Here is a 249,850-nt window from a genome sequence, read left to right on the forward strand (position 1 = left end):
GAGGGAAAACGATGTGACATGCCACAAACTTACTACGTTTGCACATTTGCACATTTGCTGGAGAGTTCTCCCAGCTGCTGGCGCGGACGAGCCCCGCACATGCTAACGTTCCAGCCCCTCGGTCAGGCCTGACTCCCAGACACAGGGACGGATTAAGGAATCTATTTCACCACTCTTTGCAATAAGAGAAATTGAATATCTATTTGGAATAAGAGCTTCAAGGTTTTATTTATTTTAATGTTTAAAAAGCATACAAGACCCCTGATGCAAAGCTTCTGGAGAACAGTGGAATTGGCCACAATGCCAGTGATTATCAGACCTTTTTAACTAATAAGCTTTCACCTGCCGGGTGCTTCCATGTGGCAGGCATGATTCTGAGCACTCTACTTACACCACCTCCCAACAGCCTGAGGAGGAGGTTAAAGCACAGAGCAGGGAGTAGCCACACAGCTACTCATCTGCAGCTCTGGAACTGAAACCCAGCTCAACTGGCCCCTGACACCTCACTCATCACCACTCTGATAGGCTGCTTGCTCTGAACAACTTTTGGGCAAAAAACAAAATAAAATAAAATTAGAAAACACTCATTCAATTAGGACAGCTGCATCCTCTGAATGTAAACAATACTTAATATACATTTAATGTATGTATTTAATAAAAGCCAGGGAGGTGATTTTCAAGCCTATAGTGCAAAGGTTGGGTCAGTCCAAACAGCCCCAAGACACATGGGTGCAGACTTTTAACAGGAGGAAGAAACCGCTTCTTCAAGTGAATTAACACAGAACAGAAAACCAAATACCGTGTGTACTCATTTATAAGTGTGATCTAAACACTGGATACATATGGACATAAAGATGAGAACAACAGACACTGGGGACTCCTGCAGGAGAGAGGCGGGTAGCGGGCAAGGACTGAAAAGCTACCTATTAGGTACTATGCTCACTACCTAGGTGACAGGATCATTCATACCCCAGCCTCAGTGTCACACAATATACCCAGGTGATAAACCTGCACATGTACCCCCAGAATCTAAAATAAAAGTCAAAATTCTTTTAAAAGGAACCAGCTTATTCAGAGCACAGGAATGTTAGTGTGTTGCTTTCAGAGAACGATCAACTGGCTGTCTCCAAAGGAGACACATCCTTCGAGCCACAGAACTCATTTCTTCATTACACCAAGAGGGGACCCAGGTCCAGCTCAGAGGTAGAATAGGAAGAGCAATGAGGTATACGCCCAGAATCCCAAAGTATTAATTTCCCATGAAAATTAGATTTGCCACGTGAACCATAATGGAACATTATCCACCTTATTCTTCCCTTAGGCTGACCTGTGGGAGAAGTCAACCCATTATAAGAAGTGGAGTTTGTGAACATGAAATCAGATTACATGTTCTTAGTTAGAGCCAGGTTAATGGCATATCATGGTGACAGCTTGTCAATTAATCTACTTTTGCAATAGGGATTGGCCTCGTGAATCAGAATCTGATCTCTCAGCTCCCTTCACTCCTCCAATTCCTCTATTTCTACACACAGACAGACACACACACACACACATACACACACACACACACAGGCCTATAAGCTTTATAAAGAAAGGGGCCATGTCTGTTTTGCTCACCAGTTTTCCCAGTGCTTGGCACATTCACTCAGTGAATGAATGAATTAAATGTAGGAGTGAATGAATGAAGTCTAACACTCCGAGGCAGCTCTAGCAGAGTTAGAGGGCCCCAGAATAGAGCCCCAGCTCTGAGATGGCTTTAAAAATAATTTCACCTCCAGCGACAACCCTCCCAACCAAACCTGGGTTAGGAGCTCCAGCAAGATGCTTACATCTCACTGTACTCCTGCCACAGCACTGAGTAAGCACAGCCTTATAATTGTCTGCTTACCGATGGCTTTGTCCATACTACACTCCATCATCCATGAGGGCAGAAGCCATTTCTATCCTGTTGATTATTTTATCCCCAGCATCTAGCACAGGGCCTGTCATATAATAGGTATTCAATACATATTTATTGAATAAATAAAAGAGAAAAGTGCATTTATTTAAAAGAATTTGGTGAAATATTTTCAAATTTGCACCGGCATTAAAGTGAAATATGGTAGTATTAAATTGGCTTCAAATAGAACTATAAACAGAAATATGGGGATCTTGGGGGCCCTCAGGGGAATATAGAAGCCCTGTGAACCTTGTTTCAGGGGCAGAAGGGTCCTCCCTTCCATTTGAAGTTTTAGGAGGTGACCGATACATTTGGTATATGTCAGCAATTAGTATAATTCAGCAATGCTACCAAAGCTTAGGGTCGAGAAACAAGCTAAGCATATCATGCAGACAGTATTATCTTCTTTTTTTTTTTTGAGACAGAGTCTCGCTCTGTCACCCAGGCTGGAGTGTAGTGGCGCAATCTCAGCTCACTGCAAGCTCTGCCTCCCAGGTTCACACCATTGTCCTGCCTCAGCCTCCAGAGTAGCTGGAACTACAGGCGCCCACCACCATGCCTGGCTAATTTTTTTGTATTTTTGGTGGAGACGGGGTTTCACCGTGTTAGCCAGGATGGTCTCAATCTCCTGACTTCGTGATCTGCCCGCCTCAGCCTCCCAAAGCGCTGGGATTACAGGCGTGAGCCACCGCGCCCGGCCTGACAGTATTATCTTCTTAAATTTTTATAGAATCACTGTGAATGATTATCCCCATTTTCAGGTGATGAAATCAAGGATTACAGAAATTAAGTCACTGCCCTAGGTTACCAAACTAGTTAGAGGTAGCGCAAGAATCGAAAACCATGTCGATTCTGACTCCAAAGCCTGTGCTCATCTTAAAGACCATGACGGGCTCCCTCTCTATACGATACTGTCTCTCCAAACAAGTGAATTAAGCGGGATATTTAAATATGAGCACACAAGTCATAGTTACAAAAGTAGTATTTAATTAAACTTTTAAATAACTTACCCCATCCCAGTTTCTGCCATGTCACACATACAAAAAAAGTAGACAAAATTAATTACATCTATATAGTTGAATAAAGCGTTCACTTGGAAATCTTGACTTTTATGGTCTAAATGTCTGTGTTCCCACAAAATTCATGTGTTGAAACTTAATCCCCAATGTGATAGTATTAAGAGGTAGGGCCATTCAGGGGTTATTAGGTCATGAGGGCTCCACCTTCATGAATGGGATTAATGCCCTTATAAAAGGGAAACAGGGAGTTCGCTTGCTTGTATTATTCAGGCAGAACTAATAGGACATTTTATATATATATATATATATATAATTTTAACTCACATGATCACAAGGTCCCACCATAGGCTGTCTGCAAGCTGAGGAATAAGGAGAGCCAGTCTGAGTCCCAAAACTAAAGACTTTGGAGTCCGATGTTTGAGGGCAGGAAGCATCCAGAACAGGAGAAAGATGTAGGCTGGGAGGCTAGGCCCTCTTTTCACATTTTTCTGCCTGCTTATATTCTAGCTGCACTGGCAGCTGATTAGATTGTGCCCACCCAGATTAAGGATGGGTCTGCCTTTCCCAGCCCACTGACTCGAAGGTTAATCTCCTTTGGCAACACCCTCACAGATACACCCAGGATCAACACTTTGTATCCTTCAATTCAATCAAGTTGACCCTCAGTATTAGCTATCATACCCCTTGTACCATGTAAGCACATACAAAAGGCACCATCTATGAGGAGCCATCTCTTATCAGACACTGAATCTGCTGGCGCTTTGATCTTGGACTTACCAGCCCTCAGAACTATGAGCAATAAATAGCTGTTGTGTATAAATTATCCAGTCAAAGATATTGTGCTCTAACAGCCAGAAAGAACTAAGACATTCTCTGTGGTCTGGTCACCAATTCCATTCCAAATGACTTGTCTTCCCATGTCTATTCAGCCAAGTCCTATAAGCAACATGCTTTACTTTGCAAAACTTACTCAGAACCTAAAGGTTCTTCTATGTGCACCAAAGTGACCTATTCACAATGAAAGCATGAATTTAAAGTGCATATTCAGCCAATCTGCAAGGCAGAAATGACAGAAAGAAGAGTTTGAGCTTGCCTCTCATGACAGAACTGCTTAGAATGATGACCTGGGTCAGGACTATTTTTTCATTCTGCCTCAAGGGTAAAGTTAGGCTATGGTAGGATATCTAAAAAGTTAATACATAAGAACTTCTTTTTTTTTTTTTTTTTTTGAGACGGAGTCTCGCTCTGTCACCCAGGCTGGAGTGCAGTGGCCGGATCTCAGCTCACTGCAAGCTCCGCCTCCCGGGTTTACGCCATTCTCCGGCCTCAGCCTCCCGAGTAGCTGGGACTACAGGCGCCCGCCACCTCGCCCGGCTAGTTTTTTGTATTTCTTAATAGAGACGGGGTTTCACCGTGTTAGCCAGGATGGCCTCGATCTCCTGACCTCGTGATCCGCCCGTCTCGGCCTCCCAAAGTGCTGGGATTACAGGCTTGAGCCACCGCGCCCGGCCCTCTTTTTTTATTTCTTAATCTCTATGTTTCCATGGTAACAGAACCATCAACCAACAAATCTGTCCTTCTTTCCTGCAAATTAAAAAAACAAAAACAAAAAACATTTCTTCCTTGAAGAAAATGTTAATGACACATTTATCCACTTGGATAAGTAACATATCTTGGTGAGTTTCCATGGTTTTTTTCCCTTTTCTCTCATTCCCCAACAACTTATCCAAGAATTGAAGTTCTGGATTGATACGGTTTGGGTTTGTGTTCCCACCCAAATCTCATGTCAAATTGTAATCCCCAGTGTTGGAGGTGGGGCCTGGTGAGAGGTGACCAGGTCATGGGGGTGGAGTTCTCACGAATGGTTTAGCACCATCCCCATCTCCGCTTGGTACTGTACTTGTGAGTTCTCACAAGATCTTTTGTTTCAAAGCATGTGCCACCTCCCCACTGCTCTCTCTTCCTCCTGCTCCAGACATGTAAGACATTCCTGCTTCCTCTTCACCTTTCACCGTGAGGAAAATCTTCCTGAGGCCTCCCCAGAAGCAAAGCAGAAGCTAGACTGCAGAACCATGAGCCAATTAAACCTCTTTCCTTTATAAATTACCTAGTCTCGGGTATTTCTTTGAAGCAGTGTGAGAATGAACTAATACATGGATCAAGAAGTCTAGAAAAGCTCGATGACCAAGAAATGGGGTACAAATCTAGGAGAAAGATTTCAGTTAGCCTTTTTCCTGAACCAAAGAAAATGCTAACATTAAATTTCCCAGTGCCTGGTTTCTAAGCCATTTTTAAACCTATCTGCTGATTGGGTGGATTTCATAAATCTAATAACCCCTGTTGGCCCCTGGTCAAATACAAATAACCCCAGCACACTTAACTCATCCTGAGGTCCCTTCTCCTGGCTGTCTCCACAGCAGGGACTGAGTGCTGTCTCAGGGTCTGCCTTCTTGGATTCCCCTCTGGAAGCAGAGGCTCCTCATCTCTCCAGGGCTACTGGAAGCCACAGAGTAGCTTGCCAACACTTGGGAATCTCCACTTGCAGATCTGACTTCAGCATCTTTGAAATAGTGAGGGGTCGATTATGTAGGACTTCATTTAATAATCTCTCCAATGCTCTATTTTTCTTCCCTACAGCTTATTGTTTTAGCATGATGACTCCATACAATCACCGCTGTAGCCAACATCTTAGACCATTCATTCTGTGGGCTGTCCTTTGTCCTGGCCTGAGCCTAACTAGTGACAACTCTCAAGAGAACTCTCACTTCTTTTAAAATAAAAGCAGTGGTTGGGTTTCTTCCTCAAAGAATTCTAATTTATAACATTACATTCTTTTTATTTTATTACACTTTAAGTTCTAGGGTACATGTGCACAACATGCAGGTTTGTTACATATGTATACATGTGCTGTGTTGGTTTGCCACACCCATTAACTCGTCAGTTACATTAGGTATTTCTCCTAATGCTATCCCTCCCCCATCCCCCCACCCCACGACAGGCCCCAGGGTGTGATGTTCCCCACCCTGTGTCCAAGTGTTCTCATTGTTCAATTCCCACCTGTGAGTTTGAACATGTGGTGTTTGGTTTTCTGTCCTTGGGATAGTTTGCTCAGAATGATGGTTTCCAGCTTCATCCATGTCCCTGCAAAGGACATGAAGTCATCCTTTTTTATGGCTGCATAGTATTCCGTGGTGTATATGTGCCACATTTTCTTAATCCAGTCTATCATTGATGAACATTTGGATTGGTTCCAAGTCTTCACTAGTGTGAATAGTGCTGTAATAAACATACATGTGCATATGCCTTTATAGTAGAATGATTTATAATCCTTTGGGTATATACCCAGTAATGAGATTGCTAGGTCAAATGGTATTTCTAGTTCTAGATCCTTGAGGAATCGCCACACGGTCTTCCACAATGGTTGAATTAGTTTACACTCCCACTAACAGTGTAAAAGCATTCCTATTTCTCCACACCCTCTCCAGTATCTGTTGTTTCCTGACATTTTAATGATTGCCATTCTAACTGGTATGAGATGTACACCATTACACTCTTTTCTTCTCTAATTTAAAGATTAGGGGGAGGGAATGAAGTGGGGGAAGGAAAAAACTAACCACATGATGCAGAGTCAGTTACTGAAGATGGAAAGAACTTCATCCTCAAGTTTTCCTGAGGGCAGTAGAGTCCAGACTATCTCAACATGCCTTACCCCTGAGTGTGTTTGGGGGGCAGTTTTGGTGTGAATTCCTTCTCTGGTTCACATGGACTGTTCTGTGATCATGATCAGGGCAAGGACAAGGGATTTCCTATTCACCTGGAGGACATGTGCTCCTTTGGGAAGGCCCATCTGTAGGTAAAGCAGTTTGTCCACCAGCAGCTGCAACTTCAATTATCTAACATGAACCTGTTTCTTAGTCCCCCTCTCACCTCTGAAGTCTTGGAGTCTCACTGTCACCTGTAAAACCTAAAAATAATATACTCATGACTAGGCCCCCAATGCTGGAAAATAAAATGCAGTAGGTGTGGAGTAGAGCTGAGCATCTGCACTTTCTTTAAAAGTTCCACGGGGGCTTCTGCTGTGCTCCCAGACTTGAGACCTGGACTTCAGAGTGTGGTCAGGAGACTCAGGCACCCCTGAGAGGAGCCCTGCTTCCTACACCTCCTACCTTCCAGATGATCCAAGTCCATATTAGAGATAAGCAACAGTGGTGAGAGAAATAAACAGGGTTCATCCTCTTTGTAGTCATTTCCTCTTTCTGTTGTAATAAATTACCATAAATTTAGTAGCTTATAACAACACAAATCTATTATCTTATTGTTCTGGAGATGAGAAGTCCAGAATCAGTCTCAGGGAGCTAAAACCAAGGTGTCGGCTCTAGGAGGCTCTACAGGAGAATCTGTTTCCTTGCCTTTTCCAGCTTCAGCTTCCAGAAGCCACCTGCATGCTTTGCCCTGTGACCCCCCAGCCAGCCATCCCATGATTCCATCTTCTCCTACCTCCCTCTTTCACTTCTTTTTTTTTTTTTTTTTTTTTTTTTGAGAAGGAGTCTCGCTCTGTCGCCCAGGCTGGAGTGCAGTGGCCCATCTCCGCTCACTGCAAGCTCTGCCTCCCAGGTTCACACCATTCTCTTGGCTCAGCCTCCCAGTAGCTGGGACTACAGGCGCCCGCCTCCTTGCCCGGCTGGTTTTTTTGTTTTTTTTTTTGTATTTTTTAGTAGAGATGGGATTTCACCGTGTTAGGATGGTCTTGATCTCCTGACCTCATGATCTGCCCGTCTCGGCCTCCCAAAGTGCTGGAATTACCGGCTTGAGCCACCGCGCCCGGCCCTCCCTTTTTCCCTTCTAAGGACCCTTGTGATTACATTGGATTGTCCTACCAGGATAATCCAGAATCATCTGCCTCATCTAAAGATCCTCCACCTAATCACATCTGCAAAGTCCCTCTTGCGGTGTAAGATATCATATTCATGGGCTCCGGGGGTTAGACATAGACATGTTTAGGGTTAAGGGGCATTACTCTGCTTACCACACTCCTCTTCTAGGAATGTTGGGGTTTGATATGGTTTGTATCTGTGTTGCCACCCAAATCTCATGTCAAATTGTAATCCCCAGTGCTGGAAGTGGGGCCTGCTGAGAGGTGAGCTGATCATGGGGCCGGAGTTCTCACGAATGGTTTAGCACCATCCCCTTTCCCCCTTGGTACTGTACAGTGAGTGAGTTTGAAAGGACACAAAGATAGATGTGTACCCGCCCCCCGCGCTACACCCTTTGTTCTGCTCTCTAATCTTTGCACATACCAGAGATTTTGTTTTGCACATACCAGAGATTTCATAAGTTCTGTGAGTATCTGTTTTTCTGCACGTACCAGAGATTTTGTAAGTTCTGAGGCAAGGTCATAAGACGTGTTTAAGTAAGATAAACTCTTGCTGCCATAAACCTGCTCTCCCGCCTCAAAGGTTGAACCGAAATATCAGAAATGGCGGGAACCAATCATAGTTAGCCAAATCGCCTTGTTCAAACACTAGCCAATCATATATCTGATTTGTATAATAACTCTATGCCCACTTTTCTTAGACTATATAACACTGCTCGGAGCTCAGTGGGGGAGCTCTCCTGCCCGTCTCGTTTTGCGAGCGAGTGAGAGTTCCAGGTTCGAACCTGTAATAAAGATCCTTGCTGCTTAGCTTTGACTCTGGACTCTGGTGGTCTTCTTCGGGGAATAAACGGTCTGGGCATAACAAGTTCTCACAAGATCTGTTGTGTCAAAGCGTGTGGCACCTCCCCGCTGCTCTCTCTTCCTCCTGCTCCAGCCACGTAAGATGTGCCTGCTTCCCCTTCACCTTTCGCCATGAGGAAAAGCTTCCTGAGGCCTCCCCGGAAGCAAAGCAGAAGCTAGACTGCAGAACCACGAGCCAATTAAACCTCTTTCCTTTATAAATTACCTAGTCTCGGATAATTTATGTCTATCCAGTTAGATAGCAGACGTTTGCCAGAGGAGTCACTCATTATCAAAGTCCCAAAAACATTTTTGGCTTTAGTAGTCTGCTCTTTCTGCTTGCCACTTATTTCCCCTCCTGCTTTTCCTGGTTAATGGTCCTCTCCTATTTCATCTTGCCTTGTTTTTGCAGATACACAGTTCTGGATGAGGCACAATGCTCATTCCTACATGAGACAAGTGCACTGCATTTGGCATGCACAAAAGAGAAATAATTTCAGAGCATAAGTTTACAAACTTTGTGTAAAATAAGCTTGGGAAACTCTACAGCCAAATATTGTCAATCAGCATTCCTGGCACGTTTGCTCATTAAATGCTATGCAAGTCAAGCAGGTCTTTATCGTTGTTGAAATAGCAAATCTGCACATTTTGTGTGATTCAAAATATTTGTAATAAAACTGCTACTAAATATATAAGCATGGCGTTGGTCCTCACATCACAATTTTTTCTGAGGAGTGAAGGAAAGGATCATACCCAGCAGTACAGCTCTGGGGAGTTTTGCCCATGATGATAGAGTATTTTGGAGGGAAAGAGGAAGAAGGAGGGGGAAGCAATTGTAAAACCGAGGGAGACAGGATATGGGGCTCCATTTGCTAAGGGAAAAACAGCTGGAAATACACTGTGGTTATTATAGAAAATAAGAAAGTTCCTTGGAAATTAAATTTAGGGAAGATGAAATTGAAAGCAAGAGGAAATGAAAAGTCTCTCTGGTTTAAAGAAAGCACATTTAAGAAAAAGTGAAGTAATGGTAAACATTTTTCAGATACCTCTATGGCGTTCTTGTTTTGTGAATGACCAGTTCTTCTCCTTTATTCATCTTTCTATTATAGTGTTCATCTTTTTTATTGACTGGTAAGCACTCTTTGTGTATTCTGGCTATTAACCTTTATTTCTGAAGTATGCATTACAAGTGGAGCTCCTATTTGTCAATCTTGTTTGTGATAAGCATTATTTTCCTATGGAGGAATTTTTAATTTTTAAAAAGTCAAAACTGTCCATTTTTTCCTTCATGCTTTGTGAATTTTTTATTAAGCTCAGAAAGGTCTTTTGTACACCAAGATTATTAAAATCTCACCACTAGTAATTAAAAATGCAAATAAAATGAGATTTAATTTTTTACCTATCAAATCCATTTATTCATTTCTTTAGAAAACATTTTTCAAGTGTCCATTATGTGACAAGTATTGTACTAAGAGCTGAGAATACAGGATTATAGAAAACAGAAAAAAAAATCTCTGCCCTTGTGACATTTACATTCTATTGGATCAAGATAAGCAATAAGATGAATAAGTAAACTGCATAATGTATTAAGGAACAAGTGCTATGAAGTGAAATGAAGCTAGAAAGGAATAGGAATGCTGGAAGGTGAGACAGGTAGCAATTTAAATAGCATGATCAGGACAGATCTAGTTGAGTGAGCCATGCTGATACCTGGGAGGCAGTGATCTGGACCAAGCTGTTTGGTATGCTACAGAAACGGTTGGGAAGCCCATGTGGCCAGAGGGGTGTGGGAAACAAGAGTAAGCATGGAAATAGGTTACAGTAGTAAGCAGTAAGCATAAGTAGTAATAGGTGGAGAAGTAGTCACCTAGACCATCAGCTATGGCCTATGGGCCATTGTAGGGATTCAGGCTCTTACTCCAAGTAACGTGGGGTAGCTCTGGAGGGTCTTGACTACAGATATTATCTTACAAATTATTAGAATCAGTCTGGCTTCCCTGCTGAGAATAGATTATTCTAGAAGTAGGTCAATATGAGGGGATTAGTGCAATAATCCAGGTGAGAGATGAAGGTGACGTAGCTCTGTGGTAACAGGGAATCGGAAGTGAATGACACCTGCAAGAAAGATAAGAATCAAGGATGGCATCAAGATCTTCAGCCTGGCCAACTGGAAGGACAGAGTGGCCATTAACTGTGAAGGAAAGGCTGCAAGTGAAGTAGATTTGGGGGAAGGGGAACATCAGGGAGAGGTTGAGGGGTCTTGTTTTGGATACATCGGCTTTAAGATACTCACTAGGAATGCAAGTTGAGATGGCGGATAGCGAGAGCAACAAGGCAGATTTCCAAAGCACTTTTCCATCTGTGAGCTGGAGATGTCCATTTACAAATCCTGAGAATATAGGTGGAATTTAAAGCCATGAGACTGAATGAGATGACCATGAGACTGGCAAACATTAAGAATATTGATGGCCGGGCGTGGTGGCTCACACCTGTAATCCTAGCACTTTGGGAAACTGAGGCAGGAGGATTGCTTAAGCCAAGGAGTTTGAGGCCAGCCTGAGCAACAGAGTGAGACCCCATCTTCTAATATATATATATATATTAGATACATATATTAGATATATTAGATATGTATCTTTTACATATATATGTAAAAGAATATTGACAATACCAAATATTGATAACTGTACAAGAAAATGCACATTCTCGGCCGGGCGCGGTGGCTCAAGCCTGTAATCCCAGCACTTTGGGAGGCCGAGACGGGCGGATCACGAGGTCAGGAGTTCGAGACGATCCCGGCTAACACGGTGAAACCCCGTCTCTACTAAAAAATACAAAAAACTAGCCGGGCGAGGTGGCGGGCGCCTGTAGTCCCAGCTACTCGGGAGGCTGAGGCAGGAGAATGGCGTAAAAACCCGGGAGGCAGAGCTTGCAGTGAGCTGAGATCCGGCCACTGCACTCCAGCCTGGGCAACACAGCGAGACTCCGTCTCAAAAAAAAAAAAAAAAAAAAAAAAAAAGAAAATGCACATTCTCATATGCTTTCCATCTGAAGAATAACTGTTCCGAAAAGCAGTTAGCAACATGTATCACAATTAAAACATGCATAACTTTGACCCAGCAATTCCATTTCCAGGAATTCATTTTAAGAAAGGAACTAAACAGGTGAGTAAAAATAAGGATCCTCATGTCATTAATTATTATAGTGAAAAGCTTGAAACAACCTGAAGTTCCAACAAATGGGAGTTTGTTATTACAGTACATAATTACTATTATATGGCCATTTCAACCAACAGTGTAAAGATTTGTATTCACATGTGCTGTGGTATCTGTAATTTACTAAATACTTCAGCAAATATAGTGTGATATAGATTACGTGGTTGTTGTGACTTTTTCTTTACAGTTTAGGCTACACCCTAGGAGGAGACAATTGTTCTAATCAGAACTCCACACCCTGGGGCAGTCAGCTAGCATTTTATCAAAAAGGCCACACTCCAGAGGCGATTACTAAAAGCCCTTCTGTAATCCACATCTCTAATCAACAAGAAAGGTTTTGCTAATTAGCATACTGAATTTCAGAAATGGGTTTTCATAGGAGAAATTAATGGTTGTTAATGAACATAATGGATATTAGAAACGGGCAATCATTGGTGAAATTTGTGGAACTCAAGATCTGTAAAGTGGCTAAAATGTTTCAGAGACGCTTCCTCCTCTTGAATGAACATCATAAAAAAAAAGAAAAGAAAGTCTTTAGAGAGTCGCGAGGCCTGCATTTTCAGGGTTGATCCCAAAAGAGTCCTGCATTCAGCCATCAGTGTAAAGACTTCCGGTTGCCTATTCCCAGCTCTAAGGGTAAGCGAATCTTGTTTGAGCTATAGGGTTTGCCCCAAGTGAACCTTTCAATGAAGTTATGGTTACAGCCCCCAAGAGGAAAACTTACAGGACTTCAATGAATTTATGAAACAGGTTAAATATATTGTTTTGCTAATGGTTGTTTCTTTATTGAATATCTGCCTACGTGGTAGAATTAGTTCTGAGATCCACTTTCATTACAACCCGGGAGTAAGATCGTGAGAAGTAGATAACACTCACCCCTTTTCTCTTTTCACCTGACTATTCCTTTTAACCCAGAACCAAGGGTTGTGCATGACTCAGGCTGCAAGGGGGACGACTCAGAAACAGATGTAAGACAAGACAAACACCATCTTCCCCAAGTATTCCAGAGGATGAGGATCTTGAGACAGGAAAGGAAAAGGCTGATATTTGGGTTATATTTTTATAATCAGGAAAAAAAAAAAGCTAAAATTTGTCTTTCAAAAAGGAAAGTAAAAATAGAACGGGAGGGAGGAGAGATGCATGAGAAAATATTCAGGGAATTCCATCAATGTAAACTACCAGCTGGGAATTGATATTTCACCCCTATTCTTGCCTTCAGTGCTTCCCCCCCACCCCCTGCCCCACCAACAGTAGGATTTGGGACCTAGATTACCTAGAAAATTGCTTCTCCTTTTTTTCACTCTGTCAGAGTTCATCATCATGTCATAAGTGAATAAATACGTTTGAGTAGGCACAAACTTTGAAATATTTACCCTATCCATTTCTCTTTTCCTCTCCCCAAAGGCAGTCAACAGTATTTAGTTTATTTCCTACCATTTGTTTTAAGTAGGAAGATGTTATTTTTGGTTGTTCAAATTACTGTCATTTTACATTGATTCCCGATGCTGCCTTTCCGCCTTCCTGTCTCTCTTCCACTTTATAAAGTAGTCCCTGATTTATTTCCCTACACCCTCTTTTCTACTTCCCTCTCTGTTGCTTTCTTCTCCTTTCTACATCTCTCTCTTCTTATTCCTATTGTCTAGCAATCCAGGTACCCAGAGAAGACAACAGTAACTTAAGATACAGCCTGGTGAGAAGATGTCCTGAGAGAATTTCATAGAGTGATTAGTACATCCCAACATGAAAGGGCACGTTTTTATAAACCCACGTTTTATAAAAACTTGTCTTCAATGAAGACTGGAAAAAATAATAACCAAATGGTAAAGTTTTCCAAAATCTTTTTTTTCTGGTTTTAAAAAGGCAGACTAGGCCGGGCGCGGTGGCTCAAGCCTGTAATCCCAGCACTTTGGGAGGCCGAGACGGGCGGATCACGAGGTCAGGAGATCGAGACCATCCTGGCTAACACGGTGAAACCCCGTCTTTACTAAAAAATACAAAAAACTAGCCGGGCGAGGTGGCGGGCGCCTGTAGTCCCAGCTACTCGGGAGGCTGAGGCAGGAGAATGGCGTAAACCCGGGAGGCGGAGCTTGCAGTGAGCCGAGATCGCGCCACTGCACTCCAGCCTGGGTGACAGAGCCAGACTCCGTCTCAAAAATAAAAAATAAAAATAAAAAAAATAATAATAAATAAAATAAAATAAAAAAATAAAAAGGCAGACTAGAAACAGATGTAAGTTAGGAAGGCTAAATCACAAAACCCAAGAATGCAAGCCTTACAGAATTCTGATAAGAATGTCAAGTGCTCTTCAAACAGCACTTTAAAAAAAAAAATACTATTTGACTTTAAACTCACCCATCTCTGTCTGGATGAACATATGTTACCACACAGATTATTCCCCTTTGAAAATACCCACTGCCATACAAACCAGCAGGAAAAGGGAAATTTCCGGCAGGAGGTAGGCAATAAGACATGAGAGCTCTGGCCCTTTTAACTGCTGTTAAGTAGCTGGCTGTTTCCTTTCCTTAACCCCTCTCTCCCGCTCCTGCTGCTATGACTGTTGTTTCTGCTTTGCAAGGACATGTCATTTTACTTACTACTCTCTCTCCCCCTTCTTAATTGGCCTGCAGTAAAAATACAAATTGCACCATTGTACTTTATTATAAGGCATTTGATGGGCCCCAAACTGCCTCATAAGTACTGCCTAGAGGGTATTAATCAGACCTGCTGACTCTACTAAGCACCCACTTTTATATGTTGACCCCTAGATGAGGCCAGTGGGTGGTAACTCTACCCCCTCCCACGGGAGCATTTACCTGGTCCCTGCCTCTCCATTAGCAAAGGCACAACTGAAAGGTGTGGCGCCCGTCCTGCAGCAGCCAAGTACACAGCCCAAATCTCTCCTCTGCACATTAGCTTTAATGCCTATTGTACTTTATGGACATGAAAAGTCTGCCTCATTTGTCCCCCTCTCTCTAGGTACTAGAGCATAAAGCGAATGTCTGAATTTTAAAACAGCAGCTAAGGTTCACAATCTTCTGTCAAGTCTCATGGCTTGGTAAAGACAGCCTGTTTCTTGGAAGTAAAATCAAGGAAAATTGTTGTTCCCAAAAAGGGTGTTGAAAGAGCAAGGTTCCCGCTAGACAAGAATAGGGTGACGGCTCCAGGGGTTATTGTTTGCTGTGCTGGTCCCACTCAGTACATATCACTGTATGTTTCAGTAGCAAATGCTTGTTGAAGATCTGCTTATGTTGTAATGACGATAAAGGTCTGTTGTGAGATTTCAGTTTCACAAAGCTCTATTCTTTGCGTAAGCCTCACCACCAATTTTCTGCTGTCAGATACCTTGGAATTCACATCATTTGTGTGCTCTGAAACATTAAAATGGAAAAAATGGTAAAAATTTTTCAATGTAAATAAAAAGCAAAATGGTGGAACAAACTGATTATGGCCTAATCGCTGTCTTAACTTATTCATTCAGTAGCTTATAAGAAGTGCATCTATACCTCTATGCCAGAAACTATGTGCCTCATTGATTACTGAATATGTTGGTATATACTTACAATTCAGTGTGGAATATGGTGGAACTTCCATCTTACATTTAACTGTGGGGAAAAGAAAGAGATCACACTGTTACTGTGTCTATGTAGAAAGAAGTAGACATAAGAGACTCCATTTTGTTCTGTACTAAGAAAAATTCTTCTGCCTAGAGATACTGTTAATATGTAACCCTACCCCCAACCCTGTCCTTGCAGAGACATGTGCTATGTCTACTCAAGGTTTAATGGGTTTGGGGCTGTGCAGGGTGTGCTTTGTTAAACAAGTGCCTGAAGGCAGTATGCTTGTGAAAAGTCATCACCATTCTCTAATCTCAAGTACCCAGGGACACAAACACTGCGGAAAGCCACAGGGACCTCTGCCTAGGAAAGCTAGGTATTGTCCAAGGTTTCTCCCCATGTGATAGTCTGAAATATGGCCTTGTGGGAAGGGAAAAATCTGATCGTCCCCAAGTCCGACACCCGTAAAGGGTCTGCGCTGAGGAGGATTAGTAAAAGAGGAAAGAAGGCCTCTTAGCAGTTGAGATAGAAAAAGGCATCTGTCTCCTGCCTGTCCTTGGGCAATGGAATTTCTCAGTGTAAAACCCGATTGTATGTTCTATTTACCGAGATAGGAGAAAACTGCCTAGGGCTGGAGGTGGGACGTGCCACTAGCACGGCAATGCTGCTCTTTATGCACTGAAAATGTTTATGGAGATGTTTGCATATACGTACATCAAAGCACAGCACTTTTCCTTAAACTTATTCATGACACAAAGATCTTTATTCATACGTCTTGCTGACCTCCCTACTATGACCCTATTGTCCTGCCACTTCCCCCTCTCCGAGATGGTAAAGATAATGATCAATGAATACTGAAGGAACTCAGAGACCAGTGCCTGGCGGTTCCTCTGTATGCTGAGCGCCAGTCCCCTGGGCCCACTTTTCTTTCTCTATACTTTGTGTCTCTTTCTTTTCTCAAGTCTCTCATTCCACCTGACAAGAAATGCCCACAGGTGTGGAGGGGCAGGCCACCCCTTCATTTAATTTAATGTAATACATCATTTATGGTTTCCTCTAAGGTTCTAGTTTTTCTGCCCCATATCATTTATTCAACATCTCTACATTTTTGTTTACAAATGTTCATGAGTTCCAAGATTTTGTGGCCATAATGATTCTTCAGAAGGCCATTTCAGCTCCAAAGAATGATTTCAACAGTAATGCCTTCAATGGAGTAATTATCAGATTAAGGGAATTCCCAACATAGCCCTAGCCTTCTGATGTTATTGTGGTTTCTGTTTACGTCTCAGAAGCACACACATCACTTGTAGATGTCTCAGTCTCCTTCATTCGGGGTTCCTGCAAATCAATCAACATTCATTCGGCAAACTGGAGATTTCATGTCCAGTTTCTTTCAGGAAAATTGCTCCTCTCAGGCAATAAGCTCATAGACCAAAGACCTGGGCACAGAACTCAGGAAGCACCAATATTCAAACCCACTAAGAGAACGAGAAGGAGCAGTGAGAAGGACTGAAAGCAAAACAGGACACAAAGAAAAGGACATCACAGAAGCCAAAAAAATAAAGAGACAAAGAGGATACGTTTCTGTGAGGAAGACATGCTGGAGGACCAAGAGAATAATAAAGAATGGACTCTCACCAAAACAAGGGAGACTCCACAGAAAACAGACAGGGTGACACTCAGTGGCCATGCGTTGGACAGGTGAGCTGGTAAACTATTTGAGGGGCAGATTCTATGACTGTTATTTCCCTTATAATTATCCTAACACCTAGCACAATGCTACATAAATAGATGGATAGGTAGCCCCATAGACGCTAGATAGAATATGTAATAAATAGTAGTTTCCATGTGTATATGTGTACATGTGTGTGTGTGTATATATATGTATATGTGTGTGTGTGTGTGTGTATATATATGTATATATATTTTTAAATTTTTGTAGAGATGGGGTTTTACTACATTGCCCAGGCTGGTCTTGAACCCCTGGCCTCAAGTGATCCTCGCACCTCAGCCTCCCAAAGTGCTGGGACTACAGACATGAGCCACCAAACCCAGCCCTATTTTTCCACCTGAAGCACAGGAAATGACATCCAAAACACAGCACACAGAGAGGACGCTGTCAGTAGGAACCTTGGTAAAATTTTATGTTGTTTTGTTTCTTTAGGAGGCAGTGTGGAACAGAGAAAAGTTGAGTGGCAGCAAGTTAAGAGAGCAAGATTTGAGCTCTGACCCTCACTGACTAACCAATGACTAACTGTATAACCCTCAGCTAATCCCACCACCTCCCTGGGCCTCAGTCACTATCATAGTACAATTAGGGGAGTGGGCTCTGTGATACTTTTTCCAACTACAAAATGTTGTACAAAGCATCCATACTGCTCTCCCACTTGAAGGCTTATCCTTTACCCATCCATGCAAATATTTTTCCCTAGCTCTCAAGTCCTTCAGACCCATTATACTATGCTCTGGCTGTACCTAATTCTTGCACATAAGCTCATCCTTCTAGAAATGCCCATTTGCTTCAAACCTTCATTCCTGCAGTGTAGCCAGCCTCAGCTGAGCATTATAAGGGAAGTAACAGATTATTTAGTTGACTATATTCTCACCCACTAAATTGGGCTAGTGTGCATAATATGTCCTCCATTTGCCCCTCTGCATGCATTATCCTTTACTCAGAGCTCCTGTACCTTCTGGCCAATGGGAAGCCGGACAGGAAATCGGAGGAAGGAGAAAAGGAAAACAAGGTTGGGGCATGTATTTCCCTGGCTGCTTCCTTGTGAGGTTTCCTGGAGATGACCTGTTCCTTTATTAGAGGTAACCGTCCTCTCTTAGGAATCACGCTCTACCGGGCTTTCCTTTTACAGTTTGGTAACTGGGTTTGGTAACCTGGTTTAGTAACCTCTTGCTCCCTATCCCCTTTCATCTCAGGAGTGGTAAGAGCTCAATTGTTCTGACTCCCTTTACCTCCCTACAAAATCTGAAAGACTGATCCTTGGTCTATACCAATCCAAACCTTGGTCAGATTTTATTTACTATAATTAAAACCAAATCTAAACACATGAATTTAGGACTAATTTACCCAAATCATATTATTCTCTCCAAAATACATGTCCTGCAAACACAATATGTATTGTTTGTTCCACCTATTTTGAATTAATTGATTTTAAATTAGCCCTCAAAGAAAAGGCACCCATTTACCACTCAGGAGAAGCTTCTATTATAACGTGAGCACCTCAAAGTAGGCAGCATCAGGCAATGTTACTCGACCTCCTTGAATTCCCAAAAAAGGAATGGCCAGACTGAGCAAGGAAAGGGGCATGGAGCCAGTTGGATGTAGCCATCCACTTAATATATTCTAACTCCAGTAGAAGTGGCCTTCGAGGAAGTTGCACCACCTACTTGACATGTCTTTTTATATGGTGTGTTACAAGGGATTTTTTTTTTCTTGACCTGATTTTGTAATCACTTTGCTTAACAAGCACCATATTTGGAAGTCTGGGGTTTCTATTCCGCAGTAGCTCCTGAAAATAGAGATGTTCTTCTTATTCAGATACAGGCAATGTCTAATTCCTACCTCTGAATAGTCTAGGTTAATTGCCTCACTTAATATCCTACAGCAGCAAATTCTACAGCCTAACTCAATGTTTCACTAGAAAAAAAAACCCTTTGTGTGAAATCGGGTCTTTAAGTTAGGCTGAGCCTGGGGAAGAAGTAAGTAGGTGTTAGCATTCACCTCTCCCCCAAATAAATGTTACCTTGATTAGCAGCCTCTAGAGAAAAAGTGCAAGCACATCTCACTCTCCTCTTCATGAAGCCAATCCAACATGTATGTATCATCAAGTAAAAGTTGGCTCTGTGAAGCACTTACAGAGAGGCTTGTATTTCTGTGTATAAATCACATCTCTTCCCTGTGACAAGTCGTGTCCAGGCAAAGCTTATTACAAATTCAGTTTGAAATCTCGAGAAGGAATAGGAAAAAAATAACAACAGCTTTATGGAGCTATGCTCAGGAAATGACTTGAACTCATCCCAATTTTGAAGCTCCATTCTATACAGCAAGCAGCTAAAACCCCATTTTCTGGGGAACTGCCCTTACAGGGAAGGTGTGGCAAAGCCATCTGCTGCTTTATAGTGGTTTTCAGCCTTGTTTTTCTGGTCCAGCTATGAAATTGTACTAATCACAGAAACAGACTGTTTGGCCAGGAAGCGGTGTATGCCAGATACAAGTGAATTTAAGCCCACATGTATTGAAGCTGCAAGCTTAGTTTGCAATTTATGTGCAAGTGGTTTTGTATTTATTGATCTGGATCGAGTGCAGGTCCTATAGGGGAAATATGACAGATTTCATCTGTCTGACAGCCAAGTCTAATTGTATTTTCAGTCTAAAATGACCAAAGACAAAAGTGCACATGTCGAGAGTCTTCACTCTGGTGCCATATGGAGTATTAGATACAGGGCTGTGGTCACTGTAAGTGTTCATTTTAATAACTAGACACAGGCTGCATCCTGAACAGCTAAAGCAAGAGAGGTGAGAGTTTTTTATTCAAATCTGAATTAATAGACCGTCTGATTCTGCCTGAATGTGGGTGGGCCTTTTTAAAGACTGCCTTTTATAGACATGATTGGGGGGAATTTAAAAGATGTGTCATATATTATTGATTCATCTGGACCATGAAACTTCTAAGCCAAAAGTCAAATACTTCCCACAACGGTTGTCGCTAAAATTATAGCCAATACTTCTGGGAAGGCCCACATCTTAAAAATCTTCTATTTCTCTCTCTCTTTCTCTCTTGATATCCCTGTGTCCCTCTTTCACTCTAGGGACCTTTGTGATTACATCGGGCCCCACCTAGATAATCTAGGATTGTCTCCGCATCTCAAGATTCTTAGACTGAATCACTTCTACAAAGTTCCTTTTGCCATGTAGGGTAACATATTCACAGTTTTCAGGGATTAGCATGTAGAAATTTAGGGGTGTAGGACTGCATTCTTCACCTACTGTACCTACCCTGCCAGTCTTATTTCATAAAATTATCTCCTACTTTTCCATCAGTTCCAGCCCCACTGATGTTCTTATAAATCCTCAAATAAACCAGTTACCTCTGCAACAGGACCTTTGTATATGCTAGTCCCTCTGACTTCACTTAATTTACCCTTAACCATCTTACAGATCAAATACCCTCATAGTATCATAGTTTTTTCTTATTACACATCATAGTTTTCAGTTGTACACATATTTTTGTGATCACTTATGTCTCCCTCCCCCACCAGACTATAAGCTCCATGAGGACAGAGAGATCATTTCTGATTTTGTTCACTTTTGTTCCAGGGCCTAGAACAGAGAGCACATAGTAAGCATTTGATGAATCTTTGTTGAATGACTAATTCATACCAGTAAATGACAGCCCTCAGCTGTCACGGATATTAGCAGTAATTGATACACACACACCTGGATTAAATAAACTATAGACATAGTCGGGCGCAGTGGCTCACACATGTAATCCCAGCTCTTTGGGACATTAAGGTGGGCAAATCATGAGATCAGGAGTTTGAGACCAGCCTGGCCAACATGGTAAAACCCCATTTCTACTGAAAATACAAAAAATTATCCCAGCATGGTAGCAGGCACCTGTAATCCCAGCTACTCAGGAGGCTGAGGCAGGAGAATCACTTGAACCTGGGAGGTGGAGGTTGCAGTGAGCCGAGATCATGCCACTGCACTCCAGCCTGGGCAACAGTGCAAGACTCCATCTCAAAAAAAAAAGAAAAAAGAAAATATAGACATAAGCCACGATCTGCTCAATCTCATCTGATCTTCCTAACAAATTTTTTGGGTGGCTACTGTCATAATCCCCACTTTATAGAGTAAGAACCGAAGAGAGGAGAGCTTAAAGAACTTGCCAGAAGTACATATCTGGTAGGTAATTGAATCAGAATTTTCTCTCAAGTGGGTTTGCTTCCAAAGACCACACTGATGCCCTGGGATTATTTTCATGAGCACGTGGGTGGCTGGGACAAGGGAACAAACCTAGCTGAAGTACATAGGTGAGGAGACTATACCCATGCACACGCAAACACATTTCCTAATCCCTGTCCCACTGTGTGGGAAATTTTGAGAACATTCATAGAAGACCCATAAACTGAGTCAGGCATGTCAAAGAAAGTTCTGGGAACATGACTAGGGCGATCCCTCCTAGCCCTCACCACTAGGGAATGGACTGGGGAAGGAGAAGACTTTGAAAGATGCAAGTATGCATAAGGCTGGCCAGAACCTTCGTTAGTGCCCCAGAAGGTAAACTGTAAACCCCAGGATGGGGTCATAAAAGAAGTTAGGTCATAAAACTGATCCCTGCTGGCCTCCCGTCAAGAGAAGAAGAAAACCTGGCAAAGGGCAGGACCTTCCTAGAGACCATCTGCTTCATAAGAATTTGCACATGGGGGTTAGTCACCCCTCACTGCTGCAACCAAGGTACAGAAGAGTTAGTAAGGGCAGTCTTGTGGGACTGAGCCGTAAACCTGTGGGGCCTGTGCTCTTTCCAGGAGTTAGCATCAGAATTGAACTGAATTCTTAGGTACCCAGCTAGTGCCTGAGAAGTGAAGAATCACTTGGTGTCAGAAAACATGGCACCTATTTGGTGTCAGAGAAGATTAGAGAGATGGGTAAAAAAATTAGAGATGAAAGACAGTACTATTCTAGGCTAGGAGAATTTGGGTCCACACAAGCAACAGGAAGTATTGCCTTCAAATTATCCTGCTGATAAGGTTGGCAAGGTAGGTCCTTGAATGCCAGCTCAGGAATTTGGGTATATTCCTATAGTTTAAGTATATTTAGCTATTATGGATTTTGGAGCATGACATAGATTAGAAATTTTTCTCTTATCACAAAGGAAACTTCTACCTTGAGCAAAGAAGCAGCAGTAGCAAATTTACAAAATATATTTACACATCAAGTAAGAAACCAATTGTTTCCTCTTTAACCACACACATCAGTAGCATGAATTAGCATTAGTACTGCTTATAACTTACATTTAACTTTATTGCAGTTCTACTAGATAACCAAAGTTAGTCAACACTCTCATGGTGGAGTCAAGCATGACTTCAACAAACACTTTTAAATTAAAGCACAAAAACTCAATGACAGTTCATGAATATGATAGCTTTTCTTTCCAGCACTATTGGCTGGTTTTAGCCATATCAATTTTCAAAGAAATGAATACTACCTAGGACACTCCCTTGTATCTGGGATTACTGTCAACTCAATTGAAACAAATTCTAAGTTCTGCTTCTAATGCTTCTTTTTGCAGGTTTAAAAGATGCATTTTGGAGTTTTGCACTGTTGGACATCCAATTTACGTCGTTGTGAGGAGCTGCTAAGCAGTTTATCTTCTGTCCATTTTAACGATCAAAACTGAATTCCAATGAAAGCCTTGTACTATTAGTATTGTAATATTCTATACTGCCTGTTGACCTGGGAAAAATGGGCCAAATTTAGTGCCAGCTTTATTAAATGCATTGTAAACAAACCTCTATGTATAAAGCCGTACAAATCGAGTCAGTCTTTAGCGCAAAAAAAACTGATTAAATATAAGACCTGACACCAGCCTGCCTAAGCAGGAGTATACTACAAAAGGTTCAAAACATCAGAGTAAACAAGTAAGAAAGGCCTCTCCTCAAACAGATGCATGAATCTAAGCCACACTAAACAAGGACTTTGACACTGTGTGAATTCAAAATTAATTTGTTTTATTATTTCCTCTCGCTGCAGTGCCACAAAAATCTAATTTCTTTTTAAAGTTTCTAAAAGAAGCAAGGTTGGTGGTGGTGGTTGCCATGAACATCCAATGAATGATTCATTCTTGCTCGAGTGGAACCCGTGGGAAATGTTGCCAATAACTTGGTTTATTTCTTATCTTCAGTTCTCAGCAGACAACGTATTTGTCTATATTTTTATGAAGAGTCATAAATTTTTCAGTTAGTGTACAAGTAATAACACAATGTGATTCCATTTGGTCTCAGTCCTCAGGGCTTAGGGAGAGAAGAAAACTCCATCACCTTGATCAGCAGCGTGGACTATGATTTCTACAGCCTGCTGGGAAGTCCTGGAAGAGGGTAGAGGAAGGGTGATCTGCACATTTGTAAATCCTTAGATGCATCACCAAAGGAGCAGATAGCATTTAGCCAGATAACTCCAGTTGACTTTTCACATTTCGGGGCTATTGCAGGGAACCGGGATGTTTAGCTGCATTCACCTGTGTTGCTCTGTGGGGCAGTGTTAAGAGGGGCAACACTCCTGAACGTCTGAATCTCTCTCTTTTTTTTTAACCTTGGGCAAATCTCTTCACCCATATGTAAAATGAGAAAAATACCTTTCAGGATTATTCTGAGGTGTAATTAAAATACTATAGGAAAAAAGACTAGCACAGCACTGAATATAGTTGGTCCTCAGCAAATGTTATCTCCCAATCTCCCCTTAATTTCTATGATATCCATGAAAAGGATATCATGGAAACGAGATTTTCCACACTCTCCCCTTTACAACTACAAAAATTACAATCGCACTTAATAAGCCCTGGGCCCAACCCTGATTCTGACATAAATTCAATCCCTATTAAGGCCATACGAGTCGTCCACAAAACGATGTATCTGAACTACACTCCCTGACCTCTAGTCAAACCTTTTTCCCAGCATTACATCAGCCTCTATGTTATTGGGATCCAGTAACTAAGAGGCCAGAAAATATTCTCTATTCTAGGAGCTCCCAAAGAATAAAAACTGGGCTCTGTTACTTAATGATCATGCAATAGAGCCAGCCATGAATTAATGCGATTCCATCAAAAGCCTTGCAAAGCTCTCCTTTCTGTCAGGTAGCAGTTAGGAAGTGCTCAAAGAAGCATTATTCTTCAGGTTCCAAACGTCTCCTGTAGAAACCCAGCTCCCCAAAGCCCCAGCCCTGTCCCCCAGCCCACCTCACTGTAGCCTTTTATCTGATACACTAAGAAACCAACACTTGCTCATCCCACATAAAGACTGCTTTTCCTTCTATTCTAAGGCTTGGAGGAAGCATACCTTCTGCAACCATCCTAAACTCCTAGCTCCAGACACCTCCCTGCTCTCCAGGCAAACTTTTTTCCCAGCATTACATCTATTTCAGTATTTTTTTCCCTTCTCAAATAAGAAAAGCATTCACTCCGAGGCACATTTTTGAAGCAATAAACACTCACTTCTTCTTAGAAAAATAGGCAATTTTCAAGTAACCTTTGGAAGCATCTAAATAACCCACACATATTTATGGCTGAGTGGTTCTGTGGATTGAAGAAACTTTAAGCCTGTGTTTGCAAAGATTTCCATTAACATCTTTGAGCAACCTCTCATCTCATTTTGAAACAAATGACTCACTCAACAGAAGAGAATCTGGTTTGTTTGCTGTGCGTTCTTTTCCTCCTCCCCCAGCTTGGCTCCCTAAGCAGAGATTTGATGTGTGCACGAAACACTCATAGAAGCCCAAATGGCGAATCTTCACCCAGAGGTCGCAAGGTCCTGGGGGTGAAGGCAGAAGCCTGTGCCAGTGTCCAGGGTCAGCCTTTTTCTCTCATTTTTAACTGAACCTCCATTTCACCTCACCCCCACTCCTTCCTTCTTGCAAGAATAATTCCCCAAGGAAAAGGAAAAAGCCTCTCATCTTCCTACCACCCCCACATTGCAGCAGGAATGTGCTGTTTTTAAAGGGTTTGTTCTCAGGAGAAAATGCCATAAGCTATATTTATCTCTAATCCATTTCTCTCTCTACTCCAAGATTAAGGAATTAACGACTGCTACAGCTGCTGTCCTTAGCACATTAATTACTGTAAATTGCCTGCAGCCTCAAAAAAAGAATTGACTCACTGACAACGGTGAGAGGGCAAGGATGTACGCAAAGCATTAGGTACCTAACCTAAATAATAAATCAGTGTAGCATCAGCCCAAGAAGAGATATACAAGCTTGTGCAGTGGGTTTCCACCCACAGGCTTAAGCACAGAGGAAGCAGTGGGGCCGGGTGAGAGTGGGTGAGGGGGGGAAAAATACATTGTATATACACATCAGTTTCCTTAAGGCCCATAACAGATCAAATATTAAGGAAAATTACTCTCAGAGTAGTTCATAAAAGCCTGCATCTTTGCAAGCCCTTTTCAGTCAGTACGTTGACTGTTATTACATTTCCTAAGATCCTAGAGGATGGACTGTAGTGAATAAAGGTATTTACAATGACTTGTCCACCCTGGTTTCCTTGCACCCCACACTCCAGGTAGACCCAGTTTCCATTCCCGGAGCCCACACCCTGCCCTCCTCAAAATCCTTTCATGTTCCATTTTCTCTCTATGATGCATCTTCCCCTTTTCTGCTCTTTCTCCATCCAACAGCTTCACTAATTCTCAGCCCCAACTCGATGTCCCCCCCTCCTGGAAACTGCTTGAGCTCCCCCAGTTCTTCCTGCATGCTTCCGTGGAACTCATGTCTTTGCCCCCCAGTGTCACGGTCCCAAAGCTGTGAGCATCCTTAGGGCTGTGCTCCTGTAATTTTTACCAACTCTTTGCTGCTCCTCTCTTCAGGTGTCACCATCCCCTCACCCTACCCCAGCATCTTCCCTTTTTCCTTCACAGCCAAACTTCCCTTCAAGGTCCTCGCTTCCTCCTCTCCCTTCATTCCTCAACCCTCTGTATTCTACTGCCTTTACCCCATTACTCCAATACAGCTGATCTCTCTAATCCCTGGGGCACACTTTAAACCTATCTTCATGAAAATACCCCAAATTGGAAGCTCTGTTGTCACCCTTACCCTCGTCTCTAAGGAATGATCAGGCTGTGGCAGCTCTAGGTTCCACACAGCTGGAGCCTATCCACTTCTCTCCACCCACAGTGCCACTCCCTAATTCAGAACTCCATCACTTCTCACCCAGCTAGCTGCAACGCCCTCCCAACTGGTCTTCCTGCTTCCAATCTAGTCTCTCTCTCTTTTTTTTTTTTTTTTTTTTTGAGACGGAGTCTCGCTCTGTCGCCCAGGCTGGAGTGCAGTGGCCAGATCTCAGCTCACTGCAAGCTCCGCCTCCCGGGTTCCCGCCATTCTCCTGCCTCAGCCTCCCGAGTAGCTGGGACCACAGGCGCCGCCACCTTGCCCGGCTAATTTACTGCAGCCAAGTGATCCTTCTTAAAAGCAAATCACATTCAAGTCCTTGTTTTAATATCTTTCCATATTTACCCCTCTCTCCTGAGATAAATTTCCAATTCCCTTAACAAGATTCACTAGGTCCTTCATTGTCTCTCTCTCCATTCTCATCAATTGAAACTCTCATTGTCTCTGCCAGCATTCTGAACTTCTCAGGTTTCCTTGAGAGCGTCCTGCTTCCTCTCATCACCAGACCTTTGCCTATGCTCTTCCCTAATTCTTTTCCAGCTCCCTTAGGCCAGCTTACTCTTCCCTGTCCTTCACTCACCTCTTAGATTTTATCTCCTCCAGGAATCCTTCTCTGCCTGCCCCAATCCTGACTAGGTGTCCCCCCTCATCCTCCTGTAGCACCTGGTACCTTCCCCATCACAGCACTTAACACAACTTAGTGACTGCCTGTTTTCTGCTTGGTATTCTGCTTTCTCTGCAAAGAGTAGAGATGCCTGCAAGCCAGACCAAGCAGAGAGAGATTTATTGTCAGGAAGCAGAGGGCCTCACAGGCACCTGAGAAAATGAGCTTCATAGGAGCAGGAACATAAAAATCATCAGAAATTGAGGCCCTTCTTTCCATCTCCCCCCTCAGAGACCTAAGGTCACGGCATCATTGTGCCTGCCTGCACATCACTCCGTCCTTCTCTCTCTCTCTCTGCCAGATTTCCTTACTTCTGCTCAGTCCACAAGGCTATCCCAGCCTCCACTACATTACCCAGCTCTCGAGGTCACCTTTTATCTTCTGCCTCTGGTGCTAACAGGTATAACATCTCAGCTTCCCGATTCCGAGTTCCCGAACGATGAGTTTGCCTGGTGCCTCTCATCTCGTGGTGCTGCGCCACTTGTGTCTTGTTTCTTGGCCAGCCTCAGGGTGGCTGCCTTGACTCAGGTCTAATCAGATTTACACAAGAAAGGTGGGGCTGTGATGCAGAACACAGCTGTGCTCACTGATATGGTTTGGTTGTGTCCCCACTCGAATTTATCTTAAATTGTAATCTGATTTGGAATCCCCACAGGTCAGGGGAGGGACCTGGTGGGATGTGATTGGATCATGGGGGCAGTTTCCTCCATGTTGTTCTTGTTTCTTGTGATAGTGAGTGAGTTCTCAGGAGATCTCATGGTTTTATAAGTGGTGGTTTCCCTCTTCCCCTCCCTCTCCACCTGCCACCTGCCATCATGTAAGATGTGCCTGTTTCCCATTCCACCATGATTGTAAGTTCCCTGAGGCCTCCCCAGCCATGCGGAACTGAGTCAATGAAACCCCTTTTCTTTATAAATTACCCATTCTCAGGTAGTTCTTTATAGCAGTGTGAAAACAGACTAATACACACACTTAGCAGAGATTTGGGGTACAGCCATAAATAATAGGAACCTCTGAGACACTGGAAGACACTGCTACACTAAATCTCCAGCGGGTAACCAAGCCTTTTATTGTTATGTACTATTGCCTAGCAAAAAGTCAGGCACAGGGAAATGTGCTGAGCAATGGCTGAACCAACATTTATCAGAACTCTCTATTCTAGAAGACCGATTTGGAGATCTTTTTTACAGTCAGACCAGGCAGGGTAAGCAAGTTCTTGATCCCCACATAACAAGAAGATAGCTGTTTTTTTCTTAAAGGGAGTTGTCCAGATAATACATGTTTTCTGACTTTTCACTTCACTTAGAGTCAAACCTACCACTTAGATGATAACAGCTCCTAGCTCCTTTAACCAAAACAGCAATAATCTTTTGTAACTTCAGCCTGCTTGTTTGACCTCTCCTTAAAATAATTGCTGAATTGGGCTTTAAAAGTATAGAAGGAAATCAGATAAAAAGTATAAACAGGATTGATGCAATATTTTACATCAATGTAATAATAACTGCCTCAAGATCCTGCCCAATTTGGAGTTCACCTCTAGACTCAGAAGATCCATAAGGCACAGAGTCCACAGGGCACCAAGCATAGTTTCTGACTTAGGGCAGGTATGAAAGGCTCTATCTTAAGTTAGATCTTTTTAGTACAATCCAGGTTTTCTCTTATTATGACTTGAGATCTCTCTCTCTCTCACCAGTATTTGTCTTTCAATATTCAAGACCAGCCATCTAGTTTATTTCCAAAACTTGCTTGCAACTAAAGAAGAAAGCCTTTATGAATGGATATACTCATATGTAAACAATAATAGCATTCTCACCAACCAGCCACGCTCCCTTTGTCTTTAAGGCTCTGCCATTGAAGACTGAAGAATATAAGATTATTCCTCAGACTGGCATCAGCATCACCCAAAGAACTTGATGAACATGTGTATTTCTGGAACCTACCTCATTGTTTGAAACAGAATCTCCAAGAGTGAGGAAAGACTGGAGTGCAGTGGCATGATCTTAGCTCACTGCAACCTCAACCTCCTGGGCCCAGGTGATCCTCCCACTTCAGTGTCCCAGGTAGCTGGGACTGCAGGCACATGCCACCATGCCCAGCAAATTTTTAGTAATTTTTGTAGAGACAGGATTTTGCCATGTTTCCCAGGCTGGTCTCGAACTCCTGTGCTCAAGCCATCAGGAAATAAATTTTTAAGGAGCACTTGGATGATACTTATCATCTTACAAGTTTGAAAACACTGACCTACATTATCTCAGTTGGCTCTTCCTAAAGCATATTTCATTAATTAGGGGTTCTCACCCTGGCTGTACAGTGGAGTAACTTAGGAAGCTTCTTACACAAGCCATGCCCACCACACCACCATTTTAATTCAAATCTGCAGCCATAAATGACAGCCACTGGTGCAACACCAGCTCTGCAAGATGCCCCATGAAAAACCAAGGGTTCTCAAGTAGAGTAAGTTTAGAAAGTTCTGGTCTTTAAGCCCCTTTTTTTGATTCGCAGTAGAAATGGTCACAGTAAAGACTCTGGAAGTCCTACAGCAAAAAATCAAATGTAATTTTATTTATATTTGTTTAAATGTACTTAAATTTGGCCAGGCGTGGTGGTTCATGCCTGTAATCCCAGCACTTTGGGAGGCCAAGGCGGGTGGATCACGAAGTCAGGAGTTCGAGACCAGCCTGGCCAATATTGTGAAACCCTGTCTTTACTAAAAAATACAAAAATTGGATGGGTGTGGTGGTGCATGCCTGTAGTCCCAGCTACTCAGGGGGCTGAGGCAGGAGAATCACTGGAACCTGAGAGGCAGAAGTTGCAGTGAACCGAGATCATACCACTGCACTCCAGCCTGGGCAACAGAGGGAGACTCTAGCTCAAAAAAAAAAAAAAAAAATATATATATATATATATATATATATGTATATACACACACACACATATATACACATATATATACACACACACACTTAAATTTGTGCTCCAAATTTAATTGCCTGCAAGAGAACTTGTTTTGTCAACTTGCTTGTTTGGTGTCTGGATGGTTGATTTTTACATAATATGAATGAGAATGCTGTATAGTAGGAATGTACTTAAATAAAGCCTGTTGCCCTGTTTTCTGAGTGAAGAACTAGCCTAGATGTTCCAATTTAGTTTGCGTGGCAACTCCTGTATTCTGCTTCTATTTCGCTCCTCATTTCTGTTTCTATTTACAGTTTACTGTTTATTTCATTTCCGTCTCTGGGTTTTGTATTGGCGCTGACTCACTAAACTTGATTGTAGGTTCTCCCTTGAGGAAATTGACAAAGACAAACCTTTTTTACCCCTTTCCTTTCATTCATCCTGATTTAGGGCAGCCTGAAAGAACTAACCCTGCCTGAATGCAATGCTCTAGCTTTAAGTTTTATGCCGCTGTATCATATTCACAGTTTTTAATACCATGATATCCAGGTTATCAACTCCAAATAAGAGTGGGATAGAAAATGGGACTATAAAGACCATGCATACCCTGGAGCTGATGCATGGTTGGGTCCCCACTGCAGGAATATTAACACAGGAGGGAGGGTCAGCCACAGTTACCATGCATGCACACACTTCCCTAGTCTGGACAATTTCCTGAGGAAGAGCAAAAGTAAATCATTAAACTACCTGGAGAAAATAAAGTGGAAAATAATGGACTCTCAGACAAAAAGAGAGAGAAATAAAAATGAACTTTAAATTATTTGACATTAAGTTTCACTTCCACTTACATAGTAGAAATCATCCTTCTGGCTGGCACTAACTCTATAGCAGGACTTCCCCCACAGCAGCACTGTTGACATGTTTGGCTGGATAGTGACTTGTGGATGCTCCTATGCACTGTAGGATGTTTAGCAGCATCCTGCTTTCTACCTACCAGACATCAGTAGCATCCCCCCACCGCTGCCCACTCAATTGTAGCCATCAAAAATCTCTCAGACACTGTCAAACGTCCACTGGAGGCAAATGCCCCAGATTAAAAACGACTGCTCTAAGCATTATTTCTATATATAAAACATTATGAAATCAAGACTCAGTGAGAGAAATAAAAAGTTAAATCACAAATCTTTTTTCTAGATAATTTAACTTTAATCATACAACAGAATATGGATAAATATTTTTCAAACAGTTTCCTCACAGTTTGTATTTCCTGTAACAATGAATCATACTCTTTTTTAACTCTCCAGTTAATTGGGGTAGAGGGATGGATGGTAGTGTTTATGAAGAAAGGCACATTTCTAAGCTGAACCTAGAATTTTCTTTTAATTACCAAGAAAGTTGGGGAATTAAGATTTTGCTATATGAAAGTTTAAAATATTGCATGTTAATTAAAAATAGCCTCAATAAAAAGGGAAGTAAGAGGAAAAATTCAAAATAAATGTAACGAAGATTAATGTTCAAGATGTGAAGAATCTACCAAATTAATTCTGTAAAGAAAAGAAAAGAAAAGCCTGAGATTTCAATGGATAAGTGGCCAAAGACACACACAAATAATTCACAAAAGAGAACACTCAACAAGCGAACAGTAATGAGCACTAGAAAATTGTTCACCTCATGAGAAATCAAAGAAAACTAAATTAAACACAATTTTTGCCTATAAAATTAGTCTCTTTTTAATTAAGGAGATTCTGCACTGATAAATGTGAGATGAAAAAGACACTCATATACTGATAAAAGTTTTTAAAATTAATTTGGCAAAATTATGAGCCTTAAAAACATTCACTTTTCATAATCTATTCTAAGAAATTAATCCTAATTACTGGAAAAGCTCAAAGATGCTCATTATAGCATAATCTAAGAAAATGAAAAATTGAATATCACCTGGATGCCCAATAAATAATTTATGTTGGAGAGGTTACATTGTAGCAATTAAATGTAGTATTATGAAGCCATTAAAAAGTTGCTTTAAAAAGCAGGTACTCAAAATCATATATTAAAGGGGGCTACATAGTTACCAACTGAAAGGCTGACCCTAGTTACCTTTGAGTAGCTGTAATATGGGAAAATTTTTCACTCTTTCTATTTTATATTTCTGAATTTTTTGTAATAAGTGTGTATTACTTCTACAATGGAAAAAATAAACTCATAGAAAAATGATTCACTTTTTTTAAAGTGCATCGCTGTATAATGAGGCATTAAAATAGGTGGTTTCTCAGTCATGTTTTCTCCAGATTGAGCTATTTTGAAAACATTCTCATCGTTTAAAAGATGATTGAAGCTAAGGAAACCTAATCTGTTCTAATTTCAGGGTCATCAACCTCAGCCACGTAAACAACCAGGGGAAGATGGATTCTGGAATACACTTAAAGAAGCCTTAAGACAAGATTGTTCTCCTTTCCCTAGGCACATTTTTTTAACTGAATATGTGAAACAGGTTCTTCTCTACATAGCAACAGGAAATCACAAACACGGAAAAGTAACATCAAGTTCACTCATTCACCTAGATAACTTTAAAAATAAATAATGAATACTCAGCATCTGCCTTTCCTCATTATTAAAAGTCTGATCAATAATATTTATTGAGTATTCCTCTGTTCCCTTTATCATACCAATTCATGAAACATAAGAAATACCAAAAGACATGAAAAGATCTCAAGTCTGAAATCAAATAATGAGGAAGTATAAAAAGATAGATTAGAGAATCATTATTTCCTAATAATTCAAGACAAAAATTTACAGATTTTAGGAACTGGAAGTTACTTTAAATTCAACTAGTCCTACTTCATTTTGTATAGGCATTTATGTCAAAATAAAGAGGAATGCCATAAGAGGTCATTGTACATGGATGTCAAGGCAAGCTATAATAGAGGGGAGAACCTGAGAATCAGAGTCTTAGATTAAATTAAGGGATTAAATTAAATTAAGCAACTAAAATGGTAGTATAGTGCCTTTAGTCATCAAAAGTAGGATTCCTCTCTACATCCTGATGAAAAGTGGTCACCCTGATGCCATCACTCAGGTTCTGGCCACCCACTTAAGAATGATCACTGATGCCTTTATCTCTGTATCATATTCCAGGATCATCTAAATCTTGTCTGGAAAATACTTCTTGTCCATCTCACCCTTTCTATTTCCATCAATCTAGATAGAAATAGTAAGAAAATCATGGTATTAATTGAGTCTGAAAATGAGCTGGGCTAAGATGGTGGCAAGGAGAACAAAGAGGATGGGTGGAGATGAGATATACCTAGAAGAAAGGAAAGGCAGGAATTGATGGCTGACTAGATATAAACATGATGCCCATGTTTTCTGAACAACAACAAAAAAAAGTGGGATACATGGCCTGACAATCATGAAGGTACTTCTGAGTTCAATGGGGCAGGATATTTGCCCTCAGGACCAACTCAGAAAATCCATTTAGAGGGATTTTTTTAAAGTGAGCATGACCGGGAGTTATAGAATGGGAGTCAGGATGAAAGAGTGGGGAGAGCCAGGCAATAGGTAGAAAAGGAAGCACTCTTTAAGCTGTAAGTACTACGTTATTTTCTTTTTCTATTCAAGCATGTTCTCTTCTGCTGGAGAATGCTTTGTTAAACTGATCTGAGGTCGTTTCCATCCTCATGAGAAATCTGATGCAGTATTTCATCCTAAACATTATAAAGCTTGGCATTAAAAGCTTCCCCAAGTCTATTTTCCCCTGGAGTCAGGTACCGTTTGTCATTTGCGCACACATTCCTTCTGGCAGACTGATTCCCAGGGGCAGCTATGGGGCTGGAGAGCATCCTTCACACATGACTTCCCACTGAGTCCAGAGGCCGATGGGCACAAGCTGGAAACCAACTTACCCCGTTTATTGATGAATTCTCCCATTTGGGACACATACATGTTGTCTTCTCTTCGTATTGTTCACCTAGGTTTATAATGTGCCACCAAAACTCAGAAAAACAAAACTTGAAACCTGATAATAAGTTTTATGTTAGAGTGTTCATCTCTATGAATCCAAGTATTTTTCGTTCTTTTGGGGAGCTTACTCAAGCCTGTGTTCCAGAAAGCCAGGAAGTAGTCAGTATATTCTTAGAGTGAAGACAGAAGGATTGTGGAAAAGGGATATGAGCAGTATTTAACCATAAATATGGTGAACACATTTTCTGAAACAAACAAAAAAATGTGATTTATGGTCTGAAAAACATTTTACTAGTCAATAAAATGGAGGCCAGGAGAAAAATACCTTTGAAAGTAGGGCTGAAAAATCCAAGACATTGGTCTCCATAGCTATAGAGACATATAGAGAACAATCTATTTCTAAGTTTGATAAAAGAATGTTTTAAAATCCTGAGTTATTAAATTTAGAAGGAATAAGGGCAAAAGAGGTAAATATCAGACTGTATATTTCGTCTTACTAAGTTGGCAAACCACCAACTGTCTGTTTTTGCAAATACGGTATGTGGTCTAGAAGAGCAATTTTTGGTCCACAACATAGCTCTCTAATAAACTTTGAACATGCAGCCTAAAATGAGTATTGAATGCAAACCTTTTGGGAGTTGTAGGAAATGTCTAGAGTATATATTTTCTCACCTGGTGACAGGGATGAATAGGACTAGATTAGTATAGAGAGACCCTAAGAACAAAGCCTCTAAAATAGCAGTTTTAGAGTCTTGTGGTCTTGACGATGGTCTGTTTTACCCTTAGAATGAATGCCTAGAAGCCATTACATTTAATGGGGATTGTGAAGACAGAAACAAACAGATTTCTGAACACAACTTTTCTGCTCGTGTCTCTGTGAATATGAGATGAAGTTTCTGGTATCTATTAATGTTATTGATCAAACCACAATGCTTTTATGTCTCCATAAAATACAATTTATGCTTAACATTTTTCTTTTAAATATTTTCTGTACCTTATGGCTCCCCTATATGTAGTAGCAATTTTTTCTTGCTCAAAGGGCAACCATGATGTGGAAAAGGCTCCGTCTCTGGGCAGCCAAAAGGGGATTCCTGAACCACTTCAGCAGGCTTTTGCGGTAGGTAAAAAACCATACCTGCATGACCTTTAATGTGTTTCTCTCGGAATGCTACCCCCAGGGGTGGCAAGTTTTCCCTAAGGAGAGGGTAAACCCAGCAGTAGGGCTCCCAAATCCACAGCTCTGGTGGACATCTAAAATTCCAGGGTCAGTGTTTGGGCACCATCTTGTTCCTGGACCAAACTGAGGGTTGAGCTGCTTTTTCTCACAACCCAATAACGAGATGCAGATGAACTGTGGAGAAAGAGAGTTTTATTTTCTGCAACTGGTTACAAGGAGAAAGCTTGGAAATTATTACCAAATCAATTCAAAATTACAGTTTTCCAGAGCTTATATATCTTCTAAGCTATATGTCTATATGTAAGTGTGCACTCATCTAAAGACATAAGTGATTAACTTCTTTTTAACCTATAACTAAGGTCTGAGTCCTGAAGACCTTCCTCTGGAGCCTCAGTAAATTTACTTCATCTAAATGGGTCCAGGTGCTGGGGTGATTACCCTTATCTCATCTCCGGCTAAATCATGGAGGTTTGAGGAATTCCTTCAGACCCCCAGTAAACCTGTTTGTGGAGGCCCGAGGAGTTTCTTCTGTACCACTGTAAAATTTGTGTAATCCTAAATGGGTCCTGTTAAGAATTCCTTCATTATTTTGTCATTCTTTAAGGCCCAGGAAAGGCCTAGGCAAAACTCTTGATGGTCTTTCATTACATCCCAGCCTTTGTATAAGGGCACTGGCTTTTGATATTTAACTTAACCGCTCAGTTAGTACTAAAACAGTTGTTAGCGAGACCTGACCCGCCACAATCTTAGTCTGTTCTGGCTGCTATCTCAAAATACCTGAGACTGGGTCATTTATAAGAACAGGAATTTATTTCTCACAGCTCTGGAGGTTGGAAAGTCCAGGATCAAGGTGCCAACAGATCCCATGTCTGTGGAGGGCTGCTCTCTGCCTCCAAGATGTTGCCTTCTTGCTGTATCCTCACATTGCAGAAGACATAGAAGGGCAAAAGGCTTCAGCTAGTTCCTTCAAACCTTTTTATAAGGGTACTAATCTCACTCATGAGTTGGAGCTGTCCTAAAGTGTCCACCTCTTAACACTATCACATTGGGTCTTAGGGTCCAACACAGGAATTATGAGAGAACAGATATGTTCAAACCATAGCAGGTACAGAGTCTTGCACACTTCCCCACACACAATGATCTTATAATTTCAAAGAAATGAAAACAAACCCCTCACCTTATGGTGAGAAAATAAACAACAGATTGCAGACCTAGAGTAGCCCATTTTCAAAGGGAGTCTACGATACTTCCTGAAGACCAGATTCCTCAAAGCTCCAGAGAAAAAAAAGAAAAAAAAAAAAAAAAACAGCCATATTTTCAAGGTGTCAAAATGTTCTGCAAGATTCTAAGGGATGAGGCTAATGTCACTCAGTACTGCAACCATCAGAGTTGTGTACACACACAGACAGTTTTGTGTTTTACTTGTTAAGTTCAAACAGTAGCCAATATAGCATGTTCTGGAAACCTCACCCCAGGACTTAGGTCTGTCTTTAAATTACCACAAACATAAACATCAATCAGTATTTCCTTTCTGGAGGACAATTTAGTAACACCTTTCACAAGCCTTTGAAGTGTGTGTATATATTCTTGGACTCAGCAATTTCCCAACTAGGAATTACTCCTAAAAATTAAAAATCATGAATTTATGTAAAGATTTAGCTATAAGGATGTTCAATCTATATTTGTTTATAGTAAATAAAACTAGAAACAACCAAATGTCCAGCACCAGGGAACTGAATAAATTCCAGTATATTGGTATGAAATGTTATTCACCATTGAAAACTAGTATTATAGAAGCATATTTAATGACACTGGCTCACGCCTGTAATCCCAGCACTTTGCGAGACTGAGACACGTGGATCACCTGAGGCCAGGAGTTCAAGACCAGCCTGGCTAATATGGCAAAACCCCCATCTCTAATAATACAAAAATTAGCTGGGTGTGGTGGCACGCACTTGTAATCTGAGCTACTTGAGAGGCTGAGGTATGAGAATAGTTTGAACATGGGATGTGGAAGTTGCAGTGAGCTGAGATTGTGCCACTGCACTCCAGCCTGGGCGACAGAGCAGGACTCCCTCTCAAAAAAAAAAAAAAAAAAAATTAATGACATTGTATGTTAACTAAAAAGAGAGATTATAAAACAATATGAACAGTATGTTACAGTATGTTCCATTTGGGGAAGGAATCATAAAAATATAAATAAGCAACATTATGAAAATCAAGATCTTTGTCACCCTGTTAACATTTTGATGTGACTTCTAAAGTTTGTACAGTTAATATGTGCTATTTAAAATAAGAAAATAAAGTTTTAAATTACTACTTTCAAATTTCAAGCACCTAAATATTCCTCAGTATTAATTATCAGCAGAGCTATTGGGAAAAATAGAAGGGAGAAAAGAATTAACATGAATTGTTTTTGCATATTATTTTTTATTCAATTTTATTTAAATATAAGATCAACTTAACTTAAATTGCTCCCTTTTGGTAGATATCGAAGATAATTAGAATGTATATTTTTTACTGAAAAAACACAAGGGAGATGCTTTGCTTTTTCTCTGAATCCTTTATCATTAAAACCCTATGATTAAGATTGCTTCTTCTGTTTACCAAACTGGATGAATTCTAAAGTTATTTCTTTCCAAGGTGAGGGTGTTAATTTGCATTACCTCTGATTACTCATTCAAAAGAGTGAGCCAGGTTGCATCTGCTATATATTATGCAGTGAACTGTTGATTATCTGTGGAGACAAGGACAGTACAAATAATAAAAATCCATAGAGAATGCCCAAACTTCATTTTAGCCAGAAGTGTCAACAGTTTGCCAGAGTTGTTAGCAAGGAACAAAGCTGATTTGAGTTTTATCTCCTAACTCCCTTCCATATGCTTGAGGATTATGCTAATAAGTGAAATGACCAGCAGCAGAGGCAGCCCTGGGTAATTCCTAGTCAGGAGAATTGGTTTCTGATTAATCAAGATTTGGCTGAGTTGGAGCACGGACATGCAACTGTCTCCCAGTAAACAGCCTAAACATCCTTTAAATATTCATTGTCTAAAAAATTGCATTTACTTTAACAACATGTTTGCCAGAGTTTATTTTACCTATGAAGCACAAAGACTGTGACACCCCATTTCTGCCCTATCTTAACTGTTCATGCACAGAATGAATGGTGAACCCATTTCTCTTTGTCATACTATCCTACTGAGCTATCAAATTTAAATTTCTAAATACGTTATTTACGGAAATTACAATTCCATACACCAGATCAATCTATTTTGGCAATATGCATTTAACCTAAAATTCAATAGCCTAAAATTATTATGTTTCTGAAACTTGGAAGGAAAAATGCATCCTTCTGTAACCTTTCTTTCATCAGTAAAATCTACAGAAATTCTACACTCCTACATATTTACACACATACATAAACCCTAGCAACGCCCATGATCTAATTTAACAGATGCTTTTACCACTCCATATGTCCACATATCTCATTTTACATTTGAAATTAAGAAAGTTAAGACAGGCCTTTTCAGACCTTATGAGAAACACCATTTCTCTAAAACTGCTTTTCTTCAATGAAGTGTCATAAATTGACTGAGAGGGATGTTAACTGCGTTAACTTTTTAAGATTCTTTCAAGTCCCTGTCTTTTGTGAAATAACTATAAATTTAGGTTAGTGGTTCAAATGACTTTTTCCCCCCACAACAAATATGAATAAGATAAATTGTACCAAAACTCTTTTATGCTTCACTGCATAACAGCCAGTAATAAGGCAGGCTCAGACAGCAGACTCTAATATCAGATGCATGGTGTAGCTTTAAATATCTTCTATGGCACTGGACAACAGATTTAAATAGGTCCCTTTACTAGGAGGTTCAAATTGCCTCTTCTAGACTTTTCAACAAGAACTTTTTGGTCTTTCCTTTCACAAAGTGATAAGACTTTCTTTACCTACTTTGTATACAATCTGTGTTTCCCTCCAAGAAAACTTTCCATTTTCACCACAACCCATGAAAATACTAGCTATTTTCTGAAGAGAAGCTGATTCATGATTGCCTGAATTTCAACAATATAACACTCTCTTTATTGTGAATATTGCAAGTCATTGTCACCGAGTTAAAAGACAAACCTGAGCTATCATTCTTAGCGACTCTATTGTTTTAAGTTCAGGAAACTTCTCAAATTCATAGCAGGGGAAGGAATTACCAACGTAAATCTTTCTTGGCCCATATATTTGCTCTCTGACCCAGACTTTGTTGCTTTAAATAACTGGGCATTTTCCCCAGAGTCTGGAGGGATAGTGGCTTTCTTCTGTATATATGATAATTTCAAATCCAACCCCATATTCACATCTTCAGTGCCTTCCCTTATAGGGCACAAGAAAGAAGAACCCATACAGTAAAACATTACACTAAGATTTCTAACATTCACTTCCAGATCTGAAGGTAATTTTTCCCCCAATTTTATTACATTTATAAAAAATGTAGAATTCCTACCGAGAAACAATCCAATTAGACTTACTGCCATATCCCATAAATTCAGTTTCAACATTTCTTGATCTTTCAGGACCTGTTATTTTCCAAAAATAAAAATTTCAAGAAGTAGGATTGAAAAAAAATAGCATCCACCTAAATATGAACTAAGGTGCTATATATAGACCACATATTCATCAGGCATTCAATAATCGCTTGCTTTAAGTAAAACAAATTCTAGTGGTAATGATAGGGAAAATTATGCCTTCTATGATAAAAATATGATGCCATTTTATGACGCAAATTTTTCCAGAATTGGCAATGTTCTTTTTTTACTTTTATTTTTTAACACTTTCCTTACTCTTTTACCTCATTTCAACTTATTGGCAGTAGTCTTGGACAGTGAAAGTTTTAATACCTATGCCAGAATCAACCTGAACTTAGTGTTAGGCTAAGGATTGATTCTCCATTTCACACACATACGTTCCTTCTTTACCTTGTTCCAAAAATTAACTTCCGATTGCCTTTTCTCAATCATGTGAGAAAGGGGCCGGGATAGAAAATTATGTTTATTCGCCTCACAACCAACATTTGTAAAGTCATTAACAATTTGAGTACCACAATGTGATGCAGTTTCAAAAGAAAAAGAAACAAACTGAAAATCTGGTATTTGTGGGTCTCAAATAAAATTTCCTTTATAAAGAAGTTGAGAATTATCATTTTAAAAACTGAATGCATCAAATGTGTTCTGTGAGTTTTTTGTTTTTAAAGGCTATTTATGCAACTAAATGTTACCTTAGGTTAAACATCTACTGCTTCTCTAGCTGTTATGTAAAGCTAAACTCATTTATATTGCACAGGCTTTTTTTTAAACCAAAGTATTAAACTAAACTAGGTTCTTTATCTGCTATTTTTAAAAATTCAAAAAATGTCCAGAGTAAAGAGAAGGTAATTTCAGACTCTCTATGAGAAATATTTCCCTTTAAAGGCTGCATTATAGAGGCAAAGAGAAACTGGGAATCAAGCAATGGTCTCCTGATTTTGTTTGTGTTCACCATTTGAAAAATGCAAACCAAATAGAATCTGGTTTTTCTTTAATAGCAAAACTTTGAAGCCTGAGATATCTAGATACCAACATTTTGCTTTGCTTCACATGCAAGCCTAGACTGAAACACCGGAAGAATTTATCTTTCTCCTTTCCTCCACAAGTAATCTTCTCAAAAGAAAAATCCAAAGGATTTTCTTTGCTGCCATTTCGATCTTACAGTCTTGACAACCTGGCTTCCACCCCTATCACTCCCTTCAACTGCCCTCATTAATGTTACAAGGGGCCACCTAATTGCTAAACCTTGTGAAGACCTTTCAGTCCTCATCCTACTTCCATATGCAGACCCTTTTCCCTATCACTCATCCCTCAAGATGCACAAGGATGACCTCTTCCAGGAAGCCTTACCAACCCACGTCCCAGCTGGTGGGTGACCTTGGGCATCTCATCCTCCATGCTCCAGGAGCACCTTTGCATGTTCTGTGAGGGAATTTACTATGCAGCAAGATACCCACTTGTTTGTCTCCCTCCCTGACTGTGAGCAATGCAAGTGTAGAGAGTTTTAACCTTATTTATCTTTCTATCCACATTGCCTACCCAGTGTCTAGACTTGGCTGGCAAATGATACCATTTTTTCAATTTCAGGAAGTAAAGCAGAAAGCCCTGGCAGCACTGCCTACTAGTTTTTCTTCATGGCATTAAAACAGAGGTTTTTGCCTACTTTCTTTCCAGGCACACTTCAGCAAAGTTTTCATCCATATATTCCTCATCCCAAGCAAAGAGGATTCTATTTCAAAACACTGTGTCATCAAACATCCCAAAGCTTTTTGGTACCTGAAATGGAGTCTGAGCAGAAGTAGGTAGCAAGGGGAGAAGGAGGACAGCAGAAAGCTAAAAAATTTCTGAAATAAATCCATGTTTCCTGCCTCTTTCCCCTTCTCTATGCATTTTCTTCTCTTTCAGAAGCACTGACACCTCCTAGCCATCTAATCAAGACAAATCTTTCATGCGGTAATTAAAATACAGCTCATCTTCAGAGGGAAGAGCAAAACAAAGGCTGAAACAATTAGCTGACTGTGCCAAACAGCATGGTTCACCCCCTCCGGCCCACACCTCTCCCTCTCCTTCCCATTCTTTCAATTGCTTGCTTTTAAGTACTGTTTTTTCACAGGAAGAAAAACTTCATTCCTGCTGAAAGGTAAGAAACTGAATAGATACTTAGACTAGGAAATAGCTTAATTGAATTTCATATGAAAAATGTTTCGGACTGTTTAAGACAAATGTTGGGTTCCCCTCTCAGCTGGAATTGCATTAGATGAGAAAGGGAGTCAAGAGATACCTGCTAATCTGTTACCGTCGGGTTAGAACAGAATATTGCATTAGCATGCAAAAGGACACAGGCCGGCAATACAGGGAAACACACGTCTTCCCAGAATGAAGACTGCAGAGTAGAGAGGTAAATTGTACGAATAATAACTCAAAAGGTAGGAAATGAACTTGCACCTCGTAAGGGTGTGTGTGCCTTGATTACATTAGCACTACTTGCGATATTAAGCAGTATATTCATTTTTATTGTATTAGTTTTTGAATAGTCTGTAAAAGGCCAGTGTTTTATTTCGCTCTCTGAACCACCTGTCTTTTCTACAACATCCCCTACCAGCACATTCAAGCATTAGCGTTCAGGATTTCTAAAATCTTTTAACCATTGATGGCTGCCAGCAGGCAAATTAAATTCAAAGGGTTTAGTATAGCTTCAGGTTTTAGCGATATAATTTACTAAGAATGCCCAAAGCATTTGCAATCTAATTTGCAGTTCAGCAATGAATACCATTTGCTAACAAAATCTGCCTGAAATTTCCTTTTAAGGCTCCAGAAAAAAATACACTTGTGACACCTGTGTGTCTTCCTTCTGGCACTAACTCCAAAAAAAAAGAAATTTACCAAAAAAGGATGATATACCTCATGCAAGGTGCAAAAGAAAAGAAGCCAAGAGAATGAATTTGTTTTTACTGCTAGGTCATGTGGGCCGGTACAGGCACTGTATGCTTCTTTTTAAAATTTAGGTTATTTTTCTATTTCTTCGAAGTCCGATATTAGTGCTGTATTTGTTACAGCACGAATAATCAGCATAGGCTTAACCAAAATCTTGGCTTTCTGAAAAATCACTAAATAAAAACCACTGTAGGAAACCCCAGATTTGATCATTTCCATATCCTTATGGAGGTAAACAGTCTATTTTCAGTAAGAAACAAGAGTGTCAATTTCTAATCCTAGCGTCAATTTCATTTCTAATACTTAGTCCCAAAGTGCCATTGCTTACAGTGTTCTTATAGAAGGACATTTCACCCTTATACATGGAAAATAAGGCCAAAAGTGACTGTTAAAAATCTACAGCTAACTTAGAGTATTGTTTGTCTTATGAAAAAATTGCCCTCTCTTACCTAGATTACTTTTGCTTAGATTAAATAAGGCGTGAGGAATGCTTGAAAAGTGTTTTGAGAATCTTCTGTGGAAGCTGAAAACATAAAGTTTTATCTAACTTACTTTTAGAGTTCATCTTCTCTCTTCCTGATACATAGGAATTCTGATCCCTAGCCATAAGGACAAAAGTAGCGAAGGGCAATGCAGCTGACAATTGCCAGGTAAAAGCTGAAATCTTACAGAGATGGTACTCACCACTAAGGAGGCTACGGAAATCAAATCATCCAGCTGAATTAATTTAATTAATAAAAGGCATAATTTGGGAGCCCATTAGAGAAGTCAGAGATGCCTAGCTATACCCACACAGAGTTAATCACTCACCATCAAGCCAAGTAAATGTAACTCTAGAAATCAAACCATTAAAGTATAAATTGGAAAGAGCCAAGTTCCTAATGACGCTAATGATCTAAATCTGGCTGTTGATCTCGCTCCTTTCATTTCCCACTCAATAAGCCCTTTTGTACCTTATAATAAACTCTATAGTTTATAGAATTTGAAAATGCTAATGGAGCAGCATTATTAATGTTTTTAAAGCCTACCAAAATATCAGCCCTTGAAAGGAAAACTGAGTCATTCCCAAGACAAAGGGAGCAGAAGCCTCCATGTGTCTCAGCACCTGCTCCCCCAGGTCACCTTCTATTCCCAAACCCTCTCCTCGTACGCAGGCTTTCAACAATGCTTCAGATGTCCAGAAGTATGGCGGAAAATGAAACAAAAGTGAGTGCCACAATATTTTGATTTGTTTCTATCCCAGTGGAAGAAAAGACGTAACTAACCAATTCTGTAGAAATAAAAACCAATCTTCTTTTCAAGCATCACCTGTCTCTTCACTCTCAACTGAACCACTCTCCACCCACTTCCACTTTTAACAGGAAACCATTTTTGTTTGTAGAGCAACAGACAGAAAATTAATGTAGTCAGCCATTCACTTTCCAATTAATTTAGTGAAGCAGCAACTGAATAATCCAATTCTATCAAGTCAGAACATGAAAATGTCAGCTGCATAGCACTTAGTAGAAATAAGAGGAGGAAGAAGAGAAGTAACTAGCATCTCTGAATACCTTCTTTGGCAGGCATTTTGGTAGGCATGCACTCTTTTACTTTCATCCTTACAAGACCCTCACAAGGATGGAATTATTATCTCTATTTTACATAAACTCTCTTTACATAGAAAATTTAAATGACTTCCCAAAGATCACAGAACAAGTAAGTAGCAATGCTGGGATGGAATCCAATGTCTCTCTGACTCCTTGAGTTAAACTGAAAATGAATAAATGATAAAAATCATGATACTTTATGATAATTATAGATTAGATGAGGGTCTATTCTTGCTAGTTTTAATAATTCTGGTTTTTTTTTTAACTTCTCTTTGCCATTATCTTATGGTTATCTAAGATACAGTCATTTACTTTTTAAGAAACAACTCAACCCATATTCATTCCTTCCCCTTGCTTCATCTTCATCCTTTCCTTCCTTCACTGATTTATATCTCCCAAAGATTCAGGCAAAGAAGATGACAAAGATTGTGATTTAATGAGAATTAATGAATTGTGTTTAATTTAAAATAGATTCTGAATACAGATTGTTTATTACATTTTATAGCTACTTCTCTATGCACTTCTGATTGGAATAACTTTACAGAGGATTAAGGTCCAATAAAATCCCACACGATGTACAGTGTATGTGTCAGACATCTAAAAATTCTTGAGAAAGCAATTACACTCAGTGCTATCTAATAATAAACCAAATGGACAGCTATGGTACGAACTGCATTTCCTTACAACTCTACCCCCACCTGACTCTGCATTTCAATCTTTGCTAACTCTCGGCAAAAGAACAGATGTTCTGCTTTGGGTTGAGAAATCAACAGTTACCATTCATATGTTCCAGAAATTCGAGGGCCTAGTGCTGCTGTTTTAAGGATGCTAATTAATTCTAGCCCTTATGCTCCAATGTTCTTGTGGTTTCAATCACTTGCAATCTCACAGGACCTTGGTCCCCACTATCTCTTTTGAAAGTCTATGGGGAAAAGCAGCTAGGAAATATAAACTTCACTAACCTAGGGGGAGAAAAGAATTAATCTAATATGCTCTAATTTTGTATATTTCTTGTATCATTATCATTGTTGTCCTCTCTATTGTATTGATTTGAACAGGTAGGCACAGCCCCGCTGACACATACAATTGAAACAATGCCTAGAGATGCCTTTTGGTCATATTTTTCATTTTTTTACCAAACACAGACTAATTTTGGAAGCGGGATGGAAAGAGCTATTTCTGAATTCATTCCTGTTTCTGTTTGTGTGTTTGTGTTTGGATCTAGTGTTGATTGTGCATAATACTCAGCTAGGAGTGTGTCAAAAATGCAGCTTCCTGGGCTCAAAGACTACAGATTAGTAGATCTGTGAAGGTATCGGGGTATCTTCCGTTTTTTAAGAAATACCTTATTCTTAAGCAGATGGTTCAAGGACCTCAGGAAATGCATGCATGCTCTTTAGCACAGATGTTAACAATCTGTATAACCTTTGCCCAAGATGAGATAGCTTGAGCAGAAATGGTCCTGCAGGTCAAGTATGGCGTAAAGATCCCATTCCATTTACATTAATAAACCCTGCTTGGCTCCCCAGCCAGACAGACATCATTCATACCAGAGTTTCCATGGTCACTGAAGTTTAAATCACCTGGGGTGATGACAATCACTGGGACAGGGCCCAGGGATTTGTTTTAACAAGAACCCCAGGTGACTTTTATGCATTGACCTAGAGGGGAAAATAATTTAATTTGTGCTGACTTTCTATATTTCTCATAGCATTATATTGCTTCCCTATCTGTAGCATTGATTTGAACAGGTAGGCATAGCCCAGCTGACAAATATAATTGATATAATTGAAATAGCAGTTTGATGAGCCATTAGGTACCACCAAACCAGGTATACCCAGTAAAAGAACATCAGCTGGAAAGTCAGCCAGACCTGGGCTGGAATCCAAGATTTTTCACTTATAACTGTCTGATTTGACGAAGTTCCTTAACCTTGAGCAAGTTTCTTAATCGCTCTGAGCTTTATTTCTCTCATCTTTACATTTGGAATAGTATTACCCTTCAAAATATTGTGAGATGTCCACAACTAACATCTTACTGAATGGTAGTTGAGAGCTGAGAGCTTTTCCTCTAAGAACTGGAACAAGACAAGAATTTCCACTTTCACGTGACATTCTTATTCAACATAATACTGGAAGTCCTAGCTAGAGCAATTAGGAAAAGGAAGAAATAAAGAGCATGCAAATTGGAAAGAAGGAAGTCAAATTATCCCTGTTTACAGATGACATGATGTTGTACATAGAAAAACTCTATAAAAAATGCTTAGAACTGATCAATGAATTCAGTAAAGCTGCAGGATACAAAATTAATATTAAAAAACCAGTAACATTTTTACACATGGCTATAAAATAGCCAAAAAGAAATCAAGAAGGCAATTATGTTTACAATAGATACAGAAAAAATTACCAAGGAATAAATTTAACCAAAGAGGTGAAAGATTTCTACAAGCAAAATTATAAAACACTGATAGAAGAAATTGAAGAGGATCAATTTCAATACAACCAAATGGAAAAACATCCCATGATTATAGGTTGAAAGAATTAACATTGTTAAAATGATAATACTACCCAAAGCAATCTACAGATTCAATGCAACCCCTATCAAATTACCAAATTACCACAGAAATATTTTTTAAAATTCTAAAATTTGTATGGAACCATGAAAGACCTCAAATACCAAAGCAATCCTGAGCAAAAAGAACAAAGCTGGAGGTATCATACCACCAGATCTCAAAATGTATAACAAAGCTTTAGTAACCAAAACAGCATGGTACTGGCATAAAAACAGACATATAAACCGATGGAGACTAGAGAACCCAGAAATCAATCCAAATATCTATAGCCAATTGATTTTTGACAAAGGTGCCAAGAACATTCATTTGGGAAAGAACTGTCTCCCTTCAATAAATGGTGCTAAGAAAACTCCATATGCAGATGAATGAAACTAGACCCCTGTCTCTCACCCTACACAAAACTCAACTCAAAATGGATCGAAGACCTAAATGTAAGACCTGAAATGATAAAACTACCAGAAGAAGTAAAAGGGGAAATGCTTCAGAACATTGATCTGAGAAAAGATTTCATGACTAAGACCTCAACAGCGTAGTCAACAAAAGCAAAAATAAACAAATGGTATTATATCAAACTAAAGCCTCTGCACAGCAAAGAAAACAATCAACACAATGAAAAGACAACCTACAGAATTGAAGATAATATTTGCAAACTACTCATCTGACAAGGAATTAATATCTAGAATATACAAGGAACTGAAACATCTCAACAGCAAAAAGTAAAACAATCTGATTTAAAAATAGGAAAATGATCTGAATGGACATTTTTAAAAAGAAGACACACAAATGGCCAACGAATATATGAAAAAAATGTTCAACATCACTAATCATCAGAGAACTACAAATCAAAACCACAATAAGATGTCATTTCACTCTAATCAGGATGACTATGATCAAAAATACAAAAAAATAACAAATACAGGTGAGGATATGGAGAAAAGGACACTCTTATACACTGTTGATAGGAATGCAAATTAGTACAGCCACTATAGGGAATGGTATGGAGGTCCCTCAAAAAACTACAAATAGAACTACCATATGATCCAGCAATCTTACTACTGGGCATTTATCCAAAGGAAAGAAAATCAGTATTTCAGAGAGACATCTGCACCCTCATGTTTATTTTAGCATTGTTTACAATAGTCAAGATATAGTGTCCTACAACAGATGAATGGATTTTAAAAATGTGGTATATAAACACCATGAAATACTATTTAGCCAAAAAAGGAATGAAATCCTGTCTTTTGCAGCAACATGGATGGAACTAGAGGCCATCGTGTTAAGTGAAATAAGTCACGCACAGAAAGTTAGACACCACATGTTCTCACTCATGTGGAAGTTTCAAAAAGTTGATCTCATAGAAGTAAAAAGTAGTATAGAGGAAACTAAAACCTGGGGAGGGTAAAAGGGAGGAGGCCATAGGGAGAGATTTGTTAAAGGATACAAAATTACAGCTAGATGGGAGGAATAATTTCCAGTGTTCTACGTCACTGACTGGTGACTTGAGTTAACGAAAATATATTACATAGTTTCAAGTAGCTCAAAGGAGGATATTGAATATTCCCAACAGAAATAAATTATAAATGTTTGAGATAATGGGTATGCTAATCACCCTAATCTGATCACTGTATATTGTATGTATTGAAACATAATTACATATCCCACGAATATGTACAATTATTATTTGCCAACTTAAAAAATAAAATTTAAAAAAAACACAACATAAAAAAGTTGTGAGAATTAAATGTAATAATATATGTCAAAATATGTGACTTAGAGTAGGGGTGTGAAAACAATAGGAGTGAGGGGCTTCCTGTTTGTGTTTTGCCCACTGTCCAAGGAACAGAGCCTGTGACTTCTTCCACCAACTCTTCACATCAGTTGATATGCAAGACTTTTTCGGATTTTTGCTGAAGGAGAATAAGGAATGTTCATTTTTTTGCTTTAGGAAAGTATGAGAGAGATTTGGGAAAGAGGAGGGAAAAATGAAGAAAATAGGTTTATGTACTGAATGTTTGTGTCCTCTCAAAATTCTTATGTTGAAATCCTGACCCTCTATGTAATGGCTTTTGGAGGTGGGGCCTTTGGGAAGTAATTATATCATGAGAGGAGCCCTCACAAATGGGACTCATGCCCTTATAAGATGCCAGAGAAGAATGCACACTCTTACGTGAGCATATAATGAGTTGGCTGTCTACAGCCTGGAAGAGGGCCCTCACCAGAACTCTGCCATGCTGCCACACCAATCTTGGACTTCCAGCCTTCAGAACTGTGAGAAAAAAATGTTTGTTGTTTAAGGCACCCAAACTGTGACAATTTGTCATAGCAGTCCTGGATTAGTCCATTTTCACACTGCTATAAAGAACTGCCTGAGACTGGGTAATTTATAAAGGAAAGAGGTTTAATCGACTCACAGTTCGGTATGGCTGCGGAGGCCTCAGGAAACTTACAATCCTGGTGGAAGGAGCAGGAAGGAGAATGAACACAGGAGGGACTACCAAACACTTAGAAAACCATCCAATCTCATGACAACTCACTTCCTATCATGAGAACAGCATGGGGGAAACTGCCCCCAAGATTCAATTACCTCCACCTGGTCTCTCCCTTGACATGTGGGGATTATGGGGATTACAATTCAAGATGAGATTTTGGGTGGGGACACAGTCAAACCACACCAAGCCCCACATGACTAAGACAAGAGGATATAATGATACCCATCTCTTCCCTGCCATTTGAATTCATATTGTATCCCAAAACAGGGAGGAATTAGGGCCAGCATCTGCAGGATCTGTTTTCTAAAGAGACTTTTTGAGACTGTATACCCAAGTAGTGGTTTTAGGGCCCAAGTAAGAAAGTGAGGCAAAGAAATGAGGACTGAGCCACTCTCTGTTTCTGTGTGGAACCCATTGTCAATGAGAAATCTAAAGGTGCGTATCATTGGAAGAATCAAAAGATGGAATTTCAAATAAATACCAGTGGCCTCATGCTGCCACCATTAGAAATGGCAATGGAAAGACAGTCAAATGTCTTTGGGGGCTGGGGGAAAAGGAGGTCACCACAGAAAGTAAGGAACATAGTTTAACGCTACTTAATTTTTAAAGCTGAAAATTGGGTTGTCAGCACATGCCAGGCATCACTGAGAACCCCCACACCTGCAGAGGTCTTTGCAGGAAAGCTCAATACCCTGCAGGAGCAGATCAGGGACAGGGGCAAGGACTGGGTTCTTGATTTCACCATGCCTTGTTTGTATCCACCGATGGGCGAGTATTCACAGTAACAATTTTCATTATAAATGCCTGTTATTGGTCCCAGGCGAAACCAACCAAGCAAGAACAACAACAACAAAAAAATGCCTTTTCTTTGCCAGAATGACATGTCACAACAAAAACTTGAATGGTGGTAACTATCATTTCTACATGGGCTTAATTGTCTCTGACCTCAAGCGAACTATTTTAACTTATATATGATATATTCTCCTCATCTGTGAAATAGCCTAGTTGGCAGAGGCTTTCAAGGCTTGATAATGAAGATCAAAGTAGCTCAAGATGATATAGAGAGATCATACAAAAGAGTCAAGAAATTAAGGGTTTGGTCTGTATCTTATGGTCAAATAGGGCAGCCATCTGTGAATTATATTGTATTCAGACAGATGGCACCAAGAGTATGGAAACATGGGTTGCTCTGCCAGTAACAAGCTTAGTAACCTTGAGTAAGTCCTCTAAACTCTATAAGTCTCTTTCTGTCTTCCTCTGTAAAGGGAAGAAGTGTGTAAAGTCTATTTCATTCCTAGGGTTTCAGGTAGAAGATGTCAGGTCTTGAGAAGAGCAACTAAAAATATGATCCCCTTGTGATGCCAAGGGAGTTACATCACCCAGTACTTACAAGAATCCAAATGTTGACTGAGATCTTCTGTAAGCAAAAAGAAACACTGAAAAGCCTTGTCAGGCATTTTGTAGTCATCTGGTAATACAGTCTTGAATGTGTCTATCTTGGGCATACCCAGATGTTTATACCATGTTTAATGTTTCACTTAATGAGATGCAGTGAGGTCCCTTTCAGGCATTAGAGCCACAGGGAAGAATAGAGGAACAGGACAGCTTGTTTTGACAGAGTGAGCTTGTTGATGACATTGATCATTTGAGTTCAACCCGCTATGTTCATTTATTTGTTCATCAACAAATATTTACTGTGCAACTTTCCTAAGCCAGAGACTGGGCAAAGACTTAGGAAATTCAAAGATATCACCCCTGCCTTCTCTGAATGTGAAATCTAATTTGAAGAGATAAGTATCCAAGCAATTATGAAACAAGATATTGTATGACAAGTGTCACATGACTTGAGGCAATAAATGCCATTAATCCAGTGGATTTTAAATTTATTCAATGTCTTTTTCAGCAGAGTAAGATATTAATTCTAGATGGAGTTCTCCAAGGTTTTTCCAGTGAAAGTGGAATTTGTATTGGCATATAATGGACGAATATAAAGGAAGAAATGAACTGGAGGGTGTTTACTCTAGGGAGGGAAAATTAGCACAAACAAAGGCACCAAGTTGAGAAATCTCAAAGCAATCAGAATAGAGCCGATGATATCTTACACTGTTGCTTAATGTGTCAACAACCTGCAGGTCCCTACACAGTAGCTCTAGACCTTATGAAGCAGATCCCATCAAACTTATCCTTATAAACAGCTCCTTGACCCAAGTGCTTGTTTCTTTGGCCAGAATTATGCAGTTCATTAAATTCAGTGGTGAGTTGCTGGACCATAGTTTAGAGGTCTATAGATCCAGTCTTTTTACTAACATGGAAAAACAAAATAGGCCTTCCCGTTTTTGCTCACATCCAGTGAGAATAGAAGAGTGTGGGGCCTCCCACTCCCCTCCTAGCTTTACGTGTGTCTTATGCCTTTAGCTAACCCAATAGTTTTAATCCACAATAAAGTCACTGGGACAGTCAGAAGCATGAGTGGCAAAGAGTCAAATCATTGGGCTTCCCAGTGGAAAACATGTTTCATAATACCCCAGACATATCTGGATTTAGCAGTATATCATTGCTCCACTGAGCATGTTATTCATCTTGTTAGCCATTAGCCATAGGTGGTATCATATCCCTGCAATGAACTTCCTTTGCAAATCAAAACCTAAAGTATGACATCACCAGCAGCTGGAGTTGGGAAATAAACTCAGGGCTAACACCAAGAGAAAACATAAACATTGGATAAGCAAATATGCTCAATGAAAGAGAGATGCTTTATACCACACATCGAGTGCTAACTTCTCTCACACCTGAGTTGAATTCATCCCATTTAATAAATGTTAGCCTAAAATAATTCTCATTCTTTTATACAGTTTTCAGTAGTTTGAATGTTTTTAAATCTCATGAAAAGATTTTTACAAATAACTTATCTTCTTTACAAGGTTTCTATTTCAATTACCTTCTGTAACACAGCACTTCTATTGTTTTAAAGTTCGGTGTTTGTTCCTTCACCTCACACGTTCCAACCTTCTAAAAGTTCCTCCCAATTGGCAGTTTCTATTTATATTTCAACATATTAGTATAACAAATTTAAATAAAATCCTCTACTTGTATCATTAATTAGCATTTGGCAATGGGCCTGATTAAATGCCCTTGGAAGCAAATGATTTAAGTATCAAAAATGTTATTTTTATCATCTATTAAAAATGCCTGTTAGAGAACTATTGCCACCACCTTCCCAGCCTCTGCACAGAGTCTAGCATAGTTCTTAATGCCCCTCTCCAGGTTGTATTGAGTAACTGTCAGTCAGCGTGGTCAGTTTTTCTAACAAATGAGGAAAGCTTGTCTGAAACAGAGGAGTTCAAATAATTAAAAACGTTTTAAGTTTAAATGAGTAAAATAATTTCCTAGTTCATGCTGGAACTTCAAAAAACAAGGTTTTCTCTTAGTTATTGACATTTCTCCTTGATATTGATATTGTATTGATTGATATTGACTTCTTATTGAAGGTCTTCTCTGTGCCTGGGATTTATTTAACCAGCAGAACTCCTAATCTGTACTCTTCTAACTGAGAAGCTGAATGTACTTTGTCAGACATCCTGACTGAATGTGACCTGCATTGGGCATAGAAAACTTTGGTTTTATAGCTACTGACTGTCGTTCGTAGGTCTCTCTTATTCACCCCTGTGTTTCTGAAAGGACACAAAGATAGATGTGTACCCGCCCCCCACCCGCTACACCCTTGTTCTGCTCTCTAATCTTTGCACATACCAGAGATTTCATAAGTTCTGTGAGTACCTGGTTTTCTGCACGTACCAGAGATTTTGTTTTGCACATACCAGAGATTTTGTAAGTTCTGAGGCAAGGTCACAAGACGTGTTTAAGTAAGATAAACTCTTGCTGCCATAAACCTGCTCTCCCGCCTCAAAGTTTGAACCAAAATATCAGAAATGGCAGGAACCAATCATAGTTAGCCAAATCGCCTTGTTCAAACACTAGCCAATCATATATCTGATTTGTATAATAACTCTATGCCCACTTTTCTTAGACTATATAACATTGTTCGGAGCTGAGTGGGGGAGCTCTCCTGCCCGTCTCGTTTCACGAGCGAGGGAGAGTTCCAGGTTCGAACCTGTAATAAAGATCCTTGCTGCTTAGCTTTGACTCTGGACTCTGGTGGTCTTCTTCGGGGAATAAACGGTCTGGGCATAACAAATGGGGGCTCGTCCGGGATTTCCCCCAAGCCCACCAGACCCCCAAGTCAACGGATCTTAATCTGTAGGTAAGCCGGCTTTGTCACTGTCTCTGTCTTTGTCTCTGTCTGTCTCCCTGAAATTTCGCGAAATCCGTAATCTGTAATCTGTATTGGTCTGTTCTGTAAGTGGCACGGTCTTGGCGGACGCGCTAGAAGACAGCCACTCGGGACTGGTGGGAGACGTTCCCCAGTGCCCATCTGGGGGCCTCCATCCTTGGTTGCCCCATCTGACTCAGGTCAGAAGTCCGACACACACTCGCGAATGCTCATCGTTATTACTGTCTGTCCGTTATTGTTAAGTGTTAAGTGTAAGCCCAAAACGAAACATAAAACCTTTTCTTCCCCTTCCAGGACCGGACCTGTCGGATACTCCCCTCTGCTTCACACTCATTTTCGTCCCCCCTTCTCTTTGTAGGAGCAGTCCAAAGATGGGCAACAACCAGAGCACGCCGCTCTCACTCCTTGTTACCAATTTTAAGGATGTGAAGGCTCGGGGGCGTAACTTAAGCGTAGAACTAAAGAAGGGAAAGCTAGTTACTTTCTGCCGTTCGGAGTGGCCCTCTTTCGGCGTAGGGTGGCCCTCCGAAGGAACTTTCTGTCTCTCTATTATTACTAAGGTAAAAACTAAGATTTTCCTGCCAGGGCAGTCAGGACATCCTGATCAAATTCCTTATATTCTAGTGTGGCAGGATCTTGTGGAAAACCCACCACCCTGGATAACTCCATTCATCCCTGAGCCCTGCAAAGTCCTAGTAACGCGACCTACAAGACAAAAGACTCCCTCTGCTCCCTCGGCCCCTGTGCTGCCGGACAGCCAGGACCCCCTAACGTTAGAACCCACATTTCCCCCACCATATCCGCACCTTATCCCGCAGGACCCAGTCCCCCAGGGTGGTGCTTCCGTAGAGGGAAACCGAGAAGCGGAAGCAGCGGAGAGCGAAAGTAACCTGGGGGTGCCGGCCGGCCAAACACGAGGCCGCGTACAGTGGGACCAAGCTTCCCGACTCCCTGACTCCACTGTAGCCCTGCCTCTCAGAGAAATAGGATCGCTCGATGATACCGGGCTCTCCCGTCTCATGTATTGGCCTTTTTCCACCAGTGATTTATACAATTGGAAGTCCCAAAATGCTCGGTTCTCAGATAATCCCAAAGATCTAACCTCGTTGTTAGACAGTGTCATGTTTACTCACCAGCCGACCTGGGATGACTGTCAACAGCTCCTCCGAATCCTGTTCACAACGGAGGAGCGGGAAAGAATCCAAGTTGAGGCCAGAAAACTGGTTCCAGGAGATGACGGCCAGCCAACTGCAAATCCTGACCTCATTAATGCGGCTTTCCCTTTGACCCGGCCCAGATGGGACTACAACACGGCAGAAGGTAGGGGACGACTGCTCATTTATCGCCAGACTCTAATGGCGGGTCTCTGGGCTGCAGCTCGCAAGCCCACCAATTTGGCTAAAGTATATTCTGTGTTACAAGGTAAGACAGAAAGCCCCGCTGTGTATTTAAAGAGATTAATGGAAGCCTTCAGACAGTTTACCCCTATGGACCCGGAAGCACCGGAAAATCAGGCAGCGGTAGTAATGTCCTTTGTAAACCAGGCAACACCAGATATTAAAAGAAAACTCCAGAAATTAGAAGGTTTAGAGGGAAAGCAGATTCAGGACCTCCTTCAGATGGCCCAGCGAGTTTATAATAATAGGGATACTCCAGAAGAAAAACAGTTCAAGGCAACCTAAGAAATGACCAAAGTCTTAGTAGCAGCTTTCCCCCAGGCAGGAAATGGCCAAATCAGAAAGCAGAAAAAGCAAGGCCCTAGGCAAGGATTAGAAAAAGATCAGTGTGCTTATTCCAAGGAACGTGGCCACTGGATTAAGGACTGCCCAAAGAAACGGAGACCAGCTAACCCTACCTCCGTACTCGTTACCCAGGACTCTGACTAGGGAGGATGGGGTTCGGACCCCCTCCCTGAACCCAGGGTAACTTTGCAAGTGGAGGGGTCCCCAGTTCGCTTCTTGGTCGATACTGGGGCAGAACGCTCAGTCCTAACCAAACCAATTGGAAAAATGTCTAAGAAAACATCCTGGGTGCACGGGGCCACAGGCATCAAAAAATACCCCTGGACAACCCAGAGGACTGTAGACTTAGGAACGGGAAAAGTCTCCCATTCCTTCCTAGTCATCCCAGAGAGCCCCTGCCCTCTACTAGGGAGGGACTTGCTGACAAAGATGGGGGCCCAAATCCACTTTGGGCCAGAAGGGCCCAAGATAACTGATTCCCAAAACAGGCCAATATCTATCCTGACTGTCACCTTAGAAGATGAGTACCGACTCCATCAAGAGCAAAAGCCCCCCGATCAGGGAATTGACTCTTGGCTCCAGCATTTCCCTGAAGCGTGGGCAGAAACTGGGGGCTTGGGTCTAGCTAAACATCGACCTGCCATATTTGTGGAAGTTAAGCCAGGGACGGACCCGGTTCGGGTTCGGCAATATCCTATGCCCCTGGAGGCAAGAGAAGGAATTACGCCCCATATCCGCCGACTCCTAGACCAGGGAGTCCTACGGGCTTGCCACTCATCCTGGAATACTCCACTGTAACCTGTTTGTAAACCCAACAGTACGGACTACAGGCCAGTACAGGATTTAAGAGAAGTTAATAAAAGGGTCATGGACATACATCCCACTGTGCCCAATCCATACACACTTCTGAGTGCCTTACATCCCAAAAAACAGTGGTATACCGTTCTTGATCTAAAAGACGCTTTCTTCAGCCTTCCTCTGGCTCCCAAAAGTCAAGAACTCTTTGCATTTCAATGGACGGATCCTGAGAGGGGCATCAATGGTCAGCTAACATGGACCAGACTGCCACAAGGGTTCAAGAACTCGCCAACCCTGTTCGATGAAGCCCTTCATGAAGATCTGGGTGAGTACCGGCGGCAACACCCTGAAATAACTCTTTTGCAATATGTTGATGATCTCTTAATAGCGGCCAGGTCCCCGGAAACTTGTGTTCAAGGGACTGAGGACCTCCTGAAGACTCTGGGGGAGCTAGGCTACCGAGCCTCAGCAACAAAGGCTCAGCTCTGCAAGTCGGAGGTAACTTATCTGGGGTACCTATTAAAAGGGGGGCAACGCTGGCTAACCAAAGCCCGAAAGGAAACAGTCCTATGCATCCCTAGACCCCAGTCAACACGGCAAGTGAGAGAATTCCTGGGGTCGGCAGGGTTCTGTAGGTTATGGATACCCGGATTTGCTGAGTTAGCCAAGCCCCTATACCAGGCAACAAAGGAACGGCAGCCCTTCAATTGGATGGAAGAGGCTGAGCTGGCCTTTCAGCAAATCAAAACTGCCTTGTTATCAGCCCCCGCGCTGGGGCTCCCTGATGTCTCCAAGCCCTTCCACTTATACGTGGATGAAAGTAAAGGTGTTGCAAAAGCCGTGTTAACACAGTACCTAGGCCCCTGGCAGAGGCCAGTTGCCTATTTGTCAAAAAAATTAGATTCAGTGGCTGCTGGCTGGCCACCCTGCCTCCGGATAATCGCGGCGACCGCCCTAATGGTCCGAGACGCTGATAAACTTATCATGGGGCAAGAGTTGCGCGTTATAACCCCGCATGCCATTGAAGGCGTCCTCCGGCAGCCGCCGGACCGATGGATGAGTAACGCCCGGCTCACCCACTATCAAGGACTGCTGTTAAACCCCCTCAGAATAACTTTTCTGCCCCCAACCTCTTTAAACCCTGCTTCACTGCTGCCAAATCCAGACTTGGATGCCCCAGCCCATGAGTGCACTGAGATACTGGCTCAGGTGCATGGGGTGCGGGAGGACCTGCAAGATCGTCCGCTCCCCGACACAGAACTCACCTGGTTCACTGATGGCAGCAGCTATGTCCACCAAGGCCAGCGGTATGCAGGAGCAGCTGTAACGTCAGAGACTGAGGTAATCTGGGCGGAACCCTTGCCTCCAGGGACATCGGCCCAAAGAGCCGAACTGACAGCCCTTACACAGGCCCTCACCCTAGGGGCAGAGAAAAAACTAACAGTATACACGGATAGCCGCTATGCTTTCGCTACTGCGCACATACATGGGGCCATCTACAGAGAAAGGGGACTATTAACAGCCGAAGGCAAAGAAATAAAAAACAAGCAAGAGATCCTAGCTCTATTAACTGCTTTGTGGAAACCAAAGAAATTGGCTATCGTACATTGCCCTGGGCATCAGAAACCAACTACGCCAATTGCTCGAGGCAACTTCTTAGCCGACCAAACCGCAAGGAGCATAGCAAAAGCTCCCAGTCAGCTCCTCACGCTCCAGCTCCCCGATCCTGGCCCGCAAAATTTGCCATGTTTTCCCAACTATACCGAACAGGATCGCGAATGGATGAACACGCTTCCCCTAAAACAGGTTAAAAATGGGTGGTGGACTGATATAAATGACCAAACCATCCTACCAGAAAAATTAGGACAGCAGGTGTTGGAACACATCCACCGGACAACCCACCTGGGTGCCCGGCGAATGATGGACTTAATCAGGCACGCCAAGTTTAGAATCAGGCGCATAGCTGAACTGGCCAGCGATGTCACAACAAATTGCAAAGCCTGCCAACTAAACAACGCTTGCCCCCAAACCCAGACCACCGCAGGAATTAGGTGTAGAGGAACTAGGCCTGGTATCTATTGGGAAATAGACTTTACTGAGATAAAGCCTGGAAAATATGGGTATCAGTACTTACTTGTCTTTGTAGATACTTTTTCAGGATGGACAGAAGCGTTCCCAACTAAGAGAGAAACTGCTCAGGTTGTAGCAAAGAAAATTTTGGAAGAAATCCTCCCCAGGTATGGCTTTCCCGTCCAAATAGGGTCAGACAATGGACCAGCCTTCGTTGCTAAGGTAAGTCAGGATTTGGCTTCCATTCTGGGGGCAAATTGGAAATTACATTGTGCTTATAGGCCCCAAAGCTCAGGACAGGTAGAAAGGATGAATCGGACTCTGAAGGAGACCTTAACTAAATTGACCATGGAGACTGGCGCTAATTGGGTAGTACTTCTCCCCTACGCTCTGTTCCGGGCCTGAAATACCCCTTACAGACTAGGCCTCACACCATATGAAATCATGTATGGCAGACCCCCACCCCTGGTCCCCAGTCTAAAAGATGACTTACTCAAACCTGAAACTGAAAATGTCTCTGAGCTCCTGTTCTCCTTACAAGCCTTACAGAAAATTCACCAGGAAATTTGGCCCAGACTACGAGAACTGTACGAGGCAGGACCTCCGCCGACGCCTCATCCGTTCCAGCCGGGAGACTGGGTCCTAGTCAAGCGCCACCGGCAAGAAACTCTTCAACCCAGGTGGAAAGGACCACTGCAAGTACTCCTGACTACTCCCACCGCTCTCAAAGTAGAAGGCATCGCTTTGTGGATCCACTACACACACGTCAAACCAGTGGACCCAACATCTGACCTTCTCGAGCCGTCTGGAGCACCAGTTACATGGACTATAGACAAAGCTAAGAACAATCCCTTAAAGCTAACCCTGCGCCATCATCCCCATAGCCATAACCATGTCTAGCTTACCTATTCTTTTATGCCTTATGCATCTGACTCTCCTCACTGCTGCGCCGTCTAATCCCTATGTCTGGAGGTTCTGGCTCTATGAGAACAAAACTCACCCCGGGGAAACCCCCCAAGCGGGTAAACTGCTAGCTAGCGCAGACTGCCCCCCCTCAGGGTGTAATACTATAGTTTACCTCAATTTCACTAGGTTCCAGATTGCCCAACCAGCAATACCCATGATCTGTTTTGAATATGATCAAACTGAATATAATTGTAAAAATTATTGGTGGCACCAGAGTGCAGGTTGCCCATATAGCTACTGTAAGACGCACTCTGTCCGATACTGGAGAGAACGACAAGGGTGGTATTTTTACAAAACTGAGTCTCCCGTCACTTACACTTGGATAATTAGAGACCCATGGGACTCTCGGTGGACAACCCCACAACATGGGGGAGTATATTACTCATCAACTAGTACCTGGCCCAGTAGCCATTTATATCTGTGGAGAAGTCTAGTCCAGATTCAACCCTTAATCCACACACAAATCCACAGGCAGGAAACCAAGCTATCACAAGACTTGCAGCCCTTCTCCTGGCTAACTCTATTATGGGAAGGGCTAGCATTCGCCAACCTCACTGGTTTAGGCGACCTGTCCTCTTGCTTTATGTGTGCAACCCTAGGAAGACCACCATTAACGGCTGTTCCTCTATCCTCCCCTCCCACAAACTATACAGGTTTTAACTCATCGATAGTCACAATACCCGATGTGGCCCTGTACCGTGACCCATACCAAGAGAAATACCCCTATTGTTACTCGGCATTTAGCAACAGCCTCTGTAACCAATCGGCTACATACCCTAATAGTCCCATATATGCTCCCCCTGGTGTGTTCTTCTGGTGTAATATGACTCTGTTAAAAACTCTGTCCAAAAGCATCTCTGACGGACAGTTGTGTATCCCTGTTACCCTAGTTCCCCGACTGACACTGCTAACCCCGGCAGAGTTCATAGGCTGGAAAGGGACTGCCCCAACTAAAACTGCGCGACATAGACGAGCAGTTTTTCTACCACTAATTGCCGGAATATCCTTAACCACCTCTGTCGTCGCAGCGGGGTTAGCAGGAGGGGCCCTACAACACTCCATGATAGAAAACGACAAGCTGTTACAACAATTCTCTGTTGCTATGGAAGACTCCGCCTATTCCCTAGCCTCCCTTCAGCGGCAGCTCACCTCCCTAGCACAGGTCACCCTTCAAAACCGCAGAGCCTTAGACTTACTCACGGCTGAGAAAGGAGGTACCTGTATGTTCCTCAAAGAAGAATGCTGTTTCTATATAAATCAGTCAGGGTTAGTTGAGGAAAGAGTCCAACGCCTACACGAACTAAGCTTAGAAATGAAAAAGCAACAATTCACTACAGCCGCTAACAATTGGTGGAGCTCTTCAATGTTTTCCCTTCTGGCACCCCTTTTAGGCCCCCTAATGTCTTTACTACTTCTATTCACTATAGGCCCCTGTGTAGTAAATAAAATTTTACAATTTGTCAGAGAAAGGTTTGATACCATCCAACTAATGGTCCTCCGTAGCCATCACCAGCCTCTCCTGCACCCAGAAAGTGAGGCTATATTATAAGACTCTGGAAATCCAAGATTGGACATCCAGTTGCTTATGAGAAGGGGGAAATGAAAGGACACAAAGATAGATGTGTACCCGCCCCCCACCCGCTACACCCTTGTTCTGCTCTCTAATCTTTGCACATACCAGAGATTTCGTAAGTTCTGTGAGTACCTGGTTTTCTGCACGTACCAGAGATTTTGTTTTGCACATACCAGAGATTTTGTAAGTTCTGAGGCAAGGTCACAAGACGTGTTTAAGTAAGATAAACTCTTGCTGCCATAAACCTGCTCTCCCGCCTCAAAGTTTGAACCAAAATATCAGAAATGGCAGGAACCAATCATAGTTAGCCAAATCGCCTTGTTCAAACACTAGCCAATCATATATCTGATTTGTATAATAACTCTATGCCCACTTTTCTTAGACTATATAACATTGTTCGGAGCTGAGTGGGGGAGCTCTCCTGCCCGTCTCGTTTCACGAGCGAGGGAGAGTTCCAGGTTCGAACCTGTAATAAAGATCCTTGCTGCTTAGCTTTGACTCTGGACTCTGGTGGTCTTCTTCGGGGAATAAACGGTCTGGGCATAACATTTCTAGCAACTAGTATAGTGCCTGGTAATAAATGCTCACTAAATATGTGTTATATAATGAAGTGAAGTATATACACTTAGAGTATACCTCTAAAAAGACAGGATGGCTTAAAAATAAGGTAAATTGCCATATATTTTGTACTTGTTTGTGATTCCATTTAAATATGAGATATAGCTATAAGAAGTGAGTGATTTGGAGGGAAAATATTTGGAGCAAGCAGTGCAGTAAACCTTGGAAAATCAGCCACCGCGATAGTATATTGCCCCCTTCTTACAAAATGATCTAGGTGAGAACAAAATAAGGAACAGAAGAAAGGGAGGAAGGCTACAAGGGAAAGAGAAAAATAAAGGTTTTATACTTAACATAGGAAAATGTTATACCTAAGTATTATCATTGAGTAATCTATCTGATTTTTAAGATTTTCTACAAATTAATACACCCTGTATGAAATAAATAAAAATATCCATTTGCTGTGACTTTTCCAGATTCAGTGTTTTGTGTCTTTCTGACTCATCAGGAAAATTTGAAACAATGTTCCATGATGAGTAATGCTTTAGTCACTAAAATAAAGATCTGAGTGTTACAAATGAGGGATTTTATTGAATAGAGACTTTTCTGGGCTTTTTTTGGCATATGAGTAAATATTTATTGAGCAAAGAGATTTAAGACATAAAGATTCCCTTCAGGGAATTTACAATGTGGTATCTTCAATTACAATCTTAGGAGGAAAAAAGGAATAATATGGAAATAAAGAGGAATCTGTGTTTCAAGAAAACCTTCCAGAAAGAAAGAGAAACTGGATAAGAGGGGGAAACAATACAACATAATGAATTTAACACCTGAAAAGAACCTCAAATTCTAGGGAGGAAAATATGCTCAGAAATGTAATCCACCACCACTTTCAGTCGTAAGTACAGTGTTATTCAATTTTACCAACAAGAAAATCCAAATTCTTGAAGGAAATGAAAGTAGATCTGAACTATAATATTAATAAAATATTTATTAGTCAAACATCCATAAAAAGAAGCTAGCTACTTTTCAAATATAACTCAACAGTGAACAAGATGGATTTTAGATCATGTATGTAAAGGAGGCTTGAAATAATCCTCTGAGTATCAATGCTAGTTTTTGTAAACACAGACAATACACCCCTTCGCACATTGAGTTCCCTTCATCTTGAGAAATGTTCATTGCATTGGTTGCATATTCTTAAATTTTTCCCCCTTGTTTCCTTAGTACTACTAAGAAGTAAACAACCCAGAAAAAAATTACTCCCCTCCTCCATGGCACCATGAAGGCAAACATATCCGGTGAATAGATTGACTTGTGTAAGCTTGCTCCATGAGAGAAGAGAGAAGGACAGGGAAGGAATCTTTGGTAAGGGTCTTCTATGTGCCAGATGCTGTACTAAGGATTTTGTGAATCCTTTTTGAATCCTCACAACAACTTTGGAAATTAGTATTAATATAAATATTATTTCTATTTTAGAGATAAAAAACTTGAGAATCAGAGAGATTTACCAGTTTTCACAAAGCTAACAATTAGTGCAAGCAGGATCTGAACACAGGTCCATTAGGCTAAAAATTGCTAGCTCACGCCCCACTAGACCATGCAACATCCTTTACAAGAGAAAGTTTCAATAAAACCAGCATGCACTCATTCTGGTCTACAAATATGCACTCAGTGTTAGATGACTTGTTATGCCTAACTGAATAAGTGCTGCCAGTGACAACAGCTTGGTTGCTTCTATAATCTGTACACTGGAAGTAATAATTCATACATCTGTGTCATGACCTTTGTGGGTACTTTCTAGGTAGCTCTCTTGTGAAGCTAATATTGCCTGTTTTGTAGATTCTACATTTGTTGATTGGTCTGATGTTGACAATTATCTCTACCACCACCACCAACAACAACAACAGATTGTGTCTTGTTATTTTCTACAGCCACTAACACAGTGCCTTGCATAGAACTGGTGGTAAATGATTACTGAATCAAACTGAAATATATTGAACTGAATTGAATTGTCTTGAATTATGAGACCAGGTAGCATGTTCACATCATTTTTGGTTCAAATAACTATTGAGCACTGTGTGCCAGGTGACACTGTATTTCCTAGTATAATCCAGGCTATTTCATTTTCCTCCAACATATTTAAAATAGAAAACAAGAACCCATTGTTTGTTATTTTACCATGGACCCCTATAACACGAGATATAATGGTATTTAATATTTTTTAACTTTGCCATTTAGAGCCACAAGTCAGTATTGTAGACAAGTCTACCTTCTGTGTTACTTTTTCCCCCATTGGGAAAGTGGAAATATGAACATTTTATCCTAGAATCTTTTCAATTATGAAAATTTAAGTCTTGAGTTATGTATGGCATTGCAGGTTTGGAAAAGAGTGGGAATCTGAAACAATATCAAGATGCTCTGTGATTTACTCCCTAGCGTGATCAGACTTCCACTGCAACTTGGGTTAGAGTCCTGAGAACCACAGTTCCTGAGTGATTTAATCTGCTGGTGTCTGATTCTTCTAACTCCTTTTCCACGTGGCCATGACCAATGTGGTCATTCAATGTGGCCATTGTTAAGATATGCGAATTCTCAGGGATGTAATTAAGGAGGCACTGGGATGCTTTCATCAAAGGACAGTTTATCCGCTGCAGCACTACTGCTCTTGCGCAGGTTAAATACTTGGTAGTCCATTCATGTCCTGGAGTCAATCCGTGTTTAAAGGATGGAGGTGAGTGGGCAGGACAGGGCAGTTTATCTTTGCTGCCTTCTCATTTATTATCACATTGCTTCCTCACATGGCACTACCTCAGCTGGTCAAAATCAGCGATCACATATCACGAGTTATCGGGATGAAAGGCAAAATACATTCTTTGTTCACTCTTTGTAAGAGTATTTAAAATAATCATGGCAATAAATCAGATGGAAATACTCAAACATAGAAGAGGCTTATTCTGGAGCAGGAATTACTTTCTTCTTTTGTTAGCTTCCCATGACAGTTACAGACATCTTCCCAATGTATGAATATTCTCAATGATCAGATTGGCTTGTAAAATTGTGTCAGTCCACACACTCTGCCTGCAGCCAACAAATCTGCTCTTTATTTCAAACAGGGAATGGTCGGTTATCAGCAGGAGAAGTTCAGCTCTATTCCACTTCCTGACATAAGGCCATAACCCTTTGAAAGACTTCAGCATAAAGATGGTCTACTAAAATAGCATTGATTTAAATCATGCTTTCTCTCTGTGCCTCCTAAATGTCAACACAATCAAAATTTATTGGATGCCCATCATGCTCCAATAAGGTCAAAGTGAGAGGCCAGAAAATGTATGAAAGAGACAGAGGCAAGTAAGAAGGACAGATAGACTAGAGGAAACGCAACTCTGAAAAAAATCCTGAAGATTTTTGAAAATACTGGAAATCAAACCACAGAAATCAAACAGGTACAACAAAATGAAAGCAGAAATTTTTTCATCCATTGAGAAGACATGACAAGTCAATCAACATAAATGTGACAGACTAGGACCCTTAACACAGAAAACTTGAAACAAAAACCTGTGCCAGGAAGACAGATGGAATTCATCATTCCATTGCAGTATCCTGAAATATATAGGGCTTTGCAAACTATCCCTCTGAACTATGGGAGTAACATCATTTAACACAGTCATTAAATGCAAGAGCCGTAACATGTATAGCAACCATGTGAAGGTGACAGTAGTCTGCTGAAAAATACTCAGGACATCTCAAACTTTGCCAGCAGACTCAACAAAGAAAACTGTACAAGGCTCCCACACATGGCTGAAAGCTGCCTTTCCATCTAAAGCTATTCAGAAGAGACTGTAAGCCCCAACTTAGCATCATTCAATAAGCACGTGATCAGGAATGATTCAGTGGAGAATGACAATCTATGTGCTAAGAGATTGAACATAGGCTCCACTAAATAGCAGAGGCAGTGGGGTACAGAAGGCATTGGGAGAGATTTACATGGCTAGTCTGTTTTGAGAACAAGATATGGCTTTCTTAGGAGCCTCCAGCACAGAGTATTTTTGCTGCAATGAAATGTTGTCTTGGAACAAGCCATTCCAGCACACAACAGCATTAACTAACAAAGCCTGGAGTCCAGTGGAGACCACCTCCTCACCCTGTTATATTATCTGCTGCTAGTGTTGCTATGACAACTTTTCAAAGTAGCCTTACTGGGGACCAGAGTAAAAAAACCCTACAGGCACAGATTATGTCTACAAGACATGAAAGAGATGGTCAATGCAGTGGAGGGTAAATGGTCAAGATAGCTCTTAAACATTATTTAGAAACCCTCCACCTCCAATTTTTAAAATTGTCTGAAATCTTCACTTATATTGTCATGAAAGCATATAAAAGTTTCTTTATAAACCTTAATATGATAATTACATAGGACCCCGAAAGGTTGCCCTTTCTGATTCCTATGATCAAAATGTAATTTTTCTTTGTCCCAGTGCAAGTGTCCCACACTGCAAGAGACTTTTATAACCCACTTGATATTCAAGCCCCATGAGAGAGGATGTTTGATACAGAGAACCAAGTGGAAAAATGAGATCACTAAGTTTACATGCCACAGTGACATGTGACACATATCCCATGGTCAAGGACAAGAAATTCAAATAATAAGATGGATGATAAAGAACTCTTCCTCGTTTCCCAATTTTATCAAGAAAAAAATTACTTCCCTTAGTAATTATTTATTTTCCAGTTTCCACACGTGGTTCTCATGATAATTGCTGACTTTGTGAAATGTGTAACACTGACACTTATGTAAAGCAAAGTGGCTTTTGACATTTATGAAGTGCTGATTCTCTATAAATATAGAAAAGGGGTAATCATCACAAGAACTACTCAGTGGAATAGATCAATAGTGAAGACAAATACTCTTCTTTCATTGAAATTCAGAAGGCAAAAAACATCCATTTTTTATCTCTTTGATAAACTAGCACATTCTGTGACTTGCCAAATAAGATTTAAGATCACAGCTATGACACAGACACAGGAAAATTTTAGGAAGAAAGGAATCATAGGTCAACGTGGTCTATTTCCTCTCCTCCTATAGATCTATATATAGATATATCTGTGCGATCACCTTTGGAGACAGATAGTGGTAGGTATACTGTCACTCACCTTATGATCTCTTGTAAAAAAAAAAAAGTCATCAGTTGTGGGTAGCTCATAACGTAACATAAGCAGTGATATCTATCACAAAATTGCTGGAAAAGCAGATAAGCTTCGAAGAGTGATTTGGGGAATATTAAGTATAAATTGTGCTTCCATTTTCAGTGACATTCTTTTCCTCACAACCAGAGACCGGTGCTGGAGAAGGCACAGTGGCAGTCAGTTCCCCTGTGGCGATCACAAGCAGCCCAGGCCAGAAGCTTCTCCAAGAGCTGAAGTTTTGCATGTATGCATATTTGCCAATTCACCCCTTGTTAGGCTTCCCTGTGATATGCGTGGAGGCAAAGTAGCCATAGGCCAGAAAGCAGTTGCCAAACGAGCATAGTCTGTGCCCATCCCAGGAACTCAGCTTGAATGTTGGGTTAATTTTAGCCTTACACAGCATCAGCATGGCTCTTCAGCCCTTCTTCCTCACCACTTTCATCATATTTTAATATCTTAAAGGGTCAGGGATCTGATTGCTATCAAGGGGGTTCCAATTCCGACATGGGTGATATAGGCCTCTGGAAACATGTCTGGTGGCAGGTTTCGTTTACTGAACAAGTATTTATGGAGCACCTACTCTGCATATGTATGTGAGAGTGTGTGGTTCAGTGGCCAAAAGTGTGGGCCCTGGAATCAGGCTGCCTGATTCTGCCATTTGCCAGCTGGATTAGCCTTGGACAAATGGGTAATTAAAAATCCTGTGCCTCAATCTCCTCACCGAAAAAACTGAGATAACAGTAGCATCCACTTCTTACAAATCCTGTGAGGATTAAGGAGTTAACACAGGAGATGCACCTCAACAGTGCCTGGTGTACACTGGCCTTGATAAGCATCAGCTCTCTGTCTTCCCTGGCACAAGCTGGTGCCCACTAATAAATAGGGTGAATTAGCAGCTTCCCATTTCATATCCCTTATCCTGCCTGTTCTACTTGACCCACATCTCATCCTCAAAGAAATAAATGAAATAGAGCCTTCTTCTATTTATTATTTTTCCATTTAGCCTAAGATATACAACCAAGTACATAATAAACTCTTCATTGTGTCTCAGTCTTTCCAAGCTATTTACCATAATTAACTTCAGGATCTAATAGGACAAATGATTTTTAAAAATAGTTTGTTCCACCTTCAAAATGAAAATTCTAACCTTCCAATGTGCAATCCTGTTATTCATAATAAAGATACCTAACCTTTATTGACTATTTACTATATGCTAGGCATTACGTTAAGCACTTATAAACTTTCTCTCTTAATCCTTAGAAAAATCCCATGAAGTGGGTGTTAGTTGCCCCAGTTTATAGATGATGAAAGTGAAGCTGATAAGGACTACTATCTTGACTAATCTCATACATGTAATAGAGTAACACCAGCTGCTGTAACAACAAACCCCAAATCTCAGTGATTTGTCAAAGTAAAACTTTCTTGCTCCTGTCTCAGCCTGATGCAGGACAGTAGGGGTTGGAGGGTGAGTGAACTGTGCTACCTGAAGTCATTCAAGGACCCAGTCTCCTTCTATCTTCTGGGTTCTTTTCCAAGTTCACTTCAGTCTTCTCCATTCAGCCGACTGAGTGAGGATCACACATGCAAAGGTATTTTTCTGGCCCAGGCCTGATGATGGCATACACTGCTCCTGTGCTCATTTTAGCAGCCAGGATGTAGTCACATGACCACACCCAAACTGCAAGGAAGATGTGGAATCGTGTCATCCTAGGTGTTCATATTTGCAGTCTTCAAGCTGCACTGCTAGGAAATAGCAGAGCCAGCACCTGAACCAGATCCAGCAGGCTCCAAAGCCCTTCCTGGTACCCGCCACACTATTCATATCTGCATTAGCCTTTCAGATTTCCCTGCATCACTCTGCCATCTGACTTCTCAACAGATTGTAAGGCTAACTCACTCTATCTAAAGTTGTACTTGTGAAATTTAAAAACAAGTTTTATATATACCTTGTTGTATATAACTATTTTCTTGACATGGTTTATTTTATCTCATCTAGAAAATAGTTAAGAACCTGTAGAACTTGTATTGACCTACCTCCATCTCTCACCAGCCTTTGACTTCACACACAGGGACCATCTCTGACTGAAACAGTACAACCTTCAAAGGGATTCCAAAGTATTACTGTCTCTTCAAAGCTCATATCAAAATATTACTACTATACTAAATGTAAATTTGTGACACATGACAATCAAATTATTTGTATGATTTCTTTTTAGTCATCTTCATGCACATATTAATTGGATTTTTTTCCTTGAACTAAGCAAATAAAGACATTGATGAGCCATCTTATCATTAAGTGATAAACATTATGAGAATCCTTTAAGAACAGTGTTCACAGTCTGATGTGTTGATGCTACACTGAAAAAAAATCTGATGATAGATGTAGCAAAGATTATTCTAATCAATGCAGGTTTACAAAATGATTAAACATTAGGAAAGACTTGGGCCACTACACACTAGCACCTCAAAGTCTGGCAAACATCTGAAATATAATGGAAGAATCTAACTGAATGATTAATTCTGCTACTTGAGCAACACACTATTGGAGACCAAGTTGGAAAACCCATCAATCCCTAATAATAAAAGCCTTTATGCTCAGCAATTGAAAAATTTTTATTTACGTCAATTTATTTCCATTTACCAAATACTTTCCACTGTCTACCTTCTTAGCACAGGGCAGTTTATTCCTCCCATCTCTTTGAAGTTTGACATAGCCCTGTGACTTGCTCTGGTTTACAAAGTGTGAGTGGAAATGACAATTGTCATGTCCAGGCAAAATCTCTAAGAGCAAGTACATGATTTGCCACAAGCCCATTTTCCTGCTCTGGTGGATTAAAAATGGCTGTAAATTCTCTATCGCTTCAGAGTCAAGAAGTGGACTCTGTTTCCCCTCCTTTTGCCTCTGAGTTGGCGCTCTGACTTGCTTTTTCCTCAAGAAGCCTTGAAACTTCACCTCTTACTCTTTCTTGGAACTACACTACTATGTACACAAGTGTAGGCTAGTCTCCTTGAAGATGATAGACCAGATGGTTTGAGAGATCCATCCACCCCAGCTGTCCCAGCAATCTCAATTGCTGGGACAATTGGCCAGTCCCCAGCCAATGCACCAACTGACTGTGGCTGCCTGAACGGCTCCAGGCAAGAATGGCAGAACTGCCCTGCAAAGACCAACCCAAGTTGCAAAATAGTACGCAAATAAATCGTTTTTGTAAGCCACTAAATTTGAGAGTCATTTGTTACATAATAACAATAGGTAACTGAGATACCAGCCCAGGGAACTGTAGAAGCATCTGTGGAGCTTCAGCAGCCTAGATTTCTGAGTGAGGATGACATAGACCAGAGTCCTTCAGTTCATGATGAATGTGTAATGTGTAGTAAGAGTCAGAAATAACCCTGTGTCAGCCAGGCACAGTGGCTCACGCCTGTAATCCCAGGACTTTGAGAGGCCAAGGTGGGGAGATCATGAAACCCATCTCTACTAAAAATACAAAATAATTAGCCAGGTGTGGTGGTAGGTGCCTGTAATCCCAGCTACTCGTGAGGCTGAGGCAGGAGAATTGATTGAATCCAGGAGGCAGAGGTTGCAATGAGCTGAGATCACACCACTGCACTCCAACCTGGGCAAGAGAGCATCGGAGCAAGACTAAGGTCTCAAAAAAAAAAAAAAAAAAGGAAGAACCCTGGGTCATTTAAGCCACTGAAATTTTGAACTTGTTTTCTTCTGTGGTTTAACCTAGCCATTCCTTACTGATTCAGAAATTGGTACCAACAAGTGTTGAATTCTGCTCTACCAGAAGAAAACTAAAATGTGAGGTCAGGCAGTGGACAGAAAGGAAACCACTATCAGAAGCTACAAGGATGACAATACCTATTACACAGTGATACAATATGTGCTAAAATGTTCACCTGGGAAAACTCAGAAGGCAGAAAATGTGCCTAATGGATATGTAGCACTAAGGAAGAGTAAAGTGCGTGTGAAACAAAGTCCCATAGGCACCTAACGACGGGACACAGCATGAGTGAGAAATAAACCCCCTAATTTTAAGACACTGAAATGTTTGCAGTCGAACATTATCAAAGCATGCCCTGATAATGCAATCCATGAGCCATGATTAACAAAGGCGAAGAGATACCAAGTCGCTGCTTTACTGTGGCCTAGGGAACAAGGTGAACCAACAAGGTGAACGTAAGAAATATTGAACTGGACACAAAGTTTTTGGTTCTAGGATGCTGGGAAATGAAAACAGCAGCCAAACCTTCGAGCCTCCTGATTTTCTTGAGCAAAAGCACCAGGTAGCCTGTGGAACACAAGGCAGCAAATAGAGAAAAGCCCAGTGAAAGAGTGGGAAAGAGTTTGTTTGGGTTTTTCTCCCTTTTTAATATTCCTGAGCCCTGTACATTGGGAGATTTTGTTATAAATGACAATACTGGAGAAAACATAACTCGGAAGAAAAAAAAAACTATTCTGTAATTCTTTTTATCAGTGGGTAAGACTGGTACAATCAAACACATAGACATTATGTAGAATGTGACTCAGAATAAAAGAAATATAGTTTTATTTTTTATTTGTATTTAGAGCTGGTTTTGAGAAATGTGATTTTTGTAAGACAGCAGGACAGAGAGGAAGCTGGTAAAAATTTACAGTGATTCTTAGACCTTCCCAAGCTTTCCCCTGATATTTTTATAGACCTGACCTCCACTCAACCTTTCTTCCTTCTGGAACTGCAACCACCATACTTGAAGTGTGCAAAAGAGGACTTAGATATCAGCAGGAACTCCAGGTGGGGGAGTGAGATTTAAGTGCAATTGATATCAGGCATCAGATAAATCTCAACCAAGGGAATGAGTCTGTCCCTTCTCAAGCAGCAGGTTTAAACATGCCCAGATCTAGGATTGATAGATGTATGCTGCTATTTCATATACACCAAGGTGACCCCATTCACTCAGGCTGCCATAGCTGTGATTATTGAATAAATGTCCCCAACCGAGAAAGAAGTGCAAAAAGTGATTCTAACAAGCTAGACTCATCATCAGAATCAACATCCCTGAGCTCCAGTGACTGAACCAAGCCAGGCTGGCCCTGTGGGGCCCAGGACTTCATCAGTTCCACTCTGTGCAGCAACAAATGGAAGTTTCCGTCCCAAAGCCCTGCTGATTCTTATGAAAATAGGCACTCCAATATTAGTACTGGCTGGGCAGCTAATAAATTAACTATCAGTTATCCAAGAATGCCATTATTCTTGGCTGCTAGTAGGGGAAAGGGCCAAGAACAAAGCAAAGGAATCCAGGGAAAGACAAATGTAACACTTAAGAAGAAATGTGAGCAGAGAGGGTAATGTTAAACCATTTGATCATTTAACTAGGAAAGCATTGAATGCAAGATTCATAAAATTTGAAAAGTGGTACACTTATGATTCAAAAGGTTCATTTTTTTTTTTCAACAAAATGGGCACCAGCACAGAATTCTAACCTTTCTGGTTAAATACAACTTACAGAATACCAAAAAAAGAAAACGAAAACCACTGTGTTAGCTTCAGGTTGAATTACTGTCCTCTCTTTAATAATGCATGTAATTGTGAGATGTGGGGCTTTTTGATGCAATATAGTTATCAACCTGTGAAATATCTGATTCTGTAAACTTTAAGAACATAGCAATAGCAAATCAACCAAAGTTGGAGGCTCAGTGAAAAAAGAATATCCCGATCATTGTTCCTAGGGAAGAACTGCGCTTTTTGTCAAAAGGCCCCTGAGGCCCCTTGAAAAAGGGATAAGATGCCTTGAAATAGATTTTGATTACACTTGTCCCACTCAAAAAAAAAAAACTCAGCAAAAAATCAGAGGAAACAATTTTTAATACCAAACCAAATAATGTGATGGCTTTTTAATTAGCATTGGTATTATCTAGGCACAGACTGGGTGGATGATACAATGTCAAAGGAATTTTTTTCTTTCCCAAAACTTTGGCTCTGTGCTCTTTGCTCCTTGGTTGATACCAGTTTCAACAGACAAATTCTCAACCCATGGTCCACATTTTTTCACTGGTTAAAGAATAAATCCTATTATCTGAACTAATCTCTGCAGCCTCATGTCCCACATACACCCTTACAAATCCCTCCTCGGTCACCTGTGACATGGCCTTACTAGACCACTTGATGTTTCCCAAACATGCCAGACTCTCACCTGTCCCTGTATACTGTTCTCTACAGCCAAAGCATTCCCTTCCCACTCCATAATGTAGTAAAACCCTGATCAGACGCAGTACCAGTTATTCAATATGATTTCCTTGAACAACACCTAGCAGAATGAACAGCACGCTCCCATCCCTAAAGACTTCGTTCATATAGCTACTTTATCACTCACCACAAAACCATGTGCTCCTTAAAACAGCAATCACTCTTTAGCCATCATTCTACTCTGATTATTTAAATGAGCACTGTATTGGTTATCTATTGCTACAAAGCAAATTACCCCAAAACTTAGTGGCTTAAAGCATCATTTATTATTTCACAGTTTCTGTGAGTCAGGAATATAGGCATGGTTTAACCAGGTCTAGGTCTTACAGCTCTGGATCTCTCAAGGGTGTAACCAAGGTGTTGGCAGAGGCTGTTATTCTCATCTGAAGGCTCAGCTGGGAGTGGACCTGCTTCCAGGCTTCCTCTCACAGTTGTCAACCAGATCCAGCTCCACATAAACTATTATCTCCTTCAGTTCCTTCCCACCTAAGCCTCTCCATAGGGCAGCTCACAACAGGGTAGCTATTTTCATCAGAGCAAGCAAGTGAGAAAGAAATGAAATGATAGCAAGAGAAAGAGTGTCAGCTGAAGTTGCAGTCTTTTGTCCTGGTAGTGACACCCCAACACTTTTGGCATATTCTGTTTGTTAGAAGTGAGTCACCAGGTCAAGCCTGCACTAAAGGGGAGGCTATTATTACACAAGGGCATGAATACCAGGAGTCAGATCACTGAGTGCTGATGTCAGAAGCTTTCTCTCACAAACGCCTTACATAGTATGCATTCAGTAAGGGCTTATTTATAAAAGTAAAAAAGAAATGTGACATTTTCTTCAAATATCTTTAGTTATATGCTCAGTTCTGTAAACTTTAAGGATATGTAATAACGGAAATTATACAAAGCCTATGTTCAGAAACACATTTTCAAAATAAGCATCAGAGTTTAAAAAACCGATTTGAGAGGGAAAAAAGGTCTTGCCATTCTCCCAAAATCATCTCAACCATAAAATCTGGATCAAAACTTTAAGGCTGTCAATGTCCATGACTTATTATCCCAATGTTCAGGAGAAAAAAATGGATAGGAAAATAAGATATACACATTGTGACAAGATATTAACAACGAGTTAATCTAGATGAAGGATATGTGGATGATCATTACTCAATTCTTTCAACTTTTCTATATATTTTGACATTTTTCAAAATAAAAAACTGTGTGGAGAGTAGATTTTAAAGAACCATTTTATACTGCTCACTCATAAGCTAATAATATAGTCTCAAATATAATGTGAATATATAATTTTAATAAGTAGCTCTAGCTGCTGTCACTAACAAACCCAAAAGCTCAATGGCTTCATGTGATAAATATTTGTTTTTCACTCTTGTCATGGTCAGTATAGAGCAGATTTCCTAAATGACTCTCATTCAAACAGTACAAACTGTCATCTCCAACTTACCTCAGAAGGAGAAGGTAGGTATGTGGATAATTGTAAAGGGGTTTTATGTCCAGAAGCAAAAATGGCATTCATCACTTCCCATCATAGTTCATTGACCACAAACGGTTCAAATGATCCCAACCTAACTGAAAGCAAGGCTGGGAAATGAGGACTTTCTATGTCAGGGAAAGGAAGTAGGACTGATAAATATCTAGCCAGTCTCTGATAGAAGAACATTGTCACTCTAGCTGCTTTCCTTGTAGAATAAGAACCTTCTTTAAATAAAGATTATACGATGAATAAGTTTCTAACAGAAACTAAAATACAGGTATACCAGATCTCAAGTCAGTAGTTTGACAATGATTTCCAAATACTAGTTTTCTGAAGGATCAAGTTAGTAGCTTGAATTAAGTTATATCAAGTTCTCAATGCGCTACCTTCAACTAGTTACAATTAGGCCTAAACAGCATCACTGTCTTTAGATAAAGATAAGTATGTTGCCATCTTAGGAAGCTGAAGTCAGTCTGATTGAGTATTTCTTCATTCAGGCCTGAAGAGGTGGAGTTGTATTAGGAGCCTACCTCTGAAGCAGAACTTTTGTGCTTATAGTACCCAAAAATGTTTAGCAAAGCCAAAATAGAATTCAATCTCGATTTATAAGAAAGATAAACACTATTCGTTTTCTGGGTCCAAAGTTTCTCTTGTTTGTAGCAGAGACTCCTGTAGACCAGGGAGTGGGGTGGAGGAGGGTAAAGAGATGCAGCAGTGAGGGAAGGCCATCAGCAGAAGAATAATTAGAAGACCAACCCAAATTTACACTGGTTTGTTAGCTGATGGGTTGTCATTTCAGTCCAGATGCTTTCAAGAGATTCAAAAAAATCTAGAATTCTCATATTAGTGAGTGGGGAAAAAAAGGGTGAAAGTATCATGCTATGTCTTTTTACATTGTTACAATAGAAACATTCAAAGCAAAAAAAAAAATTTATGGGTCTGGGGTGTGTATGTGTGTGTCCAACAGAAGTCCTGTCTGATAATATTGAACAGATTGGTATAAAAAAGAAGGGCCGATATATATCCACTCCACCTTTTAGATGGTCTGCATTAGGACAGCAAGGGAAAGTGAATCACGCTTCTGCGTCGTGAATAATGAATGCAGCATATTGAGCAACACAATCACTCTCTAATTGTTAGCATTCTCTTTCACCAGTAGAAATATCAGAGACAAAACTCTAGGACTTAAGAAGGACATATTTTGTTCCACATGGAGAATTTGAGGTTAAGGGTATATGAAAGTATTAACTGTGCTTGTACTGTCTTCTTTAAAAAAAAAAATTCAACTTTTATTTTAGATACAGGGTGATATGGTTTGGCTCTGTGTCCCCACCCAAATCTGTTGTTAAATTGTAATCCCCAGTGTCATGGGAGGGACCTGGTGGGAGACGATTGGATCATGTTCTCGTGATAGTTGGTGAGTTCTCATGAGATCTGGTGTGTTGTTTTGTTTTGTTTTGTTTTTGTTTAGTTTGAGATGAGGTCTCTCTATGTTGTCCAAGTTGGTCTCAAACTCCTGAGCTCAAGCCATCCACCTATCACAGCCTCCCAAAGTGCTGGGATTACAGGTGTGAGCCACCGCACCCAGCTGACATCTGGTTGTTTAAGTGTGTAGCACTTCCCTCTTCTCTCCCTCTCTCTCCTGCTCCTCCATGGTAAGACGTGCCCGCTTCCCCTTTGCCTTCTGCCATGATTGTAAGTTTCCTGAGGCCTCCCAGACATGCTTCCTGTATAGCCTGTGGAACTGTGAGTCAATTAAACCTCTTTTCTTCATAAACTACCCAGTCTCAGTAGTTCTTTATAGCGGTGTGAGGACAGACTAATACACAAGGGTTACATAAACATGTTTGTTACCTGGGTACATTGCACCCAGATAGTGAGCATAATACCCAATGGGTAATTTTTCAACCAACATCCCCCTTCCTTCCTCCTCCACCCCAGTAGCCTATAGTGTCTATTGTTACCATGTTTATGTCTATGTGTGCTCAATGTTTAGCTCCCACCTGTAAGTGAGAACATGTGGTATTTTCTGTTCCTGTATTAGTTAGCTTAGGATTATGGCCTCCAATTCCATCCTTGTTGCTGCAAAAGAATGAACATGATTTCATTCTTTTTATGGTTGTATAGTATTCTATGGTGTATATGTACCACAATTTCTTTAACCTGATGGCCACCTAGGTTGATTCCATGTTGTTTGCTATTGTGAATAGTGTAGCAATGAACATAAGTGCATGTGTCTTTTTGGTATAATGATTTATTTTCCTTTGGATATATACCCAGTAATGGGATTGCTGGGTCAAATGGTAGCTCTGTTTAAAGTGCTTTGACAAATCTCCAAACTGATTTCCACAAGGGCCAAACTAATTTACATTCCCACCAGCAGCATATAAGCCAAGGACAGTGCTCAGAAGGGTATTTTCTATGTTTTCTTCTAGGACTTTTCTAGTTTGAGGTCTTACATTTAAATCTTTAATCTATCTTGAGTTAACTTTTGTACATGGTGAAAAGTAAGGTTGCAGTTTCATTCTTCTGCATATGGTTAACCAGTTGTCCCAGCACCATTTATTAAATAGGAAGTCCTTTTCCCATTGCTTGTTTTTGTCAGCCTTGTCAAAGATAAGATGCTTGTAAGTGTACGGCTTTATTTCTGAGTTTTCTATTCTATTCCATTGCTCTATGTGTCTGTATTTGTACTAGTACCATGCTGTTTTGGTTACTGTAGCTTTATAGTATAGTTTGAAGTTAGATAGTATGATGCCTCTGACTTTATTCCTTTTGCTTGGGATGGCTTTGGCTATTCGAGATCTTTTTTGGTTCCATATGAATTTTAGTATAGGTTTATAATTTTATGAAGAATGATATTGGTAGTTTGATAGGAATAGTGTTGAATCTATAAATTTCTTTGGGCAGTATTACCATTTTAATGAAATTGATTTTTCCAATTTTTGAGCATACAATGTTTTTCCATTTATTTGTGTCATCTCTGATTTCTTTCAGCAATGTTTTGTAGTTCTCCGTACAGAGATCTTTTACCTTCTTAGTTAGCTATATTCCTAGGTATTTTATTTTATTTGTGGCTATTATAAATGGGATAATGTTCTTGATTTGACTCTAAGGCTGGACATTATTGGTGTATAGAAATGCTGCTGACTTTTGTACATCAATTTTGTATCCTAAAATTTACTAAAATCACCTATCAGTTCTAGTAGCCTTTTGATGGTGTCTTTGGGGTTTTTAAATATAGAATAATATTGTCAGCAAAGAGAGATAATTTGACTTCTTTTCCTATTCAGATACCTTTTATTTCTTTCTCTTGCCTGATTGCTGTGGCTATGACTTCCAACTGTACTTTCCTAAAATCACAGTTATAAGACAGAAGAGTTCAGCAGATGGGCAACTATAATGCCAGCAGCATCACTGCGTTATATTGGAGCATGAGTTCTTCATGACCATCTAGGTAGGATGCCTTAGTTTGAGTGGGTTGAACTCCAAGATGGTTTCAAAGACCAAAAGGCAATAATTTCTCTATATTTTTCTGTGAAAGGCATAAACTGACACTATTTTGCTATAACTCAGCAATTCTTTAATTTATTGAAGGAATAAAAAAGATATATTTCTGCTTGGATCTGTTTATAAGTATACCCACGTGTAGTTGCATAGGAAGAAAGGTGCACAATTTGTAAGATCTAAGACCCTGAGTCACTGGAAACAGGGCTACTTGTACCTAACATAGATATGATTTTAAATTGCAGGGAAAGTTCCATGCCCCTAATAGTTCTCCCATAATTCTGAAAAGCTTCACTTTTTTCATTCATTAGAGAAAGGTTTTGTAAATTCATAAAGCTCCTGAAATTGTACACAAAAATGTACAATTTTTATATGGGCTTGGGACACTTTCCTAGGGAGAGTGTCTAGGACTATCATCAGATTCCCCCCCAAAAATTCTTTAGCACACTAAAACTAAGCCATTGAACACTTATTTGATCAATAAGCTCATCAAATGCAAATTACCCTTGGAAGATTAGAGATGCCATTCACACAAACAGTTTTCAAAGGCTGATTGGCTTGTGACCAATGCATGCAGAAACTGTTACTAACCTGAAGCCTCCCTCTTAGGTACATTTCTAATGACTGCAGGTTAGGTGAATAGGGCACTCAGGTTGCACAGACTTATATATCTGCAGATGCTGCATGGCGCTTGCTTTGTAGTCTTTTCTAGCAAATTTGCTAACCAGACACCCTGCTCCCAGCTTCATTTCTTAGGTTTCTCACCAGTCTCCCAAAAAGTAATTGTGGAAAAGCAATGGATAACTTGAGTAGGCTTCTGAGTTCACCTAGAACATTTCAGGTTGAGTGAACAAGTTAAAAAATATAGCTTATATTTTTGTCAAGTTACTGTACGTGAAACTTGATATTTGACAATGACTATGCTAAAAAAAAGTTTTCAGATTGCGTTAGACACTCTTGACTTTTTGATGTAGATTGTTCAGTTGACAATTTTACATGTAAAATTGTAAAATAAAACTGAATGTTGTCATTTTATTGAATTCAATCTTCTAAAAATGTATTCTTTTTTAAAATATGTCAGTGTAAATTTGCCAACTGTCTCCTGGTAGATTAAACTATCTTTTATTGTAAGATTATACTTATCCTAATTTTTAGGTATTAAGCTGTCCTTTATTTTATAAAATTATGGTTATAAAGATGAGTTAAAAAATGATCACCCAAAATTTTCAAAATTTTCCTTATTCATAAAATCTGAAAGCCTAACACTGATTTATACTATAATGTGAATTAGCTTATCAACTTGATTTCCTACTTATAGAAGCCTGGATGCTCTAATGAAGAAAAAGTGAAGGCAATGGGAGAAAGAATAGGGAGAAGTAGAGATGTTATGACATTTGAGAAACTTCAGTCTTTGTTCCTGTGTGCTGCTATAACAAAACACCTGAGACTGGTAATTTACGAAGAAAAAATTTATTTCTCAAAGTTTTGGAGACTGGGAAATCTAAGATTATGGCACTGGTATCTGATGTGGGCCTTCCTGCTGTATCCTCACATGGTGGAAGAGCAAGAAACAGAAACCACTCTAACATGCCCTTTTTATGGTGGCATTTATCCATTCTTGAGGACTCAGCCCTTGTGAGCTAAATACCTACCACTAGGTCTTACCTTCCAATGCTGTTGCATTGAGGATTAAACTTCTAACACAAGAATTTGGGAAGATACATTAAGATTACAGCAGCTGACATAGGCGAAACACTCTTGTTAGGGTTTAGGGTTGTTGAGGGCAGTATGAAGGATCTGGGGACCTGGATACCAACAGGGAAGTTGGATGGACCCTTAAACAAATTCTGTTTTTGTCATCATGTTACCAATGGCCTTTTATGGCAGTCGGGGTATATTTGTGATAGTAACTGGCTAACAAAGCTAAAAGCTAATGCCTCCACTACAAAGACATCTTAGAGCTGTTATTTTATAAAAAACTAAAAGTTGTAGATCATCTGACATGTTTATTTATAGGGAATTCTGGGAAAAAAATTGTTTTATTTTGCTTTCCTGGGTCTATCGCTCTGGTGACAGTTTAGTACGTATAGAGAAACAAAGAGATGTTGCTTAAGCACAGACAAATCTAGAACAAACCAAAGATCCTGTTTGTACAGTTCACCTGGGCCTGGTGACATGGCCACATTGCATGGAAATTCCGCGTAGATACTATTCCTGCTGTTCTGAGGATTATCTCAATCATTCCTTCACTCTTTCAGCAAATATTTATTTGGAAAGAGTTGGATCTTTCCACCCCATCCAATTCAACTAACTAATATACACCAGCCAAATAAGAATGTTGGATCTTTAAACATCAAAGGCCACATTTATATGAAGTGGAAAATACATCTTTAAGTTTATAAAAGCCTGGCAGAAGCCTGGCTTTTTTTTTTTAAAGAATCGTGACCATCAGTCTGGTAAATGACTGCTCACCCAGTGGCCTGCTGTTGAAATCTCTCTGGGCCACTTGGTATCTTTGGTTTACAACAAAGAAAGGCTCATTCTGCAGCTATATAAAAGGATGTCCTAATAAAAAAGCTTCTTACCTGTCTCAAAGGAATATGGGAAGGATGAATTAGATAATGCCTTCAAAGGTACTTTTAAATGGTGCTATGGAAATAGAAGACGCTATCGCTATTGTCATTTTGTTATAGACAATAGTGTTACTTGTTTTTCTTGGAAAAGCTAACTTTGCATCCAAAAAAAAAGCCAAAAAGCAAATATACTTAAATCAGCCATTTGAGGGACTTAAAAATGCATTTGTAGCTAGATGGACTTTTCTTTTCTATGGTTCCCTTCTCCTTTCCTCCCTTCCAAGTTCAAGCAACCCCATGAGGCCTGAAGTTTCTGAAGTCAAGGGTCGAGAGAAGAATAGAGACAGGCAATAGCAATATATAAGTAGAAAACAGCAGAGGACAAAATTACAGAAACTTATCACAAGAGGAGACCTTTGAGAGCATGTCATTCAAACTCTTTGCTATAGTAATACAAGACTTAGACCCAGAAAGGTTAAGCAACATTCCAAACATTACACAGATATTTAAAAACAGTCATGGTCATTCTTAAACATATCGTAATGGCTGGAAAGAGAAAAGGAACTCTCCAGGGCCTGTTTCAGCACCACCATAGTCCCAGGACCTGCCTCATACTCATGAACATGTCTCCACAGGATGGGAGGTAAGAGTTGGGGCCCTTGAGTCTAGTGACTTGGGCTCCTTCCTGACCCCACCCTACTCCCTCGTGGGGTAACCTTGGACAAGTAATCTCTCTAAGCTTAATTTCCCCAGGCTGTAAAAGTGGATGTTAGCAGTACCTACTCACCATGGGGTTGTTGAGAGGATTAAATGAGACTACATAGGCAGTGTTTAGCACAGTATCTAATGATAATTGTTGTTTTAGTGTCCCTAGATAACAAAATTAAATGAGAATTAAATGGGAAAATGCATATAACATGTTCATCATCATGCCTGACATCATAATAAATGCTCAGTATGAAGTATTATTACTTCATACTCCCACACAAGCATTCATTTAACAAGTATTTCTTGAGTTCTTACTGGGTGCTAGGAACTATGTTGTGCCCTGGGGATTCCACTCCCTGAGCTCAATGTCCTTGTCATCAAATGGAAGAGGCAGACAAATGCATGTAGTCAAATACATGCTCTATATTGGGGTGGGCAAACTTAACCCACATGCCAAATCCATGCCTATTTTTGTATGGCCCATGAGCTAAAAATGGTTTTTCCACTTTTAAATGTTTGGAAAACTTAAATAAAAGAGACTATTTCACGACACATGAAGAGTATATGAAATCCAAATTTCAGTGTCCATAATTACATTTTATTGGAGCACAGCCATGCTCATTCATTTACATATTGTCTGTGACTGCTTTACCCTATAATGGCCAAGTTGAATAGTTGCAACAGAGACCACATGGTCACCAAAACCTAAAATGTTTACTATCTGGCCCTTTTCAAAGTGATCTGCCACCTCTGTTCTATATCTTGGTAAATATCACAATATAGATGTGTACTGAGAGGTGCTAGAGAAGAATAAGTGGGATGGAGGCCCCCTAATCCTGCCCGGGAACTGTGAAAGCTTCACTAAGGAGCGGAATTTTTTTTTTTTTTTTTTTTTGTGAGACAGAGTCTCGCTCTGTGGCCCAGGCTGGAGTGCAGTGGCACGATCTCTGCTCGCTACAAGCTCTGCCACCTCCTGGGTTCACGCCATTCTCCTGCCTCAGCCTCCCGAGAAGCTGGGACTACAGGCACCAGCCACCACGCCTGGCTAATTTTTTTGTGTTTTTAGTAGAGACGGGGTTTCACCGTGTTGGCCAGGATGGACTCGATCTCCTGACCTTGTGATCCACCCGCCTCAGCCTCCCAAAGTGCTGGGATTACAGACGTGAGCCACCGCACCCGGCCGGAGCTGAGTCTTAAAGGATGAATAGGAGTTTGCCAGATGGAAAAGGGGACATGAATGTGTAAAGGCCCAGAATCAGGGCAGGGCAAAGGAGGGTCTGGGAAAACAGCAAGACAGGGAGTGTTTTTTCAAGCGAACCCTGACCTCACTGTTCTAGCAACATCCATAAAAGCCATCTCAAGTGTTCAGGGTTTCAACTGTCTGTCAGTCTCCAAAACTATGTCCCCAGTGCCAGAACAATTACCTTCTCTCATAAATATCACCTAGAACTTCTGATCCCTCTTAGTTTTCAAGTGTCTGGTGGAAATGAGACTGAATGACCTCATTGTGAATATGAGCCTTCCTTGTGTGCATGACCAGTCTCACTAGCATGTGTCCCAGGATTAATCTACAACTGTGACTGATTCTTACTGAAGGTGTTAAAACTAGACTTGGCTACAAAGCTTTAAGGAGCATTGAGACATGTGCTCCATGGATAAAAGCAGAGTAAAAAGAAAATAAACAAGAGCAGGCCAGGACTTAGCAAGTGGCAGCAAAATGACACCCAGGAACATGGGAACAGCTAGTAAAAGGGTATCTTCTGATCCCTAGATTAGAAGACGGGCAGAATTGGGTGGGGCGCAGTGGCTCACGCCTGTAATCCCAGCACTTTGGGAGTCCAAGGCGGGCGGATCACGAGGTCAGGAGATTGAGACCATCCTGGCTAACACGGTGAAACCCCATCTCTACTAAAAATGCAAAAAATTAGCCGGGCGAGGTGGCGGGCGCTTGTAGTCCCAACTACTCGGGAGGCTGAGGCAGGAGAATGGCGTGAACCCAGGAGGCAGAGCTTGCAGTGAGCCGAGATGGTGCCACTGTACTCCAGCCTGGGGGCCAGAGCCAGACTCCGTCTCAAAAAAAAAAAAAAAGAAAAGTGCTTAGTATACTAAAACGCCTGTCCTCTGCATATACAGAAACTGCAGTGCACAAACAGGTAGAGAGTGAGATGCACAAACAGTGCACAAACAGGCAGAGAGGTTAGAAAAAAAAAGAAAATGGGCAGAACTGACAATTGGAGACAGGCCTGAAACTTGAGATGTGGAGGAGTAGGAAATGGCAAGTGCATAAGCAATGGCAGTCATCAGAGCCTATGACATGGCACTGACTTCACCAGTCAGTGGAAGGCCATGCTGTTGTATACCCAGAGGCTGCCATAAGCTTGAAGTTACATGACAGAAACTAAGAAGACTAAATCCAAATGTGAAATACATGCACATGCACATGCACACACACACACACACGCTTGCTCACACAAACACATATCGGTTTACCTTCTCCTTTCTAACTAGGAAGGGTCAGTTAGGCACAGCAGTTCAACCCAGCCTTGTGCACCCTTGAGCATTACTTCGTTCTTCCAGCCAGCCCTCATCCATCGAACAACACTATGATTGAGCTCCTCTGTGAGGCAAGCACTATGCTAATTTCTGGTACTACTGTAGGGAGCAAGACATGAACTGTCACGGCTCTTGCAGAGCTCTCTGCCTAGCAGAAAAGACAGATGTGATGTCAATTACCTGAATCCTCTGGAATGACAGAATCAAGCAGCTTAGTAGAACCAAGCTGGGCAGTGGTCTACTGTGAGGACAGAAGGGGAATAGACAGCTCCCCTCTGTGGACATTCCCTTAGAGGCCCCTAAGAAGCATGGTTTGTGTCCTACTTTTTGGTAGTGATTAAACAAATCTGCCTTGCTCTTACAGCCATGAGCACAGAAAGGCTTTGTCAAGGAGATAAATCCAAGTCACGTGCAGCACAGCACACTCAGAGCATCTTCACCTGTTCCTGAGTCAATCTCTTCATGCCTGGCTCTCCCCTCGCTTACAAGGGGTGCTCTCCCAGAATCCTCCTTGGTGCCTCTGCGAATAGATTTCAGTGGGCAACCCCACCAGGCCAGAGATGCCCAGACATGTCTGCACAGCAGCAGGGGATACCACTTGTGTTCCTTACTGGGAAGCTACTGAGACCCTGAGAAAATACAATTTGTCCAGTCCCTGGTTTTTTAGCTATGTTGGACATGCCAGAACCATGCTTAGAAGCAAACCAGTATTCCAGCCATGGGCTTACACAAACGTCACTTACCGAGTGACCCTGTATGCAAAGAAATTGTGTGGTTTGGACTGCTGGGACTAAAATCAAATCCACATTGCATATTTATCATCCCCCAAACAATATTCACACTATAAATCAAGCTCTAGCACTTTGTAGAAACGCTTTCCAGTACAAAGTACCTCATTGTTCTGTTCTTCACTAACAGTGTATTTTCTTAAATACGGAACCAAAGGCAGCAAACCATTCAACTTAATAGGGAAATGCTCTTAATGCAGCAAGTATTCTCCATGCTGCCAAACTCCAATAAAATCAGAGGGAAAATATACTTCCTTCACCCTCAATAACAAGAATGTGCATAAATTTGAGAGAAAAAAAAAAAAGCTGAGGGACCCACTTATAGCCCCTCTCACAATCACAATCGAACTACCTGCTCTTTGTAAAGAATGACTACAAGTAAATCTTCGTCTGTCAAAATGAGTAGTATTGCTATTTTAATATTTATATGTGTGTCAAAAGTAGGTACAGCCTTATATAATAAATAAGACTATACCCAAAAAACAGTAAAGTCTCTGCCCTAAGAACCTTTACAATCAAAAGTATAAATAAAAGAAGGAAAATTGCAGATGAAGCCCTGAGTAGAAATGGGATTTGGAGGTAGAATGCTTCAGTCAGTACGTGGGCTGTCTCAGATTTCAAGAATGTAAAAGGAAAGGCTGTTTCAGAAAGCAGAACAAAACAAAAAAAAAGAGTATTTTAAAAAGAGAAAGGATAGAATGATAAGCTAGGAAGTGAAGTGTTATCTCTCCTTCTGGGTTCCATCACTTGGGGTAATGCTCAACAGAGATTCCACAAAGTGACCCAAAGCAAAAAAACCTATAGCAGAGGGGGTTAGTTTCAAGTGGTGGTTGAGAGTATGGTCTCTGAGATAAGAGTGGGTTAGAATCATGACTCTTACAGGTCTTGGCTCTTGGCTCCTGTGATTTGGATCAAGGTCCTTAATCATCTCTGTAAACCCCAGCTCCTCATCTGTAAGATGGGGTAATAATTGTATAATACTTAGACCCACAGGGTTTCAAGAAGATTAAATAACAAAGAAAGCATAGTGTGTGACATACAGAAAAAGTTCCAAATAAATCTACCTTTTATTTTTATTTTTACTTTTAGAGACAGGGTCTCGCTCTGGTGCCCAGGCTGGAGTGCAGTGGTGCAATCATAGCTCACTGCAGCCTTGAACTCCTGGGTTCAAGCAATCCTCCCGCTTCAGCTTCCTAAGTTGCTAAAATGACAGGCATTCATTACCATGCCCAGTTAATGTTTTTAATTTTTTATAGAGACAGGGTCTCTCAGTGTTGCCCAGGCTGGTCTTGAATTCTCAGCCTCAAGTGATCCTCCCAACTCAGCCTCCCAAAGTTCCAGGACTACAGGCATGAGTCACTGGGCGCAGCCTAAATCTATGATTTAAAAAAATAAATCTGTTTGTCCTCATCTTGAAGAAAATAGGAGGAAGTGTTAGAATGGTGCGGTGAGGAAGGACATGGCATCCAGAAGGCCTTGGTTTTGGTGTTAGCACAGGACAAGTCATCTAACTCCACCCTGGGGTCAATTTCTTCACAGGAAACAAAGATGTTGGACTATAAACTATGTTGAGCTAAACCTAAAGCTCCCTCAAATTCTTAAAATAATTCCATGACTCTGAGTTTAAAACCAGTAAGTTCCTGTATAAATCATATTTCTTGCCAAAATGCCAAGCACCATATGGACTCTCTTGCTCTCTGTAATCTGGACTCAATGATGCCATAAATCAAATTATGTCTTCTAAGACACAGCTGACAAATTTAGACTACAGTGTGGGCGTTTGTCCTGTTCCCTTCTTTCTTATAGTTCAACATAAGTCCCAACAAGCCCAGATTCCCTTTGTTTTAAAGGTCACATGACCTTGACACTTTTTCAAGTAAGAAGTGGCATCATGACCTTATACCTTTGGAGAAATGCCTCAAGGCCTGGAATTATGAAAATATATCCAGTCTATTTCATAAAGTTTTCCCAAGTCTGATACTACTGAAATAAAAAGTGTAATGCTTGCACTGAACAATAAAAATTACATTGGAAGTACATAAGCAATGACAGTTAAAGGAATCATGGAAATGTATCTTTTCTAGGAAAATATCTAATGATGGGTGATTTCCAAAGCCCAGGGTCATGGTTCTGAGTGGTATACATGCAATTTCAAAATATCTCTTCACTCACATTTCTCATAACCATCAATGCAAGACTCCTGCTCTTTTGATAAGAGCTAGATATCATTTCATTTCCTCAGTGTTTCCCAAACATTTTGAAATCCTGTAACAAAAGGTGATATGAAACGGATGTATGAGATTTATCTAAAATTCAATTGTGTTTAGCAAAAACACTGCCTATGGAATTCTCCTTTGTGTGAGATCATACGTGATATATTGATGAAGCAAGATAGAGTAGGCACAATAAATGATCGTGAATAATTACTTAAGCTGCAACTATTAATGTCATCCTCATCTCTCTTTCCTCTGGCTATTTGCATCCCTTTTGAACATAGCTCATTTCTATGGAATGCACACTCTTCTGGTTGAATGTGCTGCTTCTCTCACACATAAATTAAATTAAAATTTTTAACAGTTAAAACCAGTACACCAACCAATAAAGGACCAACTCTGCTTGTCTCCATTGTGTCTGTAATAATACATGTTGATTTTGTTTAGTTTGTCACTGAAGAATGGTTCCAATGTTTGAAATATAATGCATAAAATAAAAAATAATTCTCATTACACTGCATTTAATCATAGTGACAAGCTGATAGGATGGCATGATATTAGTAAAAGAACATGGGTTTAAGTCAGAAAATCTGGGTTTTCATCCTGATTCCACCACTTAATAGTGTGTGTCCGAGAGTCAGTCAGCACATCTGTAAAATGAGAGAGAGAATATTCACCTCATTCGACCATTATGAGGATTAAATTAACTAATTTAGATCAATGGAAGAGCACCGTGCAAATGTTAGCTGTGATTCCATAATCTAGTCAATACCACCTCAAATTTTCTGTGTAAAGAGGTGGAATGACTAAATGGGAGGAGATGATCAATGACTAAAGGGGAGATAGATAGATTATACATAGATAGATAGATGATAGATAGATAGATAATAGATAATAAAAAGAAAGAATATATTAATAAGAATTTCTAATACATCTATAACAGTTTATTATTACAAACTAAACTTTAAAAGTCATGGGGTCTCCAGACAGACGGTGGAATGGTGGTTGCTAGGGGTTGGGGAAGAGGCAGAATGGGAGAGTTTTCTTGTTTAATGGGTAGAGTTTTCATTGTACAAGGAAACAGAGTTATGAAGATAGATGGTGGTGATGGTCGCACAATACTATGAGTGTGTTTAATACCACTGAACTATACACTCAAAAATGGTTAAGATGGTGGATTCTATGTCATGTATATTTTAATACAATTTATAAATGGACGAAAAATGCCATGGAGTCTCTGTGTACAATGTGTGGCCTGTGTCAGGGCATCCCTCCAGCCAAGAGGATGAGTGGGAGAATCCAGCCTGCACTCCACTCACAAGAGGCATGTCCCAGCACAGGGTTGTGTCTGCCTAGAAGTAGGGGTGTCTTTTTCTAAGTTACACAAAGCCCTCCTGTGGACTGTGAGTCTGATCAGAATTCCTGCATTAAATCCTCAGACAATTCTCAAAGGTATTATTGCCCCACTCTTACAAATTAAAAAACCAAGACTCAAATAACTGAAATGAATTATCCAAGGAATTAAAGCGTGAATCAAGGTCTTCTGACACCTAGGCCAATGCATTGCCTATTACATACCAGAAACCTAAGAGCAAAGAAACTCCCAAGTAAATGCTGAGCAGATTGATTGATATAAACCTGGTCAAGACTTGACAAAAACTCAACCACAGAGGTAAAACTCCATTCTCCTCTTATTTCCGTTAACGGATCCTGAGTCCACAGACAGGAGAAGACCTAGAACATAAGTCTGGGACAGACAGCCCAGTTTACATCACATACGACACAAGGACACACGATTTTTTCCATCCAAAATGCTTTCAATGTAAGAAGCAAAACAGATGTACAGCTAAATAAACACAATGAAGTGTTAATAGAAGTCATAATAGAAAGACCACACAACTGTTTTCCCATTTGTGTCTATGAACTGATGGAGGATTCAGATAAATGCTGTCACGATGGGGTGGGGTGAGGCTTCAGACCGGATGGGCCTTGGAAGTTAGGAGGGTGGCCCTGAGGTCTCTTTGTGGTGAATTTGTCAGAGCATACTGGCTGGCATGGGCTGCCAAGGGTGGGACAGGCAGTCACAGCATCTACATCCTGCAAGTAGAGTTGAGCAGAAAAAGCCCAAGGGATACAAGCTGAAAATTGCATGGAGCAGAGCAAAGCCTGTAAACTGGAGAAATGTGTACCAATGACCCACTCGTGGAGGCAAATTATCAGAGATCCATGGTCGGATAAAGGAACAGCATGTAAGCCAGAGGAGAGTCTGAATAAGCAGCAGAAAAAGATGTGTGCGTTGTGCTCCTAAATACACTGTACTCTTACTGTGAATGAACTAGTTTCATTTAAAGAACCAAGGTCAGAAGGGACAGGAAGACTTAAGCCCTGGCGTTCGGGAAGGCCAAGTAGTGAACAAATGAAATATTTATATGTATAAATCTTTAGACTGGTGCTATGAAAGAGCTCAGTAGCCCTGGAGAGGATGGAGTCTTCAAAAACCAAGGTAAATGGAGCTGAGAAGTAGAAAAATCATAGGAACGTGAACAAAAGGAAAAATCTAGGGCACAGTAGAGTGGCATTTATTCACTCATTTATTCATTCAACAAACTTCACGGAGTGTTCATTAATGATATATATAGTAATAGTAGTAACAGCAGCTAACACTTACATAGCACATGTTCTATGCCACACGTTGTTTTAAGGACTTTTAAACCTTTTAACCCTCACTGCCCTGCGAGCTAGTTATTCCTATTATCCCTGTTTTGTAGATGAGGAAACTGGGGCACAGAGAAGGTAAATATTTTGCTGGCGATCATTCAGCTTATGAGTGCATGAGCAGCATTTGACCCAGGCTCTCTGGATCCAGAGTCTGCTTACATCCTTCACTATGATAATAACCTACTATGTTCTTGCTCTCTGCCAGCCGCCACAGATGTGAGAAGGCCTGGCTTCTGTTCCTAAAGGAATTTGTCACCCAGTGGAAGTTGTGGAATAGCAGTAAATAGAAATGTGGAGGAGAGGGGCCCGTGACAAGTTTCAGTTAATCACAATTTTCCTGGGTTGGCCCAGATTTTCTTGCTCTCATTTGAGTCCCATCCATGGAGAGCTTACCAATTATGGGAACTTAACAGTGGTATTAACTAGGGGGAAGAGAACAAATCTGACTTCCCAAACACTCCTCCACTCTTCTAATAATAGATTTGAATAATGCACATATAGTTTGAGTCCTTAGCAGATATCTGGAATTTATTTCTGGTTTGCCTGAAACCTTTTATTAGAATAATAATTTTTAAAAAGCCTAGGACATCCTATAGCTTGACATTAAATAAATGTAAACCTCTACTCAGAAACTATTTAAATTTTGTTTAAAGTGTTCTCTGTGAAAGTTAAATGACCTTTAAGAAGAAACTCTGAAAATGTATCTGCCATAAGGATAATTTATGAGCTGAACACATTCCACAGGTACTGCTAAGAGTGACACATGTGTTCCTGAAAAAGTACAGGAAAGTTCAGTGACATTCACAGTACTTTGCTGAAGAGCCCTGTCTAGTTGCTTCACTGATAGGCACCGTGGTTTCTGGCTTCAGCCTGTCCTGAGAGCCCTGGACGAAACAGCCCTTGAACCCCAAGTGCTGGGCACATGAATGTGATGGACAAGCGTTTGCTGCAGTTTTTAAGTTCTCTTTAGGTCAACATTTCCAGGCATATATCACTACCTCACAAATCACCCTAAAACACAAGAATTTAAAGCAACAAATAGAATTTATTTTTGCCTATAAATGTGCAGTGTGGGCAATGCTCCACAAGAACAGGTCATCTCCGCTTCCCTCGGCTGACGTGGGGTCGAATACTTCTCTTTATCTCCACCACGTGGCCTCTCCAGTATGGCAGCGTCAAAGTGGCCAGACTTTTTACATGTCGGCTCAGGGCTTCCAAGGCATGTGTCTCAAGAAAGAGCATGGGGGAAGCTGTATTACCATTAATGATCTAGTCTCAAACATCACGCAGCCTTACTTCTGCCATATTCTATTAATCAAGGTAGTCGGTTTCAACAGAGGTGTCCAACAACCTCTGTGGCACCAGGGACTGGTTTCATGGAAGACAATTTTTCCACGGGGCGGGGGGCAGAGGGTAATTCTGGAGGAGGTTGGTTTCAGGATGAAGCACACATCCTAGATCCCTCGTATGTGCGGTTCACAGTAGGGTTCCTGCTCTTATGAGAATCTAATGCCAATGCTGATCTGCCAGGAGGCTGAGCGCTGGTGGTCATGCTCACTCACCCACCACTCACCTCCTACTGTACGGCCTAGTTTCTAACAGGCCAAGGCCCAGGGGTTGGGGACCCCTGAGTTATAAGACCAGGGCAGGTTCAAGGGGAGGGGAAAATAGACTCCTCCTCTTGTTGGATGGGGGTGTGACAATGTTCTGGAAAATCACATAAGATGGAAAATATTGCTCCTGCCATTTTTGATACAGTCTACCCTATGAACTCACAGGAAGAATTTGTGTCCAATTCCATATCAGGAACTGATGTGCTACTACTAAGAATATGTTAGCTTAGCTCATGAAGCTGTGGATCTTGTTTTCGTCTTTTCTATTGGCTTCCAGAAGACCCATAGACAAATGTGTTGCCTTCCTCTAGCCAGATCCCCTGTAAAATTTCATATACAGTAACTTACCCTGTGTTCATTTTATTTTCCCACCATTATTTTCCCTTTGCTTCAATTTTCCTCACTTTTAAAATACACTGTTGCTGTATATGTATTCTACCAGCTGCAAAGAAAGTGAAATATGAATTTTAAAATTTCCAAGAATTAGCCGGGTGTGGTGGCACACACCTGCCATCCCAACTGCACTAGAAACCGAGGCAGGAGGATCACTTGAGCCCAGGAGTTCAAGGCTGCAGCGAGCTATGATTGCACCATTGTACTCCAGCCTGGGTGACAGAGTGAGACCCTGTCTCAAAAAAATAAATTAAGTAAAATAAAATACTCCAAGAAACCAGAGAATCCACCCAGTAGAAAATACATCTAGTTAAAAAAAAAAAAAAAAAAAAAAAGATAGCAAAAGAGGTTAAACCTCACTAGTAATGATAAAAATGAATATTAAAAGAAGTCACCATTTTTTCTTATCACTTAATTGGGTCCTAGGCTCAGTGTTTAGTCCTTCACTAACACTGTAATTATTAAAATTATTTTCTTTCCATTAGTCAAGGATGAGGATCAGGATATGGACAATGAGATCAGTACTTCTGGATGTATCTAGGAGAACTGTAAAACTGCACAATTGCTTCCACAGAATAATTTGATGACACTTATTAAAGGCCAGAAAATACCATGAACTTCCATCCAGTAAAATCTCTTCTAGGTTCTAGAACAAGGAAATAACCCAGATTCTGGGAAATCTGATTTATGCATCAGGACATTGTCTCATTGTCTAAATGCATTAGGAAGTCATCTTAGTTTATCTTTTTAAAAATTGTTGTAAAATACACACATATAAAATGTACCATTTAACCACATGTAAGTGTACAGTTCAGTGGCATTAAGTGTATTCACATTATTATGTGGCCATCACCACTATACATGTCCAGAAGTTTTTCATCATCTTTAACATAAGCTCTGTACCCATTAAACAACAACTCCCCATTCTCTTTTTTTTTTTTTTTTTGAGACAGTCTCCCTCTGTCGCCCAGGCTGGAGTGCAGTGGCCGGATCTCAGCTCACTGCAAGCTCCGCCTCCCGGGTTCACGCCATTCTCCTGCCTCAGCCTCCCCAGTAGCTGGGACTACAGGCACCCACCACCTCGCCTGGCTAGTTTTTTGTATTTTTAGTAGAGACGGGGTTTCACTGTGTTAGCCATGATGGTCTCGATCTCCTGACCTCGTGATCCCCCCGTCTCGGCCTCCCAAAGTGCTGGGATTACAGGCTTGAGCCACCGCGCCCGGCCTCTCTTTTTTTTTTAATTAATTAATTTATTTTGACATGAAGTCTAGCTCTGTCGCCCAGGCTGGAGTGCAGTGGCACAATCTCTGCTCATTGCAACCTCTCTGCCTCCTGGGTTCAAGCAGTTCACTGCCTCAGCCTCCCAAGTAGCTGGGATTACAGGCACCCACCACCATGCCCAGCTAAATTTTTGTATTTTTAGTAGAGACGAGGTCTCACCATCTTAGCCAGGCTGGTCTTGAACTCTGGACCTCGTGATCCACCCACCTCGGCCTCCCAAAGTGTTAGGATTACGCGCACGAGCCGCCGCACCCAGCCAAAAGCTCTCCATTCTTATCTCCCTCAATCCCCACCCCTGGTAACCACGATTCTACTTTCTGTTTCTATAAATTCCACTGCTCCAGGTACCTCATATATGTGGAATCATATGGTATTTGCATTTTTTGTGGCTAGTTCACTTCCCCTAGCATAAGGTCCTCAAGGTTCATCCATGTTATAGCATGTGTCAGAATTTCCTTCCTTTTTAAATATGACTAATATTCCATTGTATGTGTAGTCCACATTTTGTTTATCATTCACATTTCATTCATCCACGGATGGCTGGGTTAGTTCCACCTTCTGGCCGTTGTGAATACTGCTGCTGTGGACAGGAGCACACAAATATCTGTTCTGAGTCCCTGCTTTCCATTCTCTGGGGTATATATTCAGAAGTGGAACTGCTTTGATTTATTTTATGTCAATGAAATATTAGAAGCCATCATCATGTATAACAAATCAGGGAACTGTTTATTAAATTACGTACAGACCCTTCATCTTCTATCTCCTTTGGAAATGAGGACTCTGGAGACCTCCTATGAGCCTTTCCTGGCCGGGCTGTCCGCGTCCTGCCCTTGCCTCTGTCACAGCACCTGTCCCATCATGTTGTTGTTCGCTTGATTGTTTCCTCAACCAGAGCTCTGTCAGGAGAGTGACTTTGTCTTCCATCTCTGGCCTCAATTCCCCAATTCCTGGCACATAATATGAGCTTGGAAAGTGTTGACTGAGTGAAAAATAAACTAGCTAGAAATAGGGCAGTCAGAAACCACCTCATAGTAAATTTGATTCAGATGTTTATCAGCTGATTGTGGAAACCTTATAAAGGACATAAACCTACACTATAATTTGGGGAAAACAAAATAAAAATCTTAGAAATGATAGGAAAACCTTAGGTGAAGGGTGAATATACCTATAGCACTTAAGGGCACTAAAGTGGGTTGTGTTGTTTTAGTATTTAATGTGCAGAGAGAAAGTGAGGTTCTTGGAGACAGTGAGTCCTCCAGGAGGCCAGGGGAATCTTTCCGACATGGAAACATTCACACGTATGCATTATTCTTTGCCTTCTATTCCAATGAATGTACATAAAAATATACACATCTATATTCTAAGATAACAAATATCTAATATTCTAAACTGCCAGAGCTAGTAAATATTTCATAGCCATACTATATCAAACCCAGTCTTATATTTCAGTAATAGATATCGATAAATCCCAAATCTTATTTGATCTAGATTTTCCCCTTTTTTATTAAACACCACATCCTTAGAAGTTGAGTCAGACCTTTATTCAACATCACTTCCTTCGAGATGACTTCTCTGATCCCCAGCCTGTCCCAGAGCACACCCACCAATGTATTTTTTCTTCCACTGCTTGACTTGCTCTTCGTGTCACTGTCACCTGACATGCCATCATTCAGGCTTTCTTTTATTTTCTGTCCCTCATTTTAGAATGTGCACTTCTTGAGGACAAAAGCTTTTTTTCACTCTATGCCTAGATCAGCATCAAGAGTATACTGGCAATTTAAAAAATATTTATTAAATGAGGCCAGGCATGGTGGCTCACACCTGAAATCTCAGCACTTTGGAAAGCCGAGATGGGAGAATTACTTGAGCTCAGGAGTTTAAGGCCAGCCTGGGCAACATAGCGAGAACTTGTCTCTCAAAAAAAAAAAAAAAAATTAGCCAGGCATGGTTGCATGTACTTGTGGTCCTAACTACTCAGGAGAGGGAGGCAGGTAGACTACTTAAGCCCAGGAGGTAGAGGCTGCAGTGAGCCAAGAACACACCACTACATCCCAGCCTGGGTGACAGAGTGAGACCCTATTTCAAAAACAAACAAACAAAAAAAACCAGCAATATATGTTTAATGACTATGCACATAAAATAAAGTTACATTTAAAAATCAGTGACCAAATTATATAAGCAACATGAGAAAATGTGTGTATATATGTAAATATATGTGTGTGTACAGACACACACAGACACATACACACACAACTATGGTTTGAATGATGGTGTCCCCTACAAAATTCATGTTAAAACTTAATCACCAATGTGATGCAGATGCTCCTTGACATACAATGGGGTTACGTCCCTATAACCACATTGTGAGTAAAAAGTATCATGTCAGAAAGTATCATAAATAATCATTTAATACCCTGATAAACCCATGGTAAAGTCAAAAAATCATAAGTTGAACTATTGTTTAAGTCTGGGACTATCTTTCGTATTAAGAGGTGGATCCTTTAAGAGGTGATTAAATTGACTCATGGATGGGGTTAGGGCCCTTATTTTAAAAAGCTACAGGCAGTGGGTTTTCTCTCTCCTGCTCTTCTGCCATGTGAGGACACAGAGTTTGGTGCCCCTTGCTCTTCAGTCTTTCACCATGTGAGGAAGGAAGCAGAGCAGACCCTCACCAGAGGCTGACCTGCTGGTGCCCTGACCTTGGACTTCCCAGCCTCCAGAACTGTGAAGAGATAGAAATTTCTGTTCTTCCTAAATTACTCGAAATATTTTGGTATTTTGTTATAGCAGCACAAATGGACTGAGACACACACACGTATAAACACACACACACACAAAACACACACAACACATAAAAATGATTACATGCAAATACACCAAAAGTTAAGAGTAACACAGAAACTATAACATTGGTGGGATTAAGTCTAGCTTTTTTTGAATTCCAAATGTTCTAATGCAGTTGCATTCATTTCATTGTGCTCTCTATAGCTAGGTAGGGTATTGTTTGGCCAACAAGAATTCTCCTGTTGACACTTGGGTGAATTCGCAATGCTCTAGAATCTTTTTCTCAGTATCGCAAGCTCATATAGATGTTTTTTGACAACCTGAGAGTAGGTCATTCTCTATAGATACACTCACATTAACCTTGCTTATAAAAGACCACTATATAAACCAAAGTGCAAATTATGTCTTTAAAATAAAAAATTTAACTGCCAAGGGGAAAGGATATTTGTTGGGAGCTCAGTTATAACCTGTTGACTTAGTGATCATGGAATCAGATCAACAGCATTTGGCTTGAAGATGCTGATGTTTAAATAGGAATGTTTGTACTGTATGGGGCCTGATGGCTGCATCACCATGAAAAGGTTATTCCTATCCCCAGACAGATGGCATTTGCTGGACAGGAGAGCTCCTCCTGATCACAGCAGAGACATAACGCCAAGTCTGCCTCTGTGACCTTGCTAACTTCTGTCACTAATCATCTACTTCATTTTCTCATTGACATGATTTTTCTTACTAAATATTAATTCAACAGACTTCATAATAACTTTTTGACTTGCTAATATAGCCAGTTGCATATTGTCCTTCCTGTTTCTGGACCTTAGCAACATTTATATTTGTCATGTTTTTGCATCTGTCTAAACTTATTATGTTTTTATTTTACAAATAATTGCCAGAAACTCAGGAGTACCTTGTTTTCACTATTGTCTACACTGAAATTATAAAAACAATTTCTGAAGTCAGGAAAGTAAATAATCTGTATTAGGAAAAGTTCTTTTCTAAATAATATTTTTTAATGTAAATGCTTTGGAACTTGTAACAGAGACCCAGCTTGAATCTACCACGTATTCATCTCAAATTTAATGTATTTGAACATTGCAAAAGGACTGGTGGGGCAGGTTCACCAGGAATCTTTTTAATTATGATCAAACTCTTCCTAGGAAAGAGCTCATCCAAAAAAAAGAGTCAATGTCCTCTTGAAACTTGGAAGAGAGAAGTAAATGAGAGTATAGCATAGGGACTGTCATTCAGACTCTCCTCCAGCCCATACTCATGACAGGTTGTGCTAGGGGAGCCAAAACACTTTCTTCTCTGAAGCCTGCATGGGACCTTTAGAGTTTATCCGCGGTGGCTGGGTGATGGTGGCAGCAGCTTTGTGCACATTGTAACCACGGGTAGTAATAGCTTCAAAGTTCAGGTGTCAAGGGCACAGAAGTCATGCCCTCACTGCCAGTCATCAAGTAACTTACATCAAGTATCTCATCATGGACATTGGCAGTTGTGGTTCTGTGGGTGGACACTGGCAATGCAGCTGCACTGGGCATCTGTGGGAACAAGGGCTATTATTATAGCTATCCAGGAGAGGAGATGTTTTTGAAGTTTACATAACACATCCATTTCTTAGAGACTTTCAGACTATTTTGGCAAATCTGAGAGGCCTGAACCTTGTTCAGACCAAATGAGAATGGATATACACAAATGTTGCTTTGTAACTGTTGTTATATTCTCCCATACCAACGTAGGAGCATCCTGGGAAATATAGTTCACATACCTGAAAGTTAAGTTTCAGTTGGATAGAATCATTACACTTATGAAAAATGATTCCTTCTCAGATGACAAAAGACCAAGTGATCACTGTTATTCCTACTAAAATCAAGCTATATCTCGGTTTGAAAAATGTTAACTTTGAAATTTGAAAAATTATTTTAAAAATAGAGTACAAATTATATCATAAACACTCCTCTCTGCCACCCAAAATAAACAAACATTAATATCTTGTTACATATGCTTCAGATCTTTATCTTACAAGAAGTAAAGGATTAAACTCAAAGATACTGTCCCCTAGAGCCCCTTCTCCACTCCCATTCCCACCCCTCCCCTCCATCCCAAGAGCAAATTATGGATGCCATTTTTAAATCCACAACAAATAATGTAATACATTATTTATAGATGTGAAAATAACTACAAAGCAAAAGTATAAAGACAAGGAATAAATATACGCTAAGGTAATTTTTAAAAATAAGAGATGGAAAGAGAATGTTTTACTCCTCTCATAAATACTATAAATTGTTTAGACCCTTTTAAATTCATATTTAATTCAAGGAAAAGTAATCAAGGATAATCGAATACTCTAAGAAAAGTATTGCACCGCTATAACTTCACTCTTCCTTTTCAGTTGAGTGAGAAAGTGATAGAAGAAAGTCGGGAACTGGGAACCAGAGATACGATAGTGTTTCGTCCTCCCAGCAATCCTTCCTTTAGAAACTGAAAGAGGAAGACAGGAGAGACCCACAGCTGATCTCTGAGAAGCGAGTAGCTGGAGGCACCAGGATACCAGCCAAGCCTAAAGGATAAAGCAAATCCCTGGACATAGCTTTTGATTCTAAGCTAAGAAGTGCAAGGTAAGCTACACAAAGCATTCTAATCAGGGCCTAGATGTGTTTGATTACAATAAATCAACATCTGCAAAATTCATGAAAAAACTACCCAATGTTTTCGTAGCCTTTATTTGACTTTAGAGCAATTAGAAAGCTTCATTTAAGTACAGTCATCATTAAATCTATTTAAATAAGGTTTTCAATTGCAAAGCAAAAATAATATACAAATTGGGGATTATACATCAGGAGCCAGATTTCTAATTAAACAAGGAGATTCAACCTATTCATTTATCTCTGTTTCTTTCTGAAATTCATCCAATATTAATATTAAAGGAATAAAAAAATACATTAACTCTCATGTTCTCAGAGCATGAATGGGGCTTGACCACTGGCCCTAGATTGGGGAGAGAAAATGAAAGTCTCAGCCAGGTGCAATGGCTCATACCTGTAATCCCAGCACTTTGGGAGGTCAAGGCAGGCAGATCACTTGAGGTCAGGAGTTCCAGACCAGCCTGGCCAACAAGGTTGAAACCCCCTGTCTACTAAAAATACAAAATGTAGCCAGGCATGGTGGTGCGCACCTGTAATCCCAGCTACTCAGGAGGCTGAGGCATGAGAATCACTTGAACCTGGGAGGTGGAGGTTGCAGTGAGCCGAGATCCCGCCACTGCACTTCAGCCTGGGCAACAGAGCAAGACTCGGTCTCAAAAAAAAAAAAAAAAAAAGGCCGGGCGCGGTGGCTCAAGCCTGTAATACCAGCACTTTGGGAGGCCGAGACGGGCGGATCACTAGGTCAGGAGATCGAGACCATCCTGGCTAACACGGTGAAACCCCGTCTCTACTAAAAAATACAAAAAACTAGCCGGGCGAGGTGGCGGGCGCCTGTAGTCCCAGCTACTCAGGAGGCTGAGACAGGAGAATGGCCCGAACCCGGGAGGCGGAGCTTGCAGTGAGCTGAGATCCGGCCACTGCACTCCAGCCTGGGCGACAGAGCGAGACTCCGTCTCAAAAAAAAAAAAAAAAAAAGGACATCTTTAAGAAAGCAAATCACAGGAAACAACAAAACAGAAGAATCCACAAAGTTCTGGAAGATGGAAAGGAGGTGGACCCATGGTAACTGAGTCAAAGAGAGAAGGCTGGAAACTATCACGCTGGAGGAGAGAGGCAAGAAGACAGTAGGAGCCAACTCTTTCACGTCATAGAATCCCAGAAAGATACAAGATTTGGAGGTGCTAGGAGCCAAGTGAGACTGATAACTAACATCCTCCTTTTTCCTCAGTGGAGTACACAAATGGTTAAGACACAGATGTGGATGCCAGACAACGGGAGATCAAATGTCACCTTTAATCTAGAATCCTACATTGGATACTGGACTAGAAAAACATTTGGGGAAAAAGTAATGAAATTCAAATATGGTTCCATGGATTAGCTAATTGTAATGTATTATGAATCACCTGCTTTCTGTCTTTGCTCTGTGGTTATGTAAAAAGTTAACATTAAAGAAAGCTGGGGGAGGAACGTACAGAAATTATCTGTACTATTCGTGCAAATTGTAGGTCTAAAATTATTTCAAAATTAAACTTTTTAAGTTAAACATCTCCTTGATTGCTGATAAAGCCAATATTAGAAAGCATAGCTTAGTCTGCCTGAATTGGATAAATTTGCTCACTTCAGATTTGGGCAGATTTACCTAATCATAACTGCAAGCAATACTGTGCCATTTCAAGTCTTACCACAGAATAGAGTCAGCAGGCTCTAAGCCTACACAGGGCCCAGAGCTAAAGAGAGCACATGCTCTGCTTCAGACAGGCGAAACTTCAGTTTAAGATCTTAGGATCTCCTCAAAGAAAGGTGAGCAGAAAGGGCTGAGCTATGCCTGCCCAGTTCCTTCCCCGCTCTCCCCAATTAAGTATGTCACTCCTTGTCGCCTGGGGAGGAGTCAAGACAGAGAAGAAAGAATCCAGGAGCATTGTTTTCAACGCAGTGCTCTCAGACTTTTTGGTCTCAAGGCCCTTTTACACTATTAAAAATAATTGGAGACCTCAAAGAGCTTTTGTTCATACTAGTTATATATTTAAACATCTACTATAAAACTGACACTTTTTAGTATTTATTTATTTATTTAAATACTATTACTAAAGCCAGTAGATGTTAACATGAATAACATATTTTATGAAAAATAATAATTTTTTCCAAACCAAAAAGTATAATGAGAAGAGTGTCCTTGTTTTTCATTTTTACAAATCTCTGTAATGGCTGCCTTAACAGAAGACAGCTGGATTATCACAGCTGCTTCTGCATTCGATCTGCTGTGATATCACATGTCATGTTGCCTCTGGAAAATTCCCCTACACACTTACAGGAGAATGAGAGTGAAAAGAGCAAATAATATCTAGTGTTTTTAGAAAAAATATTTTTTCCTTCCATCCCTCAGAGATCCCTGGACTACACTTTGAGAACCACTGTTCTAATAAATGTCTCTCTATGTGCAGAACAGACGAGGTAAATGTTCCCCCAATGGAAGGCAGCACAAAGGCTGTAGAAGACAGTGATGAAGGCTAAAAGAAGGGTGCCCCAGAGACAGAGAAGCTTTGAAGAAAATCTGGCTATGAAGCAGAGAAACTCTTCCCCCAATTTCTCTTTCAAGTACCACTGTCAGGTGACTGTCTCTGTCTCTCTGCTGGCAATTTACTGAGAGGCTGAACCCTGACAATCTCCAGACTCAAGGAAGCCGGCAGAGCTGAGGAACACCCTACTAAAACAGGAAACTGGGAGGAATTTAGCACAAGATTCAATGACATCCCTCATCCCTCTTGCCCTACTCAGCTCCTAACATCCTGGCCTCTTAGTTTGTTACCCATGCCCCAACACACACACCCTAAGTCAGAAGTTGGGTAATTCTTCTCTGAGGAAACAGAACAAGCCAAGAAGGGGGAAAAAAATAAACCCTATAAATACTGAGAGTTGGGATATACATCAATGAAACAGCCCCAACCAATTACCCAAAATTAAAGCCCACATCTTGGCAAGCCCCACCTCTGCACACACAGTTCCAATAGCTGCAGATGTTGCACTCTTGTGTGCTAATAGACAGTCCAGAATGACTAAATCAGACATTCTCAGAAAGCATCCAATGGGGAAAAAAACAGACAAAATTATAAAAAACAAATGAAAAGACAATGTGGTTTCTTTAAAAAAATAATAAAAATAATAAAAAAAAGAACATTCATCAACAACAAAGGGCTTCTTGGAAATTAAAAACATAAAAGCAGAAATTTAAAAATTAATTAAAGTTTTGTAAGATAAAGCTGAGAAAGTCTTTCAGAAAGTAGATCAAAGAAAAATGAATAGAAAATAGAAAAAATAATACTTAGAATATCAGAGAATTGATACCGGCTAAACTTGCAACAAATACAACCCCAGAAAGAGTTAACTGGGAAAATTACCAGATAAATAAAAATTAAATCTTCACAGAATTGAGGAGCCTGAGTTTCCAAGTTGAAAGAGTCTATCATATTTCCAGGAAAATATATAAATATATGAAAAAGCAAAAAAAAAAATACATAGATGTGAAACTCCAGCAAACAAGGGATAAAGAGAAAATCCTAAAGGCTTCAAGAATACAAAAACAATGGAGATGCAGGATGGCATCAGACTTGAGAATAATAACTCTAAGAATCACATGATAATGGAGAAATGAAATGCCTTCAAAATGCTGAAGAAAAATGCTATCCACCTAGAATCCTAAACTCAAATCATCATTCAAGGATGAGGATAGATTAAAGACATATGCACAAAGGCAAAATCTAAAAAAGATTACTTCCCAGGAAAGCCTTTTTTCAAGATGCTCCTAGAAGGTGTAATCCATTGAAAGAAAAGAATCAACCAAGGAAAGAAAACAGGGAATCCAAGACAGAAGATGTGGTTGTCAGTCTTCAAGACGGCCCTAAATGAGCCCCTCCTGGGATTCACAGCCTTGTACGGTCCCCTCTGGTATTGGACAGGGTCTATGTGGACAATAGAAGATAGCAGAAGTAACAAGCTATTCCTTCTGGCATTGGGTTTCGTCTTTCTCCCTTCCACTCTTTCTCTCTCTCCAGCCACTAACTCTGGGGGAAGCCGGTGTGAGCAGTGCTATAGAGATGTCCGTTTGGTGAGAACTGAGTCCTCCTGCCCAAAGCTTCTAATCTGAGCTTAGAAACCGATTCTCCAGTGCCAGTCCAGCTTCAGATCATTTCAGCCTTGTGAGAAACCTGAACCAGAACCATCCAGTTAAGCTGTTCCTGGATATGACCCACAGAAACTGTGAAAAAATAAATGTTTGTCAGTTGATGCTGCTAAGTTTTGAAGTGATATGTTACAAAGCATCAGACACCTAATACACAGTGGATCTAACACAGAAGAGAAGAGAAAGACATTTCTAAGACAAGAAAGCCCCAGGGCAACAGCCATGTAGCCATCAGTATCCTGTCCAGATTTGAGCAGGAAGACTGAGGTCTCTAGGAAAGATGTCTCAAAAAAAAAGTAGAACTGATAAATTATCTTGTGTATTTTATGATGGAGAGAAGTTGCATTCACTTACTTCAATGTGAATATATATTTAGTTACGTTCACAAACACTCCAGTTTCAGACTGAAGTGTTTGCTAATGGTTACATGGAAAGCTAAGCAAAAGAAAAGTTGTAACAATTATTAACTCTAGAAAAAAAAGGGTTCAAGAAAGGAAAGGTAACTAAAGTACATATTTAGCCCATATGCAAATAATATTTATATCATCATAGTAATGGAGATGCCAGACAGTGATATACCCCCCAGATTGTGGTAATTCTACTGAGAGTATGAAGAAATGAAAGCATGTGTAGCAGGGAGGGAGTGGTGGTGGTAGAGCATGTTGATTTAAGAAAGCTAAAATTTATCTTCTGTAATGAGAAGTTAGTGGATGATGTCTGAAACATGAAGATCAAAACACTTTAATCTAAGTATACTATTGACAAATGCAAAGGTAAATTCCAGAATAACAGCTAAAATAATTGAAAGGAATTGACTCTGGGGAGCAGAAATTGAGGGTAGGAAGCAATGGCATCATGCAGTGCTCTGCCATAAGTTATGTTATTCTCCTTGTCTCAAAAAATTTTGATCCAAATACAATTTTATTATTGTTATTGAGACAGAGTCTCCCTCTGTTGCCCAGGCTGGATGATCTTGGCTCACTGCAACCTCCGCCTCCTAGGTTCAAGCGATTCTCCTGGCTCAGCCTCCTGAGTAGCTGGGATCACAGGCACCTACCACCATGCTCGGCTAGTTTTTGTATTTTTAGTAGAGACGGGGTTTCCCCATGTTGGCCAGGCTGGTCTCGAACTCCTGACCTCAGGTCATCCACCCACATTGGCTTCCCAAAGTGCTGGGATTATAGGCATGAGCCACCACACCCTAAAATAAAATATTAACAGCATTTACCTATCATGGGACAAAAATCAATAGGCAATGTCTACAATTAATAAACCACAAAATAGAAAATATCTTCATATTTGTCAGTATCTATCAGAAGATACCAAAAACACAAATAGTTAAATATGGTTTCCTCTGAAAGACAACACTGGGAATGGCAATATTTATTGCTGCAATACAAACCATCCCCAAACATAGTAGCTGTGATGGTTAATATTAGATGTCAACTTGATCGCATGGAAAGATGCCTGGATGGCTGATAAAGTATTGTTTCTGAGTGTCTGTGAGAGTGTTGCCAGAGGAAATTGACATTTGAGTTGCTGGAAAAGCATTAGTTGTGAGATGGTTTCCCTACCCTGAGATGTCCTTCAATGCCTCAATGCCTCAGGGAGAGGAAAACCCACCGTTAATGTGAGTGGGCACCATCCAATCGTCAGTCAGTGCGGCTAAAACAAAGCAGGTGGAAGAAGGTAGGATAAGTTTGCTTGCTGAATCTTCTGGCTCTTTTTCTTATTCCCAGACGCTTTCTTAAGCCAGACGCTTGCTTCCGCTCCTCCTGCCCTTGAACATCAGACCCCAGGTTCTTCCGTCCTTGGACCGTGGAACTTGCACCAGCAGCTTCCCAGGGGCTCTCAGGCCTTGGGCCATAGACTAAGGCTGCGCTATCACCTTCCCTGGTTTTGAGGCTTTCGGACTTGGACTGAGGGACTACCGGCTTCTCTCTTTCCTCTCTTCCAGACAGCCTGTTGGGGGACTTCACCTTGTAATTGTGCAAGCTAATTCTCCCTTATAAACTCCCTTTTTTACTATTATTATACTTAAATTCTGGGATACATGTGCAGAACGTTCATGTTTGTTACATAGGTATACATGTGCCATGGTGGTCTGCTGCACCCATCAACCCATCATCTACATTAGGTATTTCTCCTAATACTATCCCTCTCCTAGCCCCCCAGCCCCCAAAAAACCCCAGTGGGTGATGTTCCCCTCCGTGTATCCATACGTTCTCATTGCTCAGCTCCCACTTATGAGTGAGAAAATGCAGTGTTTGGTTTTCTGTACCTGTGTTAGTTTGCTGAGAATGATGGTTTCCAGCTTCATCCATGTCCCTGCAAAGGACATAAACCTTTTGTATGGCTGCATAGTATTCAATGGTGTATATGTGCCACATTTTCTTTATCCAGTCTATCATTGATGGGTATTTGGGTTGGTTCCAAGTCTTTGCTATTGTGAATAGTGCTGCAATAAGTATATGTGTGCATGTGTCTTTACAGTAGAATAATTTATACACCCAGTAATGGGATTGCTGTGTCAAATGGTATTTCTGGTTCTAGATCCTTGAGGAATTGCCACACTGTCTTCCACAATGGCTGAACTAGTTTACACTCCCACTAACAGTGTAAAAGCATTCCTATTTCTCCACATCCTCTCCAGCATCTGTTGTTTCCTGACTTTTTAATGATCGCCATTCTAACTGGCATGAGATGGTATCTCATTGTGGTTTTGACTTGCATTTCTCTAATCATTCTCTAATGACCAGTGATGATGAGCTTTTTTTCAAATGTTTGTTGGCTGCATAAATGTCTTCTTTTGAGAAGTATCTGTTCATGCCCACTTTTTGATGGAGTTGTTTGTTTTTTTCTTGTAAATTTGTTTCAGTTCCTTGTAGATTATGGATATTAGCCCTTTGCTATTGGATAGATTGCAAAAATTTTCTCCCATTCTGTAGGTTGCCTGTTCATTCTGATGATAGTTTCTTTTGCTGTGCAGAAGCTCTTTAGTTTAATTAGATCCCATTTGTCAATTTTGGCCTATGTTGCCATTGCTTTTGGTGTTTCGGTCCTGAAGTCTTTGCCCATGCCTATGTCCTGAATGGTATTGCCTAGGTTTTCTTCTAGGGTTTTTATGGTTTTAGGTCTTGTGTTTAAGTCTTTAATCCATCTTGAGTTAATTTTTGTATAAGGTGTAAGGAAGGGGTCCAGTTGCAGCTTTCTGCATATGGCTAGCCTGTTTTCCCAATACCATTTATTAAATAGGGAATCCTTTCCCCATTGCTTGTTTTAGTCAGATTTGTCAAAGATCAGATGGCTGTAGATGTGTGGCATTATTTCTGAGGCCTCTGTTCTGTTCCATTGGTCTATATATCTGTTTTGGTACCAGTACCATGCTGTTTTGGTTACTGTAGCCTTGTAGTATAGTTTGAAGTCAGGTAGCGTGATGCCTTCAACTTTGTTCTTTTTGCTCAGGATTGTCTTGGCTATATGGGCTCTTTTTTGGCTCCATATAAAATTTTGAGTAGTTTTTTTCTAATTCTGTGAAGAAAGTCAATGGTAGCTTAATGGAGACAGCAATGAATCTATAAATTACTTTGGCTTGGATGGCTATTTTCAAGATATCGATTCTTCCTATCCATGAGCATGGAATGTTTTTCCATTTGTTTGTGTCCTCTCTTATTTTCTCAAGCAGTGGTTTGTAGTTCTCCTTGAAGAGGTCCTTCACAACCCTTGTAAGTCATATCCCTCGGTATTCTATTCTCTTTGTAGCAATTGTGAATGGAAGTTCACTCATGATGTGACTCTGTTTATCTATTATTGGCGTATAGGAATGCTTGTGATTTTTGCACATTGATTTTGTATCCTGAGGCTTTGCTGAAGTTGCTTATCAGCTTCAGGAGATTTTGGGGTGAGACAATGGGGTTTTCTAAATATACAATTATGTCATCTGCAAACAGAGAAAATTTGACTTCCTCTCTTTCTATTTGAATAGACTTTATTTCTTTCTCTTGCCTGATTGCCCCGGCCAGAACTTCCAACACTATGTTGAATAAGAGTGGTGAGAGAAGGCATCCTTGTCTTGTGCTGGGTTTCAGAGGTAAAGCTTTCAGCTTTTGCCCATTCAGTATGATATTGACTGTGGGTTTGTCAGAAATAGCTCTTATTATTTTGAGATATGTTCCATCAATACTTAGTTTATTGAGAGTTTTTAGCATGGAGGGGTGTTGAATTTTATTGAAGGCCTTTTCTGCATCTATTGAGATAATCATGTGATTTTTCTTTTTCATTGGTTCTGTTTATGTCATGGATTACATTTATTGATTTGCATATGTTGAACCAGCCTTGTATCCCTGGGATAAAACCTACTTGATCGTGATGGATAAGCTTTTCGATGTGCTGCTGGATTCGGTTTGCCAGTATTTTATTGAGGATTTTCACATCAATGTTCACCAGGGATATTGGCCTGAAATTTTCCTTTTTTGTTGTGTCTCTGCCAGGTTTTGGTATTGGGATGATGCTGGCCTCATAAAATGAGTTAGGGAGGAGTCCCTCTTTTTCTATTGTTTGGAATAGTTTCAGAAGGAATGGTACCAGCTCCTCTTTGTACCTCTAATAGAATTTGGCTGTAACTCCATCTGGTGCTGAGCTTTTTGTGGTTGGTAGGCTATTTATTACTGCCTCAATTTCAGAACTTGTTATTGGTCTACTCAGGGATTCAACTTTTTCCTGGTTTAGTCTTGAGAGGGTGTATCTGTCCAGGAACTTACCCATTTCTTCTAGATTTTCTAGTTTATTTGCATAGAGGTGTTTATAGTATTCTCTGATGGTAGTTTATATTTCTGTGGGATCAGTGGTGATATCCCCTTTATCATTTTTTATTGTGTTTATTTGATTCTCCTCTCTTTTCTTCTTTATTAGTCTGGCTAGTGGTCTATTTTGTTAATCTTTTCAAAAAACCACCTCCTGGATTCATTGATTTTTTGAAGGGCTTTTCGTGTCTCTATCTCCTTCAGTTCTGCTCTGATCTTAGTTATTTCTTGTCTTCTGCTAGCTTTTGAATTTGCTCTTGCTTCTCTAGTTCTTTTAATTGTGATTTTAGGATGTTGATTTTAGATCTTGCCTGCTTTCTCCTATGGGCATTTAGTGTATACATTTTCCTCTAAACACTACTTTAGCTGTGTCCCAGAGATTCTGGCACATTGTGTCTTTGTTCTCATTGGTTTCAAAGAACTTATTTATTTCTGCCTTGGTTTCGATATTTACCCAGTAGTCATTCAGGAGCAGGTTGTTCAGTTTCCATGTAGTTGTGCAATTTTGAGTGAGTTTCTTAATCCTGAGTTCTAATTTGATTGCACTGTGATCTGAGAGACTGTTATGATTTCCATTCTTTTGCATTTGCTGAGGAGTGTTTTGCTTCCAATTATGTAGTCAATTTTAGAATAAGTGCAATGCGATGCTGAGAAGAGTGTATATTCTATTGATTTAGGATGGAGAGTTCTGTAGATGTCTGTTAGGTCTGCTTGGTCCAGAGCTGAGTTCAAGTTCTGAATATCCTTGTTAATTTTCTGTCTTGTTGATCTGTCTAATATTGACAGTCGGGTGTTAAAGTCTCCCATTATTATTGTGTGGGAGTCTAAGTCTCTTTGAAGTCTCTAAGAACTTGCTTTATGAATCTGGGTGCTCCTGTATTGGGTGCATATATATTTAGGAAAGTTAGCTCTTCTTGTTCTGTTGATCCCTTTACCATTATGTAATGTCCTTCTTTGTCTTTTTTGATCTTTGTTTAAAGTCTGTTTTATCAGAGACTACGATTGAAACCCCTGCTTTTTTTGCTTTCTGTTTGCTTGGTAAACATTCCTCCATCCCTTTATTTTGAGCCTATGTGTTTCTTTGCCTGTGAAATGGGTCTCCTGAATTCAGCACACTGATGGGTCTTGACTCTTTATCCAATTTGCTAGTCTGTGTCTTTTAATTGGGGCATTTAGCCCATTTACATTTAAGGTTAATATTGTTATGTGTGAATTTGATCCTGTCATTATGATGTTAGCTGGTTATTTTGCCGATTAGTTGATGCAGTTTCTTCATAATGTCAATGGTCTTTACAATTTGGTATGTTTTTGTAGTGACTGGTACCAGTTTTTCCTTTCCATATTTAGTGCTTCCTTCAGGAGTTCTTGTAAGGCAGGCCTGGTGATGACAAAATCTCTCAGCATTTGCTTGTCTGTAAAGGATTTTATTTCTTCTTCACTTATGAAACTTAGTTTGACTGGATATGAAATTCTGGGTTGAAAATTATTTTCTTTAAGAATGTTGAATATTGGCCCCCCACTGTCTTCTGGCTTGTAGGGTTTCTGCAGAGATCCACTGTTGGGCTTCCCTTTGTGGGTAACCCCACCTGGCTGCCCTTAACATTTTTTCTTTCAATATCCTGAAGAGTGTTTTCCAACTTGGTTCCATTTTCTTTGTCACTTTCAGGTACACAAATCAAACGTAGGTTTGGTCTTTTCACATAGTCCCATATTTCTTGGAAGCTTTGTTCATTTCTTTTCATTCTTTTTTCTCTAATCTTGTCTTTTCACTTTATTTCATTAGTTTGATTTTCAATCTCTGATATCCTTTCTTCTGCTTGATCAATTCCACTATTGATACTTGTGTATGCTTCACGAAGTTCTTGTGCTGTGTTTTTGCACTCCATCAGCTTATTTATGTTCTTCTCTAAACTGGTTATTCTAGTTAGCAATTCCTGTAACCTTTTTTCAAGGTTCTTAGCTTCCTTGAATTGGGTTAGAACATGCTCCTTTAGCTTGGAGGAGTTTGTTATTACCCACCTTCTGAAGCCTCCTTCTGTCAATTCGTCAAACTCATTCTCCATCCAGTTTTGTTCCCTTGCTGGTGAGTTGTGATCCTTCAGAGGAGAAGAGGCATTCTGGTTTTGGGAATTTTCAGGCTTTTTGCACTGGTTTTTCCTCATCTTCGAGGATTTATCTACCTTTGGTCTTTGGTGTTGGCGACCTTCAGATGGAGTTTCTGTGGGTTTTTGTTGCTGTTGATGCTATTCCTTTCTGTTTGTTAGTTTTCCTTCTAACAGGCCCCTCTGCTGCAGGTCTGCTGGAGTTTGCTGGAGGTCCACTACAGACCCTGTTTGCCTGGTTATCACCAGCAGAAGGGGCAGAACAGCAAAAATTGCTTCCTGTTCCTTCCTCTGGAAGCTTTGTCCCAGAAGGGCACTTGCCAGATGCCAGTCAAAGCTCCAACAGACCTGCCAGCAGTGTCTGTCAACCTCTGCTGGGAAGTGTCGCTCAGTCAAGAGGCACAGGGGTCAAGGACCTACTTGAGGAGGCAGTCTGTCCCTTAGCAGAGCTGGAGTGCTGTGCTAGGAGATCCTCTGCTCTCTTCAGAGCCAGCAGGCAGGAATGTTTAAGTCTGCTGAAGCTGTGCCCACAGGTGCCCCTTCCACAACGTGCTCTGTCCCAGGGAGATGGGAGTTACATGTACAAGCCCCTGGCTGGGGCTGCTGCCTTTCTTTCAGAGATGCCCTGCCCAGAGAGAAAGAATCTAGAGAGGCAGTCTGGCTACAGTGGCTTTGCGGAGCTGCAGTGGGCTCCGCCCAGTTCGAACTTCCGCGGCGGCTTTGTTTAGGCTTCGCGGGCGGGGGGGGGGGGGGGGGGGGGGGAGGGGAACCTCCTACTCAAGCCTCAGTAATGGCAGATGCCCCTCCCCCCACGAAGCTCATGCATCCCAGGTCAACTTCAGACTTCTGTCCTGGCAGCAAGAATTTCAAGCCAGTGGATCTTAGCTTGCTGGGCTCTGTAGGGGTGGGATCCACTGAGCTAGACCACTTGACTCTCTGGCTTCAGCTCTCTTTTCAGGGGAATGAATGGTTCTGTCTCACTGGCATTCTAGGCACCAATGGGGTGTGAAAAAAAAACTCCTAGTGAGCTGAGATCATGCCATTGCACTCCAACCTGGGCAACAGGGCAAGACTTCATCTCAAAAAAAAAAAAAAAAACCTCCTGCAGCTAGCTCAATATCTGCCCAGATGGCTGCCCAGTTTTGTGCTTAAAACTCAGGGCCCTGATTGTGTAGGCACCCGAGGGAATCTCCTAGCCTGTGGGTTGTGAAGACCATCGGAAAAGCCTAGTATCTAGGCCGGAATGCACAGTTCCTCACGCACAGTCCCTCAAGGCTCCCCTTGGCTACGGGAGGGAGTTCCCCCATCCCTTGCACTTCCCAGGTTAGGTCATGCCCCACCCTGCTTCTGCTTGCCCTCCATGTGCTGCATCCACTGTCTAACCAGTCCCAATGAGATGAGCCGGGCACCTCAGTTGGAAATGCAGAAATCACCTGCCTTCTGCATTGATCTCACTGGGAGCTGCAAACCAGAGCTGTTCCTATTCGGCCATCTTTGTACCACACAAACTCCCTTTTAAATAGACATATATCCTATTGGTTCTATCTCTCTGCAGCACCCTAATACAGTAGCTTAAAACAAAAAGAATCAAGACTTGAAACAAAAACAATGCAGGGCTTGGTGAGAAAAGTTTGTCACTGCTCCACACAGAGGTAGCCAGGATAGCTCCACTGGAGCTCACATGATATGCAGCCCAGATGGGCATGGGCATGAAGTGTCCAGTGCCATAGCTCCACAGCCTCTGCGGGCCAGGCCTCACATGACTGCTCCTTGTGTTCTGCCTCAAGCCCACACTAAATTTCTAATGTGACTTTGGTCATGCATGCTGTTTCGCAAACTTGCTGTCAGCCCCTAAGAATAACAGAAAATCATCAAAATTAAAGAGACTAGAGGGCACAGAACAGGTATAGAGCTCTAGCCTGAAGGAACTCCACTCTCCCCAAGGCTGAAGTCTAGAGTGGCAGAGGATTTGAAAAGCATTAGTTTTCAGATGGTTTCCCTACCCTGAGGTATCCTTCAATGCTTGGGTTTACTTTTGGAGCCAGCAATGTACACATTCCAGGATGACATCTTAAATGAGGTGGCCATTTTCTATGTTGTTCCTACATGTTTTCAAAGAAAAAGGACTGCGTTCAGACCTGGCCTGCTCCTGAACATCTCCACAAGACTTAAATTACATGCTTGAACAGCCGGATGGGCAACAGCAAAGCTGCCTGTCACGATACAGAGGCCTGCCAAGAGACAAGCAACTCTAAATCAAAAAAGGAAGAAAAAAATGCCATTCTCAGACCTCTCAGAAACTGGCCCAAGATGGAAACTCAGCTTCTCTGTGTCTAAAGCCAAGTCACTGAATCAGGTTGGTTGACTTTGAAGGCTGGAGGCCGATAACATTTGTAAGGGTTGTGTCCTAGAACAACCCACTTCTTTCACATGAGGTAGTGAAGAGGAAAACAGTACAGCTCCAGGTGTAATAGGTCTTTCTTACTGAGAAAAAAGCCCGTTTTAAAACAATTTTACCTCACGTGACTTATGGTGACATTGAAAATTGGTTTTTTGTTGTTGATTTTTTGTTTTGTTTTGTTTTGCTTTGCTTTTTGCTTTTCTCTAAAATGCTACTATAGTAATAGCGTAAAATGTAAACAAGGCTAGAACTTTTCTATTCTCTGTGAGTCATGATTGATTAGCAATTACTACTGGGAAGAAATATAGCAAGGACAAAGGCAATCAACAGTTAATACTAGAACCTCAACCTCTTCCACATCAAAGCCTTTTTCTAGACTTAATATTATTCTCTCTGTTGAAGATGCTTATATATAATGGAATGACCTAAAATAAAAACAAAAGTTTTAAGCCTTAATTTCACCTTCCTTTACTCAGATCTTGTAAGTAGTCCATATATGAATTTAAAAATCCAAAGGGAACTGCTAACTTGAAAATTTTAAATACACAAGGTGTTGTATAATATGTAAATAAATTAATCAAGTATTGCCTTTTAATGAAGGAAGACTGAAAGAAGTCTTTTCCATCCAGAAACCAGTATATTTTTACCTCCAGGGTTTCGCATCATTTGACTATTCAGAAAATATTTATTGAGGAAGTATGTGATAGGGTTTGGACGTCTGTCCCCTCCAAATCTCATGTTGAAATGTGACCTCCAGTGATGGAGGTAGGGCCTGGAAAGAGGTGTTCGGATTATGGGAGCAGATCCCTTATGAATAGCTTAGCACCAACCCCTCAGTGATAAGTGAGTTCTTACTCAGCTTATGCAAGATCTGGTTGTTTAAAAGAATCTGGGATCTCTCCATTCTCTCTCTTACTCCCTCTGACGTATGATACACCTGCTCCCTCTTCACCTTCTGCCATGATTGAAAGCTTCCTGAGGCCCTCACTAGAAGCAGATGCCAGCACCATGCTTCCTGTACAGCCTGCAGAACCACAAGCCAATTAAACCTCTTTTCTTTGTAACCTATCCAGCCTCCGTTATTTCTTTATAGTAATGCAAAAATGGCCTAACACAGTATCTTTCAGGCACTATTCTAGGCTCTCGAGAGTAAAGCCATGTTCTGGATATCGATTGTTGCCAAATGAATATCCCAAAATGTAGTGGCTTAAAAGATAGCAATCATTTTATTATTATGATTCATATTTTGACTGCCTAAGCATATTAAGCAGTTGTCTGTCAGGGTCTCTGAAATAGTTGCAGATGATGGCAGGGGCTGGAGTCATTGCAAAGGTTTCTGCAATCATATGTTTAGCTATTGATGCTGGCTGTCAACTAGGACCTCAGCTGGGGCAATTAAACATAGCCTCTTTGTGTAGCCTGGGTTTCCTCACAGCACGGTGACTGGGTTCCCAGACTGAGAGAACCAGGAAGAAACTACATTGCTTTTACGATTTATCCTTGGAAATCACATAGCATCACTACTGCCAATAGTCACAGACCTGCCAAGATTCAAGGGAAAAAAGCATAGACCCCTCACATCTCTCAATGGGAAGTGTGTCACTGTCACATTCTAATTAGACAATGTGGGATGGGAGATCTTCTTGTGCCCATCTTAGAAAAGTCAATCTGCCATGAGAAATAAAAATATTATACAAAGTATCTGACCCTCATACATATGTTTAGGGGCTGGGAGAGCCTGGCAATAAATAAATCAAGAGAGGAATACCAGGCATGATAACTTCTATGCAGAAGAATTAGAGAAAGGAAGGGGAGAAATACAGATGGTGTTGAGCGTACTGTCTCTTTTCGTACAGTGGTCACAGAAGCCTTCTCTGGTAAGTGGCCATGTGAGCAGAGATCCTGGAGGAACTGATCCATTGAGCCATGTAGATAATGGGGCAAGAGCATTCCAGGCAGGAGAAACAGCAAATACGAAGGTCACGTAGGGAGAGAGTGCTCCATGTGCTGAGGAAATGACCAGGAAGTCAGTGTGGTGAGAGCAGTGACAAAGGTTCAAGAAGAAGGCAGAGAGCTTGCGGGGGGCCAAGCTTGCAGAGCCTTTAGACATGGTGAGGACCATGGTCTTTGCTCTGAGTGACAGGGGAAGCCATTGAAGAGTTTTTAGGAGGAAAATGGTAAAATTGTATAAAAACAGGATGACTCTGGCCACGACATAGAAAATAGAAGCACCACATCCAGATACAGAGTGAAAGTGGGAGATGAGTACAGAGGCTCTTGCAGTAAATCAGGTGTAAGATGATGACACTTTGGACAAGGTATTAGTAATTGAGTTGGTGAGAAGGAATCAGGTTCTGATGTTAAATAATGTCTTGTCCTTTTTTTAACATTCAGATAAAAAGCCGTGTTTATGGATTTAAATATTAAAGCCTGAGCTTAAATAATAAATGTTAAAGGATAAAAATGGATCAATTATCACTGGACTGCATATCACAAGCGAATTTTCTTTTAACATAGCATTATGGGTTGTCTCTAAAACATTTTTGAAGACTTTTCCTCTGGCAGCTTTAATACCTTTCCCTCCTGTGACATAGTCCAGGCCACATATCCAAAGTGAAATGCAAATTAAGGAAATTATCACTTAGGCCAAAAAACCATTTGACTGAAGTATTCAGGTAATTGAAGAAAACATGTTTTAGGGGGTTTATACTGCCTAGGTAATTCTCTCAAATTTCCACATCCCTTTACATATGCAGATAACAGTAGCAGCTGGGGTGAAACTCAAGGGTAAGAAAAATGTCACCCCTGTGAGGTAAATGGCTTCTTGTAGGACAAGAGAGTAAATCACTCTCCAGGCCACTAGGTGCCCTAAAGGAGGTCATTCCCTCCTACACATCAGATCATTCTATTCCCAGGGAGTTTTACATTCATGCTGGTTCATTGACCACACAGCCAGGATGGTTAGGCAGCTCTTAATAGATTATGTGTTATTTCCTTATTATGTTTGCTAAATGGTGGTGCATCTAATCATTTTTATCATGTAGGGAAATTTCATGAGGTCTCTCTGGCCTAGCCAAATCCTAAAACAGGATTCCCCCATTTATTCCCTTATGCCATAACTGAAAGTTAGCTGAACCAATTAGAGGGTACGTAATAAGCCAATTAGTTGTTCCTTACTTTTCTTAATGAGTGTAAAATGTGTGCCTGCTCAAATTACAGCTTATTTGACAAGATTCTTTGCTATGCTACTACTATCACGACTTGGCATTATTTCATTTCTTTCAGTATTAACAGCATCAATCACAGTAGCTGAGTATCTCCTGTGAGCTTCCATAGGAATTGAGCTTGTCTTTACAAGGTAATCCTTCACCGTCCAACTCCAGCATCATGACCAGCTGTCTGAATTGCTGGAAAATGACCCCTCAGCAAAACTAAGCTGAAGCCAAACCACATCCTGAAGATGAAACACTTTTCTGGAGAATCAGCTGACACTTCAGATATAAGAGGTTTTGGTCCCATATTTCCAAGCTTTATACATTATCTTGCTGCCACCAGAGGTTAATCAATATGTTCTCTTAGGTTCTTTTTGTGATGATCCATCTACCAAGGTCAAGCAGGAAAAATGAGCAAAATCCATGCAAGGACTAAGATCCTAGCCATGAATTTTGGGGGAAGAGAAACTCTTGGGTTATTGTAAGACAGCCAGATCTAGTGTCCAAAGGAGAACAACAACCGAAAAACAAGAATAGAGTCGGAAAATTTTGTAACTTTGTCAACATTTATTTTCACCAAACAACTCATTAAATCACTATAAAAGTCAACGCATATGGTTGGATATGACAGTTTAAATTCTAGAAAGAGTTATAAGTCAAGTTAAACTCATAATACATAATGCAGTCTGGGTGTCTCATCCATGAATTATAACATTTTTATTACATCTCATCTGCAAATTACCAACTTGTTCCCTGTCCTGCCAATCTCTTGATTAAATGGGGGACTGTCAGGCATTGTGAAAATATATTATGGTAAAGGATAACTCCATCATTTGTCTCGATTATTTCTACATGCTTATTTAAAGCTTTATCACTAGAGCAGCTGGTGCAAACTGAATTGTTGATTTAGCAAAGTGAGAGCAGAAATGAGGAAGTAGAAAAAAATTTGGCCAAAAAGACCCATGTTTTATTGCCATTATCTTGCTGTATTTCATCATATGTTTTTCTAATATTTGTGTATCTTGAATACTTTTGGTGTCCATTTTGATCACTTTAGTTCTTATTCTTCAAAGTTATTCTCTTCAGGCCTTATTCCCATGGGCCCAACTGAAGGGTAATTTATTCTGTATCTTACACAGATAATGGGGCAATAACTATTTGTACCCATCAAATTTCCCCATAAAATGGTTTAACCTCTTGAATCAGTGCCAATAGGTCAGGTGAGTGAGTCAAGTATACATCACTTCACATTTATTAGAGAGCCACACTGCATTAGGTCCCTATAAAGAACTTACTTAAAAATTGACCTCCTTTATGAACTTTTATTCTAAAAGTAAAGAACACATTGATATATCAAAATATAAATCATAAGTATGTATATATTTGTCAATTTTTAATAATTTCCCTTTATTTGTATTTGTTTTGATTAGTGTGTTTTATTTACTTTTTTCTAGTTGCAAAGTAACAACATAATTATTACAGAAAATCTTGAAGATAAAAAAGTCCTTTAAAAAGTCACCCACAATTTCAACACCCAAAGATATGGAGTGGAAACATTTTATAGCTTTCATGAAGAATTCTGATTTATGTTCTCCATTCATAGTAAACGAAAAAAAAATTGCATTACTAATAGAATTTTTCTCAAGGAGAAAACCACTTTGCTTAGCAACACACCTAAGTAGACATATTTGATTATAAACTTGAAGCCTGTCAGGCCTGGCTTGAACCATCTAAGACAAAACAAAGGAATATCTGCATGGCTCTACCTCAAAAATGGACAGGAATCATAGTCTAGAAGGAGAAGAGTGGTTAAAAGAGAGGGTGCGCCTCTAGCATGCGAGAAGACTAGCATCTAAGGAGAGTTAGCCAGTAATTTTTAAGGCAGATCTGTCTGAAATGCCAAACAGGAATGTCTAATAGGCTTTTAACAGAAGTAACGAACACAGATCCTCTGACCCTCCAGGTCACCCCTGCCCCAAATGTTCAGTAAAGTCTGCAGTACACTGCATCCTAAATTGTTGAGACTTTGAGGAGAAAAGACATTGGAGATGGGCAAATTCGGTGGAATAACATCATGCAGGAAAAGAAATGGCACTCAACAGGGCAAAATGCAGATTGGAAATTTATAAATGAAGCCAAAGTAAGAATTCCCAGCCATAAGTATTACCAAAAATCTCGCTTCCCTAGAATTTCAGAGATAATGGAAGAAACACTGACTTTCCCACTGAAATGGAGACTTAAACCAAATTTTACTTAAATATTAAAGACAATTCCCAGCAAATTGGAAATTTCAGGCTTGACACCTTATCATGAAGACTAAAAACAAGACTCTGTTTCTTAGCAAATGGAGAGTGAGTATTGATTCTTCATAAGAGACTGCCATGATAAAAGTGTCGTATTCAAAGATCAGTTTTGTCTAGTTAGAGCAATAAAATACAAGTAATATTTTTATCATACAGTAGAGAACACAGAGAAGGTTGCTACAATAATCCAGGTTCAAGGTGATGAGGGATATGACTAAACAAGCTCAGCAGTGCCAGCTTCATGTGTGAAAATGACTGTATTTCCTAAGGCACCTGAGAGCAATTACACAAAGGAACAGGAATTTAGATGCCTATCCTATTTTACTGAAAATTCTACGGCCGGGCGCAGTGGCTCAAGCCTGTAATACCAGCACTTCGGAGGCCGAGTCGGGCGGATCACGAGGTCAGAAGATCGAGACCATCCTGGCTAACACGGTGAAACCCCGTCTCTACTAAAAAACACAAAAAACTAGCCGGGCGAGGTGGCGGGCGCCTGTAGTCCCAGCTACTCGGGAGGCTGAGGCAGGAGAATGGCGTGAACCCGGGAGGCGGAGCTTGCAGTGAGCTGAGATCGCGCCACTGCACTCCAGCCTGGGCGACAGAGCGAGACTCCGTCTCAAAAAAAGAAAAAAAGAAAAAAGAAAGAAAATTCTAAGGAATTAACGGGACTAATAGGCCTCATGACACACGGTGGAGTGGGGAGAAGAGAGAGATGGTGGGAGTTGTATGGAATAAAGAGCTTAAGTAGAAAAGCAAGCAAACCTAGTGTATTAGTTTCCACTTTCTGTTGTAAAAAGTTATCACATATTTAGTGGCTTGAAACAACACAAATGTATTATCTTATATGGTTCTAGAAGTCCGAAGTCCAACATGAGTTTCTCTTGGCTAAAATCAAAGTGTAGGTAGGGCTGTGTTCCTTCTAGAAGCTCCAGGAGAGAACTGTTGTCTTCTCCAGTTTCTAGAAGCCACCTATGTTCCCTGACTCAGGCCTCTTCTTCCATCTTCAAAGCCAATAGTGTAGCATCTTCTAATTTCTCTCTCACTTTGACAATCCTCCCTTTCTCTTTTAGACAGGAGGCCCTTGTGATTACATTGGGCCCACCCAGATGATCCAGGAAAATCTTCCCATCTCAAGATTCTTATTTTAATCACATCTATAAAATTCCTTTTGCCATGTGAGGCAACATATTACAGGGATTACAGGGTTTGGGGATTAGGACGAGGACATCTTAGGGCTCCACTCGTCTACCTGACCACAACACCTGGCATTGCTTTTCCTACCAGTACCAGGAAGAACTAAGGGTGGGCACCATACTGCTGACTAAGTAAGTGTGGGGCCAATTTCCTAAGTGAATGTCATTAACTAACTTTCAACTGGATCAATCATTCTACCAATCTTTTACCACAAACTCTTCCAAATACAACTGCAACTGCCAAGAGACTGATGGACCAGAGAATGGCTTCTTCATTCCAGGCACTTCTAAAGTCCAAGTGGTCAAATACCAGCCTCTTTTTACCAATGTTCCCACCTGTTTCATGCAGCCAAATTTCACTAGAGGAAGGCAAAGCTAATGATTCCCTCATTCTCTGTAGTTTGACTCTCTCGAAGTGGCTATTAAGGAGGACAAATACAACTTAGACATCATGCCACATTCAGGGCAAAGGTAGCTAAGACTAATGTACAAAACCAGGAGAAGCTATTGATGTTTTTTAAGTCAATACAGGGGGTTGGGTCTTCATTTTGCTTTGAAAATACCTTTTTGTGGAAGATAGTTTCATTTTATGTATACAGATGATTTGTATAAGTAGTGATAACTGCAATAATGAAAATAATGTCTACTTAGTGTAATTTCATCTTTAATTTGTCTTATGGAGATAGACAATTTACAAATGGAAAAGGCATGCCCACGTTTGAGAAAAAAACAGAGGGAGAAAGAGTAGGATAAACACAGAGATCAGTGTTGTCCAGGATTTTCATCTTCCCCCTTCTCTCCTGTGGCTCAGGCTAAGAATGGCATGGGTCATGCCATCTCAAAGTAAACTAGGCATGTCTGTGGGCCTGCCTCTGAGATAGTCTAAAAGTCTTGCCTATTTCCCAGAAGATTAGCATGGAACAGTAGCCCCTAGAAAATACCTTTAGCCCAATATTATGGGAATTAACCCAACCCAGTTTATGTAGAATATCCAGCTCTGGAATGAAGAATTAATGTAATCCAGGAGGTTAAAAAAGAAATAACTCAATTTTAGAAGATGAAAATAAATAGGCACAAACAGGCAGGATACAGAAATCAATCTAGATGTTGTGCAAACCTTAGTGTCACTACAGGTGTTAGTGAAATCTACAGTCTGTAGCAAAGATTAGGACTAGCAGTGAGCCACGGTGATTGCATGGGTTAGAGGTAGACAAGGAGAACAATATTCCTGTCAGCATCACCTTCGACCATGCAATCACACCTATATATAGCCTAAATGAATAAAACACTTTTAACAGGGAAAGGAGACATACAGTGACATCTATTATTGTGTGCAGTTTCTAAATGACATGGTAATAAAAAAAACATGTTATCACTTGCTTTTTTTCTAATGGGCTACTTAAATGAAATTTTCAATGACAGCAACCAACAATGAGTAGAAGACCATTAAAATCAGTTAGGATTGTGCTTCACTGTTTTTAATACAAAACCTGACAATGATTAAACAATTATGGGATTTGTTTGCCTCACACAACTAAGGATGGAAAGTGCTGGCCTGATAGGCCTCAGTGAAGCCATCAGCACCCAGCCTCTTTTTACATTTTGGGCTCTGCCATCCTTAGCATGTAGACCTCTTTCTCCACACTTCCAGCCTCCTGATTGCCAGATGGCTGCTGCATCCCCTGGTCCCACCTCCCCATCTCAGGGAAAAAGAAGGGGATTGGGCAAAAGGCCAAAAGGGTAGGTGAGCTAAATCTATTCTCTTTTAAGAAGTTTTGTGGGGTTTTTTGGGTGTTTGTTTTTTTTTTTTTTTTTTTTTTTTTTTTTGAGACGGAGTCTCACACTGTCGCCCCAGCTGGAGTGCAATGGCGCAATCTCGGCTCACTGCAAACTCCGCCTCCTAGGTTCAAGCAATTCTCTTGCCTCAGCTTCCTGAGTAGCTGGGATTACAGGCACCTGCCACCACACCTGGCTAATTTTTATATTTTTAGTAGAGACGGGGTTTCACCGTGTTGGTCAGGCTGATCTTGAACTCCTAACCTCGTGATCCACCTGCCTCAGCCTCCCAAAGGAAGCTTTTATAGAAGACTCACCCATATTGCAGACTCATCCTCTGCTCATAGTCATTGGCCAGAATTGTGACATGTGGTCATGCTTAGCAGTGAGGTAAAGGTGCCTGGCTCTGAGACAGGTCAGCTGAAATGAGTCAGTCAGAAAAAGCATTCAACTAGAAATAAAAATCATTGCTTCACAATCAAGCACCAAGGATGAAGAAAAGGAGAAGGGAGAGAAAAGAGAGAAAGAGGAGGAAAAACATTTCCTCATGGAAAGCATTTTCTTGGTATTTAATAGCATTTACAGGACACCAAAACTGTTTTCTAGTGAGGTGGTGGCATGTTTCTCCCTGGAGATTTTTAAGGGTTTTCCATTGCAATCAAATGGATGAAAATGTTTTATAATTCATCTCTTATTGGAAAACAAGGAAAGGAACAAGATAGTCCCCTGAGATGTCATGTCATCTCTATTTAGGCTTCCAGAATACTAAGTTCCTTTCTTCTTCAAAATGTTTAAGGAAGTGTTCCTGGCAATAATGCAGAGGCTACAACCCCAGGAATGAGGCCAAAAGAAAAGATGTTCAGATATTTTTTAAAATAAAAAATATTGAATTATTCCCAGAGATACATTAAGTGCTATGGATGTTTAATTTTGTGTTGGAATGATAAATGTAGGGTCAAGTTCTACACATAAGGCTCCCTCATAGACCCAAACATGTAAATCCAAAGTGGGAGTACAAAATTACAAAATCAAGAATCTAGTTGCTTAAGAGGGAATATTATCATTGCAAATATTCAGGGAAGACTTCAATTGAAAGAATATGTATATGTGTGAGTGTGTGTGTGTGTGTGTGTGTGTGTGTGTGTGTGTGACAGAGGGAGGGAGGGGAACAGAGTTGGGAGAGGGGAACAGAAAGAAAAGGCCATAGAAATGTGTTTTACAAATAAAACTCTGAAAACACTGTATTCCACCTGTGCAGAAATTATTGACAGCAGCCTTATTTTGCTGACTTAGCAAGATATGTATCCAGCAAATCTCCTAACTACATAAGAACACTTTGTCAAATTATTTAACTTGTTAATAACTTTACAAAACAAAACTTTTTTGCAAACTCTCTGCTCTGGAGGCGTATCTCAGGTTTATAAATTCTCATTCTCTGCTCTTGCTGCAGCTACTACTCCCATTCCTCTCTGATCTAGTAGGTCTTCCTCTTTCCACCCTTGGCTCCAAATCCCAGTTGAGCCATTTCTCTTTGTCCAAGAACCTGCATTACAGCCCTGCAATCTTGTGTGCATTTGCCCAGACTGAATATATTCTAGTGGTTCCCTCCAATAACCCTCTTGTCTAGACCCATATAATTTATGAAAAGGAATTTTACGAAGGCTTAAATGTAGTCTGTGCCATATTCAATTTAATTCAATAAATATTTATTGAGTGCCCACCTAGAATTGTGCTGTGCACTGTGTGAAATATAAAAGAAATATATAGCACAGTCCCTCCTGTCAAGGAGTTTGCAGTATTCCTGGGAATAAAACTTGGATGCTGAAGTAATTACAGGATGCAAGATACTATAGAGCAATGCAATAAAATTATGTAACCAAGACCACAATATAAGGTACAGACAACATTATGTTCGGTCAGCGCAAGCAGGAGAGAGCTATGGGGAATAGTTCACAGAGGAGACGGAACTTGAGCTTGTCCTTGAGAGATGTATGGGCTCAGCTGGGAGCAGCAGCGGAGGAGGGCACTTGAGGCAGTGGAAAGAGTGTGAGTAAAATCAGAGAGCAGGAACAGTAGGCGTGATATGTAAGAGGAAAAGTGAAGAGGCCAGCCTGACTGAAGAGAAGGGGGAATGGAGTTTGTGAAGTTGTGTTGGAAAAAGCTGGATAGAAAGAATATAATGAAACCACAGAAAGCCTTGAAGGACATAGTAACAAATTTGAGCTTGAACCATATGCTCTTAATCTCTCTATATCCCTTCCTTGATGTTCTATCATTGTCATTAGAGAATTCCTTCACTGACAGCCAGCATGACAGGCTGGGCACAGCATGGACTACAGAGTGAGAAAGCACTGATTCTGCCCCACACACAACCTGAGAAAAGTCATTTTACTGCTCAACCTTCAGGTTCACAACTGTAAAAATGAGAAAACCAATGCCTATAATTTAGGACTGTTATGAAAAATAGAGATTATGTGTATAATGTATCTTGTGGATACAAACAGATGGAATCTTCTACGAGTTTCATTCATCCAGTAACTATTTGTTGAATGTCTACTATGTGCCAAACACTGTTCAGCACAGGGAAAATGAAAACAAAAACACACAGTGCTCATTCTCAAGACTTGAACAGATACGGTTTGAAACAGTGGAAAGACAGTAGCTTGGAATTGGATATACTTGTAACTGAAGCCCATTCCCACCTTGTACTAGTTGTATAACTTCGTAACTATTCAATCACTCTGAATTTCAGTCTCATCATCTGTATAATTGGTCCAATGGTATCTACATTATAGGCTGATGTGGGGATTAAATACAAATATGTAAAGAATCTAATCAAGGGCCTGACAATTTTAAGGCATTTAACAAATGCAATTTGTATTATAGTGAAAGGGTAGGCATGAAAAATCATCTTATAACAACAAGTAAATGACTGGAAGGGAGTTAGAGAAGTCTTCACAGATGACATAGTCACTTCACTGAGACTTAAATAACAAATAGGGTTTGCTAAGTGGGCATGTGTTAATAGGACATTCCCAGAAGAAGAAACAGGATATGAAAAAATACAGATATTAAAAGGACTGGCTTGTTCTAGGACATGCAGAATTCAGTACTGATAGATCATAAAGTTGAAGGTGGAAAGTCCCAGAGAAGAAAATGGTCAGATAGATAAGGGCCAGATTATCAAGAGCCTGGAATGCCACAAAAAGGGGTTTGGCCCAGCACTTTGGGAGGCCGAGACGGATGGATCACGAGGTCAGGAGATCGAGACCATCCTGGCTAACACGGTGAAACCCCGTCTCTACTAAAAAAAAAAAACAAAAAAAAAACTAGCCGGGCGAGGTGGCGGGCGCCTGTAGTCCCAGCTACTCGGGAGGCTGAGGCAGGAGAATGGCATAAACCCGGGAGGCGGAGCTTGCAGTGAGCTGAGATCCAGCCACTGCACTATAGCCTGAGCGACAGAGCGAGACTCCGTCTCAAAAAAAAAAAGGGGGGGGGGAGGTTTGGATCCCATCCAATAGGCAATGGGTAGTCATTGATCAATGTTGAACAGTAAAGTGACTTGATCAGCTCTGTATGTTGGAGAACTCTCTAATACAGAGGTGGAAAGGCAGGGACAGCATTTAGAGGCTATTCAAAAAGTTCACATGAAACATGGAGATAGACAAGATGGGATGATTACTACAGATATTTAAGAGTTGGTTCCATCAGAATTCAGTTTTGATTAGATTTTAGAGAAGAATAAAGATTAACAAAGAATCTAAAATGCCCCTCCTTTTCTTGCAGGAAGGTAGTGCATTTCTTGGGATTGAGAACACAGATGAGAAGCAGGTTTGCAGTCAAGATGATATTTCCTGTCTGAGATATGATGAGCTTAAGGTGCCTGTGGAATATTCAAGTAGAAATCTGGCCACATCGTTCTGGAGTACAGAATGGAGAACTAAGCTCGCTGGTGATGTGGAATTGGACATCGTTTATATATATGAATGAGGGTTAACCATAAGAATGGACTCACCCAGGGAAAAGGACACGGAAGGGGCAGGCTATTTCTACTTAGCCTTAATATTGAGCTGCTCAAGGAGACAAAACTCAAATCCTTTAGGGTAAAAAGATAAACTTCAAATGTGGAGTCTGTTGAGGTATGCCCAAGGTCAAAGAAATTCATTTTCTGGCATACTCTACATGATGTAAGTTTCATTTGTCTGAAAGAAATGAGAGGGACCACATGGAGAGCCGACCTTGGATATTGAGGGACTACATACAGGATGACAATTATAAACACACTGTCTCTAGGAAAACACTTCATTTACAAAGCAGATTTGACAGCTCAAGTTGCTTTTTGGCAGAGCAGTCCTGCCTGGCCCCTGTGTGACCTGGTGAGCTTCGATTACAGCATTGATGCTGGCTCTACCACAGAGACCCCCTAAAAGGGGAGTGATAAATGAGGTCCTGTCAGGCTTCATTCCCTGGGTGGCCTTGAATCTCTGCCGTTATCTGTTACCCTGCCAGTACTGACAGTGATGAACACAAGGCAGGCAGCTAACGACACCCCGATTCATTACCCAAAAAGAAGGGAAAGCAGAAATAAAGGGAAGGTGATTGCCATGTGGAAGCTTCTCTCACGTCAGCGCCGTCTTCCTCCTACAGGTTTGAATGGTGAAGAAATGATGGACCCTGTTTGTCTCAAACAAAGACTCTAACGACACAACAAAACAAGTCACAAGAAAGTTTGCCTGGAAAACTATACACTGGCCTCTTCCTGGTAAAGTCCTTCACAAGCCTTACAAACAGAGAAAATATTCAGCGATTTGTTTGTTTGTTTGTTTTCCAGTCCACTCTTACTTGAGAAAAATGCAAAACATCAAAGACACAAAAAACCACCAGTCTATGCAGTCTAGTATTAGCTTGCCCATACTAAATTGTTATTCATTTCAGGAGAGTGTACAGTTTCTTTCTGTAAGACTCTATTAAACCAGTTACTCTACAATAGCAAACATTTTAGGCAAACCTAACCATTGCTTCCCATAAAGATATTTATATCTCTAAGTAGTATCTGATTCATTCCAAAGAAATATGTTATCGAGAATTGGTTTGTTTTTGTTTGTTTGGTTGGTTGGTTTTGAGGTGGAGTTTCACTCCCGTTGCACAGGCTGGAGTGCAGTGGCATGATCTCAGTTCACTGCAACCTCCGCCTCCCGGGTTCAAGAGATTCTCCTGCCTCAGCCTCCTGAGTAGCTGGGATTACTGGCACCCACCACCACTCCCAGCTAATTTTTTGTATTTTTGATAGAGACAGGGTTTCACCATGTTGGCCAGGCTGGTCTCAAACTCCTGACCTCAGGTGATCCACTTGCCTTGGCCTCCCAAAATGCTGGGATTACAGGTGTGAGCCACCATACCCGGCCAGAGATTTTTGTTTTGACTGGTTTTTTCTGACCTAAAGGGGAATGATGGTTTTTATGTTATTGTCTCCCTTTTCTCATTAACTGGACTTCCTGTGATACCTGAAGACACTGTGCACTTTAATAAATACACTTTGAATTTAATGCTCAAGGAAGACAAGATTTTCCATCTTAATTCAATCTATCTTGATCTAGGGTGTTAATTAGAGTACTGGCTCTGTGGGACATCAAGAGGAAGAATGTTATTAAAAGGGAGAAAAAATAATTCCATGGTCAAATAGATTTGAGGAAACCTGAGTTACTCAACTTTATCAAGTTTCTTTCCTACAGGATTTTTTCAGTCCTTAATATACAAACATGCATATTGACTCTCCTAAAACTATTGTCTGTAATATATCTCAGTCTATTTTCTTCTACTCAGCATATTTTGTGCAATATTTATCTAGACCAGTGTTACATAGAACCACACTTTGGGAACTGTCAGTCTAGATTTACCACAAAGCCCATCTTCTCACTCATTTATTCCATTAATAAACTCATATGATTATCAAGCTATAGCTAAGTATTTGGCAGAGCAAAACAGCCTGAGGGTGGGATAAATGCTTTAAAAAAAAAAAAAGGTGTGATATTATATCTGCCCCCAAAGCATGTATGTATCTTGCCCCTATATTCCGCTCTTATACATTCTGCCTTTTAAGCTTATTTTCCACATTTCCTCTCTAAGGGAAAGAAGCATGGGTTAAAGAAGATACTGGTGCAGAAAGAAGAGCAGTCATCTTAAATTTGGGACAAAGGCAATGAAGGTGATTAATACATGGATTTTATTCTTGCTTTTTGCTTAAGACAAAATTGTTTTTCTAAAAATAGTAGCATGAAAACATCACCATTTCTTCTGGAAAACACTCCAAGCTTTTTTTATATACGTATGAATGAAAGTGGTGAGAACTTCAGAATACTTAAAAACTACAGCATAATTTTCGTAAGCGCCTCATGCAAGAGCAAGCATATAGGGACGATTCACTTCATTGCTATAAGACAGCTAAGCACTGTATGTTTCTTGTTATGTAAGATGGACACACATTAGCAGCATTTCTCATATTGGCTATTTGGTTTCTTCTACTAAAGCAAGCCCCTAGTGTTGTTCAAAATAGCTGAGGAGATGTAAAGTCTGGACTTCAGCACAAACAAACTTAAAAAGAGATATGAACTAACCAGAGTTGTTGATCAGTGTTTGCTTGTTATTTTAGCCATAGAGCAAAGAAAAAAAAGTAAAACAAATTTAAAGCACACTAGAACTTTCATTATTCAAGCAATTTTAAACTAGTATCCAAAGTAGGACCTAAGCAAACTTGTAATGACTAGAAATGGACTATAAAGCCTCTCTGATCTTTTTCGTCTTTAAAAAGCAATCCCGATTCAGGAGAAAAGAACTGTTCATCCAAGAACTGAAGTAATATCTGAGAGAGATGAAACAATCATTATAAATTAGAAGTAGCCCATCATTCATTTTTCTGCTATCTTCTCTCCAGGAGAAAGTTGACTCTCTGGAAAATCTGACTGGTGCTCTTTCCTCATGTGTTCCAAGAATTTAAAAGCCAATTGTGATGTTTCCAAAATAAAGTACAGAGAAAGACACTTCTATTTCGTTCCTCTTTCCCAGTGGCAGATTATTTGGATCCAAGCTTCATGGAATTTACCCGAGATGGGATGAATATAATTTTGTATTTTTTAACAGAATAAGGTTTATCTCTCCACAGTTTCCATGTGAAATTCTTTTTTTCCTACAACCAACTAGGTGCCTTCTACTTTTTCTGTGAAGGCATTTATTTCTGGCCGGCCAACCTGAATTGTTCCATTATCTTGCTACCCACTCGTGATGAATAAACTTCCTTATTTCTGAGTTCTCTGAGATCTAGAGGATTAATGGGCATGAAGGAAGAACCGCGACTGCCAATGAAGGCAGGAATTCATCTTATTAGTCTCTGGTTTGAGTTAATCACTGGGGAGATAATATTTTAAACTCCAAAAGACTTCATGAAATTTTCCAGAATTTCTCCAGAGACACAGATCAATAGACCAGAATAATCAAGAAAAGGGAGCACATTTGCCAAATGCCACTCACTTGGTAGGGCATTTTACTTGAGTAAGCAAAAGGGTTCTTATGGAATTATTCCAACCCTATGAAAGAAGGAGCAAATCAACCCTCCAGGAAAGCTCCTCCAAATTGCAGCTAAATATAAAAGAAAGGGTGACATTTTAATTCCAATCTTCAATCCTCAACAGAGGGATGCGGGTGGCACTTGTTTGTTATGTTATTCAGTTGATAAACAGCTTTCCCACAGCACTGAGCAATCACTGCCCTGTACTCTCAAAATAATGCACCATGATATGGGGACCCAGGGCCCCATAATTTTGCCAATGGCTCCCCTCTTCTCTTTCAGCGAGAAGCAACCGAAAATGAAGCCTGCCTGATTGCTATGAGGGTTCCTTGGGCTTCAGCAGTGTTTAAATATTAGCCCCCAGAGCTCAGAGCTTAACTCTCAGCAGCAAAGCAGAGTTATCTACCCTGGTGCCCTGAACCAGGCATAAAAATTCAAAAATTTTAAAGCAAAGCCTAAGTTTAAAAAAGAATATCACACATGGCGGGGTACAAGGAATGAATAAACCTCCAGCTCCCAACAACATTTTCCAAAACGGCTCCTTTACCACTTCTAAATGTGAAGCACACAGATCTCTGGGTATGGGGGCTCTCCTGCTTCTAGATGCCCCTCTCCCTCCACACTGTAAGCTTTATCTGCACCTGCACCTCCTCTAAGACTTGGCTCCTTCCTGATTATTTCTGCTTTCAATGTGATATGCTCATCTTATTCTCTTATCCTCTCTCTCCTCTCCCTGTTCCATCTCTTTCTCTGTTCGTCCTTATTCCTCTTCATCTCCCTCCAAGCCCCTTTCGTCTCTGCTTATGGCAGCCACTTAAGCATTGGTGGGTGCTCGAACTTGGCTTACCTGACAGGGGTTCCCCGAGGCTGTCCAAAAGAAACAAGACCCTAAGAAAGTATAAAAATCTGAGCTGCAACAAAGCATTTTTTTTAACTTGAATTCAAAAGTATTTTCCTTAGCCCGTGCTGCATGTGCTGTATTGTTAACTTCTATCAAAGGGGTTCATATCTCAGGAATCACGGGAAACTTTCAAACATGATTGATGGCCGGTCAAAAGAACATCCACAGCGCGATAAGCTGCAGAGAGGGAATGTGCTGAGCCGGTTCAGGATTGCCTGGCTGTGCCTTTCAAATTCCTTTCATCGCAATCGGTGACTATAAGCACTGCAGGGTGAGAACAAGCCAGGACTTTGTGGAATATTCTTAACTGCTGATATGTAATCCATACAGCCAGTGGTAGCAAACCGAGGATAAAAGATTTAAAGAAATACAGACACAAGGACTGATTTTTTTTTAAAAGGCAACTTGGAAGGAAAAAAAGAGAGTGAGAACAGTAAGATTTATGTTAACCCATTGGGAGTGCTCTGGAAATCTCTTTGATGAAGGATTGAGATTGCTTTGAAGCAGACTTTATTGAAGCAAAAAGTAAGTGCGGTGTCCAGGGACTTGGGTCGACTGGGTCACTTATCAGTCTTCCTGACTTTGAGTTTCCTTTTTCTTCCAAATTCTGCATGTTACCAAGCTCCTAAATGCTGCTCTATAAAAAGATTTTCCTGCTAAAGGAGGCTTTTATATGGCCTTAGTAATTTGTAGAAACTTGACTGGTGGAAAATACATTAAAAAGATAAGAACCCAGAAAAGAGGATACACACATATATACACCCACATATGATGTGTAAAAGGCTATCAAAGTATCTCCACCCTGTTATGCATGTCCTTTCTTACTATGAGTTCAGATTTCAAATGCGACACTATAGAGAGTTGGGACAAACCGGATGAGTACCATGGGAAGGCAAAAGTGGTTGTCATTTTCCAATGGTAGGAATATCAAACAGAGCTTAGGGAGCAAGAAGTAAAGATAGTCATGGCTGAAAAGGAGAGAACAACAAATAGAAGGTTTTGAGCCACCCGTGAATTTGCCTGAAACTGGGAATATAAAAGCGTCCCTTAAACAAGTGAGATGGCTAATCCTGGGATTACGAAAGAAAGCTTTAACAGAAAAAAAAAAATTTTTTTTTAATCAAGGAGGAAAAGAAGCAAGTACCAATGAGTGACATAATGACGAGAAAGGACATATTGCTGATGATGTAGGGAAAGCCGAGACTCAGGATTGTCCTTCCTAGCACAAGCTGTCGTCTGTAGCTGCACTTAGGCTGTTATTATAATTATGCTTTTCCATCCTTCCCGGCTGTGACCATAAACTAATGAGGCTGATTTTTTTTTTAACAAACTACAGCTTATATATTCAAACAGTGTTGATTTTCAGAGAGAGCAATGTTGCTGTTCTTAGATTTTGAAATATCTGATATCAGAAAACTATTTTCTTGGTGGCTAGTGTTTTGCCTCTGAAGGCAGTTTCCAAAGGGAAGTTTCCAAAGGGAATCATTTCCAAAAATGGTTTGAATAATCATACAGCAGTGTTAGTGGTTTCACTGAAGTTAGTGTTTAACCTTCCCAGCTAACTTTTTGGAAGGACAAAGCTAATTTGGGGATACAGGTTCAAGAACAGAAGTCCAATCAGTCATTGCTCACAAAATGAAGTCACAGGATTATTGGAGCAGGAGGAATTGCAACTCCTCTGCAACCCTTTTAGACAGATACTGAGAAATATAGCAATCTGGTACACTGACCACTGAAGAAACCACACTGGAAAACATGAAAGCAAGTGCAGTGGAGACTCTGCCCACCTGATCATTGTAGCTCCCAAAAAATAGTGAAATCACTCTGCTCTCACCTGCCCCAATAAAGAAACACAAATACAGTGTATTCTCAGATGTTTGGCTTACTGATATGTTCCACAGAGAGCCACCAGCTTTACACTAATAGCCAAGGTGGCTCCTAGGGAGATCAATAATACCACTACTTGGCAAATGCTGAAACCCACTGCTCCCTTTAGATTCTCCACAAGAGAGCAAGAACACTTGGAGGACACACAGAAACTTCAATAACTTGGATGAATAACTATCTTTCCACTGGTAACTCATCCTTTCTTTCTGTAAGGAAATGGTCCAGGGATATAACAATAAATGGTACCTCTCCTCTACAAGGAGGGGCCGAGCAGTACAATCCCACTCAGCTTCAAAGAGTATCAGAATGACAAACACCATGCTGTTTTGTAATATCCGGACCAGTTTCCTGTGTTTTATTACAAGTGTCCACCATTTGTTGGAGTTCCTTAGAGATGGTCAACTCCAATGCCATAGAAATAATGGCATTTTTATTTGGCTTATGGGAAAATAGATATAGTGAGCATATAAACCTCAGAAAAGGTTTTCTTTTCTCTTATTTGCCAGCTTCTATAAAATCTGTCTTGGTTGCCTGATGCTTTTTCCAAAATCTGAGGGAACTGACTGAGCATAAAATGTTGAATTTTGGCATGCAGGGAAACCAAGAATCCAATACAAGTTGACGTATTGGTAAATGTGATGAGCTACAAGGTGGCGTCACTTCTAAGGCACTGAGAGATGACCAGGTTCCAAGTAGGGGAAGTCCTTCAGGCCATTGCAGGGGACAGAGTCAGAAAATTATCACAGGTGTCTTCAGACTTGAGGACAAGTCATCAAAGCCCAAGGAAAGCACTAAAAGGACTTGAGCAATGGTTTCATCACCATAACTGACCAATTTCTCTGATAAACCAAGATGACATTTCAGTTTAGCCTACAGTGATATGCTATTGCATGGAAATGGGAGAAAGAATGGAAAGAAATAACATTTATTGAGTCTTCACCATATGGCCAGAGACCGTATGTCACAACAACCCAGTGTGGGAAGAACCATTATGTCAATTTCTACACATTAATCAGTTGAAGACTCAGAAGTTAAGTGACTTATGGAGCTTATGCAAGATTCAAACCCTGATCTCTCTGGTAACTAACGCTAGGTGTTTTTTACATGCCTAAGCTGAGCTCCAGTGACATCTCCCAGGGTGTCCTACCATTGTTTCCTCCTTTCATGCAATCTATTCTATGAAAGTCCAATTTCACAAAAGATCTTCATTAGAAAGAAACTCTACTTCACACATAATTCACTACTGGGTTCCCTTAATAAAGGTATCATCTGGAATATCTTAACAAATGAAAAGAATTCACCTCTTGCATGAAGTGTGGTGTAGTTGTATAGGCATGGAGTCCTTTTTTGATGATGCATCAAAAGTTTTTATTCCCTATCTCCTTACATTGCCCCCCACCAAGACTACTAACCAACAACCCCACAATAGTAACCAAGCACTTACCATATATCTACCAAGGGCTAGTCCTTAGAAGAGCCGTGGGGCATGGCATTTAAACAGGTAAAAACAACAGAAAAATATAAACTTGGTAATGATAGGGCAGGTACATCTCCTCCACTCCAAGCTCCCCTCTGCACTATCGTTCTGACTCACCCTCCCCAGCCTCCCCCTAGAAAGCTGTATAGCAGCCATTTTTCAGTGTCAAGAATTCATTAACTAAAACATAAATACTATACTCTATGGGACCAGGATCGGGCTCCAAACAAAATTTAATGTGCAAACAGCACTTAAAGGCCCTTGGTCTCCATTCTGCTGTTCCTATCACCAGCCTGGTTCAGAAACCTCATAACTCGTCCTCTCCACAAGTGACTTGGCTACAAAGCAAGTTGTTTAGAAAAGCAGATAACAACCTCCCTTGAAAGAAACTAGTGAGGCATTTTAGAAAATAGGGTGTGTAGCAAATGTGGTCGTAGGAATCACACAGCAACCTCTCAGGACTCGTTTCCTTCAGCATTGCCCTAATGATGCTGCTTACGGTCTAAATGATGGAGAACAGTTCTCCCACACCCTCTCAGGTCTGTGATGCCCCCGTATTTTCTCTGCTTCTGATGCAGGGAAAACTGAAAGGATGACAGTGCCAAAGAACTTTCTCCTGGTTAATAGAGAGAATTTGAGATCACCTGGAGAGGCTCAGTCTATTACAGACACTCTGGGCAGTAATGAGACTTGAGAGATTTATCTGCCTTCAGGCAAGGTCTCTCCTAAACTACCCCAGATGCACCTCTAGCCTATTTTTAAAGACCTCTCAAGAAAGAAGGTTCTTAACTCTTCCCTTCTGCACAGGAATAAAGAGAGTGATGGGAAGGCAGTTCACTTACATCTCAAATCAGCATACATGTGAGTCAACATAATTGGCCAAACAAAATTGCATTCCGTGATAACAGGTAAGCTATTTTTAGACCATTCATAATGAAAGTGCTTTCCTATCTGTTGCCTATTTATGAGATCTGAACTAAGGAAATCCAACCAAATTATTTCCTTGATCAAAATTCTTCTATGGCTCTCCATAATCTAAGTAATCTCATGTAAACGAGATTGAAAAGAGAAACTCTCTTTTAATTTATTGTTCCCAGAGAGCCTGTAGCTCATTCCCTCATCTCCTTCAGGACTGTATGGAAATGTCACTTTCTCACTGAGGCCTTCCATTAAAAACTACCCCATTTAAAACATCCCTCACCATACACACACACACACACACACACACACACACACTCACTCACTCACTCTTTCATGCTTTATTTTTCTCCAGAGCACTTATCACCATCAAATTTACTATATAATTTTTTATTTTCTATTTTCCCTATCAGGATGCAAGCTCCATTAAGGAAAATATTTTGATCTGTTTTGCTCACTCCATTATTAAAATAGAGCTTGGCACAGTGTAGGTACTCATTACATCACTTTTGAGAGTACTGAATGAACATATAGCTTCCTGCAAGATGCAGGGTCTTAACGTTAACTAATTGATGATTACCTTTCTCAAACAGGACATGGACTGATGAATAAACAATAGCTATTCCTATTTAGGACATTAATTCTGCTTCTCTTTAAGAATGTGAAATGGGGAATTTTCAGCTGTGATCTTCAGAGTCGGCACTCCTCTGAGATGTCCTCTTCCCCCAGCCCCAGAGGGGTACCAAAATGTGGGGCCTTGGGCTTCCTGAATTCTGCTTCAACCAAGCCAGTTCTTCTAATATCTGTCTTATACAATGGGGCTTTCTGTAAGATGTTACCGGGGAGGAAACTGTCCCATTGCTAAAAAAACAGTTAGAAAACCTCGAGGCTGAAGCATGAGAGAGAAAGCATGAAAGAACATTGGATAAAGTGTCAAAGAAATACAGAATTAATTCATTCAACAAAGATTTATAGGGCACCCATTGGGTACCTAGATTTGTGCCGGATGCTGGAAATACATAATGAAGTAGGACAGTCAGGCTCACAGTCAGCCAAGCTCACATAACAAGCAATTATAATGTCCTTGGAAATTTTGCAAAATCAAAGGGGCTTTGGAGAAGGCTGTCAGGAATGTGTCCTGCCAGAGGCACCCGCTGAATCTTAAGGACGGTTATTAGTCAGGTGGAGCATGAGGAGACTGACCTTCACATTGTGACTTTAAATAAGATTTTAATCTCTTAGGACTCAGTTTCTCCAACTTTAAAATAGGAAGCTTGAAAATTAGCTGATATGTAAAGTTCATCCCAAATGTAAAACTATTTATCAGGCCGGGTGTGGTGGCTCACACCTGTAATCCCAGCACTTTGGGAGGCCAGGGGTGGGTGGGGTGGATCACAAGGTCAGGAGTTCGAGACCAGACTGACCAACATGGTGAAACCCAGTCTCTACTAAAAATACAAAAATTGGCCAGGCACAGTGGTGGGCACCTGTAATCCCAGCTACTCAAGAGGCTGAGGCAGGAGAATCGCTTGAACCCGGGAGGCGGAGGTTGCAGTGAGCCAAGATCATGCCACTGCACCCCAGTCTGGGTGACAGAGCAAGACTTCGTCTCAAAAAAATAAATAAATAATAAAAATACTATCTATCCAGCTTTGATTACTCACCCTATAATCAGTAACAAAAGTTGTTAGTTTCAAGTAATATTGCTGAATATAGAGTTTTGGCCAATTCGTTGAAACATAAATAATGTATTTGGCATTGCATGATGATGAGTAAGTCCCAAGAAAAATTGTTTAAATTAATTGGTGTTTTCTTTCTATGTGAGAGGTTTTTGTTGCATTGTTCAGATTCAACTTCAATAATTCCATTATAACTGTGCTCAATACCAGATATGAAGTAACCTAAAAACAAGTTATGAAATTACAAACTTTATTGTTCACCATTTAACATCAAGTTTGTTTTTACATTTGAGATGCTCTTCCATGTTTAACATATAGAACAAGAAAACAGAGTTCACTATGTCCTGGTCAATTTGGAACTAGAAGAGATTTCAAGACATTTTACTCCTCCATGCTTTCATATCATAACAAATATGTCATCCAAGAATTTGTTCACTGTCATCAATTATCAAACTATCAAAAGTTAACAGGTTAGTGTAATGATGAGTGGAATTCTGAAGTATATGTGCTTGGAGAATTTTGATGTTGGGGTTTTCAATGTGTACAGATCTCATTATACTTATGATGCCCAAGAGCTTAGTCTCTACCAGGAGGATTAAAGAAAATGACTTACCTTCGAAAAAATAAAAAATAAAAGTTAACAGCACTATTTCCAAACACATTAGGTTGGTGCAAAAGTAATTGTGGTTTTGACCATTACGTTCAATGGTAAAAAACACAGTTACTTTTGCAGCAATCTAATATATGTTGGTATGTCCTTAATTTTAAGAGGAAGCAAGAAGAAAGTAAAAGAATATGAAAAGAGATATTCTTAAATTATAAAACATGCACTAGATTTAATGTCTGTAGTTCTACCACTGAGTGGCTGTGTGGGTAGATCACTTGAGGATAGATCACTTGAGCTCTTGATAGATAGTCTGAGTTATTTGTGACTGTTTTCTTGTTTATCAAATGAAGGTGTTAACATCTATCAGAGTGGGAAATGCCCAAATTTCTATCACCTGATGAATGGATAAGCAACATGTGGTATATCTATAAAATGGAATGTTATTCAACATTAATAAAGTCTGTACTACAATATGGATGAACCATGGAAAATTATACTAAATGAAAGAACTAAGTCACTTAAGATCATATATTATATGATTCCATTCATACTAAGTGTTCAGAAAAAGCAAATCTAAAGACACAGAAAGTTGATTAATGGTTATCCAGGGCTGAGGGCTGTGGGGATGAGGAAAGGGATGGACGTGGTGGGAATTTTTTGAAGGAGTGAGTAAAATATTCTAAAATTGATTGTGGTAATGGTTTCACAACTCCGTGATTGTACTAGAAACCACTTGCTACGGATTTAATGTTTGTGTCATCTCAAATTCATTTGTTGATGCCCTAACATATAATGTGATGGTATTTGGGGGCTTTGGGGAAGGTAATTCGGTAATGAGGTTGAGAGGGTGGGGCCCCCATGATGGGATTAGTGCCTTTCTAAAAAGAGGAAGAGACCTGAGCTCACACTCTTTCTGCCATGTGAGGATACAGAGAGAGGGCTACCACCTGTAAGTCAGAAAGAGGGCCCTCACCAAGAACCGAATATTCCAGCACCTTGATCTTGGACTTTCCAGCCTCCATAACTGTGAGAAATAAATGAAATATTTGTATGTTATTTAAGCCACCTAGTCTATGCTATTTTGTTATAGCAGCCCAAACTGACAAAGACAATGCAGAATTGAACACCTTTAATAGGTGAATTGTATGATAAGTGGATTATATATCTCAATAAAGCTATTATTTAAAAATAATACTGATCAGAATTGTTGTGAGGAATAAATAATAGAAGGCATCTGAAAGTTCTTCATTGATAAAGAACATCCTATATAATATTAGCCATATAATTATATTTAAATTTTCCTTGAAAAGGATATTTTCAGTGCCACCCTGTCAATCCAAAGATATCTAAGATAAGCCCAAAGTCACCAAAACAAGAGGTTGTCACCACTCAACCCATGTTCTTCAATTAGCATGTGTGACAAATCTGGATGCTGTTCCCATGATACAGTGGCACACCAGGAGTCTATCTCACTAAGATTCAGAGCTCCATCTACATTGCTGAAAACTCAGGCAGCATTTACTTTAGAACTTGTCAAACTTCTAATCATCTCACTTCTTGATATCTTACTCTGAACATATATCGATAAAGTGGAAAAGGATAAACATGTTGAAAGTTTGCTTTGAACATAGGAAATCTACTATGAAAATAGAGGTAACCAGGTATACATAAAGTAGAAGGGCAATCTTTCTCACATAACATAACCATATTGATTCCACTACTGAGACCCATTTTCCCTTGCATTTGAAGTAAATCTTGGTGAACACAGTTTTTCCTTGTTTCACTTAACAACTGCTGTTAAAATTTAGTGACAGAATGAGAAAGTCATTCAATGGAGATTGCCAAATGTCTAATTAGATGATGTTAAAAATCAAAAGAGGGGAATCCAACTGCTAAGTATAATAAGCTAAGGCATAAAATCATGGATGAAAGAGAAAATGGTACCTTCATTTTGTTAAAATGGGGTACATGTATAAGATATTTTCTGCAATTCTCCATGGATTAACCCCATTAGGACTCGTTTATTGATTGACTGAGTTTCAACTCAGTTTCAACTACATTGATTTCACATCTGATCAAGCTAAGATCCAGAATTACTGCAAACTCATTGTAACTAAAGGAGAGAAAGGAACTGAATTCGTTTTCGTAAAATTAGAAAAGTAAAAACCATGAAAGAAAATATAAATAAATTTGATTATCTGAAAATTTGTAATTACTTTTCAACAAAAGACACTACAGAAAATTTGAAGACAAGAACCAGATTGTGAAAGATATTTGAAACAAATAAGAAAGACAAAATGTTTGTATCCAGAAAATATGAAGAGCTCCTAGAAATTAATGAGAAAAAAAGACAATCCAATAGGAAAATAAGCAAAGGATATAAAGAAATAATTCACTCAAAAGAAAATACAAATGGCCCCCCCAAAAAAATAAGCAAATAAGCTCACCCCGGTGGCTCACGCCTGTAATTCCAGCACTTTGAGAGGCCAAGGCGAGTGGATCGCCTGAGGTTGGGAGTTTGAGACCAGCCTGGCCAGCATGGTGAAACCCTGTCTCTACTAAAAACACAAAAATTAACCGGGCGTGGTGGCACATGCCTGTAATCCCAGCTACTTGGGAGGCTGCAGCAGGAGAACTGCTTGAGCCTGGAATACGGAGGTTGCAATGAGCTGAGATCGTGCCACTGCACTCCAGCCTGGCCAATAGAGCAAGATTCTGCCTTTAAAAAAAGAAAGAAAATAAGCTCACCCACACTAATAACCAGGGAAATACAAATGAAATCACTAATGATATTTTGTACCGGATAGAAAAAACTGTTATCATTGGAAAATACCATGCACTCACAAGGTTTTGTAGAGATAGGAATCTATTCATCAGTAGTAGCTATGTAAATTAGAATATTCATTTTGCACTGCCTGTTAAAATAAAAAATGTTTATACCTATAACCTATCTTTCATCCTTGTAGATATCCTATTTTTAAAAAGCTCTAGCACATGCAAAGATGTTTATTTTAAAGTTGTTTGTAATAGTTAATAGTGGAATTATTAAATAAGATGTTTTATATTCAAGAGATAGAATATTATATACTAGGTAAAACGAATGAACACGTGTATGTGTGTGTGTGTCATCATAGATTGTTTTGTTTTTAAAGTTATTTGCATAAAATACATAAAATATCATGCAAAAATAATGCTGTTCTTGTTACAATACTATACATTTTATTAAGATGCAAATACATGTATGCTAGTGCAGAAACAATCATCCAGAAAAATATAAACAAACTCATGATTGTGAGTACCACTAAGAAGGGGGCGAAGGGAGACAAGATTCAGATGGTAGTTGAAGAGGATTTCCACTCTATCCAAAATGTTTTAATTTTTTTAAAAAAGAAAAATATAGTCATGTGTTAAGTGTTTTCAAAGCATATATCCAAGAAAAAGCCTGAAAAACAAGTTATAAAAATATTCAAGTGGTTTTTTATGGGTGGTAGATATATTCGGGATTGTTATTTTCACATATATGGTGGGGGGCAGTGTGGGTGTGGGTGTGTTCTCCAAATTCCTCAAGTTAAAAAAAAAAAAAAGGAAAATGTGGCTACTACAGTTTGATAGTCATATGGAATAACAAACCCAAATTTTAAAGTGGCCCCAATCTGAGAGTGATAAAAGCACTCTGCACATAAAAGTATGTTATATGGGTGGGATAACCCACTAACTAATCAACTATTATTCATTAGATTAAACATTAGATTAAAATCTTTATTAAGCATTAAACTTTCACCTTGAAAATCAGAGAGCAGACCTTGAAGAAATGAGCAGAACTAGTAGATTTTTGTGATTAAATATTACTACATAATTTGTCCTAAACACTTTTCCTTTTAAAAATGTCAAGATAATTATATGTTAAATATTATCTTAATAAGCCCTAGAAATTCAGATTTTAATTATAGAATCTTAGGAAACATGAGCTTCTAGCCTCACATCATTTAAGTGTGGCCTTGTGGAATTTGCAGGTTATGCCAAAATCCTTCATTACCTGGTTACACACTAGTGGACAATATGACATTTTGCTTGGAAATGATATAGGATAATATGATGGAAAATAACTGCACTTTTTCTATTGTGCTTCTCCTATAAGGCTATAAATAAGTTGAATTGTGCTCCCTTGATTTATGTTTATGACTATTATTATGATGATTTATTTTGGGTTGAGTGCTGACAGTGTGCTGAGTGCTATACCAGACTCATAAGAAGAAATGGCTATGCCCCAGAGGCTTACATACCAAGACAAACAATTCAGCCATAAAATACACCAGCTAAGAGATGCTTAATCTCAGCAGTGCAATGCTTCTTGGAGTTTATATGTAGGTGGAGAAAACTCCCTCCTCCCGGAGAAAGAAGGTTAAAGCTTTTTGAAAGACTTGGAGGACCAGTTTTCAATAGAGATTTCATACAGGGGTAGGGAAACATCAAAGTGCATGCTATTAGGAGCATAATAAAGAGGATGGTCGATTGAGGGTTCCCCAGCAAACACACAGTTTATGTACTGAGTTACGTATTGAGGTTATAAGATTGCCCATCAAGGACTTCAGTCTAGTGGGCACACTTGACTCTGTGATTCCAGATAGGTTCAATGGGCTACTTTTAATATTACAACCATCTTAACCTTTTCTGAGATAATATTGGTTATGGATATCTAAATCAGTGTTTCAGAATGTATGTTTTAAAGAACACTCCGCTTAGACGATGTTATTAGGTATGACAAAATTTTAAAATATAGCAGACAAATAAATTTGAAAAATGCTGGGTTAAACAAAGTGAAATAAGGATCTCTATTGCAAGGATAGTCAGAACCATCAATCAAGCCATGGAAATTGTGAACCTCAGAGTCTGACTACAAAAAATAGTTTGGTAGAGCACTTCGCGAGACTAGTACACCGGGAAATACATGTTGGGAAAGTTCGGTGGAAGAAAAGAACAAAAGAGAAAATGAATTTAACTGTGTTTGTTTTAACCATGATAGCTGTTAGGAGCCCTTTGTCTCCTGATTTGAATGCTACAAAGATATAACATGCCCTGGTGTCTCTTCCAGCTGAGCTGAGCGAGGCACAATACTCTGCACCACCTTCCAAGCACAGTTAGAAAGATAAGAGAGTAGGGTGAAGCACAATAAATGAGTCTACACATTTGTGGTAGCCAGCCCCCAAGATGGTTCCCAATGATCCCATCCTCCTGGCATTCCTGCCCTATGGGAGTCCCCTCCCACAATTAATAGGGCTGGCTTATGTAATCAGCAGGATATTGGAGTGTGACTGTCAGAGCTAGGTCATAAAATACATTACAGCTTCTACCTTGCTGTTTGGAATCTCTGGCTCTGGGGAAAGCCAGCTACCATGCTGTGAGAACACTCAAGCAGCCCAATGGAGAGACCTATGTAGTGACGAGCAGAATCCTTCTGCCTATACTGTGTCAGTGAGTCTTCTTGGAAGCAGTAAGTCAAGTCTTTAGAAAATGGCAGCCCCAGCCAACATTTTGACTGCAACCCTGTGAACAACTCAGAGCCCATACCACCTACAACTGCTCCCAAATTCATGACCCACAAAAACTGTGTGAGATAAAAAATGTCTGTTGTGTTAAGCCACTAGGTTTTGAGGTAATTTGTTACACAGCAAAAGATAACTCATACAACCTCCTAGATTTTTCAAGAATTCAAATATTCTGTCTTGTTGTTCATCCATGTGTCCTGATTTGGAATTCAAAACATTTGATCACCAGATATACTCCTTGCCTTGTACACAAGATTAAAGTCACTGAACCTCAATCAATACCAAGGCCAAAGAGCATTCAAGGAATGATCTACATGGCATTCGTCAAGAATATACGCACCACCCAGTTCACTGAAAACCTCTATTTCCTAGATGGGGCTGGCCAACTTCTCAATGAACTGATAAAATCACAGAGATAACTAACAAGATCTTTTGAAAAATAGGCCCACTGACCAGGCTAGTGAGAGTAAGGAAGTGGCGTCCACTATAAAGGTTGACACTGACACTGTCTAAACTCCACTATGTGGTAAAGCAAAAGGATCAAGGCTCTTACACTGAGTTGAGGTAGTAGAACCAAATCCAGCTCTCCCCTGTGCAACATTAAAAGGAAAGAAATTGAATAGAGTCCAAGGATAAAGGCAAGGTTGGGGGAAGGGAAACAATACAAAGGGTCTGAAAAGACCTCTGCAGAGACATGAAAACATGCTACAAGGCAAGGGAGCCTGGAATCAAGGTAACCCATGCAGAGCAAGCTGGCCTAGAAGGGCAAACCCTAGGGCAGGAGTAGGAGCCCTGTGGAACAGAGCTGTGAAGGGTGCTAGGCAACTTTGGAAAGAGGGTGATCCAACCCAGATGTGTGAAAAATTCCCAGATCATACAGGATAAGCAGTCTTACCTGGAAGGGAAAGGGTAGGTTAGGCAAGAGAAGTGTCAAGTAGTGGTCATAGACCACATGGAAGCAACATGCTCAAAAGAAACTATGAGGCCGGGTACAGTGGCTCAAGCCTGTAATCCCAGCACTTTGGGAGGCTGAGGCGGGCGGATCACGAGGTCAGGAGATCGAGACCATCCTGGCTAACAGGGTGAAACCCCATCTCTACTAAAAATACAAAATAGCCAGGCGTGGTGGTGGGTGCCTGTAGTCCTAGCTACTTGGGAGGCTTGAGGCAGGAGAATGGGGTGAACCCAGGAGGCAGAGCTTGCAGTGAGCTGATATCGCGCCACTGCACTCCAGCCTGGGCGACAGAGCGAGACTCTGTCTCAAAAAAGAAAAAGAAAAAAAAGAAAAAAAGAAACTGTGAGCCAGATGATAGGATGCCCATCAGTGAAAAATGAAGCATTAGAAGAGGGTCCAATCTGAGCTATGACCTTGGGGGACATCAAAAACAGGTGAGAGGGGAAAAAATGGAGGAGTGGGGGAGGCAGGAAGGGTGGAAGGGAAAGACAGCGACTGGGAGAGTGGGAGGGAGAAGTATACAGACGGCTGGTGTCGTGGCTCACACTTGTAATCCCAGCACTTTGGGAGGCCAAGGTGGGCCAATCGCTTGAGCTCAAGAGTTCGAGGCCAACCTGGGCAACATGGTGAGACCCCGACTCTACTAAAAATACAATAAAACACACACACACACACACACACAAATTAGCTGGACATGGTCGTGGGCGTCCACCTACTCGGGAGGCTGAGGTGGGAGGATCACTTGAGCCTGGGAGGCAAAGATTGCAGTGAACTGAGATTCAGCCACTGCACTCCAGTCTGAGTGATTCTGTCTCAAAAAATAAAAACTTTGTTTTTCATGGGAACCACTGTTCCCATTTTAAAAGTTTGGGAAACACATGTCTGTCTAGCTGAGTACAGATTTCTCGGTGGAGAGAAAAACAGTGAGAAAATAACCCAGGACATCTGGACCACAGGTACCCCAACACAAAAGCAGCGGGTGTCTGGGTATCTACCCATCTACTTTAGCAACATTGGCGATCTTTTAAGGAATTCTGCACAAATAAGTTGGAGTTATTTTCTCCCATTGTACCGAGTCCAGAAATAGTCCATGACCAATGATCCATTACAGTTGCCAGTAGAAATAAATTTGCTTGAAACTTTGCAACAGGCTCAATACACAGTCTTGCCCATGGAAACACACATAATGGTAATCGGTATTCCTCTCCGGGCCCAGACCTGGTGGATAATTACAATTAAGCTTCAATGGATTAGCTGCCAGCAGGACAGTAGATAGTGAATGGTATTTTACATCTCTACTTTTTCAGCAAATTTGGGCAGGTGGGTTTTTTTTTTAAAGAAGTTATTTCCAATTAATTCAGCAGAACATTAAAATTACTGAGAATTGTACTGTCTCCCATGGCAGGATGAATGAGGTACAGAGTGACTCTCTTTATTGTGTTAGAAATGCAAGGGTCACTCACATTACTTACAGAGCCCCTAGTTTACATTTTTCAATTAGGAGATAATCAGTGTGCCATTATGAGTAAGAATTGTTGGAATGACCTTTTGGCTGTATATTTTAACCAGCAAATCTTTGGGGAAGGTTTGATTGAAAGCATGACAGGAGAACAAGGCAAGTTATACTGATGATAAATAAGAACAATTATCACATTTATTATCTGATAAATAATTTATTGTGATTTGCCATTAATCCATCTCAAGTCAACTTCTAAATGAAAACACACCCCAGAAAAGAGCTGACTTCTTCAGCTTTTCCCATATCATGTCAGAAATTCTTGCCTGAAAAACACAAAGGAAGCATTTACCTGGAATATAAAGACCTGTCACCACATACTTGATCATTTTAATCAGTTGAAGATAAATTACGCCCCTTATATAAATAGTAAATCAGTACTTCTCTCTCAGCTTTAAGGAAAAAAAAAAATCTGTGAGAAGTTGTTTCAAGGAGAAGCCATAGCTCAATACTTGGGGATGTTTTGTTTTTTGTTTTGATTTTTTATGTAATTTCAACTTTTATTTAAGATTCTGGGAGTATATGTGCAGATTTGTTATACGGGTATAGCATGTGATGCTGAGGTTTGGGATACAAATGATCCAATTGCCCAGGTAGTAAGCGTAGTACCCAACAGCTAGTTTTTCAACCCTTGCGCCCCTCTGCCTCCCCATCCATTAGTCCCCAGTGTCTGTTGTTGCCATCTTTATGACCATGAGCACCCAATGTTGAGCTCCCACTTCTGAGCAAGAACATGCACTATTTGGTTTTCTGTTCCTGTGTTGATTCGTTTAGGATAATGGGCTCCAGCTGCATCCTCATTGCTGAAAAGGACATGATTTCATTCTTTTTTATGGCTGTGTAGTAAGGAATCCGTTTTAAGTGTTGTCTTCCATGCTTCCCATGAATTTTTAGTCAATGCCGACAGCATATTCCTAATTTCAAAGAGTACATACTATTATAAGAGGATAACTAAATTCTTCACGTTATTCCATAAATTCAATTGGTAAGGATTGGTTAAACCTATTAAAATCATTCTAAATGTTGGGGATCAGTGAAAAATGTTGATTCCTCTGTTGTATTCTCCTTTTTGGCAATTCCAATAAGCATACATGTATTATTTTTTAACTTGATAAGCAATATAGACCTTTAGGGCATGCAGATTATATTTTCCTAGTCACTTCATCCACTAATATCTTGAAAACTAATATTAATACTATTTTTTCCTTTTGAGCCCTCAGAGAGAGACACTATGGTGACTCTCATTCAAAAATTAGGTTTTAATTCTACTGCTTCTTTTTTGTGTGTGTAATTTTTGTTCTTTTTCAAAAATGAATTTCAAAAACAAGTAAATTAATTTGATTTTGTATTATTTGTCTCTGATAATAAACAAATATTCTTTATTAGGTTTTGTTCCCCATGCTTTTTTTCCTCTCAGCATTTTTGGTCACTACTTTCCTATTATTTACACAGTCATCCTACCTGTAAGTTTGGATTCATTTCATAAAATTTTAGGAACATTTTTAATTAGTAGATCATTAGTATTAGGCAGAAATCCATGTGTCATTATCAGAAATTACAAACTCGTATCACCTGTTGTGGGCTTCACTGTTAGGGAACTGATATATGGCCCTGAGACATCAAAGGGTCGCCCTCTGCCTTCAGGTATCTGGAAGAGGTTTTTAAAAAAACTTCTAAGGGTCTGTTGAGAATATGGCTATACAACCATTCATGCAATTTGACATCCTCAGAGTCAGGAAATTCTTCCTCATAGCTAACCAAATCCCTCCAGCTGCAATAGAAGTCCATTTCAAATTTGGTTTTAGGACTAGGAGACTCATTAAACTCTTATTTTGTAGATGAAAGAAAGGTGGTAAAGACAAGACACCACAGTATTCTTATCTTCATTGTTTCCTTGGCAATGAACAACGCCAAAAAACAGCTTCTTGGTAGGCATTTCTTATCCACAGTTAGAAATCTTTTTATCCTCCATCATGAGGTGAGCCAGGATCAATCAATAGCCCAAGCAGTAAGCATAGTACATCCCTGAAAGACCCCAGCCCCACATGCCTTACAGAGTAAAGCAGAATGGAGTTATGAGCATCCTTCATGGCAATACAGTATAATTTTAAACAATGAATAAGATCCTAGATTACACTCAATTTAAAAACAATGCAAGAGTGCTACTTTACCTAATATAGCCAATCTCCAATATATCATACATAAGTTACAAAACCTCTCTGCACATAGAATCACAAGAACTGATTAAAGAAAGGTAAAGGAACTGGGGGAGAAAAATCTATGCAGTTTTCTCTTGTCTGACATGAGAAATAGATGTGAAATAGATGTCACTAATGCAAATCAGGACAACTGAAGGTCTTGTCATAATGCAGCATTCAATATTTTAATGTCAACATCATGAGAATTCAAACACGAGAAATCTTTTTCTCTTTCTCCCTCTATGTCTGTCTATTATATATGTATATATCTGTCTATGTATGTGTGCGTGGTCAGACACCACAAATACAGTACTGGTAAAAAAAAAATAGCACAAAAAAGGAGTATTTTACTCTTTTCTAACCAAAATTAATATGAGTTTCTTACAGGTGTTTTCCTCTTTTTAAAAGATAATCCACTTTGAAAACTGATAATCCAGCTCTTCCCCATCTAGAAGCTCTCAGGGAAATTTGATTTCCTGAGATGGCATTTGATTTACAAAGACTAGCGGAATGCTCATGGGCAGATCCTTCTGTTTGAAGCAATTCCAGAGATGTCCCTTCTGTGAAAATGCTTGAGATAGAACATTCCAGCGCTCCCTACCAAGCAGAACAAAGCTCACATTTTACACAATTCCAGATATCCTCAGGCCTCCCAAGTTACCACCTGTGATTTGGATCTAAGCAAACAGAAAGCTAAAAGAGGAGACAAATCATCAGTAAATCTCTTAGGTGCTGATCCACAAATACTAGGAGCCAAGGGAAATAACCAGGAAGGTCTTGAAGTGATGCTACCAGAAAGGGAATTATGATCTGGTTGGCACGGGGGAACCTGTTAGGATAAATCAAATGACTGAAATGTCAATACTGAGGAATGCAATCTGTGAAGAGAGGACAAAGAGGTGGGAAAATGAGGGCTTGCACTATAGATCAAAAAGAGTTGGACTTGCAATGAAATACAGATGGATGATAAAGGAAGTAGCAATGCTGAAGCTTTATGGGTTAAGGTAAAAGAAATATATGAAATAAAGGGGAATTAGCAGTGGGTGTCCTCTGTGCACTACTAAATCACGATGAACTCACTGATAAATTACTGTAGAGGGAAAAAAACAGATACCCATGTCCCCATAAATAAATAAAATGTAGCATGCAGTATAAATCTCTGCATAGATGTCTCGCCTCTCCCTGCTGCTACCTACTAAAATTCTCCAGCATTCTCCTCCTCCTTTTCCTCTTAACTCCCGAATAAGTGGGGGTGCTAAAACCCTTGTTTCACTTCTCGCCTTTGAATAAATGACGATATTCCTGGTTTCAGTCCTCCAGGTCCCTCAGGCACACTTTGACCACTCTTGGGTTTAAAGGCACAATATACATAAACCAAATATAAGTAAAATGCTAAATGACAAGATCACAAAACTCTGCTACTCTAGATTTCAATTACTGAGACATTTCTTAAGGGATAATAAAAAGAGCAAAATTCAGGTCATCCGGGAATTTTTAGAGCTGCGTTGCTGTTAGTTGCTTGTTTCGTAAAGTGGAAAGGGCAGCTAGAGGTGAGGCAATTTGGGCCTGCTCATGACAAATAAGGAAGAAACAATCAGGAATCTAGAGGTGAAGGTCACTCGGGAGCGTGACCTGATTCCATTTGCTATGCTGAGAGGAGCCTTATTTGTGCAACTTCTCACAGATACACAAAATAGGAAAAAGGTGAAGCCATAAGAGAGAATTCTGCCCTGAAAGTTAAAACTCACAAGGGAAAAATCTGTGAAGCAAAATTACACTGTGAAATGTCATTCTCTAAAGGGCTTAAACAAGAACTGTGATAAATGTTATTACTCTGCAGTGCCATAAGGGTGTTGAGGACTCAATCACTGCTCTGATTTTGCCCAACAAGTGCAAGAAGGCAGTTATAGGAAAACAGACCCTGTTCCAAAATGCTTTCAGGGCTAAAGGCTGCAGGAGAGAAGCAAAATGGGAAAACCGCTAATACAGCCATCAAACTCACAAATAACTTTGGATCATCACTGCCTCGTTGCACTCTTGGGTTTAAAGGCACCATAAGGTCAGTGTAAGCAAAAGATAAATAAAGTTAAAGGTCAGAAAGGTCCAGAAAATCTCCAGTCAAGAACCAAAGGAAAAATAGCCTAAACCAATCTTTAAGACTGATTTTCTTAAATATCTCAGCAAAACAGTTGCAAGAAACCCCCTAAAGTCATTCCAAGATCAGGCAAGTGTGTCTAAGACTGGAGAAGAACAGCTGCACTTCTAATCTAGGATACAGATAAAAGAGTATCCAAACAGTTAGAAATTAACACCCATGGGGATGGTTCCCAGATATGTGATCACAGAAACTTTACAAAATGCATGTGTGTGTGCTTGTGTGTATATGGGTATTTTATTTATATATATATGTGTGTATATAATCACCAGTCATGTCATCTTGTACTCTAGTTGCAGTGCAAAAGAGATAGATTTTAAAGAGTTGAGAGTGTTATTTTAAACATTTTTTCATACTTTGTTTTTACCTTTGAAATAGCTCAACCTCAACACTGTATTATCCAAGTTGTGATCGAGCTTCCCAGGCTACAGTCACCCTAATGAGGTCCTCCATGAAAGGGCCATAAATTAAGGGAGGGATCTGTGGGTACCATGAAAGAAAAGGTCAGAAAGGGTCAATAATTCAAAAAGGGAGTTTGCTCCCCAAACTTTCCATGTGTACTTGGACAACTAGGTGTGAAAAAGGAACATTCTCTCCCAGTGAACAAGGCCACTTCCAAACTTATTAGTAAGTCAAAGCTACTACCCAAAGCAAAATGGAAGACTTTGGGCTCAGGTTAGGGCTTCCCCACTAGAGATGACAAAAGTTGACCCTCATATACTTGCATAAATTGATAGGGAAAGATGTTAACGACAAAGTAACTTTTTTAAAAAGGGAAGTTACAGAACAATATGTACAGTCTGATTGCATTTTGGCTTAAAAAGAGCACAAGTTATAAATTATGTGTTTTATGAGCATAGAAAAGGATCTGAAAAATATACAAAAATTTTTAACAGGTTGAGTAAAAGTGGGAGTCCAGGGAGAAATTTATTTTTATGTGATTCATTTCTGTATTTTTAAAATTTATATTATAATTGCCCTATTTTTATAACTTTAAAAAATAACTTTAATATTCTCATAATTCAACTTTGGGACTTCCTAGCTGCCTTTTATGGTTGTTTGTTAAAATAAAGTAACATTTATCCATTCAACTTTTCATGGGCTCTCTTAAGCTCAAGAATTTAGCTTCTCCATGAAAAACAGAAAAACTGGGTTAATGCTCCAGGTTAAGCAGACACAGAAATGGGACAATTGTGTATAACACATGAGCCTGGGTTGGATCCTAAACCAAAGAATGTTATGTTTTTCTCTTGCTATAAAGTTGGGGTTTTTTTGTTTGTTTGTTTGCTTGTTTGTTTGTTTGCTTGAGACACAGTCTCACTCTGTTCAGGCCATAGTGCAGCAGCATGATCTTGGCTCACTGCGACCTCCACCTTCCAGACCCAAGCAATACTCTCACTCAGCCTTTCCAGTAGTTGAGACTATAAGCACGCACCACCACCCTCAGCTAATTTTTGTATTTTTTGTAAAGACGGGGTTTTACCATGTCGCCCACGCTGGTCTCAAACTCCTCACCTCAAGTGATCTGCCCACCTTGAACTAGATCTGCCCACCTAGAACTCCGAAAGTGCTAGGATTACAGGCGTGAGCTACCATGCCCAGCCTCTCTTGCTATAAAATGATTAAGATAATTAACAAAATTTGAATAAATACATAGATTTAATACTATTGTCAATGTAGTTTACTGATTTGTATGACTTTACTACGGTTATATAAGAGAACAGTGAATATTTAAGCATAAAGGGGCATCTATTTTTTCTTTTACTCACTTTCAATTAGGTCAGAAAAAAGCATATAGATATAGAGAGATAAGTATGGATGCACACACACAAAGAGAAAGAAAGAGAAAGTGAATGTCCGAATACCAGCAAAATGTTAACATTTAGGCAATCTGGATGGAGGTTATACAGGAATTATTTGTACTACTTTTGCAACTTTTCTATAAGTCTAAAATTATTTCAGAATAAAGTTTTAGAAAATTAGGAAAGAAGAAATGAAAGGAGGAGGCAGGGAGGGAAGGATGGTGATTTGCCTTTTGCCATCTACTCCTGACTTACAAAGGCCTCTATGATCCTCTTCATTGTTTTGTTCGTTTAGTTGATTTTATTCATTTATGTGGTTTGATCTTGTCAGTGAAATCCAATATATCTTCAGGAAGAAAGTTGAGTTTTCACAAATACTTGAGAAAATTTAGCTAATAAACATATCTCAAGGTATCTCACAGGCAAATATTAATAGCGAGTGTGATTAACCTAACTTATTAGTAGGTGAAAAGATCTAAAGAATTTGGACAAAGTCATAGACTAAGTCAGCGGTAGAAGTGGAAATAGAAATCAAGTTTCCTAGTAACTCATTCAGTATGATTTTTTTAAGCCAGAATTTTGTGATGCAGCAGCTATTCTACAGTGGAAAATTGCCCCTGGGAAGCTACAAGAGTTCATCAAAGGCAGAGGGTCAGAGTCCTGTGTCTGCTGTGGTGAGACACTGGTCATATTGCTATGCACCCCATAAATCACAAATAATAATATCCTGAGGCATTCTCTTCTGTATTAAAAGATAAGAACTCTGTTTTTGTTTCCAGAACCATTGCTCTCTTTCCCTGCTTCACATGGCTCATGTAATTCAGAAGATAGACTTCATTCAAAGAATGAAAAATAGGTGAGTCTGAATCCCGGTGCCTCTCTCCATCAATTCAGCAAGCTGCAGAACGTTATCTGCCTTGTAAGTAGCTCAGCTCCCTCTAACAAGATGAATTTCTTTCCTAAAACAGGTTTGTACTTAGGGCTTCACCACCAGCAGTGTTAGCACCACTCTGAGAAAAGTTATGTATTGATATAAGAAGCCCAAATATGGGCTTTATGGAGTGCAGGTAGACCTCATCTTTGGAGAGAAAAGATATATAGTATTCATAAATAATAGGCTTTAGAAAAAAATGATAAGGAAACACTCTCCTTGAATCTTGGCCAAACGAGAGGGAGGCAGAGCTCCAAAGTCATCAAACTAGAAATGGCTCCAGAGGCTTTCTGCAGGCAGTGTTTTCATGGACTAAAACCTGTCCACTCCAAGTGTAGTCCATAGACCAGCTGCTTCAGCATCACCTGGGAGCTTGTTAGCAATGCAGACTCCAAGGCCCCTCCACAGATACAGCGAATCAGTGTCTGCATTTTAGCAAGATTTCCAGTACATTTGCGTACATATTATTGGAGTTTGACAAACACTGGACTCCAGGAAATGATGGAATAACTAGCTTAAGCCTAGAAGAAGCAGGGGGGAAGCACACACACACACACCAACACTGCTCTGAGGCAAGCAGAGCCACAAAAGAAGATCCGAATTCTAGTCAGAACTACCCTCAGACTGGCATCCGGCACCCTGCTACTTCATCCCTCCACTCTACCCATTCATCCATCCCTCCTCTGTGTCTTGAATGACCAGCAGTCACCCTAAGTGAAAAGGCTGAGCAGCCGATAGCCTGTTATCTTAGAAAGGTGTTCAGGTGAGAGGGGGGCACACACAGCTCAGTGGTAGAGCGTTTGACAGCAGAAAGGTGTTCAGGTGAGATTAAAAGTAGAACTGCAACATAATGCAGCAATCCCACTACTGAGTATGTATCCAAAGGAAATGAAATCAGTATGTCAAAGAGATAACCTGCACTCCCAGGTTCACTGCAGCACTATTCACAATAGCCAAGATATGGAATCAACCTAGGTGTCCATCAACAGATGAACAGATAAAGAAAATCAGGGATATATACACCATATATACACAATGGGATATATACACAATACTATTCAGCCTTTAAAAAGAAGAAAATTCTATCATTTGTGACAATATGGATGAATCTGGAGGATATTATGTTAAGTGAACTAAACCAGCCACAGAAAGACAAAAACCACATGATCTCACTTATACATGGAATCTAAAAGAGTTAAATTCATAGAAGCAGAGTAGAACAGTGGTTACCAAGGGCTGGGGAAAATGTTGGTCAAAGGATGCAAAATTTCAGTTAGATAGAGGAATAAGTTCAAGAGATCTATGGTACTAGATGTTGACTAGAGTTAGTAACAATGCATTGTATTCTTGAAAATTGCTGAGAGTACAGTTTAAGTGTTCTCACTACAAAAAATAAGTATGTGAAGTAAGGCATATAGTAATTAGCTTGATTTAGCCCTTCCACAATGTATACATATTTCAAAACAATATGCTGTACATGATAAACATACAATTTTGTCAATTAATTTTTAAAATTAAGGTAAGAGAGGTGTTTAGGTGTGGAAGAATTCTTTGCAAACCTCGGGGCTAAAATCTAAGCTTGAGCATGCCTGCAAGCCTTATAATACGTGGCATCCCATTTTCCAAATCTCATTAGACTGGAATGAGATGAGGTTATGTTTTTTTAAAAAATTGCTTAATTCTATTCCTCTTTGCTTCCGTCTGCTCATGCAAGCCCCAGTATCTGAACACTTTCACAAAGTAGAGACCACGGTGAGTTTTGTCCACCATTTGTGTCCCCCTGGCATTGTATTGCCATTACCTGGCGTATGGTGGGTAACCAGCAAATATTTGTTAAATGAATGTTGAAATTTCTCCCAGGGAAGTCTGGTCTGCTACCCAGTAGTATCTGCTGGGCATCACTGTTGTTTCTGTGGCAAACTGCCTGTACCACTGGTACTGCCACCCTCGCTGAGCAGAGCTGTCATTTCCACTGGCTAGAACCACTTCTGCCAAATGCTGCCACCTCCCAGTGGATAGTAAGGTATCCAGCTGGGCATTGCCAGAGCTGAGCCCAGTAATTCCCAGGCTTCTCTTGTTCCACCCGATTTTCCATTATTCTCTGGGGAAAGCAATATAAAAACTGCATCGACTATGCCACAGTACTTAACAGAGTGGTGGTCAAACCACTCTTTGAGCTTTAACTTCCAGTTCACTTTCTCTTTAAGACCCAGAAATGGACCACAGGCAGATTTGAGAATGAGACACCATGCATTAGAATCCCACTTACCCTCTGATGTTTTAGGGTTGGAGGGTCATGCTGTCTCCTTCTTCCCATTGGGATAAATCTTCTCCTAGGATGCTCCTGGGTCCTTCATGCCAACCAGTACTAAGGGCTGTCAGAAGCCCTCCCTTGGTCCCCCACCACTCCAGTTTAGTAGCCTTGGCCAGACTTGTCTGAACCCCAGTGTTGGACACAGCTTAAACTCCAAGTGGGACCTCTGGCTACATTTACAATTGAATTCAAGACCATATTGCATTCTGCACCAGGCAAGGTGGCTCAGGCCAGGCACGGTGGCTCAGGCCAGGCATGGTGGCTCATGCCTGTAATCCCAGCACTTTGGGATGCTGGTGGGGGCAGATCACTTGAGGCCAGGAGTCTGAGACCAGGCTGACCAACATGGCAACACTCTGTCTCTACTAAAAACACAAAAATTATCCAGGCCTGGTGGTGCACATCTGTAATCCCAGCTACTCGGGAAGCTGAGGCACGAGAATTGTTTGAACCTGGAAGGTGGAGGTTGCAGTGAGCCAAGATCGTGCCACTACACTTCTGAGCAACAAAGTGATACTCTGTCTAAAAATGAAAAAAATAATAAATAATAATTTTTAAAACTATATTGCATTCTGTCTCTATGGAGAATCACAGTCAATACAAAGTAGCCTGTTGGGGTATAGAACTTTGGAATGATAACCATCATTTAAAAGATTATTATTTCCAGTTTTGTCCCAAGTAAACAGGTAGCTAATGATATAAACCAGAACCACAACACCATTTCACCCTCACCTCCTTTCCTCGTCCAAATCTTCCAGTAGACATTTTTCTTATGTCTAATCCAACCTAAATGGGTTGGGAAGAACGTGAAGGAGGCAGCCAGACACTCAGTGACAGGAGAAAGACAGTACGAATACAGTGTGAAGGGGAAATCTCACCAAGAACAAGCCAATGGCTTATATCTTGCCCCAACCTAAATACCACCTTTTCTATTTCACGGGCCCACCATTAGACAAGCTAAAGAGTGTATTGCACAGTCTGTCTGCACAGTGAAAGGCTATTGAAGGGCATCTCCAGGACAATGATTTGTCACTAGATTCCCTTCACAGATGGTATAGTGTGTTGAAATGGTGATCCCCAAAAATCATGGCCAGTTACTAATCCTGGGTGGGTACCTGTGAACATGAACTCATTTAGAAAAATTATCTTTGCAGATGTAATTAAGTTAAAGATCTTGAGATGAGACCACCCTGGATTAACCAGGTGGGCCCCAAATTCAATGACAAGATTTGCTTGCTCTTTTTTTTTGAGACAGAGTCTCGCTCTGTTTCCCAAGCTGGAGTGCCGTCGTGGCACGATCTTGGCTCACTGCAACCTCCGCCTCCTAGGCTCAAGCGATTCTTGTTCCTCAGCCTCCCGAATAGCGGGGATTACACGCGCCCGCCACCACGCCCAGCTAATTTTTGTACTTTCAATAGAGACAGGGTTTCACCATGTTGGCCAGGCTGTCTCAAACTCCTGACCTGAGACGACCCACTTACCTCAGCCTCCCAAAGTGCTGGGATTGTAGGCATGAGCCACTGCACCTGGCCAATGACAAGTATTCTCATAAGAGACAAAAAAGAGAAGATAGACACCATGGACAAGGCCATGTGAAAATGGAAGCAGATATGGGAGTTGTGCAGCCAAATGCTGAGAAACACCTGGAGCCACCAGAAGCTGGAAGAGGTAAGAAAGGATTTTCTCCCCAACTTTTGGGAGGGAATGCAGCCCTACCAACACCTTCTGTCAGGCTTCTGTTCTCCAGAGCTGTGAGAGAATACATTTGTGTCGCTTTAAGCCACCAAGTTCGCGGTGATTTTTTACAAAAAAAAAAAAAACCAGAAAACTAATATGGAGGTTATCTATGTTTATAAGCCAACCTTGTCCCTAAGTTGCTTCATTACCTGGCTGTATTATTTTTAATTGTCTGGGAGATTTAAAAGGATAACTTCCATTTATTGAGTGACTACTCTGTACCAGGCCCTGTCTCAGGCACAGATATTATCTCAGTTAATGATTATAACAGTCTTGTAAGGGTAATAACATTAGGTCCATTTTATTAATTTAAAAACTGAGGCTTTGCCTAATATCATGCAGCAAATAAATGTTTGAGCTAGGACCTCACTCTAGATTCTGGGCTCTTTTTTCTTTCTCCTGTACTACAACTACACGAAAACTAAGATTTTTAATTTTCTTATTTCTTGTTTGTTTGGGTTTTGTGCTTGACCGGGGGGGGGGGGTTGTTTTGTTTTGTTTTGTTTTTAGACAGGGTCTCTCTCTGTTGCCCAGGCTAGAGGCTGGAGGCTGGAGTGCAGTGGCACGATCCCGGTTCAGTGCAACTTCCGCCTCTTGGGTTCAAGTGATTCTCCTGCCTCAGCCTTCCAGGTAGCTGGGACTACAAGTTCACGCAACCACACCCAGCTAATTTTTGTATTTTTAGTAGAGATGGGGTTTCACCATATTGGCCAGGCTGGTCTCAAACTCCTGACCTCTAGTGATCCACCCGGCTTGGCCTCCCAAAGTGCTGGCATTATGGGCATAAGCTGCCACGTCTGGCCAATTTTCTTATTTCTTTTTTTTTTTTTTTTTTTGAGACGGAGTCTCGCTCTGTCACCCAGGCTAGAGTGCAGTGGCTGCATCTCAGCTCACTGCAAGCTCCGCCTCCCAGGTTTACGCCATTCTCCTGCCTCAGCCTCCCGAGTAGCTGGGACTACAGGTGCCCGCCACCTCGCCCGGCTAGTTTTTTTATTTTTTAGTAGAGACGGGGTTTCACCGTGTTAGCCAAGATGGTCTTGATCTCCTGACCTCGTGATCCACCCGTCTCGGCCTCCCAAAGTGCTGGGATTACAGGCTTGAGCCACCACGCCCGGCCAATTTTCTTATTTCTTAAAGGGAAAACAGGCTATTTTATTATGACTCCACTTCCATAGAAAACTAGATTCTGTCCAGGGTAGGATATATAGTTTCAGCAAGGCCAGAAATTGTCCCTGAGTTGTTATGGGAGATGGGGAGGACATTTATGAAATGTCATAGAATCTTTGTCTGACAGTCTTCTAAAGGCCTCTAGAGGTTGTCCAGGCCAAATACATCCCAGTCCATGCATCTCCCTTAAAGCATTGGCTTTAACCATGGCATGAGGAGAAGTTCACTTTTACAAGAAGTTGCCCTTTCGGTTTAAACAGTCCTCTTTCAATGGAGCCAAAATAGGCTCAAATTATTCCTTGGAAGCCACACAGAATCCCAAATCTCTTCACTGCAGCAGCCTTTCAAGAATTGATGACAATAAACAGGACACACACAAAAGTAGAAATTTCTCTTTTGCCATTAAAGTGGCTTGGTCTGTGATCTCTTCCTTATAAGACATGATTTCCAGCTCCATCCCTACCCTGACTCACCCTCCAGTCATGCACAAATCTGCCCATGCTCTCCTTTCAAGGGAACACCCACTGTCCAGGTCATAATCACAGCTTTAGTGGGGCTGAGGCAGAGTCATTTTCTCCCTTTAGTTGCACCTCACTTCTCTCTTTCCATCTTGATTTCTACCCCAGCCACTCACACTCAAGCTGATCCAAACTGTCATCCATCTACCAAAGGGTGGTACTGCTGATAACGATACAAATGCATTAACTCTCTGAAGTATTTCACCAACCCACTCACCCACCTGCCTCCGAAGCCTCCTGTTTTGAAGTGGCAATGTGATCAATCAAGTCAGTTTCATGTTCCCAGCCCACACAGTACAGGGAAAAAATTAATGACACTGACTGCTCTTGCTATGAAGCAACTCAAGTAGACAGCAGCCTTCACAACAGCAGAAAAGGAACACTTCGCTTTTACTCATACTGTAAGAAAAGGTGGGGAGGGGGAGGAATTGTGTGTGTGTATATATATATGTAGTAAAAAGCCATTTGCCTAAAGGCCATAACAGGGCTTATGCTCCACTGGCTTAAGTAAAAACTAGGACTCCTCTTTGCACTCAGTGCTTAAGCATTTCACAGACAACAAAGACAGTCAAGACAGAAATACTTGATTTAGAGTCTTTACCCAGCCCCTGTAGTTTGCAGATTGGGACTTCCAAAGCCAACCCAATGTGAACGGAACGGATGCAGTACAAGGACAGGAGAGGCCCCTCCGCATCATCCATCATAGGCTCCCAGCAGCTCTGCCTCATTTCCTGCCCACCAGACCCAGGGAGTAAAGACTGGGTGCATTTCTCCTGTTCTCTCTCTCTCTCTCTCTCTCTCTTTCTCTCTCTCTCTCTCCTTGCCTCTCTCTTTGTCTCCTTCTCCCTCTCTCCTGCTCTTTCCCTACCCCTCATTCTCGCTTCATGCCCAGCCAGGGGTCAGCCTCTCCATTATGAAAATAAAATCCATCCCTTGCACAGGAAGAACTGTAAGGCGTTAAAGGCCTGCTCTGTTCAGCTTTGTGCACAGGTGCCAGGCCCTACCTGTTTCCCTTACTGTCCTCAAAAGGAAATGGCCCCTCTGTACTCCTTATTCCTCATGTCCCTAGAGGTACTCAGATTTCCACGCCCTGAAATATTTACTTCCTAAATTAGATTTCCCACCCCCAGCACTATGTACGCAGAAACGGCATGGAGCGGTTTGGAGTCTGGCTCTTAGAGAACTTACTTAAGGACAGTGGTTTTCCATCTGTCTTCCACAGAGATCTAGGGTGTCTTTGGAACCCCCTCGGGGGGCAAAGGGAAGGCCCACAGGATGGGCTCGCTTTTACATATAGAAATACTGTGTAGCGTTTTTTTAAATAAGAATACTCTTCTACTCAAGGAAAAAAAAAAAAAAAAAAAAGCCGCGTTACCATAGGGAAGCACTCCTTCCTCATTTATCGCCCCATGGCCATGAAACACACAAACAGAAAGATGCATGTCTTCTCTGCTTCGCTGTGAAAAAGAAAAAGCTAAGAAAAGCCTTTGTGTTGGGCAGTAAAAAGCCACAAACAGACAGAATGTTACTGCTTCAGCTTCTCCCCGTTCTTAGAATGACACACTCTCAGACAGCTCAGGATCATCCAGTCCAGCCCTTCATTATTCAGATGTGAAATGAAAACCCACAGAGGTTAATGGTTTGCTTTACTAACTTAGAAGCAAAGTCACTACCACAATTTTTTATACGTAGTGGACACTCAGTGTTGAAAGAATAAATGTTTACGTAAATAATTTGCTAATATACACCCAATTCATTCCAGAAAACAGTTCAGGTGGTTTCCTAAGAAACATAAATCAAACAAACAAAAAGGAATGACATTTAATCGGAGTGACAAAAAGAATGAATAGATAGGAGCAGAGATGTTCTTGTCTTGAACCAAATCTCCAAAAATTGCCACCTCAATACTCAAGACTTTGAAAATTAACATTCATTGTATTCTTCTAGGCTGTTCTAAATTTGAGTAATGAACAATTTTCTACTTGGAAGTTTAAAAAACTAGTAAGAAGCCAATGAGGGCTGGCAGGTAAAGAGGTGTCTTTGTGGATAATATCTTCTGTCTAGGTCTATCCTGCCTTGATTTCATTAAAATTTGATTGCTCTTCTCTCAAGACCAGAGCCTTTTCACTAAGATTTGCTGTAAGAAAACAGAATTGGGTTATGACAAATAGCAGGCCAAATAGAGAACCTAAAGAGGTCACATAGGCCGGCATGTGTTGGGACAGGCTTGATGGCTGTGTGCAAGTATCTTGCGGAAGAAGGCGATAGTCTCACCTCTCTAAGATTTGCCCATGAACCAGCAACAATGGCATCACCTGAGAGCTGGCTAGAAATGCAGACTCTCAGGCCCCATCCCAGACCCACAGAATCAGAATCTTCATTTTAACAAGATCACCAGCTCATCTGAATGCACATTGAAGTTCGAAAAGCCCTGCTCCCCAGCATCTTTAAACGCACTGATGCAGATGCCTAAAGTGCAGCCATAAAGACCTTATGAAGATTTCTCAAAGAACTAAAAATAGAACTACCATTTGATCCAGTAATCCACTACTGGGTATATATCCAAAGGGAAAGAAATCATTACATCAAAAAGATACCTGCACTTGTATGTCTATTGCAGCACTATTCACAATAGCAAAGACGGAATCACCCTAAGTCTCCATCAACAGAGGACTGGATAAAGAAAACATATATACCATGGAATATTACTCAACCATAAAAAAGACTGAAATCATATCTTTTGTAGCAGCGTGGATGGAAGTGGAAGCCATTATCCTAAGTGTAATAACTCAGAAACAGAATGTAAAATAGTGTATGTTCTCACTTAAAAGAATGAATATGCAATGGGTATACAGAATGGAATAGTAGACACTGGAGACTACCAAAGGTGGGAGGGTGGGAAGGGGGTGAGGATTGAAATCTTACCTATTTGTGTAATGAACACAGTGTTCACTATTCAGGCGATGGATACATGAAAAGCCCAGACTTTACCACTATGCAATATATGCATATAAGAAATCTACACCTGTACTCCCAAATATATACAAATTTTACATTTTTAATTAAAATCAAATAAAATGCAGCCATAGAATAACAAAATAAAGCCTGAAACATACAGTTGGCTTGGAGCACATCAATAAGAGGATTTAGGGGAAGTGGGGAGAAAACTTTGCTTTAGTTTTTGTTTTTAGAGGTGTTTGTTGTCCTCATCGATCTTCGATGAAACTATCAAATGAAAGTCAAACGGGGAAAAGCTACTTTTTGAGCCAATTTGTTTAGTCATACTTTGGCACATATTCACAAAGATATTCATCCCCAGGGGGCATAATTGTTCCTGAGAAGTGACTTTGTTTTAGAGAAAACTTTTGTTTCCAGAGGCGCAGGCTACACAGCACGGAGTGGAATAGAAATACAGCGATTATCCAGTTCATTTACTTGCAGTACACAGCCAGACAAACCAATCCAGGTAGTGCGGGCCATAAAAAAACATTTCGAGGTGGCTGAATTATCCAGGTTCACTGCTAACTTTGTTCAAATGAACTGGATCACAGCCAGCCCCACACAGCATTGTGTGCTTTTAAATATAGTGCAAGGGGAACCTACACCAGCAGACATGAGGAGGGGAGGGGCAGGTGTCGGTGACCCTTGGACCCAGACGGCATCTGACAAAGGGTGACATTAGGCTTTGGCAGAGCCTCGGCTACACTGTCTGCAAAGCAGTTATCACAGGGAAGACAGGGCGGCCTGCCAAAATACAGACACTGGGACCAACCAAAGGATAATTGCTATAAATTCCATACAGGGAGCGGAGAGAGAGATGTCAGGAGAACACGAATCCTGGCTGGGTAGCAGCAACACAGGACTGCAGGGTAGAGTCCGACAAGAAAGGGAAGATTTTTTTGAAAAGGCCAAATTTGTTCAAACAAGGTATGGCAGGCCAGCTGGAAGACATGTCAGTCAAGGACTAGACTCTGCTCAGAGGTATTTCTGTCACTTGCACACGACAGCTTCTCAAAACTAAATATAAGGAAAAATTAGAGCTAGATTTTCTCCAGGCATGGGGTGAGTTCTAATTGTAATTTAGAAACTGATAGATTGACTAGCATTTGTTCAGGCCCTCCTAAGTGGCAGGTCCCTTTTCAGGTGCTTTGCATAAATTGGCTATTGGAGGGAAGTGGGGGTGGTTAACCCCTTAGGGATCAAAACCACCCCTATTGGATTCTTATTGGGACTATAGGGATCTAGTGACCCCTGAAGTTCCTGAATTGTCCGAATTTTTTTTTTTTTTTTTTTTGAGACAGAGTCTTGCTCTGTCGCCCAGGCTGAAGTGCAGTGGCGTGATCTCGGCTCACTGCCATCTCTGCCTCCTGGGTTCACATCATTCTTCTGCCTCAGCCTCCTGAGTAGCTGGGACTACAGGCACTCGCCACCTTGCCTGGCTAATTTTTTGTATTTTTAGTAGAGACGGGGTTTCACCATGTTCAGCAGGATGGTCTCAAGCTCCTGACCTTCTGATCTGCCCGCCTCGGCCCCCCAAAGCGCTGGGATGACAGGCGTCAGCCAACATGCCCAGTCCGAGAGTTTTTAAATGTATTTACATGTATGTTTTTTTCTGAGAGAAGAAACCATAGTTCTCATCAGATTCGGAAACAGACCCATGACCCCAAACAGATTAAGAATTACAGTTAGCTGAATGAACTGGGAAAGACTGAAGGAATAAATCTATGGAGTATTCTCTGCCAGGCCCTGTACTTGGTGACATCATTCGATGTGGTTTGGCTGGGTCCCCACCCAATCTCATCTTGAATTGCAGCTCCCATAATTCCCACGTGTTGTGGGAGGGACCCAGTGGGAGATAATTGAGTCATGGGGGCAGTTTCCCCGATACTGTTCTCATGGCAGTGAATAAGTCTCACTAGAGCTGATGGTTTTATAAGGGGCTTCCCCTTTCGCTTGGCTCTCTCTCTTTCTTTCTTGCTGCCATGTAAGACGTGGCCATGTCTGCCATGATTGTGAGGCTTTCCCAGCCGAACTGTGAATCCATTAAACCTCTTTTTCTTTATAAATGAGTCTCAGGTATGTCTTTATCAACAGCATGAAAACAGACTAATACATCATTTAACTCTCCTAAAAACCCTAGTGGTATCATCCCCATTTTATAGTTAAGGAAAAGCAAAGCTAAAAGTGGACAGGTGGTCTTAGCGGGTGAATACACCTACTAACTGTAAGGTCTAGAAAGTAAACTCAGACCTATCTAGTCCAAAAATGTCAATCTTTTTTAATACTATGATGCTTCCTGGGTATGGTTTTTTTGTGGGGAGATGGGTGATTGCAGAATTAATGAAGGAAGGCACCAAGGAAGACCAACGTGGCATTTTCGCTGTCTCTTGAAGAATGAGCTGAGATTGGGCATCTCAGGGAGAAGGAAGCACATTCCAGGTGGAAGGGGCAAGGTAAAAAGAGGCAGAGCAGTGGGAAAAGATGAGATGTTAACTGAGGACATTGCCCTCCCTCCTGTTGACTAAGGCACTTTGCAAAAACTTGAGAGCCAACTAACAGTCACAAGACTAAATGCATCCAAGGATTAAACTTCTAGCCCATTTTGTCTTAAATTTCCTGCCACCCAAACCCCAGTGGAAACAGAGGAAAACCTCTCCTACCAGAGACCCTGACATAAAGCCCAGAAGTTGCTTAATGCCCAATATCGATTCAAACAAGTGCATTTTGTTTCTTTCTAATGCATCGTAAGCAGGAAGAGCAGGCTTATTGCAGGTCAGGAAGAAGCCAAGAGCTTACCCAGGGCCACCGGAGCCCAGACAGCAACACAGGGCCTCTCTGGAAGGAAAAGATCATTTGTTAATTGTGTGGGGTTTAATGCATCTCCAGTCCCCCAAGACCGCTCCTGTCTCAACATAAATAACATCCAGAGACTAAATATTCCATGTGCACCACAATACAATTAATCAGGCTTTAGACACCCATTGACTCTACAGTGGGATTCTGCTGCCTTCTGAAACAGAAAAGCCGTTGACAAGAGGAATATTAGCATGGAATCCCATGTAATTGAATTGTGGTTTTACGTCTTGAGATTAACAGATGACAACGTCTCATCCCAGGGTGCTCGTTCCCCTCTCCTTACCCTGCAGACACACTGCAGATCATTTGGCCACACCACCAGCCACACACTCTTTAGTTCTGGTGTTGTTTTTAGAAATTAACTCTTTTTCAAGGGAGCCATTTCACATGCAATATTGCTGCTCAGGTAATAACTCCAAAGCATCTTCTCATTGGCTTATAAAAAATTTTAAGTGGATAACAGGCCAAACCTCTTCAGGATCCCTGCATGGAAATTCTTGTGAGTTTGTTTCCCATAAATAGAGGGCCAAAGGATGTTAAAAAGATAAAGATGCATGCCATTCATCTTGTTTCAGTAGATCATAAGCTCCTCAAGGGCAGGAAAAGGTTATTTGCTGATTGATTTAATATTTATTGAGTCCTAATTATCTTCATGGACCATAGAATTAAATCTATCGATATATTTGATCACAAGAAAAATATATTACTCCCTTTAGAAAGGACGCAGCAGCATTCCCTTTGATGCCTCCTTTCCTTTATACTGATTAACAACTTGAAAGAGCAGTTCTTGTTCTAAAAACAAAATATGAGTGGAAAAATACTTCATTCTATTCCATAAAACCGGAATGAAAGATTCTCCCTTTCTGAAATAACAAGGTGTTTAGAAATGAAGGAGCTGCAGGGGAAGGAGGCAGGGGGACCCTCATTCCTGCAAACATTTCACTTTTAAAGTACACAATATCAAAAATCATATGTAATTACGAGATTTCATACTTACTATTCTCAAAACGTGGTTTCAGCCAGAATGGAAGTGCTGCATAAGGAAACCTAAAAGGAAAAATTTTAAAAACAAACCAAAAAAAGCTAACAAATTTCTAACAGAGTTACTACTCTCAAGACCAGCAAATATGTGCCTATAAATAAATGCATTACTCGTGCCCACCAGCATATCACCTACAAGTGCTACACTTAGGCTGGGCGGCGGGGGCGGGGGCAGGGGGAGTGGGGAATGACACAGGAGAAAGGGTGGCTGCAGTTTTACCCACGTGAACGGCACTGAGACCATCGCTGACACGTGCAGCATGTCAGAGCTCTGGATTGAGATCATTACAAGCCCAACTTTGGCAGCTCGTTATCAATTCAGTGTGGGTGCTGTTTTGTAAACACATTTAATTTGGTTTTAAATTTTAATCCATAAAGTCATTACTAAAGGACTCCAGGCTGCTGAAATGATGAACCAACTGCTACTAAAGCTGACACGAAGGCACCAGAGCCAGGGATGGGGCTTTCCGTCCTCAACGGCCTTCTTTGCTTCCCTTACTCCTCTCACGTCCCTGATTTCCTTCTCACCAGTGAACTGACTCTCTCATGCATGGTCCCTGATCACATGGAAGATTTTTCTGTTCCTACCGGCTGTATGTGCATATGTGTGTCTCTGTGTTGTGTCTGTGTGTTTATGTGTCTGTCTCCTTCTCTCTCTCTCTCTCTCTCACACACACACACACACAAGCACACACAACGAAGCTCATTGCCTTTTTGTGAGCCAATATTCCAATGACTGCCTCCTCTACCTTTCCGGTTTAATCTACTTCTATACATAAGCATTACTCTTTAACAAAAAGATCAGGCACTGGGTGAGTTTGAAGGAATGAAATTGTCTTAAAGAGCTGATGGCAGGGAGTACAGCTGACTGACAGATGGACTGACCAACTGACGGGGCCGGCAGTGCCTTATCTATTGCCCTCCTTGGAGAATTGGTTCTCATGGATAATTAACCATAAAATGAGAGGTTTTCTTCAAAGGAGAGATCAAAAGGTGAATCTTTCAAAACATACCATATTATAAAATTTGGTTCATTTAAGAATGTATCAGCTCTGGTTCTAAGGGATTTGTTTTATTTCAGCTTTTATTTTAGATACAGGGGGTACAGGTGTGGGTTTGTTACATGGGTATATTGCACCCAGGTAGTGAGCATAGTACCCAGTACGTGGTTTTTCAACCCACACCTGCTTCCGTTCCTCCCTTCCCCCTCTAGTAGCCCGCAGTGCCTGTTGTTCCCATGGTTATGTCCATGTGTCTCCAGGTTTAGTTCCCACTTATCTGTGAGAACATGCAGTGTTTAGTTTTCTGTTCCTGCTTTAATTTGCTTAGGATGATGGCCTGCAGCTCCGTAACCACCAGTTTACTCCTCATAACAACCCTGTGAGGATGGTGTCATCCTTGTCCTCCTCTTCCCAGGAGGCTGGAGGACAGAGAGGTCAAGTAACGTGCCCAAAATCTCACAACTGGAAAGTGACTATCAGGATGTCCACCCAGATAGTCCAGCTCCAGAGTCCATGCTTCTAGCTACCACACTCTGCAGTTTCTGACTTGATGGATGGCATCTTTGTCTAATAAAGAGGAAAATTTGCATTTATTTTTGTATGCATTTTATCTACTATTAAAGCCAAGTTTTCTCTATCAGGGAAAACAGATGAAACATTTACCCTACTGATGTACTGGGTACATCAGTTACTATCCTATTTACCCTCTTGGGTGTTTATCCTATTTTATTTGCCCCATTGTGTAAATCAAACATTGTTCACCACTTGTGTTTATGGCCCCACCATTAACATTAACAATACGTGTGTTGACCAGAAATATTCTAGACCAACTTCTCATGCTCCCTTCAATCCATTCCCTTTGCTAGTCCACAGACATAATCACCTCCCACTCCCATTCCAAAAAGCATCTTCTTACAGAACCATTCTCAAGCACTCTCCCCTACTGCTCAGTGAGGTTTAATATAGCATCCCAGAGCAGCCAAGCTTACACAGCCCTGGGGCACCTAACACAGAGGCCCAGGAAGCTTCCCTAGAAAAGAACTAGTGCTGATCAAGAAAGTCTCCATGTGCTGTGCTGTTCTGTGATAATCGTCTGTCTTCCTTTGATCTAAAGTTAAAGTGGGCAACATAAACCCTGGACAATGTGGGAAAGCCAAAAGAGTGATTCCATTCTTTTTCTGTGGTAATAATAATAACATTTTCTCTTCTGCAGGGCCGGTGTTTTTACTGAAGTTTCTTCCAAAGAATGCTGTGCTTTAGGATTTTAAAACCCAAAGGCCCCAGGATTTTTTCCTCTTTCAAAAATGGATGGTTCTGCTTTTCATTTAAGGTGCAGTTTAGAGAGAAGCAGCCTGTGAAACCAATTAACTAATTGGAAATCACTTAATGACTGTAGCAGCATTTTGGATTTCCGGCGTTGGTTCACAGCAGTCAAGAGAAATTGCTTTCCAATATTATGATAAGGTAAGCTGTGGAGGTCTCACAGGGGGCGGTTGAAGGCTGCTGAGAGAAACAATCAGCTCTAATATGCCCACCAAAATAATGGAGACATTATAGCATGGAACTCAGTGATTGTAAAGTAAGCACAACATAAAAATCCAAAGACATGTGGAGATCTGCTGAGAATAAATGTGCAGCCATAGTTCCTTGCTATGATTTTTTGAGAGATTATAATCTTCACATAGACATTATGCTGTGGAAATTGCTCTTACAGAGAGAGCCAGGCATGTGTGGAAAAGGTGACATGAGGAGAAGGAAAAAATAATAGAGTAAGTGCTTACCCTGCCACAATTGTTCAATTAATTGTTTAGTATGAATATAGTCATTGTTCACATTAGGAAAATAATCTAGTTAATTGCTCTAGTTAACATAGGCAGAGAACATAAATTACCCCAAACCAAATATTTTATCCATTTGCCGTTGGTTTGTCTTCAGGTAATGAATTCTCTTAGCCTATTTCTAAATATCATAATTCATTAAACCAAAAACATCACTGTAGAAAATAATATCAGCAATCTCCAATACATCTCATTCCTTTTTTACCTTATTTTGAAAGAGAGACACAGGGATATGTATGGGCAAAGGCAGTTTAAACTTGCTTTGAGGTGGACAGGTGCCTCAGAATTATTTTGTAAGTATGACAATCTTTCCCCTGACCCCCTTTGCCTTAGTTTACTCAGTTGTAAAATGGATTGACACATGTTAGAAGACATAGGTGTTCCAATGATGGTGACATGTTACAAACACGAAGCTAGAACACTGTAAATTCTTCCAGCAATTACAAACTTTCATTTTTTCTTCCCCATTGGTACAGTAAGTTTGGGCAACAAAGAGTCTCTCTGAGAGATACTTGCTGTTGTTTTCAAACAGGAAGGAAATTTTGTACACCCGCTTGTCACTCTACTGCCTGCATTTGGGCCTTATCTAGTCCCCAGCTTTATTAATTCAGTAATGATGAGCAATGTATTAGATTCCTCCACTGGGTACTGCCTTAGATGTTTGCTTTGTATTCAGCCACTCCCCAAAGGACAGGAGGACAGAAGGTGTTCTCTTTTCAGGCAGCAGCATAAATAAAGACCAGTGTCACTTATACAAATCACTGTACCAAGAATTAGCCCACCAGACTATGGGACTACATTAGCCCTTTCTTCTCACCTGCCTCATATAGTAGGTGCTCATTCAAAGCAGGACTCACGTTGTAGAGCTACATGCCTGGAAGTCCTTCATACAAGAAAACACCTGAAAACACCCAGGGTGAGGTGGGCAACACTAGTACTCTAACACACTGATGATTCTTCCTTTAGAAACAATGTTTCATCCTGAGCAAATTGTTACCTGTTTAAATTATTACCTTTCCTAGGACTTAATTTCTCATCTGCATTCCAGAAAGTGACATCCTGCTAACATCCGGATTATATCAAGACAACAGGGCTGATAAACTGATTTTTCATTACCAGTAAAGATGATCAATAAGTAAAACAGAACATTGACTAATGATGCAGTGGAGGAGCAACCACATCCAGAATGTGCCAGCTGTGAGCTGGACTACCATGAAATAACAAGGAAACATTCCATTCTTCTTAATAAAAGGAAAACCTCCAACCTATCAAAGGAGAAAAATCCTGCAAATTAGCCTTTCAGACTGATTCAGAACATTTTCCAGGATGATGCACCTGAAGAAAAACATGTGATTCAACTGATAGCGTTCGTCACATCGCAGATTGATCCAAAGGTGAGGCTATACCTACAAAGACAGGCTGAATGCCAACTCGTGTAGCCTCATTTGCAAAGCTCGGCACTCTGGAGCTTAAATGTCCCTGCTTAACAAATGGGGAGCAATTTAGACTGTTGTATAAAGACAAGACCAAGGCCAAAGTCTAACAATAGCTCACCTCTCGCCAAGTCCTTGAATTAGTAAATGTTATTACAAAAAGAAAATATACTTTTATCTAGGTTGTTACTTTTTCCCTCTGCTGTCCTCTGTGGCTTCGCCTATAAGCTCACAGTTTTTAGTTAAATTGGACAATTACTGAGTGAGAAGTGCATAATTAATGAACAGTCACCGTATATGTTTGGGAAACTGTGACCCAATCACTGAACAGATAACTGAACCACTAAAATAAATGACTTGTTCCACTCATTACCTGATCAGCATTTGTTTAGAAGTTCCTTGGTGCCCTATCAAAATTCTAATCAGTTCTATTTAAATTACATTTTTTGCACTGCATTGTTATAAATGCTAATTTATGCCTAGAATGGAACAGCTTTATTTCTTACCTCCTGAAGAAACGGATGAATAAAAACATACTTCTACAGGGCATAAAAGATTATCAAAGGTTCAATGACTATTGGATTTTGCACTTGCCAAGACACATCCTGAGACTTCGAGCTAAGCTTTAGGGGACAACAAGGGCATTCCAAGCCTCCCATAGCAAAGCCATCCCCAAGAAGAGTCTGAGGACTGTCACAGCAGCATCTGCAACCACCACAGGGATTTGATGCCTTTGGGGACTGGACAGTCTTTGGGGTGGTGAAGGGAAAGAAGGGAAAATTCTTACAACTTGAGAATAATGATCCAAAGAATCTTAAAGGCAGATGGTTATTTCAGAATCTCTAGGCAACTTTTGTGCACGGAGAGGGATTTCTCCGAGCCTGGTAGCCCATCTGCTTTTGCGATGGTGTCCATGTCCACCAGCTTGTAGGCGGTGGCGGATCTCACATGGTAACTCCATATATTTTTCACAATTAGTTTGGTCTCCAAACTTAGCACCAAGATGTCATTCTAAGCAACTCAGGCAGTTCCACCCAAGAGAAGACTAGAGCACAGTTTTGCTCTCTCTGATGTGCAAGACTTGACCACTTGCAGCCTAGGGCTGGCCCAGACAGACCCTAAGTCATTTGGGATCTAGAGGACCTCAGAAGAGAGAATATTGAGGCTAGTGTTCCAGAAATAGCAAGAAATCTCCTAATGAGGCCACAAAAGTCCTGCCTTTAAAAGTGCTTCATCCACTATGACGCTCCCCTCCCATTCCAGGCTCAGTGCCTGTGGAAGTCAGCAAGCCTGCCATTATCCTGCCTGGAGTGGGAGGCATCAAATTCAGAATTCATTGCCAGAAGTTTTTTATAAGCTGAGGAATTACCTTGAGAGGATTGAATTTCCAAGCGCAAGTCAGCAGCTGCTGGGGAGGCTGGGGCCACCTCAATCATCCTGTACCCACGAGTCTCTTGCGGAGAGGGGCGAGGTGAGGATGGATCAGTCTGGCTTAGGGCTGCATGGCCAAGGGGCTAGAAAACACAGGTTCACAAAGGCATTTAACCTCGTTTAAGCAGTGCAGTGTGGCTGAGGCTTAAAACAAGGCTGGAACATTTTCTTGCTTATTATCACCTTGATAACCTTTCCTTGTAGCTAGGAAGGAGTGGAATGAGAAAGTGGGGCACAGGGAGACACTGGGAGAGGAGGGGTGGGCCATGGCACTGAACAGGAGGGGAGAAAGCTGCTGTTGTCCTGTTTTCTGAGTGCAGTTGGAAAGAGAGGAAGGATGTTTGCTCTCTAAATATTTTTACTTTTAAATAGAAACTGTTTTCCAGATTGCATGGCTAATCACTTCATAGAAAAGGGAAGAAAAGAATAGCTTTCATTCACTTTCTTTGAAACCTATTCATTACAGTTTGAAAGCAAAATTTCTTTATGAAATACCTAAGTAGTGGCAGCATTTCTACAAGATCTAAGTGTGGGGGCGAGGTAGCAGAGACGGGAGAAGTAAGCAGAGCCCAGGAATAGCTGTGCTCACGTCATCATGGGAAGAAGAGGACTGGTCACCTTCGTCTATTCACGCAGTGGTCCTCGGCGGGGAGGGGGGCGGGAAGCAACATGGCCCCCTCCCCACACCTTCTCAAGGAATCGCTAACAGCACACTTGTCTGCCCTGTGGCTGAAACAAATCCTAAAAGGAGTCTTTTTAGAGAAATTAAGCTTTGCAATGATTGTTTCTCAATCTTGTTTAAATCAGTTATAATAATAACTGATTCTAATACGCATAAAAATCTCTCATCCTCCTCTAAAGCTATTTGAACGAAACCCAGATTAAAGCTCTGCGATGGGAGCATGTGGGGTTAAACACCTCACTGTGGTTCCTACCAGCAGATGATTGTGACTCTGATACCCACCCACTACTCTCCTGCCTGATCATCCTTGGACTGGCAATCAAAAGTCCTAAATAATATTTCTAGTCAAATCTGTGTATTACTTACATTTGAGTTATAGAATTTCACTGTTCTAATCTGAAAAAGAAAATTAAGCCCCTAGGGGAGTAGGTGTTGTGGACTTTACTACCAAATGTTCACAGATTGTGAGGCTCAGTTACCATTGTGATTATCTTCTTATTATTATTGTCATTGCAGGCATTTAACATTAACTGAAGAGCTACAATTTTCCTGACTCTATCCAGGATAAATGATACAGGAGTTTTACAGAATCATAGTTACCATTGACTCTAGGCCAATAATTTGGCATTTCATCTCAAAATATTGCTCATATTAGAAATGTGAGACAAGGGGTCAAATGAGAAGACATCCTCCATCTGTGAAGTGATTCGCATTTTCAATATGTCTATTTAGCCTCCATCCTTATCAGTTATAAAGCTGTGGAACAACCAAAGAGTCCTCTGACATAGCACTAGAGGCTTCATTCCAGATTAAAATTGGTAATTAATCAATATTACATATACTTTATTGTTCAATCCTCTTAGCAATTACTTGGAAGACAAAATAAGTAATGCTCGTTAAATTTTAAGATGGCGTAAATCTGGGAGAAATAGTTAATATTTTGAATTCCATATGACTCAAAGGTTCTTGCCAGGCTGGAGCAATGGAAAAAAAATTTATATGAAATGTCACAAAAGTAGACATAACCCTGCACTTAAGTTCAAAATGCCATTTTAGTTACATTACGTTTTACCAGAAATCATGTGAAAAACCAGAGGGGTTTTACTGTGTGGTTTAAAATCAGGAGAAACCAGTGTGATATGGCTGCCCAAAATGCTAACAGAATTTCAGATGACAATAATAGACATCTCGTCCAAAACAGGAGAGGTAATGGTTCTGTTGTACAGTGGTCAGACATCATATCGCTAAGAGAGAAAAGGTAACACAACCTCCTTCACCAACTCTGCAAATTCAAAGAAGTTGTCATTTGAGCCTTAGTGTTCTCATCTGAAAATGGAAATAATAGCACCTAACAAAGATATTCTCATAAAATTATTGTAAAATCAAATGAGTTGGTCTTCATAAAACTCTTTTGAAAATTATAAAGTATCATTGCTCTGGACATCTGCTGTTTGTCATTCAATAATCACCTTCCTCTTTTTGGCAACTGCAATTCAGCCCTCCTTTGGGGAATCTCCTCCACCGTTTTTACCATGTGGTGGGCCCAACTTGGCTGAGGCTGCAGAGGTTGGTTTAGGAATGGCTACATGACGCAGTCGGAGCCAAGGAGACATAAGGAGACTATGCTAGGGCTTTTGAGAACACAGAGCCTTGCTCCTTAGCTGTATTTGGTCATATAAAGAGTCAAGTCTTGCGATAGCATCCTACTACCCAGGGAGAAGTCAGCCTGAAGATGAAGTTTAACCAACAGAAGTGGGGGAGGAAAGGCAGAAATGAAAGAGATGAAGAAACTAAGCCCTGATGACCTCCTTTGATATGTGGATCAGACCGTCCCAGCCAAAGCCAGTATTCCCTTGCACTGTTCTATGTTCCAAGCCCATATATTACCTTTTATAAGTCAGTTTGAGCAGGGTTTTTAGGTCACTTGTAACAGAAAGAGTCCTACAATTGTGCATTTATTCTAATGTCTTGGAAAATCCAGTTATTCAAATATATGGAAATAATACATGAGAGAGTTTTCAAATGGAAAAGATAGATTCCACAAAAATCAAATTGGTTTACATTGTGTTAGATTATTATGTTTATGTTAGATTGTTATGTTAGACTGTGTTTACTAATACAAGCAAAATTTCATTTTTGACTACGTCTTGGATTCTAAGACTTACATAAGGATTTATATAACAACTTTGTTCTAAAAAGAATTTTTTTAGCATTTTGCCCCTGGGAAATCCATGTTGCCAGCCTACCCCATCTTGTCTTCCTGCTGAGCTAATAGCCAGATCTCCAACTAAAACAGCAGTGCCCATCTCTGATTAATGAGACCTTTCTCCCCACCTTTTTTAATGGCTTTCTCCCATTGTGATTTCAATCAGAACATTGCTGGGAATCCCTCCTGGTGCCTCTCCAGGATCACTTCTATTGCCATTTCTTATAGACTCCTCCTCGAGAAGAGAAAAGCCAAAGAAATGTCCCCATACTCCAAAGCTAGAATCAATGTGGAATGTGGAGAAATAAATTACAGCATTTTCCAGCCAGAAAGACCTATAGGCATCATCACCTCATCAACAATGGGCTAAATCCATTCCACCTGATTTTTATTTTCTTTTTATTTTAATTTTTTAAAATATTTTATTTAACCTAATACATCTAAAATATTATTTCATGTGCAATGAATATAAAACATTACTAATGAGATATTTTCTATTTTTTATTCTAAGTCTTCAAAATCCAGTGTGTGTTCTGTACTTACAGCACATCTCAACTGGGCTATACCATTTTTTAAAATTATACTTTAAGTTCTAGGGTACATGTGCACAATGTGCACGTTTGTTACACAAGTATACATGTGCCATGTTGGTTTTCTGCACCCATCAACTCGTCATTCACATTAGGTTGCCGGGCGCGGTGGCTCACGCCTGTAATCCCAGCTCTCAGGGAGGCAGAGGCAGGAGGATAGCTTGAGCCCAGGAGTTCGAGACCTGCCTGGGTAATATAGCGAGACCCCGTTCTCCACAAAAAGGAAAAAAAAAAAAATTAGGTATTTCTCCTAATGCTATCCCACCCCAGCCCCCCAGCCCCCAACCCCCAACAGACCCTGGTGTGTGATGTTCCCCGCCCTGTGTCCAAGTGTTCTCATGGTTCAATTCCCACCTATGAGTGAGAACATGCGGTGTTTGGTTTTCTATCCTTGTGATAGTTTGCTGAGAATGATGGTTTCCAGCTTCATCCATGTCCCTGCAAAGGACATGAGCTCATCCTTTTTTATGACTGCATAGTTTTCCAAGGTATATATGTGCCACATTTTCTTAATCCAGTCTATCACTGATGGACATTCGGGTTGGTTCCAAGTCTTTGCTATTGTGAATAGTGCTGCAATAAATATACGTGTGCATGTCTTTATAGTAGCATGATTTATAATCCTTTGGGTATATACTCAGTAATGGGATCGCTGGGTCAAATGGTATTTCTAGTTCTAGATCCTTGAGGAATCATCACACTGTCTTCTACAATGGTTGAACTAATTTACTCTCCCACCAACAGTGTAAAAGTCTTCCTATTTCTCCACATCCTCTCCAGCATCTCTGATTTTTATTTTCAATTGTTTTATACATAAAGTTTTATTTGAACACAGCCATGCCTGTTTGTTACATATATTTGTCTGCTTTCATGCTATAATAGCAAAGTTAAATGACTGTGACAGAAACCATATGGCCTGCAAAGCCTAAAATATTTACTATCTGGCCCTTTATACAGAAAAAGTTTGCTAACCTCTAATCTAGTCCAAACAACTAGTTTTTAAAAAAGAAGCTTAGTCCCAGAAAAACTAGCTAATCATACACAAGATGCCAAATCCAAGTTTGTTTCACACGGTGGTATTTTCATGTTCTATTCCTATGTATCTACTAGATTAGAGGTATCTTATGGGCAGAGATTGTCCCTCATGTTCCTGTGATATCCCAAACAATAGAGGCTAAATACTGAAGTATCCATTGAAACCAGTTATATAACTGCAAACGTATTGAGGGGATAATGAATTTATTCAAAGACGTCTATGTAAACCATCTCCCCTTCTGCCTCCACAGCCTCCAAATATTTGTAGCCACAAACCAATGATTCTCCACGGGATATCAAGTCACTATCTGTGACATCATCTATAAAAGGGCATAAAAGTATCCACCTCACAGAATGGCGAGGCTCAGATGAGATAAAGTGTGGAAGGCATGTAGCACAGAGCCTAGCACACGTCAAACTCTCAAAGACTAGTGGGTTACTATGATAACTATCATAAAAATGGAGGCACCCTGAGACAAAACTAGGTCTTACAGGGAACATGTATTTTGCTTATATTACTGTAGTAGGGACTTCTCTCAGATACCTACATAAGCAGTGGGGGAATATATATAAAGGTGGGTTCCAACACTTCATTTCCACAAACAATTGAATCCATATTCAATTGCTGTCACCCAAGGAAGTTAGAACACAAGTGCCAGAAACAGGGTTCTCCCAGATCCCAACAGCACCTGTAGAACTAGAAGGAGAGAAAAAGATTCTTTCCCTGGGGCTAAGGCGTTACAAATGTCAATACTTACTAAAGTAAGGAAAAACATAGCATTGTGTCAAATAGCATGTGTACAGTATAGATCCAATTGTGATCAAGGACATTTGTCCTGATTCTCCCTACCATGGCAATGGTCCCACCCAATACCAGAGGCTTTCCTCTGAGCACACTGGCCCTTGTCTCTTCTCACTAAACCTTCTTTAGATTTTATGGCCATAACTTTCTCAACTAATAGGAATGTATCATCATCGCTCAACAGCATACTATGTTTATTGCATGAAACTTTTAGCTATGGGCAAAATATTTTCACCATCCAGCCCATCCTCTTGCCAAAGAATTATGCTTATAAAATTATTTTATATTTTGATAGTCCCCAATTTGGAAGTAAGAAGGGAATAATAAGCCTATGATCCCATGCAAGTAGAAACAGCCAAGTACTCATCCTCCACTCCACCTCTCTTCCTGGTCTAAGGTGGTACATCGCAATGCCCCTTTTCTTTGTTGTTATTGTTGTTTGTTGTTGTTTTTGTTTTGAGACAGAGTCTTTCTCTCTTGCCCAGGCTGGAGTGCAGTAGCACAGTCATAGCTCACTGCAGCCTCAAACTCCTGGGCTCAAGCAATCCCCCTGCCTTAGTCTCCTGAGTAGCTAGAACTACAGGCATGTGTCACCACACCAGGGTAATTTTTTGATTTTTTTGTAGAGACAGCATCTCACTATGTTGCCCAAGTTGCAATGCCCCCTTAAATAAATGCCCCTTTAGAACCTAACAAGAACATGTAGAACAATATAGTCTATCCTCTCCTTTATCCAATTTCTTCTTTTGATGCTAATCACAGGGAGTAAAAATTTTTCCAGAGTCACTTAGCCCATATCAGGAATCAAACCCTACATGTGGTCCTCTGTGATGTGCTAAACTCATCTGCTTAGGTCCTGGCAGCCAGAAAAGATTACTGGGGCTAATAACTAGTAAACTCCCACATTAGGAGGGCCTTTCCCACCCCGGCCCCCATTCCTACTGCCACCATCTGTGTTTGTTCTTTTGCTACATAAGAACTCAAACTGGGTGGTGGGCCTGTTATTTTTAAAAGTCTTTTAGTAGCGTCTATACCCAGAACTGCCTCATCACAATTATCCTCACCAAACGAGGAAACTTCACATTGAGAATGGATATGGTTTTCAGCCAGCACCAAATGTCTCTCCTTCTGCCTTTTTGTCTTTCCGATCAATCAGAACATGTGAAACTCCCAAATGAAGAGTAAACACACAGCCCAGGTTCCTTTCATCTCCTAACATATGTCATGAAGGGGGAGGGAAAAACTCTATTCCCAGCTTCAATCGGCCCTTCCTATTCTGCGACTTGAACCTGAAACTGAAAGGGATGTTGCGGGGCGCTGTGGAGGAGTGCTGAATGTGGGCCGACTCCTTGGAAGATAAGAGGTATTCGCTGCATACCTGAGTCTTGGAGTCATTATCTCCCCTATGAGCACTTCTGTATTTATATATAATGAGATCATTACCAGGCAGCTCTTCCAATTTGATTCAGACTTTAATATTTCTTGAAGAAAAAAAAATAGCGTACAAAAGGGTTTGTGATGCCAACTCAATCAGACGTGCTGTTGATGGAAAATTATTCAAGCGCAAGCCAGAACAGGCAAAAAAATTTTTCAGAGAGGTTTCTGTCAAAGCTGAGTTCACCTGCGACGATGTTTCAAGCGAATGTGCCGAAGTGTCCAGAGGTGAGGAAGGAAAATAACAATGAACAGAAGAGAGGGCTGTGTATAGGATTAAAAACGAGGCACGTTGCAGCCTAACTATTTAGGCAGGTAAGGCAGGTGCCTCCTGCCGAGACTCGACTCCCACCCTGGCTTTCAGTGGGTAATTAGACCAGGGAAGCAGCTTTACTTGCTGTGGGCTTCACTAGGAGCAGTCAGTTTTTAGAAATTAACCCTTTGGTGGGTGCTACTTCCTTTTGTGATTGAACTCAGGTGGATAGGCAAGGTAGGTAAAGGCAATTCCTTCCTCCTCTCACAACAAGCTTTAAAGAAGAGATTTTCTGTCTCTTCAGTCCCACTGCATCTTCAGCAAAAAAAAAAAAAAAAAAAAGAATACAGAAGAATTTTTTTTTCCCTTTGTCCAGTAAACGCCTGTTCATAGAAAATGGCTAGAAATTCAGTGCCCCTGCTAATTCTGGGAAAGGCTCTATCCATTTTCAGCAAATTACAAAATCAAATGAAATCAACTGAACACTAAAACTAACAAAAAAGAATCTCTCTTGATAATCCAGACAGCATCGCTGGATGATGCCAAGCCTTGGGTGACAACCATGAAGGTGGCTCCTCACTGGCACCCACTTTTAGAAATACACTCTGCTAATGTGAGCTCTCTGGATGTTTGCACTTTGGATAAACACAAGCTTACTGACTCGTTTCTGGGATCTATGGTTTATCCTGTGATACAAATCCAAGAAGACTATCATTTTAGCTATTCACTCCCTGTCCTGAAACTGCAGATGGGAATAAGCAGATGGAGCAGGGATGCAGACTTGTCATCACATAAACATGAAATGAAAGGATCCTGGCTCTTTTCTTATGGTGGTTGTAAAGCACCCATTATTTTTCCCCTAGCACTTCCTAACAGGCAAAACCAAAATAACATTGGAAGAAAATTTACAGAATGCGCATGCTGCCCACTGAACCCCCAAACACTACTCAAAATAGCATTGGTAGATTGTTTTTTTATTATTTGTATTATTCTACTTTAAAGAGATACCCTGTAATGGTTAGGAGTTAGTTCTGGTAAAATGTTAAGGCTATTTTATGGATCCTAGTCTTAGGATGTACTCGATATTTAGAAATCAGTTTGGGAAGGAAGGAAAGAAGCGGGAGGGAGGAAGAGAGGAAGAGAGGGAGGGAGAAAGGAAAGAGAGGGAAAAAGAGAAAAGGAAGAAAGGAAGGGCAGGCAAGTGGGTGCGAGGAGAGAAGAGAGGGAGGATAGAGATCTCGTAGCTCTGTGAAATGTAGCTATCTTTGCCATAATCTATACTATGTAGGCAAAGAAGTGCATCAAAATAATCCTAAAAGAACACTTGAACTTAAAAGAGATGTAAACATGAAAATGGGGACAATTTTCTCCCCTCAATTAAATCTACTAGTCATAGTAATTATTTTAAGATTAACTCCCTGAAAAGGGGAAGAATTAGCCCAAGTAAGACTTATTAAATGTCTGTCCATTGTTCACTATTGCACTGTTGTGTGTTAGCAAGTTTGGGGGTGGGAGAAGCAGTATGTGTGCATGTTGGGGGAGGTAGGTGAGAGAGAATGAAAGAGAAATTTCATTGACCATCAACATGGTTTCTCCAGGGAGCATGATAACCCAACAGTGTTCCTCCATCTGCCTCCCTTGAGCGAAGAGCACTCTTGACTCTCTCAAAAGATCAACCTTTTGATCTTCCCTCCTAGCCTTCAAAGAAGAGATCTCTCTTTTTCTCAAAAACCAACTGCCTCTCCAGCATTCTCACCCTATCCTCCAGTGGTCCTTTCCTTCTGTCACCAAATATGTTGATGTTCCTCTTCCATAGAAGATCCTTCCTCGGCTGCTATTAGGAGAGATGGATCCCAGCCCCGCTCTTCCACGGACTGGCCATGATACCAGCAAGACTGCTGGGAACATCATTTTCTTTCATGCTCACCCTAGTACTGCCTCAAATATTGCTTTATTTTGATCTCTTCTTTACTAGCAAAATCACCTCACCACTCATTCTCTCTGGGCACATCAGAAATATGGCTTTCATGCTCTCCACACCATTAAAATTTCTCTTTGGAATCATCAAATTGAACTATTTTGCCAAGTCACATAGTCTGAACTGATTCTTAATCCCTTGGACTTTTTAGCTGTATCTGATGTGACTGAGGAAACTCTTCTTGCAACCCTTTTTTTCTGAGCTCCCCACACTGATCTCCTCATTGCCTGTTCCTCCCTGTCTCTATTTTGTCCGGTCCCACATAGTTGCTATGGGGCACATGGCTTTATTCACAGTCGGGCAGCCAGCTACACATGTGATGGCTTCACTCTCCAACCCCACCTTCCCCACCACCACCATACACAGAGCACTCCCTCACACCAAATATTTGATTGAAGATACATTACTTTTGGTTAAAGTACTGTGTCTCACAGAATCTTCTATTCAAAAGTAAATAGCTCTCAGAAGCTTGTACATTAATTCATCATCTATTCATCCAAAATTAATAGATAATTCATGTTTCCTCAGAAATAAAAAGGTGGCACACTGAGGAAATGGAGTCCACTATGAAGGAATGTCAACTGTATTATCTAGAGAGAAAATAAGGCTGAACATGGTGGTTCATGCTTGTAATCCCAGCACTTTGGGAGGCTAAGGCAGGAGTATCTCCTGAGCCCAGGGGTTTGAGACCAGCCTGGGCAACATAGCAAGACCCTGTCTCTACTAAAAATTAAAAAATTAGCCAGGCATGGTGGCACACACCTGTAGTCCCAACTACTTGGGAGGCTGAAAGGATTGGCTGAGCTGAGGAGTTGGAGGTTGCAGTGATCTGTGATCGTGCCACTGCACTCCAGCCTGGGCAACAGAGCAGGACTCTCAAAAGAAGAATAAAAGAAAGAAAGAAAAAGGTGAAATTGCATTCAAGAAAATGCTGTAAATATATATTTAATACCTATAAAAAAACTGTTTACCTAATTAAAACAACAAATTCCCATAATTGACACATGGCAAGGTCATAACCTTTTAACTCTCCAGAATTCTCACCAAAGATGACAAATCTGATGCTCCCTTAGAAAGCCAAAGGTCTCTGGGAAGGAGGATTCTGGAAAAGTTAATTAGCAATATCTGCCTATGAAGTTTCTGAAATAATATGATGATTTACTGTCAGAAATATGACAGAGAAGTTTCCTATCCTGCTCAATGTTTTGAGCAGAATAGCCCCTGTACTCCAAGCAGAGAAAATTGGTCACAGGATTTTGCTGTGAGCCCACAAGGACCTGATTCCTTTTTCCCATAATAGCTTTCTCTGCACATGTGCTCTGTGAGGAACACTTAACCCTGTATCATTACTGTCAATAAAGGCTTGGAACCTGACCCTCTTGATTGGCTCACTACCATTTAAACTACTGTTGGCAGTCACCATGCTGAATATAAAGTAACTGAGTGTTCATTTGCCGGAGTTCAGCCTCTAATTTCTGAGGCTGCCCAAGATGCTTCTTTCTATAGTCCTGGAGCCCAGATCAGTAAGTAGCAAATAAATTGTCTAGATACTCTATGTGAGGGTGGCCAAGATTAAATTTCTCTTTTCTCTACCTGCAAGACGTACTCTGGTACCAGATTAATAAGATTACACCTCCACTCTGGAGCAAAGTGCCACCTTTAATCATTTTCAGAAGTGGACCACCCGACCCTCCACTCGTTAGGTTTATGAACAATAGGAAAAGATCACCAGGTGACAGCAAAGGCCAAAAATACCACGTCTCTGAAGACCTTCTTATGAAGGGTCTTATGAATCAAAGCAAGGGCATAGCCACCTGATATTTCACAAACAGAGGGAAGAAAAATTGAGAACCCCTAGTGTTTGTAATAAGGGAAACTTTGAAAATTGTATTAAAATCAGAACTACACAGCATTTGCAAGGAATGTCCTTACATTGAACACTAACATCATAAAATGAAATTCAAGCACATCCTAGAAACTGAATGAATGGTGGAGGTGACTAGGCTGATTCTTGGGTTCTTGGCCTTCTTATGAGCCTGAATGTTCATGTCTTGTGGGAGAAAACAAGATGGGGTCAGAGGGCAAACAGAGAGTCTCTTGCCCCACTGTAAGTAAATGCTACCATGAACAGGGTCTGATTATAGGAAACACTGCCTAAAGGTGAGGTGACTTATTTAGTTCTTCTTTTCATTAAAGAAGACAGCTACCCTCTTATATCAACAAGATGTCTTCTTCCAGAAGCCATTAGAGCAAGAGTTCTTAGTTGCCCTATATCAGGGATTAGCAAATTACAGCCACAGGCCAAGTCTGGCCCACCATCTGTTTTTATAAATAAAGTTTTATTGGAACACAGCCACACTTATTAGTTTACATATTGTCTAGGGCTGCTTTCTTCCTTCAGTGGTAGAGTTGAGTAGTTATAGCAGAGATCTTAAAGACTGCAAAGTCTTAGGTATTAACTATTTGACCTTTGACGGAAGGAGTCTACTAACTTTTGCCCTATATCCTCCATGGCAAAATTTAAAATAATTGTAATAAAAGTCAATGTTTATCAAACTTTTCTAATGTGCAATGTGCTATTAAACACTATACATGAACTATATTATTAGATCTCCATAACTGCTCTAGGAAGTAAGTACTTTTGTTTTCATTTCAAAAGTGAAGGACCTGATGCTTACAGAACTAATAAGGTCTCAGAACTAGGAAGCGGTGAAAGCAGAATTCAAAGCCTGTCAGTCTGACTCCAGTGCCCTGCAACATGCTAAACATACAAAGGCTGGTAAACAGTAGACACCATTTACCATTTACCAAGTCCTTACTACACATTAGCCATTGCGTATATTGTCTCTAAAGCTTGCCACTGCCTGTGGTTGTGTTTCCAAAAGATCAGGGAACAGGCACCCAGATTGGTGAAGTGATTTGCCCAAAATCAGATGATGGAGAGTAGAAAATTCTGTGTTCAAACTCAGACTCCATAGTGCTTTCATTATATATGCCATCTCATTGCAGAAAGACAGTACTTCAGAAATAATGTAATAGGCATTAGAAATTGTAATTTTTTTTCTAACTTCCCATTCTGTCTAGAAAGACTGAGTTGACATGCCCAGGTTCTAGCCCTCGCTTAGTCATTAATGATCTTTGTGGCTCCTGGCAGGTCATTCAGTCCCTTCTTATGTCGGTTTCCTGGTTGGCAAAGGAGATAGTTCAGGTTGGCTACTCTGTAAGATCTTCCAGCCTCCAATACTCTCTCAACCTTCAGTTCCGTTCCCTCAGAGAATTATGTGGTCACTTCTGTGCTCTCTCATTCTCTCTCCCTCTCTCTCTCAGTGTGTATGTGTGTGTGTGTGACTGTGTGTATCTATGGATGTTTTCCTGGTAATTCCAAACAACTATCTGAACGAACCAGGCAAGTTTTTGATTTAAAACTCCTCACTCTCAAAGTGCTAGAATTATAGGCATGAGCCCTACACCCGCAACATTTGTGGAAATTTATTTCTATCACATATTTTTTTAAGAGATAGGGTCTGGCTATGTTGCCCAGGCTGGTCTCAAACTCCTAGGCTCAAGCAATCCTACCCACTTAGCCTCCAGAGGTTAGCTGGCACTACCAGCATACACCACCACACCCAGCTTTTACCACAGCACTTTGAATGGCTGCATGGTGCTCCACTCTAATTATATACTACAACTTATTAAAGCATTCCTTTATTCTTAGACATTTAAGTTGTATACATTTTCTACTATTAGAAACTAGGTTGTGATTAAAAATTCGTGTATGTGCAATAAATAAATAAAACTCCTTATCTGAGATCATCTCTCATTATGGATGCTAATTTCCTTTCATTCAAAAGAAAGGCTAAAATCCCCTCCCATAGTATCTTATCATTACAGGATGGCTCATGAAAACAGCTGTTCCCTCTTAGAACACTAAGAAGATTCCAGACACATGACTCTTACTGCTTCTTCATTAATTTTATTACCTCTCATTTGGTGTATGTCAGTTAATCTATTAAACAGTCAGTAATATCTAATTTTCTGAGGCCCAGATGGGTTAAATGCAGTAAAATGTGCATTTAATATTATGTGAGTTGGCAGATGACATTGTTTTTCTTTACTGTAAAATTTTAAATCACCACCATCCCCCTGGTAAACTTTAAAAGTAAGGCCTATTGCTCTTCCTAAAACGTAGAGCTTGCCCATCAACGATAGACTGGATAAAGAAAATGTGGCACATATGCACCATGGAATACTATGCAGCCATAAAAAATGATGAGTTCATGTCCTTTGCAGGGACATGGATGAAGCTGGAAGCCATCATCCTTAGCAAACTCACACAGGTACAGAAAACCAAACACCACAAGTTTTCACTCATAATTGGGAGTTGAAAACTGAGAACACATGGACACAGGGACGGAACATCACACACTGGGGCCTATCTGGGGGTTGGGGGCTAGGGGAGAGATAGCACTAGGAGAAACACCTAATATAGATGATGGGTTGATGGGTGCAGCAAACCACCATGGCACATGTATACCTATGTAACAAAACTGCACGATCTGCACATGTATCCCAGAACTTAAAGTATAATTTTTTACAAAAGGTAGAGCTTTCTCATTTAGCTATTTATCTCTGTCTTATTTCCTATTATCTTTTTCTGTAAGGACCATTGAAGTTTCCTGATAGATGCCTTCATGAGGTTAAAAACAGCCTCTGAAGCAAAGACTGAGTTCTAAAACTTGCTCTTTGGAGTTTCTCAAATAGTGGCCCTTCTCAGCCTGTGTCCCCTCACTTTGACTGATGGGCAAAACTGATGTAAGAAAATATACCTATTCAGTTTTCTTCTTTTAGTGACTTGTTTAAAAAAAAAAGAAAAGGGGAAAAAAAAAAAAAGGCCATCTTGCCAGTGATCCCTTTAAGCCTTTTTAATTGCAAAAAAAATTTTTATGGTGTCGCTGACCTAGCCTTAACAGAGTTCATTTCAGAAATGTGCTGAAGTGGGTACCAGCGCTGACAACTAAGGCTGAGAAATGTTTTAAGTATCACGACTCTACATTTTTCTCCTGTCTGTGAGGTTCAGGGATTCATCCTATCTGAATCATGCCTGCCCTTTGTTTATGCATGAATAAGATATTCTAGACACTGAGGACACTGCACAGACACCAGTCCTTCCTGGAAAAATAAGACCTAGACCTCAAATCAGGGTGAATACACGGACTGTCCCCAGTGCCAACTAATTTCTAAATGTGAATAAAGATACATTGGTTAGCAAGCTTTCTCCAGTTCTCCTATTGCCCCCTAACCTTTAGCAAGACAAAAATGTCACATATAATGGATCCTAAAATTAACGACACATTTTGCTTTTCAGTTGATCAGATCAGCTGAGAATGGGGTCAGTCTCTTACCTCCCCAAGATAAGAGGTTGTCACTGTTTGAGTGCATTTAACTGCATCACAGACATTAGGCCTCAGAAAATCCTTGACAACTTAGAAGCCCAGAATATAAATCATGAATAAACCTGCAAAAACATTCAGCCTCACTCCCTAAGTCCTGATAGGGCCACACTTAAAGCATCCTCTTCCTGTATCATTTAGGAAAACCTCTTTGCTCACCAATGCACTGGATAACCATTTACTGGGCACCTAGTATTTGCAAAACTCTATTCTAGGCACTGGGGATCTTCTGGACACAATAGACAAAGTCCATACAGTGACAGAGCTTACATTCTAATAAAGGAGACAGGCTATCAACAAATAAGAAAAATGTATGGGAATAGTTAGTGCTATTTTGAGGACAAAACAGGATAATATAATAAGAAGGACTGTACTCGCTTGGGTAGTCAAGAAAGATTCTCTGAGGAGTTGACATTTAAGTTGAACCATGAATACAAAATTGGCACCCTGTAGAAATCTTGGTTAGGGGAAGAACATTCCAGGAAGAGGAAATATCCAGTGCAAAGGTCCTAAGATGAAAGGGAACTTGAAGTTTTCAGGAAATCACTAGAACATGATGAAGGAGAGGAAGAGATATATAAGATAAGGTCAGAAAAGGAGACAGAGGCCAGCTCTCATAAGGTCCTGAAGACTCAGTAGGGCGCTTCATTTTGGTCTAATTATCATGGCAGCTACAAGAAGATTTTTATAGAGGGACCTTTGTGATCTGATAGGATTTTTAAAACAGTACCCTTGCTGCCAGGAGGGGAATGGATTGTAGGAAAGCAAAAACAAAACCAGAGAGATCACTTTGGAAGCAACTGCTGTAGTCCGGATGAGAGACAATGAGACTTTTACAGAGGTGATATTCAGCAAAGGTGGGGAGAAATGGGAAGTGTAGACACATGTTTTGGAGACTGAATGGCAGGATTTGCTGATGGATTTGATGCAGGGGATGAGAGAGTCAAGAATGACTCTCAGGTTTTAGCCGGCTGGTAGTACCTTGGATGTGTTCACTACTTTGGCATCTGAGATTGTGACGTTTCAGCCAAATGGCACCAAATGCACAACCAACTGCACTCTAAATTTGAAATGCACAAAAGGAAACTGGTATATTTTACAAACTGTCACCAGAGAAATCATCACTATTCTGATTCTTTCCTTTAGAGCAAGTGTGTTACTTGAGAAAGCCTCTAAGCATGACTGCACACTCGTAGCATTCTTAACTTAAGCAGAAAGAGTGCATTTCCTCATTATGTCCTTGTAGCTGGGAGGAACGTGAAATGGAGAGTGGGCTGGGGATTCTGTGCTTTGTTAAAGTGAAGGGACAATCAGCATCAGGAACATTAGCCATGGCAGTACACAGGATTGCGCAGCGATGTATGAAAAGAAAAACCAGTCATTAGAATTGAATTTTCAGCTGGAGCCTAAGAGGCCAAATTTAATCATCCCCCTAAAATTATCACACAAGTCAATACTTCCTCCCTTCTCCTTGCAAAGGGAAAGAAACGGATTCTTTATTTTTCAGTCAAGCAGGTGGCCTTGAGGCAGCTAACCAGCTGGCTGAAATCTAAATACCTTCGCCAAGACAAAAGTCAGTAACATGATTGATTATCTTCTCATTGTAGGAGAAGAGAACCTCCCCCAGCCAATCAGCATACAGAACTGCTATTGGATTATCAGTGAACCAAACTAGGCTTAGAGCTAATAAACGAAGGTGCCCAAATCCCAGGCTCCAATTGGCTGGGGCTTCATCTACCAGCTCAATTACACTTGATGCATTGATTTCTACCAAGGTTCAGTTAGTTTCTTAGTTGTTAAGCCCCGGCTTTCTTTTTCAGACCTCAAATAAGTATCTACACTCCCAGTCCATCGTTTTAATATATCTGCTTCAACTGGAATTGGTCTGCCCCAGAGTGAATGCTCTTCGTCCAAATGGGTTAAAAGTAGAGACTTCTGAGCAGCTCAGAAGCTGCCACAGGAGAGCCCTACCAAACTCACTGTTCTTTCTCCTAGGGGTGAAAAAAATACCTTGGATCCATCTCACTTCACTGGAAGTGCACAGTTCAGATTCTATCTGACCAGTGGTTTGTTGTCTTGCACCCCAAGCATCTTGACAGCAGGAAGTAGAATGGTTCATCCAGGGTGGTCTCAAACCAGAGTTCTTTGCACAGGGAGCTCCCAGGTGAAAGTAGGACCAGACCAAACTGAGTGTGAGGTGGCACTCTCAGACCTCAGTGAGTTTCCTGCCTCTGAACTGAAATTCTCATGTGCATCTACAATATCATCTGGTCTCAAACCCAGGAGGAATATGAAAATTGAGATTAAAAGACCCTGGCTAGACACAATGGTTCACACCTGTAATCCCAGAACCTTGGGAGGCCAAGGCGGGCAGATCACTTGAGCTCAGAAGTTCCAGACCAGCCTGGGCAATGTGGTGAAACCCCCACCTCCACTAAAAATACAAAAATTATCTGAACGTGGTTGTGCGCACCTGTAATCCCAGCTACTCGGGAGGCCAAGGCAGAATTGCTCAAACTCAGGAGGCAGAGGCTGCAGTGAGCCAAGATTGCACCACTGCAGTCCAGCCTGGGCGACAGAGTGAGATCCTGTCCCCCACCCAAAAAAAGAGACCCTCTCTTAACAAGTGAAGAACAAAGGTTTCAAATTCCACTTGCTCCATAATATTTACCAAGTCTATCAGTACCTCCAATTTCTCTTTGGTAAAATGGAAAGGAAGAGTCACCAAAATAAAACACTAGAGAAAGGATTGTAAAACAGTGGGATTAACTTTCTATCGGATGGAAATCTCACCCATTGTATCAGAGTAACTCCTCCTGATTCACCATAATAGAATGGTGTCCCTTATTCCTAAGAAAATCAAATAATGTCGTTTACTCGCTGGCTATCTTTTTTTGTTTGTTTTTCCTTATTCCTCTTGATGATTGCTGGTGTCATAGCTTGTAATGCTTGTTACTAGCCTTGGTATTTGCACTTAAGAAAAAAGTCCTTGTAGAAAGAAGCTGTCACAGAGGCAGAAGGAGTCAACCAACCACCCATTACCCTAAAACACCACTTTCCACAAAGCTGAGGATGAAAGTCAAGAGTCTTCATGTCGCGGCACAGAAATCTTTCCTCTCTCCACTCAGGAAGGTTAGCTTCCTCCTAAACACTGAACATCAGACTTGTCAAAAAATGTTCCTTATTGATCTGACAGAGACAGAATGTTGAAGTTAGAGAGATATTTGCTGAACTATCTCCCTTGTCTCGGGGAAAAGCTGAAATGCTGTTGTTGACCCTGACCATGAAGATTAGAATAGAGGCTGTGTGAAAACAGAGGTAGTGCTGAGTAGACGCACCACCTCCAGCCTTGGAATATAAGCCTCGTGATTGATAGAGGCAGGAACCCAAGCACTCAGCGAGGGGGATGTGGGGCAGGGGGGCGCGGGTGGCAGCTTGTCTCCTCTCCACACCAACCGGATTAATGACAACATCACAGGAGTTCAGCGGCTGCTCTGGTTCTGTTTGCATTCTTTCCTTCTATGCTCTTAGGCAGAAGCACAAATACATCTTGTGAGAAAACCTAATATCAGTGACAAAGAGGAATGTTATTTTTAAAGGACTCCTTGCTCAGCCATGAGGCTCCACGCAGAGCCTGCTTCCAGACAGCCCTGCTCCTCCTGGGCTTTTTCCCCAAGGGGCAAAAAGCCACATTCTATAGACTGCACGACCTTGGGTTACTTGGTGGGCATCTGAGTATGTCTCCTTCCTCAGAGGGCTCAAAGTTCAGTCACGGTTCTAACTACAGCAAAGAAAAGGTAGAGAAAAGCCTTTCTGTGGTTTCTTTTTTTCCACATTAACGGTATCCTTTATACTCAGTGGTTTTTTGAAATGATAAAAAGAAGAAGGAAGAAGGAAGGAAGGAAGGAAGGAAGGAAGGAAGGAAGGAAGGAAGGAAGGAAGGAAGGAAGGAAGGAAGGAAGGAAGGAAGGAAGGAAGGAAAGAAGGGAGGGAGGGAGGGAGGGAAGGAGGGAGGGAGGGAGGGGGAAGGAGAGAGGGAGGGAGGGAAGAGGATGCTTTTAAAGTCAAGACAGTGATCAAGAGCATGCTGCTGTGGCACTGACGCACAGCACCTGTGGGCATGGAGCAGTGAGAGCGGGGGTCTAATCACAGAGGGGTCACGCCTCAGCACCTGGGGAATGAGGGAGGAGCCACTATCAGAACTGCCTGAGCAACTTCCCCAAAACACCATCCTCCTCCTCCTCCCCTCTAAGATTCCGAGGTTGATTTACAGCGGACAGTGTGGAAGGATGTCCGAGTGTGTCGAGTGGAAAAGACAAGATGCAGAAGAGTGTTTTTGGGAAGATCCCATTCTGTAAATAATACCGTCATGATTGTATCTTGTGTGTGCACATCATTATAGCCCCAGAACAATATGAAAGAACATACAGCAGATCTAAGCCGTGGTTTCTCTAAGGGATGACATGATGATGGACTTTCACTCTTAAATTATACATATTAGAATCTTTCATATTATTTAATCGTTATGTTTCTCCCCCATTTAGTCTCACCAGATCCCTTTATAGTTACCCTGTCATGAACCACAGACCACAGAACAAGAAAAATGTTGCAAATACTAAATTTTTAAGAAAAAAAAATTTTTGTTTTCTGCCCTAAATCTAGAGCAGGAAGACTCTGCCATACACTGACAGAGCGAAGTTTTAGGTAGAACCCCCACGTCTAGAGAGAAGAAATGGAGGAGGCATATTACAGGGGCAGGGGTGGGTGACAAGGAGCAGCTACGATCCCCCACAGAAGAGAAAGTCCAGCAGGTTCCAGGGAGCTGCAGCAAGCTGAGAGGGGCTGAGGTGCTGCCGCTTTGCCCCAAGGTGAGGACCACCCGTCACCAAGGGTTGGTGTCCCCCGTGGAGTGGCACTGATCTGCTTCCCTGAGTCTACCCAGCATAGCCCTGTGCCTGCTCCCAACCCCGCTCCAGTGGAAAACTCCCAGTCTCCAGTCCAGCAACACCGGACACTCATGAGCTGCCACCTTGCCCCTAATCAGGTGAGACACAAGTACTAGAGAGTGACTTCGGGGTGAAATCGAGTCATGCGCTGGGCCAGGATGGGAAAAGAGGGAACAAGTTCGGAGCCACCGAGCCAGGACAGTGGTAGGACACATTGCCTTTGATGTATGCACATTTTAGAATGCGTCATGTGTTGCTGCATGCATGTGCTGTTTTTGCGATGAAAAATCTGATTTGAGGGAACCCAATTTAACTCAACATTCACTATTTATCAAGTATAACCTCCAAATTGACTCATAAGACCTTCCCACCCTCAACTTTCTGTCAGACCAAGTCAGTGTCTAATTAATCTCTGAGGACACCTTTCCATCTTCTATAGGCACACAGGCACCACACACCACACACACTCTCTACTCGCACAACACACACACACACTATACTCCCACACAGTGCACACACATACCCACCACACACATACCACACGATACACTACACACCGCACACACAGCACAGCACACATACACCCCACACACATACCCCACACACACCACATGATACGCTACATACTGCACACACAGCACACATAAACCACACACACCCCCCACACACACCACACGGTACGCTACACACTGCACACACAGCACAGCACACATAAACCACACACATACCCCACACACACCACATGATATGCTACCTACTGCACACACAGCACACATAAACCACACACACACCCCACACACACCACACGATACACTACACACTGCACACACAGCACAGCACACATACAGCACACACACCCCACACACACCACACGATACGCTACACACTGCACACACAGCACACATAAACCACACACATACCCCACACACACCACACGATACGCTACATACTGCATACACAGCACACATAAACCACACACACACCCCACACACACCACACGATACACTACACACCCCACACACAGCACAACACACATAAACCACACACATACCCCACACACACCACATGATATGCTACCTACTGCACACACAGCACACATAAACCACACACACACCCCACACACACCACACGATACACTACACACTGCACACACAGCACAGCACACATACACCACACACACCCCACACACACCACACGATACGCTACACACTGCACACACAGCACACATAAACCACACACATACCCCACACACACCACACGATACGCTACATACTGCATACACAGCACACATAAACCACACACACACCCCACACACACCACACGATACACTACACACTGCACACACAGCACAGCACACATACACCACACACACCCCACACACACCACACGATACGCTACACACTGCACACACAGCACACATAAACCACACACATACCCCACACACACCACATGATACGCTACATACTGCATACACAGCACACATAAACCACACACACACCCCACACACACCACACAATACACTACACACCCCACACACAGCACAACACACATAAACCACACACATACCCCACACACACCACATGATACACTACATACTGCACACACAACACAGCACACATACAGTACACATACCCCACACACACCACACAATATACTACACACCACACACACAGCACAGCACGCATACACCACACACATATACCTACACACTGCATTGGACACCATCTATCCTCCACACAACATAGTGTACATCACACACCATGTACACAAACACACACACACACCACACTATATTCCACACACCACATACATCACACACTATACACTACACACCACACACACTATACACCACACTCACATACACCACAGTATACTCCACATACCATACACAACACAGTATACACCATATACACACTCCGACACAGTATCACCATATACCATGCACACACATACACACACCACACATCACACTATACTTCACACAACATGCACATACACACACACACACACCCCCAACACAGCATACATACCCTAGTATATTCTATACACCACATGCACACCACACACCACCATATACTCCACACAATGCACATACACCACACTACACACCACACACCATGCACACACACGCATCACACACACCACACTACACACAACACACCACACACAGACCACACTATACACCCCACACACATACACACACCACTCTACACCACACATCACGCTACATACTCCACACACTGTGCGCACACACCACACTACATACACACACACACACCCCATGCAGCCCCTTCTCCTTTCCAGTGGCACTCCCAAGGTCTCTGCCTGGAACGCCACCCTCGGCCTCTCATTCCTCAGCTATGAAGTGAAGGCTGACTGAATTTCCCTTTAGCTTTGGAGACAATCGCCTGGGTTTGCAGTCACTTGCTTGCCATTATCTGCCCTCACACAACTTGTATAGGGAACGTCTCCTCAGCATGGTTAGTTCCATTGCACAATCACAGCACACCATTTGCCACTGTCCCTGGGCTCTGACACAGCATCCGAAATTAACTACTCTCCTACTACAGATGACCACTCACTAATCCTCCCAGGCTCTACAGCATTGTTTCCAGAAAGTACGTTTTCAAGCTGGACAGGGTTTTTCACCCTTCTCGACAGTAGCTGTAATAAGACTCCATTATCAGATTAGCAGAGAATGGCGATGCTAAGAAGTGGCATTTGCACAAAATTTGATAGTTGCCAGAGATCTCGTCCCATGTGGTATTCACTCATAGAATGTCATTCAGTCCTCAAAAAAGGGGACATTAGAGTGACTCTTTCACCTCCATTTCTACTGATAAGCCCAAAACAATTAATGATATAAAAGTGATTGGGACAGACCTCCCTTATACAGATTTACAGAGATAACCCCCCAATCCCTTCCGCAATTCTTGGTATCTGCATTCAGATAAGGGTAGGAAAAGAGGGCAGAGAGAAGAGAGAATTTTGGTGAGTTTTGGTGAGACTCATCATTGGAGAGAGCTATCCTGCTATGAGTCTTATCGGTACCCAGCAAACATCCTTGGGGAATAGGGAGGTGTGGTCCCCCAGACCAGTAAGGGGACTTCAGGGGACCACAGTGAAAAGTGTTTCCTGCAAGTGTATACTTACATGCTGACCAGAGCAAACAAGTCATAAGAAAAAGTGGCTGAAATGTGGAAACCCAGAGGGTCTACACTGTATTCCATTTGCTTCATGAGTCTGACAGCCAATAGGGGTTCTAACGCAGAGAGTCTGGCTGGGAAAGGAGCTGGAGGCCAGTTCTGGATCCCTGCTCACTGGGTCTGTGGCCTCAGCAGCTGTGGAGAAGGCAGAGGTTCGATTGCCTCCCACTTGTTGAGAGGCAAATGGTACATCTCTCACCCTTGACCTGTGGTTTTCACGTCACTGAATGGGGATGCAGCTCAAGAAGACAGAACCACCCTGTTTTAAGACCAGAGACCATGATTTATCTCATCTTGAGGAAAAGAAAATGACCTCTATCTCCTTGCCCAAAGGAAAAGGGAGAGGAGGGAAGAGGAAGGAAGAGGAAGGAACAGGAGGGGAGGGGAGAGAGGAGGGGAGTGGGGAAGGGAAAGAGGAGGAGAGAGGGGAGGGGAGAGAGGAGGGGAGAGGAGGGGAGGGGAGGGGAGGGGAGAGGAAGGGAGAAGGGGGAGGGGATGGGAGGAGAGGGGAGGGAAGGGGAGGGGGAGAGGGAAGGGGATGGGAAAAGAGGGAGTGGGGAGGGGAGGGGGAGGCATTGCAGGTGAGAAGTCATTTGAAGTATCAAAAAGAAACTGATATCCTAGAATAATCCATCTGCTTCCTGTATTATTCTATTTCTGAGAATGAAGAAGAAACACTTGTCTCACCTCACTAAGAGTCACTGCTCTGTTTATCTTAGAGTCTAAATATGAATATGTGCCTCATCGTACACTGTCATCCCTTTTGCAAATGGCCACATGAGCCTGGACTAAATATGGGATGACTATTTAACATTATGGAAGCTAGAAAAACACCACCAAACTCCGGAAAAGGAGAATATTGACAAAGTAAATGCCTCCTACTTGTGATAAACACAGTAATAAAAAAGGTATTAAAAATTATTGCACCACATTCTACTTTGAGAATCTTGGTTTGATTTCTCTGAAAAGCAGCAGAATGAGGCTGTGGTAGTTTTTAGCCTTTTTTTTCTTTTCTTTTCTTTTTTTCAAATTGTAAGATTTCAAGGACTCTAGGTAAATCTCTGCCTCTGGAAAGGTCAATCTGAAGTAACCAGATTTCAGATTGTGACACCTACAAAATATGGAAATGAACATGTTATCTCCATGCCAGGCCCACAGCCAGGCCTGCATGCCACTCACTCATCCTGCAAGTAGTTGGAGAGCCCACTATGTACCAGACACCATGCCAAGTGCTGGGCATACAAGAGTGAAAAAGACACACAAGCCACCTGCTCTCCTAGTGCAGTTCCAAGAAATCAGTTTGGAGAAATAGCTGTGAACCCCTAACAGTTGAAATTTCAAAGGAATTCTAACAGCATCAAATTTAAGTTTTAGGTGTTTTGCTTTTGTTTTGTTTTGTTTTTCCCCCAATCTCCCATTTTACACATGATAAACAATCATCATGTAAAGAGTTCACCAGTAAGGCACCAAAAGGTGCATCATAGTCAAAAAATGTCAGCCCTTTTTGCTGTAAGGCATTGCTAAGAAAAGGATTACTGTTAAGAATCAATTGACTGGGCACGGTGGCTCACGCCTGTAATCTCAGCACTTTGGGAGGCTGAGGCAGGCGGATCACATGAGGCCATGAGTTCGAGAGCAGCCACGGTCAACATGGTGAAACCCTGTCTCTACTAAAAATACAAAAATTAGCTGGGCTTCGTGGCGCACATCTGTAATCCCAGCTACTTGGGAGGCTGAGACAGGAGAATCGCCGGAACCCGGGAGGTGGAGGTTGCAGTGAACCGAGATTGTACCACTGCACTCCAGCCTGGGCGACAGAGCGAGACTCTGAAGAATACATGGATATGTAGATGTAGGTTTGGTGCTAAATGTTTTCATACGTAGATTCTGCTGTTAATTATATCATTTAGCAATTTTTTTTATGTTCTTTGATTTCCACTTCCCAGGTAACATGGAAGGCTGTAGGAAGGGAAGAGTCAGGGGCAACAAAGAAATGGATTTCTGTCCCACTGACATTTTATTCACTTAGCATTTTGCTCCGTCTTTAATAGGTAGATACATTTTAAATGAAAGAAATTAGTCTCTGTTTTCCCCTTAACTTCTCTTCGAAAATGAATGAGATTTTTTGTAAAGCTGTCTCTGTAATCTGCAGATTCTGTTTCAGTGGATCAATGAGAAAACACTTTGACAAGTCAAAAGTTCATTTTTTAGGGGAAAAATAGCCCTCTCTATCCAGGCTGCCAAGACTGTGGCTTATGTGTTCTTAGGCCCTCAAGCTATCAATCCGCATTTCACTGCAGACATTGCCCAGATGTCTTGGTCAGTGCACATTAAAGGCTTAGTCGCCGGCTTCTTAGGAAAGAGATTTAACATTAGCACATGTTCGATGTAAAGGAACATCCTTCTCCATTGAAAGAGAAATTTTATTTCTCTGGGAGAAAAAAATTACAACATGTAGTCACTAGGATGCATTATGAACCTGTTATTGCGTGTGGGATTTATGATCAAGGTCTCTCTCTTCCGCAAGGATTCTTCAGCTAAGGGCGGAATTACTGATTTCAGCGCCCACAAAAATGTTTCACAGACCTTTGGCCCCATCTAGTGGCCATATCCTGTCAGGTCGCCCAAGCTTTTTCCTCTTAGAATTTGAGGAGAATGAGAGGCTCTGGCGGTGAAAGCTGAAGAGTTCATATTTTATACAGGCTTGGCAGAAGACTAGAGTTGGCCAACAGAACTGTTGTACCTCAGATTTGTGCTGGGCACATGACATTTCCTCATAGATTTCAGAGAGAGAGCTGCAATCGGATTCTGTGGCATTTAGAAAGGAGTCATTTTCAAACAAATCTGCGAAGTACTAAGCTGTCTCTGCTTAGTCATTGGCTTGAAACATACTCTGAAATGCACAAATTGCATGTGTGTGTGTGTACACATGCAGGCACATGTGTGTGCATGCGTGTGTAGGTGTGCGTGTGCGTGGAGGGCGTTGTAGTATGAAAATGTGCAGGGTTTGTGTGAGCTCTGCAGTGCCAACTGGCATCAGGAAGGGACATATGCAAAATCACATTCCACATGGCCTCTAAATTTAGATAAACTGTCAATATCTTGCACTAGAGGGGCCTTCTTTCTCCATGCTCTGGTTTAAAGGCTTAAAAACGGAAGCCAAGTTTAGCCCATTTGAAAGCGCAGGCGATTAATGGTGCTGTCCGGAGGGACGTCAAACAGCAGCTTACACTGTCGACGGCGTGCGATCAAGATCCCACCCGCCTCACAGAAGCAGCGGCTCAAAGTCAGTCCTCTCTCCCACCCTACACACCTGCCAACAGGCACAGAAACAAAGTGGTCAGAGGCAGGGGGGATCTGGGCCTTAAGTTCCCTTTTTTGTTCTGCTAAGAGTAAAGGTCAACAGAAGTTAGGCATAGATGGAAATCCAGGTTCCCTTAGACCCAGCAATTCTGTCTTCATGGAGGGAGGAAGTGCTGGAGATCGGGCTTCAGCAGCACTATGACAATGGCTATGAACGTCTGCCTCAAGATGTTCTCAAGAGCAGACGAGTGGCCGAGGAGGGTCACAACTTGATGTGGAGAACTCCTCTACTCCCTTCAACCCTAGCGGATCATAAATCTAGTCATCATTGCTCTACTTTTCCCCTGCCCTATTTATTCTTATTGCCCTATTTTTAAAATTATTTTAAAATTATTTTTACATATCAGTAGGGAATTTAAAAGTAAAATGTGGGTAGGACAGAAATTCACTTTTTTGATTCCCTTGTCTATTTAATCCCCAAGCAGAATGTATGCCTTACCCTCAAAAAGATATGTTTCCTCATTAACCCCCCTCCTGTAAAATAGGGCTATTAATAGCATCTACCCCATTGGGTTACTATGAGAATTAAATGTGTCAATACATGTAAAACACGTATAACAGTGCCTAAGCTCTCACTCAATAAATGTCAGCTATAGGTACTAAAATAATTCTAGCAAGTCAAATGAGCAGAGACAGAAACTAAAATAGATGATTTGCTCTTCAAAAATTCTTTTTACAGGTTTCATGACTATGTTTGCTTTCAAGAAATGCAGGTCTCCTTTCCAAGACCTGTCACTCTTTAAGGAGGAGAGAGTATTAAGAGATCCTCCATGGGACTCTACAGCCACCAAATTCCATCCACAACTCAGGAGACAAAGAGAATTTGAATGGGAAGATGTGGACTCTTACTGCCAACTGGCGCCTGGGGATGCCTCCTTGATGATCACACTAAAAGGCCTCCGGGACCCTTCAGAGAAGAGGCCCTCACTGTCAGCAGCTGTGATCACCTGTATTGGAATCTCTGAAAACCCTCAGGAGGCATTATAGATGTATGCTTCAACTTTTGGGGCCAACTCAGAATTTTAATTCTATGAAACTATCTGAACAGTCCACTCAGAATGATTGACATACCATGGGTGGGGGAAAACTGATTTATTATTCATCCTTCCTGGGAAGACAAGTAATTTCAGACTGACAAGACAAAAATAAGAAGAGGCAGAGAGAGTAAGCAAGTGAGATACAGAGACAGAAAAGCAGGTGAATGGATAGAGAGACGATAGATAGATACATAGAGGATAGAAGAAACAGGGATAGGTAAGTAGATAGGTAATTGATAGTTACACACACAGATACATGAATGGTTAGATACGTAGATTATGATACACACAGATATGCATGGGCCTAAATACATCCAAACAGATACACAGATAATGACGCATACATAGATTACATACATAGATAAATGTGCAGGCTACAGAGGAGAAGGGGAGAGCAAGAAACACACTAAATCAACCTTTTTGTTCCTCACCTGAGAAACATAATGGCATCCTACATTCCAGCTTGTACATCATCCCTTAAAAAGCTCATTGAGAAGTTTGGTCATGATCCTGTCCTTATCCCAGAGCTCTTGGGAAACCTTGCCATTAACTCTTACAATTGCTGCACCTGCTCATTCACTCCTGGGAAAATGTCAAGATCTTTTTCCTTTTGTGGAACAGAGGCTACAGTAAAGGCACTTTTCTTTTACTGAGACTTTTTCAGAAGGGTTTTTTTTTTTCCCTCCTACTATTCCAAAGATTTTATTTTAGACTGCAATGGAAAGCACAAAGAGGCATTCAGCTCAGGCTGCAGATTGCTAGAAAACCCTTCACATCCCACAGAAATTAGAGAGGCAGCCGCACTCATCAGCAATAGTGTATAAATTTGGAAGGAGTGATTTTATAAAATCAGACCATTTGAGAATGAGGAGAAACATTAGTTCATCCTCTTCATCTGCAAGATGAGGGGACTGAGGTACTTAGGATCTAATCTTTGACTACTCAAAGTGCCTCACTTTTCTCATCTGTGAAGCACCAGAATGACGGCACGGTGACTGAATTAACAACAGGTTGGTATTCAGGGGTTGTGCTGTTCAAGAGCCGGTGCTGCCTCTTTGGAAGGCCCTGAGCCCGGCTGCCTTCTCCATGCTGCTGGGCAGAAGCAGATCTATTCCCATGCATCCCCGGTCCCAGGCCTCCTTCTCCCTGGATTCCCAAGGTGTCAATCCAGATAGATGACCTGGCTGGTCCCAGACCGCCTCATGATTACAATTCTGAATGTTATTTACTCGAAGAGCACATTAAGCACCCACCTGTGGTGGGGAATATTTAATGCAGATGTTTGGGAAGCAGCTTTGCCAAAATTATCAGAAAATGTATGTGAGGAAATTAGCCTCCTGGTCCCTCAGTGGGTATTATATCTTTTATTGTCTTTGTATTTCGAAGTACGTTCTTTTTTAAAGATGAGGTTTTAAAAGACTGTTCCATTGAGGGCACGGGGGAAGGAGAAGGAGGGAGAGAAGTAAACAGAGGGTAAAATGACAGAAATGGAGGATCCCACCTGCAATAACCTGAACCAGGTGGAGCTCAATCTTCCCACCACTGCTCCACAAGGAGCTGTGAACAAGAGCCATGTCTGGAGAGAACAGGAGCGTGGAGTGAGGAGAGATTCCTGGGTGCTATGAGAGGGAAAAGACATAAAAGATTCGGGATACAATAAAGAAAGATGGCTTCTCCCAGTGGGCCAGGCTGTCTAGAGAGGGTGGACCCAATGGCATAAACTGGTAGGAAAAGACACTGACATTCAACTAATGTAGAATTAACCATTAGGACCGGCCAATGAGGAACCCCTGGTGAACAAAATAGAGCAGACCAACCAAGCTCCAGAGAGCAGGACTTCCAGGGCCAACAGTCTTCCCGGCAGACTAAAAGAGGACATCTTAAAACATCCATAGGTGCCAATGTAGAAAATGTCAAACTTCTCCAGGAGAGAAAGAAAAATGATTGTTTGGACTGAGCCTGCAAGATCACCACAGGAGGGGAAGGTACTCGGGAAAACATTACAGAAAGATGGCCTGCAAGGGTGGCCTGGGGCTCCTCTCCACCATTTTCAGGAGGATGAATCCAAGTAGTCCTTGGGGGCTATGGCATGGAACTGTCAGTTGGGCAATAAATATGGCTAGTCTCTTTTTTGATTCACTCACATCTTAGAAGGAAGATAGCCTGGGGGTGTCTCCTCCTGGGAGCTGCTCCTGCCCTATAAGGATGGTCTGGGGGCCGGGCACGGTGGCTCATACCTGTAATCCCAGCACTTTGGGAGGTCGAGGCAGGTGGATCACCTGAGTTTGAGACCAGCCTGGCCAACATGGTGAAACCCCATCTCTAGCCAGCATGGAGGCGCAAGCCTGTAATCCCAGCTATGCCAGAGGCTGAGGCAGGAGAATCGCTTGAACCTGGGAGGCAGAAGCCGCAGTGAGCTGAGATCACATCACTGCACTCCAGCCTGGGCAACAAGAGTAAAACTCCATCTCAAAAAAAAAAAAGAAAAAGAAAAAAGAAAGAATGGTCTGGGAAGAGGAAGGGGACAGGAGAGCACACAGAATGAAGGGCAAAAAGGTGATGAAGATCACTTGGCCTTCTTTTAGTGCTGAAGGTCATGGAGGGTTGTCTCTAGCCTAGGGAAAGTGAATGAGTAAGTATTCTACTTGAGCTGGCTGGCAACTACATTGGGGTTTATGGTATGGTGCAGATAGCCTCTGCCTGGCTCTGCGCTCTGTGCGTATGTTTTCAGAGACTTCATGTAGGGGTGGATGTAAAGAGAGAGGAACGTACACCCTGCACAAGCAATTGTGCAGAGCAGTTCCCAAGAGGAGTCTTAGGGAACCTGAGGACCAACCTTAAGCACCCCATACCCAGAAAGATGAGAGAGGAAGGTGAGAAGGATCAATGAGCCCCGTCACTCCATGCAGTCTAGGCTAGTATCCAGCCTAATCAGACCTGGACAGTGAGAACTGGCCAGATAAAACAAGAAGGAATCCAGGAACATGTCGAGGAATTTCCCACACGCTTTAGGAGAGGGAAGACAGGACTATGGATCATGACTCACTGCCTTAAGAATGTTGCATGGTGTCTGGAATATTTGCTACATCCCTGTGGCTTTCTTTTCCTCGTTCTCTTTCCCCGTGGTGAGCAGCACTGGAGTCCTTAAACTTGATGTTTTATGAGCTACAGGAAATGGGAAAGCTGGAAAAATAAAATATAACCCAAGAACCAGACTTAGATGGAGAAAGAGAAAAAGGCCCCGGGGAGAAGCAGAAGATAACTGCTCAGAAGAAGAGCCTGAGGGTCAGGCTGAACCTCTGGAGCTTTCATAGCTTGGTGAGAAGGGAGCCAGTCAGGGGTATGAGGAGGGACACAAATGGTGAGAACTCAGCCCTGGGCTGTGAGAAGTCATGAGTGCTGGTCTCAACACTGTATCTACCTCTGTGACTGAGGGTGAGCCTTCTCACCTCTCTGGGTCTACCATGATCCGTAAATCAGGATGCTGGCCAGAGCACTGGAGTACCAAGATGGGAAGTATGAGAGTGGCCAGCCCTGGGTGCAGGAAATGAGGAGTACATTGTCATTAAAAAAATTTTCAACAATAACACAGACTCAGCAGTTCTGCTTTTTATTATCTTCATGCACAGGCAATGGGAAGCAATGTCTGTGTTAAAATGCTTCTCCCTACCAGGGCATTGTATCTTATTCCCCCACCCTCTCGGGATGATGCAAGGCCAGAGAGCCCTTAGTTGGCAGGAAGTCCATGGAAGAGCTTTCCAATGCCACTCAATAATTACAAACAATTAGAGCTACACTAACACTGAAACACAGTATTGCTGAAAAAATTAAGAGAGGGAGTGTAGTAGGCTAAAGAATGGCCGCAAAGATATCAAATCCTCATTCCTGGAACTAGCAAATGTTAGTGTATTTGGCAAAAACTTTGCAGATATGATTAAGTTAAGGATCTTAAAATGGGGAGATTATCCTGGATTATCTCTGTGGGCCCTAAATGCAATCACAAGTATCCTTATAAGAAACAGACAAAGGGAGATTTGACACAGACAGAAGAGAAGGCAATGTGGCTGCTTCAGGCACCCACCAGGAGCTAGAAGGGGCAAGGAACAGATTCTCCCCTGGCTCCTCCAGAGGGGTGTGGCTCTGCCAAAACCTTGACTTCACACCAGTGAAACTGATTGCAGACTTCCAGAATGGCATGAGAATACATTTCTGACATTTTAAGCTGCTCAGTTTCTAACAATTGGTTACAGGAGACGAATACAGGTAGTACCACAATCAATGGAGAGTATCTTCTTCAAGGGGGATTATGGTTTCCAGAGAAAGGACTTTCTGCCATTCCATGGCTCACTTCAATCTGCCTCCTCTCCTTGGAGTCCAACATGCCAGAATTTAGCAGAAAATACTAGAGATGAAGCCTTGTGAACACAAAGCTGGAAAAACAGCTCTGACAGCTCTTTTTGCCCCCAGTAACCTCTTGCAAACTCTGCCCCACAGAAGGTGGTGCCTTTGGGACGTGAAGTTCGAATTTGCCACCAGACGAGAGTTCCTACAGTCCACAGATCCCGCCTGGGCCAGTGTTAGTACTCAGAATGACATCCTGGTCGATTCCTGGGAAGCCTCCCCAGTTGGCTTTACTACTCATTCTCTAGGTCTGGATGGTCCCCTTGGTAAACATCCTTTGTGTGCTGTTTGGATGGCAGATCATTTATTCATTGCATGAAGCATTTCATTAGTGACCTACTTTCTCCCTCCACACATCACAGAAACCAAAATCCCTGCTTAAAGTGAAAACCGAATAGAGCCAAGGGCCCAAATAAATAGGTTGTGTTTTAAACCCAGATGGGCAGAAGCAAAACAACAGGCTCACCTGGGCTTGACTTCCCCCTTTAAAAAAGAAACTTAAAAAACAGTAAAATGCCATGCAAAATACTGGTTAATAAACTTACTGAAAATGTAGCCTCTGTAGCGTATCCTTGTCGTGCCTCATGTACTCAGTCAGCATGCTACTAGAAAAGTCTATCAGTAATGAATTTATGCGAATCAAAACATGGCTTAAGTACATTTAGGAAGAGTTACTCACTAAAGAAATCTCCCCGCAAATTCTTTTATAATGTGAGGACTCCATTTTTAATTTATTTTTGATGAAAATCTGGATTATTCCTATCATATTTGCCTAAGGAGAGGTGGAGATTTACAAGTACAAATTCAAGTGAGTTCTGCTCCACTGCCAAGGTTAATTGCTGTCCTTCTTTCAAGGAAAGCTAGGATTCTAAGCCTCCATTGTGCCACTTTTGCAAGCATCAACTTGCCTGGCCTTAGGAGAGTTCCTAGAGCAATTTCCACATCTTATCCTCAGAGCAAGGAACATTAGGACCACTGAGTCGGAAAAATCATCGGGGGTCCCACAATACAAAAATGCACCTAATTTCAGGAGGAAGGGAAGTTTATCAAGAAAATAATAAGAGGTGATATTGATACAAGAGAAAAACTCAAAGTACGCTAATTCTATAATATGAGTAGTTATAGAAATAAGAGAGGAGGAGGAAAAGACCTGACAGAGACATATAGGGAGGGAGAAAGAAGAGAAGAAAGATCAAAACAAAAGAAATAAGAGAGTTTCATGAGAAAAATCAAATACTGGAAATGTTCTGATTCACATATATTCATTATAGATAGGGCTTTTTCTAGCAGGAGAAGAAGGTACAGTGGGTTCCACATAGGTATAAAATCTCCTTTGTTCCTGGACCTACGGAAATTTTTTTTTTTTTTTTTTTTTTTTTTTGACAGAGCCTTGCTCTGTTGCCCAGGCTAGAGTGCAGTGGCGCAATCTCGACTCACTGCAACCTCCATCTCCTGGATTGAAGCAATTCTCCTGCCTCAGCTTCCCAAGTAGCTGGGACTACAGGTGTCCGCCACCACACCTGGTTAATTTTTTATGTTTTTAGTAGAGATGGGGTTTCACCATGTTGGCCAGCCTGGTTTCAAACTCCTGACCTCAGGTGATCTGCTCATCTCAGCCTCCCAAAGTGCTGGACCTATGAATTTAAGCCTACCTCCTAGGGGCCTGGCACGGTGGCTCAAGCCTATAATCCCAGCACTTTGGGAGGCTGAGGCAGGTGGGTCACCTGAGGTCAGGAGTTCAAGACCAGCCTGACCAACATGGAGAAACCCCATCTCTACTAAAAATACAAAAACTAGCCAGGCGTGGTGGTGCATGCCTGTAATCCCAGCTACTTGGGAGGCTGAGGCAGGAGAATCGCTTGAACCCAGGAGGTGGAGGTTGTGGTGAGCCGAGATCAGGTCATTGCACTCCAGCCTGGGCAACAAGAGCAAAACTCCATCTGAAAAATTAAACTAAATTAAATTAAATTAAAACCACCTCCTAGGCTGGCACAATGGCTCACCCCTATAATCCCAGCACTTTGGGAGGCCAAAGCAGGAGGATCGCTTGAGCCCAGGTGTTCAAGACCAGCCTAGGCCATATAAAGAGACTCCAATCTCTATAAAATGTTTTTTAAATTTTTTAAAAATTAGGTGTGGTGGTGTGTGCCTGTAGTCACAGCTACTCAGGAGGCTGAGGTGGGAGGGTTGCTTGAGCCCAGGAGTTTAAGGATGTAGTGAGCTATGATTGTGTCACTGCATTCAGCCTGGGCAACAGAGTGAGATCCCACCTCTAAAAAAAAAAAAAAAACTACCCCCTGGTTTCACAGGCTCTGAGGGTTAGGATGATAAATAAACAAGCAAACAAACAACAATAACAAAAGTACCACCTGGACTACATTTGCACAAGGTCTTATAATTTTCAAACAACCTTCCCTTTGATTCTCACAACGTCATGACGAGCACGTCATTTTACGTATGAGTACACAGAGACTCCATTTGTTCCCCACCCAGGATTTCTCAGCTGGGAATTCAGAACCTGACTTTAGGGCAAGGGCCTCCTGGTTCCCAGAAAAGTATCTTTCCCATTATCATTCTGAAATATTATACAAGGGGTCGGGGGCACCATGCACCCTGGAATCCTCCTCACATGTGTCTTTCATTGTGTGTAGGCAAATACCTTGAAGTCATGCCCCTCATTCATTTGTACTAAATTATGCATAACCTGTCTTAGCTCAGGCTGCTATAACAAAATATCATAGATTGGATGGCTTAAACAATAGACATCTGGCTGGGTGTGCTGGCTCACTCCTGTAATCCCAGCACTTTGGGAGGCGGAGGTGGGCGGATCACTTGAGGTTAGGAGTTTGAGACCAGCCTGGCCAAAATGGTGAAACCCCGTCTCTACTAAAAATACAAAAAATTACCCAGGTATGGTGGCAGGTGCCTGTAAGCCCAGCTACTCAGGATGCTGAGGCAGGAGAATCGCTTGAACCCAGGAGGCAGAGGCTGCAGTGAGCCGAGATTACGCTACTGCACTCCAACCTGGGTGACACAGTGAAACTCTGTCTCAAAAGCAAAAATAAATTTTAAAAAATAGACATCTATTTCTCACAGTTCTGAAGGCTGGGAAGTCCAAGATCAAGGCACCAGTAGACTCTGTGTCTGGTGAGGGCTCTTTTGCGGGCTTAGACAGCCCCACCTCCTCAGTGTGTGCTCACATAGCCTTTCCTTGCTTGGTGCGTGCCCACGGAGAGAAAAGGGATCTCATGTTTTTTCCATTTCTAAGGAATAATCCCATCATGGAGGCTCTATTCTAATTATCTAATTACCTCCCAAAGGCCCTGATATGGTTTGGATCAATGTCCTCACCCAAATCTCATGTCAAATAGTCATCTCCAACATTGGAGATGGGGCCTGGTGGGAGGTGATTCAATCATGGAGTCAGATTTCTCATGAATGGTTTAGCATCATCCTCTTGGTGCTGTTCTCAGGATAGTGGTGAGTTCTTGCAAGATCTGGTTGTTTAAAAATGTGTAGCACCTCCTACCTCCGTCTCTCTCTCTCTCTCCTGCTCCTGCTCCTACCATGTGAGACGCTTCGCTCCCTCTTTGCCTTCTGCCATAAGTGTAAGTGTCCTGAGGCCTCCCCAGAAGCCAAGCAGATGCCAGTGGTGCCGGTGTTGGTGGTGGCATAAAGACCCGTGTACTGGGTAAGCAAAGGCTTCCTGTACAGCCTACAGAATCATGAGCCAATTAAACCTCTCTTCTTATAAATTACCCAATCTCAGGTATTTCTTCACAGCAATATAAGAATGGCCTAATACAGGAGGATTAGAATTTCTTGAATTTTGGAGAGACAAAAACATTCAGTCCATGCCTATATAACCTGTGAACAGATTCCGTGGTCTTTCGGAAGTTTTCCCTAGTAAGTAGTACAGTTAAGTACTAGGAAAGGCCATTGGCCAATGCTGATGTGAAGTGGCCCAATCAGGGAAAAGAAAGCAGAGGAGAGGGCCTCAGCCTGCCCTAGACAGAACTGCAAAGCATGGGGAGTTTATTCCAAATCCTCCCATCCTTGGACAGCGCTCCCTCTCCTACGGAGAAACCCAGGGTCCCCCGTCACCTGGCAACTACTGTTTTATTTCCTCTCGGCTATGGGCTAAATGTTTGTGTTACACAAAAGTTATATGTTGAAATCCTAACCCCAATGTGATGGCATTTGGAGATAGACGCTTTGTAGGTAATTTATGAGGGTAGAACCCTCTGGATACAATTAGTGCCCATATAAGAAAAGACTGGAGAGAGCTTGTGTCATCTCTTTCTCTCCCCGCCCTGTGAGGAAGTCATGAAGAGGGCCCTCATCAGAACCCTACGACACTGGCATCGTGATTTCAGATTCCAGTCTCCAGAACTGTAAGAGATAAAGTGTGTTGTTGGCTGGGCGCGGTGGCTCATGCCTGTAATCTCAGCACTTTGGGAGGCCGAGGCGGGCAGATCACGAGGTCAGGAGTTCAAAACCAGGCTGGTCAACACAGTGAAACCCCATCTCTACTAAAAATACAAAAAATTAGCCGGGCATGGTGTCACATGCCTGTAGTCCCAGCTACTCAGGAGGCTGAGGCAGGAGAATCGCTTGAACCTGGGAGGAGGAGGTTGCAGTGAGCCGGGATCTTGCCACTGCACTCCAGCCTGGGCCACAGAGCAAGACTCTGACTCCGTCTCAAAGAAAAAAAAAGCAAAAAAAAAAAAAAAAAAAAAAAAGTGTGTTGTTTAGTTCACCCACTCGATGATATTTTGTTATAGCAGCCCAAACTAAGATACTCCCCCAACTTAAAAATAAACATATTTGCTTATCCAGTACACAGGTCCTTATATCCCTGCCACCACTACCACCACTCCACGCACAAACCCAGTGTTGTGCTGGTAAATTCTACAAGCCATTCTCCAAAAAACAAAACAGCCCTGATTTGTAGGATGTGCCATTTCCATGATGCAAATGCTCTCATGGCTAATTTCAAGCAACCAGTGTGACATCACAGAAGGCAGAGTAGGAAAAAAATGTACAGTGGCATTTCTACTGCACGGTACAATAGTCATAAACAGCCTTGAGGCACAGACCATCATAAAATGTGTAACATTAATAGGAAATGATGAGCTTTCAATATTTACTAACTTTGTTTCCAATATAATTCAATTATAAATTTATATAATTTAATTCTTAATAACAATAGCTATGTTTAACAACCAGCTCCTGAATTTCCTGAAAATTTAATAATGGGCTCTCTTCAGCCTTTATGAACTGACCACTGCAAACAACTGTCCATCCCATCTACTCCCCACCCAGGTCCTGCTTCTGGTTTGCTAATGTAGCTGCTAACTGGTGGCATTTTTATGAGACCCAAAGTAGTCACTGCAATGGTTGAATTTCAGGCAACTTTGCAGATTGATGAAGTAGATGTTTCTTGAGCTCCTCTCAAATTATGTGTTTTTCAGTAGTGGACTCTGTCACCAGATAGACAATGGCCTCAGGCAGTGTGCCATTTTGTGGTTGCTACCCCTGCATATCACATAAGCTGTTACACATACCCACAAACTCAACGTGACTCCCAAATATCAGAATAAAAACTGAAAAATCCAGCCAACCACTTGTGTTGACTGCACAATGCCTAAAGACTGATATAACTAAAATATTGTCCTCCTCTGAATTGACTGGGTATGTTAACATTGCATAGACAAGGCCGTGTTCCTCAAAACAGCCATGCACATAACACCTATCAAGCTCTTTCAGAAAAAGGCTCACATAGTCTTGAAACAGGGGAGGGAAAAAGCAAGCTGCCTGCTCTGCTCAAATGCCCTTGACTAGAGGTTTAACTTCCTCACTCTTCTTTCCAAGCACACAGTATTTGAAAAAAGGACAGCAGAGCCTGCAAATCCTCTCATCAAAGAGGCATTGACTTTTAATTTTACAAATGTGGCTCTTTCCCATAAGGAATAGAGAGAATTCATTAGTAATCATACTCCAGAGACTTATTCCTCCTGCATGTTTCTTTCTTCTGGCTATCATATAATTACACCCCAGATTTCTGATTACAGAAACTTTCCCCCTTAACTGCTATATAATTTTAGAATCTCTCTTTTTCTATTCCCTTCTTTTCCAGTAGGCCCTTAAAAAGAGAGGAAACAGGAAATTGGCAAAGATAGTATGTGAGTAGGTACCAGTGCAGTTATGCCTTCATTCCCGGAGTCGCTGTATTTATAGATGAAAGCAAAGTGTAGGGGGCACTGTGCTAATGAGATAAAAAGCGTCCCCAGAAAACAGTTCTAATGTGCCTACTTCTTGTAGTGGAGCAGAAGCCATCTAAGTGCGACCCTCACATACAAATAAAAGACACACTGGAAAGAAGCTAATTTAAAACATGAGATGCTACATAGACCTGTTAATTGCCACATAATACCAGCCATGTAAATAACTTCACATGGGCCTGGTGCAGTGGCTCACACCTGTAATCCCAGCACTTTGGGAGGCTGAGGCACTTCAGATCACCTGAGATCAGGAGTTCGAGACCAGTCTGACCAACATGGAGAAACCCTGTCTCTACTAAAAATACAAAAATTAGCCGGGTGTGGTGGCGCACGCCTGTAATCTCAGTTACTTGGGAGGCTGAGGCAGGAGAATCACTTTAACCCAGGAAGGGGGAGGTTGCAGTGAGCTGAGATCACACCATTATACTCCAGCCTGGGCAACAGTGAGACTCCATTAAAAAAAAAAAAAAAAAAAACTTTCACATGTCACAACCTGCCCTCAGCATTGTTTTACCACCTGCTGAAAATGCAAAAAGAAAGGATGTGACGTAAATCAGCAGCCTTATGATTGGCCTTATGGAAATCCTTCCTCTGTTCTCATGGAAGCAAGGCCATTTCCAAAGCCACTCTCTGTGGGAAAATACGCCCGGTATGGTGTTCAGTCATGGACTCTGCTACCAGACAGATGATGGCCTCATGCAGTGGCAAACCATTGTGCCTCATGGGGTGGCAAACCATTGTACAGTGATAGGCCCAGGTGTGTGAAACAGGGAATGAGTGCTAATTTAAGAAAAAGTAGCCTCTGACAGGGGCCCCATCTGTCCACAGCAAATGCCTAGCTCTGCTCCTTGGAAGAACAACAGAACATCTGAGCAGTTGCAGTCTCTCTCCTACGCACATACACTTATCATTTCTTCTTTTCAAAAAGAAAATTTCTCCTTAACTTTTTGTTACTAGTCTCCAGTGATGAACAATAGGTGGGAAATTCTGAGAAAATAAACTGCTGAAATTATTATTCACTCCTTGCTCCAGATTGCTCTGCGAGCTACGGACGGCACGTTCTGCATTCGGTGACTAAGGCCTCGTCCCATGTGTTTTCCCAGTTCAATCAACTGTGCTAAGAACTGTCACAATAGCCCTTGACGACAAGAAAATAAAATTTAGGGTAGAATGGAAAGCCTGACTTGCATTGTAATTCTGGTCTGCACCTGTTTTTTTCCCCCTGGTTGACAATGTTTGCAAACCTTTTCATCCACCTTAATGACAAAAGAAAAGGAATGGGTTATTTTTCCAGTTTGGATAATTGCTTCTGAAACGTTGTCACAATCTTCTAAATGACTATATTTCTTTCATGTCAGACCACTGTGATTTCCGGGCAGCACGGGTTGCGGTTTTGTTAGGGTTCTGGTCTGCTGCGAGCCTTGGGAGTTTTGTTTTTTGTTTTAGATTTTTTTCTCTTTTTTTAAGAAAAAGACAAAGAAAAAACAAATAAGTCACAATGATAACTTATGACAGAAAAATCAACATCTGAATCGGATGATAATAGCAGGAGCTGGCAGTCAGGAGAGGAAGTGTCTTGTGCCAAGAAAAAAAAAAGGCACAGAAAGTTATTTAAAACTGATAAAACCCACCAGGAGTCACAATCCCATCATGGTTTCCCTTTGGAAAAGCAGTTTTCAGAAGCCCCAATTAACCTTAATTGAATTCTGCCTTAGTAATATCTGGAATTTTAATTGACTGGGAAGGTGATCATAAATCTCCGTTCATAATGCGGCTTAGCCATTAGTAAATCCCCGGATGGCACACAGCCTTGTCATGCGGGGGACTTAGCTATTCTGTGGGTGAGGCTGATTTTAGATCATAAAACAAACATTCAAAAGAGAAAGCCCCTCACTGTCAGAGCCAGCCTGAGAGCAGCTACAGTGTAATGTAGTGCAGAGCAGAACGGAACGGACGATTCCAGTGAACCAGAGGTTCATGTTCGTGGTGTCATCGTCATTGAGTTCCTAAAACGTGAGCAGAAGCACCATCTCCCATGCCCCCCCAGAAAGAAATCATCCTTCCAATCATTTAGAATAAGCATGGGACTGTTTATATTTTCTCTTTTAGAAAATCAACCATCAGCTCACTCCTTTGTTATTAAAACTGCTGAGGCCGGGGAGATATTTCAGGTCTTTCAAATTGCCTGAATGTGACTATTTTAACTAGAAGTTTCTCAGCTAGGGTTGAGGGGCCTCTCAGAATGACCTAGATGCTTTTTCAGAGCCTCAAGGGTAAAACCAAACTGAGGAAAGGGGCCCTGGTATATGCATTTTGAAGGAAAAAAAATGTAGTTTCTGATTTGGAGTTCCTTCCTCTCCACCAAACCCACCATTTCAGGTTGAAAAACCATGACTTCAGTCAAATTGAAAGGCCACCTCTGTCAAACAATCAGACTGATTGATTTTTATTTCACAAAATTGAATGGATGTTTGAATTAACTAAGATCACCAGTTATTTTGAAATCGTCTAAAAATAGTTCGGATATGATTTGACATGGCAGGAGAAACTGACTCAGATCAGCTCCTCTTTCGTTCCTCCCCATTTTCACCCACACTTTCTGATCCTTCTACCAGAATCAGAGAAAAATCAGGGCATCTCCGCCATATAATGCATTTCTTACTTTTGTTGCTTTCATTCAAACCTTGCCTAACACTGCCAACAGAAACCATTAAAACCTCAAGAAACATCAATGAAAGGAAAGTTCTGTATGTTGACCAGGTGGTGAAATGAGTGAAAAGGTGAATTTAAAGAGTCCTGAGCTGGGCGCTGTGGCTCACGCCTGTAATCCCAGCACTTTGGGAGGCCAAGGTGAGTGGATCACTTGAGATCGGGAGCCTGAGACCAGCCTGACCAACATGGAGAAATCCCATCTCTGCTAATAATACAAAATCAGCCAGGTGTGGTGGCACATGCGTATAATCCCAGCTACTCAGGAGGCTAAGGTAGGAGAATCGCTTGAACCCAGGAGGCCAAGGTTGTGGTGAGCCAAGATCACGTCACTGCACTCCAGCCTGGGCAACTAGAGCAAAACTCTGTCTAAAAAAAAAAAATCCTTGTGGGGGCATAGGGAAAATTAGTCATTCTTCTAAAGATCACCAACACTCTCTGTTTTCACATCAACCCTATTTCCTTCAGCACTCCTGAGTTGTCCATCGTGAAATTGGTCAGAAATAAACTATGGAAACTGGCACTATGCAAATTCAGACAAAGGAGAAGTCATTTCTTCAAGCTCTAATTCACTTTCAAAGTCATGTGGAGCCCCCAAAGTAGTAAATAAGTCTGAAACAGATAATTGCCTCTCCCTGCACAAATTTTCCTGAAACTTGAAAACTTGAAATTTTACCAAAACTTAAAAACTTAAAAGAAAATGAAATAATACTTGTAAACAATGACCTTTAATAATTTTATAAATCCTGTCCTATATTTTTCTTACCTACCTCAACTTTTATCTCTCTCTTTCCTCTCTCTGTCTTGTATAAGCATTTTGAAGCCTTCTTATCCAAACCACACTTTTTAGGAATCACACTAAGAAAAGGGAGAGCATAGCATCTGCATCTGGTGCCTTCTCACTACATCATAACATCATGAAGGGCATTATATAGCAAGAGGAGAAGCGCATGCGTGTCAGCTCAGGTCTCTCTTCCTCTTCTTATAAAGCCCCCAGCCTCATCATGAGGACCCTACCCTGATTACCTTATCTAATCCTAATTACCTCCCAAAGATCCCACTCCAATCGACATATGAATTTGGGGATTAAATTTCCAACACATGAAATTTGGGGGACATATTCAAACCATAGCAAATACCAAGGAAAACAGAGGAAATTACATGAGTAAATCTAGCATTTGTATGGCACAGGTATGGGAGGTTGGCATTAGTACATCAATAATTATTCACCAGTTGACCTGTTTCAGGAAATGTTTCCGATTTCCTGTAATTAATGGCAAACCTAAGAGCAAGGTCAGAGAAGAGACATAAATAGATTATTTCAGAATCAGTCTCTAAGATTTAAGCCGATGTTTTCAAAGTACGATCAGTGAAGTACCAGCATCATAACTATCTTGGGTTCTTATTATCAATGTAGGTTCCTGAGCCCCAACCTTGACTTACTAAATCACATCACTGAGAATGAGGCCCAAGAATATACATTTTACAGAGTATACTTATGCTCATTAGAGTTGGAAATCACTGAGTTGGGCAATAATAATTATCACTTATGGGTAATTTTCTTATCAAAATAAGTTAGTGATAGAGTTGTCTGAAAAATGGACTCAGGAAAAAGAAAATTTTTCTGGATCAATCATTGAGTTGACAAACTAAGTTAGACTGACTATTTTGTTGTGTTGTTAAAATAAGAAGAAATTAAGTTCTTCAGGACTGGAAAGTAAACTGTTTGCAGTGGAATGGCAGAATAACTTCTTTGGATCTGTTACAAGACTGGGAAAGCCACAGTTGATGATATTGACCAGAGGTCCATCAAGTGACATGGTGAATCAGTTAGCTTTTGCTACATAGCAAACCACCCCAAAATGTGGTGGCCTGAAATACTAATCATTTATTTGTTCACGATTCTGAGCAATTTGGGTGGTTTTTTTGGTTTTAGCCTGGCTCAGATGAAGATTAGTGGTCTGGGATAGCCTCACTCACATGTCAGGAGACAGCTGAGCCTGGCTTCTCTCTGCCCCTCAGGGTCTCCTTCAGCAGCCTCGCCTGAGCTTTCTTACATGGGGTCCACACTTCAAGGCAGCAAGTGGGAACATGCCACACCTTTCAAGGAGCAGGCTTAGAACTTGTACAACATTGCTGCCACCACATTATATGTTGGTCAAGGACAGCCCAAATCCAAAGAATGGGGAAGTAGGCTGTGTGTCCTAGTGAAAGGAGAAGCAAAGAACTTGTAGACGCTTGAAATTATAGTTCACAGAGTGCACAGGCAGAGATCTGAAGAAATCTTGAAGCATGGATGGTTCTGAAAATAAAATCAAAGTGGATGCTACATTTGTGCCCCCTACACCCACACTTAACAATGTGCTGGCAGCATGGCCTCCCTTTACCTAATAACTCTTACTCTCCTCACATCCTTTTCAATCACATATCTCTTTCCTTTTCTTGTATTCTCCTTTTCTTTTCAAAAACAATAAAGCCTCTTTATATTGTTAATATTATTAAGACTTGAAAACATGTTAATGGTGACATATTTCCCAAAGTCATCCAGCCTCAAAAATTCTGAGTTCACTGTAACTTGTCTCTCTCCCTTTCCCCTCACAATTGGTCATTGCCAAGGCTGGGCGTGGTGGCTCACGCCTGTAATCCCAACACTTTGGGAGGCCAAGGCAGGCAGATCACAAGGTCAGGAGTTCGAGATTAGCCTGACCAACATGGTGAAACCTCATCACTACTAAAAATACAAAAATTAGCCAGGCGTGGTGGCACACACCTGAAATCCCACCTACTCGGGAGGCTGAGGCAGGAGAATCACTTGAACCCAGGAGGCGGAGGTTGCAGTGAGCAGAGATCATGCCACTGCACTCCAGCCTGGGTGACAGAGCAAGACTTCATCTCAAAAAAAAAAAAAAATTGGTCATTGCCTAGCCCATGGATACTACCTTGCAACACTGTTATATCCCCAGAGCATGTCCCCTGCTGTGTCTCATACCATCAACACCCTTACTTAGGCTCTCACTATTTCTCCACCATTTACTAGTTACAGGACATTGGTAACTTCCTTTAGGTTTCTATGCTCCCTGTTTCCTAATCTGTAAAATGGGAACAATAATGTACTTATCTGTGAGAGTTGTAGTGAAGATTAAATGAGATATTCTGTATGAAGTATGTAGCACAGAGCCTAGCACATTAGCAAATGCTCATTGACCATAACCTGTTAGAGTCACCGTGCCATAATTCATCTTTCCTGTTTACCTGACTGTTTCTCCTATTCAAAAAACATCAATGATTCCCCCAAAGCCCTTGAAAATAAATTCCTCAAGCTGACATTTAAGGCCTTTCATATCTGACCCTATCGTACCTTTTCATTCTTGCTTTTCTCCTTAAAATGCCCTATTCTTTTGATGAAGACCCTCACACTTTCCCCCTAATTCACACTCAACCTTCAAACCATGTACCCACACTCAATCACCAAGTGCCCACTCAGACTGCCTTAGCCCATTTTGTGCTACTAAAGCAGAATACCACAGACTGGGTAATTGATAATAAACAGGAGTTTATTCCTCACAGTTCTGAAGCTGGGAAATCCAAGATCAAGGTAGCAGCAGGTTTGATGTCTGGTGAGGGCCTAGTGTCTGCCTCCAAGATAGTGCCTTGAACACGTGAACACTGCATCCTCCAGGAGGGAGGAATGCTGTGTCCTCACATAGCAGAAGGTTGAAGCAGGGAACCCACTCCCAAAAGCTTTTTTTTTTTTTTTTTTTTTTTTGAGACAGAATCTCTCTCTGTTGCCCAGGCTGGAGGGCAGTGGCGCAATCTCAGCTCACTGCAAGCTCTGCCTCCCGGGTTCACACCATTCTCCTGCCTCAGCCTCCCGAGTAGCTGGAACCACAGGCGCCTGCTACCACGCCCGGCTAATTTTGTTGTATTTTCAGTAGAGATGGGGTTTCACCGTGTTAGCCAGGATGGTTTCAATCTCCTGACCTCGTGATTCACCCACCTCGGCCTCCCAAAGTGCTGGGATTACAGGCGTGAGCCACCGCACCCAGTCCCAAAAGCTCTTTTTATTTCAGCATTACTCCCTTCAAGAAGGCAGTGTCCTTGTGGCCTAAACACCCCATCAGGCCCCACCTCTCAATACTGCTGCATTTGGGATGAAGTTTCAAACACATGGTCTTAAGAGAGGACAAACATTCAAACCGTGATAACTAGTGCCCTCAGATACACAAACAATTCATAATCCCTGTCTTAGGGACTTCTGTCACCTCAAAAAAAACAACAATTCTATTACACATTTTCTCATTCTCCATTCTGCAACTCCGGCCTCAGACAATCCTTTCTTCCTTTGAACATCCAAAATAATGCTTCTCTTATGGCACTTACACTATGCGCCATATCACAGTTCTGACTTATCTAACACACTGGAATGCAAGCTCTTAGAACTATGTCTTTTCATCCAATTCACCCAGCTATGTTTGATTCAGTTCCGTGTACATAATAGACCCTCAATAAACATCTTTGGAATTAAGAGAGAGAACTAATCCCTGCATTATCAGCATATTGAACCCAAACCATATCAGGCTGTAAGGGCTATATTTTGACCCAAAATTTAGCCCCCAACCTGATGTAATAATGCCCCATAACATTACTACGTTCTGTATACTTGTATCAACACACAAACGTGCACAGTTCACTGCCTCAACCTCTTTTTATACATTATTGAAGAATTCGTGAGAGCAAGAAGTTCTCAAAGTTCTCATTCACTCCTGATTTTTTGCCCCTTTTCACAGGACCTGTGGGTATATCATCTCTGACTGGTAGTATTTTAAATTTACCCAATGATATTGAAATTTATCTGATAGCATTTTAAATGGATCTAATTTATTTAATTTACTTAATCTAATTTAATTAAACATCATCGCCACCTGATGTTATTTAACTTCACCTAATGGTATTTTAAATTTATCACAGTCTAGAAGTTAATCAGAATCAATAAAATTGGTTTAGGGCAGTGCTCCTCAATGTGTTGTCCCTGGACCAGCAACAGCATCATGATACTTGGGAGAAATGCAAATTCTCAGAATCAAACCCAAACTGACTGAATCAGAAACTGAGGGAGTGCCTGGCCGGCTTACATTTACACAAACCCTGCAGGCGAGTCAGACACATGCTTGTTTGAGAACCACTGGTAAAGGGATTGAGTGAAATTGTTTCTGGACAAATAAACTGGTAACACAGATGGGAGATAAGAAATTTTTTGATGAAAATGAACTATCCCTGGGTTATGGTTTGCATAGATTTGCAGGAGACCAGCCGAGATAGCAGATGAATGTAGTGGCTGAGACCCAATTCTATGATTGGCCAAGGTACAAGATACGCATCTGTTTACTCTGGAACTAAGAGGATAGGGAATGTGTCATAATGTGACACTGTCAGCACACAGAGTTATTTTTAGAGCTGGGTTTTTGCTTCAGAAGTAGAAGAAGAAAAGGATTTAGAATACACTCAAAAGAATACTGTATATAAATGTCTGAGAATTGTGGGTTTTCCCTTCACAATGGGAAATTCAGAAATAAAAAGAGCCAAGTGATTGATTGCACAGTGGCTCACATAACAGTGGAGACAGCCAGCCTCACCTGCAGGTATTCAAGCATGTTAATCGGTGCCTAGGCGGCTCAGCAGCCTCACCTGATCTGAGATGGCTGCTGGTGGCACACACACTCTCATGTGCCATAGGATTACTTAATTAACCTCTACAACACCAAAGGGCCAAGGCACCCCAGAGCCACTTTTTTGCTGCATAACTACTTCTTATCTTCATTAAGTCTAGTGACAGCTTTCCTAACAGTAGGAAATCATGCCTTAGCCTATGCTTGACAACTCATTGCTAAGCCAAGTTAAGCAAAATCTTTGGCTTTCCAAAAAATACAGTAGGGACAGGTAAAAGTTTAAAAACTCATTCTATACAGAGTGCTATTGGCTAAGTTCCTTAATCAAAGGATTTTTCATGATTTCTTGGAGAATCAAATTGGCTGCGGAGATTTAGAGATTTGTAGGAGACATTCAGCAAGAAAGAGTAAGCATAAGAAGATGCAAGGAACTTGCAGAGAGACAAGAATTTTGCACCTACATTTTAAAAAATCAAGGTGTAAGTGAGTACGGTCAGGTCTACAGTTGGAAGTCAAAGTGGAGCTAAAATCACAAGTAGCTATATAGGCCAGGTGCGGTGGCTCATGCTTATAATTCAAACACTTTGAGAGGCCAAGGTGGAAGATCACTTGAGGCTAAGAGTTCAAGAACAGCCTGGGCAAAATAGAAAAACCATGTCTCTACAAAAAAGTAAATAAATTAATTTAATTAGCCAGGCATTGTGGCATAGCCCTGTAGTTCCAGCTACTCAGGAGGCTGAGGCAGGAAGATCACTTGAGCTCAGCAGTTCAAGGTTATAGTGAGCCATGATCGCACCACTGCACCCAGCCTGGGCAACAGAGTAAGACCCTGTCTCTAAAATAAAGATGAAAAAGTAGCTATATAAAATTATAAATTATAAAGCATTGTAGAGAAAACTCTATGACTATCAGAAAACTATTAAATACATTATGTTCTGCATCCAATATAGATTCTATCTGGCACCAGACACTATAGAGAGTGACATTCATTGACAAGGAGCTTGACATAACTTCGGATCCTAGGGTTCCAGTGATTTTAGGAAGAATTGATTTTATAAAGTTCTCCTCCCTTCCTTTTTCCCAGTTCCACCTCAATTAAAATCTGAAAACCAAGAACAAATACATTTTCAGAAGGGGAAGAATCTCTTATCCTTGACAAAGCTACAGAAGAGCTATCAGTACAGTTAAGAAGAGTATAAAATCCTGCCTCAGGTTCTCTGCCATCCCTTCTCACCTTGTGAATTCACAGTGATTTATCCAGTACACAAATATTCAGCCTCTCACAAGTGCTAGATAAATGCTGTGTTGTTAACTGGGGATACATTCAAGAAGTTTGCAATCAAATGCAGTCGACCAGACTTTCGTGAGAATCACCTGAGGCACTTGTTAAAATACCAATATCCAGACCCCATGCCAAACCTTCTTAATCAGAATCTCTGTGGATGGAACCTTAGAATATGTGGGCCTCAGAGGCCACTGTAGGTATTGAAGCCCACTGATCTGTGTTAATGGGGAAAGTTTATTCCCCCTCCTTCAAATTAAGATGGCTTTGTCCTCAGCCAAGAGACTATTTCCATGGAGGGAAAGCTATATGCATGGTGGTTTCAAGTAAAGGCACCAACCACTTTGGCATTGCACAAAGACATGCAGTTTTGGTAAAAGCAAATGAACCACTAGGGAAAGGTATAGACCACTTGGCCTTCAGCTATGGCTGGTGGACATGAGGGAAGTGTCATCAGAAGTGGCACAGTTTGCTGCAATTGTACTTAATGTGTGTGTTTGGGTGGATTGGAAGTTCCCATGACTCAGCAGAATATGAAACTGGAGGCAGAAATTTTGGGGCTTTAAGAATATTCAACTCGGCCGGGCGCGGTGGCTCAAGCCTGTAATCCCAGCACTTTGGGAGGCCGAGACGGGTGGATCACGAGGTCAGGAGATCGAGACCATCCTGGCTAACACAGTGAAACCCCGTCTCTACTAAAAAATACAAAAAAAAACTAGCCGGGCGAGGTGGCGGGCGCCTGTAGTCCCAGCTACTCGGGAGGCTGAGGCAGGAGAATGGCGTGAACCCGGGAGGCGGAGCTTGCAGTGAGCTGAGATCTGGCCACTGCACTCCAGCCTGGGCGACAGAGCAAGACTCTGCCTCAAAAAAAAAAAAAAAAAAAAAAGAATATTCAACTCAAGGGCAAAAGATATTTAGCTCTAATTTGACGTCTTTTGGACTTTAACATATCTGGACTTGAAAAAATGTTGATTTAATTATTGAATTTTAATCTCTCCCTGGGAATTTGATAATGGGAGAGATTTTACATCAAACTTTGGCATATCTCTCTGTTGTTGGCATTTTATTATTAGATCTTGGCATCTCCTTGCAGATTGTCCAATATGTTATGTTGAACAACAGGGCTGGAAGGGAAAGAGGTGCAATTTATTGGGTCCTCTGTGTCCTCAACAGCCTTGCGGTATAACAGCAGAAACTTGCTAAAGGTTCATCAAGTGCTTGTTCTGACTGGGTGCCCTGGAAGTTAAATGACTGTACCCTAAATGGCAGTGGCAGGGGACTGGGACTAGAAAATTTAATAATGCAGTGGTTTTTTAAAACCAAATAGACTTACATCTGGGTCTTAAAAGGCATAGCCCAGACCAGGTGCAGTGGCTCATGCCTGTAATCCCAGCACACTGGGAGGCGGAGGTGGGTGGATCACAAGGTCAGGAGATCGAGACCATCCTGGCCAGCATGGTAAAACCCCATCTCTACCAAAAATGCAAAAATTAGCTGAGTGTGATGGCATGCACCTGTAGTCCCAGCTACTCAGAAGGCTGAGGCAGGAGAATCGCTTGGATCTGGGAGGTGGAGGTTGCAGTGAGCCGAGATCACGCCCCTGCACTCCAGCCTGGTGACAGAGGAAGATGCAGTCTAAGAAAAAAAAAAAAAAAAAAAGCGTAGCCCAGAAGCAATCATATACAGCATTTGGGAAGCCAGATTTCAAAGATTCACTGACTCCTGTTATCAGAGTAAGACCCAAGAATGGGATTGGGACCCAAAGAGTCCAATCAGTGGTTTTAAACTAAAGGTTCTTAAAATATAGAATGCAGAGCAACAACATCAGCACCACCTAGGTAGTCAGGTTACTCATTTCTGTGTCTAGTCAAGTCATTGGTAGAATGTCAGAAAAACTCTCTCAGCATTGTGATCCAAAGGTGCAGGGCTAGAGGATACATTGCAATGTGAGCATGTCCTAAGGCTATAATCTATTGTTCAAACTACTTCAGTTAGCCTCAAGGGTCGGGCGGTCAAATCATGCCCACACAAATCAGAGGCCTTACTCAAACTCAGGCTTTACTAGTAACCTTAAGAATATAAGCAATCAAGATGCACAGCAAAGCGGGTAAGGGTGGGATGCTCTGTGTACCTGTTCAGGCCCTTCCTCCCCATATTAAACACATACTCTGGCCCAGAGGAATAATACATGGTATCTCTAGATGAGGTTTTTGTATCACATCATACTTGGGGGAGTGTTTAGATTATGAAAGTTGTAGAGTTAACATAATCCCCTTTGGGAATCATGCCTCATAAATGTATACAGTCTAGGTTAATTGACCTTAAGTAATCCTAAACTAGGGCTATCCAACTGAGAACATGCCTTCTTTAAAGACACTCCTAGGCCAGGCGTGGTGGCTCACACCTGTAATCCCAGCACTTCGGGAGGCTGAGGCAGGCAGATCACCTAAGGTTGGGAGTTCAAGACCAGCCTGACCAACATGGAGAAACCCCGTCTCTACTGAAAATACAAAATTAGCTGGGCATGGTGGCACATGCCTGTAATCCCAGCTACTCAGGAGGCTGAGGCAGGAGAATCACTTGAACTCAGGAGGCGGAGGTTGCAGTGAGCTGAGATCATGCCATTGCACTCCAGCCTGGGCAACAAGAGCAAAACTGTCTCAAAAAAAAAAAAAACACAATGACAACAACAAAAACATTCCTATCCCAAATATCATTAGTCTACCAGGAGGTCCAGTTATCATCAGCATGTTTACAAGGAAATTAAACAAGGTCACTTGATTTCTTTTCTGGAAGTGTTCCCCCAGGAATCAGGAAAGATGTGGATCACAGGCTGGCTGCCTTATCTCTTTACTCCCCACCAAGATACTTCTGAAACGGAAAGGAAATATATTATTAACAATTATGCCAGCCAGGTGTGGTGGCTCACACCTGTAAATCCCAGCACTTTAGAAGCCCAAGGTGGGCAAATCACTTGAGTTCAGGAGTTCAAGACCAGCCTGGGCAACATGGCAAAACCCCATCCCTAAGAAAAACACAAAAAAATTAGCCAGATGTGGTGGCATACTCCTATCATCCCAGCTACTCGAGATGCTGAAGTGGGAGAATCACCTGAGCCCAGGAGGTCAAGGCTGTGGTGAGCCGTGATCACACCACAGCGCTGCAGCCCAGGTGATAGAGTGAGACCCTGTCTCAAAAACAAACAAACAAACAAAAAATTTTTCCAAGGCAGCAGTTGAAAATTGGGACTAGCCCAGATAAACCTAGATGTATTGCCATTGTCTTAGTTCATTAGGGCTGCTATAACAAAGTACCATAGACTGGGTGGCTTATAAACAGCAGAAATTTGTTTCTCACAGTTCTGAAGGCTGAGAGGTCCAAGATCAAGTCCCCAGCAGATTTGGTATCTGGTGAGGGCCCACTTCCTGGTTCAAAGACCAGCACCTTCTCCTGGGTCCTCACATTCTCCTGGGTCCTCACACGATGGAAGAATGAAAGCAGCTCTCTGGGATCTGCCCGTTTTTTTTTTTTTGGAGACAGAGTCTCGCTCTGTCGCCCAGGCTGGAGTGCAGTGGCACAATCTCCATGTGCTGCAAGCTCCGCCTCCCGGGTTCTTGCCATTCTCCTGGCTCAGCCTCCTGAGTAGCTGGGACTACAGGCACCCGCCACCATGCCCACCTATTTTGTATTTTTAGTAGAATGGGGTTTCACCATGTTAGCCAGGATGGTCTGGATCTCCTGACCTCTTGATCAGCCCACCTCGGCCTCCCAAAGTGCTGGGATTATAAGAGTGAGCCACCGCACCCCGGCCGGGATCTCCTCTAAAAGGGCACTAATCCCATTCACGAGGACTCCACCCTCATGACCTAATCACTTCCCAAAGGCACCACATCCTAACACCATCACACTGGACATAAGGTTTCAACATCTGAACTTGGGAGGGGACACAAACATTCAGACCCTGGCAGTCACCCTATCTATAGCGCCCAGCACTGGAAGTTTGTGGGTAATAGAGGAGAAATAAGGCTTGAAATTTAGGGAATCAGAAGGTAGTCTGTGAAAAATTATTTTCGTCATCAGACATCTAAAATTGTAACTGGAGGATTACAATTGTAACTGGAAAATTATTTTAATCTTCAGACATGTAAAATTGTAACTAGAGGATTCTTGTTGAAGCCTAGTCAAAACAAAAGTTCTTTTTCTGGCAGAAATATACTCAATAATGCATGACATATAATTATAAATGCACTCGACATTTTTTTCTTTTTTGATAGGAATTGCACAAAATAGAATTTATCATAACTCCTTTATCATAGGCCAAACTTCTATAGTTGTACTAAATGAGTTTGTCTGTGTGTGACATCACATGATTTATGCACTCCAAGCTCTAATAAAAAAAAAAAAAAAAAAAAAAACTTGGATCAGTCATGCCAGAGGAAGAACTAAATTATCTTTCTATTCTCACTGTAGAAATTGATATTACAAATTCATTGTCATGTAAAGAGGCAATCAAAGCATAGGCTGCCCCTAAGAAGAATAGAAAAAAAATACATAAACATATCCCAGAAAATATATTAATAAAAATATTACGTTGCTTTCTGAATTTTGCATTTTCTGTGATATTTCTCAGCTTTCTGAGCTTGTGACGCCTGTGATATTTCTCAGCTTTTTGAGCTGCCACCTGGTAAGGTAGGAAAAACAAAAGAAGTTGGGGAGTGGGACAGACTCCCCAGCTTTGAATCCTGGTCCTCCCATGTACTAACTGTGTGACTTTGGAGAAGCCCCTCTACCTTTTGGTACATTGTCTTCCTCATCTGTAAAATGGAAAGAATAAGAGTAGCCTGCATCATAGGGACATTATGAGGGTTAAATAAGTGAACACATTAATTGCTTAGAACATGGCCTTGTACAGAGTAGGGGCTCAATTAATGTTAACAATTAAGTGGGCAAGTGACCTCTCTTAACCTCTCTGAGCCTCCATTTCTACCCTTAAAAAATAAGGAAAATGATACCCATCTTACAGAAATGCAAAGATTAGAGGTCAAGTCACTGAGATTTAGTGAGTATCAATAAACAAGAATGGCCAGGCACAGTGGCTCACACCTGTAATCCCAGCATTTTGGGAGGCCAAAGTGGACGGATCACTTGAGATCAGGAGTTTGAGACCAGCGTGGCCAACATGGTGAAAGCCTGTCTTTACTAAAAATACAAAATTTAGCTGGGCATGGTGGTGTGCATCTGTAATCCCAGCCTCCCTACTCAGGAGGCTGAGGCACAAGAGTCCCTTGAACCTGGGAGGCAGAGGTTACAGCAAGCCCAGATCACGCCACTGCACTCCAGCCTGGGTTACAGAGCAGGATCTGTCTCAAAAAAAAAAATTTTTTTTTTAAGTTTAAAAAAAAAAAAAAAACAAGAATGACTGATATTCAAATAATAGGCTCCAGTGAGTCAATGAGTTTCTCCTCTCAGATCCTCAGTGATGGATCCTGCCCCACCTGAGTGGCGTTACCGAAAAGTGTGACACCAGCCGCCTGCTCCCAGCCTCCCTTCCTGGGACCCCTCACCCCCTCACACTCCTGGTGGCTCTCTAAAAGTCTTTGGATATCATAGTTACTTTATTCACCTGGTGTTGAATGAAAGGACCTAACTAGCCTTAGGGCAACAGGATTTCTACCTTTTTACATTTTATTTCTCTCATGGTTTTACTTTTTTCTCTCAATCTCTTTCAAGTTTGCAGTGTTTGGTTTATTACACTAGGTATGAAAAAAAAAAAAAAAAAGATAAGTTGTTAATTGGAATGCTTGGGATCTTCCCATGCCTAGAAATTGAACCATACACTTGGGTCCCAAAAAGAAATGGGTATTGATTCCACTTTAACTGTCAGGGATGTTCTCTGACTTCCAACACGCCCTCCGTTCCCTTCCCCAGCAGCCAGAAAGCAGCATGTAGGTAATGCGGCCTGACTTACCTAATGGAATGGCTTGACGCCTTCATTTAGAAAGCAAAAGCACTTAACTAACACCCTGAAATGAGGTCATCTCAATGTTGTACTTGGAGGAAACTATGAAAAACTTGATTCTTTCACTGAGCTTCAACCTCTGGTGTCAGTTTAATCCATTCATTGATTTTTATTCATTTACAAACCATTAAGGCCCTGTGTGTTACTCTCATAGGCACTCCTCAGAAACAAGGCCAGAGAAGCTGAATTTTACTACCAAATTTCTGAATTTAGAAGCTTGGTTTCTGAAAAGACACAGGATCCAAAATTAAAGAAGGGGTGGGGAAAGAGGGGAGGGAATGGCAGGGGGTGGACGTCAGCTCTGTGTCCTGTCACCATCTATCTATCCACCTGAAAAGAACACTGCCAGCTCTGAACCCCTCTTTAGGACTCTTGTCCAAGCAAAGGTTTTTTTGTTTTCAAATGAAACAGACCCTGATAGAACAACAACTCTCATGGGAGGAAAAATCACCATTATTATTCCAGGTAATTCCAAGGCAGCATCATCATATTGAACTATTTAATCTATACATCCAAATGAGAAAAGTTCATTGTTTCACCACTCTACTCAGTATGGCATATTTAAGGGTCGGGCCTGCTACCATACCACATGAAAAAGGCCCTGTGGCCAGGCACGGTGGCTCACACCTGTAATCCCAGCACTTTGGGAGGCCAAGGCGGGCGGATCACAAGGTCAGGAGATCAAGACCATCGTGGCTAACACGGTGAAACCCTGTCTCTACTAAAAAATACAAAAAATTAACCGGGCGTGGTGGCAGGCGCCTGTAGTCCCATCTACTTGGGAGGCTGAGGCAGGAGAATGGCATGAACCCAGGAGGCGGAGCTTGCAGTGAGCTGAGATCGCACCACTGCACTCCAGCCTGGGCGACAGAGTGAGACTCTGTCTCAAAAAAAAAAAAAAAAAAAAAAAGAAAGAAAAAGAAAAGAAAACAGGCCCTGTGACCCCCTCTAGTTCACAGGTCCCCAACCCCCGGGATGCAGACTGGCACTGGTCCATGGCCAGTTAGGAACTGGGCCACACAGCAGGAGGTGAGTGGCAGGCCAGCAAGCATTCCTGCCTGAGCTCCCCCTCCTGTCATATCAGGGGTGGCATTAGTCATAGGACTGCAAACCCTGCTGGGAACTGTGCACTCGAGGGATCTAGGCTGCAGCTCCTCATGAGAATCTAATGCCTGATGATCTGAGGTGGAACAGTTTCGTCCCGAAATCACTCTCCCCACGATCTGTAGAAAAATTGTCTTCCATGAAACCTGTCGCTGGTGCCAAGAAAGTTAGGAACCGCTGCTAGTTGTTCCTGGACTCTGAGTTGAGCCCCTGGCCTCACCTCTGAGTTTGCCTCTCAACTTATTTCTTCCTGATTGTTGACCTTGCTCTCAACTCACACATGGGTCCTGGTGTTCAACACCCCTACCAGCACTAACATATTCAAGGAAAAGCACCCAAAAGCCTGGGGCAAAAATAATACTAGAGTCGAATATCAGTTTTGTAAAATATATAATTATAAATATGTGTGTATATATATATATACACACATGTATATTTATTATTTGTGTGTGTATATATATATATCACTCATATCTGTGTGTGTATATATATATATATTTCCCTCTCAGGAAAATCCTCAGTAAATGGGCTTCTATGACTTATCTGGATCTGCAGACCACATTCCAGAGTTTGAAGCAGGCTTGGGATTATCCTTGGGGTTGTGTATGTGTGTGTGCGTGTGTATGTGTGTGTACCATATAGTATATATATAGTAGCATATATATCATATATATAGTATAGATATACTATACAGTATATATATATACACACTGCCAGTATATATATACATGCAGTGTGTGTATATATATACACATGTATATATATACATACACACACACATATACACACACACACACACAGAGCCAGCCAGATACATAGGCATAAGAGCCTAAATATTAACTGAATCATGTAGTTTAGGTAATTTGTGTGTATTTATTATTTATTTCTGTGGTTTTTTTCAGAGTCTATTTCAGGCTGTCATCTCCAGGACACTGCCTGTGCTATCAAAGTGATGCAAACTCCTGAACAGACATGGAATCTATCCGTTCCTGCCCAGGCTGTCCTGGAACTCTAGGACATCCAGACTCTAAGACACTTCACAAAGACACTTTTGATTCCAACTGCAACCGCAAGAATAATCCTAAATAATCTAGCCTAAAACCCTAGAATATAGTCTGCAGATCCAAATAAGTCATAGACAGAAGCCCATTTACTAAGGATTTTTCTGAAAGGAAAAACTGGTGTCCTTCCTAAATGAATATAGTGGAATTGACCCATTGCCCATTGCTAGTGAGGAAAGTGTAGGACTGGCTTTAGAATCAAACAGACTCAGGTTAGACTGGGCTCTGCCACTCACCAGCTGTGTGACACTGAGTAAATTAATCTCTCTTGGCCTCCATTTTCTAACCCATGAAATGGGGAGAAGTCCCATCTACTTCATCAGGTTGTCATGAAGATGAATGAGATGAGGTTGCAAAGTGTTCAGCATGGTGCCTGGCTATGCAGTCGCTCAATCGATAGTGCTGATCAATACTGAAGGCTACTGATACGATCTGGTCTTTGAGCTGTTTTACAGTGAAGCACAGGCTGAGCGCTGATCACCCCCTTGCGAAGGTCAGCTTTCTTTGGTAGGGATTAAAGGGGAGGTGTTGCCTACCTTCCTCCCGTGCTCTCTACTGGGAAGTGCTCCCTGCTCTGGTCACCACTCACTCTGTGGCTGGTCACTGCCTGGTGCTCCTGGACACAGGCTCTTCAAATAGGATGCCACTGCTTCTCCAGGGAAAAAGGCAGAAAGGGAAGTAGGCAGGGAGCATGTCCCTTTGCTGTGCTGCCTCTTCATTCTCTGCTTCACTTGGCATAAGGCTACAGGGGGATGTGTGTCACATGTCCCTAAAAGTCTGGGGTAGTTAAAGGGAGTTACTACACTGGAACAGACTCACAGCCATGTACTGAAGATGATGTTTCCCATAGCCTGGGGGAAAAGGACCCAGATAGGCAACTCACCTCAAGGAAGGGCACATTCCACTTCCTAACTCCGCTCTCCTGTCCTGAGGTCTGCCCTTCTCTCAAAAACACACCTTTTGGCTGGGTGTGGTGTTTCACACCTGTAATCTCAGCACTTTGGGAGGCCGAGGCGGGAGGATCACTCGAGGTCAGGAGTTTGAGACCAGCCTGGCCAACATGGCCAAAACCCATCTCTACTAAAAAATACAAAAATTAGCCAGGCATGGTGGCACACACCTGTAATCCCAGCTACTCAGGAGGCTGAGGCACGAAAATTGCTTGAACCACTAAGGCAGAAGTTGCAGTGAGCCCAGATTGTTCCACTGCACTCCAGCCTGGGCAACAGCACGAGAATATGTCTAAAAAAAAAAAAAGAAAGAAACCATGCCTTTCCTTCTGTTCCAGCTGCTATCATGAAAGAAAGAAAAGAAAAGAAAGAAAGAAAGAAAGAAAGAAAGAAAGAAAGAAAGAAAGAAAGAAAGAAAGAAAGAAAGAAAGAAAGAAAGAAAGAAAGAAAGAGAGAAAAAGAGAGAGAAAGGAAAAGAAGGAAAAGAAAGAAAAGAAAGAAAGAAAAGAAAAGAAAGAGAGACAGGAAAACACACCTTTCCTTTAACTTCTGCAGCACAGACAATGCTATCAAGTCTTGTTTCATTTTCCTCTTCCCAAGCACATGAGAAGACTCCATCCTCAGCCTTCCATGCCGGCATTGTGAGGACCATGCATTGGGGTTCTGGGCAATGGGATATGACTGGAAGTGACATTTGCCACTTCCAGGCCTGGGCATAAATCCCCTGCAGGAAAGGAAATCCCCTCCCTCTCTTCTCGGACCGCAGTTCCTCGAAGGTGACATGTTCTAGGAGGCCCTGCTACAGGATGGAGAGGTGCTGCCCACTCTACATCAGAGTCTGTGTTGTGAGCAAGGAGGAAACCCTCACAGTGCTACACCCCTGAGGTCCCAGGGCTATTTGTGACCACACCATAGCCTTAATTACCCAGACAAATATCACCTGAGACTCAGGCTCTTCATCAACCCTTCAAGAAACCCTGCCCTCAGGTGTTAGGCTTACTCCAAAATCTATATTCTTCCTTCTAGCTGTACATTTTACTAAATCTGAATTATTCATCTTAAATAATGCCCCAAAGAGAAAAGTGAGACTTTGGCAGAATAATGAGTGGTGACTTCGGCACTTTAAGCTCCAGCAAGATAGAGAAAAACATTGGCATTCTATATCCAAACTCTCCTTTTTTTTCTCACTTGTATGGATATGTTCACACATAATGCTCCCATACCATAATGCTACCCACAGGTAAATCACACACACACACACACACACCCCAAAGGGCTAATAGTCTCAGACCAGGAGTTACAAACACGAACGTCTGAAGCAGCCATACAGAAAATGCCGGTATTGAAACAGACTGTGCACAAAGCTGTGGAAAACTGGCTGAGCCATGCCTTGTCTGAAGGAAGCAGCTCTTTCCCCGTCTCCCTAGCCGTTACCGTGCAAGCTGCGGGTCAGTGTGGCCAGATCTTCCAATCCTTTAAAAAAAATTAATATCTAAGTTTCTATAGAAACTCTCCAAAGTTTTACAACGTGGCAACTATGTACTTCAAATAAAATTTTGTAAAAGCTTTGCATGCCATACACAACTGAGCTGCCTGGTAGGCGTGCCCATGTTATGTAGGCCTACCGTTTTGCGTCACCTTCCCCAATCGTGTATGATTTATTTAGCTCCTGCCCTGTAGTTTGCAAGGCTGCTTCTCTCACAGGAAAGTGAATACCTAATTATGCAGGGTAATTGTTTTTCTTCATCACCTATCCTCTCCATCTGCAAATTCAAATTGCACCCCCACGGCCACTGGAAATAAGAATCCAACCCATTGATAAGTCATATACATCTTACATTTTGACTATGGCTCCCTTAGCTACACCCAGGCAGCCTCCAGCTTCTAGATTACCATATGCAAGGATTCCATTAAATTCTTAACCAGCACTGCCCTTGCTGCTGCCTCCGTGAGGCAAGGGAGCGCCATTAATGATGATGGCCTCATACCTCTCTCTCTCATCCAAATACTCCTATGAGCAACAGCCTACAAGTGTGAAATAATAGTCAGAAATTAGAACTGTGTTTTTGTGCCTGCACTACAATTTTTCTGAGAACAAGGCTAGCTAGCTTTTAGAAGGATCAAACAGAATTTGAAAATCACCCGACTTTATGTGCCAAGAGCTTTAAGAATATCAAACATTTCTTACCATTTGCAAGCAAATGGGTCAGAAGATTTTTCCGCGATTATCTCCTCCAGAAAAGAGCAGTTTGAAACCAGAGAAAATGGGTGTTACGAAGGAAAAAAAAAACTAAGAGAACAAGAAAGTCAGTCCCTGAGATATCTCAGAAATTGAGATGGAATAACTTTCTTCTACCACACATGTGAGCTCCAAAGCACAAGAGAGGTTGCATTTCAAGCAGAAAGCTCTTCAAAGCACAAATGTTGGAAAAACAGACCAAGACATCAGCGCATTCTAAACACAGCTGTGTTTGTCCACACCTACTCTTGCCAGGCTGTGTTTGATTTAACCTGGCAACCCAGGGGTGAAAGGCTGCCTCATCCAATTACTCAGTTTCCGAGGCCCCTCTTCTCCCAGCATTGTTATTGTTGATGTTTGATAGAGTAAATTGACCCATTATTAAATGTTGCAACCAACAGAGAGGTTTTAATAACCTTTTGAAGTTTTGTATTAAATGTGTTTTTACAGGGCTGTAATTTGTATTCATCCCAGAAAAAAAAAAAAAAAAGCCACTATTCTGGGTGCCGTGGGCTGCGCCTGCTGGGGTGAGTCTTGCCACCACTCTGCTCCAGTCTCAGTTTAATGCATGAGTCACAGCTGTCTCTGGGATAACGTATTTATTAGCACTGGGGGGAAAAAAAGAAAGGAAAACAGGTTGTACGATTTGCCAATCAGTTGGGCTCTGCAAGTTGGAGAGTTCAGCAGGCTTTTTTGAGTGTTCTGGGTCACCTAGGAGTGAAGAGCCTACAGAAGTTGTCAGGAAAGTATAAAGCCCCAGGTTGTCATCAGGATAATGAGCCCGCGCCCTAGCTGGACTGGTTATCTCAGGCCTGCATCATAGGCAGAGAAAGTTTACAACAGAGAGCTTAAGGTGCAGTGTCAGCGTGTCCCTAGTTAGGGCCTGAGGGTACAGCCGACTGAGCATCAGCATCCGATAGATAACAACAAAAGCCATTCTCTCTCTCCCGGCTGGGCTGCCAAGTGCCGGGGCCAGGATTGCCTGGTGTTTGCAGTTTCCATAGCAGCACTGTTTTGTTCTAGCTGGCAAAGTACACGGAGAGGACGGATAAACATTGCAGGAAATGACACGAACAACCCAAGTACTGAGCCTGGGATCTCATGGCAGGCTCTGCCCTCTGTGAGTCAGCGGCGGAGGTGAGGACGGACACATTTCAGGAGATGCCTGGAAACTAACAGCGCCTTCAAGCACAGCACCTGGCTAAACCCAGCCATCCCTCCAAGACTAGAGCTCTGGGTCTCTACTCCATTTCCCAGAGCGTTGGAAACACATGCAGTGCATTCGGAACGCCGATAAAATGTGGAGAGAGCCCCTGCACAGGCAAAGTGAGGGGTGGGAGTGAGATGCTGCTGTTCTCAGCTGCCCAGAACTCATTGAAGCCCTGGCTTCTCTTCCACCTCAGTGCTGCACAGATACAGAGGGGTCTCTGAAGTGCTGGTCACTGATTTGGAACATAAGGCTCCATGCCTGTGTGTTTATATACCTGCAGGGCGCCAACACCTCCACCCCTTGCACTGGAGACTGCTAGGGAGGGTTTGAAATTGGGGGCGATACATTGTTCAGATCCATTATTTGCTGGGTGTATAGCTACTACTCGCTACTAAATAAGAGAAAAGAGGACCTGGTCCCAGCCTTATGTATTAATCACGTAGTATGTAATAGGTCTAATTTGCTTTAATTTCAGTTTTCATCTATTGGATAGAAACTGAACTAGTTGTCTCAGAATAGGAAGCAGAGTTCTCGGCCACTAAGGAAGCCCAGCAATTTCTTGATATTACAATATCAAAGCACCTCAATGGTGTTTTCAGTGTTAAATAAATAAATCCTCTAATTTAAAGATTCTTAATTATTTTTATGCCATCCTCTCACTATCATCATTGTCTCAAGCTGACACATGGGAGAAATGGAAGGTAACATTAAGTTTTATGTTTGCCAAAGGTCATAAATGTCAAATTAAGGGTGAGAGGTCACAAACTCATCCACAAGTCTAGATGATATTTCTTGTTCCCAACCCTGTGTAAACACAGAGGGTTTAATGCAAATACGTTGGCCACCTCCGTCCTCCCTGTTCTGGGATGTGGTTGCTATAATATTACTTCTCTTTTATGGATTAAGCTAAACGTACCCTGTGTAACCTAAAGGCTTCCCTGGCTGAATATCAGTGCCTTTGGGCTTTCAGGTTAATGGGACTAAATGTCTTTCTTTTAGGTAAGCCAAAAAATATTACGGTCTCAGCTAGACCTAAATGACAAAATGGGTAGGAGATTAAATCTAGAATGGAGGGAGTTAAGGGAAATCCACATATTTAAACCTGCACAGTAAACAAAGGGCAAGTGTACTAAGAACCAGTCTTAGCAATGATTAAAAAACCAGATTTCACTGGTCTTTGTTTCTCTAGAATCATAGCCAGTTGCCAGGCATATTGTAAGTACTCATAATTATTTGTTGAATTAATGATCCTCTCAGGGCTCCAGCAGCAGAATGGAAAGAAGCATCTGGAGTGTGGTAGAAAGCACCTGAGACTCAGGCTGCCCAGCCTCTGGTCCACTCCTCCTGAATCCTGGTGGGGAGCACAGCCTCCAGGGGCCCTTGGTTTCATGGTCGCTATCCTGCTGCTACCTGACTGATGCTGGAAACCAAGGTAGGTCAGGCTTTGAGGTGGAAGTGAGGCAACAGTTTCTGCCCTTGTTTTCCACGACTAGGTAAGAACTTATTCTTCCTAGTTATGGGTTAAAAGCAAGAACTCTAAAAACTTATCTCCCTGCAGTCTCTCGGGAAACAAATATGTCACCATCCATGTCATCTCATGTTCATGGCAGCCCTCTGTTTGACTTTACACAAAGCACTCCCAAGACTGAGCTGGTGGGAGAAAGAAAAAAAAAACATCAAAACAAAGCAAAAAACCCCTGCCATCTAGGTCCTTATACTTTGATATTAATCATAGTTTAAAGAGTATTTAGTAACTGCCATGCACTGTGCTAAGCATGTTACTAACATCTGATTTATTCTTCACTCCTGTAAATGGACAGAGCTCAGAGAGGTGACATAGCTTGCCCTGGGTCACACAGCTAGCAAGTGATGGAGCTGAAATTGGAATCCGGGTTTGACTGACTCAAAATTCCAGGCATGCTCTTTACCATTACAGCGAGCTGTCCCCTCCAGCCTACGGCAAGAGACAGCACACGCACTACATAAATGATAAAGGAGCCTACAGTGTTTCATCCACCACTTCCCAGACAGGCAAGAGGGAAACGCATTTGAAAGGCTCAGAATTTTTTAAAAATTTTTTGAATAGGTAAAACATTTACAGGTTTCAAAAAAATCAAACAGTCTGCAGAGGTTCAGAGTGAAATATCTTATTCCCATCCTGTCCTCCACCAGCTCTCTATCCTCTTTATTGGATTTGTAAGGTATCCTTCAGAGTTCCTTTATGCAAATACACACACATGTGAACATACATATTTTTCTTTCTTGTTTTTCACAAAAGGCAATGCACTCTACATACTGTTCTGCACCTTGGGCTTTTCGTTTTCCATTTGCCATTTCATTTAACCAAAGACTTGTCACCTTTTCCATACCAATTCATACAGACCTTCCTTTTTTTTTTTTCTTTATTTTTCTTTTTTCTTTTTTTTTTTTTTTTGAGACAGAGTCTCGCTCTGTCACCCAGGCTGGAGTGCAGTAGTGCGATCTTGGCTCACTGCAACCTCCACCTCCTGGGTTCAAACGATTATCCTGCCTCAGCCTCCCAAGTAGCTGGGACTACAGGCACCCGCCACCATGCCAGGCTAATTTTTTGTATTGCAATAGAGTATAGCTTAGCATTCCACTGTAATTTATTTAAGCAGTTCCATATTAATGAACAATTGAATTGCTTCTGATCTCTTCTACAAAAAATAATGGTACAATGAATAACTTTGAACCTATACCATTTTACATGTGTGCCAGTATATATCTCTATGGTAAAATCCTAAAAGTGGATTGCTAGATCAAAAGATGTACGTGTTTGTGGCCAGACAGGGTGGTTCACACCTGTAATCCCAGCACTTTCAGGGGCCGAGGCAGGCAAATCGTGTGAGCCCAAGAATTTGAGACCAGCCTGGGCAACACAGTGAGACCCTATCTCTACAAAAAACAAAAAAACTAGCCAGGAGTGCTGGCATGCACCTTTAGTCCCAGGTACTTGCGAGGCTGAGGCAGAAGGATTGCTTGAGCCCGGGAGGTTGAAGCTGCAGTGAGCCATGATCCTGCCACTGCATTCCAGCCTGGGTGACAGAGTAAGACCCCCTCTCTAAATAAGTAAATAAATAAGTGTTTGCAATTTAAACAGGTATTGCTAATACCCTTCTGTCTAGTGTCTCACAAGGACACAATCAAGGCTTCAGCTTAGGCTATGGCAATACCTATTTAAATTGCAAAAACAAGGTGTTTTGTTTTTTGGGTTTTTTGGTTTCGATGTTTTAGGGAGAGTATTTGAGAAGTTATGTGTAATCCTTGTTTTCAAAAGGCACATCATCTAATTAGGAAAGGCCTGAAATCCACGCATAACGTGGAAGGATCAAAATTGGAGGCAAACATCCTAACTTTGCTAAGGGATTGGCTAAAAATAGGAACAATACTAATTCACCAAAACCATTCATTATTTGTTCATCCATTAACATTCTTATTTAAATTTTTATTTCAGAGGTAGAAAAACAAGGATGGACTAGAGTGAATGAAGGTTGAGTGGACATTGATTTCTGTTTGGGGATCTATGTGGCTCTAGGGGAGCTGATTCTATCCCAGGAATGGAGCCCCAGAGATTTTCTACACCAATCAGCACTTTCCATTCCCCTGATCAAAATGCTGGGCTCAGAGGTGAGCACTGTAGGCTAAGCAGGCCCATCAGTGTGATTCTCAGGGTTTTGCTTGGAACTTTAGGATAAAAGTATTTTCTCTTCTTTTGGAAAGTCTGAAATAAAATCATTTTTGTTACCATGAGGAGAGTGAGAGGGAAATAAAACTTTTTAAATTAAAGAAACCCCTAGCTAGCATCCTGATGATTTTGTGTACCTTTGGATCAACCTCACATGAAGCCCAGTTTACTGATAAACAATGTAGTGACATGAGCCAGTAATATTCCTTTATCATTCAAGAGAATGTCTGTGACTCGATATGGGCCAGGCGCAATGGCTCATGCCTATAATCCCAGTACTTTGGATTTTTTTTTTTTAGGTTTTTTGTTGTTGTTGTTGGGAGTGTTAGTATTTTTAGTAGAGATGGGGTTTCACCATGTTGCCCAGGCTGGTCTCAAATTCCTGAGCTCAGGCAATCCACCCACCTCAGCCTCCCAAGGTGCTAGGATTATAGTAAGCAACATCGTCCAGCCAATCCCAGCACTTTGGGAGGCAGGGGCAGGTGATTCGCTTGAACTTAGAAGTTCAAGAACAGCCTGGGCAACAGAGGGAAACTCTATCTCTACAAAAAAAAAAAAAATGTATCTAGATGTGGTGGTGTACTCCTGTAGTCCCAATTACTCAGGAGGCTGAGATGGGAGGATTGCTTGAGCCCAGAAGGCGGAGGTTGCAGTGAGCCAAGATCGCACTATTGCACTCCAGCCTGGGTGACAGAGCAAGACCCTGTCTCAAAAATAAAAATAAAAAAGAATTGATCTGTTGATATGGAAGTCTTCTTCATGAGGTTGTTAGTGTTTGAACTAGACCTGCGGACATACAGGAATTGAATGATACAGCGAGCTGGTGAGAATATTCCAGGAAAGATGTGATCTCAGCAAAGGCAGGAACACCCTGCAGTGCTTTCCCTCCATTTTGTGGGATCTGCCTTCTGCCTCCCCTGCAGCAGCCTCATTCTTTATCTACCAAGTAATCACTGTCTGATTTATAATCAGGCCCAGTCTTAAAGCTTGTTACCATTAACTATGTAAGTTCAATTTCATTGCAATTTATTTTCTCTTTTTATCTAACTTTTGAGTTTATCCTAAATAGAAGGCATGTCCTATTCCAGATAGTCAGACAAATTTGCCTTTAAGACCTAAGCTGATATTAAGCAGGAAAGTTCATTCAGCTCACTTTGGAAGTAGTTTGGTTTTTGACAGGATGATAGGACAGAGATGGGAAAAAAAGGGCGGGGTGGATATGGTTTTTAGTGTTATCTATTGCTGTGTAACTATTTTACTACAAACTTACTAGCTTTAAAAAGAAAACATTTGTTATCCCATAGTTTTTGTGGGTCAGAGTCCGGGCATGGCTTAGCTGGTCTTCTGTTTAGGGTCTCACAAGGATACAGTCAAGGTGCTGGCTAAGGCTTTGCTCTCATCTGAGACTCAACTGAGGAAGGATCTGCTCTCAACTCTGATTGTTGGCAAATGCAGCTCCTTGTGGTTGTAGGACTGTGGGAGCTTTAGTATTTTGCTGAATATTGGCCAGAAGTAGCCCTCGGCTGCCACTGGCCATCTGCAGTTCCTAGCTGCAGGGGGTTCCCCAACATGGCTTCTTGCTTTTTCAAAGCTAGCAAGGGAGAAAAAGAGGCTCCCACAAGATGGGAGCTCTGGGTGGCCCCTTCTCTACAGCTCCAGGCAGCCACCATCCTGTTGAAACCAAGGTGATGGGTCCCCCACCCATATTTGAAACCAAAGAGGCAGCCTTGATGATCTCCAAATCACCTTTAGTGTTATTATTCCCTCATCTTGAAGAAAAGCATGCTTTTGCAGCCTAATTGCCGTATGGTTCACTCCTATAGGATCTAAGAAGTCCAACAGCCTTTCTTCATTTCATCCTGTCTCCATCCCTTCAAACTGGCAGTGTTTCTGCTAGGCTGGCTAAATAGGTCCGTGGTTCACCCCTACACCAGCCTCCATATCAAATGGCTATTCAATCATACCCTTAATGTTCTCTCCTGAGCACACTTCCTCATTTTTTGCAATATGGACAGGCTAAGGTTTCCCAGATCTTTAGGTTTTGGTTCCTTTTTGCTTAACAATTCTTTCTTCAACTCATTTCTCTCTTCTCATAATTTACTATAAGCACTTTAGAGGAACCAAGCCACTTTTTAGTGCTTTGCTTAGAAGTCAGTTAAATATCCAATTTAATCGCTTACAAGTTCTACCTTCCACAAAACACCAGAACACAAACACAATTCATCCAATTTCTTTGTCACTTTATGACCAGGACTGCCTTTCTTCCAGTTCCACTAACACATTCCTCATTTCTATACGAGACCTCATCAGAATGGCCTTAACCATCCATAGTTCTACCAACATCCTGTTCATGATTATTCGTGTATTCTCTAAGAAGATGGAAGCTTTCTCTAACAGCTCTCCTCTTTTCTTTCTAAGCTCTCACCAGAATCACCTTTAACAACTGAGATTCACAGCAATGTCAGCTTTTTCTAGCATAGACCTCATCAGGGGTGTCCAATCTTTTGCCTTTCCTGGGCCACATTGGAAGAAGAATTGTCTTAGGCCACACATAAAATACACTAACACTAACCATAGCCAATGAGCTTTAAAAAAAAAAAAGGCAAAAAAATCTCATAATACTTTAAGAAAGTTTACAAATTTGTGTTGGGCCACATTCAAAGCCATCCTGGGCCTCATGTGGCCCATGGGCTGTGGGTTGGATAAGCTTGGTCTACATATTATCCAGTTTCAGAGCCACTTCCACATTTTTACGTATTTGTTACAGCAGCATCCCCATTTCCCAGTACCAATTTCTTCATTAGTCTGCTCAGGCTGCCATAACAACATTCCACAGACTGGGTGGCTTTCACAACAGAAATCTATTTTCTCACAGTTCTGGAGGCTGAGAGTCCATGATCAAAGTGCCAGAGGTTGGGTTTCTCCTGAGGCCTCTCTTCTTGGCTTGCAGATGGTCGCCATCTTGCTGTGTGCTCACTCAGAAAACTCTGCACCCACCTCCCTAGTATCTATTCTTCTTCTTATCAGAATACTAGTAGTATTGAAATAGCCACCCCCCTTATGACTTCATTTAGACTTAATTACCTCCTAAAAGTCCCTATCTGCAAATACAGCCATTAAGGACTTCTGCCTATGAATTTTGAAGGGATGCAATTCAGTCTATAACAATGACCCACCTTCACCAGATATGACATTTACATGACCACAAGCCCAACGAACTTTTCTGCTGTGCCTGCTTCTTTCAACATATTCGTGCTCGCCATCGGGACTGGTAGAAATTAGAGTTTGTTTACAGCCATATGGGAGACCGTGAGTTTTTTCCTGAGTGCGTTCATGGGGCATGCATTTGTGTCTGTCTGTGTGTGGTACTCAGCCCCAAGGCCTTGTAACAGAGATGATGTATCCCCACCGAAGAAAAATGATAGTCAGAATAAGAAGATGAAGCCAATTTGTCACTTAATGCAAAGCCTGATTGTGCGGCAACAACAGCCTCACACTGGGATTGATTACAAACAAGATGGCACTTCCCTGTGGGCTGCCTCGCGCGTTATTATAAATAAATACCATTCGTTTTAGAATCTGCATTACTGCAGAGGACAGATTATACCTCAGCGCCCTAGGTATACAGTAAATATCCCAGGGAGTACAATGGCCCTTCTCAACCCTCAATAGGAGCTTCACCTCATGTGACACAGTTTCATAAATAAAATCAGGCTGTAGCACAGAGCCATGAGAACAGAAACGAACACAGAGTCTGACTGATATTAGGGATTCATCTCCATGAAGGGCATGCTTTAAAGTGTGGTGGGATTTTGTTCCAAGCGGCCCAGGGGCCCTCAGTAGCTGTAAGGCATTTTTGATTTCTCCCTGGCAGTGAAACCCAGGAGAACTGCTTGATACCTAAGAGTATTTCCTGAAAATCAGAGTTCGGTTTTCAAGATGAAAATAAATCTGTTAAATTTTTTTGAGTATCTCCTTGCCCTTGCCCTGACTGTTCCAAATCTGTCATCCTGAGATCTTCAAATAAATAAATTATTTTAACCAAGAAATATGGAGCGACTGTTTTCTATTTATTTCTTTATGCCTTGCTTCAGTGCAGAGTTGAATTTGATCTGCCTGTGAGAAATATATATATTTTTCATTTCCGGGGCTACCCACTTGTTTTCTATCTTCCTCTCTCCGTCTTTTCGACGTCTTCCTATCTCTGCTATCTTTCCTTCATAAACACGGATAGGCGCTGGGAAGGCGCAGCCCATCCCCTTTTCAGGTGTGACACGAGTGCCCTCTGCCGTCCAGAACGGTGAACAACTCAGCATCCAGGCAGGTTCAGACCAGAGGAGCAGATGGGGAAAAAACCTACAGCCGTTCTCCCATCTCTGGGCAAACACTGGAAGTATTGTTAAAATGAATAATTTATTAAACCACAATTGTTTACTGACTGCCCTTTCACTATTTGCTTTCCAGTTATTAAACACATTCGCGGGGTGCTTGGGTGTCAGCCCTTAGCCGACTTGAAGCTTCTTTCTGAGGCAATGATGTTCCCAGCCTCCTTGCTCTCTACACACGAGACATTTTCGATCTCTTTTGTCAGGTCAGGGTCAAACTACAGTTGTTCTGAGATGACTTTATCAATTCTCAGTTGATAGACTCTAAATGAAAAAATGCCTACCGCCGCCCCGTCGCTACTTAAGAAGGAGGGTTATTTGTGTAATGTTCTGTCAGTCCAGCAGGATCTGTGACAGGCGCAAAGAGTCAAGTAGAATAAGGAAAAAGATGTTTTTATGCCTTTTATTAGTCTCTCTTCATTTCATCAAGGAACAGATGACATCCATCCTAGGATGTTCTTCCAAACTGAAAGAGGCACGGGAAGAAACGTCCCCCACTCCTTTGGGGTAAGCAAGACCCGCTTTAAGTACTCATGCTAATTCTCACCGTTCACCAGGAGGGGATTCAATGTCCACAGCAGAGCAGGTAGGAGGGGGCCCTTGCCAGGAAGAAAATTCTCTCCCTCCAGATTTGAAGGGAAGCATCAGTCTGTACCCGGAGTGTCCCCTGCTTTTAAAGGGCAAACATTTCCACCATCCAGAATTGCAAGAAAATGTGCAGTAACCCAAAAATAAATCAATAAGGCTCGAGGCAAAGGAAGAAACAGAGATTCCCAAAACTGAAAGAGAGATTTTATTCTAAAACCCAAAATTTTAAAAAAATACTTGATACTGATACTAGACATAAGCACAAGAAAGGTTTCACCATTCCCTCTCTCTCTCTCTCTCTCTCTATCTCCTAAAATAAGACAATCATTTCATTTCCAAATAACTCATTAGGGATTTCTGTTTGAATGTAGAGACCTATTGCCAGATGTTGCCAAAACAAAAAAGAAAACTCCTAACAGTAAATAAAATCAGAAATGTCATCAAATTATTTCTTTCCCCAAACTAAATATGACTTTCAAGGAAAACTCACACTTCGATATTTTCTGTCACAATATTACAATTCACAGGCTCAGCATCCAGAAGACGCAGGCCAGGTACAGGCTGGGGGTGGGGAGGGACCCTGCCAGCAGGGTTTGCCTAAACTCAAGCATCGAGAAAATGTGTCTGTAAGATACAGTACATATTGATGATGACTGGCACTAAATTTGAAGTGAATCTGATTTTCTGACCTGAGTGACAGTTATGGTTTTGCCAGGCACGTGACTGAACATGGCACATCCTCACTAAGCTTTGGTTTCCATGTTTGTAAAATTAAACTGATGCTTCTTCCTTCACGAAATTAAATACGAGTTCTTCTGTGTCATGTACACAAAGTACTTAGCACAGTTAGCGGTACAGTAAACATGCAATACATGTGTGGGACCCTTATCTTTCTATTTTCATTCCCTTCTTTCCATCCTAAGCACCATACTTCAAAACAGGGTCAGGCCAGGTGTGGCGGTTCATGCTTGTAATCCCAGCACTTTGGGAGGCCGAGGTGGGCAGACTGGTTGAGCCCAGGATTCAAGAACAGCCTGGGAAACGTGGTGAAACCCCGTTTCTATTAAAAAAAAAAATACAAAAATTAGCCAGGTGTGGTGGCTCACACCTATAGTCCCAGCTACTTGGGGAACTGAGGCAGGAGGATGGGTTGAGCCCGGGGAAGTTGAGGCTGCAGTGAGCCAAGATTGCGCCACTACACTCCAGCCTGGGCAACAGAGTAAGACCTTGTCTCAAAAACAAAAACGGTCACCCCATTTTTATGCTTCCTAAATTCCATCTGCCTTTATTCAACAAGTATTTATTGAACCCTTCTACATTCTAGATACTCAAATATGAAAAACAGAGTCCTCACCCTCTAGGAAGAGGACACATATATAATACATTAACAATCTATATAATAAAACTAATTATTTCTTTGTTATTGGCACTAAAGTAGCTGGTGTCATATGTGGCTGTGTGGCACACATGAAGTTTACTTTAATGGAGAGTGATCAGGAGTAGGAAAGAACCACAATTATTTTTCTTTCCATACAAAGTCATATAATGAATCATTTCATTTAGAATAACAGTACATTAAAAGTTTAAATGGATAAGTCTAGGTTTTTTGAATGTTGCCATAATTTTACAGGTGGTAAAAGAGCCTCAACATGTTCATGATTTGGTCAGGCATGGTGGCTCACACCTGTAATCCCAGCACTTTGGGAGGTTGAGGTTGGTGGATCACCTGAGGTCAGGAGTTCGAGACCAGCCTGGCCAAGTGGCGAAACCTCATCTCTACTAAAAATACAAAAATTAGCCGGGCATGGTGGCACGTGCCTGTAATCTCAGCTACTAGTGAGGCTGAGGCAGGAGGATCGCTTGAATCTGAGAGGCAGAGGTTGCAGTGAGCTGAGATCGCACCACTGCACTCCAGCCTAGGCAACAGAGCGAGACTGTCTCAAAAAAGAGAAAAGAAAGAAAGAAAAGAAAAAAGAAAAGTTTATTTTTATTTGTTTATTATTATTATTATTATTATTATTATTGCAGTTGTGCGTTTTAATTTCCTATTTTTCCCCTGTGGATTCACAAAGGAAATCATGCTAGAAAAAAAGAAGTCATCTTAAAGCTGAATAGAAGCCTGGCCAACATGGTGAAACCCTGTCTCTACTAAAAATGCAAAAATTAGCTGGGTGTGGTGGTGCCCCCCTGTAATCCCAGCTACTTGGGAGGCTGAGGCAGGAGAATCTCTTGAACCTGGAGGCAGAGGCTGCAGCGAGCCAAGATCGTGCCACTGCACTCCAGCCTGGGTGACAGAGCGAGACCTCATCTCAAAAAATAAAAAAATAAAGAAAAATTTTTAAAAAGCTGAATAGGGCCGGGCGCGGTGGCTCAAGCCTGTAATCCCAGCACTTTGGGAGGCCAAGACGGGCGGATCACGAGGTCAGGAGATCGAGACCATCCTGGCTAACACAGTGAAACCCCGTCTCTACTAAAAAAATACAAAAAAATAGCCGGGCGAGGTGGCAGGCGCCTGTAGTCCCAGCTACTCAGGAGGCTGAGGCAGGAGAATGGCGCAAACCCGGGAGGCGGAGCTTGCAGTGAGCTGAGACCCGGCCACTGCACTCCAGCCTGGGCGACAGCGCGAGACTCCCTCTCAAAAAAAATAAATAAATAAAATAAATAAAATAAATAAAAAGCTGAATAGATCTTAGTTTCTCTTCAGCGAAAGCTATAAAAATTTGAGAATTTTGAGAGCCCAGAAGCTTGAGTCTATGTTTTTCTCTGTTGTGTCCCCATTTCCTGGTCCAAAATCTGGCATAGAGTAGATGCTCAATAGGTCTTTTTGGACAGAAAGTGATAATACCATGAGTGTTGAGCCAGACAAGCCCTTTCAGGCAGTATCCACCGTGAGACTGATGGGCCTGGGGGAGCATTTAGGAAAGGCATGAAAACCAGGTGCACATCAGAGCACCCGGAGATGGGCATCCTCCCAGAAACTGAAATGTGCAGTGCAAGGACATGGAGATGCCCGTGGGAAGAATGCCAGGCAGATGCCAGGAAGGTACCTGGAGAGACAGGCCATCCATGCCCAGGGAGAGAACACACATAGGACTTCATAGGAGCCCAAATTGATTACTCTGAATTTAATATTTGCTTAAGTTCTGAAATTCATCTCAATCATAAAACCCTAAAATAGAAAGGAAAATCTAAAGGATACGTCATCCCAGTGATAAAATCAGCACCAATTCGAACCTTATCATCCAGAATCCAGACATTTAAAAAATAACAGAGCCTAATATAAAAGGGGACAAATGAGAGAAATCAGAAATTATTCTCTGAACCCAGTGATACCTCAAATTGCCCCATTTACTTTCCAATATCTGCAATGAGCAAGTGTATGCTCTCTAAGTGACCAAAGCAGACACTCAGGTTTGCATTCCCTGATTTTTTTGATCAAATTGCTTCCTACAGTGGGTGTCCTCACTGATATTGCTTTCTGTTTCTGCTAATAGAATAAAAAAATGTATTACTAGTATATAAAGAAGCTTTATTACTAATTTGGAAATTCTTATGACTCTGAATTATTATAATCTTAGAAAATCACTGCAATTGAAATATTTAAGTCTGGCCATTAAACTTTGGTTAACAATGATTAATAATTGCCCTTGTAACACCAGGTAATACAGGCCAAAAGGAAAAAAAAAAAAAGGTGTTATGAGTGCAATGATTGGGGTATGTGTAGGGTATTATGGAAGCAGGTAAGAGGAGTCTCTACCCAGTTTAAAGGGTGAGGAGAAAAATGAGGAGAGGAGATTTCCTGGAAGACCCAGTTGAGCCTAAAAGCTTCCTCTCACCCCATGCCAGATCAGCTCTTGTTTTCATTTGTATCTGGAAACAAATTGACCATTTTTAAAGGAGTGAATAAAATCAGGCACGGTGACTCACACCTGTAATCCCAGCACTTTGGGAGGCCAACGTGGGCGAATCACAAGGGCAGGAGTTCGAGACCAACCTGGTCAACATAGCGAAACCCCGTCTCTACTCAAAATACCAAAAAAATTAGCTGGAACTGGTAGCGGGCACCTGTAATCCCAGCTACTCGGGAGGCTGAGGCAAGAGAATCACTTGAACCCAGGAGTCAGAGGTTGCAGTGAGCCAAGATCGCACCACTGCACTCCAGTCTGGGTGACAGAGCAGGACACGGTCTCAAAAAAAAAAAGCAGTGAATAAATCTGAATGCTGACTATGTCTAAACCCAAGGAACAGGGGTTGTCATTGAGACTTCCCAAATACTGCAAAGACTACGCTGTTGTTATACACCCTATGATCACAGGTCACATCGAAGCAAACTGAATAATCAAAATAATTTGCAAAAGATTTTTATTTCTTCAAACCAATGTAAGAAAAAAGGAGGCCGGGCATGGTGGCTCATGCATATAATCTCAGCACTTTGGGAGGCAGGAGGATCACTTGAGGCCAGGAGTTCAAGACCAGCCTGGCCAATATGGCGAAACCCTGTCTCTACTAAAAATACAAAAATTAGCGAGGCATGGTGGTGTGAGCCTGTAGTCCCAGATGCTTGAGAGGCTGGGGCACAAGAATTGCTTCAACCAGGGAGGTGGAGGTTGCAGTGAGCCGAGATTACACCACTGCACTCCAGCCTAGGCAACAGAGTGAGACTCTCACTCAAAATTCAAAGGAAAAAGAAAGAAAAGAAAAAGAAAAAAGGAGATTCTCACACTTTTGGAGGCCAAGTTAGACAGGTCACTTGAGCCCAGGAGTTCAAGAACAGCCTGGACAACACAGCAAAACCCTGTCTCTACAAAAAATACAAAAATTGGCAGGGTGTGATGGCATGTGCCAGTAGTCCCAGCTACGCAGGTGGGTTGAGATGGGAGGATCGCCTGATCCCAGAGAGGTCGAGGTTGCAGTGAGCCATGATCGCACCACTCCACTCCAGCCTAGGCGACAGAGTGAGACCCTGTCTCAAAAAAAAAAAAAAAAAAAAGAAGGAGGTGGGGGACAAAGAGAGTAGAAGAGGAAGTAGAAGGGGGGGAATAAGTAAGTCTCCCAGCAGGAAGGACCTGGAAATTTTACCTTATACAGAGAAGCTTTCTTTCTATAAATGTATGTGTCCACCCTTATCAGAATTTACAGAGAGCCCATATCATAAACCCGAGCACTTTTCATTATTTTTATCAGAGAAATGGAGGGTGCTTACACTGGTCAGTGCTTTAAAATTTCCTGAGCAATGATCCTAAGTGCAAGAAGATGTTATTATGTCCTGTGCCTCCTTCCTCTGATATTCAAGGTGCTCTTAGGAGAATGGCAAATGTTGGGAATACGTTAGAATGATGTGAGGTCAAGGAAAATGGTGGCCAAATGTTGGTAAAGATATCTACAAACGATACCCATGTCATCTCTTCAAAAATACGTTTCACTCAGACAGCAGCAAAAGAATTTTTGATGAGTTTGGAGAGAGGGAAGTAACACAATTGTCTGACAATAGCCTAAGCTTTCTTCCCTACCCTCTGTAGGGATCTATTAAGGACACAGGAAATGGAAAGAGAAGCTCAGTGTGTGATGAATGTCAGTTACTATTACATTTATTAAGCTCTTCTGCAAAGGCCTTGGGTATAGATGGGTATGTAACAAGGAAAATACATAAATAAACAATCACCTGCATTCTAGGGTTATTTGCCTCAGCCCTCTCTGTGAACTTATTGAGACTTGGTGAGATTACAAGAGAGATGCTAGAGAGTAGAAAATGAACTTGTCACTGTGCCAAGATGCTGAGCAAAACAAAAGAAGTTTTGTGGCTTCCACCTGCGAGATCAGATGGATTAAGGTGTTCAATTCTTCACTTGCTGGTAGAGGAAAAAGAATACTCAAATCCCCCTCACCTCAGTCTTTGTTTCTTAGCTTTCCTAGCTTTGTTTCTCTGTTTATGGATGGTTTTGTTCTGATTGGAAAGTAAGACTAGGACCCTCCACAGACCAGTGGGGAGAATATGAGAAGCCACGTATGGCCTTGCTTATAATAAACCATGCTGATCTGCAAGTCACCAGGGAAGAATGTTCGGTAAATGTTTGGAAAATGCAGACTTCCAAAGAAGCGATCACAGAGCCTTATGCTTAGATGGTGTCTTTTTTTCTGGGAGCTTCTTCAAGCATTTTACGAACCTATCTAAAGGGTCCCTCACCAGTCATTGGAATGCACTTGTATCCAGGGTAGAATAAAGGCAGCTGCTCTGCCAGAAAGCAAACATGCTTTCAGGAAGAAGAGTTATTTTGTAAGTGTACTTATGAAATGCTCCAAGTTTTCCCCTTTATCAGGGCATTTATGTGTTAGAGTAGAGATGGGCTATGGGTATGGAGCTCGGGACTCTCCTTATGGGGAGCAAGCTAGGGCATTTGACATGCAGCCCATACCCACACCCTTCATTGAAGCTATGCGCAAAAGTGGGTTAAATTAAATGTCCTAGCCAGCTGGAAGTGTGTGCACATGTGTAGAGAAAAGCGCTGGCTTGCAGAGTGGGCCATGTCATTAGGGAAACAGAAGACTATTATGGGTTAACTACAAAGATCTCAGATCCTTTTTCACACCAGCTGGCAGAGTCAGAGTCCCTTTCTTTTCTCCCCAGCGGTCTGATCCCTAAACCATGACCCAGACCCAGCTACCAGCAATAATTCCTATGGTGTCTCTGCAGAACCAGCTTCACGGGCTGCAACCTACACAGTCCCACAGGCCCTCATTCAGAAGGCCCTGCACTTGATTTCATGCTCCATTGTTGCCATCTTAAAATTCCTAATAATGTTATGTTTGAATTTGTGTTTTGTAAGTGAAGTCTCATGGGACAATGGAGAATGAGTGTAAGCAGATGAGATACAATATGTGTGCATGTGCAATAACACCTTTTCTTGCCTCCCATTCACATACACCACCTGTGATGTCCCATGCAGAGAATTCTGGTGGACCCATGATGCATGAAAGTTCAGAGTAACTCAGTGATAAGTGACTCCCTACCCCACAACCCAGCCAAGAGGCCGTGCTTTCCCTTTGAATCAGTTTAGCTTGAAAGAATCAATACTGTTTAAGCAAAAAAAACAACCAAGGAACCCTACCATATTCTTTCTCACTCATGTTACATCACTGTATTAGCAAACCACACTGAAAAGGACATAGAAGGAAAGGCAAAGATGGGGCAACCCATAGTTTATTTTCCTGTCTCATCAGTTAAGCCAAAGGTAGTGAGTGTTGGTAGAGCGTGTCATATTAAGTCAGATTTTTACACAGACTGGAAAAAGCACAGTGTTTATTGGTCATTTTAAAAACTCTTACAAAACAATAAGAAAAAGATAAATGTTCTAATAAAAAACAAGTTTAGGGCACTAATAGGCACATTACAAGAGAACTTCAAATGACCAACATTAAACATTATAAAACGTTTTTAACTTTGCTAATAATGAAAGAAATACAAATAAAAACAACAGTTATCAAAATTTTTCTACTCAGAAGGTTAGAAAAGATGAAAATGAAAATATTAGCACTCAGTACAAACCTGAAGTGGAAAGCAACCGGAGAAAAGCTTGACTACACTGACCAAACTATGAAATGACTCAGCAATAACATTGCCAGGAATCTGCTAAAGAGACAATAGGAACATTTATAAAGATGAATATGCAAGGTTGTTCACTATCGCATTGTTTAGCGTATCTAAAAATTGAAATAACCTCAACGTTGATCCATAGGTGCTGTGGTCTGAATGTTTGTTTCCTCTCAGCATTCATGTTGAAATTCTGACCCCCAAGGTGATGATATTAGGAGGTGGAGCCTTTGGGAGGTGATTAGACCATGAGGATAGAGCCCTTGTGAATGGGCTTAGTGTCCTTACAAAAAGGCCTGAGAGAGATCTCTCACTTCTTCCACTACGTGAGGACACAAGAAGAAGATGTCATCCATGAACCAGAAAGTGGACCCTCACCAGATACCAAATCTGTGAGTGTCTCGATCTTGGACTTCCCAGCCTCCAGAATTGTGGGAAATAAATAAATACATTTATATTGTTTATAGACTATCCAGTTTATAATATTTTATTATAGCAGCCCAAACAGACTAAGACAATAGGGTATAGGTTAAATCAATCATGGTACATCCACAATATGTTTGCAGTTGTCAAAAAAGAATTAGATCACTTTATATGTACTGACCTGGAAAATGTACAGAATACAGTGTGAAATTTTTTAAAGCAAATTATAGAAGATAAAATGATCCCATCTGGGAAAATATGTGTGTACATTTTTTTTTTACTAGTCCTGTCTCATCCTAGGGAGATCTTTTTTTATTTTTTTTGTATTTTTTTTTGAGACGGAGTCTCACTCTGTCGCCAGGCCTGGAGTGCAGTGGCCGGATCTCAGCTCACTGCAAACTCCGCCTCCCGGGTTTAGCCATTCTCCTGCCTCAGCCTCCCGAGTAGCTGGGACTACAGGCGCCCGCCACCTCGCCCGGCTAGTTTTTTTTTTTTTTGTATTTTTTAGTAGAGACGGGGTTTCACCGTGTTAGCCAGGATGGTCTCGATCTCCTGAGCTCGTGATCTGCCCGTCTCGGCCTCCCAAAGTGCTGGGATTACAGGCTTGAGCCACCGCGCCCGGCCGGGAGATCTTTTTTTAAAGTTACCCTTGGGAGGTAGAATTAATTGGGGACAAGAATGAATAAATGAGATTACTTTTTACTTTATGCCTTCTGCAATGTTTAGGAAAAAACATTTCAGGCCAGGCACGGTGGCTCATGCCTGTAATCCCAGCACTTTGGGAGGCCGAGGCAGGTGGACCACAAGGTCAGGAGTTCGAGACCAGCCTGGCCAATATGGTGAAACCCCGTCTCTACTAAAAATACAAAAATTAGCTGGGCGTGGTGGTGGATGCCCGTAGTCCCAGCTACTCGGGAGGCTGAGGCAGGAGAATCGCTTGAACCCGGGAGGCAGAGGTTGTAGTGAGCCAAGATTGGGCCACTACACTCCAGCCTGGGAGACAGAGTAAGACTCTGCCTCAAAAAAAAAAAAAAAAAAAAAAAGCATTTCAGAGCATGTCTTTCTAACAGTTTTTTTTAAAAATCACATGTTAAGATAAAATCATTACTGCACATCTGTACAATGAATATTAAGTGACCATTAAAAATGATGATGTTGGCCAGGTGCAGGCCCCATGCTCGTAATCTCAGCACTTTGGGAGGTCGAGGCAGGCAGATCGCTTGAGCTCAGGAATTCAAGACCAGCCTGGGCAACATGGTAAAACTCTAACTCTACAAAAAACAGAAAACAGCCAGGCGTAGTGGCACACACCTGTGGTCCCAGCTACTTAAGGGGCTGAGATGGGAAGATGGCTTGACCCCAGGAGGTCAAGGTTGCAGTAAGCCATGTTTACACCACTTGCACTCCAGCCTGGGTGACAAAGTGAGACTCCATCTCAAAAACAAAACCAAAAAAACAAAGGTTAATGCTGTAATCTATACATATTGACCTTAAAATATGGTCACAACATATATTTCTGAAAAAAAGAAAAACAGGTTACTGAACAATATATGTAAGACAAACATGGTTGCATAAAATTCTGCATCTGTTGAGAGAAGAGCATCAGCTGTCTGGAAAGATGTTCCTCAAATATTGACAGTAGTTATTGCTGGGCAGTGGTACTTACAGTGATTTTTACTTTCTTTATACTTTTCTGTACTATGTAATTTTTGTTTTACAATGAGTGTATAATCTTTTTCTAAATCAGAAAAAAAAAATCTGTTTCTATTTTGAAAGTTGTAATATGTGCTAGGAAAATAAGAGTAAGAAAGTTCCACAAAATGAATAAAAAGTAATTTCTTCCTGATTCCCAGTAGTATCCCTAAAGTCAGCACAAATAAGGATCATAACTTAGAACTGCATATTTTCTGATTTGAATCTTTTAGCCCCAATTTTGCTAACTATACTAAAAACAGTATTTCAAATTCCCCCTGCCACAAAGAAAATACAAGTACATCACTAATCTGTTCAGCAAATTCAACCCCAACCAGGGGTTTTTTCCTAAACTAATTTATTCTTAACTTTTTCATTTATCTCCTAAGCACTGTGTTTGATGTTTAAAAAGAAAAAGCACTGACTTGACCTAATATTAGTTCTACACGAATGTGCGGGTTTATTTTCCCAATTTTGTCCTGATGACAGTAATTATTTCAGAACCTTGCTAAGTCTTACTTCCTTATCAGTCTTTCCAATAATTCTCACCAGCAAAACTGGCAGTTTTATCCTTCTTTTCAACAGAGATTTAGAGGCCAAGAATTATAGTGAATTCTCACCTGACAAAGCGTTTATTGCCTTTTTCAAAATATACTGCAGGACGTTTATTAGTAGACTATGAAGTATTTATCACCAGTAATTAAAAATAAGCTGTTCTTGTTGTAATAAATGCAGAGTCAGAGATGCAATACTATTACTTTTTATTGTTTATTTGCTCTTCCTTTAACCTAATATAAAAACTCCTTTACTAATGTGCTAAGGCATTTATCTGAAGGCCAATGTTAAACAAACCTGTTTGCATTTTACTAAGCAGACAAGGAAAGCATCCGAAGTCACTATAAAAAGATTTCTAAGGCAACAGTGAAAAGATCCAGGAATGTTTGTGCACTGCTAGTAGAAATAAAGGTAAATTTACTTTTAAAAGATAAGAAGGTAATTTGCAACATAGAGGAACCACGTTCTCATCCTTTAACCTAAAAATTCCACTTATAATTTTTATCCTAAAAACTAATCATAAATATACATTAAGTGATAGCTACACGATTGTTTAACCATTGGAACTTCGTTTTTTAAATTTTTCGAATAACAAAACACCTTGCAGCCATTAAAAATAGTGTTGCAGAAGAATATTTAATTACCAAAAAAAATGGGAGACAAGGAGTTTATAAAATAGTATGCATATGTACAACATGATTGCAAGTTATAGCTTAAATAGATAGATAGAGATCAGAACTAGAAATATATCAATCAAGCATTAATAGGTCACCAAAACATAAATGTTGAAATCTCTGGAGGATGGAATTATGGGTGGAGTGTATACTTCTGTGTGCCCATCTGTATTTTCTAAATTCTTACAGTGTATGTGTGCTACTTTTGTAATGGGAAGAGTTCTTAGCAAGAGATAGTAAGTGCCCTCTAGAAGCTTGTTGAATGAATGAATTCAATTTACTTTTTATATCTCTCTCCTGCTTTGAGGACTCTCCATATATGTAAAGTTGTCATTTGAGAAGAAAAAGTTTTAGCTATAATTCAAATGTAGTCTCACTGAGACCTGTATGAGTAGACCAAAACTTGTTTCAAAACGTCATCACACACATACACACACATAAAAATTGAGCATATCACATTCTAATATCAGCTAAATAAGATCAAATTATAATTTAAAAATAATGATTAAGGGATAGCCGCAAGTGATTAAGCTTCACCAAAGACTAAGACATTTGAGTATTCTCCTAAATTCAAAGCATATATAATGATCTTAAATGCAGCAGACATAATTTCTTGTAAAACCTCACAATTTTTATGTTTGCGTATGTACACACATGCAGGTGCAAAGCAGACCCCCAGGTTATTTGAATTTATCTTTGCTACATGAGTTCTTGTTACAAGCATACCGGACCCACTGTCTTAGTTCATTTTGTGTTGCTATAAGGGACTCTCTGAGGCTGGGTAAGTTATAAAGAAAAGGAAGTTTATTTGGTTCACAATTCTGATGGCTAGAAAGCTCAAGATTGGGCATTTGCATCTGGTGAGGGCCTCAGGCTGCTTCCACTCATAGTGGAGGACAAAGAGGAGCTGGCGTGTGCAGAGATCACACAGAGAGAAAAGATGAAAATGGTGTGGGGCGTGCCAGGCTCTTTTTAACAACCAGCTGTCTCAAGAACTAATAGAGAGAGACTCACTCCCGAGGGAGGGCATCACTCTATTCATGAGAGATCCACCCCATGACCCAAACACCTCCCATGAGGCCCCACCTTCAACAGTGGGGGTCATATTTCAACGCGAGGTTTGGAGGGAACAAAGATCCAAGCCATGGCACCCGCAGATTTTTAGGAAGTAGAAAACAGTTCCATTCACACCTGAAATTTCAGGCCCAAACTTTAAACTGTCACTTTTATCTATTGTCATTTTTGGGATATTATTGTTTTAGTAAGGTTAGGGATGAGATTTGCCTTAAATTCGTATCTTGAAAGTTTAAATTACAGGCCAGGCGCAGTGGCTCATGCCTGTAATCCCAGCACTTTGGGAGGCCAAGGCGGGCGGATCACCTGAGGTCGGGAGTTTTAGACCAGCCTGAATAACATGGAGAAACCCCGTCTCTACTAAAAATACAAAATTAGCCAGGTGCGGTGGCGCATGCCTGTAATCCCAGCTACTCGGAAGGCTGAGGCAGGAGAATCTCTTGAACCTGGGAGGCAGAGGTTGCAGTGAGCCAAGATCACGCCATTGCACTCCAGCCTGGGCAACAAGAGCAAAATTCTGTCCAAAAAAAAAAAAGTTTAAATTACTTAAAATGAAAAGCAGTTCTGGAATTCCTGGCCAATTCATATGTCCCAGGGTTTACCAAAGCCACAAAGGGCAATATCAAAGTGAACCACTAAAATGATTCCTACTTGCCTTTAAAGTTTTTAAATTGTAAAGAAGTTTTGTCACTTAGGGGGCATCTGTGCAGTAAAATCAAAACAGAATTTAAATAAAGTAATACCACACTAACTTGCCTCGTCCTCCGATTCTGGGAAAACTCTTGAGTCTGCCTTGTGAAGTAAAAGGCGACGTGCCAGTCATCCATGAAATGCTGCTTATTGTTTCAGCTTAAGCAACCTGAAAACAAAGAACTTCCTTTCTGCACTGGTATTTCTTTAGTTTTCTTTTACCTTGGCAATCCAATTAGAAGGTCTGCATGTACGTTTCATGATTGAAAACGCCTATTG

The 249,850-nt window shown here is 41.3% G+C and overlaps 1 protein-coding gene and 2 long non-coding RNA genes across 3 annotated transcripts; 1 reads left to right on the forward strand and 2 right to left on the reverse strand.

Annotated features, from left to right (window-relative positions):
• Positions 1-10,065: 10,065 nt before the first annotated feature.
• LOC114675367 (uncharacterized) lies at positions 10,066-11,330 on the reverse strand. Its single transcript, XR_013417303.1, has 2 exons — positions 10,968-11,330; positions 10,066-10,789 (listed from the first exon to the last, which is right to left on the reverse strand). It is a non-coding gene; the product is annotated as an uncharacterized LOC114675367 (long non-coding RNA).
• Positions 11,331-11,385: 55 nt separating this feature from the next.
• Positions 11,386-162,715, reverse strand: LOC106998502 (uncharacterized). Its single transcript, XR_013417300.1, has 4 exons — positions 162,543-162,715; positions 161,486-161,524; positions 15,450-15,491; positions 11,386-15,257 (listed from the first exon to the last, which is right to left on the reverse strand). It is a non-coding gene; the product is annotated as an uncharacterized LOC106998502 (long non-coding RNA).
• Positions 19,853-58,911, forward strand: LOC144341036 (uncharacterized). Its single transcript, XM_078002752.1, has 6 exons — positions 19,853-19,911; positions 20,265-20,366; positions 40,825-40,967; positions 41,713-41,739; positions 54,096-54,791; positions 58,158-58,911. Exons 1-6 carry the CDS (start codon positions 19,853-19,855, stop codon positions 58,484-58,486), a joined length of 1,356 nt encoding a protein of 451 aa, XP_077858878.1. The 3' UTR covers positions 58,487-58,911.
• Positions 162,716-249,850: the final 87,135 nt, after the last annotated feature.

Source organism: Macaca mulatta, chromosome 5 (genome assembly GCF_049350105.2).
Source record: "Macaca mulatta isolate MMU2019108-1 chromosome 5, T2T-MMU8v2.0, whole genome shotgun sequence".
NCBI lineage: Eukaryota > Metazoa > Chordata > Mammalia > Primates > Cercopithecidae > Macaca > Macaca mulatta.

Bases quoted from the DNA above. Each gene is read 5' to 3' on its own strand.
- LOC144341036 (XM_078002752.1), top strand. From the start codon at position 19,853: ATGTCGAGAGTCTTCACTCTGGTGCCATATGGAGTATTAGATACAGGG. The intron at 20,367-40,824 runs GTAGGGTAACAT...TAATGTTACAAG, and splicing joins TACAAAGTTCCTTTTGCCAT to GGGCCACCTAATTGCTAAAC. The intron at 41,740-54,095 runs GTAAGAAACTGA...CTTATATTCTAG, and splicing joins AACTTCATTCCTGCTGAAAG to TGTGGCAGGATCTTGTGGAA.